General features: G+C 45.2%; 4 protein-coding genes across 7 annotated transcripts; 2 read left to right on the top strand and 2 right to left on the bottom strand.

Moving 5' to 3' along the window:
• Window positions 1-1297: 1297 nt before the first annotated feature.
• On the bottom strand, window positions 1298-25610 carry LOC117039595 (perilipin-3-like). Its single transcript, XM_033136759.1, has 8 exons — window positions 25475-25610; window positions 14214-14278; window positions 12343-12538; window positions 11537-11619; window positions 8075-8570; window positions 5752-5951; window positions 3177-3308; window positions 1298-2582 (listed from the first exon to the last, which is right to left on the bottom strand). The coding sequence occupies exons 2-8, from the start codon at window positions 14259-14261 to the stop codon at window positions 1989-1991; spliced, it is 1749 nt and encodes a 582-aa protein (XP_032992650.1). The 5' UTR covers window positions 14262-14278; window positions 25475-25610; the 3' UTR covers window positions 1298-1988.
• A 1538-nt stretch (window positions 25611-27148) lies between these two features.
• Window positions 27149-32196, bottom strand: ARRDC5 (arrestin domain containing 5). The gene is made up of 3 exons (XM_033136675.1): window positions 31945-32196; window positions 29516-29724; window positions 27149-27750 (listed from the first exon to the last, which is right to left on the bottom strand). The coding sequence occupies exons 1-3, from the start codon at window positions 32192-32194 to the stop codon at window positions 27268-27270; spliced, it is 942 nt and encodes a 313-aa protein (XP_032992566.1). The 5' UTR covers window positions 32195-32196; the 3' UTR covers window positions 27149-27267.
• Window positions 32197-37416: 5220 nt separating this feature from the next.
• Window positions 37417-72026, top strand: UHRF1 (ubiquitin like with PHD and ring finger domains 1). Of its 2 annotated transcripts, none has more exons than XM_033136530.1 (17): window positions 37417-37442; window positions 45113-45276; window positions 52789-53052; window positions 54235-54410; window positions 55997-56212; window positions 56420-56529; window positions 56777-56963; window positions 59721-59844; window positions 60384-60491; window positions 60968-61072; window positions 61927-62033; window positions 66032-66194; window positions 66297-66434; window positions 67256-67361; window positions 68560-68717; window positions 69087-69185; window positions 71839-72026. In XM_033136530.1, exons 2-17 carry the CDS (start codon window positions 45124-45126, stop codon window positions 71983-71985), a joined length of 2361 nt encoding a protein of 786 aa, XP_032992421.1. In that variant the 5' UTR covers window positions 37417-37442; window positions 45113-45123; the 3' UTR covers window positions 71986-72026. The 2 variants fall into 2 exon arrangements, with proteins under 2 accessions (XP_032992421.1, XP_032992422.1); XM_033136531.1 differs by lacking the exon at window positions 37417-37442 and adding an exon at window positions 43002-43058.
• Window positions 72027-100651: 28625 nt separating this feature from the next.
• KDM4B (lysine demethylase 4B) lies at window positions 100652-247687 on the top strand. Of its 3 annotated transcripts, XM_033136950.1 has the most exons (21): window positions 100652-100835; window positions 105990-106165; window positions 107462-107576; window positions 108225-108418; window positions 136924-136973; window positions 152024-152127; window positions 157399-157536; window positions 189614-189810; window positions 197160-197332; window positions 205664-206160; window positions 213180-213300; window positions 218462-218640; window positions 225113-225326; window positions 232126-232202; window positions 232461-232516; window positions 235291-235399; window positions 242911-243096; window positions 243205-243369; window positions 245207-245326; window positions 246277-246369; window positions 246957-247687. In XM_033136950.1, exons 1-21 carry the CDS (start codon window positions 100692-100694, stop codon window positions 247143-247145), a joined length of 3297 nt encoding a protein of 1098 aa, XP_032992841.1. In that variant the 5' UTR covers window positions 100652-100691; the 3' UTR covers window positions 247146-247687. The 3 variants fall into 3 exon arrangements, 2 of the variants coding, with proteins under 2 accessions (XP_032992841.1, XP_032992842.1); XR_004425788.1 differs by lacking the exons at window positions 225113-225326; window positions 232126-232202; window positions 232461-232516; ... (4 more) ...; window positions 246277-246369; window positions 246957-247687 and adding an exon at window positions 216893-217010 and having other exon boundaries at window positions 218462-218596; XM_033136951.1 differs by lacking the exons at window positions 213180-213300; window positions 218462-218640; window positions 225113-225326; ... (6 more) ...; window positions 246277-246369; window positions 246957-247687 and adding an exon at window positions 209214-209803.
• Window positions 247688-268436: the final 20749 nt, after the last annotated feature.

The raw sequence follows: 268436 nt of genomic DNA, 5'->3' as shown, positions 1-268436 counted from the left end.
ATGTTTATATATTTAAATGGAGCAAGGCTTTGTGGCAAGGATTTGGTGTCATCCTTCTTCTGGAAGGATGACAATAGAAGTCTAGTGTCTCTGTCAGGGGAAGTCACGGTCCCACTCTATTCTGCCTTGGTCAAATTGGGAGGGGTGGCTAATGCCCCAGAGGACAGGATCACACTTCAAAATGACCTTAACAGATTAGAGAACTGGGCCAAAGCAAACAAGATGAATTTTAACAAGGAGAAATGTAAAGTACTACACTTGGGCAAAAAAAAATGAAAGGCACAAATACAGGATGGGTGACACCTGGCTTGAGAGCAGTACATGTGAAAAGGATCTAGGAGTCTTGGTAGACCACAAACTTGACATGAGTCAACAGTGTGATGCAGCAGCTAAAAAAGCCAATGCAATTCTGGGCTGCATCAATAGGAGTATAGCATCTAGATCAAGGGAAGTAATAGTACCACTATATTCTGCTCTGGTCAGACCTCACCTGGAATACTGTGTCCAGTTCTGGGCACCACAGTTCAAGAAGGATACTGACAAGCTGGAACGTGTCCAGAGGAGGGCAACAAAAATGGTCAAAGGCCTGGAAATGATGCCTTATGAGGAACGGCTTAGGGAGCTGGGTATGTTTAGCCTGGAGAAGAGAAGGTTAAGGGGTGATGTGATAGCCATGTTCAAATATATCAAAGGATGTCATCTAGAGGAGGGTGAAAGGTTGTTTTCTGCTGCTCCAGAGAAGCGGACACGGGGCAATGGATTCAAACCACAAGAAAGAAGATTCCACCTAAACATTAGGAAGAACTTCCTGACAGTGAGAGCTGTTGGACAGTGGGATTTGCTGCCAAGGAGTGTGGTGGAGTCTCCTTCTTTGGAGGTCTTTAAGCGGAGGCTTGACAGCCATCTGTCAGGAATGCTTTGATGGTGTTTCCTGCTTGGCAGGGGGTTGGACTGGATGGCCCTTGGGGACTCTTTTTTTTTTAATGTTGGCTCCTTTCATTTCCAGGCCACGAGTGACTCCCAGAAGCATGTGTAGGCAGTTAGGCTAGCAGATTATTATTTTTTGCCAGCTAAAAAAATTCCATGGAGTTATTAGCAACATCCTTGCTGCTCAGGCTGCTTGCATATTGCGCTTCAAAGCAGCAGGAACCAACTGAAATGCTCTTGAGGAACTCGGATTCTGTACTCAGAAAAGACAGGAGTCTGCTATCAGCATAAACTGTGCAAAAGGACATTTTATTTTTCCCTCCACAGGGTAAGGCAGGCAAGAGCTACGCAAAACCACTGAAACAATACACACACTGAACCCCACCTCCGAAACCCTTCTTGAAACCCACCATGTTCACAAAGCCTTGTGAACGTCCACCTTCATTCTTCAGTCCTCCTCTTTTGCTTCTCTTCCAAGCTCATCTCTGCAACAATGAGGACTAGCCACTCTGTTTTGAACAGAAGGTGAGCACCCGAGGTTTTAAACCCCCTGCCTGTGTGCCACAACGGCGGTTGGGTGTCTAAACATAGACCCACGTACGCAGCTATCTATAGAGAATTGGTGAGGATGAGCATTTATGAGACTTCAGCTCCCATCAGGGACGATGGAAGCTGTCCATCCAGCAACATCCAGAGGGCCCCAGGATTCCCCACCGTAGCACATAAATCAGCCAGCCTGATCCGTGCAAGATTCAGCTTGCTCTCACTTAACGAAGCTCCTAATAACTGGTGCATTCCCCGCAACCACCACCAAATGAAAAAACAGGCACGTTTCAGCCTTCACACCCTAGAAGTGGAAAAAACCCACGCTTTGAGAGAGGAGGCTGTCCCGGTGCATCTGCAGCTGGAGCATGAACTCATGCAGAGACGCAGAGGGCACCCTCCCCCTTTGGGCTCCCTGCTTTTGATTCCCTTTAACGGATTGGCTTCTTGCAGTGTGTGGGTGCAAAATGGCAATGGCTGAACCATTGGTTTTGGGGTGCTGGAACAGCCCCAGACTCTTATGCCTGCTTCTCAGCAGCATCGGAGATCTGATTCAGAGTGCTCTTGTTGGGCTGCTTCTTCTTCTTCTTCATCTCCTCTCCCTCGTTTATCTCTTTCTTTGCTTTCCTGGCCACGCCAGACAACGGACTTCCTGCCACCAAGGCTTGAGCTGCCTTTGCACCCTCGCTTTCTGCCTTCTCCTTTTTCTTCACTGATTTGACTGCGGCCTCGGCCTCATCCATGGGCTCCTCCGGGGCCAACATTTCCATCTCCTGGCTCTCGGTTTCCATCTCGGTGCCTGCCGACGGCCGGAAGGGCCCCACGACCCAGTTCAAGGGCGTCTTTTGGACGACGTGCTCCACCAGCGTCTCCAGGGCCTCCTGCGCCTGGGCGATTCTGTTCCGGCTCTGCGCCAGCAGGCTGGAAGACAAGTCCTGGAAGGACGAGGCCGAGGAGAAAGAAGCGTGGAGCTGGCAGAGGTTGCCCAGGGATTGGGCCACCCTCTCGCGGATGTTGCTGGGCAGGCCTTCGATGGTGGATGCCAAGTGAGCATAGACCGGTCTGAGGTCCTGGGTGACAAAGCGAAGCATAGCCAGGGTACCCGATTCAACCTGCCAGGGCAAAACAACACAATCACAGAGGGGAGGCTGATTAAAGAGCCCTTTGGTGTTCACACAATTCAAATATAAGGTTATACCCAACTGCATACTACTTAGAGTAGACCCGCTGCAGTTGATGAGCACAACTAACTTGTAAGGTAAAGGTAAAGGCACCCCTGACCATTAGGTCCAGTTGTGTCCGACTCTGGGGTTGCGGCGCTCATCTTGCTTTACTGGGCGAAGGAGCCGATGTACAGCTTCCGGTCATGTGGCCAGCATGACTAAGCCGCTTCTGGCAAACCAGAGCAGCGCACGGAAACGCCGTTTACCTTCCCGCCGGAGTGGTACCTATTTATCTACTTGCACTTTGACGTGCTTTCGAACTGCTAGGTGGGCAGGAGCAGGGACCGAGCAACGGGAGCTCACCCCGTCATTGCGGGGATTCGAACCGCCGACCTTCTGATCGGCAAGCCCTAGGCTCTGTGGTTTAACCCACAGCGCCACCCGCGTCCTAACTAACTTGTAGTTCCCCTCAATTTTAAAAAACCAGCAGCAGCTTTTGAAGCATATTTTTTGTCACTGCTACGATGCAGAGATGAGAAGTACCTCTGGCTGTGTTCCTCCGGCTGCGGCCTGCCTCTCTTCCGGCTGTGCCTGGGTCCACTCGAGCAAGAGCTGGCTCAGCTTCTCCTGAGCCTCTTGGAGCCGCTTCCCAATGCCTTGCTGCGCAGCTTCAACCTGCCAAGGCAAGTGGGGAGCAGAAAGTCAGAAAGTCAGGACGTGGTGGGTCAGGGGATAAAGAAAACGGAAGATAATAACTTTTGCATTTTAACACTGCTTCTCTCTAAGTGAGAGATAAAACCAGATTATGAAACGATGCAAAAACATGGAGGGGAGATAAAATGGATGTCAACAATAAAAGTTTTAATGCAACGTGTGTCAGTGTTATGCTTCGTATAACGCAGGCATGGCCGAACTTGGCCCTGCAGGTGTTGTTGGACTACAACTCCCATCATCCCTAGCTAACAGGACCAGTGGTCAGGGATGATGGGAATTGTAGTCCCAAAACAGCTGGAGGGCCAAGTTTGGCCACCACTGGTATAACGTACCGTATTTTTCGCTCCATAGGGCGCACCGGACCATAGGGCGCACCTCGTTTTTAGAGGAGGAAACAAGGGGGGGAAATATTTTTCTGGTTTTCCTCCTCTAAAAGCCCTGTTTTTTTGAGGATCAGTTAAAAGTTTTGCAGCTTTTTGCAGAGGGAAAAGCCCTGTTTTTTTGAGGATCAGCTAAAAGTTTTGCACCTTTTTTGCAGAGGGAAAAACCCTGTTTTTTTGAGGATCAGCTAAAAGTTTTGCAGCTATTTTTGCAAAGGGGGATAAGCAAAGCTCCTTTTGCAAAGGGGGAAAAGCAAAGTGGAAAAGCCCCGTTTTTATGGGGTTCAACTCACATTTCTGCAGCTTCTAAAGGAAAGGGAGCCTTTTCTACAGTTTCCAGACAGATAATCTAATCAGCCAACCACATGTCTCTGGGGAAATAAACAACCTCCCTCTGCAGCACATTCAGCAAGGGAGGGCGGGGCTGAAAGGGAGCCTGGGACTCTTATCTCTCTCCCGATCTCTTGCTGATCAGCTGCTGAGCGAGGTCCTTTCAACACCCCCTTTTCTCTTTGTAAAATAAAAAGCATGATCCTCTTTTGGCCCCTGGGCAATTCAGCTCCAGGGACCACCATTCGCTCCATAAGACGCACAGATATTCCCCCTTACTTTTTAAGGAGGGGAAAAAGTGCGTCTTATGGAGCAAAAAATACGGTATACGTTATTAATTTCATTTCTATACCGCATTATATATTGTAAGAAAAATCTCTCGAAGCGTTTTACAAAACATTCAAACATCAAATACAACAATCCAGAGTAAAACATAACTGACTAAATGCAAATATGTTTATATACACAAACAAGCCTACTTAGAAGGGAACATGTTCATCATGTACGGTACATTTGGTTTTAAAATCTGCTGGTTTCACCCCCCTGTTTTTATGCCCACTGAATTAATGTCTGGTTTTTATTGCTATTTGTTACTGAGCATTTTATTTTAGTTATTAAATCTGCATACAGCCCTTCATCCGCAGATCTCGGGGCGGATCATTACATAAAAAAAATACAATATAAAAGCACAAAATACATGATAAAAACAAAAACAACTCACAAAATTTTATGTAAGCCACGTATCTATATCTAAAATAAGGGGGAGCTGCAACAAAATGTTGCAGTGTGTGGAATTGCTCCTGTCTGCTTCCAGGATACTCCATTCTGATCCACCCAATTTTCTGTGTTTCTCTCCCCCCCCCCCCCCGTCCATCGTCGTTCTGTGGCCGCTAGACATACTCATTTCTCACTGGAATGATAACTGGGGAGGGTAGCTCAGGTCCAGTTTCTTGGTTTCCCATAAACACCAAGCTGGCCTTTGTGAGAATGAGATGATGGACCCAGTGGCGGAGTTTCGTGCTCCGGCACCGGGGGGCGGGAAGCAGGCGGGGGCGGAGCTGGCGCGCGTTCTGGGGGCGGGGCGTGCCGAGATGGAACCCTATCGGGATCCCGCTGCCCGGGGCGCCCCGCCCCCTATGCCCCGCCCATTCCTACACCAGCGAATGGACCATTGGCCCGATCTAGCAGGGCTCTTCTTTTTGGCCAATATTGCTGGGAATTATAGAATCCTATAACTGCAGAGCTGGAAGGGACCCCTTGGGTCATCTGGTCCAACCCCCTGCAATGAAGGAACCTTTCGCCCAACGCGGGGCTCGAACCCACAACCCTGAGATTTAAGAGTTTCATGCTCTACCGTCTGAGGGATAAATGACACTTGGCAGTGGTGGGGTTCTAACTCGCCCTTTCGGAGAGCGCTCTTCTGCTCAGGTCCTGCTTCTGGCATCTGGTTGGCCACCGTGAGAACAGGACGCTGGACCAGGTGGGCCGTTGGCCTGATCCAGCAGCCTCCTCTTATATTCTTGTTCGGAATCTGCTTCCCGCAGAGGCCCACCAGGTGCCCTTAGGGACAGCACAAGAACTTGGGGTGCGTGGCATCTATGGCGTTGTGGAAGAGGGAGAAAACAGAGAAGCGCGGTACAACGGCATGGAGGCAGTTGGGTCGTGCCTGCTAAGTATGAACGCCCCGGACTCACCAGGTTGATCACCAGCTGGAGCTGAGAAAGCGTATTCTGAGTCTTTTCCCTGACGAGATGCAGCTTGCCCAGGGAATGCAGGTAAGCGCGGCGGCGGACTTTGCTCGAGAGCGACCCCAGGCGGACGAAGTAACTCTGCCGCTTGCTCTGCTCTTCCAAGGAGGCTTCTCCGAAACCTTGCACCTCCGTGGCCAGCTTGACTGCAAGAAATACGAACAGATAAACATCAGCGTGTGGGTGGGAAAGATGGGCAAATCTGGAAGGAGAGCCAGTGTGGTGTAGTGGTTAAGAGCGGTGGACTCGTAATCTGGGGAACCGGGTTCGCTTCCCCGCTCCTCCACATGCAGCTGCTGGGTGACCTTGGGCTAGTCACACCTCTCTGAAGTCTCTCAGCCCCACTCACCTCACAGAGTGTTTGTTGTGGGGGAGGAAGGGAAAGGAGAAGGTGAGCCGCTTGGAGACTCCTTCAGGTAGTGATAAAGCGGGATATCAAATCCAAACTCCTCCTCCTCCTCCTCCTCTTCTTCTTCTCATGTAAAAACACCAAGCAGGCCCCACAAATAACCCAGAGATGCATTTTAAGTAAAAGCACATCACCAGTGTGGTGTAGTGGTTAAGAGCAGTGGACTCGTAATCTGGGGAACCGGGTTCGCTTCCCCGCTCCTCCACATGCAGCTGCTGGGTGACCTTGGGCTAGTCACACTTCTCTGAAGTCTCTCAGCCCCACTCACCTCACAGAGTGTTTGTTGTGGGGAAGGAAGGGAAATGAGAATGTGAGCCGCTTGGAGACTCCTTCGGGTAGTGATAAAGCGGGGTATCAAATCCAAACTCTTCTTCTTCTTCTTCTTTTTCTCCCACCCCCAAAAATATTATTTGTACATTGCAGGGGGGGGGGTTGGACCAAATGACTCATGGCTGGGGCCCCTTCCAACTCCACAATTCTATGATCTGCAGAAGTTGGGGAGTCCCCCTCAAGCCTGCTAACACCCATCCTTTTGTGTGTGAGAGCGGTACCATTTTGGCTCCATAAGCAACTGGTGTGTAGAAACATTACTGCAGTTGTGGAGCCAGAGCACAGCCGTCATGCCTCGCGGTGGCCACTTCTCCTCCTCCATGACTCTGTTTAATCCTCTGTTAAAAGCATCTAGGTTGGTGGCCCTCACAATCTCCTATGGGAGAGAGACACCCACCCACCCCCCATAGTTTATATATAGGCTTCGGCATACAGAGAAACCGCAATCGCCCTCCGAGGCTCCTTGGACAGAAAGTTGTCATATATTGCTTCAAAAAATTGGTTTTGATCCAGTAGCCCTCCTATAATCTACTGCGCAGTGTAGCCGAAGGTTTATTAAAGAGTATCTGCAGGGACTCTTGACCAGGCATAGGCAAACTCAGCCCTCCAGAGATGTTTTGGGACTACAACTCCCATCATCCCTAGCTAACAGGACCAGTGGTCAGGCATGATGGGAGTTGTAGTCCCAAAACATCTCTGGAGGGCCGAGTTTGCCTATGCCTGCTCTTGACGAAACGGCACCTGTGGTATCTGGATTCTCCACCATCTATCCTGTCATGAAAACCAAGTTTCAAATATCCGCTTGGGATTAATTACCCTTGCCTTCTCACGGCATTCACAGGCTTGAGGTTGCAGACAATGAAAACCAACTTCCCGGAAGGGCGATCTAAAAAAAATCCCCAGAGGACAGCTCCTCTGTAACTGGGGGTGTCAGTCGTTTGAGGACACCATTCGTCATATTGTAAGTTATATGAAATTCCGAGGGCTAAAAACTTAAAAGAACCTCCTCGAGTCGACTGCCACCTTTAGTGACATCGATAGAATCAATTACCTGTTGTAAACCAAGAAATCTTTAATTAAAAATATGTAAAAAAATAAATAAAACCAATTACCGGCTGTCTAGCTCAAACAAACCTCTTACGTTTAACACAGCGAAGTTTGCACTAAAAGCCTCTCGACTCAGGAAAGCCCTAGAGTCTTATTCCCTGAGTTTTCCACCATTTGTGAAGTGTTTTATAATGCTTTAATCATATGTGCTATGATATGTTTTTGAGACCTGTTCGGCTTTGTGTTGTTTGTTCATGGCTATAAGCTGTATTTGGCTGAGCAATAAAAACCTGTCAATGGCTTAGGCTATCTTCACACCATACATCTAAAGCACGAGGAGACCACATGGTTTCCTCCACTGAATTATGGGAGGTGTAGTTTGTCAGAGGTGCTGAGAGCTGCTGGAAGACCCCCATAATCCTGACCGAACTACAGTTCCCAAAGTGTCGGCCAATGCTGCAGAGCACCAAAGCCCATTCTCACCTAGCTCCTCGTCAGTCATGGGGAGGTAGTAGTCCACCATATCCTCCGTCTTCCCCAACATGACGTCCACACCGCTGCTCAACGCCTGCTTCAGGAGGCTGGTCATCTCAATGCCTTCCTGGACAGGCCCGCAGGTCTTGACTTGGCCAGCCACAAGTTCCCTCGTCTCTTGGGCAGCTTGGAGGGCGGTATTGACCACCGACTTGGTCAGCTCCACGCTGTCCTGGGCCGTCTCCTTGCTCAGGTTGACGACGTCGGCCACCCTGTGGGTCACGAGCTCCTTCGCCTCGTTTGCGGCGTTCACTGCGGTGTTGACGGTGGAGCTCACCACCGATTTGGTCAAGTTGACACTGTCCTGGACAATGTCCTTGGTGAGATCGACAGCTTCAGATACTCGGTTCGACCAGAGTTGCTTGGCCCCGGAAGCGGCATCCATGGCTACATTGACCGTGGAACTGAGGACCGTTTTGGTTATGGTGACACCGTCTTCAATCACCTAGAAAGGAAAGGAGGCAGACCAAAGGTCAACTCAGTATTATTATTGCTACTACTACTACTACTACATTCATACCTCACCTTTCTTCTGAGGAGCCCAAGGTGCTGCCACAGACTGGTTGGATGCAAAGAAACTGTGGGAGGAACCAGTTGGGGAACCCTCAAGAGAAGAAGGCTCAGAGCCCAGGGCGTGGTGGTGGGACAACAATGAGTGGTCAGAGGGAGAAGACTGGGAGGAAATGTGGAAGAGGCAACAGGACTTGGCGAACAAGGGAGTCCAGAATCAGTGCCAGAAGCTGAACCAGCAGAGGAGAGATACTTCAGCTGGTGAAGAGGCATGGGTGTCTCCCTGTCCTGCTGCGACAAGCTCCCCTTCTCTCTGGTCTCCCAGCACCAGGAGAGGCATGAAGAGGGCAGGGGAGAAGTTTGTTTCATGCAGGCAGAGTCTCAGATTGCATGGGGGGGGAACCCTGCCGAGGATGGGATTTAGGCAGCTGTGGGGAGGTGGGGACTTCCAGTCTCAGCAACTGCTTCAGGGGGGCAATATTTGCCAGATAGGGGTCGCTGTGCTCATTAGGCCTGACACTCCTGTGCAGATCCTGTTTTTTGCTAATAAAGAGTTAACTCCAACTTCCTCAGTGTGATTTATTGCCGGCTCACTCCTGTCATGGTTTCCCTGTCTCAATTTCATCTTCACAACAACCCTGCGAGGTAGGTTAGGCTGAAAGATTTTGACTGGTCTAAGGTCACCCAGTGAGGTTCATGGCTAAGACTGGATTTGAGCCCTGGTCTCTGGTAACTTGCCCAATGGTCTAACAGCTATACCACATTAGTTGCAGTGCAAAGGAGCTGAATAATACCATATTAACTCTGGGCAGATCAGCACCATAGATCTAAAGAACAACATTTAAAGCTGGTGAGCTCCCCATCAAAGAATCTCAAGGACTGTAATTTGCTATCTGCTAAGGCCACAATAAAAACTAGGTTGTGGGACATCGAGCGCCAAGAACTCATAGAGGCAGCAGGCAAAACATGTTCCCCTCTCTATTTTCATCTTCCGTGGGCACACGAAACAAATTGTAATTATCTTGATTTTCTACTGAACCCCCCAGAAAGAAGGGCTTTTTCGTTGGCCAGGTTCAACGCAAATCCATCGAACCTCCTATGGGGAAGGTTTTCAGGCAGGGTGGAGGGCGAGAGGTTTTGTCCATGCGATGACCATCAGGTGGAAAGCCTTGTTCATATGGTTTTTCACTGCAAACTTTACGTCGATCTCCGCCACCAATTCCTGGACCAGCTCTGTATCCCTAGAAGGAGACCAGAGCGGGAAGTCTTGCATTTCCTACTAAAGGGAACTGACCAGGAGCTTACCAAATTGGTAGCTCAATACCTACATTTGCTCTTTTCTCGTCGTAATATTCTGCAGTCGTCTGAGTCATCAGGAGTCCCAGAGACGTGACCGCGGACAGCGGAGTCTTGTCTCTTTCCTCTTCTAATATAGTTTGCCCCACTGCGAAAGTATTATTTCGCTACTGTTTTATATGTATGTATGTTTGTTTGTTTGATGCCAATAAAAGGTTGATGATGAAAAAATTTGCTAAAGTATAGTGGGAATTGTAGCTCTGTCAGGGTAAAACTACAGTGGAGACTTTGTTGTTGTTCAGTCGTTCAGTCGTGTCCGACTCTTCGTGACCCCATGGACCAGAGCACACCAGGCACACCTATCCTTCACTGCCTCCCGCAGTTTGGCCAAACTCATGCCAGTCGCTTCGAGAACACTGTCCAACCATCTCATCCTCTGTTGTCCCCTTCTCCTTGTGCCCTCCATCTTTCCCAACATCGGGGTCTTTTCTAGTCTAATTTGAATGGGAGAAATACTGATTTAACAGCTTAAAAAGCCAGTGTGGTGTAGAGGACTAGGAGGACCTGGGAGAGACCAGGGTTCAAATCTCCCCACTTGGCCTTGAAGTTCACTGGGTAACCTGGAGTGGCCAGTTGCTGCCTCTCTGCCTGGCCTACCTCTCAGGGTTGTTGTGAGGATGAGAATGCAGAGGAGAACCATGTAGGGCACCTTGGGTAATTAGACTCTGGCTCCACCCACGACTGGCCTCCCTAGGACGATAGCTCAATCGGTAGAGCGTGAGACTTTTCGGTTTCAGAATCATGGGTTTGAGCCCCACGTTGGGCAAAATATTCCTGCATTGGAGGGGGTTGGACTGGATGACCCTCGGGGGTCCCTTCTAACTCTGAAGTCCTGTGATTCTATTATTGTACTTGTACCTAAGACAAAATTCGCGACTGGATTCTTGCTAGGGACTCTTGCTCTTGATCAAGAACTATCTAATGCGGCCAGACTCTCCACGTGGTTCCCTCGCGTGAAGGCAGTTAGATCTCTGGCCCACAATTTGAGTGATCTGATAAATCCTGCGCTAAGAAGGGCCTTTACACTAGCTCGATTTCATGCCATTCCCACAGCATTCTTACAGTGTATTTTCCAATACCCCTCTGGATCTTCGACTCTGCCCATGCAACAATGGAAAGATAGAGGACTTTATTCACTTCTTCCTCTACTGCCCACTATATGCCTCAATAAGATCTAGGCTTCTCCCTCTAATTCCGCCGACTATCGCCAGGGACGATGACCGCATGAAATATCTTCTGGCGGATGCCAACCCCTTGATTTCACGTGGAGTGGTCATCTACATATTACAGGCCCTGAAACTCAGGACCACCTTTTTGGCCAACTTCCCTTAGCCTTAGCCTTATGTATCTTCCTGACATGGACTCTTTTGTGATGCCCTGCTATTGCTTTTTATTTTATTTGTATTTTCCAGCACGATTTTACCTCCAATGTTTTAACTGTATCTGTTGTATTCTTTGTATAATCGTGCCAGGCCACTGCCTGGTCTTTTACTATGTGCTACGGCCACATGGCTAATGCAAATAAATAAATTGAAATACTTGTACCTGATGGGCCGGCTGGTGAAGGATAGGGAGAGTCTCTTCCAGCTGGTCCAGCCCTTTGCAAGCATACTGATTCACAGCAGCAACTGGCAGAAGGGAAGAAAGCAGATCACACAAATTCAGTGTGTGTTAACACACACAGACACACACACACACACAAATTATTGTTATTATCGTTTAAAAGCAAACATTTCCAAGGCAGGAAAATAACAAAACCACGATCAAAACCCCACGGAAAACAATAATCTATATCCGCTGAGGGATATAGTTCAGCTGGTAGACTCTTAATCTCAGGGCTGTGCGTTCGAGACCCACAATGGGTGAAAGATTCCTGCATTGCAGGGGGTTGGACTAGATGACCCTTGTGGTCTCTTCCTAGTTCCAAGGCTTTTTTTTCCCAGCCGAAACTCACCAGAACTTGTTTCTGGCATCTCTTGGGTGGGCACCATTGCCATTCTAAGAGAACGAGCGAGGTGCGTGAATTCCGGCACCTCTTTTTCTATAAAAATTGCACCGTCAACTCTATAATTTTATGCAGGCCTTGCAGGACATCTTCGGGGGAAGAAATGGCTAAGGAGCGGACCCTACACAAATCTAGAGCCTCTATACACACACAGACCAGGCTTGCACTCCAGGGTGGTCACTTAGGTGCTGCTAATGCAGCAAAAACAAACAAACAGTTTGACTTCACCTCCAAAGGTGAACTCGGTTGTCTCCCAAGACAGACAGGTGCCAAGCAGAAAATAAGTTCTCCTACATCACACACACCACAACTCCCCCCCCCCATTTCGTGGCATTCAAGGACTCACTTTGGGGCTCGAGGTGGCCGAGAAGCGGCTGGGCGCCCCCGACGGCACTCCCGACGGCCACCGCCGCCACCATCTCCGCCACGCTGCAGGCGGAATTGATGAACGGGTAATTCTCCTTGGCGTAGTTATACAGAGAGTGGCAAATGTCGTACGTGGAGCTGACCAGGGGGAGGCTGGTCACTCTGGTCACGATGTTCTGGAAGAAGGTGGAGAACGGTGAGAGTTTTACAGCGCAGCAGGCAAAATTCAAGAAGGGCGCAGAGCCCCTTCGCAAAGTTTTATTTACTCCATTTATTTATTAAATTTCATCTGAAAATCACAGGGTGGATTGTTGCACTTATAGATCGGGGGGGGCAGGGTAGCTGGTCAAATCAGGAGGGGGTTGGAAACCAGCTGGTTTCTTCAGCAGCCTGACCCAAACACACCTCATCTCGGCCTCTTGGAATCCCACCTCTTCTGCCTCTTAATTCTGGACTGCTCTCTGCCACAGCCTCTTCCTGCTCACTAAACCCTGTTACCTCTTCTGCTTCCGACATATCTTCCTCCCAGTCTGCTCCCTCTTCCGCTTCTGACCATTCATCATTGTTCTACCACCATTCCCTGGGCTCTGAGTCTGCTTCCTTTGGGGGTTACCCAGCCGATTCCTCCCACCACTCTTCTGCACAGGGGCGTAGCAAGGTAAATTGGTACCCCGGGGCCAAAAAATTTTTGTCACCCCCCCCCCAAGGCATGGGAAGGTCAGGTGGTACCTGGTGCGGAAAATTTCTTGTCAACCCCCCCCCCATTGATCCCCCCTGCAAAAATGGTTTTACCTATTTCATATTTTCTTACAAAGGAATAATAACAAGTAATAAAAAAAGAACCTTTTATTTATATCCCGCCCTCCCCGGCCGAAGTCGGGCTCAGGGTGGCTAACATCAGATACATAACATTGGTATAAAATCAAACAATAATTAAATTACCTCCTAAAAACATCTCAAAATCAGATTAAAGTCTAATCAGATGGCTTTCCACAGGGTCAGGGTTGGGAACAGTAAGTGTTCTCTGAACTGAAATTTCAGCCTTCATGACATAGGAAAACAGCCAAGTGAACAGCTGTTTTGGTGGAGGAGGGTCAAGATATTAACCGATATGCATGAAATTTCATATATAGCTATATAATCCCTAGTATAGTAAGATAAGACCTTCGGAGCAGGCATTTAAAAAAAAAATTCAAAAAAAAATGTTCCTTCATAATTTGTCACCCCCTCCACTATGGAACCCGGGGCAGACCGCCCCCCGTCCCCTTGCTATGCCCCTGCTTCTGCATCCAGCCAGAGGTGAAGAGGCAGAGATGAGTCCGGCTGGTGAAGTGTCTCGGGTGTCTCCTCATCCCGCTGTGACAAGCTCCCTCCCTGCCCCCCCCGGTCTCTTAGAACCAGTAGAGGCATGAAGAGTGCAGAGAAGTTAGCTTCTTGCAGGAGCAGTCTCAGATTGCTTGGGGGGGGGAATCCTGGCTTTGGGGAGGTGCAGACCTTCAGTCTCAGCAACTGCTTCATGGGGGCAAGACCTGCTGGAGATGGGCTTGCTGTGATCATTGGCCTTGGCACTCCTGCGCAGATCCTGCTGTTGCTAATAAAGAGTTCACTCCAAATTACTTGGTGTGATCTGCTGGCTTGCTCCTGTCAATAGACCGGCCTCTGCTCGCATTTGTTCAACAGGGCGCTTCTAGAGGGACTATACATGCCCCGCACAGGTCAGATCTGCCTTTCCCGCTGACCTTCAAGAGATCCCCAAACCCTCTTCTTTGCCTTCCTCCTGCTAGGACTACCTCTGTTTCAGGGCCATGTTTGCAGGACATGCTTCACGGCCATTGGTGGATATTCACTTACCATTGTGTGTGGAGCCTCTTGGCCGTCTCCTTTGACATCAGTGGCCATGGCAAAGTCAAACACACCTGCAAGGCAGAGGGGGCAAAGAATGGAAAGGTGATCAAGAACGGTGGTGGGTTTTGCTTCTTGTTCTTAACACGCTTAAGGGATGCTAGCTTTGATCTCTCTGCCTGACGCCCAACCAGGGCCCAGGGAGTCCCAGGGTTCAAACTCCCTGGCAGCCCAACCTACTATCCTGAGATTTCTGGAGGGGGGTGGGGAGTGTAAAAGGTAAATTCCCCAATGGCGATAGCAAGAGAAGCCTAGGTCTCTTGTTACAGATCTCCTCTCCTCATTCCCATTGTAAGTTTCCCAATTTTTATTTATTTTCTTTAATAAAATGCATCTACTGCTTGATGGTAGTAAGACCTCTAAGCCGTTTACAAGAAATACAGTATTAACATTATCAATAAAAGGCGCTAAAAGATTGACTACTTAGGGTGATGGTGAGGATGATGAAACCTGGACTGCACATCAAAGGGATGTTCACCGGCCCCAATCGCCCCCCCCCCCCCACACACGTGTGCCGGCAAATGCAACGCAGTTTGCCAAACATTTGTGTCCCACATAAGTCACTAGGTCACACCATGTGCCTGCTTATTTCTACAGTGTCTAATCTCTCCTAGCTTAAAAATGGAATTGAGGAGAAAAGCAACTGGGAAAAGCGCTAGGCTTCGATCCCTCTTTGAAAAGGGATTTTTAAGAGTCGGAAAAGACCTTCAGGAGCCAGTTTAGGAAGATTCCTGCCCCTCACCCTGTCATGCCACGGACTCTTTGCAGCCGTCAGAGCATCTTGCAGCTTTGTAAAAACAACAACAACAATATTGTCTGTCCAAAACTTGACCAGACCATTGAAACGTAGTGACAGCATGCTGGGTCATCTAGTCTCGTTATTATGTACACCAATAAGAAGCAGACCAAGAACTCGGGCCAATATAGAAGAAGAAGAAGGAGAAGGAGAAGGAGAAGAAGAAGAAGAAGAAGAAGAAGAAGAAGAAGAAGAAGAAGAAGAAGAAGAAGAAGAAGAGTTTGGATTTGATATCCCGCTTTATCACTACCCGAAGGAGTCTCAAAGCGGCTCACATTCTCCTTTTCCCCTCCTCCTCCACAACAAACTCCTCCTCCACAACAAACACTCTGTGAGGTGAGTGGGGCTGAGAGACTTCAGAGAGAAGTGTGACTAGCCCAAGGTCACCCAGCAGCTGCATGCGGAGGAGCGGGGATGCGAACCCGGTTCCCCAGATTACGAGTCTACTGCTCTTAACCACTACACCACACTGGCTCTCCAAGGCCTGGTTGTAGAGGAACGTTTTTGCCTGGTGCCTGAAGATATGCTATGAAAGTGCAAGGCAAGTGCCTCCTTGAGAGCCAGTGTGGTGTAGTGGTTAAGAGCGGTAGACTCATAATCTGGTGAACCGGGTTCGCATCCCCGCTCCTCCGCATGCAGCTGCTGGGTGACCTTGGGCTAGTCACACTTCTCTGAAGTCTCTCAGCCCCACTCACCTCACAGAGTGTTTGTTGTGGGGGAGGAAGGGAAAGGAGAATGTGAGCCGCTTTGAGACTCCTTCGGGTAGTGATAAAGCGGGATATCAAATCCAAACTCTTCTCTTCTTCTTCTTCTTCTTCTTCTTCTTCTTCTTCTTCTTCTTCTTCTTGGGGAGAGTATTCTACAAACAGGGAGCCACTGCGGAAAAGGCCCCGTTCTCGTGTTGCCACCTCTCGCAGAGGAGACACGCAACGAAGGTCCTCAGAGGACGATTGCAGGGTGTGGATCAGTTCATAAGATAGCCTCATCCTCCTTAAACAGGTCTAATCCTCTTTTTATAGATGAGTTGATGGCCATCGTTGCATGTCCTTTTGACACTCCACCCCACACCTGGCGATCCTCCCAAGCACGGATTTAAAAAAAATGCACCTCCCTTCCACCCTGTCCTTCAACAGGCTGCCTATATAAAAGTCAACGCATATCGTAAGAGCATAAAGGAGAGACTTACTTAATCAGGTTGCACCTATCCTGTTGTCCTAGTGACCAGCCAGGTTTCCCCAAGGGACGTGTCAAAGCAGGACATGAATGCAACAGTACTGTGCCTGCTCCTCGTTCCCTATCTGGCAGTTCTTTTAACGCCCTTTCAGGGCTTAGGCAAATATCTTTCTTTCATGAACCCTGGCATTGCAGGTCCTCATCCAGCATTCTGCCCACTACACCACACTGCCTTTCAAAACTTCTTCTCTTATACACCCTTTGCCTCTGGGCCCATGAGATGCAGCTAAGCTCATTCCTTTCTACTCTGATGGGAGCATCCTCCGTCCTACCTCTCTCGCCCCGATCTGGCCACAGTGATCCACCCGGCGGTCACCTCCAGACTTGATTATTGTGACTTGCTCTACGCGGGGCTGCCCCTGAAGCTGACTCAGAAACTCCAGCGGGTGCAGAATGCCGCGGCGAGGCTCCTCACGGGGTCTTTGCCACGGGACCACATTCATCCAGTGCTATACCAGCTGCACTGGCTCCCGGTGGAGTACAGGGTCAAGTTTAAGGTGCTGGTTTTGACCTTTAAAGCCCTATGCGGCTTGGGACCCTCATACCTAAGGGACCACCTCTCCTGGTATGTCCCGGGTAGGACCTTAAGGTCCTCAGTTATTTGGAGGTCCCGAGCCACAAGGATGCTAGGTTGGCTTCAACTAGGGCCATGGCCTTCTCAGTACTGGCCCCGACTTGGTGGAACGGTCTGTCACAAGAGACCAGGGCCCTGCGGGATTTGGCATCTTTCCGCAGGGCCTGCAAGACGGAGCTGTTCCACCTGGCCTTTGGGTTGGTTTCAGTTTAACCCTGATGTTTCGTTCTTTTGGTGTGATTGGTGGGCTACTTAAAAATGAGGCTGCAGTCTAAATTCAATTTTAAATTGTATTTTAATCTGTCATTTTAATGAATTTTTTATGTTTTTGTTGTGATTTTATTGGTTTTAGCCGCCCTGAGCCCGGTTTGGCGCGGAAGGGTGGGGTATAAATAAAAATTTATTATTATTATTATTATTATTATTATTATTATTACCTGGAGATTCTGGGGATCGAACCTGGGGCCTTCTGCATGCAAGGCAGATACTCTGCCACTGCCCTCCCTTACCGAGAACTACAAATATTTGCACGTGTCCAACAGAAGCACCGATAAAGCAACAACTCGGGACCAGAGAGAACACCCAAACAAGGAAAATGACACAACAGCTGATGCAATATTATATCTCATTAAGGGTCCAAAATGGAAGAAAACAAACACCACTATCCCATTCAAATTAAATAGAATAAAACATTATCATGATGTATTATTATAATGTTTTATATGTTGGAAGCCCCCTAGAGTGGCTGGGGCAACCCAGCCAGATGGGCTGGGTACAAATAAATTATTATTATTATTATTATTATTATTATTATTATTATTATTATTATTATTAATCAGATGGGGACTCTCCCAGATGACTTGTTTAGTGAATGCTTATCCCAAGTTGTCCTACAAAGTTTGCATGAAGGTTATATGACGTAACTGTTTAGTGAGCAACCGCTCTGAGATGTTTACACAGAGAAACTAAACTAACTACACAGAGAAATTAAAATGATTGGTTTCTCAGCACTGCCCTTGAGGTACTGTAAGGTTTTGTAATAGCACCCACAAACTTATTTCTCAGATGAGGCAGCTTCAGAAAATTTAGACGCAACAGCCACTCCAGCTGGTCAAATGCTTTATGCAAGTCCAGCGTGATCAAAACCAACCGGTTCCTATTCCTTTTGCTCTGCTGTCCTACTATTCAGAAATCTGTGGGCTAGATCCAATGATATATGCATAGCTGTCAACTTTTCCCTTTTTAAAAGGGGAATTCCCTTATTCCGAATAGGATTCCTCACAAGAAAAGGGAAAAGTTGACAGCTATGGATATATGACACCCTGGTATCATCTGGGCTGATGATACTAGTGGTAATGTTATTCAGTCTACAGGCGAGAATAGCAGTAATCTCCTTTTGATTCAGATTAAGTAAATATATGGGTCTATATTATTCTAGGTTTCTGCCAGATGTTAGCATTACCTTGATTCTAGGATCATGTGTAGAATAGGAGCCTCCTCCCCAAAGTCATAAAAAAATCCATTCTACAGGTGAAACTTGAAAAATTAGAATATCGTGGAAAAGTCCATTTATGCAAGCAATTGTTATCATTAGCTACTGGAGTTTAATATATGAGATAGATTCATGACATGCAAAGTGAGATATGTCAAGCCTTTGCTTGTTATAATTGTGATATTACGGCGTGCAGCTGATGAAAACCCCAAAGTTGAGACTGTTAATTTGGGGTTCTCATCAGCTGTACACCATAATCACCACAATAATAACAAATAAAGGCTTGACATATCTCACTTTGCGTGTCATGTGTCTATCTCATATATTAGTTTCACCTTTTAAGTTGAATTACTGAAAGAAATGAACCTTTCCATGATATTCTAATTTTTCGAGTTTCACCTGTAAATGTGGTGCAAGGATCTATCCAAACTAGTTATAGCATGCAGCCTAAAAACCTGTTGGACTTGCCATATTTCAGCTTTGAGATCCCCGGTGTCATGACCATGGGGGTCAGATTCCTCATCTTCAGCAGGTGAGGATGAAGACTCTGAAGCAGAAGGGGAACCAGCCCCAGAAAAGCTCTCAGGTGAACCTGCAAGTAATTGCGGGTGGCAGAGTGCTGTTTCCCTTCGGGGCATGTGTTTGGCCACTGTGAGGACAGGATGCTGGGCTAAATGGCTCCAGCTTTGCTTCTTCTTTTTTAAATTTTTATTTATACATTTTTACGTTTTTAACAATCAAACTCACTAACCACAACAACAAGACAAAACAAAACAAAACAGAGCAAAACAATAATTCTTGTACAAAGTTTTGTACATTATTTTATACAGTATTTTATACAATAATTGACTTCCCTACACCTGCTCTCCACCGTATCCTCATTGAAATATAAAATATCCCAATTTCCCAACTTTTACACTGAAACCAATATTAGATATCCACTCAGATAATACCTTTAAACTTGAAAATAAATTTTCCCTTTTTCCCCCATGGTTTTTCTACAAGAGCTATTACAAAGCGAATAACCTGTTCATGTCGCATCCCTTCTTTAGATAGCCCGGGAAAAAACTGCCAGCTCAATATATTCTATAGTCTTACTAAACCATTCCTTTTTACTGGAAGGCTTTTCTTTTTTTCCCAGTATGTCACTACCAAAATTCTCACAGCGGCCGGGCTCCAGCTTTCCTTATGCTCTTTTTAAACATTTCGATGTTTTAAAATCTTCGCCATTACCCCCTTGCATACCTGCTTTCAGGGCATCCCATCGTATATGTGGGGATGACTCACCCCCCTGACTTGAGCTCAAAACACATCTATCATCGTCTCCATCTAAAACATCAAGCAAATGTGGGATTGTGTTATCTGACCTGGACATCTGACCATCTTTTGTGCCTCGAAGCTTTTTTTTTTTTTTCTCCATCATCTGATCTAACGCGGGGGCGATTGGGCAACGCAATTGTGTAACCTCATAATGATATTTTGTTTTCCTCAGGGACAGAGGTGGCATGAACGAGATGGGTGGATGGTTGGTAGATGGCTGTGGGCAGGTGAACCTTGTCATAACAAAATGTGGCCTGTTCTGCCCTGCTTCCTCCACCTTACACAAACACACACACACACACCGTTCCTCTGATCCATGCTGAAATATTAGATGCCCCATCATTCCACCTGCTCTTGAAGACACACCTGTTTAGACAAGTTACAGGTAGGTAGCCGTGTTGGTCTGCCATAGTCAAAACAAAATAAAAAAATAAAATAAAAATCCTTCCAGTAGCACCTTAGAGACCAACTAAGTTTGTTCTTGGTATGAGCTTTCATGTGCATGCACACTTCTTCAGATACACGATCTGTAAAATTCTGTCAATTTTAAGTTGCCATTCCTCTTTAGTTGGGACCTTGCTCGTTTCCCATTTTGGGGCTAAAAAAACACAGGCTGCAGCAGAGGCATACATAAATAACCTTTTTTGACACTTGGGAATTTCAGTCTGAATTATCCCCAACAGAAAGGACTCTGAACAAAATAAAATAAAAAAATTCCTTCCAGTAGCACCTTAGAGACCAACTAAGTTTGTTCTTGGTATGACCTTGGTATGAGAAAGGACTCTGGGTTTTGTTTTGTTTTTGGAAAGTACTTTTAAACTTTTTTTTCAATTCATTATGGATCATTTCCCAATACTCTTTTACCCTTTTACAAGTCCACCACATATGAAAGAACCTTTGCATACCCAGCACTTATCTGATTCAGTCTTATACATCTTAGCATCAGGGACCTGCCAAACCAGTTTTTTGTAACACACCTTGCACATAATTGCAAGTGGGGACTGCAACCAAGTGTTGCAGTGTGGTGCTCTGCGCTTCAAGATTCCAGACACTCCAATCCATTATCCCTCCTCTCCATTCTCCATTCCTTCTCCCCACCCCACCCCTACCACCAGTCAGCCACCATCCCATGGCCGCTGAGCATGTTCAGTCCTCATTGGGCTGTTTTGGGGGCTGCCCCACCAAGGCTTCATGCCTCCCCTAAATATTATTTGCACTCCTTGGGGTTCCCCCAAGCCTGCCGAAATGTGTGCACACATCCTCGTGCCCCTTGCTTGCCTAGATGCGAGGCAGGGAGCTCTCTCTGTGTGTGTGTTTGTGTGTAGAAACTAGACTCCCAAAACATTTACATTAATTGCTCTGTCCGTTTTTGCATCGGGCCGTGCCCATCATTAGCAGGTGGCCCCAAGAATATTGTCAAATGGTTGCCCACGTGCCTAGGTTTCAGCAAAGGGCAAGGTCTTGCATTCGGCGGAGGAGCTGGAAAGGATACAAGGATGGTCAGCAGGGTAGTGGAATCAGTGGACATCCCTCCCTTCATTGGACCTCGAGCCCAAATCCACCCACTTACAAGAGTAAAGCGGCCTGTTCCTCATTACACACTTGGCTGCTGACACAACCTATGGCACACCTTTCATCAGTCCCTTGCGGGATAGGAAGGTAATGATAGCTTCTGATGGAATGAGTCGGCTGTAAGTGATCTGAAAGGCACCCACGCATCTTTGCGTTGGGGGAATAATTAGGTCCAGGGTGTCCTTCCAAAATGTGCGCTCCATACATAGCTGTCAAGTCTCCCCTTTTTTGCGGGAAACTCCCTTATTCCAAGCCGTTTCCCGCAGCTATCCCTTATTGTTGATATCCCTTAAATTTCCCTTATTTCCGGGAAGGAGAGTTGGAGTCCGGGGTCTCCTTGGGTCCCTGCCTTTCTCAGCCCTGCCTGCCTGCCTGCCTACCTCACAGGACTGTTGTGGGGATTAAATGAGGACTAGGACCAGGGAGCTCCTTGGAGAAAAAAGGTGGAATATAAATGCCTAATAACAAACAGACAGACAGACAGATATATAGAGAAGAAGAAGATAAAATAGACGAATGTTTCTTGGCAACAAGCATTAAGCATTGCTGCCCCTAACTGGAGGCAGAGCAGAGCCAACCTGGCCAGAAGCCATCAGTGGTCCTCTCCTCCTGCATGAATTTGCCCAATCCTTTTCTAAAGCCATCCAAGTTGGTGGCCGTCGCTGCTCCCTGTGGCAGGGAGTTCCAGAGGTTAACCGTGTGCTGCGTGAATAAGTGCTTTCTTTTCTCTGCCCTGATTTCTCTTTCCTGGGAGCTCTTTCCTGGTGTAAATTAATTTGTTGCCTGGGGGGGGGGGGGATTACCACGGCTATGGTAAACTTGACGGCTATGGTTCCATACCCGCCGTGTAAAGGATCCGTCCCTTTGCCTTGTCATTCTCTGGGACCCAGAAGACGGCTCAACCACAACTCCCATCCTCCTTGGCCATTGGTCATGCTTGCTGGGGCTGATGGGAGTTGGAGTCCAGCAACAAAAGGAGGGCCACTCTTTCCCCACCCCTGATGCATACGAAAGCTTACAGGCATATCTCCATTCTGGCCATCCCTACTATTAGGGAGAGCAGGGGTTGGGGACCTTTGTCGCTCCATATATTGCTCTGCAACGACATCTCATCCTCATCCCTGGTCATTGTCCAATGTGTGCCAGGATGATGGGAGTTCAGCAGCGTCTGGCTGGAGGGGCAAAGGTTCACCACACCTGTCCTCAAGATAACTAGCAGCCCACTTTCCAAAAGAGCAAAGTCTAAACCATGCCGTGAAAACAATAGACTGGTGGGCACCTTAAAAACAGGCAACTTTCTTATAGCATCTTTTGCTCATGCTACCAAAGACGCAGGTGGCACTGTGGGTTAAACCACAGAGCCTAGGGCTTGCAGATCAGAAGGTCGGCGGTTCGAATCCCCGCAATGACGGGATGAGCTCCCGTTGCTCGGTCCCTGCTCCTGCCCACCTAGGAGTTCGAAAGCACGTCAAAGTGCAAGTACATAAATAGGTACTGCTCCAGCGGGAAGGTAAACAGCGTTTCCATGCGCTGCTCTGGTTTGCCAGAAGCAGCTTAGTCATGCTGGCCACATGACCCGGAAGCTGTACGCCGGTTCCCTCGGCCAGTAACGTGAGATGAGCGCCGCAACCCCAGAGTCGGACACGACTGGACCTAATGGTCAGGGGTCCCTTTACCTTTACCTAAGTCTTACACTAAACAATGTTTCTCAAACTTGGATCTCCAGCTGTTGTTGGACTGCAACTCCCATCATCCCTGACCACTGGTCTTGCTAGCTGGGCTGATGTAGTCCAGCAACAGCTGGAGACCCAAGTAAGTGCTAACGTGTAGAGGGAACCTTTGTCCCTCCGGATGCTACAAATCCCATCATCCTTGATCATTGGCCATGCTTGCCAGGGCTGATGGGAATTGTAGTTCAGCAACATCTGGAGGGACAAAGGCTCGTCCCCACACCTGCATTCAAGTCATGAGGTGTGGGTCAGGGACAGAGAACCTGAGCCTGTGGGTCTTCCAGATGTTGTTAAGTCAACGGTTCCTATCATCCCTGGTCACTGGCTATTCTGACTGGGGCTGATGGGAGCTGGAGTCCAGTAACATCTGGAGGGCTGCAGGTTCCCCATCCTGGCTGTAGCAAGAAACGGATGCAAGCCATTCAGGATGTTCTAGCTGTTGTGCCAAAGTATGGATTTTACATAGGACTAAAGAAACGTCAAAACAGCAATTCTGATCTTTTAAGGTTCAAGGTTCGAAAGTGTGTAAAGAGCCAGAAACGTGAAAGAATGAATTCGAACTGGAAATCCTTCAAAGTTCTGCCCCGAAATGAATTTAATACATTGCCGAGTTCACCTGGCAATTATGGAAACCACTTTCGGGTGTAGTTCAGAGATTCCTGACCTAATTCTGCGAACTTCAATGAACTGATCTAGTAGTTCGTCCCAAGAACTTGGTTTAGGTTCCATGTCACCACTTGAAAGACCCCCCAACCCACATACGACACTCAGCAAACATCAGGCAGTGTGAAGATGGGGAAGGGGATAGGAGATGATAATATATTCATAGAACCATAGAATTCTAGAGCTGGAAGGGACCCTCAGGGTCATCTATTCCAACCCCCTGCAATGCAGGAATCACAGCTGAAGAATTCCTGATAGATGGCCACCCAATCTCTGCTTAAAAACCCGCAACCATCTTCTGAGGTTGTCAGTTCCACTGTCAAACTGCTCTTACTGTCAGGAAGTTCGTCCTAATGTTTACCTGGAATCTCCTTTATGGTCATTTGAATCCATTAGTTTGGGTCCTGCCCAAACTTGCATGCTCCATATTTCATGACAGCCCTTCAGATATTCTATGGTGGCTAGCCTACCACCCCTCAAGTCTTCTCTTCTCCATCTTAAACATCCCCAACTCCCTCATGCATTCCTCATAAAGCTCGATTCCAGACCAGTTTGTCGATACCCTTCTCAAACTGAGCTGCCCAGAACTGGACACAGGACTCCAGGTGGGGTCTGACCAAGGCAGAATAGAGTGGTCCTATTATTTCCCCTGATCTAAGGAATTAGGCACAAGAAAGAGAGAGGATCTTCCTGATTTCTGGAATAATTTATGGTTTTAAAAGTTCAAAACCAAACCAACCCTTTGAATTGGACTCAGCGACCGATGGCGGGAGCTGGTCACCTCAGTGGAAACCAGAATGATATTACTGTATATTCCAGTTACATTCTGCAACTGGCTTCCATTTTCTCCAAATGTGTTTCAAAGGCACTGCATCTCTAGGCTGAGTTGCAGTAGTCTTAAACTGGATGTGCCTGAGACATGAGTGAAGATACAACAAAGATCGAAGGATGCTTGTGTAGTATCGGGGACTGCTCTAGTTTGCACTCTCTCTCTCTCTCTCTCTCACACACACACACCGCATGCCTGGTAAAACACAATCCCCATTAGGGGCGTTGATGCCTGCTTCTTGGGAGAAAAGCAATGACAAACCTAGACAGCATCTTAAAAAGCAGAGACATCACCTGAGCAGAGCCCTGAGTGCTCACTAGAAGGACAGATCCTGAAGTTGAGGCTCCAGTACTTTGGCCACCTCATGAGAAGAGAAGACTCCCTGGAAAAGACCCTGATGTTGGGAAAGATGGAGGGCACAAGGAGAAGGGGACGACAGAGGATGAGATGGTTGGACAGTGTTCTCGAAGCGACTAACATGAGTTTTGCCAAACTGTGGGAGGCCATGAAGGATAGGCGTGCCTGGCGTGCTCTGGTCCATGGGGGTCACGAAGAGTCGGACACGACTGAATGACTGAACAACAACAACAAAGGCATTTCAAAGAACTCAGGCACAGACCCACAACACCAATTTGCAAAGTGCCTTTTGGGGAGAGATCTGGGGAAATGCTGGTTGTTTTTTTTAAATTGTTAAATAGGCCCAAAAAGTTATTCAAAGTTTAAGCTAACCCTAGGACGCAACTGAAATGTCGTCCCATTTCTCTTTACCTTTTTAGCATAATTGCATCTCACCATATTATTATTTTTGGCTGCCATTACAGTTTCTATCCCAGATTCCCTTCGAAGGAAGAGGTTCTCCCCCTCTCCATTTTCTCCCCCCCCCAACAACCCTGCAAGGTAGGTTATGCTGAGAGACAGAGGCTGGTCCCCCGAGGTCTCCCAGTGAGCTTCATCCGGCCGCCTCCTGCCCCCGTCCCAGCACAATATGCCACCAGTCTCACCTGCTCCTTATGATCCTTCCTCTTGGCTCCGGAACAGTCCTGTGCACAGCTGACGCGCTTAAAACCTTCTAATATAGCTAATTGCCAGAGACATGTGATGGGTGGAAGAGGAGGCACACAGCCAGGGAGTTTCCCACACCTTCCCAGGAGCAACAACACCAGGGGTGGGTGGAGCATTGCAACATCTGTAGGAATAGCAGCACACTGCATTGCAAAACTTCCAGTGTGCTTTGCTCATTGCAGTGGCTGCAAGGACTTTGAAACTAGGTGAGAGGGGACAGATCCCAGAATCGTCCAGTAGGAGGAGTCCCCGCACCCAAAACAAGGGCATATAAATGGGATAATAAAGGTCAATTACCTATAGAAGCCCTTTTGGTTAGGGCTAGGCAATCTTGGTTTTATAGAGAAGAGTAGACTTTACCTGTTGCAAACACAGGCAGAGAGGAATGCTTGCCGGTGAGGAAATAATAAAGTTGTTTGTTGCAGGAAATTTTGTTGTTTAGTTGTTTAGTCATCTCCGACTGCGGAAGGCACGAAGAGTCGGACACGACTGAACGACTGAACAACAACAACAACAACAACACCCTGCCCATCTGGCTGGGTTTCCCCAGCCACTCTGGGCGGCTTCCAACAAAATACAATAGCCCTTCAGATATTAAAAGCTTCCCTAAACAGGGCTGCCTTCAGATGTCCTCTAAATGTCTGGTAGTTGTCTATCTCTTTGACATCTGAAGGGAGGGCGTTCCACAGGGCGGGTGCCACTACCGAGAAGGCCCTCTGCTTGGTTCCCTGTAACTTGGCTTCTCGCAGTGAGGGAACCGCCAGAAGGCCCTCGGCGCTGGACCTCAGTGTCCGGGCACAATGATGGGGGTGGAGACGCTCCTTCAGGTGTACTGGGCTGAGGCCATTTAGGGCTTTAAAAGGTCAGCACCAACACTTTGAATTGTGCTCGGAAACATACCGGGAGCCAATGTAGGCCTTTCAGGACCGGTGTTATGTGGTCTCGGCGGCCGCTCCCAGTCACCAATCTAGCTGCCACATTCTGGATTAGTTGCAGTTTCCGGGTCACCTTCAAAGGTAGCCCCACGTAGAGCGCATTGCAGTAGTCCAAGCGGGAGATAACCAGGGCATGCACCACTCTGGAGAGACAGTCTGATCCAGCGGCAGAGGAAGCCTCTTTGCCGCCCGGGGCTGCCCCACGGAGACACCCCCCTGGGGGCAGGGCGTCATGTAGCGTGCGTTGTGACGGCGTGACACGTCGGATGCACTGTGCATTCCCAGAATTTCTGGGCATGCATAGTGGATCCGGCCAACGCTGCTACGAGCAGGCGAGCGAGCGGCGGGTCGGGCAGCCCTGTCCGGGGCGGGGGAGGGGCCGAGAAGTGTCACCCCCCTCCCTTGGAAACGGGGGCAGAGCACCCCCTACGCCCCGCCCTTCCTACGCCACTGTTCTGGTCATTAGCCTGATCCAGGAGGCTCCTCTAATGTTCTTATGCTTGCAAAATGATTTCTTTCTACCCTGACTTTTGGACCTGAAAGGGGCTCCTGTGGCAGCTGATCCCCCCCCCAAAAAATAAACAGACATAAATCTCACTATATACATATATGTGTGTGTGTATATATGCGCCAAATAATCGTTTTCTTAGAAGCCAAGAACAGGGCCGGAAAGGGCCGTGAAAACGTAAACATAAACTTTAATTCACCTGGGTTGTTCCAAAAACTATGAACATCTCTTGGTAAAAGGAGTCTCTGGAGTGCTGGGGCCGCGATCCTTCGCCCTAACGCTGCTTGGGTCATTCCTGGACATCTACGATTTCGTTCCGGATGATGATGGGGATCTTTGCCGCCAAGGTGCTCATGCACCAGGGGAAGTAGACGGTGGCCGTCAACTCGTACCCGACATCCATGATGTCGTCGGACTTGTATGAGCTGCTGACGGACATGACTTTGGGCAGGGAGAGGGTGCTGTTGATCTTGGTGGCCTCGCAGGGGGAGCCCCTCCCGATGTGAGACTCCAGGCGCATCATCTCCTCCCGCTGCTCCAAAGTGCGCTTCTCGGCCCGGAGGTTGAAGGCCTTGTAGAGGACCACGGAGTGCAGGGCGAAGACCACTTTCTTGATGGACTTCCCTGTCCGGTTGGCGATCTCCGTCGTGAAAGTGATGTCATCCCCCGGCGCGTAGATGCTTTTGCCGAGGGAGAGGCGCAGGGTGATGGGGGAGCTCTTGAAGCAGCAGTTGTACAGGAGGGCCTTCTCGACTTCCACCACCAAGGGGAACTTCAAAGCCGCCGGGCAGCGGGAGAAAAGGGGATGCAAACACCGGGTGGATGTAAGAAACAGAAGGATTTCCCTGTCACTGAAGCAGGCCTTGGCCAAATCACCCATCATCCATCCATCCATCCATCCACCCATCCATCCATCCACCCATCCATCCATCCACCCACCCACCCACCCATCCACCCACCCACCCATCCATCCACCCATCCATCCGTCCATCCGTCCGTCCATCCGTCCATCCATCCGTCCATCCATCCGTCCATCCATCCATCCACCCACCCACCCACCCACCCACCCATCCACCCACCCACCCACCCACCCACCCATCCATCCATCCATCCATCTAATTCAGGCTTCCTCAACCTCGTCCCTCCAGATGTTTTTGGCCTACAATTCCCATGATCTCTAGTTTGCAGGACCAGCGGTCAGGGATGATGGGAATTATGGTCTCAAAAACATCTGGAGGGCCGAGGTTGAGGAAGCCTGATCTAACCTATCTCGTGTTTGTTATGCATTTTGAGCACCTCCTGATATACCGTAACCACATTCTGCATGATGGTTCCCGAGATCAATGAGATTTTAGCTCATGTTGGGATATCACTGGGCACCCTTTTGAATCAAGATGGCAGGCTGGACCTTTCAAAACTGTGCTGGTTTCAACCAAACCTTGCACAATGGTTCTTTCGAGATTGTTGAAATATATACCAAAAATCCATTTGAGTCGTGTGACTCAAGTTTTTTTTTTTTTTAAGCAAGGTGCACTAAAGTTGTTTCTGGAGCTGTCCCCCAAAATGCAGGTCCACTACATAGCATAAATGAAACTTATTCATATCAAATACAACATTAAAACTTCAGCAGTGTTGTGCAGTGGTTAGTGTGTCACACTAGGAGCTGGGAAAGACCACGGTTGAGTCTTCACTCAGATATAAAGCTCGTAGGGTGAATTTGGGCCGGTCACTGGTCACTCTCAGTCTAACCTACAGGTGAAACTCAAAAAATTAGAATACCATGGAAAGGTTCATTTCTTTCAGTAATTCAACTTAAAAGGTGAAACTAATATATGAGATAGACTCATGACATGCAAAGCGAGATATGTCAAGCCTTTATTTGTTATAATTGTGATGATTATGGCGTACAGCTGGAGAGAACCCCAAATTAACAATCTCAACTTTGGGGTTCTTATCAGCTGTACGCCATAATCATCACAATTATAACAAGCAGGGCGGCCAGGCAGGAGGGGTGTCACCCCCCTTGCTGGCCGCCCCTGCGGCTCCACCCCGGCAGCGCCTAAAACAGTCCCCCCTTCCTGCGGCTTTTTTCACTGCGGCATGGAGCCACCCCCGCTTTGCTGGCCCGCCCCTTGCCTCTATGCCGAGCTCCGCCGGGGCATGGAGAGGGGCGGGCCAGCGAGGAGGGGTGCAAAGAGGCACGAGCAGCCGCGGCACGAAGGGGTGCCCCCGCCGGGTGGCGGCTTCAGGAGTCTTCCCTTTGAAGAGTTATCATTGTAAGTAGGATAGAAGTAAAAAAATCTTTTTTTTTTTGTTTGATAGTGGTAAGCAATGGTTGATTTAAGAAGTATAATGTTAAGATATAAATTAGAAAGCCATGTGAAGGGGTTGAGGGAAGTCATGGCTTGTGAGCCAAAGATGAATGTAAGAAATTTTTTGTTTGAATGTGGTATTAATTGTAGTTTAATATAAAAAAAATAATAAAAATTATATTAAAAAAAAAGAAACGCCCCTGGCCGCATCTCTGAGTGACTGACCTCCGATGTGACAACGTCCTGCCTGAAGATGGAGATCCCTTGAACCAGCAGGTACTTCTTCTGCTTGCGGAGAATGAGCTCCCTCGTCGCGCAGACGCCTTGGAGGAAGTAGCTGATTCGTCCGACCCGGCTGGTGAAGGTGGAAGGGATCCTGGGAGGCAAGACGAAGTGGAAATCAAAAGGGTGGACACCCGGACCCAGCCAGTTCCCTGCAGGCCAAAAAGAAATTCTTCTCACTTTCTCTTCGCTTTCTATGGTTGGAGCTCATTGTGATGTGTGAGCCCCAAGAAGCCACTCGCTTGAAATTGTGCCTGCGAGGACTAGGCTAGAGCAAGATTCGGGTCCTTCTGTGCTCTGTCCCTGAGCTACAGCCCCTCCCCTAAAATTAAAGTAAGGTTCCAGTCCTCATTGTTCTGAATAGAAGCCTGGTTCAAATGCGAATAGAGGACGCTGCCTTAGACAGAGCCGGGCCCCTGGTCCAGCTAGCTCAATATTGTCTAGAGTCGAACCGTGGGAGCCTGAAACCCATTAACTTGCAATCAGGTTAATTTTTAAGGTCGACACACCTTCTTTTACACGCTTATTTTGGTTCTGCCTGGAGGCCGAGCTGCTCATTTTGTGAAGGGTACTAGGGAACTTGTTAATGATGACTCCTCAGCTATAATGGCTCTCTTCCTGTGCTCAGAGGCCATCTTGCGTTCATTACCAGGTCCTGCAATCCAGATCTGGGGAGGGAAGTCCCGTTTTCAAACCTGGGCGGGCCATCCAGACCTTGTTTATTTATTAGCTCCAGTTACAGGTGGGTAGCCATGTTGGTCTGCCATAGTCGAAACAATATAAAAAATTCTTTCCAGTAGCACCTTAGAGACCAACTGAGTTTGTTCTTGGTATGAGCTTTCGTGTGCATGCACACTTCTTCAGATACACTGAAACAGAAGTCACCAGATCCTTAAATATAGTGGCTGAATTGCAACTAATCACCAAACTTAAAACCATGGAGAAACCTGGTCTGAACAAAGACATTGGATTCTTATCTCATTATACATAACAAAGCTATCTTTAGCCATCTCACCCCTTGCCTTTCCCTGCAAGACTAATTGCAACCGTTAAGTGTTGTCAACAGGTTTTCCACACCTATCAGCCGATCACCCGTTCCCACCACCCTTCTGAGTAATACCCTTCCCCACCCTCTCACTATATATTTAAGGATCTGGTGACTTCTGTTTCAGTGTATCTGAAGAAGTGTGCATGCACACGAAAGCTCATACCAAGAACAAACTCAGTTGGTCTCTAAGGTGCTACTGGAAAGAATTTTTTTATTTTGTTTTGTTTATTTATTGCATTATTTTTTGCTGGTATCTGTCTGTCTTGAGATAACAGCGGAGTGCACCTCTGGGGCCCAGGAATCACAGCACCTGCTGTGGCTGCAGAAGACAGGCAACTTGTAACTGCAACCTCCTGCGTTGCTTTTGCTGCTTTGGCAGCGCCCAAGTGACTTCCCTGGGGCGCAAGGCCAGGTGTGTATGTCTGGAGGTCCTGGGCTTTCATGATGGCAAGACCTCACTGAAGCAGGGAAAGCTCAGTCCGTAGAGCATGAGATACTGAATCACGGGTTTCAGCCCTAAGTTGGTCAGAAGATTCCAGCATTTGCAGGGGGGGTGGGTTAAATTAGAGGTTCCCAAACTTATTCGGCGTACCGCCCCCTTTTCAGAAAAATTAGTAATTGCTCAGCGCCCCCCCCCCATGGAAATCTACAATGAGAGGAAAAAGGATACATAATTGAGAATTAGGGAATGTTTAAAATGAATTGGAAGACTGCTAAAGGTGTAATACAATGAAATCAGCAAAGAGGGATATGAGGAAGTCATGAAACAGAGTAAGAAATTATAAGAATGTTTGTATGTATATATACTATGTGATGAGATATATTTCTTTATGTTACAGGAATTAAGTTTTATGTGTTTCCATAATGTTAAAATCAATAAAAAAGTTATTTTTTAAAAATGCCAACTACCCCCCCCCAAGGGGTGGTAACACCCAGTTTGGGACTGGATGACTCTTGGGGCCCCTTCCAGCTCCACAGTCCTATGATCCTATCGGATCCAAAGGAAAGCGGAGCGATACATTTGGGACCTTGCTTGGCTGTATGGAGGAATGCGTTCCCCCCCCCCCGGAGCTCAAGGTGGCTCACATAATGCCCCCCCTCCTCATTTAACCCCCCACAACAACCCTTATGAGGCAGGTCACGCTGAGAGGCAGTGACCGCCCATGGTCAGAGCGCTGTGGCTGAGTGGGGGGATTCGAACACGGGCCTCCCAAGTGCAACCACCACACCACGCTGCCTTTTCGCACCTACTTCCCCCCCCCCAATCCCTTAACTCCCCCTGCTAAAAAGTCCAAGCACCAACAGACAACCCCTCTTTCCTCACGCTCTATCTTGAAAGTTTTTGTCTTGTGGACGTAATCTGCCTTGTTGACGCAGGTCCCGGGCTGGCTGTAGTCCTTCTCGACGTTGGCCTCCTCGATCCACTCGAGGTAGCCCCTTCCGATCAGCTCCACTTTCACCAGGGGGTCCACCAGGGTGCTGTGGAGGCTAAGAACCAGCTGCCCGTCCACCACTGAGCCGGCTACGTACACATCCTTTGGAATCACCAGCTCGATGGACTTCACCACCGACATGGGTGGCCCAGAGGGAAGCTCCGGAGACTGTTCCCTCCGGGGTCTAGAATCCCTGCAAGGGCTGCGTTGGATGATGTCAAGAGGGCTTGTGACGTCACAACAGTGTGTTTCAAGAAAGAGCAGCTGCTTGGAGAGGGAACCCAACAGCGGCACCATTTAAAGCCCTTGAATAATCAAGTTACTTGGTTAGGGGAGTTACGGGGTGTTAGGGGAAGGTTTAGTACCTCTGGCGAGGGACACGCCATGCTCCTTCTCAGCTCTCTCCTCTGGCTCCTTGTGGGAATACGTTTTAAGGTTCTCCTGCACCTGTCGACTTTAAGGTAACCTTCCGCGCATCGCACGGAAGGCAAAAGGATCCGGCAGAGGTTTGCTGCCTGGATCCCTCCGCGCTTAGGGCAAAGCGCGCCAATATCAGCTTCAGTAACGGTCAGGAGTTTCCCGCCCAGAAGCTCACCCAGATACAGCGTTGTGATTGGTTATTGATTATGTTATGACGTTGTTCGGTTTACTAATAAATAGCCCCTGCTCTCTGTAGCGGTGTGGAGAGTGTGCGAGACAAGCCAAGAGAGAACATCCGTGCGAGACAAGCCAAGAGAGAAACCGAAAGAGAAACCAAGCCGGACAGAGAAGTAGAGCGCAACTTCGCCATTGACTGCAGTCTCTTAGTCTCTTATTTTATTTCATTTCTAAAAGTTTATTTGGCCTTCTTAGTTTTGGCCGTATCTTTGCTCTGCCTATCTTTCCTATCCGGAACCTCCGGAACCTTCAGAAACCTTCAGAACTCCCAACAACAATCTCACGACCTTCAGATCATAACCAGCGGACCCTTTCACGGCCAGTTGGAGCAGGAACTCCGGGAATTACTGGTCGTCCCAGACGTTGGTTATCCCCACTGCTCCTAGAAGCTGCCGGAGTGGAACGGGGACCACAATCCTGGGAACGGCTTTGACTGGCCGTTGACTAAACCAGGTGAGGGGAGCCACTGGGTCTCAAACCCTCAGCGAGTTAGGGGCTTCCCCTGCATGCACAGACAGGCTTTGGCGGACGAGACCAAGAGTGGGCCCAACGGTCAAGAAGGCAGTTTCTGCCAGTGCTGCAGAGGGAAGCGAGGGCAGGCAAGGTGGGGTTTGTCCACCTGGGAAGGAGGGAGCCCATCTAGCAGAAGGAAAACTCTGATCTTAAACCTCCATTGCCTTGTGGGATCTCTTTAGAGTTTGGATTTGATATCCCGCTTTATCACTACCCGAAGGAGTCTCAAAGCAGCTCACATTCTCCTTTCCCTTCCTCCCCCACAACAAACACTCTGAGAGAGGTGAGTGGGGCTGAGAGACTTCAGAGAAGTGTGACTAGCCCAAGGTCACCCAGCAGCTGCATGTGGAGGACCGGGGAAGCGAACCCGGTTCCCCAGATTATGAGACGACAGCTCTTAACCACTACACCACACTGGCTCCCAGTTCTTCTTTAGGAGAAGAAAAGGCTCAGGAGTCAATCCAGAGTGGAGTCCCTAAGGCGGTTGGGATGGCGCCTTGTCCGTCTCGTTCCGGCAACTCCTGCAGCCAAGCTGATTTCAAACTGTCTTGCTCTGCTTTCCTTTGGACCACATCAGTGAGGCTGAGAGGCGGGCTCTTGTCATATATATATATATATATATATGTGTGTGTGTGTGTGTGTGTGTGTGTTTGAAAAGTTTTCATGCATATAAAACATAGCGATTTCAAACATTAAAATACAGAGTTCTTTCGAACTCTTAGACCTCCTTCTTTCCCTCCATGGTTTCCATCTTTAAGATTAAATTTACTGCATCCTTTACCCTTACCATAAAGGTAAAGCTTTATTATTCAGCTGGGTAAGGAGCTTCCGACCAACCCGCCTACCTACCTGTAACATAAAGGTCAAGGTAAAGGGACCCCTGACCAGTAGGTCCAGTCGCGGACGACTCTGGGGTTGCGGCGCTCATCTCGCGTTACTGGCCGAGGGAGCCGGCGTACAGCTTCCAGGTCATGTGGCCAGCATGACTAAGCCGCTTCTGGCGAACCAGAGCAGCGCACGGAAACACCATTTACCTTCCCGCTGGAGTGGTACCTATTTATCTACTTGCACTTTGACATGCTTTCAAACTGCTAGGTTGGTAGGAGCAGGGACCGAGCAACGGGAGCTCACCCGTGATAATTAAATATTTGACAAATGGTGGTTATGGCTTAGGTGATTATATTAACCCCTGTAGTGATGTGTGCATGCTTTTAACACTTAATTTTACTCTGGCCTTTGTTTTAAAAAGTAAATATGTTCTGATGCAAGCTTTTGCAGGCTAGAGAACCCAAGATGCAAGAAAAGTTTCACCAGATGCATGAAAAGTTAACAAACTGCCAGGAATGAAGGGGGAGATAAGAATGTTAATTGGCAATGAATGTAAAAAGCACAGTCCACGACAATTAAATTAGGGCTTGAACTTTTACAAAATCAGCACAGCGACTCCTCATAACAGCATCAATTATGCTGATAACAACAATCAGCATTGCTGAGTAAATTTAAGACTTTCAGTAACACCTTTGCCTCTCTTCAAGATCCCGAATGAATACAACTAGAATAGATTATGTTTGACTCTTTCAGCAATTTCACTCTTTGATATGATTATGGTAGTCAAGATAACATTGGAAGGATAATACTGGAAGACCAAAAGGTCCCTATGCAAATTAAATGATGGGATTTAGCTATTTTGAGCAGGTTAGCATGCTTAATTAGGGTGCAACGAGGCACTCTGAAGTCTACAGGTTTGACATAAAGCAGAACATTTTAAAACTTTGCTGGCATGCTAGACAAAACAAGTTATTTAGAAAATATTTTCCCATTGTGGTTGTATTAGGGTGCATTGAATTTTTCAGCTTTCAAATTCAAAAAATGAGGGGTGCCAAAATGTTGTAGCATGACTTGGGAACTTTGGTTAAATTAATATACAGTAATTTAGTTTTGCCTGGTAAGTAAAATGTGGGTAAAATTGCACAGAAATAATTAAAAATGATTGTCAAGTACAGTCATACCTTGTGTTGTGTATGCTCTCGGGTTACGCACCCCCGCGACCCGGAAGTCCTCCGTGGAGCATGCGCAATGCGCGGGTGCACAAATGTGTTCTGTGCACTACGCGCATGCGCAGAAGCGCAAAAACCAGCAAACGTCTGGGTTTTTTCTTTTGTTTGTGTTAAGTACGCCCAGGTTACGTGGATAAATAGGTACTGCTCTGGCGGGAAGGTAAACGGCGTTTCCGTGCGCTGCTCTGGTTCGCCAGAAGCGGCTTTGTCATGCTGGCCACATGACCCGGAAGCTGTACGCCGGCTCCCTCGGCCAGTAAAGCGAGATGAGCGCCGCAACCCCAGAGTTGGACATGACTGGACCTAATGGCCAGGGGTCCCTTTACCTTTACTCAGAAATCTACAGGCAGACTTACTGCTCACTGCTTTCTCTCCTGAGGAAATTGCAAGACTGCAGCTGGTCTCATGGCAGGGACACGTTGGCAAACCAAGAGCATTCCCTCCTGAAGGTACCTGCAAGGTTTACAGTTCAGTGTTATCCATGCCTGCTAAATATCAGGGATAGGAGGAACTGTCACTTTCAGTTCTCTGTTTACCACTACAGTTCTTCACCTTTCTGCAGCAATTCGTGATGTTCTTTTTCAAAATACATCTTCGTGAAATTTATTCAGCATTTCAGTGCAATGTTCTCCTAACCAACACGTTTTTGTAGCACTTTTAACTAATGGACACACGTTTGCCAGCGATTTCCCCTAATGTATTGCATTTCTGCACATTATTTTCAATAGAACCTTCATTTTTCTGTTCCTTTCCTCACCAATGCATGCATTTTTGTAAACATTGGTTGGATAACGGCATCACAAAATTAAGGCGAGTGTGCAGATTTTTGAAGGGCTGCTGTATTCGTCTATAATGTGCTTGCATGCCACACATCTTAAACATAGTCAAAACAAAATAAAATAAAAAAATTCCTTCCAGTAGCACCTTAGAGAACAACTAAGTTTGTTCTTGGTATGAGCTTTCGTGTGCATGCACACTTCGAAAGCTCATACCAAGAACAAACTTAGTTGTTCTCTAAGGCAGTGTTTTTCAACCACTGTTCCGCGGCACACTAGTGTGCCGCAAGATGTTGCCTGGTGTGCCATGGGGAAAATTGAAAAATTACTTTATATATACCGGTAGTCAATATAGGCACAGAGTTAATTTTTTTTTAACATTTTCTAATGGTGGTGTGCCTCGTGATTTTTTTCATGAAACAAGTGTGCCTTTGCCCAAAAAAGGTTGAAAAACACTGCTCTAAGGTGCTACTGGAAAGAATTTATTATTATTTTTTATTTTGTTTTGACTATGGCAGATCAACACGGCTACCTACCTGTATCTTAAACATAGTTCTTCCCCAAATAATCCCGGGAACGGAGCTACAATTCCCAGCACCCTTAATAATACGATTCCAAATATTATTTGGGGGAAGCCCCTTCTGCTTTAAATGCGTGGTGTCTGCAGAGTTCCATAAAACGCAAATCTGAGAGATTCGTTGTTGAATGCAAACTTAAATTAACTTTTGCACATCCCTACTCAAAAGTAACTGCCATTGAACTGAACACCGCTTACGCCCAGGTAAATGAGTGGAGAGGGTTTGTAACCTCAAGAGGCGAAAGCAAAACAGTTTCCAGAGCTGGGATGATCGAGTCAAGCTGAGCGTTTTAAGTAATCTATGTCTGAGCTATTATTCGTCGCGCATGCGCACTCAACCCTTCCAGCTGCAGGCCGGAATGGCAAGTGAGCCTGGGTGAAGCCACGCCCACTTCCTCCCAGTTCCCGCCACCGCCGACCAATCAGGAGGCTCCGAACGGCCCACAGCAACTTTCCCCGCCAAACTCTAAAGACTGGAGGCGTAAAAAACGAGTATTTTGCGCGGGCTGCTCCAGTTGCGGGTGACCTTCCGCTTCCAGCTTTTTTATAGACACACACATATATGTGTATATATATACACATGTATATATAATATAATATGTACAATATTGCCACGTGAGATCTATACCTGGATTAAGAGGAAGCATTTGGGATTGAGTAATACAGTTTTATTTTTTTTTTAAATTAATTTTTCAATCGGGGAAGAAAAAAAAGGCGCGCGTTCTCCATCTTCGGATTTGCAAAGAAGCAGAGCTGAGAGAAAGAGAAGTTTTATTTTTTATTTTTTAAAAAACAACCAAGTAAACCAGGTGAGTGTCCTTTTTAAGACAGAAATCCGTAAAGCAATTGTATTTCAGAAGTAGAGCGTGTGGTGGATCTCAAGGCGATCTGCCCCCCAGGTAAGTGCTGCCTAGCATTGCAGGAGAGGTTGGCGGTGTGAGTCGGCTGCCAGCGAGGTGGTGGTGGTGCTGGAATCCCCCCCCCCCCGTCACACTCAAAAGTAAGGGTGTGTATCGAATAGCGGGAAAATAAGTGCTCGTTGCAATTTTCTGTTACCTTAATATACTGTTAATATACTGTTAATATACTGTTCATTGTTTAAGCCGAGTCTACAATTCTGCCCTTCCCAGTCTACTCAGTTAACCCAGTTACAAGTGGGTAGCCGTGTTGGTCTGCCATAGTCAAAACAAAATAAAATAAAAAATTCTTTCCAGTAGCACCTTAGAGACCAACTAAGTTTGTTCTTGGTATGAGCTTTCGTGTGCATGCACACTTCTTCAGAAAGCTCATACCAAGAACAAACTTAGTTGATCTCTAAGGTGCTACTGGGAAGAATTTTTTATTTTATTTTGTTTTCAGTTAACCCAGATGGACTTAACTCCCAGATCGTTGTAGGGTAAGGGCTGCAACTTCAGCGGTGGGTGGCTGACCACACATTTTTTAAAAACGGCAAAACGCATTCATACCCGGGAGTAGGCGCAGTCATTGCAATGAATGGGGGGGGGGGGAGAAAGCATTTATAGACCTGTGCACGGACTTCCACGTCATCCCTGTGGCATGATGCAGAGCCAAAGCAGGCACGGCCAAACTTGGCCCTCCAGCTGTTTTTGGACTACAACTCCCATCATCCCTAGCTAACAGGACCAGTGGCCAGGGATGATGGGAATTGTAGCCCCCAAACAGCTGGAGGGCCAGCAAGTTTGGCCATGCCTTTGAGTGGGAAAGGAGGTCCCAATTAGGTTTACTGTACAGTACTGGGATTTGCTCCCAAGTAGCATAGCACCTGTAGTATTATCAATGTGGGGGTAATGGCCAACGTTAGCCACACTGAGAGTAGACCCATTGATTTCAATGGATTCATGGGTAGCGGAGCAGCTGCCCCCCCCTTAAATCAAGTAAATAAATAAAAATAACTCACTGACCAGTTGTGTCACAGATAACTCAGTTTTGCCCTCCCAAACATAAAGACTGCCCCCCCTCTCAAATAAATCCTGGCCACACCCATGAATGGATCCAATCTTGAGTGGCTAAAGTTGGATATCCCCCCTGTGTGCTTGGAAGAAATCATGCTAGAAACCCTGGAAATTGCTGTTTGCTTTTCTCTATCTTATATTTTAGCACAGGTTTCCTCAATCTCAGCCCTCCAGATGTTTTTTGGCCTGCAACTCCCATGATCCCAAGCTTAGCAGGACCAGTGGTCAGGGATGATGGGAATTGTAGTTTCAAAACATCTGGAGGGCCGAGGTTGGGGAAGCCTGGTTTAGCAGAAACAGACAGCTTCCAGGCGTGTGATTGTTGCCAGCCTTTTTTGCACAACAGTCAGTCTTGTTACCCCTTGAAAATTTTGTTAAGTTTTTGAGAAGTATGTTTCATTGAGTTCAATGGGACTTACTCCTAAGAAAATGGGTGCATACACCTATATTTTAATGCATTTTAATATCTGTTGGAGGCCGCCCAGAGTGGCTGGGGGCACCCAGCCAGATGGGCAGGGTACAAATAATAAATTATAATATTATTATTATTATTGGTTAGTAAGGGCCATTGAATTGAATTGGATTTTCTTCAGCTTAGGCATGCAAAGGATTGCATAATGAGAAGTCGATGAACTTGCCTAACTGATGTCCATTTGCTTCAATGGGTCCTTGGCTGGACGCGACTCTTCTTTTTTTTAATATATTATATCTTTGGCCAAATGGGGAAAGTCGCACTGAGAATCAATTCCATATGAAGAATATCTCCAGGAAATGAAAATAAATACAGCGCGGCTGAGAAAATAAGCTATAATGAATTTAAAAAGGAGGAATCAAAAGTCAAAATAAGCTTTGCATACATAAGGGGCTCCAGGTTCAGGTCCTAAGTTCAGCCCCCGGCATCTCTTAGCAGGGCTGGACAATCCTGGAGAGCTGCTGCCGGTTAGTGTAGACAGTACTGAGCTAGATAGGCCCAATGGCCTGTCATTTCCTGTGGTCCCTTTCGATGCTTGCCCCATTTAACTCACTGGGGGCTTTCTCTTGCATAGGCATGTGCACGATTGTGCTGCTGTTGAGAGAGAAGCTTTTGTGGACTGCATTAGGCAAAAGTTTCAGCGTGTGTGTGTTTTGGGCCAAAAAATGCGCCGTAGAGCTCCAGTTGCACAAATGTCTGTCAAGGCAGCACTGCCTCCTGTCCTCCTTGCTTCTGGTTTCTGTGCTAGGGAAACCCTTTGAGCAGGCATAGGCAAACTTGGCCCTCCAGATGTTTTGGGACTACAACTCCCATCATCCCTGACCAACTGGTCCTGTTAGCTAGGGATGATGGGAGTTGTAGTCCCAAGTCAATGCTCCTTTTTCCAGGCATTTCCATGTCCTTTTGTCTGGCTAGGATGTGCTCTTGAGCTCTGATCATGCTTTTTTTTTTTTCTTGTCAGGATGGGGGAGACATAGATAGGGGTGTGTTTGTGCAAACCACGTGCCTTTTTTGTGTTCTCTGCCGTACAAAACAAGGCTTACATCTGTGGTATCTGAAGAAGTGTGCATGCACACGAAAGCTCATACCAAGAACAAACTCAGTTGGTCAATCTTAAACATAGTTAAACACATCTTAAACATAGTCAAAACAAAATAAAAATAAAAAATTCCTTCCAGTAGCACCTTAGAGAACTACTAAGTTTGTTCTTGGTATGAGCTTTCGTGTGTATGCACACTTCGAAAGCTCATACCAAGAACAAACTTAGTTGGTCTCTAAGGTGCTACTGGAAGGAATTTTTTATTTTGTTTTGACTATGGCAGACCAACACGGCTACCCACCTGTAACTGGATCTGTGGCTCTGTGCTTTCTTTAGGCTTTCCCGGAGGGAATGTGCCCCTTGTGTTGTTGATACAAGGCTCCCTAGAGCATGGTTTGAACTAAATGGTGGGAGTCAGTCCTACTGTGACTAGAACCCATTGGAGTTAATTCAGCTTTGTTTTGTTTTGGTGGGTCTGTTCTGAGTAGGACATAATTGAATACAACCCATTGAATATCCCCAGGCTGAGGGTGTCTTGGAAAGGAATATGAGTATTCAAAGAATCGTAGCGCTGGAAGGAGCACTAAGGATCATTTAGTCCAACCCCATGCAATGGATAGGGGTGGGGGGAAACAGCAGGAAAAGGCTGTTTGCACTCTTGAGTTTCTCAGGACACAGCTGCAGTTGGTGAACATTTTAGAATTGTTTTGCTGCAGGGGCGAGGAGCCTGTGGTTCTCCAGGCGTCGCTAAGCTGCCAACTCCCATCCTCAACCCAAACTTCTGGGGACTGCAGTCCCCCCCACTCAGCCCACTTTGCAGGGCTGTTGTGAAGATAAAACGGGAGCTCCTTGGAGGGAATGAATGGCAAGAGAACCAAACCTTTTTCAGATCAGGTTGCCGTTGAAATGGTGTGACCAATGCCGCCTGTGTTGTTTGGTTGTTGTTTGGTTGTTGTTTTTTTGCAGGAAAGTGATACAGGGATTTCTAAAGCTTATTTTTTTTTTTTTTTTTTTTGGTCACGGAGCAATCGTGCCAGTCTCTATAGACAACTGCATGTTGGTGGGGCTTGCAGACAAACTGATGCTTTGCGGTTTTCCTACTGCAGGCTGTAACAGGAGGAAGTGCAATTAACCAGCTTCTCTAGAACATGAAGGTGGCAAGTTTGCAAATCTTCTTCAGCCTTCGCCACCATGCTGGCTGGGGGGCTCATGGGAGTTGTAATCCAACAATATCAGGAGGGCACCTGGTTGGCAGAAGCTGATCTGGTTGTTCCAAAAGTGGAGAGGGTGTTCTCCTCCACTACTCCAGCTTTTGACCTTTGCAGCAATATCTTGGGGGATCTTTTGTTTAGGTTACGTAAACCTAAATTAATGACGAGATTATTGGTTTATCTCTCCCTTGTAGCTTTTAAACCAGTGCTCTTCAACCTTGGGTCCCCAGATGATGTTGGACTACCAACTCCCATCATCCTCAACTATTGGCCAATCTGGCTGTGGATGATGGGAGTTGTAGTGCCAACAGCGTGGCATAGTGGTTAGACAAGTGTGAGAAACTCAGATATATACGCTAATTGCCAAATGGCACCTTAAACCTCGGTTATGATTGCTGCAATGCAATGTCTAGGTCAGGGGTCAGCAAACTTTTCCAGTCCACTGTCCCTCAGACCTTGTGGGCGACCGTACTATATTTTGAAAATAAAAATGGAACGAATTCCTATGCCCCACAAATAACCCAGGGATGCATTTTAAATAAAAAGCACACATTCTACTCAGGTAAAAATACCAGGCAGGCCCCACAAATAACCCAGAGATGCATTTTAAATAAAAGGACACATAATACTCATGTAAAAACACGCTGATTCCCGGACCATCCGCGGTCCGCATTTAGAAGGCGATTGGGCCGCATCTGGCCCCCTGGGCCTTAGTTTGGGGACCCCTGGTCTAGGTGCTATTCCCCTGGTAGGGTTATTACTATTATTATTATTATTAATTTCTGTAACAATTAATATTTTAAAGAAAAAAACCTCAACGTGATTGACAACACTTTAAAACCAGTGTTGGAAACTCATATGTATAAGCTAGTCACCAAAAGGCTCCTTAAATCAGGGTTACAGTCGCCAAAACGGAATATCTAGTTGCCATTTGGGGATCAGAAGGCTCAAAAGTTGCATTTTTCTATACGGCTTTTTGGTTCCTAAAGTCAGCCTAGGTAGTTTATTTTCCGTGGGGCCCACTCTTGTGTGCGTGGCTGCATCTTTATAATGTATTAAAGCGAAGTTAAATAGCATAAAGGCAAAGGAAATGCCATTTATTTCTGAAATGGGGTTTATGCAATGGTTTAGAGTGGCAATTGAAATGATTTCAATTTCCGTGGTGCTACTACAGAAAGTCCCTCCATAATCTCAATATCTTTTTTAAAATTAAGGTAACGTCGTTGTTGTTTGTTGTTGAAGTTGAATATTTATTTACCGCCTGCCCCTTTAAATGAACTCAGAAGCAAAAGGTTCCCTCTTCCCTGCTCCGTCTCTCCCTCTGCCTGCTCTTTTGCATAACATCGCGAGAGATCCTCTCAAATTCCCGTCCAACCCTCGCGCCGGGGGCGGTTTTTTTCAATTTTTGTGGCGCGCGCCTTCCAAGTCCGCGAGGGAGAAGGAAAAACGAGACACACACTTCGCTCAGTGGAAACGTGGCGCAGGCGAACTTGCTTTTGGTCGGGGTGGGTGGGGATGGGGGCGGTGCCTTATGCGGCGGCCAATGCGGCCCGCCGCTATCCGGGGACGCAGCCAATGGGTGGTGGAGGTGGAGAGAGAGAGAGAGGAAAAAAAGCCGGAGCAGGGGAAGGGAGGGGGGAGAAAAAAAAAATACTGGAGCGAAAGAAGCCCAAGTTTGGCTGAGAGGTCGCGCTCAGTTATACCGGCTCTGAGGAGAATTTGTCGCTGGGGTGCGTAATTTTGGGACTGGGGGGGGGATGCTTTTTTTAATGGCGTAGGGAATGGGGCCAGTTACTTGTGGGGAGGGGGGTCTTTGTGGGGTGTACGCTTTTTGTTTGGGGGGTGCGCGCAAAATGGGGGGGAACTTTTTGTGGGGGGCGCGCACAAAATAGTGAGACAAAGGGGGTAGCAGCAGGCGAGTGTGGTTTGTTTTGGTGGTAGGGGGGCTCCGGGGGTTTAAGGGGGAACAATATTGGGGACTGGGGTGGCAATGAGGTGTTGCGTATTCCTGGCAAACGACAGTGGTGGGTGGGTGGAGGGGGCAAATGTGGGAGAAGCGGCGGCGGGGGGGTTGGTGTTGGTGGTGTTGGGGGGCTCAGAAAGTGGATGGCCTACTTCTGAGGGGGCTCATGGGGCAGAATCTATAGGAGGGGTGTGGGGAAAGCAGTACTTTCCCACTGGGGCGTCTGTGCTGCACTAGGGGTGGGAAAAGGGGTAGGAGAATTAATAATAATAATAATATTTTTATTTATTTTATTTTGTTATATTTGTTAATGCACACACACACACACACAGAGAGAGAGAGAGAGAGAGAGAGAGTATAGGGCCATTCCATTGTCACGGGGGGGGGCACTTTGACCATGTTTTTTGGTATTCACACATGTGTAACAATGTAAATATACATAAAAATTAACAACCAAAATTTAAACTATGTTCTTAATAAGATACTGAACATTTTACTAATTTTTTATTATTTTTATGGATATTTTTGACAATTTTATTAAATGTTAGAAGTGTTGTCATGGGTGGAACAAAAAAAGGACATGGAGCTTGAGATAAGTTTGATTTATGGAAAAACTCTGTATAGCCGTTCACTGCTTTGGGAGCCTTGAGTTAAAAAGCAATCAATAAAAAGCGTTAAATTATTTAAAAAAAAACCCGTACTTTACCATAATAGCAGGCAGCGGGGTTGGGGTGGTGGTGGTTCTGGTTCTTGTTCTGGTTCTGGTTGCTTGGGAGGAATCTTTTTTCCCGGGGGTGGGTGGGTGCTGATAGTAATTGGGTTTGCATATGAGGGGATGTGCCTAGTATATATGTACGTGTGTGCAGACAACAGAGAGTGAGATGGTTGGACAGTGTTCTCGAAGCGACTGGCATGAGCTTGGCCAAACTGCGGGAGGCAGTGGAGGATAGGTGTGCCTGGCATGCTCTGATCCATGGGGTCACGAAGAGTCAGCCACAACTGAACAACAACAAGTGTGCATGGGGGGTTCATGGGAGGAGACTGGAAGGGTTGCTGGGGTCTGGGAAAGCAAAAGGGGGGGGGGTTCTGAGGAGCTGAGGGGGGCACAATATCAAGGGTGCAGGAAGGTGTAAAACAGCCAGGCAAATAACACACTGTGATGTTGTGCCAGATGGGTTCTTTTGGCCTGACCCAGTAGCTAGGTTCTTCATGGTCCGATTCGGTATAATGCAGCTCCTGGTTGTGGGCTTGAGAACGTGAGAGGAAACCTGCTGGATCAGGCATACTGTTCTCACAGTGGCCAACTGGGTGCCCCAATGGCATTACCTGAACACAGCGGTAATCATGTGGGTACCTTGTTGGCCTTGGTGAGAACTAGATGGCCCTTTGGCCAGTCTCATCTTTAGTTCTTATCAGTATGATATTTAGAGGGGGGCCAGTGTGGGTCTTCTTCTTCTTTAATTACAGTGAAAGTAGGAAAAGTTATGAGAGAGCAATTTGCCTGCTGAATTTCTGGTAGTAGAATTGTCCTGTGTAACTTTTTCCATTAAAAAAAATATTTTCTCTCTCCCTCCCACTTTATAACCTTGTATTGGTACAACATTTAAAGAGTTATCACAGTTTTTAAATAAAGTTGATGGGCAAATAAATTGGTTTGAGCATGTGTATATTATGAAATAATAACCATACGCCTGCAGTGTAGAGGGAAGAAAAATGTTAACAATTTGTGGAGTGACTGAAGGTAGCATTTCTTACTCCTGCTTTGCCCCATTTTCCCTCCTTTTGTTTGTAATCTTGTCCTTTGCTTGTTCCTTGACAAAGGTACAGCCACAATGTGGATTCAAGTGCGCAGCATGGATGGGAAAGAGACGCACCGAGTGGACTCCCTTTCCAAGCTCACCAAGGTGGAAGAGCTCCGGCAGAGGATACATGAAGTGTTCAGGGTGGCACCTGATAGGCAAAGGCTCTTCTACAGGGGCAAACAGGTACCCATCTCCCATTGTTCTTCCCTCTCCCAACTGCCATCTTGTGCATCCTCGCTGCCATCCAGGCCCCACCTACTCTATACATTTAAAGCAGTATCATCCCACTTTAAACAGCTGTGGTTCCCGCAAAGAATCTTGGAAACTTCAGCTAGTTAAGAATGCTGAGAGTTGTTAGGACATCCCTGTTCCCAATTCTCAGTCATTTAACAATGGACTCTGAGCACTGCAGCTCTGTGAAGGGAATAGGGAGTCTCTGAGCAGCTCTCAGTGCCTGTAACAAACTATATTTCCCAAGGGTTCTTCAGAAAATACCATGACTCTTTAAAGTGGGAGGATAATGCTTTAAATGTATAGTGCTGATTGGGCCCAAATCTGTATGTGTGGTGTAAAAGAAGGAAATGCATTTTTCAAGTCTCAGTTGAAAGAAACAAAGATTGGCTTTAAAAAGGAAGCTATGGGTTTGCTCCACCACTTTTAATACAAGGGCTTTTAAGCTTGAGTTTTTCACTAATAAAGTATTGTTGCAATGAATGGTAGGGTTCTGATGAAGCACATTGCTTTGTGAAGCAAGCATACCTACTGGTGGGGTTATGTGAGAAGCTGGCAGATATGCATCTTAACATAGCATGCATGCACTGTGCTGCTGGAGCTGTTGTGCCTGCAGGGTAGAATTAATGCAGGTTTTCATCATGCTGTTGGTAGCAGCTGCTTGGTCATTGATGTTAATGGGCAACCAAGGATTGAAATTCGTAGCTAGATTGTTAACTTTACGAATGTGCTTAGACTGAGAATGAGTCCTGGCTAGTAGCCTCTTTGGAGAGAATTGCATGAATTGATTGAGAACTTTTGAGCTAAGTTTATTGCTAACTTTGTTATAAAGGAAAACAACAGCCCTGACTTGCACTGCCATCTAGCGACTTTGTTTAAACAATACTTTATACTGACACATGCTCTTTCAGTGCTCTCTCCATCTTAGTCCTGAGGTATCTTAATGTACTTGTTCCCTCTAGTGTTCTGCTGAAATCAGTGTTTTGATGTTAGGTTGGCATTTTAGAAAGCTTGTTGCTTCAGTCCTTGTAAATGAGATTCAGAGTGATATGTAAAGTAATTGTCTTTTCTTAGGTAAATATGTTTGCATTTAACTGCTCTTCCATTCTGCTTGATGGTGTGCTCTGTGAACTTGAAAAGCTTGTGTTCCCCTCCAAATGTTAAAAAGATCTTCTCTTTTGGATTTTGATTGTTAGCTCAGTAATTTTATTAGGAGCTTTGGGTTCATTAGCAGTTTTAGGGCAGAGGGTCACCAGTATGTTGATGATACCCTCCCTGTTCTGCTCTTTATAATATTGTGCTAGTTCTGGACCAATGCCTGAAAGGCAGTGCTACGTCAGATGAGGGGTAATAAAGGTAAAGGGACCCCGACCATTAGGTCCAGTTGTGTCCGACTCTGGCATTGCGGCACTCATCTCGCGTTACTGGCTGAGGGAGCTGGTGTACAGCTTGTGGGTCATGTGGCCAGCATGACAAAGCCGCTTCTGGTGAACCAGAGCAGCGCACGGAAACCTGAGTTTAAATCTTGGCGATATTAAAGGAGAAACCTGAGGGCTCCCTTGGGGGGAAAAAAAATTGGAGGAGACCCCAATTTTATTAGCTACTAATCCCCCAAGTTACACCCCCAAACTACATCATTACTACACCATGGATCCATCAGACCTACATCACAAACTGGGAGGGTCAAAACAAAATAAAAAAATTCCTTCCAGTAGCACCTTAGAGACCAACTTAGTTTGTTCTTGGTATGAGCTTTCGTGTGCATGCACACTTCTTCAGATACACATCACAAACTGGGAGGATCAGAGGAGGTAACCTGAGTGTCCTGACTCCTGTGTCATCCCTTCTTGAACCCCTCCCAGGCACACATTTCTGCAAAACAAAAGAGTGTTCAAGACTTTCTGCTCTGGCCGGTAGGGCTAATGAGGTAGGGCTAATGACCGTCCTTTGTCTTAGCCCAGCCAAATCCATTTTCAAGTGGTGGGTCCTTTGTGAGGGAAATGTCCTATAGTCTGGCAGCTTTGGGTGGGTACATTCCCCTGGCAGGGCTGTGGGTGGTTTGGGGAAATTCCTGTAACAGCGAAACAGAAGCACTGTGGATGCATGGTTCCCATGTCTGGGAGATGCACTAGTTGCCTGTTCTGGATGGGGTTGCAAACACTCTGGAGAAGTACATACACATTTTGTGGATACTTGGGATGCAGATGTCACTTGAGGCTTAGTATACCTTAGTGGCTAGGAGTATCTTTTACCAGCTTCACATCTGACTGGGATAGGTTGGTAACAGTAGTTCAAGCACTGTAATGTTGTGGATAGATTATTGTAATGTGGGCTTATTCTTGAGGTTGGTGTACTGTGGAAACTTCAGCTGGTGCAGAATTCTGCAGCCTAGTTATGTTGGCTAATGACGACATAACACCTCTGTTGAGAGCTGCTTTTGTGCCAGTACAGTGGCAACCTATATTCAAGGTTTTACTTACTTCATATAAAACTAAATAACCTGGGGCCAGTGTACTTAAAAAGATCACCTTATTCCTTATACTGTATATCTTTCTGAACTTGGTGATCTGCCATTGAGGCATTTCTAGCAGTATCAAACTGTCCTCTGCATGAAATTATGCACTTAGTGTGACGGCACACTGCAGTTACGAAACTCTTTACCTAATGAAATCAAGCTGGCACTGTCTATGATGAGTTTTGGACACCAACTGAAGACTTGGTTATTTCAGCAAGCCACCCTAGGAGAACAATTACTCTTTCTTGTTACATGACCTATTCTGTACTTTAATGTATTTTGCTTTAATTTCATTTTTCGATGGTTTTAGTTGTAATTTGAGATATTGTGCACCATATCGGTATATTTTTGGTGCCTTTGCAGTATTGAAATGAAAAAATAATTCAGGGATGTGTTCAGAATGAGAAGGAAAATAGGGTCCTTGTCCAGGTGAGCGAGTGCTTTCTGGATGTTACTGTCTTTTGAAATTAGCCAGGCGTGTTCTGCAACTGGTGCGAGTCCATTGTGACCATGTGGAGATCTCTGGATGCCAGGTTGGTGACTGGGGAAAGCAAAATGTTTTTTAGAGAAAGATCTGAAATATTTTTTTTTGAAGCTTGTATTAGTTTTATTCTGGATTGTTTTATTTGATGTCTTAATTTGTTGTAAAGTGCTTTGAGTTTTGTTCTTTAAAATATAAAGTGGTATAGAAAAAGAATGAATAATAAAAATAAAAATCCAATTGGAGGGGAATCAGCGTCTCCACATTCTGTTGTGGTGACCACAGCCTAGGTTTAAGGTGCCATTTGGTGATTAGATTACCGGTATATCTCTTGAGTTTCTAACACTGCTTATGTACCATTGCAGCAGCTGAGGAACTAAGGTGTGTATGTGTTTGCCAGATCTTGAAGAACTGTCAAGGTCTGAGCTTGAGATTGTTCAAAACTGTTGCAAATGTGGGCTGTTGGAGTTTCGTCTGTTTGATTTGGTATTTTACATACCCTCTTTAATACATCATAACATTCCCATAGCACTTGAAGGGGTGAAAAATTTCCCTTAAACCAGTGATTTGTTCCAGGGATCCCTGGCTCCTCAGTGCACAGGTCACTAATTGTGGATAAGCTTCCCCAAAAGACAGCTAGGCACCACTACAGTGGTACCTCTGGTTACGAACGGGATCCGTTCCGGAGCCCCGTTCATAACCCGTGACGTGCTTAACCTGAAGCACCGTGTCTGCACATGTGCGTGACGCGATTCGGCGCCTCTGTGCATGCACGCAACGTCATTTGATGCGTCTGCGCATGCGTGAACCACCGAACCCGGAAGTAATTAGTTTGTTATTTCCGGGTTCGGTGCGTTCGTAACCCGTGTCATACGCATCCTGAAGCATGCGTAACATGAGGTATGTCTGTATTGCTTTTCTGAAATGCACAGCACAGGGGAGTATTTCATTCAAGGATGCATTCTTGGTTCATGTAGATAGTGATGGGGGAATGAACTATACACCTCGTAAGGGGGGTGGGGAATATGTAGTCTGCCAGCATTTGGAGGGCTGCAGCTCAAATAATCCCTGACCACTGGCTGTGCTGACTGGGACTGATGGGAGCTGGAAGTCCAACATCTGCAGGGCCACTAGTTCACCATCCCTGCCCTAGAATACATCCCAGGCTAGGAACATAGGAAGCTGACGCAGTATTGCAGCCAAAGATGAATCCAGGGGTATGGTTCCTTGGCAAGCACTTCAGTATAGAGAGGGTTTGCTGAAGGTGGTGAAGCTGAAAATTGTTTCCTATAGGCTTCCTGAAAGGCTAGTTAAGTGGATTGCTGCGTGTTGAAACTTGGGCTTTATCTTTGTTTGGAGGAAGTGGTCTGTCCTTATTTGATGCTAGTTAGGAGCTAGCCATGAACTTTACAAAAGATTTTGTAAGCACTGTGCATATCTTAAAACAATACGACAGACCTGCATGCAGGCTCACATAAACCCAGTATAAAAAGGGATGGGGACAGAAGAGAAAATGGAATGAGACTATGGTGTGGTTCAGATGTGACATATTTTTTGTCAGTGCTCCCTTATGTGCACTAATGCAAGAGTTCTAGGGTTTGTTAAACTTTAAATTCATGTTTACCGGTACTTGCTGTGGTTTGATCTATAGCAAGTGGAAGCTGAGCCTGCCCCATCTATCAGCCAAAGGAGGAGGAGCTCCCTGCATGAAAGGGCACTCTGTTCCAGCTGCCAGTTACATGAGATTTCATAGCTGAAGGGAGGCACAGTGGCCTCTTGGCGCCAGTCCGGTGACTTGAAGCCACTGGGAGGTTGTACGCTGTGTCTCCCAGGAAGAACATAATGGCAATAGAGGATCAAATTGGCCCTGTCATTGGCCAGTGAAGCAGTAGGTGTTCCAAGGATTCTTTTCCTCTTCCCTATTCCGTTTGTGCCACATTGATTACATTTTAAGCCTGTGGGCGGGGACATTGCTATAGTTGCAGAAGTGTGTGTGTGTGTGTGCTTGGGAAACTTAATTAAATATAGATTGATTATATTTCTATGCCACTTTTAATTCAAATTTATCTCAAAGTGGCTTGCAAACAATAAATAACAACATAATAAAACACAATAGAACATCACGAATGCAGCATAAATAATATAAAATAACTAACAAACATCAATAAAACAATTACAATCTGTAAAACACTTAACAAAATTGCAACAGAAATAAGCTAAAAATCACAAATATAGCAAAAGTCATTATATGATTAACAAATCAATAAGGCATTTATAATCTATAAAACAATATTAGCAACATTAATAAAATCACAACTAAAAAAAAAAGCTAAGCATTCATAGCTAAAACGTTTACTGTATCTCTTAGAATGTTGCTGGAGATAGTTAAGTTTCCTTGCAACTAAAACTTTGGTTGCAGGCTGCTAAGAGACCCAGGAGGAGGGGCAGTAAGAGAAACATGACAATGTCCTATCCCAGAAGTTTTCAACCTATTTTTAGTCCATGGCTCCCTGATATTCTTTGTGGCACCCCTGTGGGGCTCAGGAGCCCAGAGATGTCAGATATGTCACACCTTGCCTGCAGAGCTGGCAGCCACATACTTTTCCAAACACCCTACCTTGTGGAGTGTTCTGTCCGCCTCCCCTCTCACCTCTGCTTGGGAGCCCTCTGAGTATGCTTTTCAAGTTGAAAAACCTTTTCCTAAGGATGCCATGCCACTACTCCAGTCATTCCTGTTCAGTTTACTGCAGTACTGTTTATTGCGCTATGCATATTCACTAAACGATGACATTTTGATTGAATAAGAAAGAGAACAGAATGCTTTATTCTTGCTTTTACTTTGGTTTTCTATAGAGATCCTGCTGTTACATATGCCACATGCTGAGGAACTTGCATTGCAAGTACAAATGTGTCCTCATCAAAGAGCATTGATTGAATTTCTTTTGGTTGAGAGTATCTCTCTAGGAATTACTGTCTGATAAATGCATGTGGACATCTTTGTCCTAAGATACGTACTGTAAGATGCAGAATCAATGGAAAACTTTGCAGGCTAACTACTGTTCCCAGCTTCTAGTATGCCCAAATGAGTAATACAGACCTAAATTGTTGATGAAACCTGTAGATTGATTTGTTGGTTGGTTGTGTGGGGGCACACACTAGGTGTTCTGAATTGACAAAGAAATGGAAGAATGTAAAGACCTGCAGTGTTTACAATAACTTTCAGAGAAGTTACAGCATTAGTCTGTTTGGCAACTTTCTTAGGCCAGTTGCATGTAACAAAGCGTCTCTAACCCACAAGAGCTTATGCTATAATACATAAGACTAGGGTTGGGTAAGAAAGATTATAAGGAAGCCAGAAGATGGTTAGATACGAGAATCTTCAATAATAGTCAAACAGTAAATAAGATAGGGAAAGAATTAGTAGACATATGGGAAATTAATCAGAAGGGGCAAAATACTCAAGCAATAATATGGGATACAATGAAAGTGGTGATGAGGGGAATTGGTATTAGAGATTCCAGTAAATTCAGAGTATTTCAACAGTTTTACCAAGAGTTAAAGTGGTACCTTGGGTTACAGACGCTTCAGGTTACAAACTCCGCTAACCCAGAAATCGCGCAGCGGTGGCGTGGCGGCAGCGGGAGGCCCCATTAGCTAAAGTGGTATCTCAGGTTAAGAACAGTTTCGTCTTAAGAATGAACCTCCAGAACAAATTAAGTTCTTAACCCGAGGTACCACTGTATATTCAGCAGGTAACAATTCTGTGGGGAAGATGAAAGAATATATCGTGAGACACTGGAAGATAAGGCTGGAAAGTAGGGATGGAGAGGTTCAGAAAAATAAATAGAGGAAGTTATAGGGACACTAAAAGAGGGGAAAGCCCCAGGAGCAGATGGATTGGGATCAGAATATTATAAGGTATTTAAAAACATATTGGTTCCTAAATTAAAAGTATTATATTGCAATATTTCGATATACCATGATAACTGAAATAAAGATGGAGCTATGTTTTGCTTTCTTACAATGTTGAAAAGAAAAGAAGCAATGTGATATTTGTGAAGATAGTGATAACAGGACGATATGGTGTGAGTTGTATGGGTAGCTTGCTGAGTAGTATAATGGATTCCTTGGTAGTTGAAAAGAGGACAGTTGTACAGAAAAGCATTTTATGTGTAGGGTGAACCTATTCTTCAACTAGCTGATGGTGCTCAAAGCTTTTTGTTGTACTGGGGAATAGAGAGCAGCATCTTGTGCTTGGTACAACCAACTTTGCACAACATTTTGCTTTAACTTTGTTTAGTCTGTTCACAGAAATGATGCCATGAAAACAAAATGGGCATCGAACTAGGAATTAAAACTGAATGGAGCAAAACATTTTGAGCCACTTGAAATGGTTTTTGGGTTGGTTGTGTGTTAGTTGTTGGATGTCCATATGTGACTGGTGGTCTTCCTACTCTTTATTTTACAGATGGAAGATGGTCATTCCCTTTTCGATTACAGCGTTGGCCTGAATGATATAGTCCAGTTGCTGGTGAGGCAAAGCCCTGCCCTCTTGCCTTTGGCTAACAAAGAGAAGGATTCTGAACTTTCAGACACGGACTCTGGGTGTGGTTCAGGCCAAAGTGAATCTGATAAAAACTCCAATAATGGGGAGGGGGCTGTGGAAATGGACGGACCATCAAGCACAGCATGCCAAACTGATCTGGTGGACCCAGGCTTTGGATTCTACAAGGTGAGGTGGTTTTAGGCTTAATTTTAAGATCAAATGAGCAAAGCAGAAATGTCTATAAGTTCTAAAAAAAAACAAAAACCAAACATGTTAGAATTGATTTCATTTTGCAGTCATTGGTTAGTTTATACAAATGAGAAAATGTATTTTGACACTTTCCTAAATAAATAGGCAGCTGTATCTAAAAACAAGCAAACTATCAACAAATTGGACATATGTTGAAACTGAGCTGTTATCAACTGCAATGGGATAGAACCTATACAACATTTATTTCGCATACCTATAGTACAAATGCATTAAGTTGTATACCAGTCCAACTGTGAACACTTGCATTTGGAGTATTTCCTTTTTGAAAAATGTAATATAATCCTTTTATTCCAATTGCTCAGCTTTTTGTTAATTTGATAAAGGGGGAAGGAAAGGGCTTGATATGGTACTCCTTAGCTTTCTTTAAAAAAATGCATTTGCAGAAGAATATTTCTGCCCATATTAAAAGACTGGTCTGAAAACCTAAACAGCATCTGCATGGTTAATGTCATAGATTAAGGATGAAGCAGAATGGGGTACAAGTCTAGCCTGAAAGTATCTGGTGCATTTTACAATCCACAGGTGTTCCTTTGTGTACTTTGTTTCCTAGGCTATTGAGGCAGGGGTCAGGTAATAGTACAGCACAGAAGGAAACAGAAGTAGTGAGGCCCTTCCGTTGTGCCAGGGATGGAGAACCTCAGGCCTGGGAGCCAATTGTGGCTCTTCAGACCACTCTATATGGCCCTCGGGACTTTCTCCAGTGCTGTTCCATGCCATTCTAGAACAGGGTATCCCAAACTCAGGTCTCTAGCTGTTGTTGGCCTACAACTCCCATCATCCCTAGATAGCAGAACCAGTGGTTTGGAAAAGCCAGAGACCTGAGTTTGGGAAAGCCTGTTCTAAAACATTTCTGCCTGGTTGGAATGTGTCCTTGAACTATAAAAGTGCCCATCTGTTGATCTGCCCACTTGTTTCCTTCTGGTATGGGCCCCCAGAAGATTGGCCACCTATGATGTAACAGTCCAAATACCCATTTTCCTTCAGCTTTATTGCTTTTCAGAAATGGATGCTGTTTACCTTTTGAAATGGCTGTAATTTTCAAGATTGAGTTTATTTAAGAAACAACTAAATAGCTGGACTCTGGGCTTTTGTTTTTAGATCAATGAGCTAGTGGATGCTCGTGATACAAGCATGGGGGCCTGGTTTGAAGCTCTGGTTGTCAATGTGACCCAGAAAGAAAAAGCTACCAACAAGGCAAGTGAGAGTGATGAGGAATCTGATCTGCAAGAAGCCATTGCTGAAGAGGACATTGTATATCATGTGAAATATGAAGAGTGAGTGTTTTTGTTTTTCCCCCTAGTCCCTTTAAAACAACAGGCTATTTTTTTGGGCAAACACCTGATGGTGGAGTTGAGCCTAGCATTCATAGAATCATAGAATTGGAGTGTTGAAGGGCCCTGGGGGTCATCTAGTCCAACCCCCTGCAACGCAGGAATCTCAACTAAAGCATTGGGGATGTCTTTTGGAGACAGATGTAACCAGGAATTCACACTTTGTTTTCCATGCTGAACGCGCTACATTGCCCCAGCCACCTTCCTAAACCTGGAGCTGCAGAGGTGGGTGGTGATAGTCGTGGAGCTGCATGGTGATCCCCGCCTGCTCTCCATCTCTGGGAGTTGCTTGAAGCACCTGTGGTGCCATACTGTGCAGGACAGAACAGGCAAGCCCTCTGCCACTCCTTCCTGCTCCTTTTCCCCTTAGGAAGGTGGGGGGCTTTCCTTGGCTGCCATGTGAGGCTATCTTTTTCTTGGGCAGAACATGGGCCACTTTACTGCTGTCTGTAAGTGGCTGCTCCTCCTCCTTTTAGAAACGGTTTGCTCCTAGTTTTCCCTGCACTCTTTTCTATAATGTCTTCAAAAATGAGGCAGCCTCTGTGTTGCAGTAGATCACCAAAAGATGGCAAGCAGCAGTTCACAAGAAACTGGAGGTCCCGGTATACTACTCATGAAGATGGCAGCACCCGCTAGGTGCAGAAATGCAACTTGGGTCTGAGTGCTGCATATCTTTATAGTACAGTGTACACAGGAATTATCACTTTCCAGTTCAGGGTGAAGGAGAGAATAGAATCCTGATCTCCCCACCCACTGTGAGCCACCTTGACAGATAGGTGTAATTTGACAGATATCAGTTACATGACATCATGGTCATGTCATGTGACTCAGTTTCAAAGGAACAAATTGGTAAGGCACTCCTAAGTGTGCCCCTGAATCTTCCTTTGCAGCCTGCCTTGAAGACAAACTGTGGCTTCACAAGAAACACTTCTTTTTTGAGTTCAAGCCGTGACTACGGTGGAAAAAAAAATTCTTTTAGCTGCACTCTGAAGTTTCAGCCTGCAGTGTAAACTTTCCTGCACCTGACATTGTATATGACATCAGCCCACGGAAAGAGGAGTGTGGTTTACCAAAAACTGCCTGGCAGGCCAACTTCCAAGGCTTGGCAGGCCTAAAGAGGTCCATTGGCTATAGGGTTCCTCACCATTACTGGAAATTCTACAGATCTTTCTTCACATATTGTGTATCTTGTCTTAAAAAGCATTTATCTTCTTCCAAGTGAGATAATTTTTAATAAAATTTCCCCACACATCCAGTGTTTCCCCCTTATTTTCTTTTTCCCCGCTGTTGGAGAAATAGGCAAAAAGTCCTCAGGAGAAATCTTTTTTGTTCTTGTTAACTTGTCCTGGCCTCCCTTCCAGTGCAGACAGGGACTTCTTTTAGTTTTTACTTTCTGTACCATGCTTGAAAAAATTCGAACATTTTAAGTGATTGATGATAATTTTAAGACTTATCTTGCTATGGCATGGTGGGTTGCATTTACCATGTGGGATTTTTTTCTTACCGCCTCCTCCTGTCCCCCAATGAAGCTATCCAGAGAATGGTGTCATTCAGCTGAGCTCCAGAAACGTGCGTGCTCGTGCCAGGACAACTCTGAAGTGGGAGGAGCTAGAAATAGGAGATGTCGTCATGCTGAATTACAATCCTGATGATCCAAAGGAGAGGGGATTTTGGTACGATGCAGAGATCCTGCAAAAACGAGAAACCAGAACATACAAGGAGTTATATGCCAAGATAGTTCTTGGGTAAGTGATAGATCATGAGCAGGGAATCCCACCTGCCAACCTCCACAGAAAATTTTATTCTGCAACACCCCAAATCCTTATTTTGTGCTGTCTGATGACCTAAGCCCAGGGATGGGAGAGGCATTACTCTTAACATGCCATATGTGTGTACCAAAATCTCCTTCTTCTTCCTGACGTGCAGCCAATTCTTATATGCTTCCCTTCTAGGGATGATGGAGATACCTTGAATGATTGCCGAATTACTCTTGTGGATGAAATCTACAAGATTGAAGAACCTGGCTGTGCTGTTCCACTTACTGCTGAGAGCCCACTAAAAAGTAAGTCGTATCACTTCTCCCTCCTAAGCACTTAGAGGATAGCTGTCACTGGAAAAAAATGCCGTACTGGGTCAGGATAAAGCATTCTCTGAAGTCTTCCAGCAAACCAGCTGTCATCCGTCCCCAGTGGGTGGCATAAAGTTCCCATTTAGTTATCCTAGCAAATAGTCGCCCTCTGTGAGGTTTCTTGTGGCTTGCTCTCCTTGGCCTGATCAGTATGGTGTGTGTTGTGTTTCCTTTTTCACAGGGCAGAGTGGACCTGTGTGTAAGCACTGCAAAGACAACCCTAGCAAAACCTGCCGGATGTGCGCCTGTCATGTGTGTGGAGGGAAACAGGATCCAGAGAAGCAGCTAATGTGTGATGAGTGTGACATGGCCTTCCACATCTACTGTCTTAACCCACCTCTTAATAGGATACCTGATGATGAGGACTGGTAAGTAGCAATGAACACTTTTTGAAAATTATAATGGTTATTGAAGTTTCAACAGTACATAATAAAACGAAACAGGTGAACAAACATAAAATAAAATTAACTGAACAAATATAGTAAGCCAGTAAAATAGTGAGGAGACAAATATTGGCAGCTTTTTAAATTGATTCGTAAGCAGACAGAAAATAATTTAAAGTATAAAGATTTATAGAAGCAGTGGATGCTTACGGCAAGTCTTAAGGTCATATGACCCATGGCCCTTCTGGTTTGAAAGTAATCTTGGGTGGGTGGGATCAATACCCTGGAAACAACCCCCCCCCCACACACACAATATGGCTGATTAAAACCATTGTAGATGTTTTGGTGCCCATTTCTTCCTTCCTTCCATTTCTGCTTAATTTACTCTGGACAATCATTGAGCATGTACTGGAGATGCTGACATATTATCTAGCAGTCAGACATGGCTGTTTCCTGTTGCCATTAAAAGCAAATGAAGCCCATTAAGAGTCAAAGCGCTGCTTCTTAGCCAGTCACGGATCACAGGACCAATGCTTTCACAACCCTGTTTGCAAGGGTCCCCCTAAATACCCCAAAGACAAGGGGGTTCTTTTGATTGCAGCAAATACTTTTGTGACATTTCCTTCTATCCCCTTTCAGCTTGTTTTTATGAAAAGTGATATCCTGCCCTTTGGAAATGCCAGAGGTCTAGCTCTGACACCTTCTACACACAACATATATGTTCTGTTAATTCTAGCTATTTACTGGCTTAGTCAGGAGTTTGTTGTGTACCTTTTTAAAGGGTGCTCGCAGGACACGGTGATCTGATGTGTAATGAACATGGTTCTTAATAGCATGTAGGATGTGGGCTCCAGCCTGGCTCTCCTCTTTTTCCCTTGCACCTCAACTTTGCTCTCAGGGTAGGAGGGCTGTAGCTCAGTGGAATGCCATGTTCTTTGTATGTTAACTGGCTTTTCCCAGCTATCAGGGCTGTGAAAAACCACTGTAGGCAGTATTGTTCTGGGTCAACCAATAGAAGAAATAGAAGCAGCTTTGTATATATTCTGTGTAAATCACCTTTACCTGAACTTCTAAATTTTTGCCCAGATAAAAGCATTGAGTTATTAAGCTGGGAATGTCTTTTTTAGTTTGCCTGTATTGTCTGTTTTCATATACAGTGGTGCCTCGCAAGACGAAATTAATTCGTTCCGCAAGTCTTTTCGTCTTGCGGAAATTTCGTCTTGCGAAGCACGGTTTCCCATAGGAATGCATTGAAATTTAAACAATGCGTTCCTATGGGGAAAAAGTCCGAGCCTCCTGCCGGCGAGCGGGGGACACGATCCACGGCGGGAAAAGCAAGGGGAGCAAGCAGGGAGCACAGGGGGAAGCCAGGAAAGCAAGCGGGGGACACGATCCACAGCGGGGGAAGCCAGGAAAGCAAGCGGGGAGCAGGATCCACGGCGGGAGAAGCCAGCGGAGCAAGCAGGGAACGCAGGGGGAAGCCAGAAAAGCAAGCGGGGGACACGATCCACAGCGGGGGAAGCCAGGAAAGCAAACGGGGAGCAGGATCCACGGCGGGAGAAGCCAGCGGAGCAAGCAGGGAACGCAGGGGGAAGCCAGAAAAGCAAGCGGGGGACACGATCCACAGCGGGGGAAGCCAGGAAAGCAAACGGGGAGCAGGATCCACGGCGGGAGAAGCAAGGGGAGCAAGCAGGGAGCACAGGGGGAAGCCAGGAAAGCAAGCGGGGATCGCGATCGCAGTGGGGGGAGCAAGGAAAGCAAGCGGGGAGCGCGATCGGCAGCAGGGAGAGGAGCGGGGAGGGCCTCGAAGCCCTCTCCACCGCCGCCGCCAGCCTCCTGCAGGCTGAGCAGGTCTCCTCCGGGCGACGAGGCGCAAAGGGCCGCGGCCACCCGCCTGCAGCGGGGCAGAGAAGCGGCCCTGGCCGGAGTCTCCACGGGCTGAGGAGCCTTGGCCATGGCGGGAAACGAAGTAGGCAGCGGCGACGGAGGAGAGGCAGTTGGGTCTTCCCTCACTCGCCGCTTGCTCTCCCCAAGCCACAGCCAAGAAGGGCGGCGAGAGCGGCGAGTGAGCGGCGGCAGCAGGAGAAAGCTGGGTGTGGGGAGCAGGGGCCGCAGTAAGGGAGAAGCCGAGGCTAAAATGGCGCCGGACCTACCTTCTCCCTCCCGGAGCGGTGAGTGTTCTGGGGTTTGCGGGGAGCAAAGGGCAGGCTCGGGAGCCGAGGGCAGGCTCGGCTGCTCCACCTTGGAACTTGTGAGCCTCGGCGGTGGGAGGAGGCGAGCTGCCGCTTCCGGTTCCCGCCACTGCTGCCGCTCTCCTTGCAGCAGCAGGTTCCGGCTTTTTCTTAAAGTGGTACCGCGCAAGACGATTCGTTTTGCGAGTCACGGCCATTTAAAAATTCGTTTTGTGAATCACCTAAAAAATCGAAAAACCCTTTCGTCTAGCGGGTTTTTCGTCTTGCGAGGCATTCGTCTTGCGAGGTACCACTGTACTTCTAACTGCCAGTTTCACAAGGAGGAAAACTGGATGAAAGAGTTTTGTCAGGCTCACTGTGCATTAGTGTTGGCTCTGTGCTCTTAACACACATTGACCAATCTTGGGGAAAATTAGAAATAACTGTATATGAAATTGTGGATGCAGCTTTTAACAGGTTTTTTCTTATTCTAATAGTGCATATTAAAAATAGTCCTAGGAGCCAATCCCCCCCCCATGACACTTCTGTTCTTTAATTTTTTGATAACTAGGTATTGTCCTGAATGTCGCAATGATGCAAGTGAGGTGGTTTTGGCTGGTGAGAAGCTGAAAGAAAGCAAAAAGAAAGCCAAGATGGCATCTGCAAATTCATCCTCTCAGCGGGACTGGGGCAAGGTAGAACCACCCTGGTTTGTTTTGTCTTGCTCTTCTGCAGTGCCAGACTTCAGTCTAGCACTGCTGCCGGGCACATGTAAAAACCTCAGGACGGATGTGTACACAATTACATGGCTCAGCCAGCTCAAAGTATTTCACATGTTCTCTAATCTACTATAATGTCATTTGTGTTCCACAAAGTGAAAAGTCACAGGGGTGACAAGTCTGTCCAAGCAGAGTTGTCTCTTGACAACTAGCTTGTCTTAGGAAGCCCTGAGAACAATTGCTAGTTACAGTGGCTTGCAGTGGAAACATCTACCTTTCAACAGCATAGGGCCAGTATTGGGCAGGTTTAACTCTCCCATTTGTTAAATAGGTAGCAGGAATGATTCTGTGCTAACCTTAGATGGGACTGCTTTGTTACATGGGTTTCATATGGGGGAACGTAACGGATGAATGTGTCCTTCTCTTATAGCTCCACATTTTCCTTTGTACACAACAAATTGGTGGGCTAATTTGTGCCAATTTCTTTCTTGATCTGTGACTTTTTTATTTTCTAGGGCATGGCATGTGTAGGTCGCACAAGAGAGTGTACCATAGTCCCATCAAACCACTATGGGCCGATCCCTGGAGTTCCAGTTGGAACCATGTGGAAGTTCAGAGTCCAGGTGAGATTCTGTATCTGGCCCCATTCTTTCTCCATTGTGGAGTGGGTGGGTGTTCCTGGGAACAACAGACAACTGCCATTTATATCTGGGTACGAATGTGCAAGGAGGCCCTTGAATCTGATGGCAAGCAGGATGCTACTCATTTAGCTGTGTTTGAAAGAACTACAAATTCTGGACTGGCAAGTGGCTACTGCCATTTTTTTTATTGTGGCCCTGACCCTTTTCATTCAGAAGGGGAATACTGCTTTTCCCATTGTTACTTACCTGCCTGAAATGTAACGAAGAGCTCTTGGGGAACTGCACTCTCACTGCAAATGGAGCCATGGCAGTTATAGCTCGTAGGTGGTGTAGTAGGCGAAGCGTTTTACGTTCATTACCATTACAAGGTTTCCATGTCGCCCCATTGATCCTTTGGTAATTGGATGCTTCCATGTGACTTTCTGTACTTGACCTCATGGATGTGCATTTCTCCACAGGTAAGCGAGTCGGGTGTCCACAGGCCCCATGTTGCAGGTATACATGGTAGAAGCAATGATGGAGCCTATTCACTGGTCCTGGCAGGCGGCTATGAAGATGATATAGTAAGTGATGTGTGTGTCAGTTAGCTCATCTCATCATTTTCACCTCTTTTCTAGAAGGCCCAATAAATTGCTCTTAAGAAGTACCCTGTTAGGTAAAAGGTTTGTCCTCTTTCTCCCATCCCAGATAAGTTTGGATCATGGGATGGACTCAGCCAATGGGGTGCTGCTCTTACTTCTTCACACTTTAAAACATGAATTGTTTGTCGTAGGAACATGATGTATGTTGTGTAAAGAGGAAAAGAGTGTGTCAGATGTTGGAAACACTCCTGTAAGCTCTATGTCTACGTTGGTATGAACCAGTGAGGTTAATACTATTTTTGTTTGTCATTGTGACACAATGTTAGTACTGGGTGAATGCATGTATGAATCCTTTAGTAGTTACAGTCTGCTTATGTTGTTGTTCAATTTATTTGTTGCCTAATACAAAGCGTCTCTAGGAGACTTGCATACTCAGTTAAAGGACCCGTTATGTTTCACAATAAAACAATATGATCATTACCACCCATGCCACCAAAAAAGGAATATGCTGCCCTTACGAGGTTACAGTAAGAGGCAAGGCCAAGGGTTGCTCAGGGTTGCTGCTGTTTCTTTATATATCTACACAGCCACAGTGTGGCAGAACTGGAATTCAAAATCCTCTTGAATGTCACCAGTTTGGGAGGACACAATAATATAGTAACATCTGAGTTAAGCGATGTATGTGATTTGAAATAAGGACTTTTAAAGCACAGATTGGTGGAGTTTGGCAAGTACCTAAGTGTTTTATGTGACAACACCAGTTTATTCAGGTGCTTGAGTGACCAGGTGATTGGGATTTTCCCAGTCCTAGATTGAACTATCTGGATATATTTCAGGATCATGGAAATTCTTTCACTTACACGGGAAGCGGAGGTCGTGACCTTTCTGGAAACAAACGTACAGCTGAACAGTCTTGTGATCAAAAACTTACAAACATGAACAGGTGAGGCAAAAGAGCTTATCTTTCAAGGGGTTTTCAGGAAATGTCAAGCTATGAAAGCATTCCTATTTTCTGCGAGCATTTAAAGAAAGAAAAGAAGCAGGTGTTTTATAGATGTTTACTGGTCTGCCTAATGTGGTGGCTCTTGAAACATTCTTGCTTTGTTGACTATCTCTCTAGGTTGTAATAATAAGCATAATGTTTATTAGTACACGGGAAAGATACATTGAGCAACTTCTTCCAGTTCTAGAAGCTGATTCTCTCTGCCCTCCATTTTGTTTTGGAAATATGCTGAAAAGCAGCATGACTCCTTAACAATTTGCTTATGGGCTTCCTGGAGGCATCTGACTGAGCAGTGCGGGAAGCAAATGGATTTTTTTGTGGGGAGCAGATGGATTTTTGGTCTGGTCAAGTGGGGCTTTTCTGTCCTTAACCATGGCTTATTCTGTGATGTGGGAAGAAAAGCTACTTGTGTCTTCTGCCCTCATCTCCATACCATATATCTACAGGTTTCAGGAACCTGTGATCCTCCAGATGTTGCCTCCTGTTTGCATCACCCCTGACAATTGGCCAGACTGGCTGGTGCTGATGGGACTTTAAAGTCCAACATGATCTGGAGGGTCACATGTTCCTCCTCTCTCTTTTTTTTAAAAAATATTTTTTATTAAAGATTTTCTTGATTTACAAAGGTATGTGTAACGTCTCTCGTATTTTTTCCATGTAACATTTTTACAAATCAGTTTCATTTGTTGAGACATTAGGAAGAAAAGGGGGAAAGAGGTGGGCGGGATAGGGAGATGGGTGGGGTGGGGTGACGATGTTTCTATTTTACTTGGTATATGTAGGGTTTGGTGTCAGCGTTGTTTGTGCAGGTGCTTTGTTGTTCGTTTGTGCAGGTTCTTTGTTGTTCGCTTTGGTGGTGAGAGGTTGGGGTTGGCGTAGGGTGTGATTGTTCATTTGTGGTTGGCTGTGGTGGTCTTTGGTTTCCTGTGTGAGTGGGGAGGATGGGTGTTTTGGATCAGGTTAGCCATATTGATTTGTATGCTGTTGGTAGATTTTTGTCATTGTCTTGTTGGGCTGTGTGTGTGATGAAAGGGAGCCATACCGGGGCGAAGACGTCTTCTATTTGTCCCCGTGTCAGTTTCAGCTTACTGGTTAATTTTTCTAGTAGGGCTGTTTCCCATACTACTTGGTACCATTGGTCCATGCTTACTCCTGACAGGTCTCTCCAGTGTCTGGTTATGATGTTTCTAGCTGTTGAGAGTAGGTGGGTTATGAGTTCTTTGTGGTGTAATTGGGCATTGTTGTCTTCGAAGATGTTTAGCAAGACCAATTCTGGGGTGATTTCTAGCACTTGCTTGGTTATCTTACCTATTTCTCGTATGGTTGTCCAGAATCGTTGGATTTTGGGGCACTCCCACAACATGTGGAGGTATGTGCCTGTGGAGGTGCACCCTCTCCAGCATTTTGGTGAGGTTCCTGGGCGTACTAGCACTAATTTTCTTGGCGTTAGGTACCACTAGTAGGTTAGTTTCAGGGCGAGTTCTTTTCTTTTCATTGATATGGATTTAAAGGGGGGTTTAGACCACATTCTGGTCCATTGGGTGGGGTTGATTTCATATCCTATGCCATCCTCCCATTGTTTTTTGATTGCGTCTAGGGAGTTCATGGGATTTTTGAGTAGTATTTTGTATATTGCGGATACTATCCCTTTGCCGTGTCCCTTTGTCGTTAGGATGAGGTTTTTGAAGGCTGTCAGTCTAGTTGCTGCTGATTTTACTGCTGGATTGTTTAAGAGGGCATGTAATTGGTGTTGTGCTAACCAGGGCATTTGGGTGTCTTCTAGTTTGTCCTGCATTTCCTGTGTTGACAAAGGTTTGTTATTTTTTTAATAAAAGTCTGTTAGGCGATACAGTATACGCCTTTGGTTTGCCAGGTTTTTATTTGGAGGTTTTGTGCTGCATGGTGGAATAATGGGTGATAGGCCAGGGGAATTAGTGGGGTTGGGTTGGGGATAGTTTGCCTGTTTCTGTTTTCCATGCTTTGAACATTGTTTGTGTGTACCTGTTAAGTGTTGTGGGGATTTTTCTTAATTTGTTTGGGAGGAGTGGGTATGCTGTGGTGCAGATATTTTCAATTGTGTCCCTCTCTAAGTGTATCCATTGTTTTGTCTCACCTTCTAGTATATATGGGATTATATGGCGTATTTGGTTGGCATTGTAATATGCTTCTATGTTGGGGATTCCCCATCCTCTTTCTGCGGTGGATAGGTGCAGGTATTTGGTGCTTATTCTTGGTTTTTTGTGTGAGAAGATAAAAGAGTGTAGTTTTCTCTGCCATCTGCGGAGTTGGTTTGGAACAGGTAGGTTAGTTTTGGGAGGGTGATCATTTTGATCATGGCTATTTTGTCTGAGAGAGTGGAATTCATGTTGTTCCATCTCTTTAGGTCTTTGTTGCCACAGGGGCTTGTAGTTGTGGAGCTTTAATTTATTGAGGTTTTTGGTTATTTGTACCCCTAGATATCTGAACTTGGTGTGACAGAGTTTTATCTTGGTGATGTTAGTGAGTTCTCTTTGGATGTGAGGAGGGGTGTTGAAGCACATGGCTTCTGATTTTGCAAAATTTATTTGTAGGCCCCACAGCGTTGCAAATGTGTTGAGTTCTCTGATTAGGGAGGTTGCTGTGTTTAAGGGGTCAGGTGTTGTGACCATTAGGTCATCTGCAAAGAGCCCTAATTTATAGGTCCTGCCTTTTATTTCCACTCCTTTGATGTCTGTGGCTGCTCGGATTCAGATTGCTAGGGGTTCCAGAGCCAGGATAAATAGGAAGGGAGACAGTGGGCATCCTTGTTTTGTGCCTCTTTGGATTGCTATGGTGTTTGAGTCCATATTGTTAATTCTGCATTTTGCTGAGGCTTGGGAGTATACTTGTTTGAGGGTTTGTAGGAAGTTGGGGTCAAATTTCATGCTAGTTAGTACTGCTAATAGGTATTTCCACTCTAAGCAATCAAAAGCTTTGAGGATGTCTAGGGACATATTTGTCAGTGGGAGTTTAGTTGCCTTGCTGTGTTCGATTAGGTTCAGTAGTTTCCTGATGGGGTCTGTAATATTGCAACCAGGGACGAAGTGATAGGACTGTCCATGAATTCCTGTTCCTCGTCAGTTAAAGTAGACATGGTCAGTCCTGTTAGGAATTCTCTGATTTCCTTCTCAGGTGGGTTACGGGAGGTGTATAGGTTGGAGTAGAATTCTGCAAATTCTGAAGTTATTTCTTTGGGGGAGAATGTCATGTTGCCATCTTTTTTGGTGATGCAGTGTATTCTTGCTTTGAGTGCTTTTTTCCTACATCTATTTGCTAATAGTCTGGAGTTTCCCCCTCCATATTCATAGAAGCGCTGTTTAGAGTATAAAATGTTGATCATTGTTTTGTTGATTTCTAGGAGTCTATTTCTCTTCTTCTTTGTTCTATAAGTTGAAGGAGTTTTTTAGATGCTGTTTGTAGCGTGATGAGAGGGTGGTGCTGTCTTGTTCTATATTGTTAATTTTCGAGGTTTTTTTTTTTTTTTTTTTAAAAAGGAGTGCTTTCTCTTTTAAGCAAGCTCCTCTGGTTACCGCTTTCATTGCGTCCCATAAGAGGGGGATTGTTATATTGTCTACATCGTTTTCCTTGAAGTAGTTTTTAAGAGTTTTTGTGAGACTCTTTTCTAATTTATTTGTTTGTAGTTAGGGTGGGACTGAAGGACCATGATGGGCTGGTTTGTGTTTCTTCTCCTATTTTAACAGTGACTTCTACTGGGGCGTGATCTGTGATTTTGATGTTGCCTATGTTTCTTGATTCCACTAAAGGGATCAGACCCTGTGTGAGCAGAATGCTGTCCAGTCTGGATACTGTACCATGGCATCCGGATCGATGTTCTTCCTCTCTGATCTCTTTAAGAACTAAGGGTTGGGTTCCCCATGCATTCCCTCAAACACTTTTTCTTTTTTTAAATTATTTTGTAGGGCGTTGGCGCTGAACTGCAGTGCTCCAATCAATGATAAAGAGGGCTCAGAGGCTAAGGACTGGAGAGCCGGAAAGCCAGTGAGGGTGGTGCGGAATGCAAAGGGGGGCAGGCATAGCAAATATGCCCCTAAGGAGGGGAACAGATATGATGGCATATATAAGGTAAGGAAGTTTGCCTAAGTGTAAGTCAATGTGGATTCAAGGTGGGCTCATTAGGAAAGCTTTGTGTGACATTTAAACCTCTCTTCTCATTTCCCTTTTTAGGTTGTTAAATATTGGCCTGAAACAGGGAAATCTGGCTTCTTAGTGTGGCGCTACCTGCTCAGGAGAGATGATGATGAGCCAGCCCCTTGGACCAGGGAAGGGAAGGAGAGAATGAAGAAACTTGGGCTGACAATGCAGGTAAGTCACTCAACATGTAGAGTGTTGAGAAGCATTGTCCTTTGAAGGGTCAGGAGTCCAGCTGTTGCGAGAGAAATGGTGGTTAAGGTAACCTCTCAGGATTGTGTTATGCTTCTGGCCACTTATTTGGCTTTGTTTTCTTTCTCTGGTAGTTGAACAGGAGTGCACACCCAGTTCAGGTGTGCTTGATTTTTTCTCCCTGTAGAGCCAATTGAATGTCCTGTGTTCAATACCTACTGCTGAAACTTTCAGATTTTGAGCAGCATGTTAGAGCCATGCAGTCGTTAAGCTAAAAACCACCCCCCAGTAATTAGTGACTGCTTTTTTATAAGAAAAAAAAAACTAGCTGTCTCCATTTTCAGCTCAACAGTTACACCAGTGCCATCCAATAGGCAGCCTAGCACTGGATTTCATGGCAATACATTTTCCTTTACATCTATACCTCCCATTGCTGCAGTTATGTGTAACGCCAATTATTAGTCTTTGGCACTGGTGGCAGCAAGAGCAGTGCTGCGGTTGATGGATTTAGATCAGGCTTCCTCAACCTCGGCCCTCCAGATGTTTTGAGACTACAGTTCCCAGCATCCCTGATGACTGGTCCTGCTAGCTAGGAATCATGGGAGTTGTAGGCCAAAAATGTCTGGAGGGCCAAGGTTGAGGAAGCCTGATTTAGATGGTGCAACTCAGCATTCTTTTGGTAGGAAAAAGGAATCCTAAGAGCTTCGCTGTGAGATTAGACCAGATCACTGGCCAGTGTTGGATTAAGGGATGTTGTCTCTGAGGGCTATGCACAGACTAACCATTTCTCATTCCTAATTCAGTATCCCGAAGGATATCTGGAATCTGTTGCAAACAAAGAAAAAGAAAACAGTAAGAAAACAGAAGAGTTTGAAACCCCGCTTCAAGGGAAAAGGAAGCGGAAATCTGGTAGGTATTGATACTGGAAAATAGGGGTGTGTGTACCTTTAAAGGCCTAACTTTTTCACAAGACTCAGAGTCCCCCAGGTTTGTTGTCAGTCAGAGAATAATGAGCTGAGCTGAGGCAGGATCCAGTGAAAACAAGGCAGATCTTTATTTTTCTGCTGCAGCACGCTCCCTCCTCCCTGCAAGGAGGTGACAGAGAAACCAAGAACAAAGTGTGTCACATCTTTTAAATGTTTGCATTTTGACCTGCAGGAGGAGGACATCCCCTTACCTCCCTCAGTGTCACAAATATATCACACATAAGGTGGGGTTGCATTTGCTTGGGCCTGTCAAGATGTGTTAAATTTCTGAGGATTAGCAAGATTTACATAGTTCCAAACAGAGTTTATGCAGAGCATTAATACTGGAAATAGGTTCTCCTAGGGCATGGGTGTCCAAACTTTCTAGATTTGATGAAGTGAACATGCGTGAGGGCCCACCAAAGTTGTTGAGCTTTTTTTAGGATTTTACCCCAGGACATATACTGCCACGGGGGCTGAATTAAATTAGGCCCCCAAAATGGACTTGTGGACATGCCTGTCCTAGGGATTGATTGATATGGCAATCAGGAACGTCGCACACCTGGGCAAAACCATACAATATTTGAAGACAGTTGACACTTATTGAAGCTAAAAAGTGGGGAGGAAAACCTCTCAGGCACTTGCCCTGACAAGCAGCAGCCTGCATGATCTCAGGCAATGGGGTTATGGAAGATGTAGGGTCTCCCACAATGCAAAGAGGCACACTTGACCAACAGGTTACAAAAGTAAGAATTGCACATTGTTCCATAGGGAAATTCAAGCTTCCCTTGTTTTAACAGGCTAGATTTAAAGTATCTAACATTAAATGAGTAAAGGTTGGGGTACATGCCTCCATTAGAACCAGGCAAACAAGGAAGGGGGGCAGGGTGGATTCCCTGGACAGCAGGTGTGGTGTGGTGCTTTGGGGTGACATAAGGGTGCACTTATTTTATGTGCATCCTTGGGAGATGTGGTGGGGCACATAGTGGCACGAAACAGATGTATAGAGAAAAGAAGGGGGGTATGCAGTGGGAACTTTTCTGGTAACAGTATACCTTATCTAATTGTCTACAGTTTTCTTCTTTGGAGGGGACAGGCAGAAAATAAAACTGAGATAAAGCACCCTTTATTTTCTTTTCCAGGAAATGAGATGGATTTCTCTGTTTCTCCTGCTGGCACACCAAAGAAGACCAAGGTTGAGGTCTACAAGCTCACCCCCAAACAGAAGGCCCTCATTAAAGATGACGAAGCAAATGCAAAGTTGTGGAGTGAAGCACTAGAAGCCCTTAAGGACGGCCCGGTATGTGTGGGGCGGGTACCACTTGCCCCAAAACAGGGTTGAGAAGCAATGGTTATTGGCATTCTGTTTAACTTGGGATTGCCCTGGTCTGTACATGCAGCATAATGCTTTTTTTTAAAAAAAGGCTTCCCACATTAAAAGCAGCAGCCCCGAAGACAAAACCTAAGCTCTCTCAAAGTAGAAACCTAGCAATAAGAGAGGCTGGGACCAAGTCTTTGCCTCTACCATGCAACTGGGAAGCTTACAGCCTCCCTGGGGAGAGCATTCCACAAGTGGGGAGCCACTGCAGAAAAGGCCCATTTAATGTTTAAGCAATAGGAGAACAGAAGTAGCACTACTGTAACTCCTGTATCTCCCTTTTCACGGCAGAAATTCCTCAACAAAGTGGAAGAAACTTTCCTGTGCATTTGCTGTCAGGAAGTGGTGTTTCGGCCAATAACAACGGTGTGTCAGCACAATGTATGCAAGGTGAGGAGCTGCTATTGATTTTCACTGCTGTGCCTATTTCAGAACATTGACTCTTCCTATAATTTTTAAGACTTGAAACCTGCTGAATGGCTCTGGAAACATTCTAAAGCAGGGGTGGGGAACCTCAGGCCTGCGGGCCAAATTTCGCCTGGTCTGAGTCCAGTCAGGTGTGGAGCAAGTGAATAGGTTGCACAAACGAGTTCCTCATCGATTATTCAATCGCACAACCAATTGCCTGCAGAAAGTAGCATTGCAAGCCCTTTTCTCTGCCCTTTTCTGAGCATAGGACTGGCAAAGCCCCTTGTGCTGTGGTTCCCAAGCGTCCAGCAACCTGCTGGCTGTCATGTGCTTGGAAAAATACCATGCAAAGGGCTTTATGTGGGAGAAAAACAGGCCCTCAATCATCTGACACCATCAAGATGTCAGGCAGTTGAGTTGTCCTTCCCACAGGTCACCAAAGTTGTCCTGTGTTGACTGAGAACAGATATGGAGATCTGGGCCAAAAGCGTTCCCACTCTTGTTCTAGGTTGTGCAATATTGTGTGAGTGAACAAGGTGTCACCAGTAGGCAGAGCCTACAAGAACCTACAAGAACAGGGAACCAGTGCACCTCCAGCTGTTGTTGGACTTGCAACTCGCATCAACAAGGCCAGTGGTCAGGAATAATGGGAATTGGAGTCTAAACTCTGGAGCTGCACAGCTTTCCATCCCTGCCCTACAGGGTGGCTGCATGCAGAATAAAGTACAAAAATTGTGTATCTTGCAATATTTTTTAACCTGTTCTAAGAGGCCACTCCTATCTTCCACTGTAATATTATGTGAAATGGGAAGGTCCTATTTAAGTCAAGGCTGCAGAATTCTTGGGATTCTCTTCCCCTGAAGGTTGTTAAAAGGAAGCAGCAGCAGCAGTGTTGTGTCCGACTCTTCGTGACCCCATGGACCAGAGCACGCCAGGCACCCCTATCCTAGCAGCAGTAGCAGTAGCAAAAAACTAATTGTGTAAGACCACTAGCTCTTGGTTGCCAGTCACTGTAATTTGTGATTAGCAAGAGACTAAGGGCAGAAAGGAGGTGCTGTACTGAGATACAGGTGAAACATGAAAAATTGGAATATCGTGGAAATGTTCATTTCTTTCAGTAATTCAACTTAAAATGTGAAACTAATGTATGAGATAGACTCATGACATGCAAAGCGAGATATGTCAAGCCTTTATTTGTTATAATTGTGATGATTATGGCGTTCAGCTGATGAGAACCCCAAATTACTTTGGGGTTTTCATCAGCTGGATGCCATAATATATTAAACTCCAGTAGCTAATGAAAACAATTGCTTACATAAATGGACTTTTCGACGATATTCTAATTTTTTGAGTTTCACCTGTATGTAGTCTAATCTTTCTCTGTCCCTAGTTACTCTGTGATAACGCTGTGATAATGTCCCATGCCCTCTGGCAACATCTCCTTGACTCAACTTCAGTCTCCTGCTTCAAAGAGTACCTCCCTCAGGCAATATTGGGTCATTGCTTTTGTCCTGGGATTACTGATGATTCAAATAGTTGCAGGGTAGAACTCTTAAGGTGAATAGAGTGAGATTGTGACCTGCAGATGGCTGCATAGGGTGTGACTGAAATACCCTGGTGCTTCTTGTTTCTGTATAGACTTTAGCTGTTATCTCAGGGTGGTGATTAAATCTTTTTTGTGTGTTGTTGTGAAGAATTCTTACCACCCTTCACAAAAACAGACTGGTTTAATTGCTACTTCATTTAATAAAGGACAGACAAGTTTCAGCAATAATTCCTCTCAACACAAGCTGTTTGGTTTGGTTTTTTTTTTTTACTGCAAACTTGATATACCTAGTCTACAGAACAATAAAAGTATTAGCATAGCTGGCTTGACAGAGGGTCCTCCTTGTTGCCCTTTATCAGAATTAAGTTTGCTGCAGTTTGTGAATGTTGGCAATTTTATCACCAAAGCAGAGTATTCTTATGTTATAATTAAAGCAAGATGTTATCTTAGATGTGGGTTAGCACTCTTATTTCTCATTGCAATCAGCAAGGGGTGGTGGTGTGGGGGAAGGGTTGAATCTTTGTGATCTCTTGTTCAATGTAAATGTTAGGGCACACTTATGAACATTATATATATATATATATATATGACCTTAATACTCTTATTACATAAAGATAGCTGGTATCTTTTGATCACCCTATTATTATTATTATTAATAATAATAATAATAATAATACTCCGCAGAGTCTAGAATCTTAAATTAGAAATTGGTTTTCTTAATGCAGGGATCAAAGAATATTTGCAAAAGTATAGTTTTTGTTTCATCTTATACTGAGTGGTACCGGTAGTAGCTCTACAGGCTTCCAGGCAGGGGTCTTTCTCAGCCCCACCTGGATATTCTGGGGATTGAACCAGTGATTTTTCATGGAAAGGAGATGGTCTACTATCATTTCATAAGTAGTAGCTATATTTCCCCCAAGGAAACATACTACACTCCTATTGGCTTTCATGCTTTTGGCAATCAATAAACAAAAACCAGATGCACTTTTAATAGCTATGGCAGACCTTTAGTGGATGGGTTTTATGTCCCCGTTTAGTATGCTAGCGGTCTTTAAAATTCTCATTTCTTTGATCTCTTTCTCTCCCCAGGACTGCCTAGATCGATCCTTCCGAGCAGAAGTCTACAGCTGCCCAGCCTGCCGTTATGATCTTGGCAAAAACTATACAATGCAAGTGAATGAACTGCTGCAGACCCTCCTGAGCCAGCTCTTCCCTGGCTATGGCAATGGACGGTGATTCCAAAAAGCACTTCTAATTTCATTAAGAATTTTTTTTTTTTTAAGCGAAACCTTGTGGGGTTTTTTGACGGGGTTTTATTTAAATAGCCTTTCAGAAAAGCTGTCACTGTTGTCTCCCTTCCCTGAAAACTATAAAGGTTGAGGAACCTGCTCATGTATTTTTGTAGTAATGATTGCATCTTTTTTTTAAAGGAAACCTTCATGGTTGTAGGAATTGCAAATTTCTCATTGTGTGCTACTAAAATCTACAGAATTGCAGTTTTTAAAAATGGGGTGTCATTTTCTTTTAAAACTAAAAACCTAGTACATGGCTTGGTTGCTAGAACAATCTCTTTGCTCTATGGATTTCTGACTGTTAAGTTTGATGCTCTAGATCTTTTGGTGGCAGCATTAAAAAAACTTATCACAGCATTTTTTACTATTGTCAGTTTAGGACCCGCCACAGTGATCATTTGAGACCCCTTGATTCTTGGAGTGTTGACTTTTTTTTTGCTAAAAGCTCCCTTCTCTACTGGTTACTTGTCTTAACAGTCTCTATGTAAAAGTTACTACCTCAGTCTCCACATTTAATCAGCCAGGTGCTGCTTCCTACTTAATAGTGCCATATGGGAACACACAAAAGCCATTTTGGAAGTGCCTTTTTACTGCTTTTTTTGCTGTGAAAGACTGAGCTTTGAACATTGGAATAGCACTGAATTTTCTAAACTTGCCAACAAATTTTTGCTCCTGGGATTCAAAAATGTCACTACCGCTGCTCTAGATCATTAGCTTTAGATCAGTGTCCTGCTGTGTGCATGTCTGAATATTCCTTTTTACCTTACTTAGAATGGGAAATTAGACATGTAACTAGCTTTGAAATGGAAAGGCTTGGTTGTATATTCGGTGGTTGGTCATTCTTGCTTCAAACAGTACCAAAACTTTACAGTTTAATACCTCAGGATAAAGCAGAGTTGATACTAAATCACTCTTCACATCATACAGACTGGAATAAATGTGCTTGTTTAACTTTTTTAGCCTCCCTATAAATGTATAATATTGTTTGGAAACTTTTATGACTTTTGAATTATGCCACAGTTTTGTACAAACAAAAAGTTCTCAAAAATAAAATACCTTTTCGTATCAAAGAAGAATGTGCCTGATTAAATTTTGAAATTCGGTTTTGAGTTTGGTGATTAGATCTGTGTGGCTGGAGATCTAGTTACTTTTAGTCCAGCTGTTGCTCCCCCTACCCCACACTTAATCAAGGAGTTGACAAACTTATCTTGAAATAGCTGACTGCCTGTTTTTAGCATGTGGAATGAACACTGGTTACAAATTGAGGAAAAATGCTAGCAGTAGCAGCAATTTCAGGGACGGTGAGAAGATAAATTTGTTTAAAACTTTTGTTGTTGTTGTTCTTGATTGCACAGCTTGTTGTGGAAGAACTAACTGATTAATAAAGGTCCAGTCCAGACTATGCTCCAAGTTGGTGCCCTCCAGATTTTTCAGATTAAAACTTCCTTTTAAATATAGGATTGTTTTTAAATTTCCCTTTTTCTTTTATGTATGTATCTGGGTTTGTTTTATATATTGTTATAAGTAATCAAACTGCTCCTTTCCCCTTATGGGGTACCCAAGAGCCCATATAGAGTTCTTTTGTAGGTTCTCTTATCCGTAGGAGAAAATAACACGAGACCAACCAGAGAATATTGGGAAGCAAAGCAGCTAGTAAGCCTGATCTTTATTAACAGTTGCAACAAGGTGCTCCCCCACATGCAAGAGAGAGGATGAGGACCCAGAACAAAGGTGTGCCCGCCCTTATATACACATTTTAAATTGCCCGTCCTGGAGTCCAAGACCCCCCCCATACATCATACCTACATCACAGAAAAGGCTGTCTTCAACAGAAATCTGAGTGCATTATTTCCTGTTGGGCAAGTTACCTGATTGCATTATCTGGATTTTGGGCACTCTTTTGTTATTATAACTACTTAATTCCTGAATCTAGGTCACAGGCTCACACCCTGTTCATATCTTGAATGTGCCCTTAAGACAGGGTTTGTGAGGAAAGAGACAATGGGGAGGCTTCCCACTTTGACCTTGAAGAGAAATATTTGAGGTCAATTTGTTGAGGACCTAATCTGTGGGGTTTCAGGCATGTGGTTTATATATACAGTTATGGACATTTGATTTTTTTATATATGACCTTAAAATTCTTGTAACATCACCTTGGTAAAAAGGGACCAATAAATGCAATTATTATTATTAATACTCCCATCAGCCCCTGCCTGCATCCCATAGTCCCTTTGCAAGGGATTGGGAAGTTACTGTCCCTCATATGGACTATGCCTCCCATCATCCCTGACAATTGGCCATGCTGGCTGAGGCTGATGGAAATTGTAATCCCAAACATATAGAAGCCACCAGCTTGTGGAAGCTTTGGCTGAAAAGAATAGTTATGTTACAGAAACACAAAGAGTGCACTGTGCTTTCTGAGGCCAAGATTAGTAAAGCTTGAAAGTTGCTATCAAGTGTTGAGGGACAATTCTGGCTCTTAAAATATGAAGGTTGCATGTCCTGAGGAGTAATTTCCAATGGACACAGAAGGATAGATGCTACGGGTCACAATGCAAGACGTTTGTTGAAATTGGAGCTTTTCTTGCTTACAGTTGTACATTGTAAGATGTGAACTCCTTAGACTTCCAGTTGGTTGGCTTGGTTGTGATTCAAAGGGTTCCTTCATATGCATGCAGGGTGAGTGGGATTTATGTGTTGGGGCAATGGCTTTCACTTTGGCTGAGAGATTTTTAAAAATGCAGCGGTCAGAGCTGTAGTCTTAAGGACACTTGGAGGAACACATTCTCTTTTTAAAACAAGCTATGGGGTAGAGCTTTGGGGAAGAGGAGACAGTTTTTGTCCGAGCAAAGCCCCTCTTGCTATACATAGGCTTACTTGGAAACAAGTACCTTTTAAAGACTTGAAAAAGAGCTTTGTGATAGCAGGAGGTTTATTGATGAAGTCACTAAAATGTTTGCTCTGGGTTGCATTCCTGTGCACAATTACCTAGGAGCAAAACCCACTGGTCACAGTGGGGCTTAATTCTGAGTAAGTCTGCAAGGGATCACACTGCCTACCCCACCCACCTCACAGATTTGATGTGAGGATTAAATGTAGCAGGGGTAAGATAATAAATCAAGGAGTCTGAGCTAGACTCTTCAACAGGTGGCTATCCAACATCTGCTTGAACATCTCCAGCATTTAGATTTCCTCTCCCCATAGGTCGATGGCTCCATGAATTGCTCTTTATCCTCCACATCTTAAACCCTCCTTACTGTTAAGTCCATTTGATCTAGTCTGGCCTCTTCTCTGTAGGAGACCATCAACTATTTTAAGAGGGTTCCTATGCCCCCCACCCCAACTTCACCAGATTAAACACCCTTCCTTCTGAAACCTGTTTCCATAACCCTACGATGTGTTTTTCCTTGCCTTCTGAGCCAATTCTGGTTTTGTTTTTAAGTATTCTGCATTTTTTAAATTTTGTGCTTTCTTTTCCAAAGAATACCATCTGGCATACATGCGCTCAATACCCTAAATCTGTATGAAGGGCAGATTAGGCTAGCGAAAGCTCATCCTGCCGCTTTTGCCAGGTGCGCGCATTTGAACTTGGGCGATCCTTGGGAGCCCATGATCCCAGCCCCGCAGCCTCAAAAGCATGCTTTTATGATTTGCAGTACTGTAGTGACCTTCGGCCTCCATTTATATTTACATTGCCCGCTCCTTCCTCATAGATATGTTTTGAATAACAATGCATTGGGCCAAGGGTGTGGGGGGGTGCAGATTGCGGGAGGTGGGTGTTGGAGGGGGGAAAGGGTGCAGATGTTATCTTGATCTAATTTGCAAACCAATTCTCTCCTTCCCGTCTGGGGCGCCCGCGATGCCGGTGTTGGAAAAGAAGCCAGCCGGCCCGCCGGCCCCTCCCTCATTGGTTCTCATAACCCTGCAGCCCCCTCCTCCTCGTGCCGCTGATTGTGTGTGCACGTCCTCACGTAGGCCGCCGGTGCTCGCTTTTACCATCCAGCCCAGCACGAGAGGAGGAGGAGGAGGGCCCAGAAAAGGGCGTGTCCCGTGGGCTACCTTAAGCCTCGCCCTCCACCCAATCAGAAGCGGAGCTTGCCACTGACCTCCTTCCCCCGCATTCCTCATTGGTTCTGCGGCTCAACCAATGCCGGAGTCGGAGAGAGAGAGAGAGAGAGGGTTAAAAAAAAAAAGAAGGCTCGAGAGCTCTTTGCCATTGGGCTTAACAGGAGGGGAAAGGGGCGTGGCTTGAAGAAGAAGAAGAAGAGGAGCGAGAAGGAGGCGTGGCCAACCGTGGTGGTGGTGTTTTTTCCCCACCCCCCTTCCCCCGGAGTTGGTCCTCGCGCCTGCCCTTCAATCGCCAGCGGCCAGCCAATCTCGCGCGCGGCGGAGGGCGGGAGCTCGCCGTCCGTTGGAGGAGGAGAAGATTGGCAACGGCCGCTCGCGGAGGCGCCCCTCCCCCCCCCATCCCTCAGCCCCAACTGTTTCACCCCCCGAACCTGCCTCCGAGGGAGACCCGTCGGAGGCCGCTCGGGCGGCGCCTTGCGACAGCAGCAGCAGCGTCGTCGTCGTTGCCACAGCATCGGCCGCTCCGGTAAGGCCGAGGGCCGAGTGTGTTGGCGAGTGTGGTAAGGGCCTTGCGAAGGCGACGGCGGCGGCGGGGGGGTTGGAGGTGTTTGGTGCTGCTTGTCGTTCTTCTTTATCGTGACGGGAGGAGGAGGAGGGGGGTGTTATCGCTTTATGTATTATTTTACCTCAGGGAAAGGGGGCCGGGCCTGCGGAGAGCGGCCGGGGGGGGGGGGAAGGGGATTCCGCCGCCGCCGCCCGCGTCCCTCCTCGGAACGGAAGCCCCGCCTCACAACGCCGTGCGTAGGTCCTTCTGTGAGGGAGAGGCGGTCGTGGTCGCTCGTTCTTTTTTCCCTCAGTTGGAAGGGGCGCAGGTACCGCTTCCCTCATGGGACGCCCCCCCCCTACTTCAAAATCACAAGTTTTGGGTGAGCTGGGAAAGGGGAAATCAATTCCGAAAGTCAACACCCCCAAACACTTGCCCTGCCTTCCCCCCCCTACTTTGTAAATGAAACATATGGGAGACAGAAGTGGATTTGCAGCACTGGCGTGACTAGGAGACCCGCTTGCCTCTTGGTATTGTCTGTGGGGTGTTTTGAGGGTTGTATGTATTTCCAGTGCTGGAGGAGAGTTCAGGAGTCAAGAGCAGGTCAATAGATATACGTCTACACACAACACACATAAATAAGAGGCGGATTGCATGCACAAACACATGCACATATAAATAGGTGAATTGCATGCACAAACACATGCACACATAAATAGGTGAATTGCATACACAAGCACACATAAATAGGCGAATTGCATACACAAACATACACACATATATAGGTGGGTAGCCGTGTTGGTCTGCCATAGTCGAAACAAAATCAAAAATTCTTTCCAGTAGCACCTTAGAGACCAACTGAGTTTGTTCTTGGTATGAGCTTTCGTATCTGAAGAAGTGTGCATGCACACGAAAGCTCATGCCAAGAACAAACTCAGTTGGTCTCTAAGGTGCTACTGGAAAGAATTTTCTATTTTGTTTCGACACACACATATATATCCCTATACACACAAAAACCCCCACACATATATAATAGGTAAATATATACTAATACATACACATTTATGTATAAATATAATAGTGTATTATTGAATCCCAAATGTCTCAACTTATTGGCTGTGTTCCATCAACACACACATGTATATATTAAACCAAGTCCTACTCTGAGTATACCCACCAAATTATTTATTGAATTTATTGGTTGCTTTTTTTCTTTTTTCCCCTTTTAACCTGGGCAACTCAAAAGTGTCTTAATGACGTGTCCTGTTCACTTCAGGGGGTCTGCTCTGAATGGAATTTAGCTGGACACAGGTGTTATATAATATTAAGTTGTATCCAGTGTTAGTCAGTGTAGACCCATGGAAATGAATGAATGTTACTAGCTTTGGGCCTATCATTTCAGTGGGTCTGAGTGAAACTTGGATATGTATAAAACATGATGAATAGAGTGCATCATAGTCGTAGTAGAGACCCACTGAAATAAGTGAAGATGGCTAGCTTTGGTTCTTTAATAGTGGTCCTAGTCTAAGTAGGAAATTTGTTAAAAGTTAATGGTTTATATGGTAATTGTTGCTTTTTTAATAGGTTAAATTTAAAAGCATGACTAATTTGGATCAGGTACAGGTAGGTAGCCGTGTTGGTCTGCCATAGTCAAAACAAAATACAAAATAAAAAAAATTCCTTCCAGTAGCACCTTAGACACCAACTAAGTTTGTTCTTGGTATGAGCTTTCATGTGGTATCTGAAGAAGTGTGCATGCACATGAAAGCTCATACCAAGAACAAACTTAGTTGGTCTCTAACGTTCTATTGGAAGGATTTTTTTATTTTAAAAAATTTGTTTTAATTTGGATCAGTTAATTTCAGTGAGTCTCCTTTGACAAACACTGGCTACCTTGGCCTGAAAAGCGAGTTGAGCGCTGCACCCCATAGTCACCTTTGACTGGACTTAACTGTCCAGGGTCCTTTACCTCTTTACCTTATTTATAATAATTGCATTTGAGATTGTTACTCTTTTTCAAGTTGCCTATGGGGCTTTTTGTCTTCACTGTTAGTGTGGTGAATGCAAATCTGGTGATGTATTATATAAATTGACTATGATTATATTCTGTTGCTTTTGTTTTGTTCTAAAAGTATCAGCTATTTGTGTGTAATTTTTTTGCTGTTTTGTATATTGTACAAGGCAATTAATAAAACGACGATGATAATAAATTGGAGAGAGAGAAACCACAAGATCCTTGTCTTTGTGTAGCAGGAGCAACAGGCTTAATCTGGGGACCTCCTCATCTGTACTATTATAAAAAAGAGTTTACAGCAATTTGTCTTACTTGGGGACAGGGAGGTAGGAAAGCCTGCTCACAATGTTCTGACACTATGTACTATAACCAAAAGATACTCCTCTTCTCCTTTCTCACCTGGATGTTATTACATAAATGACTGAAAGCGAAAGTAACTTCACAGCTTTCTTTCTCACTGAAGTGTGGTCAACAAGTACCAGCTGGGTGCTATCTGGGAGCTGCATTTGAAATTTGCCAGGCACCAGGTGCATTTTGCACTTGGCTATTGACCACTTGCGATCAAGTGAAGGTGCCAGGGTGGTGCCTGACGTCTCCACTATCTGGAGGTGTATGCCTAGGGATAATTGGATCTTGACTGTTTTCACACACTAATATCACATCCTATAAAATCCTATCTGTTATATCTGCACAATCAGAATGAATTTTAGGAACCAAAAAGTCATACAGTGGACGCTCGAGTTGCGAACGCGATCCGTGAGGGATCTTCTATTAATTTGTCCGATCCCCCTTTGACATCTTCAGAGTAATTGCCCACTAAATATGGCAGCTGGTTTCTCTTCATATGTACATGCAATAAGTAAGTTCTTCTGCTTGCCTGCTTCAGAAAGCTGGAGGGTAGGGCTGTGTGATATGTTAATATATCGTCCAAAACTGGTTTGAAGTCCATATCGTAATGTTGGTTTCATAATTTTTGACCTGGCAATATATCACAAATGTGTGTGTGCTATGCAAAAATCACAATGTGGGAAAAACTGTGAAGCCAACTATTGCTTCTCTCGATTCCTGTAGTCCCTGTTAACTCTGCCGGCTCAGCTCTCCCCAGCCTCATTCAGGGGGCAGCAATTCACAAGAGCAGGCACCGGCAAAAATCCTGTTGCCGGAAAAATTGTGAAGCCAGTCAATGCCGCTACATAGTTCCACCCTTATTTCAGATATTGTGATATACAGTGGTACCTCAGGTTACAGACAATTCAGGTTACAGACACTTCAGGTTACAGATTCCGCTAACCCAGAAATAGTACCTCAGGTTAAGAACTTTGCTTTAGGATGAGAACAGAAATCATATGGTGGCAGTGGGAGGCCCCATTAGCTAAAGTGGTACCTCAGGTTAAGAAAAGTTTCAGGTTAAGAATGGACCTCCAAAATGAATTCAGTTTACTGTATTGGTATATTGTGATGTTTAGCTGGTGATATAGCGCAATGTTGAAAACCAGTTACAGTATTGCCCAGCCCTACTGGAGGGACCAACCAGATAGAGATGTCAGTCGCTAGCTAACCTGGCATCCAGACATCTCCACGTGGTTGTAATTAGACCCACAACAGTTGCAAAATGTGCCTGGTTTCTAATGCTGCTGCCAGCCCAGCAACTCAAGTATAACTCTGAGCCACAAGACGATTGACAAATGAGCAAGCAACAACTTTTGAGATAAACGAAGGAACAGTGGGAGAAAGTTCTTAGACACCTTAGATAATGTGGCATATTTTAGTAAGATCCAGGTTGGCACTTTAAGAACAGCAAAATACATCTTGCTCTCAGTATGTAATTGATGTGAGCCCTTCAAAAGCAACTTTCCTGAGGTGTAAACTTTGAGCCTAATTATGGCCAACTAAATACCAGCACAGTAGAGCATCCGACTAGAAAAATACTGCTAACTACACAGCTGCTGCTGTTAATGAACAAATAAAAAGGAAGAGAGAGCACACAAGCATATCCAGTGTGGTTAGATATAGCAAGTGTTTTTTTTCTCTTTCTTACAGTGTAAGATTTGCATTTTTGCACAAAAAGACTCATCCATTAAAAAAAATAAACATTTTGCTTTATATATATTGAAGCAAATGCTTTGTAGAATATGAAAGCATTCTGTTTGGAGTTGTATGTGTAGAGGTGAAGGTCACTTTGCTGATATGACAAAAAAGACCCAGCAAAGTTTCCCATAGGGCAACTTGAGCTAGTCAGAATGCCAAATCCAGAAATGGCATTTGTCAAGTGGATGGAGTCCACTACAGGTGATTTGAACTTCAATTAACTGCTGCAATACAAAAGAAACATTTGTTCCCAATTCTTTCTTTGAAGCCCCAGCCTTAATTTATTTGCAGCACCCAGGCTCTCTAGGGACCTTTGGTTGGCACACTTGTTTTTAAGTGTCAAGCAAGCAGTTAAGAACTTTTTTCATTTGCCAAATTTCTTAGTGTGGGTGAAATTTTTGCCTCCCTATTTTTATCCTGCTCTTGGTTTTCTTACCTGAAATTATTTTTTTTGGGAATTTTGACTGTTTTCTTTTGTTTACTGAACTTTTTGTAAGCCTCTGTGAGCTTAATTTATAAAGAAAAATCGAGTATGTTTTATAGTATATTGTTGTTGTTGTTCTTCTGTCGTTCAGTCGTGTCCAACTCTTCGTGACCCCATGGACCAGAGCACGTTTTATAGTATATATAGATGTAAATAGAAATAAAATACAGATGGTCAGATAGGGAACTAACCAAAAAATCCTTCCATTACTTGCACAAGCAGCACTGGTGCACATTTTTAATAGCTGTACCTTTGCCTGAAGATCAATGCTTATATGATGCTAGAGCTAACATAAAGGTAAAGGTACCCCTGACCGTTAGGACCAGTCATGGACGACTCTGGAGTTGCGGCACTCATCTTAGCTATAGGCCGAGGGAGCCCATGTTTTTCCGCAGACAGCTTCCGGGTCATGTGGCCAGCATGACTAAGCCGCTTCTGGTGGACCAGAGCAGTGCACAGAAACGCCGTTTACCTTCCCGCCAGAGAGGTACCTATTTATCTACTTGCACTTTACGTGCTTTCAAACTGCTAGGTGGGCAGGAGCTGGGACCAAACAACGGGAACTCACCCCGTCGTGGGGATTCGAACCGCCAACCTTTTGATCGGCTAGCCTTAGGCTCTGTAATTTAGACCACAGCGCCACTTGGCATCCCAATGTGCCAACCACTAACATACTGTACTCCAATTGCATGCAATTCATAGCCTAAAATGGTCAGGGCTCAATGTCTTGATTGGTGGGTGGCAACAGAATTGCCAAGATTGTTGTGGGAACATTTGTTGGCATCGCCTCTTGTTTCTACAGTTATAGTTGCGCTTTTTACTTTGCTGCTGGGAATAGAATAGAATCATAGAGTTGGAGGGCACCTGAGTATCATCTAGTCCAATCCCCTGCAATGCAAGACTATGCAGTTGTCCCTTATGGGATCGAAACTGCAACCTTGGCATTATCAGCACCACACTCTAACCAACTGAGCTAGTGCATAGTTTTGTGACTGTTATTTATTTCCTTCATTTATGTTCCACCTTTCCTCTAAGGAGCTCTTTTTTTAAAAAAAGAAGTGGTTTGATGATAGCTTCTTTAAAGGGGTCCATGGAAAACTCAGAGAGGGGAGCATTCACCACCCCACAGAGTCCATTGCCCAGCCCTGCCTGGCTTGCTTTTAAGAGCCAGGATGGGCAAGGATCAAGGTGGTCTGTTTCACTTGTCCAAGAAGCCTGCCACATCCTCTGTGGTAACAGGTTGAAACTGATACCATACAGCTTGACCAGACGGAGCTCTGGCACTCTCCTGCCTTGGCCCTGCTACCACAGTGGCGTCTAGCTTTTTCCAAATCTTGAGTGATTATAGCTGCAAAAAACTTAGCAAAATCATTACATATGATCATTTTTGGACACTGATGGCAAAGGTGGTTCTGTTAGACTATGAACAACCTGAAAGAGTCTCCTGGACCTGTTTTCCACAAATGCAATAGAGGTGGCAAAGAAAATCCTCTTTGCCATCACTATTGCCACTTGGTAGGCCCAACATTGAACTCCTAACTTGTGTTTGGTCTGATTTAGAGTGAAGGGGCTTTTTTTGCCACCACTGCTCTAGCCATCTCAGTAATTGTTTCATCACCCTCACCTCCGGGGAAAACTACAGGGCCATTCAGGCTCCATGCAATTGGAGAGGGCACTTCAGAGCCACACAGTTAATAGCCCTTGTTAGCTCCATATTCCAGCGAGCCACCAGGGAATCAGCTGAGAGGCCATCAATATGGAATAATATATCCCTCAACACTCTCTGGAAGCCATTTGGATCCATTAACTGGCAGGGGCAAACAATTCAAATTGGTCCCACCTCCCTGCGGAGGGGAAGGGTTGCAAAGAAGTCTAGTTGCACCAGGAAATGATCTGACCCTGGCATTTATTTTGTTCCACTGGAACTTAATGTCCGATCATCCACAGAGGTAAACACCAGATCTAAGGCATGCCATTGCCCATGGCTATGAGTAGGGCCAGATTTATTCAGGGACAGCATGGATGTTAGAATCCCCTAGGACCACAAGACTAGGTGTCTCCAGGAGAACATCCAACACGACCTGAAGCAGCTCAGGCAGGGAATCCATTTAAAAATAAATAAATAATAATACTTAAGTTTTCCAATTCAATAATCCAATAAAGGCCACATTAAAGGCATTCCGAATTATAAAATAATCAAACAGTCCAAATAAAGCCAAATCATAAATCTTTGTTTGACTTCCGATGCTCTGAGGTTGGAGGATTGCCATCACCTCACATTTTCACTGCTTTCTTAATTAGTCCAGGTGGCTCCCATAATTCAGTCTGATGTTAATCCTTCGTTTGTTTTCACAGCCTCTGAATTCGTCCAGCAAGCGAGTTATATCAAAACAGTATGTTTCTGTTTGAGTGTTTTATTTTCTTCTGTGTCTTTCACTTTCACTTCTTAATGTCAGTAATTATCCAATACAACACATCCCAAAATGGAGGAAATCTGGCTTTCTGTCAGTTGTTCCAGGTGTATGTCCAAACCTCTTCGTTTCATCTCATACCAGAACAGTTAAGCCTGTACTTTGGCTAGAAGCCTCAATTCCCATCTTCTGCTCTTAACAGTTCATCAGAATTAATTGCAAATTCGTAAATCTTTCCCACAGAGTTAATAATTAGATCAAAATTATATCAATATTACAGTACAGTACAATCTTGCTTGCGTACATAATCAATCTGTATTCAGACTTTCCAGGGGGATTTGCCAAGTAAAATAGCAAATACACAGTATATCAAAAAGAAACAAAGGAGGCTCCCTCTCCCTTTCCGTTCCGACATACTAGTTCCATAGTAAAGATAGCCTCTCTTCCACTTGAATCCTTTAGCTCCTCACTGGCTGAATCAGTTGACAGAGTAGTTCATCTCCCCTCACTCAGAGCATGCCCGTTAATTAAGTCCGAATTATTATCTTAAAAAACAGTTCATTCACTCATGGCAGCAATTTTTGAGATTTGCCAAAGAGACACACAGTGTTTTCCACCCAGCGCTCTCTGCCCCCTCATTCCTGCTGGATTGGGGGCAGGTGCTGGGAGATCTGTGGGTGAAGTTGCTCCCCCCTGGCCCTGGGGGGGGGGTTGGAAGGATGATTACTCCCATCTCATCCTCAAAATATCCTGTGCGAAATGCCTCAGATGTAATCAACAGCCTCTGCCATGCAAGGCAGGGAATCCTTGGTGCAGCAGGGAGGTCAGTACACCAATAGGAATCCTGCACTAACCCTATTGTCCAACTTCCAGAACGTGCACTCAGCAAACTGGGTCTCCCTAATAGGACGCCGGATGTAAACTAATGACTTCCTAAAAATCACTGCAACCCCCCCCCCCTACCTGCCCACAGGACCTGGGTTGCTGTGGTCAACTAGCAGCAAGAACAGGCCCACCTAATATGTCCAACCAGGTCTCTAACAGGTCAATTCCTCCATCCACAATTGAGTCATGGATGGCAGTGGTCTTGGGAATCATTAACCTGGCATTGCACAGCAGCACCTTAAGGTCCTGTGGGACACCCTTGTTGATACCTGTCTCCTTCTGGTCAGGACCACACCCGGAGGCAGGAATAGTCTTCGGACAACTAAAGTTGCCGCCTCGGTAATGACATAGTCTCGTCCTAGTGTAACTCCTTCTCCTGCCTGTGATCACTGGGATTGAATGTCCCAATGCATCCCCCCTGTGTAACCCGTCCCAGCCATTCTGTTCTGAACAACAACAAGCAATATGTCGGCTAATAATATACTAACAGAATATTTGTAACATCATACTGTTTCAAAATTCATAAACAGAAGACATATAATATGTGCATGGAGTCACAAATAATAGGAATTAAATAAATGTTCCAAGAACAGGAATGTGGGAGTAGTGAGTCACTATGAAAGATCACCGAGATGGGGGCAAAATGCCTTTCCACAGTCAATATCCTACAAATGCCAGGATAGGTGCTCCGAGCACAGCAGCAGACAGAACAGTTCTTCCAGGATAACGAACTATTTCAATGATAATTCTTCGTCAGCTGGCTATAATATAAAATGAAACCCATTACATTCAAATGCAATACAGAGATTGAAACAACAAACCTGCATATAAACAACCAATAATAAATACATACCAAATAAATTGTCCCTAAAGGTACATCAGATGGCCGTGGATCAGCAATCACTTAAAAGTGTAGTGAGCTGATACTGGTGGTAGAACCCTGGTAGCATTATAAAGGCTATCCACAGGTGCAATGAATCACATACAATTTCAGGAAATTTAAAGATACAGTATCCAAAATCTTAACAAAGCAAACACAAACAGTAGCTATCTTGTCAGAAAACAAATAAAACAACTGAAACCTAATTCAGTATTCAAACCCCCCCAGGTGCAGGGATTTAAATAGGTAAAGCAATCTGGTTTCTTGCTGGTGCAGTAACTGGACAGTGGACATGATCTCTCCTCACCCCCAATTTTCTCTGATTAACCCATAGGACCGTGTAAAGTAGGTCTATATCTGCATGCTGGTGTTTTCCAAAGTGCTCAACTAGAGGTGGTTCCATGACTTGATTCCTAATGCGGGATTGATGGTTTCCTATACAGACACTGCCTGCCAGTGTGGTTGATCCAATATAAAGCAGATTGCAAGGGCATCTTATTAGGTATACCACATCTTTGGTCTGACATGTACTGAAATGACGGATGGTAAATCTAAAGTTAGAATGAGCATCATAGATCTCTTACGTCTGTAACACAAAAGGACAAGATACTCATCTACCACATTTATGATAACCCATCGGGCTGGAACTAGTGGGAGAACGTGTCAATGTAAGGTCAGAATGGAACAGCCATTCTGTTGGCTAGGGCCCACTCCTGGGGCAGCCCTGACCCTCTCCCCTTAAAAACAAAATATATTATGCCAACTATAAAGTAAACCAATAAACCAATAGAAAATAATAATAAAAAGAAACAATTTACAGTTATACGCAAATTACCAACCAACCCCCCAACCCAATAAAAACAACACAAAATAACCAAAATTTAAAGCCCCACAGATTAAAAGCTGTTTAAAAACATTTAAAAACCTTTTCGGCAGCTGGAGCAATAAAGCCAATAACAGCCCCTAAACACTTGCCCCAACCCAAGAGTTTGTTGCGGTGAGTCTGGGCCCCGCCCTGATGGAAAGGGCCTTGCAGCAGAGAGCAGGTCCTTCAACACTCACAGTAGCAGATGTTACTCTGACCTCCCAGGAGCCAGTTATAGCTGGTGTGTGTGAATCTGGGCCACACACACTAGGCCACGTAGAAAGGACCTTGCAGCAGGGAGCCCGTCCTCCACCACTCACTGTTCTTCCATCTGGTGGGCAGGGAGGGTTCATGCCTCAACCTAAAGTGGTTCATGTTACCAGTATCACCACTTTTCTCTTTTGTTTGACTTTCTTTTTGAAGATGTGAGGGGCAAAGGGGGGAGGAAATACTGGGAGGGAAGTTAGTCATTTGCAAAGGAAAGTAGAGAGTTGCAGTGGATAAAGTGTTAGACTAGGACATGGGAGACCAAAGTTCAAATCCCCACTGACCCATGAAGTTCACTGGGTGTCCTTGGGTCAGTCATTCAACAATACAAACAACACAATATCAAATATAAACACAACTGAACATCTCACCACCAATAAGGAACAAAGTCTGCAGCATCTTTATTATTATCAATGTGTACCTTTTTTCTGAGTGGCTGGAGATAGCAGAGAGAGGAAGAATATACAGTGTTGTACACTTTCAAGGACACAAGATGGGGAGGCACGTCTGAACACTAAGCAACTCCTGTGGCGGAGACAGGGGCATAGTGTCTCTTATTGCTGCCCGGGACGGGGGTGGTTGGCCCCTCTGGACAGTGCACTCATACACTGGAGCCTGTCGCTTCTGCCCCTGGGTCAGGCCTGACCTGGGAGTGGAGCTGTGACTGGCTGGCAGTGTTGAACCGCCATGTGAGGAAGCTGACATCCGTAGCTCCCTCATGTGCTGGAGCCCGGCGAAGGGGAGCTTGATCCAAGGATGGTCCACATTTATACTGACCTATTTCTGCCTCTTTTTCTTAACAGCTTGAAACATTTGTAAATAAAGCAGTCTGCAGTATACTGCAATCTACATTCTACACCAGGGGTAGGCAACCTAAGGCCCGTGGGCCAGATGCGGCCCAATCGCCTTCTCAATCCGGCCTACAGACGGTCAGCGTGTTTTTACATGAGTAGAATGTGTCCTTTTATTTAAAATGCATCTCTGGGTTATTTGTGGGGTATAGGAATTTGTTCATTTCCCCCCAAAAAATATTGTCTGGCCCACCACATGGTCTGAGGGACGGTGGACTGGCCCACTGCTGAAAAAGGTTGCTGACCCCTGTTCTACACATTTTCAGGAGGACCACAGTGTAGGGTTAGAAATCAACTTGTCAACAGTCGTTTTTTTTGGTGACTCAGCAGCGCCACCTAGTGACCATGTTGAGATTTCCAGTTCCGTCATTTACTGGTGAAATCTTCACTGCAAGAGAGCCAGGGCAGCTGCTTTCATTCCCTTTCCATGCTAATCCCCTGAAGCCTTTTGATATGCTGAAGAGACTCTATTGTGATTCTGTTTGCATTAGTAAACAAACAAACAAACAAACAAACAAACAAACTGCAAAGCTCTTGCATGTGGTTTCAACCCACCCCCACCTTTCCCTCTGCCCATAGGAGCCAACGGGTCTACATGACCATCCCAATTAAATATTTGAGGGGGTCACCCCCCCCCCAAGTTGATGGGCATTGCCATTCAAATGGTGTGCATGTATGGCATCATGTCGTCCATTATGCAGGGCAGTGCCTATCCCCCCCCCCCCAATATTTTATTCAAGTTGGCACTCCTGCTTTTACCTCTATCTGCCTTTGCTCTGCTGTTCAGGAGGCCTATTTTCAGCTTCACTTTTGGTTCCTGAATGGGAGAGGGGTGGATTGACACCCCCCCCCCTTATTTCAGAAGAGGTGTGTATAGGTGTGCTTTTAAGCAAATTGAGCTTTCCTTTGGGGGAGAGAGAGAGAGGGAAGGGAATCAAAGCAGAGTGGGGAGGTTGTACAACAGGTTGTAAACTGTTGAATATAAAATAAAATAAAAAAATCCTTCCAGTAGCACCTTAGAGACCAACTAAGTTTGTTCTTGGTATGAGCTTTCGTGTGCATGCATTTCGTGTGCATTTTTTACTATGGCAGACCAACACGGCTACCTACCTGTGTTGAATATAAATTATATTTATTTTTCTCTTGCTATAGCTATTTTCTTATAAATGAAGAGAAGAGAAAAACGAAAGAAATAAACATAAATGTTAAAATTTTAGTATTTTGATTGAAATATATTCAGTACAAAGTATTTCAATATGTCGCAAACTTATCCCATCATTAAACCCTAGGGTGGGGAAGTAGGTATTGCAAACAGATGATACCATAATGCAGGGGTGACCAACTTCCAAGAGACTGCGATCTACTCACAGAGTTAAAAACTGGCAGTGATCTACCTCCTTTCCGGGGTTCAGATCAAAGTGGTTGAGCTTTTTTTTTTAATGAAGGAAAGCCCTGTTTTGGGGGGTTCACCTAAAAGTTGTTGAGCCTGTTTAGGTAAGAAGAAAGTGACGTTGAGCTTTTTTTTTAGGAAGGAAAGCCCTATTTTTGGTGATTCAGGTCATTTTAGGGGTGCAGGGCAAAGATGTTCAGCTTTTTTTTAATGAAGGAAAGCCCTGTTTTGGGGGTTCACATAAAAGTTGTTGAGCCTGTTTAGGTAAGAAGAAAGTGACGTTGAGCTTTTTTTTTAGGAAGGAAAGCCCTATTTTTGGTGATTCAGGTCATTTTAGGGGTGCAGGGCAAAGATGTTGAGCTTCTTTGGGCGAGCCACTGATATACCGGTGATCTACCACAGATGTCCAGTGATCTACCTGTTGGACATGCCTGCCATAATGGAAACAAAATAAAATTTTCACAGAGGGATTCTTAACTTTATGCAATGTGGTTTATCTGTGTCCTGTGGTCCAAGAATAGGTGGCTAAGGGTAATTTGTCTTCGAATAGCATTCCACCCCCCCAAGCAGCTGCACTTTAAATAATTTGCTATTTCATAAATGGAATTATATATAGTTTATATACAATTTATATAGTTAGGTGAAGATTTTATTTTAAATCCATGTTTCTTGATGTAGTTAAAGATTACTGTAAGATGACCTCTTTGAAGATGGATTTATGAAGCATTTTAGATAATTCTCCCCCCCCCCCAAGTCCTTTATACAATTGCTTATTCTATTCTCACAGCTGTTCACTTGCTAGCATTCATCTGCAGTAAAGCTCTGAATCTGGGTCAGTGTGTCACACCCACTGTTGGAGGGCCTGAAAGCATGTCCTGTGACCAGTAGTGCAAATAAGTAGAGTTTAGAGAGGCAGTACAATACAATAATGGCTTTTAGACTAGCTTGTGGCACTGAACAGAAAATGGTTGCATTTGTGTAGTGTCAAAATGCGGAGGAAGAGAAAGAGAAAGAGACTGAATGAATCACTGAAGAATGTAATTGCAGGCTTGTAATTTTTATGGTAGCGGGGGTTTTTTTTGGGGGGGAAGGACTGTTTATGTAACCAACAATGGCATTAATTTTGTCATGTATTTGCTACCACCTCTCCCACTCCCCCGCTCTAAAAATAGGTGAAGTAAATATGACTTTGCTCATGTGTACAGTTGAGGGAAGGAGGTCTGTGTTGTTGAGGATGATACTTTAACTGTGTTTACAACTACCCAGTAAATCAAAGCTATTTACATATTTTTCTCAAGCAGCATCTCTCACTAGCGGTTTTTAGTGTGTAAAACTCTTAATTTGCTTTTCTTTCAAAATATAAACCTATACACATATGATACATAAGTAAAGGTGAAAAAGGTAAAGGACCCCTGGGTGGTTAAGTCCAGTCAAATTCGATTATAGGGTGCAGCACTCATCTCTGCTTTCAGGCTGAGGGACCTGGGGTTTGTCTGAAGACAGCTTTCCAGGTCATGTGGCCAGCATGACTAAACCTCTTCTGGTGCAATGGGACACCGTGATGGAAACCAGAGCACACAGAAACGCCATTTAACTTCCTGCCGCAGTGGTACCTATTTATCTACTCATGCTGGTATGCTTTCAAACTGCTAGGTTGGCAGGAGCTGGAACAGAGCAATGGGAGCTCACCCCATCGTGGTAAGCCCAAGAGGCTCAGTGGTTTAGACCACAGCACCAGTGCGTCCCATACAGGAAACATAAAGATGTTTGTCAGGCTTTCCCCATGTCCAAAATACCCAAAATCCAATCCATTAGGTGTGCCTACCTAGCTTCCCTGCACAAATGCTTTGTCACCCATTATGGCATATGTACCTATCAATTTCACATCTTTTCTACTTAATACGCCATCCCCTCTACCTTCTACAGTGGAATGGGTTCAGATATATTGCTAAACCATAGTTTACCGTTACAAGAACAAATCTCAGGCTCATATGCTTGCTCCAAACAATTACCAGTAACCCCAGTGTTGCAAACTGGAATCAACGACAATACAGGCAACTTGATGACCAGTAATAGTGATAGCACTGCAATTCTTATTGCATTTTATACATGACATAGTACAACATAAACAAATATATACACTTATAAGGTTCTCTTGTGAATCTAAAGCCAAATAAACAAAGGTCTGTGAATCTCAGAAGGTCTTTGAATGAAACAATATAATGGATGCTATCCGGTAGGCCAAGCTGTAAAGCTTTGTATTTGCGTTCTATGGTGCCGAAGTAGTAAGCCAAACAAATGTAAACAGCTAGATAATTCTGGAATAACTCTCTAAACTTGACTGCTGTTCCATTTCTAATTTCATTGAGGATGACGATTTGTAGATATGGGATCCTGGCTCCAAAATAAGGAACTACACTTGAAGTTGGAACTGTTTGTTCTTTGAATCGAAGAAGACATGCTATTATTTTTTAATGTACTATTTCTGTTCTCTCCATGTGAAATCATTAATGAGCACATTAAGAACAGTATCTGTTTTGCAGTAGGTTTTTGTTGGTGTGTTGCAGATGAAATATTAAACTGGCCCTGGGCAAATAGTAGGTGTCTCAGTGAAGACATTTTAGCCCACATACTGTAATAGTCCTGAGAAGGAAAGCTGAAATTGTACATCTTCCATTGGTACTGGAAAAGAAAAAAGGGGGACATATTACGTATTTAAACATTGCATGTATCAAATGTAGCAAAGAAAGAGCTAAGCACATGTTAGTTTAACCAACCATTGAAAGCCGTGCTTGTGAGATTTTCATGAAAAAGTAGGGGAAATAGTTTCTGGTAGGGGTAAACACTGGTCAGAGATTGCAATTGTATCTGTACCTTTGGGAAGCAGCCTGATCTACTTTGGAGCCACACTCTGTCTTTCCAGTTTGTACTGTTATTCAAGAATGAATTAGATCTGTTTAAAAAGAAGTGTTGTTTTCTCCCTATTCAGCATAATGGGGAATCAAAAAATGATTGTAACTTCCCACCATTTTTTATGGAAATGGGTGAAATGTACTGGCATAGATCCTCTTGAGTTGATCAAGTCTGCCAAATTGTAAGATACGGTACACCCAGGGGAGTTTGTGCAGGGTCCTTTAAAACATTTTTTTTTTTAATGAAGAAAAAGTCTACAATTTTCATTTTCTGTCAGAATGCGAAGCAATTTGCGGGCATGGGCATCCCACCTGAGGGGATGAAGCCTACAAGTTTTTAGAATGATAGGTGCAGTGATTTTCCTTCAACAAACTTAGCAGTTTTGAGGTAGGTACAAAAGAACCATAGACATAGACATGGAGTTGGATAGGGGGAAGGGAACAGTAGCTATAAAGTAACATAAATCTTCATGGAAGACAGCAATGGGGGAAGATGCACCCCCCCCCCCAAGCAATGTGCATCTTACGCCGAGGGTTGTTCTTGAGAGGTAGGCTTCTGTCTCAATGAAGTTTTGTGTATGTGATAAAAGATTTCACCATTGACTTGCGTAAGGGAAATCACAGAACCCTCAAAGTACTGTGATTGTGAGTTGGGAAAATAATTCACTGGGATTAAAAGAGACCTGCTCGACAAACTGAAGATTCCCCCACCCTACCCAGTTTCTATCTTGAGCTCTTAAGCATTTCCCCAGTCACCACTGACTTCAGAAGAACAAAACCACTGTTCTATATTTTTTGGACAGACAAGGCTACAGAAGGTTTAGCGAGTCTCCAATTAGACTCGAGATGCCTTCCACAATCCACCACAGAGGTGCGATCTGACTTAGAGGCTTCCTCAAACCACCTCAATTTACTTTGTAATTCAGAATGCACAACCTTTGTTTCTTGCTTAACCAACATTGACCAAAGAAATTGTTTAGCTTAAATTTGCACCATACTTACTGTAGCCCTGCATCATCATTAGTTTTTACTTTTAAAATATTTTTTACTTCATGACAGGCTACATTGTGGGTTGATTTGATTAATGAAAAAAGAGAGCTATGATAAATGTAACCATTCCACTGGTGCAATACAAGTGGGATGTGAAGACAAGGATGTAGCAGTCTTAGGTGCAAAGGAATTACTGTGAGTGGATCATATTCTTTGACAGATTACTAAAGAAAGACTTGCAGAGTAAAATTATGGAATCAAATTGAACTTGTAACATAGAATATCCAACTTTAATCTTTCTTTGTTTATATTTTTGTGCCTTCTGTGGTATGCTAGAATCACTTCTGTACAGTGTGTCCTTATTCCAAGTTTAAATGGGGACATTTGATGCTACCAAACAGATGCTGACTTTAAATGGCAATTAGCAGAACCTGCCTAACTTGGTACTTTGTATTAATACCCTGTTGTATTTTTGTGTGGAGAGGGGGAAACAATTTTGTCATTTTTTCTTTCAGATTATAAAGTGATCTACAGGAGTATCAAATCAATAATTATTGGGATGGAAAAAGTTCAGCTACCATGAACATTTTTTAGTGTGTATCAATTCAAAATCTGTGCTGTCAAGTGCAAAAACATTGAGTGTTGAATGGTTTTGAATCCTTTGCAGGTTTTACTTGTCTGGTTCATAGGATTAGAAATTACATGTGTCCACATACCCCTGTAACCATGCTGGCAAATCAAACATTTGTTCCAGACATCTAGTTTCAAGACAAAGCTGAGATCTGAAAATTAATTTCCTCTTGATTTTGCTGCAGTTGTGTCTTGTGGAAATATTTTTGCGTATTTATTTTTGTTTTGACATAAACTGTTTTGGCTTCATACAGACGTGCTGTAGTTGCTTGTCTGAAAAAAGCTTTAGGCCATATAAGTCCACATGCTCCTTGTTTGCTAAAAATTAGGGTGTGGGAAAATATTGTACTTTTTTTTTAATTGCACATTTTTAACACTGGAAGAGTTGAGTTTGAGTAATAGATGTGTTTCTTGCAAAGCTCCCAGTTTTGTTCTATAGAGTTTTCAAATTGGATCAAACTTTTCTGTAGTTAAAAAAGTACCGTATTTTCCGGCGTATAAGACGACCCCCAACTTTTCCAGTTAAAATATAGAGTTTGAGATATACTCGACCGCAGATTCTCCACCCGGCGTATAAGACGACCCCCAACTTTTGAGAAGATTTTCCTGGATTAAAAAGTAGTCTTATACGCCAGAATATACAGTATTTCTTTTTCAATATCTAATTCTCTAGCCACAGCTTTGTCCATAAATTAGTGCAGTTTAGTGCCTGATAGGGCCAAAATATTGCATTTCACCTGACGTCGTATGCATATGGAAGTCTGCAAAGCATCTGGGCAATGCGCTGCCTTATATCTCAGATAGAGTATGTAAGTCTCATGATGTCAGTGGAATTTTGTTGTTGTTGTTCAGTCGTTCAGTCGTGTCCGACTCTTCGTAACCCCGTGGGTCAGTGGAATTACATCAGCATAATTGCGTCCTTATGATGAAAGACTAATCAAATTTTGTATAGTTGTGAAACCTATATTTCCAAAGAATTGTTGCTGCGCAGAATAGATTGATCCCGTCATAGGCATCACATAACATTTTTATTTCTGAGAAAGAATGCAATTAGTTGTTGGTTATTTATTTCTGTTAATTATATTCTGGTGTTTGAATTTGAGACCTCAACAGGAAAAAAATAGGATAACCTGAAGGCAGGAGCTGTGAAGTGGTGAATCTAAATGTCCCACATATAGACCAGGAGTGGGCAAGCTTGCTGGATTTTTTTTTTGGGGGGGAGTAGGTTTTTTGTGTGCCTTTAACAGCTGCATGGTGGGCAGAAATTAAACAGGAAATTACACTATCAACTAGCATCCTAACTAACCATAGAACCTCTGCCATTCATGGCCACTGGTCCAGATGGAAAAGTGATACTACCACTAGCTCCAGTCTGGTTGCTAGCATAGATCAGGACAGATGTGGTCTCTTGATACCTCCTCTTCATTGCCCTCTTTGCTGTTAACCTTGGCTGCTGCTGCTGCTGCTGCAAGATTTGCTGTTGCCTGGTCTCTGCATTCTAGGGGAGCTGGAGCTGACATTGTCACCTGCTAAATCAAGCAGCCCAATACCATTGCTGGAGGAGGTGTTAATGGTGTCCACATTGGGGAAACCACCTGCTCCAGGAGTCTCTGCCTTATTGAGTTCTATTTAAGTTAAATGGGTCTTTTTGGAGTAAAATGTAACCGAATAAACAAGACTTCAAACTATGATATCTGTTACATTACAAGAAATGTTGTATGGCATGGTATGGGGGTGGCACCTGTGATAACCTTAGTTAAAGGACCTGCTGCATCAAGCTAGTGGTCTATCTAGTCCAGCATCCTGTTCTCACAGTGGCCAACAAGCCACTGGTGTTGAGACATATACTGCCTCTGTCAGTGGAGGTAGAACATAGCCATTGTAGCGATTAGCTGTTGATAGCCTTATCCTCCATGAATCTGCCCAGTCATATTTTAAAACAATCCATTTTGATGTTCATTTCCTCCTGTGGGAGAGTTCCATAATTTAGCTCTGCGTTGTGTGAATAAGTACTTTTGCTATCTGACATGACATTAAACTTCATTGGCTTTCCCCGAGTTCTAGTGTTAGGAGGGAGGGAGCAAAACTTTTCTCTATCCACTTTCCAATGCCATGTATAATTTTATAAATTTCTATGATGTCACCTTTTATCTTTTCTCTAAACTTAAGAATCTCAGGTGCTTCATCCCCTTTCTGTTCATGCAGTGACATGTGCTCTCCTTCATTTGCCAGAAGCAGTGTTGGTTCGCTGTGCTTTTAGATAATTAGAGATTGTGAGTGCTGAGTTTCCCCCTCTCCTTCCACTGTGGGTTCTATAGTTAGCTGTTGCAATAAGCTTATTTGTGTTAATTAGCTGGATGTACCTCAACAGCTAGCATCATCTGGGGAGTCTTCAGTCTGAGAAGTACATGTCTTTCCCTCTTTGATTGTCGTGGATCCTGATTGGTATAAGATGCTTCCCACCCACATTTTTCTAATCTGGGCAGCAGTGGCAACCGAGACTCATTTGGTGACCCAGATTTTTCCTTTTTTTTTCATTGCCATGAAATTTTACTTAGGTATGGAATTAGATACAGTGCTTGAGAAGCTTTTTTTTGTTTGCTTGTTAGAATGCAGAAATCTCGAATTTTACAAGGCAGGCTAAAGAGCTCTTTGATGCAGATTTGATAAGAACCTGGACTCTCTTATGGTGGAATAGATGCCTAGGTCAGATTATGGCCAAAGGCACTCTAGATCAGGAGTGGTCTAAGGTCAGTCTTTCATAGTCTTTAAAAACAAAACAAAAACAAAACTTGAAACCCACTAACAGTCCAGTAATATATGTGTTCAGTCTAGGGAGCAAGAGTGCATCCTCAGGCACTCTTAAGTGACCCCAACTTTGCACTCTTGCTTAAGTATGGTCTTGCTGGATCATATCAGTGCTTCCGTGTATCAGGAAGTGTTTAATGTTTGATGTTTTAATATGTTCTGATATATGCTGTGAGCCGCCCAGAGTGGATGGGGAAACCAAGCCAGATGGGCGGGGTTTAAATAATAGAATTATTATTATTATTATTATTATTATTATTATTATTATTATTATTAGCAGGACCTAATCCAGCAGCCCAGGAATCCCAGCAACCAGCAGGAGCTAGGCAGTTCAGTGCCTAGAAACTCCACAGTGGATAATGGTATTTTTTGCACATACATTATTATTTTTCATAATTCTTCTTTGGCTAGACATGAAGAGGAGCAAAGATGCATGCAGGTCACTGAAGTTGAGTCCTCTGACCTTTGGAATTCCTGCTATATCTCCTGCTGCTCAGATTTTGCCAGGAATTGCCTGCATACTTTCAAGCCATAGTGCTTTAATAGGCACCAAATAAATGTAATATATAAATAAAGGACTTTTATGATGAATGTCTTTTGCAGTCATAAGGGCCAGGGACATTCTTCTAAAAAAATACTTGGGCAGTATCCCAGGCATAGCATATGAAAACAGGCAAAGGGGCAACTAGGTCAATGCCAGTTCTGTTTCTCCACTTACCGGTAGTAGGGGATTCCTATTGATTCACCAGAATAGAGCACCTGAAGCAAGTGCTTTGTGTCAAAGTAGTTTGACTCTGTTCTTGAAGGTGCCATCAGTATGCTGATGATACTGAGCTGTATTTCTCCATAACATCTGAAGCACGATTGGAATGGCCATGCAGGCCCCAAACCAGTTCCTGGAGGCAGTAGCGAGATGGATGAGGAAAAATGAGCTGCACTTGAATCCTGGCAAGATAGAGGAATCCTGGCAAGATAGAGGAATCCTGGCAAGATAGAGGCCAATAGTTCCCATATTTGATAAATTCATCAACTGCCCATGCTGGATAGAATTGCATTTGGATCCAGGGGTGCTTCTGGATCTAATAGGTTTTCCTGCTGCATTTTTAAACCCTCTGCAATCACAACTTTATGCGCAGCAGCTTTATGCGCTTGGCTGAAATTGTTTTTTTAAGGGCAGGGTTGGGAGAGAGGGAGAAAAACAAAAGGATTTTTTAAAAAATATATATATATTTTTGCTAAGGCTGAGAAGGTGCTCTGATGGCAGTTGACCCTTGGCTTTCACTGAGAACTGGACCTACCAGCCAGGCTTCCCCAGCAGATCTCGAGTTTTGAGCTGATATGGGGGAGGTGTTCTGGTAGGGAACCAGGTCCCAAACAGTTTAGGACTTCACATGCAAGAGCGAGAAGCTTGAATCTGGCTCTGCAGCAAATAGACAGCCAATGCAAATATTTAAGAGGTGATGTTATGTGATCTCTTGATGTCAAACGCAGCCAAAACTCAGCAGCTGTGTTTTGCAGTAGGTGTGACTGTGAACAGCTTTGAAAGGTAGCCCCACATAGAGCGCATTGCGATGGGCAGCTACTACTAGAGCATGAGTCCCTGGCCAGGCTATCCCTATCCTTGAATGGCTTTAGCTGTCTAACTAGGCACTGCTGTAAATAGGCACAAGTGGCAAGGAAGAACCTAGGAGTATCCCTAGGCTAGGAACTTGATACTTAGTGAGGAGTGCAACCTGATCTAAAACAGGTCATTTGCCTGGGTGGCGCTGTGGGTTAAACCACAGAGCCTAGGGCTTGACGATCAGAAGGTCAGCGGTTCAAATCCCTGTGACGGGGTGAGCTCCCGTTGCTCGGTCCCAGCTCCTGTCAACCTAGCAGTTCGAAAGCACGTCCAAGTGGAAGTAGATAAATAGGTACAGTCCCAGCGGGAAGGTAAACATCATTTCCGTGCACTGCTCCGGTTCGCCAGAAGCAGCTTAGTCATGCTGGCCACATGACCCGGAAGCTGTACGTCGGCTCCCTTGACCTATAGATGGAGATGAGCTTCGCAACCCCAGAGTCGTCCGTGACTGGACCTAATGGTCAGGGGTCCCTTTACCTTTACCTTTTACGGTAGATACAGGAGCTGCCAGTCTACAGCACAATGCTTTAGTTTTGTGGGAGTGCAGTTTCAGTTTAATTGGCCCTCATTCAGCTCACTGCTACCTCCAGACCAGGGGTCAGCAACCTTTTTCAGCCGTGAGCCGGTCCACCATCCCTCAGACCCTTGTGGGGGGCCGGATTATATTTTGAAGGAAAAAAACGGACGAATTCCTATGCCCCACAAATAACCCAGAGATGCATTTTTATCACTTCACTGAGGAGACTTTTACTTTCACTTTCTACCGGTATGTCTCCCTCTATGACTCAGCTTGCAGCACGCACAGAACAACCGTAACCTGACAGGGGGTCTTATTAACTGCTCCACGTCGGTACGCTGCATAGCCACGCCTATCCAGGGCCGTCTTAAGGGCGCTGCCAGCGGGGCTGGACCTGTTGCCAGGAGGCGCCGTGTCCAGCCTCGCCTCTTCCTTGGCGCCCTCCAGAACTGTGCCTATCACTATGGCTTATTTTCGGGGTATGGCTTATATTGCGCAAATGCTTAGAAATCCTGCTACGGCTTATTTTATATGTCTTATTTTTGGGGAAACACGGTATGTACCTCCAGATGGTGGAGATGTCAGACACCATCCTGTGGCTGATAGCCAGGTGCAAAATGCCTGGCTAATTTTGGACATTTTGTACACTGGTCAGCAAATGTTGACCTGGCTTACTTTTGTTGTTTAGTTGTTTAGTCGTTTCCACCTCTTCGTGACCCCATGGACCAGAGCACGCCAGGCACTCCTGTCTTCTACTGCCTCCCGCAGTTTGGCCAAACTCATGTTGGTAGCTTCGAGAACACTGTCCAACCATCTCGTCCTCTGTCATCCCCTTCTCCTTGTGTCCTGGCTTATTAGTGAGCCTCTAATTGTGTTTGCTACCAACCTCTACTGGTTCAGGATCTCCCCCCCACCACCAAAAAAAATTCCAGTACAGTTTGGAGAAAGCAAGAATTTCAGGGAAGAGATGTGAGCTTATTGGGCATTTTTTCCTAGAAGCTCTTTCCTCAGGTGAACTAAGGGAAATGGTGGATGCCTGGGTTCAAGGAGAGGAACTTTTACACCTTGCCAAGGGTGCCAAACCTATCCACATATGTGGTGCCTGTTGATGTAGAAAGCAGACAAGGAAATTTTTCTCTATCTTAACTAGGTGGATAAAGAACTTGCTGTTTCAGGCACCTTTGTGGGATGGGATGGGGTTGGCTGTTTCCAGTGTCTTTTAAGAGGTGCTTTTTCAGGGGGAAAGTTTTGTTTGACTCGCATTTGACTTTACCATTTTTTTTTTCACTCTTGTGGAGGCAGATCAAAAGTAAGCATTTACTCTCCCTTAGTAGGACTACCCTCCTAGCCTCTTTACAGGATGTACAGGGAAATTATAGTTTACAATGCTTAATTTTCTTGGACTACAGAGGCAGGGAGCCTTCCATATTAAGTACTTAACAGTAAATAGTTTTGCATGCTGCTGCCTTTTATTTTTATGCAAACTGATTGAGGCATTGCTTGGGGCTAGACTAGGTTGTGGGGAATGCCATCATCCCACAACCCACTGCTGCCCTCTGCTGATATTTCAAGTCAACAGTGTATATAATCCTGTAGCTTTTATGTTTGCCAGTAGAATGATTTTGCTGAAATTAATTATGGCAGCTCCTTCTATAAGGTGTTTCCTCGTGTAAAGTTACTCTTAACAAAAATCTTGGCTAACATGCCAAGGTAGATGTGGCACTGACTTGGAAATCTAAAGCAAATGAAACAGTTCTTTCAGCTTGGTTGATGGTTTTTAAAATTCTGAGTGCTCTTCTGCTGCCTCTGGTGTACAGAGCAAAATTGATACCAATCAGACTCTGTGATGCTCCATAATTAGTATGCTCCACAAGTTAAAAAAACTACCAATGTTCCCTCTTTCTTAGCAGTGCATTGTAGTAGCTGTTAATGCATATTTTCAAAGACAGCCTGCTCCACAGATGAAGCTGAATTATTGTAATACTGAGATGACCCCAGAAGGCAGGCCCCCCACCATTTCCTTCCTAGCAGTAAGACACCAGCAGCAACTCCTATTCACTGAGAGGCTCTTGTTGAGGAGCAGTTGCATTACCTTGCTTCATGGGTGAGCAGGCCCTGGACCATGCTATGAACACAGACCCTCCAAGTGTCCCTATTTTCCAGGGACATCCCTGATTTAGAGAACTCATCCCAGTTTCTGATTTGAACCCAGAGTGTCCCACTTTTACTTAGGATGTTCCTATTTTCATTGTTGACTTCTTGGACTGCTAAAAATAAATAAATAAAACAAGCTCCCAATTGGATGCATAAAGCTAAAAAGAAAGAAAGAAAGAAATGAATCAACGGGGTGCATGGTGGTCCATTTAACTTTTATTTTTATCCTCTCTCACTTTCTTTGCTGTATAGGGGCTAAAAACTCACCAGCATGATGGGGTCTGAAAACCCAAGTCCACAGAATCCCAGCTGTAAAATCATGACGTTCCGTCCAACACTAGAAGAATTCCAGGACTTTGGAAAATATATTGCTTATATTGAATCCCAGGGAGCTCACAGAGCTGGACTTGCTAAGGTGAGTTTGGTCTCAGTGGTCCAGGAAGTGGTCCCAGCTGATCTGCCTATGCTCTGTGACAGTAAAGGGTTTAATTGGTAGGAGCTTGATTTTAATTGGGATTAAAGTAAAGGTCAAGGATTGCCAACCTTTTGGTCCTTCACTTGTGAAATTCTGGGAATGTTGTGCATACCAGTCACAATGAGACATGAGAATTCACAAAATGGCTGCCACATCTAAACGAGGGCGGGGGTAACAAAACCACAAAATAGTGCAAGTGTGGAAGTTTTTTAAAGAAATTATTTCTTTTCACATTTCCACTACTTTGTTTGAAATATGTGTTTAAATAGCGAAAGATGTTTCAGGAACCTCCTGGAACAAATCGCAAAATCCCACTTAGCTCTTGATTCAGGACCTCCTGCCCAACCTTCCGAAGAGAAAGATGTGTAAATGACACGAAGTGGAATTTTGGTGTGTAAAGAGCAGGAAACCACAATAGAAAAAGCCAAGAGCCACCTGAAAGCAAAGCACACCCCTATCTTCCTCCAAATTAACAGTTGACCAGGGAAGTTCAAACTCCCACTTAACCACAGTGTGCACAGGGACCCTGCTTGAATCTCTTCATCAGTGTAGCACCAACATGATATGTGGGGATAACCAACATCTGGGACAGCCAGTAATTCCCGGAGTGCCTGCTTCCACTGGCTGTGAATGGGTCCGCTGGTTATGAAACTGAAGGTCGTGAGATTGTTGTTTGGAGTTCCGAAGGTTTCTGAAGGTTCCGGAAAGGAAAGGATAGGCAGAGCAAAAAGATGCGGCCAAAACTAAGCGACCAAATAAAACTTAGAAATAAGAGACTGCAGTCAATGGTGGAGTTGCGCTTTCCCAACTACTGCTCTGTGTGGCTTGGTTTTCCTTTCGCTTTCTCTCTCTTGGCTTGTCTCGCATGGCTGTTCTCTCTTGGCTTGTCTTGCGCACTCTACACACCGCTACAGAGAGCAGGGGCTATTTATTAGTAAACTGAACAACGTCATAACATCAACATTGACCAATCACAACACTGTATTTGGATGAGTTTCCGGGTGGGAAACTGCTTTCCGACCGTTACTAAAGGCATTTTTAGCACGCCTTGCTGCAAGTGCGGAGGGATCCAGGCAGCAAACCTTTGCCTGATCCTTTTACCCTCCGTGCATAGCGCGGAAGGTTACCGTGCTGCGGCAAGGTGCGGGAGCACCTGGAAACATATTCCCACAATGATACACAAACAGATCTGGGACACAGTTTTGTATGATTTTTTTACATGGGATTTCTCTCAGAACATGATACACCACAGATCACACCTATATTTAGATTATGGTTTGGGCCAGATCAGTTGTCAAAATCATCAGGATACATATATCCTGTGCCTTGAAATAATGTTTTGATACGTAATAATACTGGCTAGCACAAGAAAAGTGTATTTTTTACTGTGCAGTCCACAAATACCAGTGCCAGCTTAAAGTTTGATACTGGCTTTTGGGGGTAACTTTGGGAGTTGGGCAAATGAGCACAAAGGGAGTGCCCTCTGTTGAATGTACTCTGTTGGCACCCCCCCACCACCTTTAAATAAAGTACCAATGCTCCCAGCCCCCTGTACCTATCATGGCCTGTGTGAGGTGGATGGTTGGAATGGCAGCAGGGGCTGCTTCACAATTTCCAGGCTCTCCCCTTTAAAAAAAGTTTTCTATTCTATTCTATTCTATTCTATTCTATTCATCAGACTTCAAAGTGCACAATATTTATTTTATTAATCATAATAATTTGTATTCTACCTTTTGGGATACAGGTCCTTCCAAAGTGGCTTGTGGGTAACATTCAATTATATAGATTTTTAAAATGCAGTCAGTAATACTAACACAGAGCTGTAGCTATGGGAGGGCTAGCCAGGTTTTTTTTTTTGCCCTGGGTGAAGCCTCCAGAGGGTCGCCATTGAGGCTCCCAGCCTCTGTGTGTGTGCGCAAATGTGCGCAGAGGGGTGCCAAACAGGGTCTTTGACCCGGGTGAAATAAAGCCTAGTTTCGCCCCTGACTAACATTAAAAAGTGGTGGCCCTGAGGAGTGGAAAGTCTAGCTGGAAAAGGCTTAGTTTATATTTATATAATTGCTTTCTTTTTAATATTTTCAACATGGGCATTCAAGTGTGTTGGAGCATCAGGAAAGTTGTCTCCGCATAGTTGAGCCTTATTTGCCACAACCTGGCACAAAAACACACGCAGGGGACATTGATCAGAACAAAACAGCTTCAGCAAGGAGTGAGTTGAGTCAGGAAACACAAGGTCCTCATTGAAGTAGGTCAATTACTAATTTTATTACAGATTCACCGGGGAAAGGAGTATTGTTGAAAGCTTTCCAGGTCATGTGTCCTTGTCCAGTCAAGTGTACTAATGAATTTCACTACGTTTGCTTCCTTAGAGGTAGATTATTCTAACTAGCTATCAGCCAGTTGTAGATGGCAGGTACAATGAGGTTTTGCTCTTCTATTGTCTGAGGCTTTTTGCTTTGCTGGGTGCTTAATTATTGTGTCTTAACTACCTTTTTAAGGCAGATAGCAAATGGGATTTCTTCTGGAGAATTGGGGCAGGGGGAGTGTTACTATTTTAGGTGTGAATTAGGAATAGCAAGGGTGCCCACAGTGAATTCCATTTCCCCGTCCAAATCTTTGGAACCTGGGACACTTTTTTTCTCTAAAAGCAAAACATGAAGCACACGGCATGCTTGTCCTATTCCAGCAGAGGAATGACACGTCTTCTACCTGAGCCCCATCTGGGCTGTGGTCCCTTGCCTGCCTCAGCCTCCCTGAGCATACCTACTGCTGCTCCCTGTGCCTCAGAGCCTGCCTTGCTTGTGGAGACGTGGGCCTTTGGTTCTGATGAGGGGTCCTGCTCTTTTGGTCACTGCACACTGACCCCATCCCCTCACCAACCTCTGTTACCCTGTGTGCACTTTTCACAACCCCAACTTCTCCTTTCCCATCCCCAGCTTGCCCCAGTGGGTCCCGGTCGTGGCTGAACCTCCGCCGGGGGTCCTCTTCTGCTGGGATCCTCTTCCTTCTCCTCGTTGACCTGCCAGTTGATGACACAGCCTCTTGTTAAAATGGAAAACTCTTGTTAGTAGCCATTCTCATTAGTATTAGTTCTGAGGTAAAAGTGTGCTTAAAACTGACGAGGAGACAGAGGAGGAAAATTGCATTAGGAAGGGAAGCAGGGCCACAATCTGGGTTGGGGGGGGGGAGGGCTCTAAAATTTTCAGGGAGAGGGCTGGGTCCCCTCAATATTTCACAGCAATGTGCGTACACAGCTGGGCCTCACTGGGCCTACCCACAGCTGTGGCGGGCCGCAGCAAGCCTTGCTGGAGCTACCCACAGCTGTGGCGGGCCGCATTGGGTCTTCTGATGGGAGTGGCAGGCCTTGTGGCCTCCTCCTGCCATGTGATGTCACGTGTGCACTGGGAAGGTAGGTGGGAGCATGTGTTCCTGCTGTCTCCCTGACTATTGTGTGTGTGTTTGGGGGGGGGGGGGAAGGAAGGAAGGAAGGAAACTTCAGCCTTTTTAATCCAGAGGTTTTTAGGCAGTAATTTCCTAATTCAGCCTAGCCAGGTGCCCTTTAATTTTGCTTTGCTGTTGGAGTTTTCTGCATTCTTCAGTTTCCCAGGACTTCTCTGGATATATTCCAGTTAGCTGGCCTCCACTAGACTCAGCATGGGCTCCTTGATCACTGTGAAACAGATGGTTTGTTTTCTTAGTTGAGTTGCAATGTATGTAGCAGCAGCGTATCAGTATCCTATAAATAGGCTGTGTTGTTGTACAATGAGAAAGCTTCTTGCCCTTTTCAAGATGCCAACATAAGACAAAAAAAAACATTCCTCTCAGCATTGGTTGGAGTTGGTGTGACAAAGGACAAGGAAGGAAGGGATATGTGAACTGAGATTGGGTGGAGAAGCCAGTATAAGCAAGGCAGTTTAATTGCTGTTACAGAAGATGCTCAGGCTTAATAAGTTGCCAATGGGCAGTTTTTTAATTGCAAGAATGCCCCTCGAGGTACTTTCATGCCTCCTTTGTTGTTGTTTTCAGTCATTCAGTCGTGTCCGACTCTTCGTGACCCCATGGACCAGAGCACGCCAGGCACGCTTATCATGCCTCCTTTATCTCCAGCCAAAATGTGACTCTTCCATGTTCTCTTGCATTGAGTGAGGGAGTGTTGAGAATACTGCCTTTGATAGGGATGTTCATGCTAGCAGTTTGCTCAGAAGGATCCTACATCTACAGTTGGGCATTTGCCAAAAAATTTTGGTCAACTGACCAAATATACTATCAAAGAGTGGTCAGATGTTTTCAAAGCCTTATCAACAAATTTGATACGTAAGAACAATAAAGTAAAATGAATTAAGTAAAATTAAGAAAAAACGAATTCATTAATTTCATTGTTTTGCAGTAGCACTCCCTCCCTCCCTCCCTCCCTCCCTCCCTCACTATTATAACCAATTTTAGGTTTGATTTGTCTTAAATGTGAACCATTTATTGCAGAGCAACTTCTTGTCTTGGCTTTTATCCAGGAAGACCACGACCAACCTACAGTTACAGAACTGACACCACCTGGTTCCTGTAGCAAATAAGGTGGTGTTACAAGGAATTGTAGGCAGTGACCTTTGCTGTTGACGACTGGTTCTGTTCCTACTCCAAGATGTCTGCAGTTATAACTCACAGGCAGCAGAAACTTTGCTCATCTGCTAGGTTTGCAGCTGACTGATGCAGGAATGGATGCAAATAACCTTGACACCTGCCCTTTCTAGGAGTGGCACCGTAATGAAATAAATAGCTGACTGTGTATACAGTGGCATTCTTAGCTCCATTGAATATTTGACCAATATGTGATCAATTGACTCTGTTGTTATTAGACCAATCACTTGACCAGGATGCCAAGCGTACTAGCTCTACAACTGATGATGATGATGATATTAGTGTAGTATTATAACAATAGTACTGGAGCTTCCTCCGAACTAAACAAGTAGTGAAGCCAAGATAATCCTGGCTGCTGTTTCAATGACAAAAATAATTATGTTACTGTAATCCTTGTGCCTTTTATTAGCGGTGAGATCTTGACATGTGCTTTCCCTCTTTCTTTTCCCACCTGCTTTCAAGGTGATTCCTCCCAAGGAGTGGCAGCCACGCAGGACCTATGACGATATTGACAGCATGGTCATCCCCGCTCCCATCCAACAGGTGGTGACTGGGCAGTCGGGACTCTTCACCCAGTATAATATTCAGAAGAAACCAATGCTGGTTGGAGATTATCGTCACTTGGCCAATAGTGAGAAGTATGTACATGTTAGGACCATTATGGTGTTTGTTTTAAAATGCACCATGATTTAACAGTGGGAGAAGCACTTTCTCATTTAGTATTGATAGAGGCAGCCTGGGTGTTGGCCATGTTTAGTTTACTCTATGATGCACCTTCCTGTCCTTTTTATAGGGTTTGAGCCTACGCACTTTTACGGCAGGGATCGACAGTCTTTTTTCTGTCTAGGGTCACACTCTCAAGGATAATCTCTTAAGAAGCTGCATGCCTGCTATGGTCAGAGCCAGAGACAAAGGCAGTCTGGATTAATCTGGAATACAGATTTCCCTCCTTCAATTTCTACTATGGCTACTTTAGATTAGACTTCTCAGTCCTACTGAGGTCTACTCAAAAGAAGCCCCACTGGGGTTTGATGGGATTGCCCTCCTGCTGTTCTGGAAAGCAAGTTGAAGTAATTTCTCTCTGCAAATGCGTGCAGATACAGCAGAATCTCAACAATTTGTTCTTAGCTATCTGGGGAAAAACACATGTTACCCAAGCTATACAAAAAGGGGGAAATGCTTTTTTTGAAAATAATATAAAATATTGTCTCAGTTGCTCTGAAATTACATAGAAAGGAAGAGAAAGCGCTTTGAAAGCCAGGGAAAATAAGTAGGGAATGAACAGGAGGGAGGGAAGGAAGTCTAATGGGGTTTGAAGAATGAAGGCAGCTTCAGGAGGAATTGGAGAAAGGGGAGGTGCATCAAATGAAGTGATTCCCACAGGTGCATTCTGGAGTACACACGGCTAAAGCGCCTTTCCCGCATGGTTCTTAATATGGGACTAGGCATAAAAGGCTGCATGGCCTTGCTGTTGAGCAAAGACGGGTAACCTAAATTTTCTCTCTCTGTGTGTGTGTGTGTGTGTGTGCGCGCGTTTTCTTGGCTGCAATCATCAGTTACCACAATTCTGGTGCTTTTAAGGTAACTGGCTAAGCCCCATTGGGGGGGCGGGAGGGGGAGAGGCTCGCAAGTAGTCCAGCTGCCCTGATGTGGCTTGTCAGGTGGAATAAATCTTTACATAGGGTTGAAAGTGTGCATTACTTCCTACAGAAAAGCAATTTCTATGTGCCAGCTCCAGTGATTTAAAGCTCCTCCACATGTATACATGTGTCACATGACTGCAGCTGTGTTGTTTGCACACTGTTTCCTACATAGAAGCACATTCCTTCTAAAAGTGACCAGCTGTGTGAAGTACAAGGCCCATATTGAGTATGTGAGATTCAGTGGGTTTGCCATGTCTAATCTTTTGCTTCCTCTTCTTCTTCATTTACCAGGTACTGTACCCCCCGGCACCAAGATTTTGATGACTTGGAACGCAAATACTGGAAGAATCTGACTTTTGTGTCTCCTATTTATGGAGCAGATATCAGCGGTTCCCTTTATGATGCAGTAAGCGACAATGAGATGAGATGAGTGTGTGTCCACTCTGCAGACCCAGATCAGTTTGAAGCAGGTTTAATTGTAATTCTAATTAAATGGAAGTGCTGAGAACCTTTTGTGTAGGGATTTCTGGCTTCTTTCAAAAGTACTGCATTTCTTGTGATTCCTTAGTCAGGAGCTGTGACTGGCTTTAAATCTCCAAAGTTCACATGGGAAGCGACCCTTAAGCAGAAATCTGTGGATATAGCCATATGTGCATTATATTTAGAGAAGGTTTCAGTCATGATTTGTCTCCCTCTTCCAACTCCCATTGTCATCCTTCCCCCCTTCTTCTGTGAATCAGTTCTCTCCTTAACATTGGTGGAGAGTGATTCATGTTGCAGAGGGGAGTTTTTGTACCTGTTTGATGGTGTGTGTGTGTGTGTGTGTGTGTGTGTGTGTGCCAGTGTGCCAGTTCTTTCCCTCAGACCTGCTGCCCGGTGGACCATTGCGTGTCCCATACTCCTGCTGTTGGTAATGGCTGCAGGCACCCTGCTCTTGCCAGATGTGTTTCCTTAAGACATTGCATGTGGGTGTCGCAGTCAACAGCCTCTCTGTCCTGAAGCAAAAGGAGCTCCCGCTTCCCCTCCTGAGAGTGGCTTATTTCTCCTCCTATAGGATGTGGAACAGTGGAATATTGGGAATCTGAACACTCTACTAGATATGGTGGAACATCAGTGTGGAATTATCATCGAAGGCGTGAACACCCCCTACCTCTACTTTGGGATGTGGAAAACCACATTTGCTTGGCATACAGAGGACATGGATCTTTACAGCATCAACTACCTACATTTTGGAGAGCCCAAATCTTGGTGAGTATGTTGGGGGTGGGTATTTAGCATTATAAAAGAGACCACAAAGCCATCTGGGTCCAAAGCAGGACCACTAGCAGGGTTGGCATTCCAGCGAAACTGCTTTGCACTCAGATCCCACCCCTGGATGCTCTGTACCAAGGAACCACAAGCTTTGAACCAAGGAAACATTACCTACCGAAGCTGGAAGGGCCATAGCTGAGTGGTTCAATCTCCTGGTACATGGCAGGGCTCTGTGGTCCAGTGTCCTGGTGAAACCTCACCCTTTGCACAGAGATCATCCAGAGAATGGGTGTGTCACCTGAAAGTGTCTGCAGAGTAAGGGGCAGAATCCAATCTCATACAACAGTTGAGAAAGCTGCCTTGTCCCTTATTCTGCAGACACTTTCAGGTGACTCCAAAACCTACAATTCTGCTTCAGCACCCAGGAAAAAAATATCAGGCAAATATAGGAATATGCAAATCAGGCAGTTTCTGGTAATCTCCACTTTGGCAAACTCCTGCTGCAGTGATGCAATATGCAAAGCGTGAGTATGTCTTGTCTTGTCATACTCTTGGTACGCTGTGCCTTTTGGGAAAAAATCTGCAACGGTCAGAATCTGTTAAGTTGAGAAATGGGCAGGCGTTTCCTATGTAGCTGCATACGGGCTGGGAGTTTTGCTACTTCTGTAGCTTTATTAGTAAATTGTATGTCCATATATGCTACTGTGGATGTGGAAAAGAGCTTTCAGGGAAGAGGCAGCCTTCTGATTCCTGGGTGCATGGTTTTTTAATTGTATTTAATGCATGGCAATTTGATGGATGTCCCAAAGGTGTGCTTTCCTGAGATTAGTGATGCAACTTATAAATACTGACATTTCCAGGCAAATTTGATCTGAAATGTCACTGGAAAGCTGTTGTCTGCCAGAGCACTGTGACAAGATTATTTTCTGCAGTATGATTTCCCATTGGCACTACTGGTCTCCAGGATGACGGTGCCTGAGGGTGTGCAAGAGGTGCCAGGAGCATGGCTCAGACCCCAGTTAATGAGACTATTTTGCAAGTGCCATTGCCTTCCGCATAGGAATGGACTAATCCAACTAGGGTTTTGGTGTCATGGTGCAGTTGTTTTTTTAAAATATAAAAAAACCCCATGGCTTTAGGATTTTTCACATTTAGTCCAAAAGACATACTGCTTCTAGGGGCACCTTTTTGTTTCTGAAGCACACTACTTTTACTTAGAGATTGATTTATTATACACCCGCACAGCTCATCTCTTTATTTTTGAAAGCTAAAAAGTCTTGCTTTTATTTGCTTCCTGGCCTCCGCTAGGTGGTGCTAGTTCCAAAGCTAGAAGTTCTCTTGGTTCTTTAGACACACAGCTATATTTTCAGTGGTTTGATTTTAGCATGCTAAAGGGGCTGGGGGCTGAGCTTCTGACAAAGCTCTTAAGACAGACCTCTAGCAGGAAAGGAGTATATTTTTCCTACTTTAATTTTCCTCTGTTTCATTAGTTTTCAGATCTACAGAGGTAAAGGCAACCCTTAGCAAAGTTCTTCCCCTGTTGGACTAGCATAAGTGGCACTAGACTAGAACCTTGCATTAACATCTTTTTGGCATCAAGTGAAGATGTTCCCCTTCTCCCAGGCATTTGATTGTTAACTTCTCTTTTATGGTTGTTTTAGCTGGCTTGTATATGTGATGAGAGGATCGAGTTTCTGTCTATTTCTTTTAGAATTAGTTTATGATCATTTTGAGTGTTTGCTTTTAATTATTCTGTTGGTTTTTTGTATTGTAGGTTGCCTTGAGCCTTTTTGTAGTAGGTGCCTTTACAAATGAAATTATGTTAATAGTAGCAATATAAATCTCACGTAGTGATTTATTGAAAGTGGAGGGTGTGGTGGTTGCTAGACCTTCCAGTCAATTTGCTCCTCCTTGCACCTCTCTTTTTATCCTGCTGGCTCTGCCTTCCCCCATCCATTGTGAACACACAAAGGGATTTTGCAACCCTTTGTCTTTTTCTCTACATTAATATCCTTCAGGAGTAGCAAAGGCAGAATGGTTGGCACCTTGTAAAACAGGAGCACAATATAAAAGCCTCCAGAAAGCAGAGGGACCATAACTCAGTGATAGAGCACCTGCTTTGTATGCAGAAAGTCCAAGATTCACTCCCTAGTGCATCCTGTTAAAAGGATCTGGTAGCAGTTGATGGGAAAGTCTTCCCTCTCCCTGAGACTCTGGAGAGATGCTGCCGGTCAGAGTAAATGATAATGGGCTCAATCGACAAATAGTTTGTCCTTCTATATGGCAACTTCCTATATTTGTGTTCTGTATGCAGGACAGAAGAAATATTATTTGTTGTGAACCAAAATCCTGCCACTGGAATGGTTTGCACTTGATGGTACATGTACAACACCAATTTCAATTGGCTTAAGTCCCATTTGACTGTCATAGCTCTTTCCCCCCTCACTAAAATAAGTAAAATAGAATAAAATAGCCTGGGAAATGTAGTTTTATGAGGGGTACTGAGACTGCTTTGAGATCATCAGCCTATTTGGTAAATTGTACTTCACTGAGTTCCTTGGTTGGGAGCTGTAGCACCAGACTCTCCTTGCAGGCTTACACCAAGGTAAATTGAGCAGTTGCGTTTCCATCTGTTGCAAGTTGGAGGCCATGATTTACAAAGGGTCATGAAGACATGGGGCTCTTCCTCTGTGAAAAAGACATCAAACTGATTTAGTAGTGGAATTGTATTCCAAGATCTGTCTCTGGGTATGAAGAAAGTATTCTGGCTTCCTTTGCATAGTCTGCGCTCTGCATCTGACCAACCCTTTTCTCTTCTGACTTCCTCCCCCTCTCCAATCTGTAGAATGTGCCAATTGGATTACTTTGCATTTTTCAGCATTTGTTGCTCATGTGAATGTTTACAGTTTCTTTATATAAATTCAGCTGAATGGATTATATTCCATGCACTGTGGTTAGAGCCTATTCCATTCAGGAATAGGCTAGGATTGATGGCCTTTGCACAGAACTGTCAGGTGGAAACAGAACAGAAGCCCACTAGCAAATGCAGCGTTAATACTTGGCTGGATTCAGTGCTACTTAGTCCAGCATTAAAGGGAGGTCTGAGAATACCCTCTGAGCCCGTGCAGTTTTGATAAGAGAAGACTAATCCTGCTTCCTGATGGGGGTTCTGTAATCAGAAGACCACTCTAGCAGATGTTGCTTTTGTATTAAGGCCAAAAGCAGTTGGGCTTTCTGGGCAAAGATTTATTAACAGAGATTAGTTGAAACCTCTTCTGGCCAATGCAGGAGGGCTTGGGATTTCTGATTTGAAACTCTGTCCTCCTGAGATTGATTAAAAAAAAAGAAAAGAAAGAAAAGCCAGCTTCACACATGCTTCCAGGGTACGTCTTTGCCAAGGACAGCCAGCTCTTCCTCTAAAGCTGTTGCAGCATAGATCTGCATTCATTAATGAGATTCCCATAAGCTGACCCCCTGCCATTGAAGCAGGGCTTGGTGATGAAGGTGACTCAGCGGGCATCAGGAGTTTGACTGAGGGATGAGAGAGGTGGACGCTTTGGCCTATGATGAATCAAGTTGCTTAGTACAGATAGCCCCCAGACCCTACTTAATGAAAAGTACTGTATAAAGCACAGCAAGTTGGTTCCTGCCCACGCAGGGGGAACCCACCATTACAATGTGTGTTTATAACCTCGTTTGCAGAGCTGGTTTACACATGCATATTTCCCATTTGCGTCATCACGTGCCTTTAGTGTTTCTCAATAGGATGTCAGTAAAACCCCAAACAGAATTATGATACAAAATCAAACTGATTGTTTTTCAGGAGTCGGTTCATGCTTCCAGCTGCTTTTTATCAACTGTATGGTAACCCAAGTGTAGAGAAATCACACAGTGTTACATGTATGTCTGAGCCAGGGCTTGCTCACACACAGTTTCAGAGCCTTGTCTAGAGGGTTGCAGCTTTTTGCTTTGTTTCGCAAGTGCCTTTAGGGCTTCAAACATATACTCTTCTACTAGGGAGCAAGCCCCACTGAAGATAGGATTGTACTGCATGCTTGTTAACATGGCATAGAAAGCAGAACAGAGTTGCTTTTAAGCTGAATGTAGCTTCTGGTTAAGGTTTTGACTTGCTCTATAGATGCTGACTTGCTCTATTTCAAAAACTGGATTAGAATCCACTATCCTGTATGGATCCCATACACCGCAGAAGACAAGACTTGCCCTCTATCAGGAAATAGTGCCTTTTTATGCCTGGTTTGCACCTAAGGCTACAGTTAATTAAGGTAGAAACAAGCTGTGGTTTGTTTGATTGCCTATGGGCAACCTGTTTGGCTTACCAGTATGTGTGAACCAGGATTCAATGGAAGTTCCAGCAACATAGAATTCCTTCCCAAAAGGAAACTTATTAGATCCATGCCCTTTGAGAAAGGGAGTTGAAACTTTTTTCTTTTGTCTGACCTTTTGAGTTTTTATCCTTCACTTTTACACAATCTCTTACTTTATGCATCTTACTGCTTTATCGTATGAGTGCTTTTGTTTTTGTGTTAATTCATTATGTGCCTCTTTTGGGGGACTAAGTAGCAGTGGAACGAATAAATAAAAAAGGACATTGTCTCCACCTTTTTAATATTCTGAATACTACATTGCCTGTCTGATGAAAGAGTACTGCAAAAATGAGGGTCGGGCTGTTTGCCCATTTCACCTAGACTTTCCTACTCGCCTGACAGCAGCTGTCCGTGGTTTCAGGTCAAGAGGGGTTTTCCCCACCACCTGCTATCTGCATACTATGCACTGTACCACTGAGCTGTGGTCCCTCCCTCTCCAGGTTCAAGCTCCAGGCTGGAGCAATACGATACTATTTCAGTGATCCTAATTTCTGTGAGACCAACACAGACCACCATTCTTGCTATTGCAAATTATCAGGATGCCATAAGTCAGCAGGGGGAGCTCTTCGATCTCAAGAAAAAAAGACTGGTGCAGCTGGCTGCCTTTTGTCAGAAATGGTTGTTAATGATGATTCCGTGACTCTCCTTCCCCGGTTCTACCTCTGTGGAATTTTCCCAGCTCCCTTCATCCTTTTTATAGACTCTTCGACCCTGGTAGTGATAATCTTAGAGTACCTCAGGGAATAGTAGGAGTGAAGAGAGTTACGAACTCCACCAGTTTGGAAGGCATGCTGTGCAATAACAGAGGCAGAGTTGGTGTTAACAGCCACTGGCAGGAGATATTTATGCATCAGGACACTGCACTCATTTCTACATGAGTGCCCTTCCATGCCTTAAAAATAGTCCCTTCACAATAAAATCTTTGTTCATGTCAGTTCCCTTCCCCTATTAGAGATGCAATGATTTATTCAGTGGCTTAACCAACTAAAGTTTGGGTTGATTAATCAGTAGGAGCCAGTTTTAATCAATGGAGTATCTTATATTAAGGCTATAATAAAAATTTGATTGATTTGGAAAAAGGGGGGATATTATTCTAATAGCAAATGACCAATTCAGCCTGTGCTGAATTATAAATTATATCATACTTCCGTGTGTTTTAAAGGGGCAAATATTGAAGCTGTGGTATTGTGCAGTTTTATAAATATAATTGATTGATAAATGAGTTAAATGACAGGTGATGGATTGACAAAAGATCTCCCTCAATTCTTCTAGATTTTTAGCTTTTTCAAGTGTGCCTTGGTATTCTGCAGCAGTATTGGAGAATGTGGCCAGCTAGTTGTGTACTTATAAAGCTACTTTGCATTTACCTTTGGGGCAGGGTTAAAATTAACCTAGGGCCATTCTACTTTTAGTAGTATGTGTGTCCTTTCTGTGCTCCTTTGCCACCCAAAATGGTTAGCTGCAGGTGAGGTGGTTTTGGATTTTGATGGTGTGACCTGGAAACGGATGCAGTATTTCTGAGAAGTAGCAGCTTTTGGTTCCTCCAAGGCCAGAGTATGGTTGGGAGGAGCCACACCCATTGCTAGACACTTTGAAGGTCAGTGCACTAAGCTGGATAAATGGAAGGTGGAATCAGTAATGCCGCAAGAAGAATCCATTGCTCTGTTGATCAGGCAAACGCAGATGGCCTCCCAGACATAGGGGCTGCCTGTTCCCTTCTGAACTTGAGGAATCACTGAGGAGCGAACTAGTTTTATTCCACCTGAGTCTCTTATGAGGCTATTTTGCTGGCCCTTACGGTTTCTCGCCTGAAGCCTGGAGTCCCTGGTCAGCTGTCATGGTGCAATAAGTTTGAAATCTGCACTACTTTCGCTTATCTGGCCTTGCACTGGAACATGAATTCATGGGGCAGGGTATAACATGGAATATTCGGGAGGAGTACAACTGGCTTCAAAATCCACACCATTGGGAGCTTTTGTGCTGCCAAGAAATTTCATATTAAGCCGCCCACGTGGGGAGCTGCCAAATTGAGCCCATTGCTTTGCATGCTTCTCTTCATCTAATTATAATACACAGCTCTTTCATTCCTTGCTCTAATTACCACCTTTTCCCAGCCTGCCCTCAGTCTTTGCATTCAGTCCTATTCTGCATCCCATATTGAACCTCTGGTGGTGGTGGGAGGTTTGCGCTGTATCAATTAGGCATATTATATATAATTACCTTATACACTTATATGCAATGATTAAAATGCAGCAAATTGCTAAATTACATTACTGGAAAGCTTAATTTTTTTTTCTTTTTGAGAGGAAAAAAAGGAAAACCAATTGAACTCTTCCTTCCTTTCCCTCCCCAAAATACAGCCAAGCTTATGAATATTTATGTGCTGACCTTTGTAACCCCCCTTATCTTTTGAGGGCATTAATCATAGGGGGATTTGATAGTAGGAAGCATAGGTGGCGTTACTTTTGTTCAGAATATTGATACCAATGTTGGTCCACAGAAGCAAGAGATGTAGTGGACCCAAATACTATTTTAGCAAATATTAAAGAAAACCAAAAGAAACTATCACTCCATTGAAAATAATTCCAAATAAAGCTTGGCTGAATATTTTGCATACAGTCAAACCTCGTTCTGTGTCTGCCTCCGCTTGCGTCCGCTTCGGCGAATGTCTGCGGCAAACCCGGAAGTACCAGAACGGGTTCCTTCCGGGTTCACCACTCGTGCATGCGCAGAAATGCTAAATCGCGCTTCACGCATGCGCAGACTCGACACTTCGATGTGTGTCATTTTCGGGTTACGGCGGGGTCTCCGGAATGGATCCCCGCCGTAACCCGAGGTTCCACTGTATTAAAATACTGTCGAGTGAGAGTTTTGAGGCAAGCTAGCAAAAATAAGAGGGAGGATACAAATGTGGAGGAGGATTCTTGTGTCGGCTATCTAGGTCAGGCAGGAAGGAAATAGGAAGAAGTGGACGGAGGTAGCTACCCAAGGAAAGGGAAGGAAAGTGAGTAGGCTATGGGCAGGGACCAAGGTAGCAGCTATGAAGAATGGAGTCTTAATTGGTGGAGCAACAACCTCCTGTGCTGGTGACACCCTGGGCAGGAAGGGTGTTGAAATAGGACGATGATGGCAGATTCTCAACTCTGAGGAGGCTGGGTTCTCTTGTGGCAGGAAGCATGAGTAGCCTTCAGGCTGCACAACAGCACCCTCCAAAAAGATCCAGCCAAGGTGGAGAAGGCTGCATGTTTCCACCAAATCTAGTAGGAAATCTGTTCAGAAGGCTGTTAGACAGAGGGCTGTCAGGGGATTAGAATAGATGGCCACCTGGCCCCTTCTAATTCTCTTAACCCAACTCAGAGTATTTACTGTATAGAACCAAGGAACAGAAAGGTTTGAATCGGATCTCTTAGTAATCAGATTACAAATTGTCTATCTTTGTTTGAGGAAATTGGGTTATGAAAATCCTTTGGCAAATCAGTTAAAGAAAAAACCATTGCAAAAAGTACATGAAACTGCTATACATTCGCGCTTTTTTTTTGGTAATGTTAAAACCCCTTGGTGGGGCAGGGTGTGTGTGTGCTTGCAAGGTGGAGAATGGATAGGGAAAATTGAATTGGTCAGTCTAGAGAAGCTAGAGGTTTGGAAAAACCCATCCAGTTCAGAGTCATTTTCATGATACTTTAAAAGAAGAGTTTGGATTTGATATCCCGCTTTATCACTACCTGAAGGAGTCTCAAAGCAGCTAACATTCTCCTTTCCTTTCCTCCCCCACAACAAACAAGAGCTCAGTTCCATATTGAAGAGGGCCTCTGTGATGACATGCCTGTTTTTGTCCTTTGGTAGGTTACAGAATTCCTTAGAGAAAATTTCAGGATGTTCATAGCAGCACTGGGGACACAAAAAATAGGCACAAAGCAAATGCACTTAATTTCCTTTGGGGTTTGTCTGCTGCTTTCATAATAAGATGCAATATTGGTTTAAGCCAGTGTTTCCCAAACTGGGTGTTACCACTCCTTGAGGGGTGCACAGGTGCAATTGGGGGATGTTGAATAAAATAAGGGGGCAGTGGAAACATAAAGAAAGAAGAGAAGAGAATTTTGAAAAACCGTTGTACATGATTCATCTGTTGTGTAATGATGCTTACTGCGAAGTCGGGCACCGTTGTGGGACGGTGACAATGCCTCCCCTGGATGCAGCGGTTGTCGTGCTGGAGGCGAGGGATTTCCCAGGCTCGGGTGAACCCTTTTTGGCTTTACCCAGGCCCGGGAAGTGGATTGCAGCTTCCCTGCCTATTTGGCCAATGGCTGGTGGGCTGCAGCGCCAGCCCCACCCCTGGGACGAATGGGACTCTGGTCCACCCCATGGGTTTTTAATCCCAGGGCCAAGTCCACCTCCTCAGCCAGTTTAGAAAAAACGTTTTTACATGTTTCATCTGTTGTGTGATGATACTTAACTGATGTAACATAGAGCCAAACTTTAATAAATTGATGCAGTGCACCAGGTCCATCCTTTTCATTACGATTATTTTTAATGTTATTTAATAATTTTTAAAAAATAATTTTCAAGCTTCAAGGTGTCTTATGTGCAACAACACTTTTCTTTACTATGTTGAAGGACATAGGTAGAAATATATATACATAAAAGTACACAAAGCTGTCACTGCATCTTTCTGTTCATTTGCAGTAGATTTCAAAGGGGGCGCTGAGAATTTTTTTTTCCTGGAAAGGGGGCAGTAAGCCAAATAAATTTGGGAACCTTTGGTTTAAGCTTTTCTCCCTGCCCTCTAGTAGTTATCAACTGCTCTGCCCTGTTCTGTGCTACAGATGTCAGGAAAAAAGTGGTCTGGAAGCCACTTTTTAATTTTCTATTATGTGGGAACCCGATCTCTTGAGTCTCATGGCTCTTTGGCCTTCTTCCCCTGAAGAGGCAGCAAAGCAGTGTGCCACAAGAAGCCCATTTTCTGTGCATAGGAAATTGCTGTGCTTTGTTCCCAAAAGCAACACCCTTCAGTGTCATACTAGAGAATGGGAAATGGGAAAGGCCTGAATATCTTTATATTCACCGTGGCCATGTAACTTCATGCAGTTTAGCTGTGCCTTTTCGTTTTTTGATTTGGATTGCTATGTTTTTTATGCTTTTGCTGTTTTTAATGGTTTTAATATAAGTCCTTTTGAGGTATTGGTACTTTTGTAAGAAGAGCAGCAAAAAATACTACTACTACCGGTACTACTATTAATACCTTTATGTCCACAAGGAGGTGCTGTCTGCATTTTGGGGAGGAGCTTCACTGTATGTATGCAAATAGTGTCAAAGCTTAACTCCTTCACATTGGGGCATTGCCTCTGTAACTGTACTCTCCTCTCCATAAAAACACACCCCATTCCCCCCACCCCACCCCTGTAGGATAAAAGGCCTTTCCATTTTCCTACCTATCAGATTCATGCTTATCTTTTACAAAGGAAATATACGGTACTCTGGTGGCGTGTGCAGGCATTTGTGGTGTCCATTGTATTTAGAAGCAACTGTGTGGCAAGAGGCATGAGTTTGGCCAAACTGCGGGAGGCAGTGGAGCATAGGGGTGCCTGGCATGCTCTGGTCCATGGGATCACAAAGAGTCGGACACGACTGAACGACTGAACAACAAAAGTGTGGCAAGAGGAATTTAAACAGTGATAGGGAGGAAGCTCTGCTTTCCTTTGGACCACATCAGTGAGACCGAGAGTGGAGTCTGGTCCAGCGTTGGAAATTCCCATTGTTCTAGGTGCGTTTTGTGACAGGGAATTTTATAAATGCAAGCAGTTTGAGCTCTGGGCGCAGTACTGCGCCTAAGATTGCAGATTAAAACGGCTGGTGCTGAGGGTTTGGGAGGAGAAATTCCTCCCTGCTAGACGTCCAAGAGATCACTGCAGGATCAGGCGAGCTGATAGGTCCCCCCTCTCAGGGCAGCCTTGGATTGGCTGCCCTTAGGCTAGGAGTACAGCTGCCTTTCCCCTCCCATTCCCATCTCATTTCATCCACTGAAAATGGGCTCTCATTCCTCAAGAGAGTTGTGAAACTCTCCCTGCACCCCTGTCAGCCTTCCTTGAAACTGCTAGAGGAATAGGTTTGTCTGCAGAATTAATTGCACAGGAGTAATTAAACCTTGGGTGGAATTTCACACATGTGGGAGATGGAAGGAGAACAACTAGGGGGAATGATCTAGACTAGAGCAGTGATTTTCAAACTTCCCAACCACAGTCCACTTGAAAACTGCTGAGCATGTTGGTGGACCACTTAATTATTTTTCTGTTTGTATAGCAACTCTAATGCACTGTGCTTTACAATGTTAAGAAATTCAAATTGTAATCCAATAAAATGCAATATATAAGAAACAAAAGAAGCAATTTGGGCACCATTTAGGAAAAAAGGGTTGTTTTCAACCCTGATCTTAATCTGCCTGTTACTTGGATGTAAATCCCAACTGTGTTTGATGGGGCTTCCTCCCAAGTAAAACGTGCATGGATTGGGGACCTGAAAACTTTTTTATCTTTTAAACCCAACATGTTTTGTTTAGGTTTTAGTTGCCTTGTTTAATGTACTTTTAATATATGATGTGCTTTTAATTTGAAATATACTAGCCAGTTGGTTATGATGCTTTAAGTGTTGCATGTTAAAATGTTATCTACTTCCCACTTTCACAGTGATGCTTAAAATCAAAACAAATTTTGGGAGTGGGATCATTGAAGGACACTTTAAGTCTTAGGTTTGCGAACTGGACACTCAAGGTGGGTGTCTCTGCCATCAGTTGTATAGGCCTTTAATATGTGTTAGTTGTAGTGCTAAAAAGATACAGTTGTACCTTGGTTTTTGAACAGCATAGTTCTCGAATGTTTTGGCTCCTGAATGCCGCAAACCCGGAAGTGACTGTTCCGGTTTGCAAACTATTTTTGGAAGCTGAACGTCTGCAGGAGCTTCCTTCAGCCAATTGGAAGCCGCACTTTGGTTTCTGAATGGATTCTGTTCGACTTCCAAGGTATGACTGTATATTTATATGAAGGAAAAGGGGTGTAGGGAGAATCCAGGGCTTGTCTGCAGAGTGGGAGGAAAGGAGGACTTTTTCTGCCTCCCTACTTCCAGCCACTCTCTGAAGACTGGAGAAGAGACACTCTTAAGAATATTAGCGGAGCGGGCAGGGGAAGCGTGGCTTTGTTTTTTGCAGTCTTCAGATGAGGACTGGACCATGTGAAAAATGAACGTAAGATTTTAGCTGCAGTTCATTCATTTTCAGCTTTGTATTCTTGTTATTAAAAAGTGTGCCTAGACATTCCGTTGTTGCGCCTGTAACCTAGGTTTAAGGTGTCATTTAGCTCTTAGCTTTCATATCTCATTTCTAACACTTGTTGTCTGGGCAGCCCAGGACCTTCATACAAGCTGCCCAGGCTTGCGCCCCGGGGAGGTCTCATGCAGTGGTTTGACTTCACCCCTGGAGATGCACTGCATTGTCTCCCGAGACAGATGGATGCCAACAACAGGGAGGAAGCAAGGGAAAAATACAAAACAGCAATGAAATGCGAACTGCTCCATCCCTCTGGCACATACCCTATACTCTGGTAAATTTCTGTTTTTTAAATAGAAATGGCCCTGCAAAGCAAGATTTATTGTGCTATGATTTATGGCTCAGCTGCAGCACCATTTGGCAGAGCAAAGCTCTTCTCAATTGATGAGCTAGTTGGGGGCTTGGATGGCACGCACTCCCGTTTATTTCCTATAGCCAGAGACAGGGAGGGCTCTCCAAGTGGTGTGGAGAGAAGCCCGCTCCTGCCTTCTCTGGCTCGCCCAAACTGCCTGGGAAAAGAATTCTTCATTAGAAGTCTGTGCGTAGCTCTGAGACTCGCAAGGAGAAATGATGTATATATTAAGAGTTTGCATCCCCCAGTAATTTGGTGATAGATGGGAGGAGTGCAGCATGGAGTTATTAATGCAAGCTTTCAGGCTTCATATACCGCAGTCATTAGTTAATCAATGTGAACCCTGCCAGCCCACCTGCTAGCATTCAAACAGGCCTTACTGGAGCCAACATGGCCCTGTTCATCCAGCAGGTGGGGTTATAGCAATGGCCATTTTTTCCTAGCAACAAGGAGATTCTGGCCTTCGAATAAGTAAAGAGGATGAAGGAGTGAATTATAATTTGCTAAAGCTTTTGCCTGTGTGCCTCCTGAACCCTGGGTTTGAATCTGCCACTCGAGGTGTAACAGGTGGAATAATGAGGGGAGTTTAAAATGTTTTCTCACTCTGGCAGGGGTGTTGGCCAAAAGATACTTCTTTCCTCTTTTCTACAGCTGCTCCTCTAAAAAAGACTCCTGATCTGTCAGTGTTTTGTCTTGATGCAGGACCCACCTCCTTCCCACCCCTCCTACAATACTAATAATTCATCCCAGCTCTGTAGTCTGTCAGGATCCTCTCTGGAAGGAGGGTTGAGCCAGAAGTCTCCAGCTAAAAGCTGCACTCTCTCCTCCCTCTCACTCCTTTTCAAAAAGGAAAAGAAACAAAGCATCTGCTCAAAGCCTGGCCCTACTTTGAAATGAAGATCTCTGGAAATCTGACAGCATCACAGATTGGGTTTAATAACATTGTGCATACTTTATCTTTTCCCCATGCCATGCAACTCTTCTGCCAACCTGGTCTTCTGGCATGGGTTCCCCCTATGGAAGAGAAGCAGCTTGTCTCCTGTCTGATAACAAAGTTATGCCAGTGAAAGGTATAAAGAGACATCATCTCCATTAGCCACGCACAGATCCATGTTAAAGAACGTGGGACCACCCACTCTGACTCAGTAAGCCCAGCTTTATCTACTGCTAACGGCTGTACTCTGTCCAAAGCCCAACTCAGCAGTAAACCTCACCTGCTATGGGGAGTGGGGGAGGGTAGGCAGCACAAGTTGCTTCTGCATACTTTAACAAACCTCACGGGATTGTTGTTGTGAGGCTAAATGGCAACTCTTGAGTACTTTGGAGTGACGAGTAGGAAACACCAGTAGATAGCCAGGTGCTGGAATGATATGACCCCTTTCCAAAGGATCTGCATGAAGTGAGTATTTGCTGGAAGGTTATGTTCATGTATGCAGTTCATTAATACAGGCATGTTTTCTCTTTTGCTCAGCAGTGGGAAATAGATGTTTGGGTTGATGCAAACAGCAAGCGTAATAATGAGACTAACTTTAAACCAAGCCACATTGCTCCAAACCCAGATGTGTTTGTACCCCGTGAAATGGGCAGCTTGCATGTACAAGTTGGTGCACAGTAGAAACAGCTGTTACATATGGCCCTGACTTTAGTGTTTCTCTTTTCTTGCTTTCTCTTTCCCCTCACTCCTAATTATCATATGCCTAACTTTCACAATATTAATAGGGAGTTTATGAAGTGAGGAAATGTGTTGTTGTTGTTTTTTTAAAAAAAAACTTTCAAGGTTTTATGGCAGTGCCTACCACCCAGTGGTTTTTTCCTCTGCTTTGAGTCTGCTACTCTGTTTAAGCTGTTGCTGGAAAGATAGATCTATGCAGGGTTTTGATTCAGCAGGCAGTTTAAAGGTATCTTTACAGGAATGAAGCAAAGCTTTAAGTGAGGGAGAAGGTATATCTGACCTCCAGTGTCCTGTAACTGGGACCTTGTCTAGTTGATGTGAGTACTTGAAATACTTGGCTTGTGATTGCACATTTTTATCTAACAGGCATTCAGCAGCTGATAACACAGGTTGACATTTTTTCATCCCCCCCCCCCCAAGAATTTATTAAATTTCTTCTCCTGGGACAATGGATGTAGGATTCTGTGTTAAAACTCTTCACTCAGTTAAGTGGATTAATGCTGATTTGGGCAGCTGAAAGGAGCAGCAGGCGTAGGATTCTGCAGCCCAGGGTCATGCTCCTTGTCCAAAACAATTTATTGTTTGAGAAACAGGAGGTTTGCAGCTTGGTGCCCGATGTGTGAGATGGTGCAGCTATGCTAGGCTGACCATGGAGGAAGGGTGTGTACTCCTCCCCCAACTTGCAGATGATTTTGAACTCAGGGCACAAATTGTGTAAGCTCTAGTGTGACTCCTCTTCCAAGCCTCCCCTGGCTGCATAATCATTCTACAAATCCCAGCATTTCCTCTTTGTTCTTCACAGAAGAAAACCTGGAGCAAAAAATGTCCCAGATAAAGCAACCATTCACATGTGTACTGACCCATCCTTCAGGGTGTCTTACATTAGTCTAGTTTGCCCTCCTACCTACCACCCCCCCCCCAACTCAGTGAAGTTAGGCTGAGGCCCTCTGACTTGAAAAAGTCTGGCCATGTGGGTATCTTGATTTAAAAAACAAAAACAAATTGTTCCCAACCTGGGGCATGTTGAGACACCACTTCACTTCAGTCTTCTTGGCACAAGAGGTGGAGGCAAACATTAGTCTTTCTGAAAGCGTTGCATCTGCCTCCCTGCTTGCTTTGGGCTTTCTAATGTGAGAGCACTTTGTGTGATTGCACTCTGATCCTGCCATTTTCCATTTTACTCTATTGTTTTGAGTCCAAGCAAATACACTCTAGTCCCCGTGTTTATCTGACAGAGTTGTAAGTGTGTATGTATTTCAAGAAAGAAGAAAATCAGTGTTTAAAATCACTAGCAGGTGCCGGTTAAAGATACCGAATTCAATCCTCTGTTGTCCTGTAAAATGATCAATTGAAGATAAAACTGCATTATCTTGGTAACAGTCCTTTCCCATGAAGAAGGAACTTGATTCATGCCTGATCTTATCTTTGGAGCAGGTAATCATAATCATAAAGTGAATAAATGGCTTCTGATGGAGGCAGGAACTCACATTGAGGTTTCCTCACTTCATTTGCCAAATTTTTTGAAGTTGAAAGGGCAACTTGTGCATATCATTTATTTTACTATAGGACAGTTCCAGTTATTACCTCTGTCAAACTTTCTCAAACGACCCAATCCTGATAAGATAATTGAAAGGGAGTTGTGCTTGCTGTTTGCCCAGGTTCTCTCAGTCTGCTGGTGTAGGAGTGTGTAGGATCTGGGTAAGGCAGGTTAGGGAGAAGCAAAGTGGTATGGAAGCGAGAAACTGGACCTGTACACACACTAAAGTTTCTAGATTGGGAGCAATTTGCAAATACTGAAGGGTACCATTAAAATGTTGCAAATGTAGATTAGTTTGAGTGATGTGGTTCTGCACCCCTCTCTACCTGACTCTCTGGGCTCTCCAGAGATGCCCTCTCCCTCACTGGTCTTGCTCTACATCATGCTTGAGTGCATTTGCCTGGCTTGCATATGTCATTTGAGCTGTGATAATGCCTCTTGATTGCCTGGCTGGAGAGAGGCATGCATCTCTCTGTGTGTAGAAACCACTGACTTTTGCTTGGTTAGAATGTAGCCTACTGTACAAAGTTAAAAAAAAAACCCCATCCATTGCTGTGTCTGCTTTTATCTCTGGCCCTGTCCACCATTGGCATGTAGCCCTCAGAAGATTGCTTGTGAGGGAATGCAACCCAAATGCCCATTCTTGATTCAAATCAGTTTATGGTTTATTTTGCGCCCACTTTTTGGCAGCCATTTTCTACCTTGCTCTCAGTCATTGAGATGTAGTGGTTGTTTTTTTTTTTTAAATGAATGGGCTGTTTTACTATAGGTTAGCATTGCTCCGGGGTGTGAGACAGATGGATGCCAACAACAACATTGCTCCAGGCTCATTGTAATATATGGCACCATTGTGTACTGCATTGTTTCTGTTTCTCAGCCCCAGAAGCTGGAGCATGAGCCATGTCATCAAGCAACCTACCTGTCCCTGCCTTTTGCCTTTGATGTGTTGGTGCTTTAAGAGCAGAGTTTAATTTGTCCTATTAATACCTTATTAACACCTGCTGGTGGATGCATGTAGCTTCTCCCCCCAATGAGTCTGTTTTTGATGGGAGCACAGATTTATCTTGGATAATGTTTCTCCAATCCCCAGGTTGCAGACATTATCTGTCCCTGGACACATTTGCATCTTGTAGAACTTTTAATTGACAGCTTTCAGCTCTTGTCACCAGGAAGAGGTTATGTAGGTATTTGTTTCTGTGAATGGTCACTAAGTTTGACATGAGTAAACCTTGAAGAACAGCTAACCCTTCACTTGACTAACGGTCTCAGGCATTTAAAACACACTAATATCCACTCTTTTTCTTTTGGTTACTGTTTCTGGTTTTGGTAATTATAGCATGTTAAATTCTATATGGAGTCTCTTTTGCCCAGACCTTGCGCAGAGACTGTGAAATTAACTTTTGCACCTTCCAACTTGAGTTGGGTGGAAGTGACATTTTCAAAAGTCTGCCAGTTGAACTCTTGGCATTTGCTCTTTGGTGGAAGGGTTGAGCAATCTAATCACCACTTAATTGCTGTGGTGCAGAAGTGGTGATGGTGGTGGAGATCAGAATAGAAGCACAAGTATAATGGCTTTCTAAAACTCTACATCTCTGTGAAACTCTTGTTGACAAATTTGGAATAACCTAAAGGAGACATTAGTAGAAGATGGAAGGGAAGCCATGTAGTGGAAGGAGCTTGGTTTGTTCAGTCAGGGAAGCAAAAATAAAATAAAAAGAGCAATCTTTACATGGGTGGTTACTTCAGTATTCCCTAAATTGTTGTAGCTTGGGACACATTTTCTCCCCACCTATCCTACCCAGACTAAAATCTGAGACACACTTCACTGTTGTGCTAGATAAAGCATCTTCTATTTTGTTCTATTTTGTTTAAAGACAGCCACCCTCTTTTTTGTAAAAAAAAACCCTTTTCATGTGGCCTCTTGACACCCCACTCATCAGTTTCCCCAGTACAACACCGTCCAATTCCCAATAATTTTTATTAAAATTTAAAAGAAAATATATGAAGGTAAAAATCAAATATCCAATATCTTTTTATCAAAGATAAAAAACTAATCAAGATAAAAACACAAACCAATAGAGGAAAAGAAAGAAGAAAAAGGAAGGAAGGAAGGAAGAAAAAGGAGAACTTCCAATTCTTCATCTGTCAGCTATGTAAAAAAAAAATTCAACACGTCTACTCCAAGATAACATCCAACAAGTCTGCTTTCTATAAACCAATATTTTCTTCAATCCTCAAACCCAGATATCATAAGTTCATTGTCTTTTTCACACAAAAAGTCCATGAGGAGTTCCAAATCTTTAGTAACTATTGAAAATGATTTTTCTCTTATTGTACATGTTAAGTTTGCCATCTCAGCTAAGTCCAATAATTTTAACAACCATTCCTCCATGGTAGGTAATGCTGAATCTTTCCATCTTGTGCATATAAAAGTCTTGCCGCTATGATAGCGTATTGAAATAATATTTCATAGTCTAGTACTTACAAAGGTTTAAATATGAGGCTTTGGAGTGATGCCACATCTCTTGAGCTGCAATGCTGCCTCATTCAAAAACATTTTGCTTCTATATATAATGTGCCTTCCCCATCCAGGGATCATTGAGTGGCAGATGAGCCCATCACATCTCATTAGTGAACCCTGACACATAGTTACCAGAACAGGGATCATCACTCTACCCCTTCCCAGAGCACCTCTGTTGAGAGAGAAATGATTTCCATCAAGAATAACTTTCTTTGTAAGGTGTAACTGTGCTGGACGTAAAGAGCGTATGGGGAGTACAAAAATAAGAAGAATATGTAATGTTCTTTGTTCATAGGAATACAGTAAAAGGGAAACTCATTTTTTTAATGTCTAAAAGGAAATTTGGATAAAGGCAGTTGTGTTCACTCTGTTTGCTAAAAAGGAATGAGTTTAAATTTATGAGAAAATGCATTTAGGCTAAATGTTGGGAGTAGACTGTGTTGTTCTAACAGTAGTTCAGCAGCAGAATGAGCTACCTGGAGAAAGTGTGGGATCTTTCTATGGAGGTTTGTTTCAAAATTAGAAGAAGGAGAAGGAGAACTGCTGGATCAGCCCAAAGACCCCCACCTGGTTCAGCACTCTTCTCACAGTAGCCAACCAGATGCCCCAGTGAGCCCCCCTCCAAAAACGCAGCCCGACGTTGCGTGTTGTGCATGGGATGTCACACACACTCCGTGCAGGTATGTGTGACCATTACGTCACATGTCTGGGTTACAGCGGCGGTCACCCACAATCCTGAGGGCCAGATGGCAGCCCTGCCCACTGCTATTGCCAGCAACTAGTAATGGGAGGAATATTGTCTCTGATGGTGGAGGGTAGAACTTGTTGTCTTGTTTTTCTCTTATTGTACATGTTACAATAGCAGTTGAAATTGATGCCCTCTATAAAGCTTTTGAAGTTTGTGCCCTTTTGTGGAGCAGGGAAAGACTGAATAGGAAAACTGAGGATGGCAACTGTCTACAGTTGGGGTGCCCTCCGGGAGTTGTTGAGCTCTCAACTCCCACTTGTCCCAGCTATCATAGTCAGTGGTCAGGGATTTTGAGAACTGTAGTCCAGCAACATCTGGAGAGTCCCATGTTGGCTAACCCTGCTCTAATGTTGTTGAGTTTCAGGTGGAAACAGGTATGTTTGAATAAGGAGAACCAGCACAGGTTTGCTCAGGGCTTCTGCAAATAAAATTTTAACAGCATTCATTGCTTGGGGATAAGGTAAATGAATCTCCTCCCTTTTGCAAGAGAGACGCCTAAAGGGGTGGGGGTTGTAATATGGTATAGATGGGGAGGTCTGTATAGATCACTTGGCCCTAGTGGCAGTGATGTCTCTGTATCTGTGAATCTTCTGCCTGCCTTGTCATCTTTTGTAGGTTTTCTGATTCAGTCATTGTATCCTGAGATGGTTGGTCTGTCTTTCTCTTTCTTGACACACTCATTTAATTTTTAAGCTCGCCGGGCATTTGCTTATTTATGTTCATTGTGCTTGATAATAATTCTGAGCCATTAGAGGGGAAAATTGTATTCAAAAATGCTGTTTCACACTTTATTTGTTTGATGATCTGGAGTGATAGAAAATAACACATTTGCTTGCTTTTATAGTCTCATAATTATTCACATCCATCAAGCCATTCCAGGGGAATAAACAAAACACTGAGAAAACTGCACTATTAATAGCATTCTCTTCAGCAACAATGAAAAGTATCTTTCTCATGGGATTGTCCAGTTAGGAGGCTCCCTATAAACAACTATAAAGCTTCTGCTTTTTGCCAAGCAAACAATTTTTTAATCTGATTACCCTGTGGATTAAACATTAGAGGATGTGTGGTTGTTAGGGAAGTGTAGAACAGTCACAAATTGGAGACATGCTTTGCTTTGGTGGTTTACTGGTTAGGTTAGGTTAAGTTATACATCCACCAAGATTAATACCTCCTACCTGTCCCCTCCCTAATGGCCCCTTCCCCAGCATTTTTGTATTAATTGGTACTCTTGTTGTGGCTCCTGCTTGGAGGGAGGCCAGCTCAGGCAGAGATACAACAGACAGCCTTTTCTGAAAGTGGGTAGTTCAGCTTGTTTCTTAATTGAGAATGATTGAGTGATCCAGTCATGCCGCATGGACAAAGTTGAAATTGCCCACATCCAGGGAGGGCTGAGTAGAAGCATCAGAGCGGTGAGCAGGCAGCCTGATCTGTGAGTGGCTATTCTGGGCTCACAGGAGCCTGTATTCAGTTCACATTGATTGCAGAGCACTATCAGTTTCCTTGCGACTCATTAATATGGGCTTGGTGAAAAGTTAGGGAATTAGTGTGCTGTAAGGTGTTCCTGAGGTGAACCTCTGGACAGGTATTGAGAATATGCATCCAGTGTAAGAAACTTAAGCCAACAACAACAACCAACGTTAACTGTCAGGTATGTTCTAAACAGTTTTAATGAGTGATTATTTATAGTTAACAATGTCACACAGAATGTTATTTTTGAATGATATTCACCATTTTGAACTCTCTTGTTTTTATCTTGGAACACCCAGAATCCCACCAATCCACCTAATCATAACTATATATTATTTCTGGTCTGTTTATGGCTTGAAATGTGGGTAGGCTCCTCACTTTACAGGTGCTTCCTTGACCAGAGATGATACTTGTTTCCCATTACCAGTGACACACATTAGCCTGCTTTATATATCTAAGAAAATAAGCCATGGCAACATTTAAAATGCAAAACAATGCTGGGGCGGTGGTGGAAAACACAGACAAGATTTATTGTGTGGCATGCAAAATAGCCTGCCTGATTGGGAAAGGATTTACACAGAACACCAGTCAGAAACCGTATAACTTTTTCTTGGTTCCAGAATTGTTGCAGTTAACTAATCCCCAGGCTACCTTATAATTTTGGCAGCTGAAGCCATGAAGGAAGCCATTCATAAGCTACCTGTTTACTGCCAACAGCCTTAAGATAGCTAATTTGTCGCATTGTGCTCCAAACCGTGTTTGCAAAGAGTATTAAGGCAGCAGGCACAGCTTAATAGCTTAGTTCAGTGCACACTTAAATATATAAAGAGATGGTCATAGATGAATTCAACCTCTGGCTACTGCCAGGGTGCACTAGCTTTCCAGCCATTTCATAGTTGAAACGCCCTGGATGATTTTCTTTGCTCATCCAGTTTCTGAAATGGGACACCTAGAGGGGAAGCTCCATCAGAAGAGTGAAGCCCTACAGAAAAGAAATAGAGTTCGCACACAAATATCTTTGTAGGAAGGGGGCAGGAAGCAGTTTCAGCTGCTTCATGTTGTAGGAGAACCAGGGGCCAGGAAGAGAGGAGCAGCTCTAAACCTGTTGGGTTGCTAGGGGCAACCCGAGAACCTTGACTTGCAAGTTAGCAGCCAAGGGAGCTAGTAACTGGCTGGCAGGAGTAAGAGCTGAGATCTGAGGGATGAAATGGGGGCCGGCAGTGAAACCGATGAAAGCAAAAAACATTGTGCAAAGGATGAATTTTTTCTTTGCAAGCTGTCTTAGTCGGTCTTAAAGGGGAGCTCTTTTGTGTGGGCTTGCTGGTAGGTGTGGGGAGTGATAATTTGCAGAGCCCTTGAAATGCAGGGTGGGAGGCTGTTGTTGCTCTTTGAGTGAGTGTCATAGACAGGTACTGAGTTTTGTGACTGCAAATCAATCTATTACCCAGGAGATGGATAAATATCTAAAACCCAGGCTTCTTTGGCTTATGCTGTTTACAAAGGGAGTGTGTAGGTGTGCTTTATTTGTAAAGAGAAGGTTTTATGTGTGCTTCTCTTTGTCAAGAAGGTTGTCACAACTTACTTTAGGAGTGAGCAACATATCTGCTTAAGAGGGGGTGCTTTTCAGCCTCTTGGAATGCAAAGGTATGTCCTACATGGTGAGAGCTACTGAATTTCAGCAACGTTGCTCCACCCCACTGTGAACTGGCTGTACTGGCTTGGTTCTTAGATTTAAAAAGGATGTATTTTTTGATCCACTGGGGTTAGGGGAAATCATTTGTAGTTAGGCGTTCAAAGGACCAGATAATACCTGGGGCTCAATGGGTTGCACATCATAAATTTCTCACACCTTTTTAAAAAAATGTTTCAGCACTAATAAATACATGTGGCATGGAATGCTGGTGCTTGTGATTCCACCCCCACAGCTGCACCAAGCACTGCCTAAATCTGCAGTATTTGGAACTGTTCCTTCATTTCATATCGCAGAGTCAACAAACAGCAAATGAAATAACTGGTGCAAAGTGCTGTCTTCCTAGTACTTTGATACTTAAGCATACAGGGAATCATATCAGAAGCTTCATGTGTAGGGAAAACGGGGCAGCCAAAGACACATGGTAGTTGAAAACATTTGGAATCAATATTATGGGACATGTGTCAAAAACTCCAGTATCTATGAACATAAGAAGCTACTTTTATAATGAGGGAAAACTATTGGCCCACGTGTCCCAAACTGGCAGCAGCTCTCCATGGTCTTGGGTAGAAGGCTGGGTTATTCAACTGGAGAAGCTAGGGGTTGAATTGGAGCCCCTTTTCTTGCCGAAGGGCCCAGCGTGCTGACCCCCCCCCCCAAAAGACCTCTTGCTTGCTCTACTCTGTGGCTTCGAGGAGATAAGAAACAGTAGAAGACTTAACATTTTTTGATCACTGAGATCCTCTGATGGAGCTCTTCTGCTAATTCCCCATGCCTCTGAAGTTTGGGTGGCCTTCACTAGGGGAGAGGCTTCAGGGTGGCAGGCTGTGCCCTGTGGAACTCCCTGTCAGTACAGATCCATCAGAAACCAACCCTGCCTGTTTTCAGACTTCTTCTGAAAACTACCATTTAAGACAGGCTTTCACAATATGGATTTCTCTTTTTAACCAACCCAACCGGTATCTACTGAATCATTGACATTTTAAATTATATTTTAGGGATATTTCTGGACTGATTTTACCATATTTTGTAAGCCACCTTGATATATTTATGAAAGTGCGGATAAGAAATATATAAGTAGAATAAATAAACAGTGGTTCTTAACTTTTCTAAACCTAAGTACAAGGAAATGTGCCCCTAGGAAGATTGGAAGCTGCCTTACGTAGAGTTGGATCAATGGTCCGTCTAGTTCAGTATTGTCTACACTGACTGGCAGCGGCTCTCCAGGATTACAGACAATGTACTACCCCCAGCTCTGCTTGGAGATTCTGGGGAATGAACCTGGGACCTTCTGGACTTGTTTGGGTGGTGGCGGTGGTCAGGTTGGTGGCAAGCACAACTATGGCATGGGTGGGGAGCCTTTTGTCCTCCAGATATTGGTGAACTACAACTCCCATCATCCCCAGCAAACAAGACCAATGGCCAGAGTTGATGGAAGTTGTAGTTTAATAACATCTGGAAGGCCAGAGGCTCTCCACACCTGAAATGGAGGCTGACTAGTAAGTGAAAACCATAGGTGTGGCCCTTGAGTTGGTTTATTTATTTCAGCTTGATCATTATTATGTCGCTTGATCATTGAAGTTTCTCAGCAGTGTGCAGAAAAATTACAAGTAGCATAGTGTGGGCAAATAAATTAAAATAAATCATGCAAACAGAAAACCCCTTAAATACCTGTTGAAATAGAAAAGTCTTTGTCAGTTGCCTGAAGTTCAACAGGGAGAGTGGCCATTTGAATGCAGTTATTTTTGCCGCTACCGGAAACATGTTGTCAGGCTTCCTGAAGTGCCGCCTTCCTGGGAAGGCTGTATAGTTCACTTTCCCCAAGGTTGGGTTGTTGTATCCAATGTCAGTAGACCCACTGAAATGAAAGGAGATGACAAACCTAGCTCCATTCATTTCAGTAGCTCTAGTCTGAGTAGAATTTAGCTGGGTACAACCCCTCTGACTTGAAAGTTTCTTTATATCCTTGTTTTGAAAACTTACATGTGGCAGCTTGCTCTAGTAACGTGCTGACATTTGGGAATTCAGAATGTTTGTTCGGGTCATGCTCCTTTTTGAAAAATAAAAGGAGATTTCTGTGTTAATCACTTGCCATTATAAACCTTATTTTCTAGGGTGTGTGTGGCTTATCTATTAAGACAAATGCGTTTACGAGATGAGATCTGGAGGTAGTGCTGTGCCTGGGCCTTGCTGCAGCCGTAATGGAAGGGTTTTAGAGCAACTGGCAGAAATGATATTTCTGGATATTTGAACATCTCCCTTTTGTTTTGACACCTCGCCTTGAGGTTAATGAGCGAACAGTTTGATCTTCCCTGACATTTTGACTTCCTCCCCGAGGATAGCCTGTTATCACTGTCTCTCCTCGAGCAGAGAAACCAGAGAGCTTAAAACAGAAGATTAAATTGCTGTTTGGCGATAGGCAGGTAGGTTAAGCACTGGAGAAAGGAGCTGGTGGCCATCAGGGTGGATTGGTGGGGAGGGTGGGCAGACGGGGAAGCTATTCCACCATTGTGGCAAAACTGGTTAGATCCTTGAGTGCTGAGGTTCCAGATAAGAATTCCTAAGGGTACAGTTGTTAGCTACCTGGAATTTCCTATGGAAAGCTAGCATTTGTCATAAAATACGGATCTCTAAGAAAATGTGGGGTTATGATGCAGATTATTAATGTAGCCTTGTGTCTTCAGAGGCTATGCTGTGAACTGGGCTCTGATCTAGCTTCTGCCATGAGCTTCCTTAGTGGTTAGAGTGTTGCATTAAGATCTCAGAGACCAGGGTTTGTATCCTCATTCAGCCGCATGATCTTCACTGTCTCTCAGCTTAGCCTACTTCATAGTGGTGTAGTAAGGGTAAATTGATGTGAGAGAACCACATACACAGCCTTGAACTCCTTGGAGGAAAACTGGGATATAGATGGAAGGAATAACTATGGTTGCTTAATTTGCCCTCTTCTTACCCCCACCAATTGCACTGTGAGAAGTGTCCTGATGAAATTTTATGTGTTTTTATGTTGACACTATATACAAACTCAGTTAGTCTCTAAGGTGCTACTGGAAGGATTTTTTTTATTTTGTTTCGACTACGGCAGACCAACACGGCTACCTAACTGTATGTTGACACTGTTTGCTGTGTTAACCTTATAATGCAATTTAATGTTACCTGTAGTCTGCCTTGGAAGGATTTATATCCTGACAGGTGGGATACAAATAACTGAAATAAATATCCATCACATAGGAGTGCATTAGGTGGCTGTTTTAACTGGATTAATGCTATCCATTAGTTTGCCCTCTGATTTCTAAACCTCCATGACTTAGGGGCTCACAATTCCACTTACAATGGCAGTGATCCTTCTGCCTTATGTGTGTGACGAACTGAGCTGCCGCCTTCTGTTTGGAGCTGGGGGGAAGATGCAAGATCACCTCAACAGTTGTGCTATGCTTTTCCCCAGCTCTCATACTGCACTTGGAGTGGGGGATGATCCCGGCAGCTGCTATGCTTCAGAGGTGCTGTGAGGGCCTCTGGAGCACCTCAGAACTACCGGGTTGATCCTCTGCCCCCTCTATACTAAATGTTGGAACAGGGGAGGGGAGTGAGGCACTGTTGCTGAGGTTTAGAGATGCAGCACATTCATAGGCAAGACCCCAGCCATCTTGGAAGGGCCATAGTCCTGATTACCACAACTGTTTGTTGACCTCTTCCTATAGCCAAGAGGAGGGTTAGGTTTCAACCCGTCCCGTGCATCTCCTCCTTCGTTATGTGGTTCTATATGTGATGTGCTACTAGCGCAACAACTGGGCTCAGTTCATTTTTTCTTCCACTCTTAATTTTGTTGAGCATTTGAAAGAAGGCACCGAGTCCCCTCCTGTTGAATGCAAGCCAAGCGTGCTCTGGCTGCTCTTTCTGTGTGTTTGTTGGCCATGGGGTGAGGGCTGCAGATATTTCCTCCTATTCTGCTTTTAAGCGCATTAACACAATTTTCTGGGTTCCTGTCCAAGCAAACGCCTTTTAATTCTCTCTCTGGGACTCCTCTCTAGAACTTCATGCATTGCCATTGCAGTCTGCAGACTCTGATAACGCAGTAACCATGTTCCAACATATTAAACTTTTAACATCCTCAAGATTCAATTAATCTTATCTTTACAACTCCCAATTACAGGCACTAATTAAGTGAAAGTAGCATAGTAGACCTAAGGATGTTGCATTAATCATCTGCTGCCTCATACGCCTTTTCCAAATCCTTCGACATATTCCCAGAAGGAATGGAATAGTTCAGTTCCTGTTCATTTTTTTTAAAAGGGTTGTTAATCCCACAAAGGAGTGTTTGGATCTGGATTAATTTACTCATTTGTTTTATGTTACCGATAAATGGCATTAAAAAAATTAAAAAGTCCAAGATGAGCAAAACTGAATTATTTGATAATTACACAGTTTAAAGGGCCATTGTTGTGGCTTTAGTTAAAAGAGTTGTGGGTCACACTAAAGATTTCTTCTTATTTCATGAGATTAGCTGTTACAGGATGGCTTTCTGTTCCTGGAAAATTGTTTTTTTGTTTCTGTTTTAAGCTGCCAGTTTAAATCAGCTTAAACACTAAGTCTTGAAGAATCCTCTTTCTGTACAATTTTTCTTCCTGGACATCCTGTTACATTAGATTTTACATTATGAGTCTTCAGATCACTTCAGAGGGCAGAAAATATCACTTTGGTCTAGAGAGAATTTAGGATATGATTTCCATTCTTTCATTTGAATCTCCACTATGGTTAAAGCCACCATTTTCAGAGTATTGTAAGCTTCCCTCATGGGAGGGGTGCAGCAGGGTGATAAATGAAGCACTGAGTGTGTACACAAGCACTGAGGCAAGAGTATTATTTCCAGGAGGCATGGGAAATCTGTCTTAGCCAGAGGGCTGCATTCCCTCATGAGAAAACTCCTGGGGCAACATGCTAGTGGTGGGTTGGGCCAGAGGCAAAAGTTCCCTTTGAGGAATAGGCTACATCCTTCCCATGCAAAAGTCAGGTTTCTATCTGCTGTTTATGCAGTTCTATATCATTCTGATTTTGCTGCTTGTTGGAACAAGGGGCAAAGAGCTTTAAATAGCCTTGAGGTCCTGCCCTCTGACCATTGAAACAGTACCGTGGTACCTCGGGCTACAAACACCTTGGGTTACCAACACTTCGGGTTACAGACTCCGCTGACCCGGAAGTAGTACCTCGGGTTAAGAACTTTACCTCAGGATGAGAACAGAAATTGCGTGCAAACTTGTATTTGTGCTGTGGTTTGTTTCCCTATGACTCCAGGGTCTATGGTTTGCTGTAACTTTATGTCATATATTCCATATTTTATGTTTTTATGGGCTTATAGCCGCAATAAATTTGAAATTTGAATTTGCGTGCTGGTGGCACGGCGGCAGCAGGAGGCCCCATTAGCTAAAGTGGTACCTCAGGTTAAGAATGGTTTCAGGTTAAGAACGGACCTCCGGAATGAATTAAGATTGTAACCAGAGGTACCACTGTACTTGAGTTATGAGGGAAAGGTAGACGAGGCCCTGAGGAAATGCAGAAGTATCAAAATGTGCAGGACCTCCTAGTTCAGTTATTGGTTCGGAGGGTGGGTGGAAATTATCTCTTCAGGGAAACCATAGTGGATCGAGGGTGCCAATTTGGGCCCCAGGTTGTGGGTGCCAATTTGGGCACCCGCGACGTAACGTGACATCATCACATCAGGTTAGGTAGACACGCCGCAGCGGTGCTTCCGAGGCTGCACGGTGTGGTAAGAATTCACCTCTTCACCACCTTGTTTGTTACCCAGGTGAGGATCAACCACGGTTTGAATAAACCATAGAAACAAGGAAACTATTTCCAAGTCCAGCACCCATATTTAGGGACCCAGTGTTGGTATTATAGCTATTGCAATAGGGCAGAGCTCACTCCACTCAACGTGCCAGTTGAGAAGGTCTGTCCCAAGGCACTTTAGAACAAAAGCTTATGTAGTAGTTCAAACACAGAAAACAAAGAGTCGTACGACATTTTCACATACGTCAGGAAGTAAAGCACACATGGCTCCACAATGGTATCATATTGGGGCTCCATACTGGACCCTCACATCACCTTGGAGTGGCCCCGATGTGCCCAAACCATTTTAGGTCTGGGATGTCTGGCATTACCCTTGCAACCTAGCCTTCAGTGAGGGAAGAGCATCATAAAATCCTCTTCCTGGGTCCCAAGGATAGCTGATTTACACTCTGGTGCTAAAACATCCTGCCATTTGTACCACTTTCAGGGGTAGATAAGGAGAGTTGGAATGCAGTGTAGGAGGGGCGAGACTCACAAATGCAGAACACACAAAAACGAAGCCTAATACATTCTAAAAGGTTAAATACAATTAAAGTGAAACATTATTCAAATAATAATAAAAATTCTACTAGAAGTTGCACCGGAGGCCTAGCAGGGCCTCGGACATTGCTTCCAAGGCTATGCCCAAAGCCTCTAGAGACATCCGATGCAGCTTCTGGTTTTATGCCAGAAGTCGCTTGGAGGCTTTGCCGGGCCTCAAGACGTCGCCTTGGAGGTTGTGTTGGGCCTCCAACACAACTTCCGGTACAAAACCAGCAGTCACGTCAGAGCCCCATGGTCTTAGCCCCCACCAAAAAAAAAATTGTGAGTGCCCAGGCACCCAGCATCCCCAGAGTTGGCGCCAGTGTGGTGGATGGGGGTAAGTCGCATAATCTACAAACAGGCTCTCAGTGAATCAGTGTGGTAATGAGCTCTGTTTTTAAAATTTCAGTGTTACTGATGAGCACTTTTGTTTCCCTTGCTAGGTATGCTATACCTCCAGAACATGGGAAGCGGTTGGAGAGACTGGCAAAAGGTAAGTTTGTATATGCTAGTGACCTTGTATGTTCAAGTAACTGCTCCAAGGCCTTATTTTTGAGGAGGCGTGAGCCAGTAATTTGGGGCTGCTTCAGACTGCGACAGAATTCTATAACAGAAAGACCCATGCAGCTCATGTGCATTATATGATATATCTAGATTTATGAATTTTGCTATGTGCTCACATTTTATTTTAAAATTTTTATATCCCCTTCAATAAGAATATCTCAGGGCAGTTCACAAAAAAAACATTCAAATGCGATGGATACAGTAAATACAGCAGTGACAAAGTCAGGATAAATTCTTCACACTGGTATTAAGGATCAGGAAAGGCCTTGGAGAATAATTTTTAGCAAGTGCCAAAAAAACAAGAACAGTAGATGCTTACCTTATCACAGGGCAGGTGGTTGTATAAGCTGGGAGCCACAACGAAAAAACCCCTCCAAGTTGTCACAAGATGGAGCTTTTGCAGGCTGTGCATCAACCAAAAAAGCCTTGTTCAAATATTTTAGTGACTTGGGATGGTCTATCCAGTACACAGCATTTCCTCAGATAACCTGTTCTAAATTGTTTAGGGCTTCATAGACCCAGTAATATGTTGGCAGCCACCACAGTTCTTTTAAAAGTGGTGTAACATGCTTATGGTAAGCTTCTCCTGTTAGCAATCTAATCGCTCTGGACCAGCCTTAAGGCCAGCCCCACGGTGAGCAGATTACAGGAGCCCAGTCTTGAGGTTAGCAATTCATGGGACACTGCGGTCAGGCTTTTTGAGTCTGGGAACTCTTGAGGCTCTCTTAACCACTGCAGCCAACTGGGCCTCCAGCAGCAATGATGGACCTAGGAGCACCCACAGACTATGCACCTGTTTCTTCAGTGGGAGTGCAGCTCATCAAAAACAGGGAGGTCACCTAATAATTCCTGGATTTAGAAAACCCACAAGGCCCCCTCATATTGGCACCCAGCCTCAGCTTCTTGGCCTCATCCAGACTGCTGCTGCATCCAGGCACCATGCCACAATTTGCGCAGGCACATTGTCTTTGTCTATGATCTTTGAGTATTCTTGGAGAACAGGTGAGGTCCCTACAGACAGGAAGTGGGCAAATGTTCCCATCTTCAAAAATGGGGAAAAGGGGAGACCCAGGTAACTACCACCTGGTAAGTTTGACTTCAATACCAGGGAAGGTCCTAGAACAGATAATTCAACAGTTCTGTGAGCATTTAGAAAAGGATGCTGTGATTACTATGACCCAGCATGAGTTTCTCAAAAATAGGTCATGCCAAACCAATCTGGAATTACAAACGTGGATCAGGGAAATATTGTGGACACAGTGTATCTTGATTTCAGTAAGGCTTTTGACAAAGTCTCCTGTGATATTCTCTCAAGGAAGCTGGTAAAATGTGGGTTGAAGGCGGTAACTGTTAGGTGGATTTGCAGCTGGCTGACTGACGGAACCCAAAGAGTACTCATTAATGGTTCCTTGTCATCCTGGAAAAAAGTGACAAGTGGGGAGGCAGGGTTCTCTTTATAAATGTCTTGGATGAAAGAATCGAGGGAATGCTCATAAAACCTGCAGATGACACCAAACTGGAAGAGGTAGCTAATGTTGCAGGAAACACAAACAGAATTCAAAATGACCTTAACAGATTGGAGAACTGGGTGCAAAATGAATTTCAAAAGGGACAAATGTAAGGTTCTACACCTAGGGAGGAAGAACCAGATGCACAAATATATAATGGGGTTTACTAGAAGTACATGTGAAAAGGATCTAGGTAGGGGTCTTGGTGGACCACAAGCTTAACATGAGTCAATAGTGTGATGCAGCAGCAAAAAACCTAAAGCTATTATCGGCTGCATCAACAGAAGTAGAGTCCAGATCAAAAAGTAATAGTACCACTGTATTCTGCCTTGGTCGGACCACCCGTGGAATACTGTGTCCAATTCTAGGCACCACAATTTAAGAAGGATGGTGACAAGCTGGAACGTGTGCAGAGGAGGGAAACCAAGATGATCAAGGGTTTGGAAACTAAGCCTTATGAGGAGTGCTTGAAGGAGCTGGGTATGTTTAGCCTGGAAAAGAGGAGACTGAGAGGAGATATGATGCCCATCTTCAAATATCTCAAGGGCTGTCACGTGGAAGAGGAAATAAGCTTGTTTTCTTCTCTGGAGGGTAGGACTTGAACCAATCGCTTCAAGTTACAAGAAAGGAGATTCCGACTAAACATTAAAAAAAAACTTTCTGACAGTAAGAGCTGTTCGACTGTGGAACAGACTCCCACAAGAAGTGGTGGACTCCCCTTTCCTGGAAGTTTTTCAACAGAGTTTGGATGGCCATCTCTCCTGGATGCTTTAGCTGAGATTTCTGCATTGCAAGGGGTTGGACTAGATTGCCCTTTGGGTCCCTTCCAATTCTATGATTCTTGGCTCAGATCCGAAATAAGTGTGTCATTAACATACTGATGATACTGTGTTAAAACAGCATTGGAAGCAAGGTGGTACCTTGTGGCATCCCATAGAATCACTAGCAGGAACTGAATTATAGGCAACCCTGCAGGCAGGAGCGGAACATTGCCTCCAACTTCCAACCCACTAATGAATTATTTTATTTATGTAACAAAAATTTTTATGCCACTTGATCATAACAAAACATCCTAGCGATTTACACTAAGCGAGTTTAGTAACACACCATGGTTAATGGTATCAAAAGCCACACCTTGCCACACTGCAAACAGCTTGTTAAAGAGTCAGTATGGAGTGTCTTCATTTGTTCTAGGTGAATACTATGAATATGGCCCAGAAAGTGTCTTGATAAATTGGAAGCTCTCTGCCCCCAAAAGCAACTGATATGAGGCAGAGCTCTCTACTTTCTTACCTGGTAGTGTTGGCATAATCCTGAACTTGGAGTCAACTGCTCATCTCAGTGTAACTGCCACTGTGATAGTGCACTCCAATCATTTCCTTAAATGTGTCACTTGAGCTTGGTCCATAATTTTTTTTATTAGCTAGCAGTAAGGATTCAGGAACTGCTCTTTGCCAAGGAACTGAAATAGCATGAAAAGGCTAGCAGTATCCAGTATGAAAAAAAAATGAAAACTAGCTCTGGCGAGCATCCGGAATGAAATGCTGAGTAGGTGCAAATGTATAAGTGATGTATTGTTGTGAGAGGACCTCTTGGAGCATACACTTATTTATTTAATTTAATGGATTTTAAAAGTTGCTATTCTGGGAAGGCCCATTCAAAGTGGGTTACAACATTCAGAACCCCCACAATGGGTGAACAATAAATAAGCTATAGAGACACAAACCTGTTTTAAAAAACAACAACTCCCCACAATTAAAACAATGACAACCAGACAACAAACAATAATATCTCATGCCTGGAATAAATTTGCCAAAACCAGACCAGGATTCCCCAGTCAGCTCAAAATCCAGTATCGCTCCCAAACAGCATATTTGACCTTTGAGAGGGAGTGCTACCCCATCCATTACCAGCTGTAATCCTCCTCCTGGAGCTGAGATCTCCCAACCCACCATGCCTATGTCTTGCTCAGAGTTAATTGCAGTTTGTTTGCCTTTGTCAATCCCAGAGCGGCCTCCAAGCATCTGTTCAAATTTTCAACAGCCTCTCTGGGGTCAGAAGAGGGAACCAAAAGGTAGAAGTGAGTGGTACCCATTATTGGATGTCTTCCTCCAGCATCTTCATGTAGATGTTGGATAGAATGGGGGTTAATCTAGAGCCCTGCAGAGCCCCATAAATCAGTAGTCATGGGGAAGAGCAAAAGTCTCCCCGCATCACCTACTGAGTACATCCATCCAGGAAGGACTGAAAACACTTTAAAGCAGCTCAACCCCAACAGGTGGCCCAGGAAGTTACCATGATCAGTGGTACTGAATGCTGCTGCAAGGGCCAGGAGTACTAACAGGGTAGCACACACACCCTGTTCACCCTCAGGCACCTGCTGGGGTGACTGAGACTGTGTCCATTCCAAAACCAGGGCTGGAATGGATTTAAATAATCAGCTTCATCCATAGCCTGGAGCTATGTGTCCACCAGCCTCTCAATCACTTCCCCTAGAAAAGACAGATTTCGGGACTTGTCAATAATTCTTCAGAATAACAAATTTTAAATCCAGCTTTTTAAAGGAGTAGCCTTACTAACACCTCCTTGAGGCAGCTCTCCTTCCCTTAGGGAGGCACCAAGTCATGATCTTGATGTTTTCACTAGCCCAGAATCAAGCAAGCAGGTGGTAGCCTCATAGCTCCAAGGAGCCTGCCCACAACTTAACCACTTGAAATTTATGGCATCCTTTGCCCACACACCCCATGTTGGTGTATCAGTGCCTTGTTTTTCTATTTGGCAAATGAGGAATGTTTGTAGCAGTTCTGACTGAAGCTCAGGGAGAGGCAGGTTAACCTCTTTGAAGCTGTTAGATTTTTGAACTTCCTGTTTTGCTTCCTGTTTTAAAACAAGTACGGGGCATTCTAGTCAAACAGTATAGGATCACACAGAATAATAATAATAATAATAATAATAATAATAATAATAATAATAATAATTTATTTGTACCCCGCCCATCTGGCTGGGTCTCCCCAGCCACTCTGGGCGGCTTCCAACAAATATTAAAATTATTAAAACAGTACATTATAAAAGAGCAGAACTTGATTGAAGCCCTTCTAAAGAGCTTTCTCCCTCTTTGCTAGCTTCTGGACTGACAGGAGTGAGGCTATTCTTGTTTATCTAATTTCAAGTGGTTCCTTCAGATAACCAAGACCCCAGACTATTTAGGGCTGTAAACACTAGCTCTTTGAATAGTGCCTGAAAACAAGCTGGTAACTAATGTACTGTTCTAAGGCCAGTCTGGTACGGCTGCTCCAGCCAGTATTAATCAGTAAACTGGCTCCCATGCTTTAAATTAACTTAATTTCTTTTAGGCAGCATCCAAAGGCACATCCATGTTAACAGTAGTCACACCAGTGACCTGGGAAGGAAACCAGAGGCTCCTGGGGGGATTTAAATGGGTATGTTTTAAAATGCTTGGTCCAGTGGAAAGTGGGTTTGGATATGTGTGCCTTTGGAATGGTGTAGGCTAGGTCAGGATAGGCAATACCCCTCTGCTTGCTCTCTTGATCCTTACTGAAAACTTAATAATAATGCAGAATGTCTTCATAATAGGTTTCTCATTTCTTCATTTGTATTTAGTCTGTTAAATACAAACACCATTCATATTGATTGCTGAGCATTTTTCATTTAGAAAGTGCTTACAGGTTCAATAATTGTGGATTTAGTGGGGCATAATTATCGAAGTTCTTTGTGATATATATAACAAGGCATGTGCTGGTTCAGCTGACAGTGTTATGTTATGGTCTGAATACCTATTTCTGGGGATGATAGTCTTCTCATCTTTCCTCTCCCCTCTCTACTGCACTATCAACTCCATGACATCCTCCCACTTTACACACCCCAAAGCAAACTGAATTTTTAAAAGCCACAGAATCAAGAGCACATGTACAGACCCTCCAAGTGTCCTGTTTTTCCAGGAACATCCCTGATTTAGAGAAGCCTTCCCGGTTTCTGATTTTGAATGCCACACTTTTCCTTAGGATGTGCCTATTTTCACTGGAGAAATGTTGCAGGGTATGGAGTTATCCAACCCCTGAGCCATTTGAAGGCGAACCTGTATAGGGATTTTTTTTAAAAAAAATGTTTAATGTTTTATTATGTTTTTATTTATGTTGGAAGCTGCCCAGAGTGCTGGGGCAACCCAATAAGATGTGTGGGGTATAAATAGTAAAATTATCATTATGGAATGGGATGTCCCTATATTCATTGGAGAAATGTTGGAGGGTATGCATTTGGACCTCCCCCCCCCGTAAGGGCTAATATAATTTATGTGGTGAGGTGACAGCTTCCCAGAGATAGGCTAATTACTTGATAAGCAGACTCCTCTGCGACAGAGAGCCTTGTAGGTTAAAAGGTGCTATATATTATAGAAGAATACCGAGCAGACATCTGATAAAATTGTTCCATTGAGGATTTTTGGCCTGATAACATTTTCCCCTCTCTCTCCTTCTTTTCTCCCTTCGTCACACACATGTAAGGCCCTTGTGGTATACTGGTCAGAGCCATGCTGGCCTTTGAGATGCAATCTTTCTGTTTCCACTACCTCTCCAAATAAGGAATAGCAAGATGTCAAGTCTACTCCCAGTGTTAATATTTAAAATACTTAAACTTAAAGCTTGGTTTATTCACTGGGGCAGTGTTTTTCAACCACTGTTCCGCGGCACACTAGTGTGCCGCGAGATGTTGCCTGGTGTGCCGCGGGAAAAATTGAAAAATTACTTTATATATAGTCAATATAGGCACAGAGTTAATTTTTTTAACATTTTCTAATGGTGGTGTGCCTCGTGATTTTTTTCATGAAACAAGTGTGCCTTTGCCCAAAAAAAGGTTGAAAAACACTGCACTGGGGGAATATTTTAATGCAAGTCATCCATCACCTATTTGAATGCTTTGAAACGGAAGTGACCGCGCTTCAGCCAACATGGGTTTTAGGGACTGGCTTACTTTCACTTTACCCACACTCTCCAAGACTATAGTGGTGCAGGAGGAGCTGTTGCTACCGCTTGACAACAGGAGCGCATCCTCCTCTGCATGTGAGTCTGTGGTCTTAAAGCAGTGGTTCTTGTTGCATTGTCAGAGATCAGCTTCTGCTGTAGTCAGCTGACTGTTGCTTGAAGGAGAATAGATTGGAGTGAGGCAGCAGTGTCTCATCTTATCCCCAAAATAAAAAAAAACCTTCCAGTAGCACCTTAAGAGACCAACTAAGTTTGCTCTTGATATGAGCTTTCGTGTGCATGCACACTTCTTCAGATACACTGAGTACGGCAGACCAACACAGCTACCTACCTGTAACTCATCTCACTCCTTTTCCAAGATTGCAGAGTGAGTGGGGTAGAAAACACCAGCTCCCGCAGCATCATCTGGCCTTGTTGTAAGTGACAGTAGAAGTGAGTCCCCTCCCTTCCAAAGGAATTCCAAACATCAAGGTAAAGCAGGGTTTTATTTAGTAACACCAAATTATTACTGGAAGGTGACAATGAACACTATCCAGACAGCTGCATCTCCCCCTCTTACTTTCAACACCCAAAATAGTCTGTCAGCGTGTGAAGCCTTTTCATTGACATACCTAACTGACCATTTCCCGGGGGGGGGGGGGAGGCAAAAGAAATAAGGCTGGCCAGTGATTGGACTGAAATTATAGTGTCAAGTAAATAGAAAAACACATGAGGTGCCCAGATGAAGGAAACCATCATAGCCTTTCTCTTGGAAGCCATTCACTCTAGTGACATCGTATAAAATAGAAATAACATATTGAAAACCACTGACTGGAAAATGAGAGCTTCAAAGCAATTTTATATTCACACCATTTTCACTCGGTCATATGTCAAAGCTTTACAAAAACTACAATTTCAGCAAGCATAGAGCTCCATAAGTCCCAATTGCCCATAAGAAGGTATGTTTATGTGGTGTTTTGTTTTTTTAAAATAGAATTTGGAAATCTGCATTAAATGAAAAGCGTGGAGTGTGGCTTTCATTTTAAGTATATCCTTCTTATTTGAACCTAAAGTTGGAACAACTTGGAAATTTTGGGTGTTTTTTTGTTGATAGCTTTGCCGAATTATTTAGCTCAGCACTCAGTGCTAGTGACCAGACAGATGCCCCAGGGAAAACAAAATGATCAGAGTGTCAGTCACACCCAAGCACCTGTTAACTGGAGATACACTGCATGGATGTTTGACTTATAAGTTTCCATAGCTAATAACTGCTGATAGATCCCTATTTCACATTAATTGGTCTAATTTTTGGCATACACAAAACACCTGTGTACGAATGTTTGCTTAAATGTATATTGCACTTTCCCCGTGAAAGTGCAAAGCTGCGTCTTGGTTTCCGAATGTTTTGGAAGTCGAACAGACTTCTGGAACGGATTCTGTTCGACCTCCGCAGTACCACTGTACACTAAATCATTACTTCTTATAAACTTCTCTTAAAACCTTCAGACACCTGACAGAAAATAGAAATGTGTCTTCACTGTCTGCTATGGCAATAGCAATAGCTCTTCCCCTCTGCTAGAGTTAGGGAAGCACTTTGCGGTTTCTAAGAGCCAGGCCTCAGCAGAAATGAGATCACATTTATTTCCTTAATCTCTAGTACCAGATTTCTAGGGGTTTAGGGGTTTATCATATCAATAGTCTGTTTACCCTCTAGACTTGCGTATTCGGGTCTTAAGCAACCCCCCCCCCCTATAGCATTTGTGGTTTAGGAGGAGGTGGGGTCAGCATTCGCTGTGAAGAGCAACAAACAGCATTAACTCCCTGCCTTCCAGTGCATCACTGTTCCAAAGATGTTCAGAGCATGGAATGAGCTTGCAATTAATATGGAAAATGAATAGCTGAGCTATAAATGGGCTCGCTGGGAGAGTTGCAGAGCCCATGGAGGGACCATTAATGTGTTGCCACGTTATTGGTGCTAATCACTTAAAATGTGCTCCTTTATTAGTAGCTTTAATGAGAGCCACTTAAACTGTGCATTAAAAAGAGGAACTGCAGAGAAGGACGATGAACTGGGTGGCAGGCACTCATAATTCTAATTGAAATGCTTTTAGTATGGGAGGGGGGGGGAGTTGCCAGAAGCCAGTAATTCTTTGCACTTTTAAAACCCTCTTCCATTATGTAGCATCAATTAGTGTTTTGTTGTTCAAGTGTTGGAATTATATTTTGCTCCCTGTATGCTTCCTCCTCTTCTCTACCTCCACTCCCAGCATTCTACCCCTGCCTGCCCACTGGGACCTGTTTAATCAGCAGCATATAGTGGAAGCATTGACTGACGCAAAATCCTAAGGCTAGAGAGTGAGTTACTTCAGTGCCATGAGTCATGACCAGGATCATAAAATCATAGAATCGTAGAGTTGAAAAGGACCGCAAGGGTCATCCAGTCCAACCTTCTTCAACGCAGGAATCTCATCCATAACAGATGGCCGCCCAACCTCTGCTTAAAAACCTTCAAGAAAGGAGAGTCCACAACCTTCCAAGGGAGACTGTTCCAGTATCAAACGCCTCTTACTGTCAGAAAGTTTTCCCTGATGTTTAGCCAGAATCTCCTTTGGATCCATCTAAGAGTAGAAAAATATCTTACACTCCCAGATGCCATTCTGAAGCCAGCAGCACATTGACACTAGCATCTGCCTTGTGCAATAATGAGAAAATGTAAATTCCTGGGTGCCAGAAGCAAATGCCAGGTGCTCTTGGGGAATTTTCCAAGTCCGCTTCCACATTATCCCAGCAGAATTCAGTTGTGCAGCATGTGCTGGAGCCAGAGCCCACAGTGGTGTTGCCTTCGAGATAAGGTCCTTATTTTCCAATTTTCACAACAAACTCTTAACAGTACTCCCCTTCAGAGACATGTACAGTGAGGACAACTTTATCAGGGACCATTTCTTATAAGCATTAACATATTTGGTCACAGTGATAGAAAACAGACAAGATTGTGCTCTCTGGCTGTATTTTCCGTGGTTTGCCTCATTTTTCAAACTAGTTTATCCTTCTCCCAGCACAAATGTTGCATCTGACACCTCCATTTTTTCATGCTTCAGGTGAGTCCCCAGATTTGCTTTTGCACATGTAACCAAACAAATTACTGCTCGAAAACAAAATTTATCATCTTCCTATATTGACTTATGGCCCAGTTATGGTAATGGGTCTGGAGAAGCCTTTGGCTAGCACACTTCCTTCCCCTCCCTTCTCCTTCTGCACACATGTAAAGGAGATTGAAATCCTCTGCCATCAGAGGCATGATTCAGTGGTAGAGCATTTATTTTGCACGCAGAAGGTCTCAGTTTTATCTCAAGGTTTTATCTGAAACCCTTCAGAGCCATTACCAGCCAATCTGAATGATACTGAGCTAGATGGACCCAGTGGTCTGACTCTGTACAAGGCAGCTTCCAAGACTCCTAATTTGGAGAACAGGATTCTTCTAGCCATGGTTAGTTGATTTAATAAATGTGTTTATAACTGCATGTCATACAGTACAATACTTACAATAAAATACAAATCTAAAACATTGTAAGACAACAAGTGTTTGTAAGCAGGTGGCGCTGTGGTCTAAACCACAGAGCCCAGGGCTTGCCAATAGGAACGTCGGCGGTTCGAATCCCTGTGACGGGGTGAGCTCCCGTCGCTCGGTCCCTGCTCCTGCCAACCTAGCAGTTTGAAAGCACGTCAAAGTGCAAGTAGATGAATAGGTACCGCTCTGGCAGGAAGGTAAACGGCGTTTCCGTGTGCTGCTCTGGTTCGCCAGAAGCGGCTTAGTCATGCTGGCCACATGACCCGGAAGCTGTACGCCGGCTCCCTCAGCCAGTAAAGCGAGATGAGCGCCACAACCCCAGAGTCGTCCACAACTGGACCCAGCAGTCAGGGGTACCTTTGCCTTTACCTTTAAGACAACAAAATGATATTACATGCAGTATTAAAAGCTGACTTCATGCCAGGAAGATACAAAAAATATCCAAACCAGACCGAAAAAACAATAATTCTGCAACTTCAATCTCATTTGTTTACTAAAGGCTACATTGCATATTTAAAACATTTTATAACCCATGAGGAATGTTGTCTGGCTTATGTCCTGAAGAATTGCATTCCATAATTGTGGAGCCACTGCCAATAATGCTGTCATCCATGTGCTCTCCAGTCTCACCTTGATAGGTGAACACCTCAGTAGGGCTTCAGAGGTATGGGTAGGCAGATAGGGATGCTGGTGGTCCTTCAAAGAACCTGACCCCATGCTATTTAGAGCTTTAAAGGTCATCACTAGCTGCCTAAGGTTGAAGCCATTGCCACTGGAATCCATGGCATAGGTGCAAAGGAGGTTTATTATTGTATATTTTTTGAATTCCAAATGCAATCAGAAGAGCCAGCAGAAGATATTGTGGTATCAGAACAAGGCAGGTACAATCATCCACACGTGGTGGCATTTTGTACTTTAATTGATGAGTGTCTCCTTCAGGAAAGTGTAGCGTTTCTGCCAGAGGGCATTCAGACCCTACACATCTGGTTACAGACATTGAAAGGACTTAAATATGCAGGCACAGCAGGAACTTTTAAATCGGTAGTACCTATAGGTGAAAACCTTTGCATGTTGATGGAAGTGATGTGCATAGCAGGATGTGGAGTCTCCACATAGTACTTGCTAATGTAAGGGTTCCGTCTGGATCGACAAAGTATTATGAGAGGAGCAATAATTGAATTGAAAGGGCATGAGCATTTGTGTAAAGGACACAGCTTTTCTTCTGAACAAGGGGTTATTCAGTGCTGACGTGACAGATGCCCTATTCCAGACACTCTTCCTCTGAAGCATGTTATTTAGAAGGAGAGGAAGGTGCTCCAGACTTAAACTGAAGCCATTCTTTAGACTCCAGAGCTTGAACCAAGGAGAGGAAAAAATGAGGACACGAAAAGGGAGATTAAATCATTCTCTCAGGATGTGTTTTATGCTGCCACTAATGGAAGACTGAAGCCAGCAAGGCATTCTCAGCTTGGTATAGCTATAATAGCAGGATTGGAAATAGAAACGTCATTGAAGTTGGAGGCCTACAAGGTCATTGTCTGCTGCAACATAGTTTGAAAAACCGAAAATAGAAGTGACATGTAGCAGTGAGGGTACTGTTCACAACGCCTGAAAATCGCCACTGCACATAGCTGCACGTGTTGCTTTTGACGACGAGCCAATTTGTTAAAACTCTTTTAAGAGTTTTAATTTGTTAAAACTGTTTTATATGGCAGTATAGGTTTTCGCAGATCAAGATACTAAAGCTGGAGATGTGTGGCATTGACACAAGGCATACTGAAAGGAACAGGATGTTGGCCATGCCTTAGTTGTGTGGGACAGTTACATTTCTACTAGATTATGCTCGTCTCAAAGTGGGTGATCTGCCTTGGATTCTATTGCCGGCACTTCAGAGTAAAGGAGGACTAGTTTGGGTGCAGTGGAATTCAACAATACTCTCTATTCCTCAGCAAAATATCGGGTCAATATTTCTGATTATAGATGTGGAAACAAAGCTGCACAGTGTGTCTCTCAACCTGAGTGTGATTAGATCTACATAATGGTTGCACATGACCTTGCGATTGGAAGAGTGGTCTTGACGATACAAGCAAAGGAAAGCTTTCAGAATTCAGTAACCACTTTGGAGGATTTCACACAAAATGGCCCATTCAGTACTTACTCAATCTGGAATACTAGTTTGCTGCAGGGCTATTCAGAAAGATGGTTTCAGGGATATATCTGAACCTTTGCAAGCACGTGCACCGGATTCAGCATTCAAGATTTCTATAGCAGCTGGCAGAAGAGCAGGGGCATAGGAAGGGAGGGGCAGAGGGGGCGGGCTGCCCCGGGTTCCACTCTGGGAGGGATGACAAGATGGCCCCTACCTCCCCTCAGCTGTAGAGCGGCCGAGAGGCGCATGCTTGTGCGGCGTCCATAGGGGCTGCCGCTCTTTCTCGCCGTCCATACAGGATGCTGCTCACGTGGCAGCCTGTACGGTTGCCGTGCAAGGTGCAGCCCATACGGGCTATGCTGCTCCGGGTGCCAGAGAGGGTTCCTCCGCCACTGCTGCAGAGTAGTTTAAAAGAACAAACTACCTTATATCAGTGGTAGTTTTGTGAGACTCAGCATTTTTTCTTCATGCTTCAGGTGCATTCATGTAACATGCTTCATAGCAGCATATTTCCTGCTGATTTGAGGGAGCACAAACCCCCACTTGAGAACATTCTTCTTAGTACTAACCATGAAATGTGTAAAGGCCTGCTGAGGAGGAGGCGGATAGAGTTGTGGAGAAATGTAACCTTAAGGATGATGATAGCATATTAACTTGGGTACTCTACAGCCTAAAGTAACACACACAAGTTGCTCCGTAAGATACCAGCTAAAGCCCAACTGTTGCAGTTACAGTTGATGTTCAGTAAGTGTCATATTAAATGGGGTTTTGCCACCAAGAAGGCCCTGCCTCTGGTGACGATGTTTTCCCAAGGTTGGTTGGTAATGGGTAAGGAAAAAACACACGCTTAGAAGCCTTTTATGCTTCTGTCATATACAAATTCTGTTAAATAAATAAAAAAGGTGTTCCTGAGCCATTTGTGGCTTTGTACTATAGTGCTTTGTACTATAATGAATTATGGTGCTGGAGGAGACTCTTTATCAAAGATCAAAGTTATCCATCCTTAAAGAAATCAGCCCTGAGTGCTCACTGGAAGGACAGATCCTGAAGTTGAGGCTCCAGTACTTTGGCCACCTCATGAGAAGAGAAGACTCCCTGGAAAAGACCTTGATGTTGGGAAAGATGGAGGGCACAAGGAGAAGGGGACGACAGAGGATGAGATGGTTGGACAATGTTCTCGAAGCGACTAGCATGAGTTTGGCCAAACTGCGGGAGGCAGTGAAAGATAGGTGTGCCTGGCATGCTCTGGTCCATGGGGTCACGAAGAGTCAGACACGACTGAACAACAACAACTATAGTGCCAGCATCTTGAATTGTGCCTGATAGCTCAGTAACAGCCAGTGCTGTATGTTGAGGATGGGTGTAATATAATCTCATATTGCTGCCCCACACATGACAACATAATTTTACATCCGTTGCAGCTCCCTTCCATTCCATTTTGAAGGGATGCACACACTCACACTCCTGCCATGATGGTTTCCCATAGCAATCTATGCAATGCAGGAATCTTTTTGCTCATTGTGGGGCTCATACCCACAACCTTGAGATTAAGAGTCTCATGCTCTACCAACAAAGCTATTCAGTATTTTTTATACTCACACACACGGTGGTATCCAAAGTTAGTCATACATAGAATAGATCTTTTTAAGTTAAAGGACATTAGTAACTTTAATCCATTAATTTCAGTAGGTCTACAGTGAGCAAAATCCAACCCAGAGGATAAGGTGATAAAACTGTTTTTGGACAGAAGTTGAGAGATTAGACAAACAATCATGTGTAGAAAACTGGCATGGGAGAAAAAATAGTTTGAGCTGGATTTGAGCTAGTAGAGAGTATTTTTCACAGGGAAACTTAGCTCTGTGATCCATCACCTGCAGTCTGCATACTGTCAGAGAAACAGTCTTGACACCACCTGCTGTTTGTGTGGATTAGGCTGAAAGTGCAGCTTCTGTTTCCAGTAGGTTTTGCTTCCCTCCAGAGATTACCAAGCAAAACTACCATGTTTCCACCTTTCCCCACTTTCCTGCTTGCACAAACCTAGGGGCTCTGCCTACTGATTCATGTTCATCTGGTCATAGTTAGTCTGAGCATGTTCAAAACATATTTATTTGAGTTTGTGGGTGGGTGGGGCAGGGAGCTCCCTATTACACATTATTACTTTCCATTATTATTATTTATTATTATTATTGTATTCCACCCTATACCCATAGATCTCAGGGCAGTTCGCAACATAAAATCACAATATAAAAGACACAAAATACATCATAAAAACCCAAACAACCCAATAATCCCCCCCCTTTCACAGCACGTTTAAAAGGCCTAGTTAAACAGGAACATTTTTGCCTGGCACTCAAAGGTGTATAATGAAGGCGTGAGCTGAACCTTCCTGGGGAAAGCATTCCACAAACGGAACCACTGCAGAAAAGGCCTGTCCTTGTGTTGCCACCCGCTGGACCTCTCATGGACTTTGAGGAGGCACACAAAGAAGGGCTTCAGAAGATGACCTCAGAGTCCAGGTAGGTTCATATGGAGAGAGCCCGTCCTTGTGCATCTTACTTGCCTTGTTTGAACTTTGAGGGTTTATGGTGGTGCCGCCTCCCCAACCCCTACCCCCTTGGAGCTTTCATACATACATGAGAAAAATGATGCTGTTGGCACTTCCTCTAGGTAGTCAAAGGGGATTGATTCCCTTGGGATACAAAATCATAGACTCGTAGAGTTGGAAGCGGGCCTGAGGGTCAGTGATGGTAATAGTTTCTCTCCTGAATCCTCCTGCAGGATTTTTCCCCGGGAGCTCCCAAGGGTGCGACGCCTTCCTCCGCCACAAGATGACCCTCATTTCACCATCTATCTTGAAGAAATACGGCATCCCCTTTGACCGGGTATGTATGGATAATGTTTCAGGACACCCACAGGTTTTCAGAGAATGCTGATCGAGAGCTGAATCCTCCAGCATACTGTTATGGTACGTTAAGCACTCAAAAGTAGGGTTCTGAGCTAGGTTCAATGTTCTGGTTGTGGGAAATAACTTGATGATGATGCATTTTTACTTCCAGATACACATCTAAAAAATTTGTTCTATTATTGTGAACCCTTTGAGATCCATGGCGGTTTGAGATTGTAGTGGTTGAAAAAGAGCCATCAAAACTAGTACCGTGGAACTTGTGAAGCATGGCACTCTTAATTCCTTCCTCAGCTGCCCATCTGGCTGGGTTTCCCAATTGAAGAAACCCAATTGAAATTGATCTAGACAATCGGCATTACCCAAGAGTGCCTGATGTTGTCTGGCAAACCCACCACCATATATTTGAGACCAGTTGATAGCTAGAATAATTCTCATGGTTGAAGGAAGTGCTTTTTGTTTGATGGCCTTGACCAAGTCTCTCAGCCTTACTGTTGGGAGGATAAAATGGGACCACTTTCATGTCTGCTACCCTAAATCTGTGCAAAAATGGAATAAAAAGCTGTAGCACAAGATCCTGCCAGGAACATTAGCTCCATTCTGCTTCTCTTCATTTTTCATTGTTCTTCTCAAAGGAGTAAATTCCGTTCCCTTCCCCCATTCCCTGCAGGGGAGGAATTGTGTTGGAATCCTACAAGGACTTCACCTCTCCAGTCGACCATTTTTCTTTCCCAGTTGAACTGTTGATGTTTAAGGTAGTTTGTAGTTGTGAGAATATAGAAGACAGATTTAAGCAAAGCATGCATTGGCCATTAAGCAACCTGCATAGGTCTTTTCCAGTGTGTAATGATGTCTTCATTGAAAATGGAGTGTGAAGAATCATTTCAGCTTTCAGCATGAAAAATAGTGCTATAAAAGTTTTCCTGAAATGCATACCTCTCTTTACGCTTCCTAATTATTTTAAGGATGTAGGAAGTTTAGTGCAGTCTTAAACTCCACCTGAGAAAGGGGTATCACACAGTCCTGAAAGGAATGGCTGTTCACAGTAGGGAAGAATATGACTTGTGGCACACCAGAGAGGGTGTTCTATCTTTGGCATTAAGACTTTGTGTTCAGCCTGCTTTTTCTGACACTTTATTTGTCAGACTGAGTAGATGTTGGTCAGGCTGCAGCATTTACACAGAACATGGGAGAGAGCCCTTGCAAAATCTCCACGTTAGCTATGTGGGAAACTGGCATATAATTCTGTTTAAATGTGCACACAATGCAAGAATAGAGGCCTCTTAAAGGCTGGTGAATCTCTGAATGCTGAATGCCTTTTCTTTTGAAGGCAGGGGAAGGTTGGCCTTCAGATTACGAGGGCCTGGCCCCCAGCAGGGGAGGGATGTTGCTTTCCTGACAGCTCCTTGCTCCTCCTCTGAGGCCACATTGTGGTAAGGTGATGCAGGAGGACCTCCTTTGTGTAATCAGCCTGGGCCCCAAGCAAGTCCAACCTAACTTAAAGCAGCAGCCTTCTCCAGAAGTGGTCTCCATTCACGGAAAGCAAGCCAAAGGTTCCTCCCACTTCTCCCTCCACAGATGCATCAAAATTCCTGGCAGGCTTCAAACAGGGCAAATACCTGGGTGTTTATAAATCTTAGTAATGGTATTTACTTCTCTAAAGAAATCAGATCGATACCTGAGCTTTTTAATAATTAAAAATGTGTATTTCTGTAATCCGCTATTGATTTCTCCATTTATTCTGTGAAGGCCTTGCAGAAGTCAGTAAATTCAGGGCTTTTCACTGTGAGTGGCAGTCGGTGCTGGCTTTTCCTCAATAGTTATTACTTTTCTACCCAAGCCCATCCGTCACCTGGAGTGCTTTTCTAATTTATTGGCGGGATAATGTTGACAGCAGTGATGTGAGGAGGATATGCACTGTGGGTCTTGGGATGAAGACACAGGGATGTAGATTTTCTGACAGGAGCATAATCTCTCTGTCTGCTTAACTTAACTGTCTGCAGCTTTGCCTTGATTTATGAACAGGTTCAAATGGAGCTGGGCACCAGAGGCCAGGCCTGAACTTCTCTCACCTGTATCGGGAGAAGCGGAGGAATACAAAGCCTCTTACAGTAGTGCCGTCAGGCTGGCTCTCCTCAGGGGAGGGGAGGGAGGTCATGAGTGCAGATGGTTGTCCCTCTTAAACATTCTTTTGAGTAAAGTCCTCATGCTTAAGAATTAGGCTGTGACACATTAGCACCTCAGTAAGGCGCAACAGCATTTTAACCAGTCACTTATCATGCCTCAGGAGCATTGCTTGCTGCTGGTCCTGCCTCAGTCAGGGCTGGCTGAGGACATTTTGGCCCATCAGGTAGAAAAATCCTTATGGCATTTCCCCTTCTTATGTTAGTTAATGCCCAACTCAGCCAGTTGGAAAGTTTTTGTACAAATATGTGGCAATAAGGATAGAGACAACCAATCCAGAGGAAACAACAAACTTTATTTATTTGCATAGCCTACAGGCCATTGCATCAACCAATCCAGAGGGTGGCAGGCTAGTTGGTGATGCTCAGCAGACCTGATGTTAATTGTTTTTCAATGGAACCCCAGTTTTTAAAGCAAACACCCAAGTTGTGAGTACATGGAGGTGTGTAGAAGGCTTTCTTTTATGTGTGAGCCAGTTTCCCACTTCTGTGGTTGTCCAAATCAAATCAAATGATCTGAGGAATCAAACTCTCTTTCCCTCTGAAATGAGGAAAGCCAGATGTTTTAAGACCTCAGCTCCCCAATTATATAATAAGTAAGGATGTGGTTTTCCCCAAACCTCTCCACTCTGGTGGCAGAGAAACGATAAAAGTGGGTACCATTCATATTCTCTCTCTCTCTCTCTCTCTCTCTCTCTCTCTCTCACACACACACACACACACAGTGCTGTTTCAAACGTGATGGATATGAAATTGGTGCTTGACATCCTGGTTCTTTAATCTCACCCTATGAAAGTTTGTCCCACTCTTGATTTCTTCCTTGGTACCTCTGATTTAGATGTGTCACATGTGTAGTATAAGTGAAAGGGGAATGATTTAGGGGAAAGTGGGGAAAATCTTTGTGAAAGACACAAAAACTTGAAAGCAGAGTTACTGTATTGTGGATTTTTGTGGGTGCTTGAAACTACAGTTCTTCTCTAGTGTTTGATTCCCCCAATGTACAAAAATGCCTATGTTTTGAGTTTACAGTTGCTGATATATGTTCAGCGCTGCTTGACAGGACTTGGACTACAGCTGCCTGATATGCTGTACTTGAGACTGGCAAATAATGGTTTTAGAGTAGAGGTCAACTCTTTTTGCCTGGACTTGATAACTAAGCCAAAAATTGTGGTTGCCAGAAACATGCCCTCTACTTGCTGCTTGGGATGCTTCTCTCTGCAAGGACAAGGACAATCTTTCGCTCCCCTTCCCAGCTCCAAGATGTCTTGGCAAGGCACTGCTTGCAGAAGCCTCCACTTTTCCAACTACAGAGCTGGGAAGAGTTGAGGGGGCTGATTAATTTGTTCCTCTGGAGTGCTTTGCAAATGCAGTGGCCAAACAATCTCCAGTCTTCCTCTTAACACTGGAACTGGAGAGGGGAATAAGAGTTGCCATGCTGCTGCAGAGACAGCCCTTCTTCCATTCTCTCTCCCCCCACCCCCACAGGAGCACCTAAGTTTGGGAAGAATACCTGGGGCCTGTCATATGAGGATGCTGCACATTTGCCATGGCAACTGAAATTGCCAGACTCAATACTGTCACTTCAATCCCCTTCTGCACACAGTGACAGCATTTCTGTAGTTTATGGTGGTCTTGAGATTTTTTTTTTTAATATTTCATAGAATCATAGAGTTGAAAGGGAACCAAGGGTCATCTAGTCCAACCCCTGCAATGCTGGAATTTCAGCTAAAGCATGCATGACAGGTGGTTGTCCAACCTCTGCTTAAAAACCTCCAGGGAAGGAGAGTCCGCCACCTCTTGTGGGAGTGTGTTCCACTGTAAAAAACAGCTCTTACTGTCATAAAGTGTTGTTTAGTCGGAATCTCCTTTCTTGTAACTTGAAGACATTGGTTTGAGTCCTTCCCTCCAGAGCAAGAGAAAACAAGCTTGTTCCCTCTTCCCTGTGATAGCCCTTGAGATATTTGAAGATGGATATCATATCTCCTCTTAGTCGCCTCATTTCCAGGCTAAACATACCCAGCTCCTTCAACCATTCCTCATAAGGCTTCGTTTCCAGACCCTTGATCAGCTTGTTTGCCCTCCTCTGCACATGTTCCAGCTTGTCAACACCCTTCTTAAATTGTGGTGCCCAGAAATTAACACAGAACTCCAAGGCAGAATAGAGTGGTACTATTACTTCCCTTGATCTGGACACAATACTTCTGTTGATGCAGGCTAGAATAGCATTAGCTTTTTTTGCTGCTGCCTCACACTGTTGACTCATGTTAAGCTTATGGTCCACCAAGACTCCTAGATGCTTTTCATATGTACTACTGGCAAGCTAGGTGTCCCCCCACCTTAGATGTGTGCAGCTGGTTTATAACCTGGCATTTGTCCACATTGAAATTCATTTCGTCAGTTTGGGCCCAGGTCTCCAATCCTGTTAAGGTCATTTTGAAATCTGATTCTGTCTTTTGCGGCATTGGCTACCCCTCCCAGTTTGGTGCCATCTGCAAATTTGATGAGCATCCTCTCAATTCCTTCATCCAAGTCATTTACAAAGACGCTGAACAACAACGGGCCCCGGACAGAACCCTGCGGCACCCACTTACCACTTTTCCCCAGGATGACGAGGAACCATTAATGAGTACTCTTTTGGCCTTCCCAGCACACGAAAAGATTGTGGGGCTTGGATTTCAGGCAGCATAATGCCAATGTGGGGGGAGTTCGTTGGGACCCTGGTGGGGCATATAAAGAGTTTATTGCAGGTCACCTCGGTTGGTGAATGTCTGCATTTCCTCCCTGCATTAGTTTGTTCCCATGATAATTCCTTGTGGGAAACCATTTTTTTAGAAGTGGTAGCCGTCTTTCCTAACAGTTCCCACAAATATATACAGAGAATCCTGAAAGCAGCCGTGGGTCACCATAATCAGCCCACCATCTTGGTTTCAGTGAAGAGGTGCTTCTTGTCACCTCTCTTACTACAAATACAGATTTATTTCTTTCGAAAGGTCACATTGCCTTGGTTGAAGCTTTGGTTCCTCATTGCTTGATAATGGCACATTCTTTTCTTCCTTCCCCATTTTCAGATCACCCAAGAAGCCGGAGAGTTCATGATTACTTTTCCTTATGGCTACCATGCAGGATTTAACCACGGGTTCAACTGTGCGGAGTCCACCAACTTTGCCACGCTTCGGTGGATCGACTATGGCAAGATGGCCACCCAAGTAAGTTCCCACATCCTGGTTCTTTTGTTGGTATGGGGCAAATTACAAGGCATGCCTTGCAAATTGGGAGCCAGTCTGCCTGGCACAGGTTTTTTGCTGCTTTTCTTGCTGATAAACTGTGACCGAACCATTGAGTTCACACCAGCATCATGGTCCATTGAGAGCCAGTGTGGTGTAGTGGTTAAGAGCAGTAGATTCGTAATCTGGGGAACCGGGTTCGCATCTCCGCTCCTCCACATGCAGCTGCTGGGTGACCTTGGGCTGGGTGACCTTGCTGATGTTTTCAAAGCCACTTCAAACTCTGGTTTTAAAAACTTTTTTTCAGATGGGAACCCTGCCTAGTGTTAACAGATAGAGTTAGCATATATAAGGCTTAACCACAGTCAAGGCAAGCAAGGAGCGGGTGTGTATGTGGAACATGTGCTGGGGTTGGAAAAGAGTGCACACTCCTCAGGCTGGCTCCCAGTTAGCAAACCATGGTTTCCTGGGGTTTATGTGAATCAGACAGCATCTTCCATCTATTTCTGACAGGTGTAATAATAATAATAATAATAATAATAATAATAATAATAATTATTATTATACCCCACACATCTGACTGGGTTTCCCAAGCCACTCTGCGGCTTACAGCACATTAAAAATTGTAAAACAGTAGACATTAAGCTGCTTGTTTGTACGCCTGGAGCCTCTGTCACTGCGCCCAATGGTTCTTTTCCCTTTGATGCGGCTAACATGGCACACTGGTGCAAGCCCTAGCTTTCCTCAGATAGTGTGCTCCAGTGTAACAATATGTTTGTGTCTGTCAGTAATTTTCAAAGTGTGTGCCATGAGAGAACTACTTGTGTGTGAGAGAGAAAACAGTTAAATGTTTAATAGGTCCTGGTTGGGCCAGAGTACCTGTCCCACAGAGAAAGCTGTCTGCTGTATCTCTGCTTGATTTACTGCTCTTTGCCTCTTTCCAATTAGCCTCCACTGTGGGCAGATAATTCTGAGATGTGACCACCAGCTATTCCTGAAACAGACTAGCCCTTTCTGGACCAGGTTGACTACTGCTACTTTATAAGAGAAACATTGACTTGTGGAGAAATGGGTTGGGCTTTAGTCGGGTAGTCAGTTTCTACTCTTGCACCTGAAAAGTTTTATTTTCAGACTATGTAAGAGTTGAGGGTTATTCCAGTTCTGAATTGGGGATTGGGTCTCTAATTCCAGGTCTCTGGGAAATCACTGGTGCAAGTGAAGCACACAGGAGAAATTGTAATTCAAGACTCAGTTTTAAAGTAGTGCTGAGGCCTAAGTACAAAATTGTGTCTGAAGACCTTCCGTTTTAAAACAAAGCATGCTAATCTAAGCAGATTTTATTATTAGAGGACTTGGAATCTGATCCTGTCTGCTGTGGCCTTGCTTGCTAGGTTTTTACCCCCAACACCTCTAATTTCATTGTTTTGGACCCCAGAAAATGGTAATTTGTCATGGAAATTCTGAGAAGAGTTTTAACTACGGCAGGTGCCAGTGGGCAACTGTTCTAATATTAAAAGCAATTTTGGGCTTAGCCATGTGTTCAAAAACAAGTGACATTTGGGAAGTGGAGACTTTAGATTGAGGCTCCGTGCTTACATTGTTGGGCGTTGTAGCGTGAAATTACTGAACAAGCAGTGATGGGGAGAGTTTCCAATCCACTCTAGGTAGGGCGACCTAGGGAGGAGGAGATGCCCCAGCTGTTCACTTTTTATCACAAGGGGCAGCAGTGCTTCTCTTTCCACACTGACAATCACCCCACAGTGCATGCTCACTTAGTTGGTGTATCCAGAATGGTAATTTGGCTTTTCAGAATTTCTGCCTTTAGGGAAACCTTTCCATGTCAACTTCCCCACTGAAGAGTCTCTGCTCTGGAACACTTTCCAAGTGCAATTGCTCATACTGGCATCCGACAATGCTGCTGCCCCAGGTCAATAGAGAGTGCCCTTCCAGCAAGCCCCAAACTCCCTTCCAGATTGATAACACTGGGCAGGCCCGTCTTTCAGAAGATCTTGTGATCCCGTCGAGGAACTTCTTATAAGCTTCCAATATGTTAGGAACAAAGGTAGAAGACTTTAGCTGAGGGAAAGTTGTATAGAAGGAAAAGGGAATGTAAGCCTATTTCATTCTGTGATACTTCAGTCACAAAGAACCCTGGCTCCTTTGATGGAACCTGCTGGGCTTCAGCCTTGCCTCCAGACCTGGGAACCAGAGTCTACTCCGAGGAGGAGCCAGGATGAAAAACAATACACAGAGAAATGAAGGGGTGGGGGGAGAGGAAATGGACATTTTAAGGCTTTGGGGCGTGGAGCAGCATCTGGGAGGTAGCCAAACATCCTCTCCTGCAACAGGGTAGCAGGGTTTTTGGACAACAGGGCCTCTCTCCTCTAACTTTGCTTGGATTCCTTTATCTTCAGGTGAAATAAACTGATAAGTGATTGTGAATAACGCACACAAAATAAAGCAAGTGACTAACATGCAGTAAGAGTGGAAGGAAACAAATCTTCCCTTTTCTGAAATCCATGAAGCTCCAAGTGAACCTTGAGAATCAGAAGCTGTGGATCTTGCAGACATGATTCTTCTGAGTTATGTTTTTATTTTTCAAGGATATATTATTTATTGGAATAGATTAGGATATAAATCTAATAGGCAAAAAACCATGCTTATTTATTTGTTATTAAGAAATTCGTTACACTGAATTCCCTGGGTTTACTCCCAGGTAGGTGTGCATAGGATTGATTGTCTTCTGTTTCTTCCTAACAGTGCTGTGGTTTACATACTATCTTGAAGCCCAAATAAATCCTCTTTTTACATTACTGCAGCTTTTCTCTTAGGAAAAAACCCCAACTATTTTCCCAGCTGATTGTCTGTGTCCACACTTAGGGCATTCATGCATATGTGGGTCACTGTTTCCATGTTTGGCTTTGTCTGTACACGAGCAGTTTCAATTCCATGCCTCCAAAGACTGTTGGGTATTTCTCATTCACTACTTGGTGCTGCTTAAAAGGATGTATATTGTTGTCCCCTCAATTGGCACTTCCCCACCCATTATAAGTTTCAGAAACTTATGGGCTGGTGTGTAGCTATTTGTTAACTTGTTTGCTCACACCTTATTATTTTTTTGAAATGCAAGTTTTTCAGTATTATTTGAAAAAAATAAATGTTTAAAAAAGTTTACTGCAGGCAGTGATTTGGAATAGCTTTTCATATGAAGTGGTTCCCCCCCCCCCAAGCATTCCTGGTTTTCCCTTTCCCCATGCCTTTATCCAGAAGGAGATTAAAAAATAAAATAAAAGCTGTTTTGTGCAAGAAAAGAGCAGTTGTAAAAATAAACAATGACAAATGTGCCAGCTGATTGAGAAGGGCAGGCTGCATCCTTTTCTACTGGCTGATCGAAACAAACTAGGGGTGTGATGATCGAAAGCACCCAGCAAAACATTACCAATATATATATTAAAAAACCTACCCACATAGTGTGCTACACTGCACCCACAGTCAGGCAACATGTAAATTTATCATAGAATCTTAGAGTTGGAAGGGACCCCAAGGGTCATCTAGTCCGACCCCCTACAATGCAGGAATCTCAGCTAAAGCATTCATGACAGATAGCCATCCAAACTCTGCTTTAAAACCTCCACAGACTAAGAGTTCACAACCCCCCATGGGAGACCGTTCCACTGTCAAACAGCTCTTACTGTCCGAAAGTTTTTCCTGATGCTTAGTCGCAATCTCCTTTCTTGTAACTTGAAGACATTGGTTCGAGTCCTCCCCTCCAGAGCAGGAGAAAACAAGCTTGTTCCTTCTTCCATGTGACAGCCCTTGAGATATTTGAAGATGGCGCTCGTATCTCCTCTCAGTCTCCTCTTTTCCATGCTAAGCATACCCAGCTCCTTCAAGCACTCCTCGTAAGGCCCTTGATTTCCAGACCCTTGATCATCTTGGTTGCCTTCCTCTGCACATGTTCCAGCTTGTCACCATCCTTCTTAAATTGTGGTGCCCAGAATTGGGCACAGTATTCCAGGTGTGGTCTAACCAAGGCAGAATAGAGTGGTATAGAATGAATAGAGAATAGAGTGTTATTCTTATATTGGATCTCATTATTGATGGATTGGCAAAATCTAAATTTAGTGGGAGAAAGGTACGGGCTGCTCCTTTGATCTGGTGGATACCACCACACACACACACACACACACACACAGCTTCAGTTCCATGTTAAACTCCAGGGTGGATGGATCAGAAACATGTACCATCATGTACAAAATTATTCCACAACGATGTGAGAGACTGATAAAGTTCTACAGAAAATGATTACTTCAAGTTATTGTTGCTAAAGGTGGTTCTACAAGCTTTTGGCTTTATTTCTGTTAAATAAATCATGACAGTGTAATGTGTCATGTGTTGTTGTTTATCTGAGGTTGTATTTACCTGATTTTAAGACGTGCTTAGGAATGGATGATTGTTATTATGTCTTCATATACAAAACCACAGAATTCAAAGAGGAAGCACTTTCTTTTTCCCATGACTATAGTTTGTGTCCCTGAGGTTGCACCAATTCTCACTCTTAAATGTGAGATAGGTTTGTTAAAAGAAAAACATCCATACTCGTGATTGTACCAGACTGTATGTTCTGTATGTAAAGTTATACATATATCTATGTTCTTAAAGCAGTTAAGGAAGTTTAGGATATGCAAAGATGACTATTTCATTTATTTTACTCTTTGCTGAATCTCTGGTGTGGTATTCCTGAATCTCTGGTGGAGCATGTTTTCCACTATGGCAGGTTCCCTTTTCTCCTCCAGATGTTTCTGGCAACTCCCACCACCCCTGACCATTGCCATTGCTTGCGAGGAATGATGTAAGTTGTAGTTCGGCAACATCTGGAAGCCCAAAGACTCCCAGCTCCTGACTTATGGTTTCAGAACATCTAGAGTATTTACATTTCACCTCCTACCTGCAGTCAACACTATGTTTGCCAGTGTGCTCTTTAGTTACTCACACTTGAGTGATTATACACAAACCTAAAGCAAGCAGCACTAATAACTCACTGGACCGATGTTGCTGCTAACTATGGCAGGACACAATTTGCCTGCGCTTCACAAATGCACATGGGGGGGAATTTAATGATCGGCTCATTAGAAGTGAGTTCCACTGTAATTGTTGGACAAGCATTGGTATTAACAGGAAATGTGCTCTTCTGTGGCAGGTTTAAAGTTGCAAAGTTGGCTACTGGGAAGAAAAGCAGATTATACCTGAGAGAATCCACAAGTAGGCCTTCTAAACTCTCTGATTTAACTGAAAATTGGCCTGCTGAATCTTAATGTGTGTATATATCTGCACTACAGTCATAATTGCTTTTGCTGCCATGGCTTTATATATGTGGACCACTCATAGTTTCCTTCTCTCAGGGGAGAAGAACCACCTACTTAACTCAGGTAGGGCAGAATTGTGAAGATTAATGAACTAAGGATTATACCGTATTTTTCGCTCCATAAGATGCACTTTTCCCCTCCTAAAAAGTAAGGGGAGAGGTGCAGGGGAGGAACAACGACCTCTTCCGACCACAGGCTCTAATGTCTTGCGGGGGCGGGCAGTGGCAGAAGTGGGGGCAGACGGACAAGTGGCCAAAACGGCTTTTGGCCCCCCCTACCCACAAGAGATCAGAGCTTTCTCTACAGGGAGCCAGGAAGGAGGGTTCTGCTCCTTCTTCCCGGCTCCCTGTACAGCAGAAGCGGGGGCAGACAGACAAACAGTCGAAAGGGCTTTTGGCCGTCTGCCCCCGCCCCCCTCTGACACTCGCAAGAACAGGGATCGGGGCCGTGGTTGGAAGAGGCACAGTACCCGGCCCTTTCCTTCCCGGCCTTTGCCTGGAGCGCTGGAGGGGGGGGGGGGGGCGCGCACCTCTAAAAACATAAGTGCGTCTTATGGTTGGGTGTGTCTTATGGAGCGAAAAATACGGTAAGCAAAATTATTGATGGTGCATCTAGCACCAGCACAAATAAGCTTTAGAAATGGCTTTCTGACGTTTTCCGCAAACCTAGTGTGCCTTCAAGGCTAATATTTGGAGCTGCAATCTGGTTAAATAAATTCAAAGCTAATTATTGATTCAGTTTGCATATGGGTAGAGGCAATATTTCGGAAGAAGTAATTTTCCTTTGGTTTTAGATGATATGCACATGTATCGTAGCTGGCATCATCTTAGAAGAGGCATTTCTTCTGATTGAGAAATGGGAGAATGCCACTTTCAAGACAGTGCTTGCTACTTTCCTGTTTTATAAGCACAAGCTTGCTTGCTTGCTAAAAAAAAAGAGCTTTATCATTGTTCCCACGGGGCAATCTCCTTGTCATTTTTTTAAGTGCTTGGCAGCTGGGATGCTGAGTGCAGCCAAACCACTACTTGGAGCTTTGGTTTCAGTTAGAAAAGAGGTGGTAGTGTGGAGATCCATTGGGTCTCCTTTCTGAAAAGTAAGCCCCCCTCTGAAAAATCACCCAGATTTTACCACATTGGCGGACTAAGCCTCTAGCAACGGTATTGGTGTGAGGAAGAGAGAGTTGTGTGAGAGAAATTGATATTCAGCCTTGCCCCACGTTAAACACGGCAGCCCTACTTACTAATATTAGTACGATTTTCCTCAGCCTTGGGAGTGGCAGGCAAATACACCATGCTTTTAGCCCAGTGCATTTTTTAGATGTCTGTATCTCTTAGGGGCTACAAACCTTTTTGAGCCCATGGGCTTATTCAAAATGTTGAGAGTGCTGTGGGCATCAGCCCCTCTGGTTACTCCTCTCCTGCTTCCTAGTTGCTCCCCCTGCCTTGTGTGTGTTTATTTATATTTCCAACCTTCTTGTCACCAATTGATGCCATGCTTCGATGAGAAGACATTGCAGTAGGCGGTGAAAGATCTTTTGGTCCCATAGGGTAGAATTCAAAGAGAGAAACCAATAGCTTTTATTGGCCAGCTTGTGCTCATAGAATAGCATACGAGTTTTCGAACTGCACAAAGCTATTCAGTGTGCAGAATCAAAAAGCAACTCCGTTTGATACATATTTTGTATCAATTTACATATTCAGTAGCTAGCCTGCTTCTTTGCATTCGCCCTGTAGATAATAGGCACAAAAATATTTGTGTTATTTTGCAAATTACAAGAAGTGCTTCACAAAACATTCAGCAGCAGGTTCAGATTGCACTGAGAGCGTTCAGTTCAAGAATGTGGATTGTGACCAATAAGCCGAAGTCTCTTGCTCAAACCTCGCCTTGTCTCACTTCTAGGACGAAACCAGTCCTTGAACCACCTGCAAATGCTTCCTCAGCCAGTCACTTGTAAAGTGGCTTGTAATGTAACATGGCTTTCTCCTTTTTTGTCTCGAGGGGTTTTTCTTGGTTCTTCAGTGTTGGTTTCTGTTGAGTGTGATTGTCTGTCTCTCTGCCTTCCTGGCTGTCTCTGATTCCTAACTCTTAGAATTGAATTCTCACCCCCCCCCCCCCATCCTTTCAGCATACAGCAGTGGGAACCCTGACAGAATCCCTGCTCACACAGCAAGGGATGGCTTTGTAAGTAACAGGTAGCGTCTCGCTGCTTCCTCTGTGCTTAATTTTATTTTTGCATTACTTCAAATCCAAGTGTTACTTGACTGGATTGCTCATTACAGAGTCTGTCATGCAGCGATAATGCCACAACACTGATAGTGTTGAGATGCTGCTTCTCTCCTCTTCCAGTTAATTTTCTTCCATTTGAATAATCTTTTCTAGGTTTATTTTTTTAATTTTGAAATCATTTTGTCTCCCCTCTATTAGCTGTGTGCATGTGTCTTACGACTTGACAGCCTCTCTATGTGCTTTTCCGTGTTTCTTGTGCCACAGTTGGTCAGGCTAGTTCCAGAACCTAGCTATGCGCTGCTGAACTGTAAATAAGATGAGGTGTTCAATCTATCTATCTCCCAGACAGTAGTCAAGATCCCAGTGTGTTTTGGGATGTATTTCAGGGCAATATTCGAGGTCAACTGTAACTGCATAAAGATGTACCTGACTTTTAGATTCTCTCAACTGGGAACATAGTGGAGGTTGTAAGTTGAAGGCAGCTGTGGCTTATTTAAACGTTGCTGCTTTTAATGTAGATGCATTTGACATTGGATATTCCCCTGAAGGGAAGGACTGTGCAGATTAAAATGCACTTAACCTTGGAGTTTTGTACACCTTAAAAAGAAGTCCTTGCCTCGGATTTTAATGATACCACTCCCCTTTTGTGACTCCCCCAAATCCTGATAATATGCCAACATAGACCTCAGGGTCAGCAGGCAAGCAGCTGGTGACACTTGCTTGCACCTTTTCAGAAGGATAAAAAGGAGGAGTTTAAAGGACTCCTTTTTTGATCTGTCATTCGTGAACAGTGCCCTACATTGACAACCCCCCACAACTCTTTGGGGGCTAAAAGGACCATGATGGGGTGGTTTGTGTTTCCTCTCCTATTTTAAGGGTTACTTCTACTGGGTCATGAACGGACAAATCTGGGATTGGTCCACTTCACAGCAGCGAGCTCGCTGGGCTCGGCTGCCTGAGGGTCGAGGCGATGGCGGCAGTCTCAGGGTCAGACAACTCCAAGAGTGGGGTCAGGGTTAGGCTTCTCTCCTGTGCACCACCAATTTCTGCCTTGATGCTTGCTCACTTTCACGGCTGGCGTGTTTCTCTGCCAGCTGAAGACAGGCTGCTCTTCCCCCTGCCCCAAGGTCTCACAACTCTGGGGGCTCTGTTCACTGGCAGATGGTCAGTAGGCCCTCCTTGTGGCCAGAGTCACCCAGGGAGGTACGCTCACCAAATGTTCTCCTGGCTCCTCTCCGAACCCTTTCTCAGCGGCAGGGGTGGTGGTGGCGATGCAGGGGCCACTCAATCAGTCTAGCCAGTGGTGCTGTTTCTCAGCAGCTCAGCATCCCGTCGCGGCCGCCATCTTACTGCTCTGGAAGTCCAATTCTAATCCATGTTAATGATACTGTATGACACCAGGGGGCATGAATTACATGTACGTACCCATCATTCCCCTGCTAAGAAACTCTCAAATATTTGTGCAGCCCTGTCCCTTGTGCCAGCAAATGTCTATGTTGCTACTGCTGTCATAGTCCCAAGAGCCCCAGGTTTGCAGTCTGGTTCCTTTCTGGCGCACTATGGAGAAGTCATTAAAATAGTTAAAATGCAGTGGGAGATGCAATAAGCTTGAAAGCAGGAGGTTCACTGACTTAGGTTCACAGGTCACAAGGAGGAAACACCGATGTCTTTAAATATACAGTGGCTGTAGCTTCAAATGAGACAATGCTATGGTAGAATTTGTTAACAGTGTTAAATTAAAGCACACCTTTCAAGAGCTGTGACATAACTCCAACCAGGAAGTATTGTGTTTCCCACCTCCTGCAGCAGCACTTAATGAAAACATGTTTCCAAGCTGCCTGTGCATGGGAGTATGGTTACTGTGGCTCAGCCTCCAAACATAGCTTCCTTTTGAACAAGCTGCTTTAGCACACCCTGCCTTGTACAGCAGGCATCCTTCCCAATGACACAGGACTTGTCCTGGTTCGTTTATTCATTGCTTATTGTTCTGATGTGGATTGCAGTGACACCCTTAGCATCTTTAAAGGCAAAGAAGTACACAGTGCGTGTAATGTTGACTTGAAACCAGTTACGTTGGCAACTCATCAGTTCATTCTGTTCCTTTTGTTGTGCAAACTGCATTATATGGGAGGGTGATAGTCTTGGATCAGAGAGACTTGTTAAAACCCCCCATTCTACTGAATCAGACTGTCCAGCTCAGTATTATCTACTGGCAGTGGCTCTCCAGGATTTTGGTGAATCTAGGACTACCTTCTACATGCTAAGTGTGTGCTTTGTGGCTGAGCTACAGCCTACCTCATTTTCATAGTCAGCATTTATAAGGTTGCCCAACACAGAGCCCCCCCCCCGCCCCGTCTCTCTTTAAAGGTGTTTGCTGAAGCAGCAGTTTTCTTATGGAAACACTTATGCATTATATTCCCCACCCCACCTCACCCTGCCTTGCTGTGCATGTCAGGCTTTCTATTTCTTTGATAAACCTTGACTGGAAATTGGTGGATGAGAGCAATTTCTTAGGCTCCCTATTACATTAATAGTAGCAGGCTGTGGGAGATGATAACATCTGTGCTACCTCAGTCTTATATTTTCACGGCTTCATTTTTATCTCCCATTTGCTCCTAAGAAGCCTTAAAATTACCTATTTCAATACAAAATGGGGGTCAATTTCCTCCTCTTGTTGCCTGCCTCCCATTTTGATCAGCTGCACACAAGTAGCATTCATCTCTTCCCAACCCCCTCCTCACATCTTTGACAAGCTTTCCATCACTGAACTCTGTTTGAGCTTTTTCCATTCTCCAACACGGGGGCTTGTCTTGTTTCTAGCACATTCCAGTCTGTTCCCAGGCTAGTCTGTGTGTTGCTCAAGTGATAGATTCATTTAGGGCAGGGGTAGCGGATGTGGTGCCCTCAATATATTGTTGGACTCCAACTTTTAATCATCCCTAGCCTTTGTCCATGCCTGCTGAGGCTAATGGGAGTTGCAGTCCAACAACTTCTAGAGAGTACCACTTTGGCTACCCCTGCTTTAGAGCCACGTGATTGCAAACAAGTATTTTGGCCTCAAACTCACTTTATTGGACCCCCTTTAGGAATCTCATTGGAGCAGGTTCACACTTGGACCCCAGTGTTGCCAGGTAGGGGCCAGGAACTGGAGGCCCAGGGCCAAAATCTACTCCATTAAAAGATGCAGTCCCATATTGGCAGGCAAGAGTTCTCCCCAAAATATCAGCAGACGGCAACCAAAATTACTGACGGACCGTGATTGGAGGGCTAGCTAGGGGTTGAGGTATTGGCTCTCACTCACTTTGCAATGTGGAGGCTAGTTGGTGATGAAGTTGTGAAGTACAGTACGAGTATGAACCTTGGGTTCAAGGAATCTTCTTTTCTGAGCCTGTGTCAAGGCAGCAGACTGGTTGCCACACAGTGGGGAGGTGAAACAGGCCAGGCCATCCCCTAGGCCAGGCATAGGCAATCTTCGGCTCTCCAGATGTTTCGGACTACAATTCCCATCATCCCTGACCACTGGTCCTGTTAGCTAGGGATCATGGGAGTTGTAGGCCAAAACATCTGGAGAGCCGAAGGTTGCCTATGCCTGCCCTAGGCAGAAAGATGACAGAGCAGCTTAGCCTATTTCTAGAGATGAGCTGCCTAGACTGAGCAGTTAGGTCAGAGTCGGGTGCTTTAAAGAACCAGGTCAAATCCAATTGAGGTTTGATTATCTCACCACCCCTGCCCCTCAGGGCAGTAGATCAGGGAGTTTGACAGCCTGCTTATTAATTTTAGTTACGGCAGGTTAGAAAATCCCCCTTCCTGCTAGCATAAGTAGAGGCATCCCACAAAGGCCCTCTGGCCCCTTCATAGAAGCTCTCGCCACCAACACCCCGTAATATTTGCCTTAGCCACTCACTCCTGACAAGGTCAAAGGAATATTCAAACCCGTTTTTCACAACTGCAGCTAATAAGTTGTAGTACCTTCATCTGACCAGCTGTGTTTGTGGTGCTCAAGGACAGCAGATAGTCGTTGTCTTTGGGCAGGGTGGTACAATGCTGCAGAGGAAGGAGCTTGGGCTTGACAGCCAATTCTTCACTTAGAGACTGTCCAGTGTCTTACAAAAGCATATGTGAAGTACAATGTGCAAGTAAGGCATTTGAATACTCCCGTTGTGGTTATCTGTTTGCAATTGACACTTCTGTGGGGTTATTTATGCGGTTGCCCCCACCCACAGACATATAGGGCTCTTTGATATTATTTTGTATTCTACCCCAGTTCCTTGCCTAAAATGCAAGATTGTGCAAAACACCTATAACTGCAGTCAGAATAAATGAAGCAATTTAGCACTTATTCCAAAGTGTGGAATTAGGCGGCTGAGACTGTGGAAGAGAGCACAGAACCCTAGATATTGTAAATTCAGCGTTCAAGGCAGTTTTAACAAGGGGAAAGGACTATGCTAATACTCAGCAGTCCTCGTCCGTCCCCCCTTCTTTCTTTTTTAAAACATTAATTGTTTCACATAATACATTTCACAGATTGGTTCTGCTGCTTCCAAAGATGGCTTGCTTCTCCCTGTTTGGTTAATCAGTTTGCTTGCTTTGAGTGATTACCCAGGCAGGTTTCTGAGAGTGGGGAGATGAGGCTGCTCTTCTGGAATGTAAAGTACTTGCTCCTGACCCAATTGAATCTGTAGGTATCCAGGTTGCCATGATCTCTCTCTTCTCTGTCTTACTAACAATCTGATTTATAGGGCTGAAGGTGGCGTGTGTTCTGTGGCTGTGGTAAAGAGTTAACTGAAGAACGACTTGCCTGCGGCTTAATCTCTCCATGACTTATTCTCTGTCCACCAGTGGGAAATTGCTCATCTTTGGTGCCAGCTCAAAGTCTGTCTAGCTTCAAGAAAGGTGGGGGTGACAGCTATAGGACTACCCCACGATTTTTCTTTCCTTATCATAAAGCCAATTCCGCAGCATTTAGGCTCTTCTTTGGGTTAGGTGCAAGAGATGACCCTGAAAGCCATGTGCATGGAATGCCTGCTAATTATGGTCAGTCCATAACTATAGCTAAATGAAGACCAGTCCTTGTAGTGTTGCAGTCTCTGCCCCACACCCTAAATCTCTCATTCATAGTTTTAGGCTACATTCAGACAATTGTGGTCAGTACATATCTTCTGACAGGGCAGATTCCTGCCCTCTCCTTGAGGATCCCTTTCCACTAACAGATCCCAATATCCCTTGATGGAAAACATGCACCCCTCCATGTTACATTTTTCATCCACTCCTTTATGTCCAAAGGGCTCTAGCCTCTCCTTTAGTTTGAATAGTAACGAAGACTTTGGGCAAAGCCCTCTTCTTACATAACTCCGGCTGCTTTCCCCCTTTTGCCTCTGTCCTGGCTGGTCTGTGGAGGTGAGGAGCTGGTGTACAGGAGAGAACTCTGGACAGACCCTCTAGGTGGCTGAACTAGAGAACCTTTTGTCCATCCTGGCTGGGGCCAGTGTCAATAGCGGTCTGGCTAAATAGAGAATATGGCTGCAATTGTTCATGCTGGTGAGTAAAAAGCCTCTCTCCCCCCCCCCCCACCTGCTCTGAGACCACAGTTGTCTTTTCTATCCTCCCAGTCATCTCTGCTCTTATGACTTTTCCTCGCTGGTGACTAGGAACTCTGCAGGAGTCCTCGGAAATGATTACCAGTGCAATTTAAACACATCTTTATTGTTTTGCAGCAAACTCGCTTTGGGGAGAAACAAGTTGTCTGTCTCTCTTTTTCTTCTTGTGGCCTGGGGAATCATTCCTGGACTTGCTCAGTAGAAATGTTTTGCGGGTTTCTGAGGGTAGATGTGCACAGGGGTGTGTGTGTGTGTGTCGCTTCAGAGAGTCAGGAGGGTAAATTGAAGAACTCTCTCTGTGCGCTTCCTTGCAAGTGATAAATGTGTGCATTAAACTGATGTCACTACAGCCGAGAAGCATGTTCTCCATTTGCAATCCTGCTCCTGCCTCTGTTTAAATCATTTGGCTGTTTAGCCTGACCTCTTGTTTCCAAGCTCCTTTCCCCCTTCCCTCAAGGCTCTCAATCCACAAAACAATTCTTGCTGCTTCTCTTCCCTCTCCCCCTTTGTTAGCAATCTAGCTGGCGGTTATCGTCAGCTGTCTTGTCCGCTGAAATTGGTGTGATCGGGCCAGTGATACTTGTAAGATGAGAGGGGGGAGAGGAAGTAACAATAATTGCTCTGAGCAAGCACTTTCATTGGGCACACAGAGCTGAGCTGTAAGCAGGGCCTGCTGTGTACATTTCTAGGCTGGATAATGCACTTGTGTGCCTGTAGATGCTGTTTGTGTGCTGCTCCATGTGTGCCCCCAAGACCCTACAGGGTTCTGGTTGACAGCAGTAATTTTGCACCAGACTAGTACTAGCTCAAAAAGGCTTATGAACAGGTCACAGTCTGTAAAGTAATGTTCTTCATATAAGCTGTTGCTGTGGCTGCTGCTCCTGTTGAAGCCCCGGTCTTGTCACAGTACATATGGTGATATGAGGTGCCCTGCTGATGTGTTTGCTGCTGCTTGGCTTTCGGTGGAAATTTAGGCTGTACAACTGGATGATGGTTAGAGAGTAGGTGGTCCAAGTCCCACAGTGAATGCAGCCAAACACCAAACTTTCAACATCGCTGACTATTTGCCAAAAGGCCACAGTTTGGAACCAATTTGTCTATATATTAATCAGAAATGAGCAGTGTTTCCCCGCCCCCTTTTGATTTTATCACTTGGGGCAGGGAAGGGGGAGCTGTGCATTTGACTCTTCCACTGTTGGGGAGCAGACAGGTTTTTTGCAGATAGAAAAAAAATAGCATGTCAGGAAGGTTCGCTGAAATCAGCCTGGCTAGCTCAGTTGGTTAGAGCATGGTGCTGATAATGCCAAGGTTGCAGGTTTGGTCCCCTTACAACTACATATTACTGCATTGCAGGGGGTTGGACGAGATGACCCTCAGGGTCCCTTCCAACTCTATGATTCTACATCTCCTCCCTAATAGACTAGTACAGTATTACTAATGCTAAACAACTGTATAAATCTAACCCATAAAGCTGAGGCATTGGCCCACGGCTGCTCTGGTCACCAGCGACAGTTGCATGAAAACAGAAAGGATTCAGAAATCCTGATTATGTGTTGTCAACCTCTGTATAATTACAAAATTTTAAATTGAAGACTGTTGATCATATCTGCTGCCAGCACTTTGCTCTTTGTCTTTGCCATCATTTTGTCTTGAGTACCACTGGATGGAGGAGAGTGGGGGAATTGCAGTGCAGTATTTCAGATGATGGAAGATTGGGGGTGGGGGGAGGTGATACAGTGGAGTGAAATGGCCTTGCATTAAGTAGGATATGTAGGAATTGGGTTTGAGTGGATATTGAAAGACAGTGAATTTCAATTGAGAAAAGACCAAGTAGTGAAGCTGGTGATCTTTGCAGCTGCACACAGGTAGCTCTTCCCAAACTCTGCCCCTATAATGCCAACAGCGCCATTGGAATTTTCAGAGTTTGTGCTTCCGATCATGATGCTGGGCTGGTTGAGACACATTGGATTGAATCCAATATTACCCCTGTTCAGCATTTCAATGGGTCTCCACCAAGTAGAATTTTTACCTTTCCCATGAGTCATAATCATTGAAAAGTAGCTGTGTCTTCTAGCAGGCTGGTGAATTCCGTGCACCGGTAGCAGGAAATGAAGCTTCTGCCTGCAAATCAGTGACCCAGCAGGCATCATTCACTATAGATTTATAAAGTACTGTAGAACTAGACAGTTGTTTAATTTAATGCATGCGCTGAAGCAGGGCTGTCAGGGAACAGAAGGGGTTGGATATTTTAGGGTTCCCAAACTAATGACTCCTTAGAAGGATTGTGTCAGAAAATTTTGCCTTTAGTCCCAGGTGGCCTTGGCATGGAAATGAAAGCTAGGATTCTTTGGAAACGGATTTGCAGTATGCTGTGGCCCTGCTCTGTGGTCATCCACAGAGGTAAAGGTAAAGGTACCCTGACCGTTAGGTCCAGTCGCTGAGAACTCTGGGGTTGCGACGCTCATCTCGCTCTATAGCCCGAGGGAGCTGGCATTTTTCCGCAGACGGCTTCCGGGTCATGACTAAGCCGCTTCTGGCGAACCAGAGCAGTGCACGGAAACGCCGTTTACCTTCCCACCAGAGCGGTCCCTATTTATCTACTTGCACTTTGACTTGCTTTCGAACTGCTAGGTGGGCAGGAGCTGGGACCAACCAATGGGAGCTCACCACGTTGCGGGGATTTGAACCACCGACCTTCTGATCGGCAAGCCCTAGGCTCTGTGTTTTTTTAGACCACAGCGCCACCCGCGTCCCTATCCACAGAGGACCCAAGGCTTAATTCAAGCAGTTGCTTGGAAGTTGTTTCTTGAGGATGAACAGCAACCCTGAATGCTCTGTTTGTAGACTTCCCAGAAGTATCTGCTTGGTCACCTGAAAATGAGATGCTGGACTAGGTGAAGTATTAGTGGAATCCAGCACATGTGATTATTTTTTTTAAAAAAAAATAGCCCTGAAACACAACTATTCTTCCACTTTGCCTCCAGAGTGCTCAAGGCAGCTAAGAACAAGGATAAAACCATTAAGTAACAATTTAAATCAATCTTTATGATGTAACAACAGAACAGCAGAAGAAAATGCCAAAATACAGAAGCCGTTAAAAAAACTAAAACAAATCCAGAAACAGTTAACAGCACAGTTCATACAAGGCAGTATGGTTCATAGTCCAAGTGCCTTTCTAAAAAGAGAACATTTTACCAATATGCAGATGGTCTTTACTGAGGAGACTGAGCTACAACTCCCCGCCTTGAGCTGCAAGGAGATGCAGCTGTCTATACAGTGGGTTGCTTGGGCTTCTGGATCTAGAATTGGCAGGATTTTTGGCTGTGTCTACACAGGATGACTTTGAAGTGCATCCCATTTAATTCAGTAGGGCTTACTGAATAAACAGTTATGAATTTGAAAATAATATAAAGGCAGAGGCACAAAACTCTCTTTAAGAACACTAGTGGTCCTTAGCAAAGTAACCAGTCACCAACCAAACCATAAACTCTGTTTCTTTTCATAAAATAATAACAACTGTCTAATTTACATGAGAGTAAAAGGCCCATGTCTATCCGACTTGCTTTAGGTGGGTCTACTGCAGGGGCCAGCAAACTTTTTCAGCAGGGGGCTGGTCCGCTGTCCCTCAGACCTTGGGGGGGGGGCAGACTATATTTTTTTGGGGGGGGGGAATGAACTAATTCCTATGCCCCACAAATAACCCAGAGATGCATTTTAAATAAAAGCACACATTCTACTCATGTAAAAACACCAGCAGGCCCCACAAATAACCCAGAGATGCATTTTAAATAAAAGGACACATTCTACTCATGTAAAAACACCAGGCAGGCCCCACAAATAACCCAGAGATGCATTTTAAATAAAAGCACACATTCTACTCATGTAAAAACACCAGGCAGGCCCCACAAATAACCCAGAGATGCATTTTAAATAAAAGGACACATTCTACTCATGTAAAAACACGCTGATTCCCGGACCGTCCGTGGGCTGGATTGAGAAGGCGATTGGGGTGCATCCGGCCCCCAGGCCTTAGTTTGGGGACCCCTGGTCTACTGCTTTGTATTGCAAGATACTCAGACAAAAAGGATACACTGGGATTAGGAGAACAATAGGACAAAAAAGGCCTAAGAACCATGTGGTTTTTGCCAGGCTTTTCCTGGGAGAGGGAGAACGTTTCCTTTTAGCAAACAAAGATGTTTGCCCAAGAAAAATGGCTGCTTGAGTCTGAAAAGAGACAAATGTCAAATACCATAATCCTGCAGTTTAATATTTCCTTAATGCAATTCCTTAAGCCAATTTGTTTACTTATTTAGGACTCATCTTTATTAAGAAAAAATCAATTAACCCCTTGTATTCAAGGGTACTTAGCCAACATCTTGTCTTATGCTCCTCATCATGGCTTCCTCAAACCAAACTATGGTTCATTCCTTAAGTGAGCATTCCACAGTAAACCAGAACCTAGAAAATAACCCCAAGAAGGAGGCAGCCAGTACTCCTTGGGTTCCTTACGTTCACAGCAGGGCTTGAATAAATGATCTCCAAAAAAAAGAATTTCCACTTGCCTTTTACAACATGAGGCACCATTTACTTCCGTCGTGCTCTGTCATTTACTCTGATTTAGTAGAATTCTGCTGTGAATGCTAACTCCCATGGGGAGTTCCCCTTGTACATGGATAGGCAAACTAAGGCCTTGGGGCCTGATCCGGCCCAATTGCCTTCTAAATCTGGCCTGCGAACGGTCCGGGAATCAGCGTGTTTTTACATGAGTAGAATGTGTGCTTTTATTTAAAATGCATCTCTGGGTTATTTGTGGGGCATAGGAATTCATTCTTTTTTCTTCTTCTTCAGAATATAGTCTGGCCCCCCACAAGGTCTGAGGGACAGTGGACCGGCCCCCTGCTGAAAAGTTTGCTGACCCCTGCCCTTGTAGCTCTTCTCACATGCCCACCATAAGCAGAAGAGCAAGGTTAGATACAGGGCTTGAGAGAACAACACTAAGCCAGTGTGGTGTAGTGGTTAAGAGCGGTAGACTCGTTATCTGGGGAACCGGGTTCGTGTCTCCACTCCTCCACATGCAGCTGCTGGGTGACCTTGGGCCAGTCACACTTCTCTGAAGTCTCTCAGCCCCACTCACCCCACAGAGTTTTTGTTTTGGGGGAGGAAGGGAAAGGAGAATGTTAGCCGCTTTGAGACTCCTTCGGGTAGTGAAAAGCGGGATATCAAATCCAAACTCTTCTAAGCTTTGCAAGATAGGCATTTTCAGCCCATGCCTTCTCTCCTCTTGCCCACCCATGTTTTCTCCTAAACACCAGTGCTCAGCACTGTAGGAGCAAATGAAGAAGACTATTGGGGGTGTGGACCCTACAGCTATGGATCGAGGGAGCTCACAGAAAACCCTGTCTAATCACTTTGTTTATGAAGCACTCTGTTGTTTCCAGCAGATTTTCTAATGAGCCAGTATGTTCTCAAGACTTGCCGCAGTGGTGGTAATTACACCAGAAACGGGGTGGTTAGGGCTCATCTTCTTCAGCGCAAGCCATTGGCTACCTGCTGGCAACGTACACATCCTCTTGTCAATTTTCCATATTTTTTTATATGAAAAAGATAATTTAACCCTTGGTGAACCTATGGCTGATATTTGTCATCTTCTAACATTACCCTTTTAAATATGTGCTTTGACAAGGCATGTACTTAATGCATGTGTGCAGAGGAGAGAGATTGACTGCCTACAGAAAAGGAATGCTGATCAGCCAAGGAAGTCCAGGTCCCTAAATGTGGGCTAGTTGCTGTTGTTAATAATAATTAAATTGGTATACTGGCAGTTCACAAGATAAAAACACAAAACGCATAATAAATACAAGTACATCACAAAACAATAACCCCCTCCCCCTCCCACAATCACATTTAAAAGGGTATGGAATGTTAATCAGCCAAAGGCCTGGTTTAAGAGGAACGTTTTTGCCTGGTGCCTTATGGTGTATAATGAAGTTCTGTGGCTTTCCTTTGTTGCTGGTTGCACAATTTCTTCTTATTACATATGTGGGAAATTATTCGCATATTTCTCCCTCTTCACCTGGTGGTCCAGAACAGCAAGGTTCCCCCCTCCACCCCATTCCATCCACATAAGAAAGAAGACTCACTGAAGAAAGTCTTCTTCTTCTTCTTCTTCTTCTTCTTCTTCTTCTTGAATTTACTGTATATGCCGCTCTATACCCACAGGTCTCAAGGCGGTTCACAGGATAAAATCAGAATATAAAACCACAAAGTGCACAATCAAAATAACAACGGCAACCCAGTAACCTCCCTAACACATTTTAAAAGGGCATAGAATGTCAATCAAATCAACCCAAGGCCTGGTTGAAGATGAATATTTTTGCCTGGCACCAAAGGGTATATAATGAAGGCACCAGGAGAATCTTTCTGGGGAGAGCATTCCACAGATGAGTACCCACTGCAGAAAAAGGCCCCGTTCTCATGTTGCCACCCCCCAGACCTCTCGTGGAGGAGGCACATGAAGAAGGGCCTCAGAAGATTATCTCAGGGTTTGGGTAGGTTCATATGGAAAGAGGCGGTCCTTGAGGTCTTGCAGTCCTGAGCCATTTAAGGCTTTATAGGTCAGAACCAGCACTTTGAATTGGGCCCAGAAACTAATTGGTAGTTAGTGCAGTTGGACCAACATCAGTGTAATATGCTCAAACAGTCTTGCTCCGGTGAGCAACCTGGCCGCTGAATTTTGCATTAGCTAAAGTTTCCGAACTGTCTTCAGTGGCCGCCCTATGTATAACGCATTGCAGTAGTCTAACCTTGAGATTACCAGAGCATAGATAGCAGTAGTTAGGCTATCTCTGTCCAGATAGGGGCATAACTGGGCCACCAACCAAAGCTGCAGGAAGGCACTCGGAGACACTGATGCCACCTGAGCCTCAAGTGACAGCAAAGGGTCCAGGAGTACCCCCAAGCTACAAACCTGCTTCTTTCAGAGGAAGTGTAACCCCATCCAGAGCAGGCGACCTCCCACACATCTGGTCTAGGGAACCACCCACTAACAGTCTTATCTGGGTTGAGCTTCAGTTTGTTGGCTCTCTTCCAGTCTAATATCAAGGCAAGACTCTAGTCCAGCACTTCCACTGCCTCACCTGCAGATGTAAAGGAGAAATAGAGCTGGGTACCATCAGCATATAGCTGACAATGTACTCCAAACCTCAGGATAACCCCAATCCGGAGGCCTGGCCTAGGAGGCACCTTCTGCTTCCTCTCTGAAGCCAGGCTGCATACATACCATCTATGTGAGCAGTCAGTTGTGTAAAACATCCACCCACAGGAGATATGTTTGCCACACAAGCCCAGTTCAGGTGCTGTAAAAAGTTGTGCATGCCCCCTCCCTCCTTGCTGCGTTGAATGGCAAGGTCTAGGGCAGGGGTCAGCAACCTTCGGCTCTCCAGATGTTTCGGACTACAATTCCCATCATCCCTGACCACTGGTCCTGTTAGCTAGGGATCATGGGAGTTGTAGGCCAAAACATCTGGAGAGCCGAAGGTTGCCTATGCCTGGTCTAGGGGTATTTTCTAAGCATGTTCCCGCATCTGGGAGCCCCAAGTGCACAGCACAAGGTCACAGGTGGAAGGAGTGGGGCTGACATGTGCACCCCACAATGCAGTTTGATTTTATAATTCCAGAATAGGATAACATTTGCCCTTAATCTGGCACAAAGAGTGATAATAGCTGTCCTCACTGCATGCAGGGCATGAAAGGTGACCAGCTTCCCATGTGGTTGCAGCGTTACTCACCACAGTTTTTTTTTTTTTAAACGATTTGAAAAATACTTTATCTTTCCACATAGCCCACAGTGAGGGGAGTCATAGTAGCAGCTCTTTAAACTTATCTTTAATCTGATCTGTTTCTACACGGCAATAAATGAGGTTTTATGTTAACATTCCACGCACTGCTGAGCAGATAGCGTTCAGCTTTTGGCTTAATGGTTTATTGTTGAAAAGAAGATCCACCTTCTGTACAAGAGATATAGAACTGGGCTTTGCTTTACATTTTTATGCTATGTTATTACTTATTTTTTTAATAAAAACGAGCCATTTTCCTTAATTTCACTCATTACATGGACGATTATTAGCAGGCATAAAAGATAATTTAACATATCCGGGGGACACGATAAAACCTTGATGAGAATTGGTGCCTTTCTCCTACCCATTCTTGAGAGGCAGATGTGGGGGAAGGAGCTCCCTTGGTTGCTGGTGGACTGAATTTTTTTGGATCTTAACAGGTTTTGGAAAGCTTGAAGGGTAGAGGGATGACTTTGGGCAGGCATAGGCAAACTCGGCCCTCCAGATGTTTTGAGACTACAACTCCCATCATCCCTTACCGCTGCTCCTGTTAGCTAGGGATGATGGGAGTTGTAGTCCCAAAACATCTGGAAGGCCAAGTTTGCCTATGCCTGGCTTTGGGGCTCTATAGAGAAAAGTTACACCTTCAAGGGGGGGGGGGGATTGACTGCCCATCAGTCATGTTTATCCTAAACCACATCGTTCCTGTCCTCAAACCTAATTTTCTTCTGCATCTTACATATTTTTTCTCCTGCTCACGATACTGGGGCATCAGCAGCTGCGAGTCATGATTTTGTTTTAAACTAGTGCATGTGCACACACACGTTTTTGAAGAAACCTGGCAGCGGGCATTGGGGCCCCAGCTGCAGGTACATCAAGGCAGGAGACAAACCATTCATTGGGTTGGCCAGCTTCATAGTTTTAGTTAACATCAGCATACGGTGCAATGGGGTGCCATAGATTTTTAAAAGAGGAAATAATATTTGTTTCATCAGCAAATACCAGCTGAGGATGGAGCATGTTGGCAAGTAGTAGCATGAAACTGCAAAAAACCGTTATGTTTGTGTAATACGAGCCTTATTTTGGTGTTTTGAGGTTGGTCTGCTGGTGCAGTGTTCAGAATCTGACTTGCAGGTTATTTCATTGCAAGTGGAGAGCATCTGCATATACTCTTACCACATTAAGCTTGCCTAAAGTCTCCTCTCAATTTTACTCATGGGGAAGAGGTGTGAGAAGAGATCAAGGTTTGCGAGGCTTGGCCCAAAGGCCACTCAGAGACTCCATAGCAGAGCTGGGATTTCTGCTCTGCTTTTGAAGACCAAGAGCGATACTCTGTGCACTTACTACACTGTCCTTCTTTCCAAGCCTGGCAGTGGTTTTTAAAAGGGTTAAGATTCTGATCCGTGTCCTGATAGAAGGCCTCTTGCTGCCTGAGGACCCTTCTGGATAGAGAGATCTTAGCCTCCATCACCCATGACCTGGTAGCTTTGCGTTGGGTTATTATTATGCGCTCTTTGTGGGGCTGTCTTTGAAGATACAGTGGTGCCCCGCTAGACGAAAATAATTCGTTCTGCGAAAATTTTCGTCTAGTGGGTTTTTCGTCTTGCGGAGCGGCAATGACAGCCGCGCTTTCGCTAGACGAAAAAAAAAAGACGAAAATTTTTCGTCTTGCGAGGCAGCCCCATAGACTTTTCCGTCTAGCGGGGCAGCCTTCCGCTAGACGAATGCCTTCGTCTAGCGAGTTTTTCATCTAGCGAGGCATTCGTCTAGCGGGGCACCACTGTACTTCAGAAGCTGAAGCTGGTTGAGATCACTGCAACTAGGTTGCTAAATGGCACTGAGCAAAGATCTTGCTGAAGTTGAAACAACACCATTGGCTCACAGTGAGTTCTGAGCTCAATTCAAAGCATTAGTCTTAATCTTCAAAGCCCTGCACCATGAATGGAAAATGTGTGGCCACCCAGATGTTGTTGGACTGCAGGCTATGGTCAGAGGTGATGGGAATTTGAATCTAACCCATTTTGGAGTGTCACCAGTAGCAAGCAGAGAGCGAGAGAGGCTTTTCTGTGATGGCTCCTTAAATTTGGAATGCCGCCACCACGATGTCTGTCTTAAGGCCTCATTGCTATCATATACATGCCAGTCAAAAACATTTCCCGCAGGATTCAAAGAACTACTAATATAAGCATTTTCAACGCAGAGCAGTTGGTTTTTCTTCGTATTTGAATGGACTGTTGTCGCTTTAGTTTGTTGCTTTGAATTTGCTCTATTAATTCACATGCTTTATATTAAAAAGTTTGTATCGGTGATAACAATTATGATAATTGTAACTCTTTTTTCTTACTACTTTGTTAGGCACCCTGGGACTAACTTTTTGTTGTTGTTGACAGGGTGGGATATGAATTATACAAATAAGTAGGAAATGACCCAGTAAAATTTAATAATACCCCTATTAGTGTGTTTAGCCTCCCCTAGTAGGTATTGTAACATCCTCCCAAAGATCACACCTCTTGACCTGTATCGCTGTGCTAAAACAGAACAAAGATCCTTGCAGCACTTTCTGTGAGAGTGGCGGGTCAGGTGTTCCGGGAAGCTCACAAGCAGGGTGGTGACAGGTGGATGTCTCTTCTGGTTTGTCCCCAGCATCTGATAATGGTGGATATCTTGTCTTTTTAAACATGGACATTCTGTTTTTAGCTACCATGGTTGATAGCTGTTTAATCTCTCTGTGAATTATTGCTTGTGTTCCTTACCCTGCCTTTCAGGCAACTTGCAACAAAACAAAACAAAAGCATGCCCTTAAAGCTACGTAGGCTAGTGGCCATCATAACATCCTGGACCAGTGAATCCAAGAAGTTGATGAAGTCTGCCCAGAGCCTGCTGCCAGTGAATTGTCATTCATTTTATTTTCCAGAAGTCAATTAGTTGCTGCTGTTGGGTCTTTGATGCCCTGTAACTGGAAGCAAACAGTCAACCTTGGAATGCTTGCTATTTTCTTCCCCTCTCGCTTTCCTCTTAACTCACGAGCTGGTCCTGGGAGAGCTGGCTTATGAATATTCTACTCTTTGATCTGACACTCTCCTGGGGATGCTTGGTGACAGCCACACTGTTCCTTGGCTCTTCGGCATGGCAGCCTGGGCACCAAATGAGAGAGGAAAATGGTGAGAGATGCAAAGATGCTTGATTAGATCCCAGAGTCCCCAAACACTGTAGCTGTACTTTTGTGTGTTTTCATCTGTCATTTTTTGATGTGACATGCATACAGCCACCTTAGTTACGGAGGCTGCTTCTGATGACCTTGTCATTCTGAAGCATTTCTGGGGGTGAAGAACCAGGACAGATTTCACCCACAATTTTTTTTGGGGGGGTGGGGCAGGAGGGAGGTAGAAGGAGGGGGGGAAGTGGTGTATTATGCAGTTATACCATGAGTTGTGTTGGGGGTGTAAACCTCAGGATCTGGTTTCGCGGGGCCTTTCTGGTATGGCCCAAAGAAATCCCTCACAAGGTAGACTTTGATGCTGTTGATTTAGCACTGCACATCTGGAAACGTTTGCTACTCATTTCCCAAGGAACTTGATGAAGGAGTGATCCCCAAGAGAGTCGCTCACACCCTCCTTTGTTGTTCAACTGCAACACAACAGCCCTGCAGTGCTGCCAGCGGGCCTTACTCTCCAGTAGTTCTTCCTCCTCCCACTTACTCCTGCAACCCAGATGGGAGGGAATCTGGGATGCACTAGTGAAGTACTTTTAAAATGGTTCTGAGCCTATGCTCCAGCACTCCTAAATTCAACCTGCACCTTTGTGGCTTACTTGAGTGCAGCCTGCACTGTATCTGAGGCTCTCCCAGACCTCAGAAGAGCATGCTGGTCACATACAACTTCAGTCCTAAGGTCCCAGTAGCCTGAATGCCAAGCATGTGGGGATCCTAAAACCCTGAGGCTAGCAAACCTCCACACTTCAACAGGCAAATTAATAAACCTTATTGGGACTAAAGATAGGGGGAAAGCAGTCAGAAAGTCCAAACAGAGCACAAAATAAACCTGGACACTGGCTCTAAAACTGAACTAATCCTAATATATTCACTACACTAATTGTTTAAGTTGACTCACAAAGAATCAGCAAAGCCTGGCAGCTTCATAGGAAATCCTGGCTTGGAATCCTGGTGCTGGAAAGAGAACTGGATACCTTTATGTTGGGAGGAGAACAAGCTGCCCCTTCTTTGGGGGGGGGGGGGTTAGGGGAAGTATTGGCTCCTTCTGGTCCCATTCCTCAGGTAGACCCCCTTAAGTACCATATATACTGGGGTATAAGCCAACCTTTTCATCACATTTTTTATGCTGAAAAAACCCCCCCTCAGCTTATACTCGAGTGAGGGTCCCACTTAGCTATTTGCTGCCGCCGCTCATGTCGCTGCTGCTCTTGCCAAGTGTGGCTCCTGTGCCTGCCCTTGCGAGCGGCAGAGGCTGTTGTCGGCGGCGGCGGAGGAACGAGCACCCCGAAGCAGCCCTTGAAATTTACCAGTAGCCGCTACATTTCCCACCCTAGGTTTATACTCGAGTCAATAAGTTTTCCCAGTTTTTGTTGTTGTTGTTAAATTAGGTGCCTCGGCTTATATTCAGGTTGGCTTATAACTCGAGTATATACGGTACCTGTTTTGCATATGAAGACAACTGGCAGGAAATACCTGATATACTCACTTAGAGAAATGGTGGGCAGATCAGGGCCTTTCTTCACACTTGCCATGCTCAGAATGGGAGATCTACCACACAGGCCACATAGACCTCTGGACAGATAGGAGTCAGAGGCAGTTGCTTGCTGCTTGCAGGATATTAGATCCTGCTCTGGACCCAGGCCTGTTGGAGTGTCATAGTTGGAGAAGGAGTTGCTTAAGAAGGGGTGTTCTAGATGGGATTCATGTGGCGGTGGACTTAACCTAGGTGCAGAACCAGAAAAGCAGCTTGGCAGCTCCTAGTTTTAGCTCTGGAGTGGAAGTCAAGAGGTTCTGCTTCCTACATTGCATGGTGGCTTGACTGATGAAGATGTGTGGTTGCTCTAGGCCAGGGGTCAGCAACCTTTTACAGCCGTGGCCGGTCCACCATCCCTCAGACCATGTGGTGGGCCGGACTATATTTTGAAAAAAACATATGAATGAATTCCTATGCCCCACAAATAACCCAGAGATGCATTTTAAATAAAAGCACACAATTCTACTCATGTAAAAACACCAGGCAGGCCCCACAAATAACCCAGAGATGCATTTTAAATAAAAGGACACATTCTACTCATGTAAAAACATGCTGATTCCTGGACCGTCCGCGGGCCAGGTTTAGAAGGTGATTGGGCCGCATCCGGCCCACGGGCCTTAGGTTGCCTACCCCTGCTCTAGGCATAGGAAGGCAGCATGGTTAGAACCACAAGGTCAGAGGTAGTGTTGGGCCGCTCAGGTGGGCTACAAGACATAATTTAAACAGGCATCTTACAGTTGGAGCACTGCAACAAGTGACTGATGCAGAGAGTTACTCAGAGCGGTGGTTGACTGCATTCACCATCTGATTGCCCGTCCTGCTTTGAACCTTCCTGTTGCCTCCTTCCTAAGCTTCCAATGTCTTTTCCTACCTAACCGCAACCATTGCCCCTCTCTGTACTCTCTTGGCACATCACCTGGCTAATATTGCACCCCTTTGCCCACATCTGTAGTGCTTCTTCCCACCTGCAAGGGGTGAAAGGGGCTTAGCCCTTTGTTACAGAAAGCTCTCCAGAGCCAAACGGGCCTATCTTCAGAAGCCTCATTTTCTTTTATTGGTTCCTGATTTTAAAGTAGAAAGCACCTTGCTCGCTAAATTAGCTGCCTGGAAGTCCTGCATTATCCTCAGGTGGATTATAGTGGAAAAGAGCCTCAGAGTCCAATCAACTGTGCCACACAGACCCCTGGGGAGCGGGGTTTCCAATCATTTTTTTTAATTTTTATCTTTCTATCGGCCGCTTTATATTTTAAGCAATAGCTTGGGATTCTTGGGGGGGATCTAGGGTTCTGACTGTATTTGAGAGAACCGTTCAAGCATTCTTTGTGTCCCAATTTGTTCTAATTTTCTCTCTTGGAAAGGAATGGCAATGTTGTTGTTGTTTTTTTTTAAAAAAAACCTTTTTGAGAACAAGCACCTTCCTTTCCAGAGAAAGGGTAATGGGGAGCATATGTGTTCGATCACTGGGCTTGAAACGCCAGCACATTGATTGCTGCAATTAGAGGTCATGGGGAGGAAATACATTGAAAATTGATTGGCAAGAGGCTGAGGTATGACTGGCCTGGCCATTGTGTGCTGGAAACCGAGGAAATTCCGGAAGAGGGGCGGCGTTAGGCTGTTGCAGTGAAAAGGCCAGTCAAAACATGTTCAAACCAGTGTTTTCAAACCATGTTCCAGGAACTCAGCCCCAGGCAGGATGATAGGAATTGTAGTCCAGCAACATCTGGTGGGCCACTGGTTTCTCATCCCTGACCTAGAGGATTCTGAATCTGAATCTTGTACAGGTGCAGAGCCAATAGGTGTATCTGTACCACTCCAAATACCACTCAGCAAGCATTATTTATGGATTAGCTTCTCTTTTGCCTTTCTCCCTCACAATAGTTTATTTTCTAGATGACACTCCCAATTCCACAGGTATTAAATATCTAGCCTGAAACCTTGAAACCTCAGAGGGAAAATTGGGTTTTGGGGGTAGGAGGAGCAAGAAAATTTGCAAGGGGCAGGGTTGTACTTTCTTGTATGTTTATAAAATTGTAAAAGTATGACTGTTTCTGTTGTACTAACACATACATATTTGTAATTAGAGGTGTGGCTACAGCCTAGGTTACCTAAGGGTATCTTTTTGCCAGTTAAGGGAGAATCAACAAAAAGTTGAAAACAGAAACCATCAATATTGCAGTAAATAACAGTAAGACTTTAGAAACATATGTATCAGTCAGGGGAAAAAAAACCTAAATAAATTCATACTTTTAGAGAAAAAGCTCAGGAAATAAACATCTCTATAATGGCAATAAATTTGGATTTTGTTCTTATATAATACTATTGAAATTTTCAATGTTGTTTCATAACCAGACAGAGCAAGTGTCATAGTAACTGGAAACTGATTTATGTTCTGCTTCATCCCAGTAAACAATGTTTCGTAGCACAACTCTGGTTTATATGTTTTAGCAATCCATCACTCTTTATTCTGAACTTTGAGCTTCATGAATTTCGGAAAATACAAATGTGAGTGTTCAGTTCAAAGATGAGGCCAGTGCAATCCACTGGTTAAGAAGTAGCCCGTGGTATATAGTCCTTCTGAAATTTAGCAATGGAGGTTGGAAGCCCTGATATGGAAACGCCCCACCCTTTCAGTAGAAAGCATATCAGAAGCTGGTGATCCCCGCCTCTTCTGCCAGGTACAGTTTTGTTTATTTGTTTTTAACATGAGGAAGCATTAAATCATGGGGTTCCCCCCTCCCCACTCACATTCTGTGGTGGGATCTCTTAACACTTTCCCCCCTTTTAATGTACAGTTTGGTTCTTAGTAATCACAGCATGTTCCCACCAGGCAACCTGCCTTTGCTAAAGTGTCGCAGCAGGGATACAAACACAACAGCTTCAGTGTTTATTTTTGTAGTCAGCGAAAGGGAAATGTTACTTTTTTGTAGTGATGAAACAACCCATAATCCTTATTCAGATCATCAGGTCAGGTGTCAGTTTTGTTAATGAAGTTCAGGTGAAGGTGTTAACGGTGCCAAAGCAAAAAGCGGAGACGTAAGCTTGGCTTAGGGTCCTGGTGCAGTGAAGGAAAAAGGAAATAGTCCCCCAGTCCCTTTATATCTGTCAGCAGCGCTCTGATTTGCTGCTGCACCAGGCTGCTTGCTGCTCCAGAAAGGATTACACAGCTGTGCTGGAGCTGGAATGCAGGGCGGGGTGTGTGTGCATGTCTTTTGGCAAGAGGCTTTTGTGGGAGCAATGCGGCACAGTGGCTGAGAAAATATCGCCGCCTGGGCAGAAAGAGGCCCCCGAGGACCCAGCCCGGGTGTAAATTATTCATGTGCACCAGTGTGAAAGCAATAAAATAATATTAAAATTGAAATATAAACATACATCATGGTAGATTTGTGCATGTAAAGAGGTGGGCGAGGGAGAAGAAAATGTGTCTGCTGTTGAGCTGAGGCATTGCAGAGAGACTGGGGGAGGGAGATCCAGAGAGAGACTTTGCGGCCAAGTGACAGTAAAGCAGCTCTGGATGTTGCTCTCTGAGGGCTCCCCGTTCCCCCTTTTCTCCTGGAGCCTTCATGGGGCGCGCCTACATTAATAACACCAGTTGCAGCAAGAGAATCTACGCTGGGATTAAGTATTTTGTATCCAGGAGGTACACCACCCCCCCTTCCTTCTCTCAAGCAGAATCGTGTTAGTGAAACCATGAGAGCCTATCTTTCAGTTTCTCAGGGGTGTGTTGTGTTGTTGTTTCTAGGCAAATTTTATATGCCACCAAGATTTGCTTACGATTTAACTATGTTAAGCTTTTGTAGCAAATGTCTTTAAAATGCCACCAGAGTCTGCTGTTGGCAAAGCTACCCCTTTGAAATAGCAACTTGAAGCCTGTTTCCCAATCTGGCTGCATGCAAGGTCCACTAATGTTCAGGTGGATGTCAGAATTTGCCTGTTGAGGACTGAAGATACGAGTTGAATAAGGAAATAAAGGGCAGGACAGAATTGCTATTTGCATGATGGAGAGCTGCCCTGTAGAAAACCAGACTACATGTCCATTGTTTTCAATGACCTGAGGCTCTACCACTGAGCTATGACCTCTTTCTCCAAGAAAAGGAGCTCTCTGCTCATGCCTTAAGAGGTACAATAAGGGACAGAGTTCTGCCTTAGCCTCTGTTGTTCCAACCTTACAAGGTCTGTGACAGCAGTGTCTCACACTGAACGTAACCGAGTGTAGAAAAAAACTCTATGAACTGAAAACATAGTCATTGTATGTACCCTTGTTAACTCGGAAAATCCTTTAATAAAAACTGGGGAGGAAACTGTTCAATGTCCCCTTGCCTGTGCTTTGATGAATGCCCTTCAGGCCTTGCTCAATTCAAAATATGGTGCCTGTTCAATATTATTTGCCAACCAGCATTTTGAATGGATCAGGGTCAACTTTGGCTCCATTGGCTGGCTTATCCCTGTATTAATCAAACCACGGGCAAAGGGTTCTTAACCACTTCTTTCATTGATGCTTGGAAATGACCTCTATTTTTGTAGTCCGGGAAAAGGAAATGTTATTTTTTTGTAGTGAGAGAACCCATGGTGGCTAAGAATCTTCTCCAAGAGACCAACAGGGGAACTTTGATAGAAGTGTTCTGTTCCTTCTCTGCACACCCCACACCCTAGTTGTAAGCTATTGAAATGTGCGGACTCAGTTGCATAGCTGCATTACCTGTCCTCTCTATGCAATGCAGGGGCCAACTTTGGCCTGTGCTATTTCTTTGCAGATAGTTCCCACTGTGATCAATATGAGTCAGGCAGGGCAATAGTGGGTTCGTTGATGCAGCTTTATTGCAGCTTAGACCGCAGTTGACTAGCACCCTGCTTCTCCAAGTGAGTGCCTTCCCTCCCTGGGAACACACTCAGGTGCCTTTTCTAATTACTTAAGGGCGGAGGGAACTTTTGGAAAGCTGTTCGATACAAATCCCTTAAGCTACTATTGATGGAGGCTCTGGGGAGAGCTTTAGCCCAGCCAGGAACCTGAAACACGGGCACCATCTGTGGTCTGCAGCTCCATAGCCAAATTACATTCTGGGATCTTTCTTTCTGTCCTCTGCTATTTTTCATTAAGTGAATTGGGTTTGCTGGAAATCGCCCGGCCATAAATATTCTCTCCCTGTTTGGCGCGGGTGCGTTATTATTGCTCACGAGTTCGGTGCTTGTTTTTCACTGCAGAGCAGAAGGTAGTGCCCTGAACTCCTTCTCTGAAATGAGAAAATGGGAGGAGGGGACAATCCTCCAGCAAAGGAGCGGGAGCCTGGCAAGGGAGAGCCTTCCCCTTCTCTTCTCCTGCCTGCTTCATTTTCAGAGCCATAAATATTTTCAAAAAAGAGCCAAGACAGCCACCTGCACATTGGTTGGTTAACTTTAAATCTGTATGTGCAAATATGTGTCCCACCCCATTGCCTCTTTGGCCTCTCTGGCCTACAGCCACTGCCTCCAAATCTGTCTTGCCTGGGCATTCATTTCTCATCAATGGCCCACACCCCCTCCTGTCTTTGGGACTGTGAATTTGCTCCTCATCCACACGGGCATCTTAGTCCCTTTTCTTTGCCATCCATTTTGCCACCCTTGTTTCCTACATACCTCTGCCGCCACCTCCCATTATTCAAGTCTATTCGCAGCTCCTCCTGGTCCAAAGTGTAGGCAAGGTTTTTCACTTTCTGCTTAGGGGCTGTATTATTCCATGCTATTGTCTTCAGCCTTAGCAGGCAGTGCTTGTGCATATTCCATGTCCTCACAGCAGTACAGTCAGAACAAGAGGGGCTTGGAGATGTTGATGGGTGGCAGCCAGTGTTAGAAACTGAGATATGAAAGCTAGAAGCTAAACAGCACCTTAAACATGGGTGCAACAACGGAATGTCTAGGTGCACTTTTTTGTAACTAGAATACAAAGCTGAAAATGAATGGACTGGAGCTAAAATATTATGTTCATTTTTCACATGGTCTAGCCCCCCCCCCAATATTCTTAAGAGGGTCTCTTCTCCAGTCTTCAGAGAGTAGCTGGAAGTGGGGAGGTGGGAAAAGGTCCTCCTTTCCTTCCACTCTGCAGTTTTATCTGCAACCTTAGGCCCAGAGCTCAGAAACTGCTTGCGCTAATGAAGTTCCTTGTCACAAAATGCGCTTGGAACAATGGGAGTTTTGAACACTGGTGGCAGCCAGTTTGGGGTTTGTGGACTGTAATGCAATTCTGTTGGTACATCATAATCATCACCACCTCTTCTTTGTAACACTAAACTGATGGATGTCTGGACTTTGTTTTTCAGTGCACGTGCCGGAAAGACATGGTGAAAATCTCTATGGATGTTTTTGTACGGGTCCTCCAACCTGACCGATATGACTTATGGAAGCAAGGGAAAGACATCACTGTCTTGGACCACATGAAACCTACGGCTCTAACCAGCCCAGAGCTAGAAACCTGGAATCAGACGAAGAATGCCCTGAAAGCAAAGATGTTGCGCAAGTAAGAGGGTTTTTTTGTGCCCACTTCTTGTCTGCTTGCTTAGAATATCCAAAGGTGCTCTGGAGAGACCACAGGAGTCCTGATGTTACTGCTGAACTGTGAAAGAGGAAAAATAACATCTGCTTCCAGTTTGGAGAGCAGGCCCAAGCAGTGGCATAGCTAGCCACTTGGGTGCCTGGTGCGGCGTGCGCGTCTTGCAGCCAGGGGCGGGGCGAGCTGCCCATGGGGCAGGGCAAGCCAAGGCAGGGTGCTCTGCGTGGAGCCTCTCAGCAGCCTCCCCCTCAGTTGCAGGGTGGCTGAGGCGGTGGGCAGCCGTAAGCCCCACACTGCTCGAAAAAGCAACGCAGAGCTTGCAGGCAGTCCTCCCACTGCCTCCCCCTCAGGAGAGACACGTGGCTCAGGCACACTGCAGACCCCGCGGTGTGGTGCCCAGTGCCTCTCCCGCCTTACCTAGCTACCAGTGGCGTAGGAAGGGGGGTGCGGGAGTTGTTGTTTTTTTTAAGTGTTGTGAGCCCATTAAAACAACAATAACAACAACAACACATATTTTTGCCACATTGTCACCCCCCTCAGTGATGACACCCAGGGTGGTCCGCACCCACTGCCTCCCCCCTTCTATGCCACTGGGCCAAAGGAGGAATATTGTGACACGACCTTACTAAACATGATCCTCTCTTGTGGGGAAGAGTTTTGTCCAATGGAGTCACATAGATACAGTGATAGGGCGTCCCCCCCCCCAGTAAACACAATATCTGCAAGAGTACCTCAGCTAAAGAATCCATGACAGATGGCCACCCAACCTCTGTTTAAAAACCACCACCTCTCGTGGGAGTCTGTTCCACGGCTCTTTCTGTCAGAAAGTTTTTCCAAATGTTTAGTTGGAATCTCGTTTCTTGCAACTTGAAGCCATTGGAATGCTCTCCCCCCCCCCCACTTCCTGCTGAATTTCAACTGTGGCAGCTTTTTTGTGTCATAGAAAACGCCCAACAAGTTTTGCAGTCTTTTGTGCCAGCCTTTAAAATATCTACAATGATGGGCCTTTATATAAAATGGCTGCCTAATTCAACTTTTTTTCTGAATTAGATAGCATTATTTTGTGAATTTCTGCCGTCTGGAAGAGAACAAACCTTACCTGGGTGGGTTGCAGGCTAACACCTAATTTATGACGATAGAATGCTGCTTCGGTTGTTTTTAGTTCCCCCCCACTCCATTCCAGTATAAAAAATATAGTTTCTTATCGTACTCCCTCAAATCCTTTCATAATTTTGAAATATCCCTGTCAGGTCATTTAATGTTGACATGTCTGACTTGAGCTGCGCTCACTTGCTCTTGCGTTTTAGATGGCTATCGAGTGTCAAGCTTATTTGCCACACTCAATTTATTATACCAGTCAGGATTCAGTTTCAGAATCCTAGTGCGGAGATCTTGATACAGCCAGGGCTGTGTGTATATTCTCCACTTCTGTAGACTTTATGTTAGCATAGAGTGGACTTATCTGTCATAGAGTTTAATATCCTGAGAACATTTCCCTCCCAGTTTGAGTGTTCATTTTTGAAACAAGTTTCCAGCCCTTACTATTGCAGAAGAAGGATTGGAATGCCTTTGGGCCTTTCTCCTTTCCCCATTCCATTATTTCTTCCAGTTGCTCCAGCAGTGGATTTCACTGCCCCTACTAAAAAACCGCCCAAAGGTCTTATGCCCTCTAAAGCTATTTAAAAAAACAAAACGAGTATGGGAGTTAGTTCTTTTATTACTAGGATCGGTTTACATTTTTTCAATAGATTGTGACATACAGGGTATCCCAAGGACATCTAGAAAGTGTCCTAATGTCTACTGAGATTCTCCATTTAAGCCTGGAAGAGCTTGGAGAGTGCTGCACACACGGTGCACTCAATGCAGTAGAGGTCATAGGAGATGCAGTTCCCAGAGTTCTGGATACCTTGGATGAAACCTCCCTAGGAAGTACATAATGTGAAGCAGGCAATGGCAGGGAGGACACCATCTGTACCAGGAGGTGCACAGGCTTCTAGGCCCCATCACACTTCAGAAGACTATGCAGTGTTGGTCATCGTGTGTGTGTGTGCGCGTGCGCGCGCGTGTGTGACAGTGAGAGAGAGAATCTATGATAGTTGTCTGCTTAATTAGTCCTTTTGTAAAGGATTCATGCCAAATCTGATGCCTGACTTCTAAATGGTCACCACAGTAGAATAATGACCATTGGTGAGGTACAAATGTTATCCTCTCTCTTTTCTCCCTTCCTGCCCCACCCTCGACTTAATGCACTTTGCTCCCTTAGCCTTTCCTCCTCCTCATTATTTTGGTAGCTCTCTGTTATGTCATTTGTCAGTTGTCAGCAGCATGTAGCTGATACAGACACCCACCCACACCCTTACAGTGCTTGCACTCTGTGGTCGTTATGCCTCATGAAGCAGCTCGTGCTCTCAGTCCAGCCTCAAGTGTGCTCTGCATATATGTATGTCATGCTTCCATCACTTACCGCTGCAAATTATTTGCTAGCTAGCATAACCTCACAGGTATAATCACATTTTATTTACAGTGGTACCTCTGATTACGTACTTAATGTGTTCCGTAGGTCCGTTCTTAACCTGAAATTGTTCTTAACCTGAAGCACCAATTTACCTAATGGGGCCTCCCGCTGCCGCTGCGCTGCCAGAGCACGATTTCTGTTCTTATCCTGAAGTAAAGTTCTTAATCTGAAGTGTTATTTCTGGGTTAGCGGAGTATGTAACCTGAAGCGTATGTAACCCGAGGTACCACTGTATTTTTATTTTTGCTTTTGTTTCTCCTGCTCCTTCCTGCATTCCTCACCCTCAACTCTCTCTTGCTTAAAAGTGTTTTATGATATTGAACCGTAATGCATTTTCTCTGCTCGGGCAGACTACCATGCTAGCAATACCATTTTTCTGCTTGAAAACCTTGTTAACTCTAAATCAGCAATCCTATCATGTCTGCTCCTGGCAGAGTAGAGGATGGCTGGCTGAGGATCCAGTTTTTCAACTTGCCTTTAATTGTCCCTTCTCATCCTCTAGCAGGGCACACAGGCCCTACTGTCAGCTGAGCATGACCTGCTGGGAACCAGGACTGGAAAAATCCCAGGCACCTGGGTGTCTGGGCTGCCAAAAAAAGAGAGGAATTTTAACAGATTTTCCCTGCCCTGTGCAGACCTGGTGCCTGACAACCAGATATTGCAGGCTCCTAAAAAATGTGTGTTGGCACCTAAGAAATTTGCATTACTTTCCCATCTCTGCCAGGAGTCATTTGTCACACTGCCCTTGACTCTTATTTTGTCCCCAAATCTGCCTAACTTAGTGAAGCTGTTGGCTTGAAACATGGCTGCTATTTACATAACGGTTAATTGATTGTGGCTAAAGCTAATTGGTCAACAGAGTGGATTGTCAATAGAGAGCAGTGATCCCATTCCACAGACTTTCATTGGATTTGAAGGTTTTTATAAATGGCTTGTTCTGCCACAAGACATGAAACCCAAGTGTATGTGTGTGTCTCCTGCTCCACCCCACGCCCCAACCCCAAATCAAGCACGCTTTATGAAGAAAGCAACCTCGACATGAGAAAGTTTCATGGTAACACAGGGAATAACCACATCTTTCTAGGAGTATGCTGCCCCTTCTAGAAAGCTGTGTTGTAGAAATCAAACCATTGGTCAGTTTATCTCAGTACGGGCTACCCTAACTGACATCAGCTCTCTGGAGATTCGGGCAGAAGTCCTTTCCTAGCCTTACCTGGAGATGGTAAGGATTGAACCAGGGGCCTTCTGCAGGTCAAGTATTTGCTCATTTACCATGTTATTTATAGCTCTTCTCCCTTAGCTGCTTCTTACCTTTCACCTCTGTATTCTGCCTAGTCCTAGATGATTAAGTCTTGCATTAGAATATTGGGCAAAACAGCTTTCCAGGGAGAGGAGACCCAAAAAGTTACAGCAGCTGTGCTGGTTGGATCAAGAGAGAGGAAACCTCCAGGTGCACACACACACACAAAGTTCTTTATTGTTCAAGAGTGCCCTTGAGTGAGAACTCTGTTAAAAATGCATTCAGCTAAGTAAAAACCTATTCTTGTATATTAGAGGGGTCCCCATTCTTTCTCCTGCAGTTGGTTGGTTCTTTCCTGCAAACATGGCTGTGCCTTACTCCAGTTGGAGTTGTCCTGCAGGCAAGAGGGCATCAAGCAGTGGCTCAGGTCTCTGAGATCTATTTCTCTTGGGACTTGTTTCAAGGTGCCAACAACAGCCATGAGCAAGACCTTGAGCAGAGAAATAGGCTGTAGAGCAAGGCAAGAGTGTTGTTATTGTGACTTTTACTGTTATTGTTATTAAAATGTCTATACCACCCTTCACCTGAAGATCACAGGGCAATTTACAATCTGGGATAGGAAACCAGAAAAGGCATGAAGGATTGTTTCGTTGTATTTGTGTTTATAATCTTGCCTTTTCTTCCGTGATGGGTTCCCAGCTGGTCTCCTCCTCCTCTCAGGCACTAACCAGATCTGGACCTGCTTAGCTCCCACAAGGCACCTGCATTGTGTGCCTTGGATATGTTGAACTGTCTGGTCAGTGAGAGGCCAGGCAGTGGAGGCTGAGCTGAAAACAGAAGAGTTTCTACCTCCGTATCCTGTTAGTTTTTACAGAAAGGATATCTGTATGGCTTATCTGCTTTGATGTCATGGATGTGGGAGATGTTTGTCTTCCTCAGCTAAAGGATCCAGATACGAACCAAGTGTGCAGCTAGGCAGAATACACTCCTGTTCATGTCAAGAGGGTCAACATGGGAGTCATCCATGGGGTGCAGGGCTTGTAGGTATTTTCAGCAGTCTATGAGAATGCCTGGAACTGGCAGTTCTGCAGGGTCTTCGCTAAGTTAACCTGTTTATTCTCAGCAGTAGTGAGATTCTCAAGAAACCTTGTTGACAAGCAGCCTTGTTCACATTACTTTTAGATAGCATGAGTGTACAGACCTGGATTGTGAGGCATAAGGCAATGTAACTTCATGAAAGCGAAGCATGTAGCTCCTGATTCCTACTTGTAGAGATGGGGTTAAACTAGCTGAAGTTTGCTCCAAAATTTTCTGCAAGCAATCGCCCCCCCCCCCAATCACTAAAAATATAACCCCCAAACATCTGGTTATTAATTAGGAGACTATGTTACTTCCCTTCTGAGGAAGCATTGCAAATTCTCCTGAATCTTAGTGAAACAAAATTCCAAGACTTGGGTTCCACTGCTAACAAATTGTCTTGTAAGTGCGAAGTAAACTCACTCGGAGAGGGACCATATGGCTCAGTTCTAGTCATTAGTAATTCCTCTGCTAGTGTCTGTCTTTCTGGGTTTTTCTTATTTCCTTTTTGTACGTAGAGCATTTCTCTACCTAGCCCACAGCCGGTTGGGTTTGTTGCCTCATTAAAAGTTCCTGTTAGCTATGTTCTGCTGTGACAGAATTAACGCTGCCCACCCCCACCACCGACAGGCTGTAAAAGGTGTGGAACTTGGGTGGTAGGTTTTGGACTATTTAAAATTGCCTTGAATTGCAGTCTGCTACATTGGTAGTGGCTGAGAAGATTGTGGAGAGGGGACCACAATATGTGGGGGTTCTTTCTTTCTTTCTTTCTTTCTTTCTTTCTTTTAAGCCATATCTGTTTGCTGAAACCAATGGCATGCAGGAAACCAGAGGCATGGGGACACTTAATGGGTTGAAAGCAACAGGAAGCAACTTAATTAACAGTGAGGTAGCTGTGAATGGGCACACATGCTCACACATATACACACACGGAGGTCGGGGAGAGAGTATTTACAGACAGGTGTTGGTAAATCTTGCTTCTGTGCTTCAGAGAAGTTCTTTAAACTTCTTTTTTATCCTTCAGAAAGATGTTTGTTACTAACACAGTTGTGTCGCCTCTTGGTTGTCACTTGTCTCTGCATGTAGGGTATTTGCTTTATCAGAAACGCATCAAGTAAAGGCAACATTGCTTCCTGCAAAAACCCCAAAACCCACACAATATTGGCTGCATGAGGCAGCTGTTGTTGCACAAGGAGATAGAGGGGACATTTTATAAGCTCTGGGGATCCAGGACTACAACTGATAATTTTGTTTTTGTTTATTTATTTATTTATTTTTGAAAATTAAAGAGAAAGAATAAATTAAAAATTACACCTGGATACACAAAAATAAAAAGATGAAAGAGGAAAAAAATACAATAATAAAGAGGGGGGAGAGAATTAATGAGATACACAAAATTGTTCAAAGGATACAAACCGTAATTTTAATATTCTATACAAAAGGCTCCCGGAAAGAAATTACATTTATATTTCTTCTTCTTTTTCTTCCCTTACAATCACTTGTTTTCTGTTCCAGTAAACATGTTTGAATCCCTGTTATGTTATTCGACTTCCATCTCTTTGCAGGTTCAACACTTCTCATTGGTCACCAACAATTTATTCCTTTATTCAAAAAAAAAATTCCCATTAATTTTGGAACTAATAATTTTGAGGCATTTTTTAAATTTTGCACACACACACACACTTCCAGACTTTAATATCAGGATGTTCCAGGCCTTTATTTCTGATCTTTATTTATCCCTGATACTAAATTTCAGCAGGGGGTTGGTCCACTGTCCCTCAGACCTTGTTGGGGGCCGCACTAATTTTTTTTTATGGGGGGGGGATGAATGAATTCCTATGTCCCACAAATAACCCAGAGATGCATTTCAAAGAAAAGCACACATTCTACCCATGTAAAAACACGCTGATTCCCAGACCGTCTGCGGGCTGGATTTAGAAGGCAATTGGGCCAGATCCATGCCCCGGGCCTTAGATTGCCTACCCATGCCCTAGAACATCTCATATATTATTTCCTTGAATGCATTTGAACCCTGTCTTTAGGAAAATCCCTGGATCCGACCCTGAGACCTTAGTTTGCCTACCCATGCCTTAATATGACCTTTTTTTCAGCCAAGATTGGGTCACCCTGTATCATTGATTAGAAACCTATTCTGTTCTGTCTTCATGTACACAGAGGGTGATTATACCCATTTACAAAGCTCAGCCCTCTCCGTCTTCAGGCCTGTTGCTGAGAGTGGTGGACTGAGCTGTGCATGCATGGGGTCCTTCTGAGCACATTAGAATCCCCACCATTTGTGCCCACTAAGTGTCTTCAGAAAGGTTTCCTTTATATGTTTGTTCTGACCCGTTGCCTGGCTCGTTACGGTGTTAGCTATCCTGATCTCTCTTATGAAATTGCTTCCAAGCAATTGCTTTCCTTCCTCCGCCAGAGCCTTTCCTTTCACGAGACATTAACAACATTTCTTTCCCTTCCCAAATCCAGGGCTAACAGAAAACGAAGCCAACCCCGAAGGCATAAGACTCAGGATCAGAAGTTGCTTGGGGATGACATGGGGATGGAGACTGCTTTGGATGAGGTGAAGGTGAAGGAGGAGCACAGGAGAGTCCCAAGTTTGGATGAGGAGGACAAAAACAAGGCCTTGGATGGCAAAGAGGGTAAGGCTTATTGGACATTATAGAACTCTATATAATGAGCATCTCAGCTCTCATTAAAAATGTTTCTTGTCCCTCTAGACCAGGCTTACATTTTAGCACTCACCTGGTAACCACAGTCGACAAAGAATTGCATTCAAGTGAGTATGCTGGTGGAGACAGGGACCGAGTGCTCTACCTCTCCCAGCACAGAAATGTCATGAGCTGCTGGAAAAAGAGGCTTTGCTGTCTCTCTTCAGCAAGTGAGTAAATAGGACACTGGAGTTTTTGGAATACTTCATGAGCATAATGCCAGCGGTCTTTGTAAGCAAGCCTTGACTGTGTTTATGCCCTACTTTTCAGCCAAGATTGCCTCACAAAGCAACTTCAAATTAAGTTCCATACAAAGATACAATATAATTAAAGATATGTTGGCAGGGGGGACCATTTCTTATTGCTCTTGGCAGTGGATATCACAGTCCAGGTGCCAGACTCTTCCTCTAGAGAGAGATTGGCAGAAGGGGCCGCAAATGGACTCGGTGGTTCACCGATGGCAATGATCCCAACCTGCAGTAGCGGCTCTCCCACTGATCTAGAGTATCTTCAAGATAGGACCATATGAAACCACCTTAAAACTGATTAAAGCTGTTAGGGTACCTGACTGGGAATGACTTTCAAGATCATTGTCAGCTTTGTTTAGGGAAGTTTTTGACCTGTGATATTTTAATGTATTTTAATATCTGTTGGAGGCCGCCCAGAGTGGCTGGGGGGGTGTACAATTATGATTATTATTATTATTATTATTATTATTATTACACAAAATCCTGGCTGTTTGTGGGTGCAGGCAGGTTGAAGTGTTTCTGCTTGCCCTCTTCCTTCGTCCAGCAAGGGGACAAAACACAGAGCAGCTGGCTTAGCATTGTCCAAACCAGAATTCATGGGAGAAAGGAACTGCGTGTGTGGGTCTGGGTGTAATGCTAATCTCTGGGTTCATTTTCCCCTGGACTAAGTGGGGAGCAAAGAGGGTTTGCTTGAGCTGAGTGAATCAGCATACAGCTCGTGCACACCATGGTGAAAGCAAGCTGTTCTTTCCTGCTTCCCAATTTTGCCCAAATGCAGCCAGTAAAGCCCTTCAGAATGACACCTTCGAGACCTGAAGGGGCAAAAGTGGGGCAATTTCTCCAGAATTCAGTTGTCAAATTCTCATTGGGCATTGTAGTTCCTTTGGAGAGTACCGTGGCTTCTTTGCCAAAATGAAATATATCACCATTTACTACAGCCATTAAGAATTCAGCCTAAAATAGCTTTCTTGACAGGCCTTGGAAGGGTCTTCCAAAGCTGCTTAAGCTTTTCTAAAAGACATACATTTCTCTTCAATACTTTGGAAAGGGTGGGATCTCTCATCTGTATGGCTGCTACACCTTTCCTTAGAAGAAGGGAGGCTTGTGGAAAATTCCGAGGGGTGCAGTGTAATCTGCACCAGCAGCAATTATTTGTTTGCTTATATATCCTGCTTCTCTCCGAACAGTACCCAGAGTGGCATGCAGCATAACCACAAAACATATAATCAATAAAAAAGCACAACACAATTTCTAAAAGCAATAATAAAGAGCACAATACAACCGACACTTAAAAGCCCGCTTGCAAGCTTCCTACAGGCACCTGGTTGGCCATTGTGAGAATAGGATGCGAGACTAGTTGCGCCAGCTTCAGGCCCCTTCTCATATTCTTACATTCTAACATCAGCATGATCTGATTGGTCATAAGGGAGAATTAGTAGAAGGCGGAAAATTTCTTAAATTCTTCATTTCCATTCTTAAATAAAATGACAGGAGGCTATAGTTTGTGTCAGGAAACCCCCCTCGCCGTGGCGGGAAGCGATCCCGGGGCGTCTGCAGTACAGGGAACCCCCGTCCCCACTGAGCAGTTCGTCGTCGTCCTTGAGTGGAGGAAGCGATCGCTCTTCCAGTGGGGAGGGGGAGATGGAGGCAGGAAGTCGGAGCAGGGGCTGTGGCAGGGATGGAGAGCCTCAGCACCAAGCGGGAAGAGGGGGAGAGGAACCCTTTCCGTCACCCCGTTTGGGCAGAGAGGAAGGGCATAGAAGGGGGAGGCGGGGGTTCAGGATCCCGCGCCTCTTATGTTTGGCTAAGAACTGGAAACAGACATTCCCGGACTCTGCAGAGGGATGAGCTGGACGTCTTTATTTTAGCTCCCCTGTAAATATCTGCACAATAAAGAACTCAGTGTTTAGTTTAGTGTTTAGAAGTTCTGCATTTGGCTCATTTCTCATGGGCAACTACTGAAGCACCTTCTAGTTTGCTTATGGCTAATGGGAGCAGGGTGTCTGAGCAGGACTTCCAGTGTTGCAGCAGTGCCACTTTAGCATCCTGCACAACCCTTTGCCATTCGTTATTTTTATTTCATTTATTAAATTGGTATACCGCCCTTCACCCACAGATCTCAGGGCAGTTCACAACATAAAAATGGCTAGCAGAAATAGAATAAGCTAGTTTGCGGGGGGGGGGGGGGGGGTTAAAGTCGTAGAACTTAGATTTCTATCGCAAAGGCTCTGCTCCATTAATCCTCAGACTGTGGGTTGAGGGACATTAATGTGTTCTGAAAAACACATTTAATTAAAATTAAGTCTCCTGAGAACTCAGAGAAGAGTCTGCCTACTGCATCTCAACATGTTTCCCTGTTTTGCATTTCTTCTGTCCAAATAGCTTATGTTGGGTGGGGTGGGGGAGATAAAATTTTTTGTATGCCTTTATCAGAAGTGATTGGATCATCCAGTCATTCATGACACAGCAGAATTACCTGTACTTAGGGGAGGTATGCTCAGAAGCAGAGCAGGGGGGCTTCTCTGAGAATGGGTAATTATTAACTCCGTAGGAACTCAAAAAGTTAACCCTCTTTGACTGCAAGAGGGAATTATGCCTTCAGTTTTATTTCAGAAAAGAAGTGTAACTTAGCAATCAGAGGTTTGGGGAATATTTCTCCTCTTGCACTCTTGCATGTGTGTAATGTGTTTGTGTTTCATAAAATACTGATTTTTTAGCTTCCTTGGGCACTTTTTGAAAGGAAAAGGCAGGGTAAAAAAATGTTTACAAACATTGCACTGTACAACCCTGATTTAATTGGGGTCTGCCCATGTTTCTATTTTCAGTAGCTCGATTTCTGCATAATTTTGTGCAGGAAAGCCAGGAATACAGTACACTGCTCCCAACCCTTGTTGCTCCTAGATTTTGTTGGACCCATTTGTTTTACTCCTTAGGCAAGGAGCCATTGGTGTGCAGCAAAGGAGTTGCACAACCAGAGCAAGTGACTCCCTGCCGCTCCATCTTGAAAGAGCCAGCAGTACATTGAGCAGGACGTGCTTGGCTTCTGTACGAGCCCCAACAGTTACAGCATGGAATAAATGGCCTGAAAAATGCCGATGTCTCCTGGGGGGATGAGAGATAAGTGGCACAGGCAGAGCTGAGGAGCCTTGAGAAGAGAAGAGGGGAAGATGAATTGCTGTGTTCAAGATGAACAGCTTTTAAATTGGAGCTGAGCCCTGCTACCGGCAACTGCTTAACTGCCTGCATCGGTGGGATGGAGACTTTTCTTCCAGCCCTGTTACTGAAATTCTGACTTTGTGGCTGAGTAGCTCTTGATGCTGCTTCTAGGATATTGCTGTTATCAGCCTGGACTTACTTATTTTCTGTTGAAACCTTGGGAAGCAGTGCTTGTTTTCTTGTGAGCTCTGGAGTAGAGAGCCAGCCTTTATTTCAGGCTCCCACTCAGACCTTATAAGTAAATGTGCAAAAAACAACAACCCTAAATTGTGTCAAGCAATTCATCTGTGAACCGCAGAGTATTTTTACAGCCCTCAAATACAGTTCTCATTCATTGAGATGGTTGCAAGTACAGTTGCCAGTCATGAAATGTACAGAAATGAAGTGATGTGAATCTGCCCTTGGAAAAGAGTTAGGAGTGCAGACACCTCCCCAAAGCGTGCCTATGAACTGTTCTGTGAATCGTTATATCTGCATCTCTTCATAATTGGGGCAGATTCCCCTCTAGAAACAGAGAAAGGAGACCTTGTGGATTCAGACCAAAGGCTCATCTCGTAGTCCAGCGTCTTGTTCCCCACAATGGCCCAATAGATGTTCCCAGAAAGCCCATAAGCAGGACACAAAGGCAAATTGCCTTCATGGGCCTGTTGTTGCTCCCTGCAGTTGGTATTCAGTGGCATAATTGCCTCTGAACCTGAAGCGTGTATATAGCCATCTCAGATAGTGACCCTTGGCTGTTGACTAGATTGATTTAAGCTCTTCCGAGAGGGCAATGGAACATGTGGCAACGGTACAGCATACTCCTGAATAACAACCCGACATGGGTCTGGCCTCAGGCAGCAGGCCTCTTAAGGAAAAATATTGATCACCATCACCATACCTGTCAAGTGGCTAAAGACAGGAAGCATTGGACAAAGAACCCCGACTGCAAGCTAAAGAGGGCCAGCCCGCCACTCCTCCCCATCTTGCCTGCCCGGTGATTTTAGCATGGCGCTTCAGTGGAACGATCAGAATAGTTCCTTTGCTGAAGCAAGGTGTACCCCCCAACACCGCCCATCAGCTGGTGGACCATGCCTTGCTCAGGGGAGGGGACTGGTTCCTATTCAGCTCTTTCCCAGCCCTGCTCTTTGAAGCCACCTTGCCCTGCTCCTTTCAACCTCTTCAGCAGAGGTCGGAAGCAGCAGCTCAAGGATGCTTGCAAAGAGCTTTGCAAGCCCCCCCCCCCCTGCTGCTGCTGCTGCTGCTGCTGCTGCTGCTTTCATCCTACCAAATCAACTGTGAGGAAAGGTTACAGTATTTGGTGGGCTTTCTAGTTTAGAGGGAAACATGATAGAGGTGTATAAAATTATGCATGGCATGGAGGAAGCGGATAGAGGAATGTTTTCTCCCTCTCACAACACCAGAACTGGTAGGCATCCCATGAAGCCAGAAGTTGGAAGATTCAGGACAAATCACATTCTTCGCACAATGTGTAGTTGAACTATGGAATTCATGAACGAGGGCCACAAAAGTGGATGGATTTAAAAGAGAATTAGATCCACAGAGGATAAGGCTTCCGAGTGCCAGATGTTGAGATCACTAGTGGGGAGGGTGCCAGTGTGTTCAGGGGCAACCGACCTGTTGATCGCGTGATGTCATAATGACATCAGATAATTCCCGAAAGTTGGCTTGCCAGAGGTATTGGGGGAGATAAAAGATCTGGTCCACCAGGCCAAAAAGCTTCCGCACCCCTGCTCTGAAATATTCCCACTTGCCACCGACTGCTGCCAAAGCCACCTGTTTAGAAGTCAGTGAAGGACAGTGCATTGTAATCGCAGGAAGGGGAGGGGCAGCTTCCACCCCTTACGCAACACGGAGTGTAAATGCAATCTTACATTTTGCGGCCAGGGAGAGATCCAATTTGACTTCTCATTTGATGCATTCATTTCTCTAAGGAAATTCGCAATTCCTTTCGTGCAGTGCCTCAAAACCAGCTTTATCTTGAAGTATTGTTTACACAAATGCACCCCTGACTATTTTTGGCTAGATCTCATTAACTTTTCTTTGTTTTATTTTTAAATAAATTGGTGTAAATAAGGCTCTTGGAATAGCCGGCTTCTGGGAAATGTTGTGACACAGACTTCTGCCAGCAATAGGCTTCTGCAGGGGGGGAGTCTTAACAACTTCATCTAGCTCCAAGCTTACTCATTTCGTAGAGCCCCATGCTGTGCTTTGGCTTAGCTGATCCCCCTCCCCGGGCTTTGCAATGTGTTAAGCCCTGGCCTGTAGCCTTTGCTGGGTTTTAATGTCAGCATCTCAAGATTGGGAGGCGAGCTGGTAAATCTTCCTGATGAGGGTTACAGTTCCCCATTTCTCTCTGCCTTCCATCTCACTCCCCGTTGAGTACCCTATTCGTAAAGGAGAGTGACCTTTTATAGTTGTCCAGACATCTTGTAGGTGAAAAACAATCTCTCAAGAATCAAATTGTGTGCGCGCGCACTTGCGTGCATACGTGCTGGTGGAGTTGGCGCTTTCTCGGTGGAACATCTATTATTTACTGTCCCTTGAATGGACTTGATAACTTTATTCATGAAGCTACTGGGGGAGGGGGAATAAAGTTCCATTAATTCACTACAAATGCAATAAATGCGGCAGTTTCGAGGCATCATGACCCACTGGGGGGCTGGCAGAAATTTCAATTTGGGGGTGTATGTGTACTGGAATACTCTGAAAGCAAAGTGGCAATTGGGGGTAAGGAGTGTTCTTTTGTTTTATGGGTGGCCCTCTGTCCAGATGGGAAAATACTAAGGCATCTATCTGCCTGGTGAGTGTCCGTGCGATCTCAAAAGTGCACTCGTGAGTTGACGGGGGGGGGAGATGAAATGGATGGTGTTGGCTTCTGAGCAGGGTGGGGGCACTGGGCAGGAAAGAGATGAGAAGAGAGGATTGGGAGAAAAAAGAAAAAACGCATCACCGGCATTTTGTGATAGACCCCAGTTCAATGCCTGGCTTGATTCATGTCCTACATTGCTGCCGCTGCTTTCAGAGACCTTGCAGGAGAAGCTGTTTGGCAGAGAAGTGATTTAGGGGTCTCTGTTCAATGCCTCATTTCCCAAGTTTTGTTGACTGCCCAGCGTGTAATGGCAGGGCTTATGTGTATGGAATAAACTTAAACTGAGTGTCTGACTGCTGGGCTTGAAGGCATCGGGGAGCCAAGACTCATCTTTTGCCACAAAAGGAGCTCTTGCCTGTTCTTAGATCTTTTTTTAGAGTAGTAGAAGAAACTGAACCCCAGCAATCTGGAAACCACATAGGTTTTTTAAAAAAAATAAAAATAAAAGATGGACTATGTTTCTACCCAAACTATATGTTGAGTTTTATAACTTCTTCATGGTCACTTCTGAGGCTTTGTTCACTCTTCATTCTCTCTGGCCTGACAGTGAGCATTCTACTTTCTCATCACTCACTTAGGCCGTGTTTGCATTAACGGTTACTTCAGTTTGTGCCACCCCTTAATTCACATTAACTCCTGTTCTCTTCACACTGAGAGAGGAGATGAAAGTCATTGCAGGCTTTCGTTTAAAACCTGCCTGCGTTCTTGAATCATTTGTACTGGAAGCATGACTTCACTGAATGTCACCCGTCTTGGGAACAGGTGAGAGATGTATTCTTCTACACAAGGAGGGTGTTGGTAGCCCAGAGATGGAATTAAGAGTTTTAGCAGAAGCTCTGCTTTGTCTCCCTGCACTATCAGAGACTTCGGGAAAGAGGGTGTTTTGGTGTGTTATATAAAATCCAGAGAATCTCAGCATTTTTAAAGGCGATTTTGACTGGTGTTGCATTTGTGGAACTTCAGCCCCAGAGAGATGTGACCGATTTTGCCCTGTTTGTCATTTAGATGCCAAGTTAAGACTTCCTGGGCCAGGTTCAGCTAAGTTCCCCCCACCCAAATCTCCCCAAATCTGCTTGGGCAACTTGGGAGAACCCCCAGAACACCACACTGGGAAATGAGATATTGTTCTGTCTGCCAAGCAGAAATGCTTGCACTGGTGGAACAGGCTTCTTCGTGTGACATAGAATTCCATCCCTGGTGTTTGCCACAGAGGTGGCTGATTCTAATTTTTGGTAGATTTAATGGGTGCTGTTTTGCTGGTATGCTTTAGTGAGGTTGTAATCCACCCTGAAATCAATTGTTGTGCAATATTATTATCAATTTTCCAATTAAGCACCAGCAGCATGGTGATTTTTAGCTCTTAAAGCTTTAAAAATCAGTGTAGCACTGATCACCAAATTGGTGGCATGGATCTTGGTCTTAAAGCTGAGTATTTAAGATTAAATACTGGTTTGGGAATGTCTGATGATAATGAATTGTGAATCTAAGGCAGGGATCTAAGAGACCGCCTCTTTCTGTACAGACTTTCTTGGGTGTTAAGATCAGCAAAAGTCCATTTTGGTAGTTCAGGTGAGAGTGGCCCGAAAGAGGGAATTCTCTGTGGTAGTCCCTATGTTGTAGGATTCCTTCACTGCAGAGTTGTGTCTGATGATTTAAATGTACAGCTTTGGGCAAACGCTACACCCTGGTCTTTGACTCCTGAAATGTGTGTGCTCAGGACCCTCCCTATTCCTGTGACTGTAACTTCTTGTAAATGTTTTAACTTATGAATTCTAAATCGTCGTAACCTGCCATGGGAGTTGCTAGTAATAATTATGGGTAATAATTATGGTTATGGGGTGAAAGGAAGAATTGAAAGTGAGGCTTTGTTGTTGTGAGTTTGGCAGTAGCCTTGTTGGAACTGATCACCTTCTTTTGTCAAACCAGGTGAATGCAAGCCGAAGACCCGAATCCCAAAAGTAAAAGGGGAGAGGAAGAAGAAGCAGCAGCACCCCCACCCCTTGCGCCAGCCACCTCAGCTCCCATTGCAACAACGTCTGCCTCCACTGTTACTCCCACAGCCACCTTTGCTGAAGCAGCGGGAGGGGCAGCATCAGGTCCGTTCGGAGAAGGGGGGGCCTGAAGCCCAGTCCCCCAAGTCTGCATCAGCGGAGGAAAGCATCCCCCCAATGCCTGCCCTCGATGCCCTCCCCTCCGAAGCTCCTGGTGAGGAGGAAGGGTTGAAGCCACGCCGCATTATCCCAATGCTCTTTGTGGTTCCACGGCCCAAAAAGACATCTTCGGAAAAGAAGCATGCCTCCTCCCAAGACATGCTTGAGAGGTTCGCCACACAAGAGCAGGTGGCCCCCTTGGATCTTGGGGTGAAAGACGAGAGCGCCGAGGGAGAAAACGCAGATGTGCCTGCTGAGCCTAGTAAATTGCAGGTAGTGTTGAGTGTGCTGGGGTCTGTGTAATTAACGTTTCATGGTTAAGCAGCCAGATCAGAGTATAGCAAGTTTCTCTAGGTCCTCGTTTGAAACTCCTTGCACCTCCAAACTTAGTGGACAAGGAAGCAGAAGCAGCCACCCACCACATTCCAAACCAGTCCTTGAAAAGTTGCGTAGATGCCGCTGCACCATAAACCCCTCAATTCCCTATATGCCGTGCTCCATGCCACGCCTCCCTTTGATGACGCACAGTGAAAGGGCCCCTGAAATCTTTTAGGCAGCCACTATTTTCTGGGCCTCAAACACAGCGCCCTCCACTGTTTAATGTTGACTCTGGTTTCCTGTAAGAACCTGGTTGAAAGATAAGGAAGTTCTATGAGTGACAGTGGTATGGGCTTCTTGTCTGTATATACAGTAGGATGTTTCAGGGGGCTGGTTTCCTTTCTTCCAGGTGTGTCATTGTTCTTCCTTCTGCTCCCTTCTCTGCTCATGTCACTCTGTCTTCCCTGCCCAGAGAGGTGTAGAATAGGTTTAGCCAATATTGGTTGAACTGCCAGTCCCTAGTAGCGATGGGACATACCCATCTTTCCACAAAGCACTCCTTTTTTTAAAATAGAGGATTGATGCAGTGCTTGGTAATCCCATGCTGCTATCACTGCCAGTGCACTGTAGAAGCTAATGGTGCAGTTGTGCCTGCTGTGGATTGGTTGTGTGTCCTGTGTGTAATCAGCTTGTAGACCTGTGCTGGTGCTTGAAGTCCAGGCTTCAAGATCTCTCTCTTTCCCTGCTCCAATCCCCCACATCCAGGACGATGAGACTTCTGTTGCCTAGTGCACAAGGCTGCTCTTCCCAAACAAATCTGGCAAAGAGAAATGTTTTTTGGCGAAATCCTCTGCTGCCTTATAGCATTCTTAAAAAATATATATGCAAATCCAGCACCTCTTTTGTAGCTCTGCAAGATAGGTCACTGTTGGTTCCATTTCACTGGTGGGGAACAGAGTGCTTGTGTCTTCACAGTCAGTGCATAGCAGAGGACAGACCTGAGCCCAGGGAGAGGCCAAACCTCCTTGTCACTGGAACAACATGGGTTCTCTATTGAGATTGCCTTTTTGGATCATAACTTAGTCTTCTGATTGAAGATGCAGCATTGATAACCTGTTGATGCTTGAATGGTTTGTGCACACCATGTGTTTAACTTGCCGGGCCGGGAAGATGATGACAGGAATGGCTTAGTGCTCGCCCATCCCCAAACAACTGATTATTTCTCAGAGACATTAATGGTGCTTTCCCCCTCAGATGAATCCGAACATGAAATAGCCCCAACTGTGAGGACTAAGAATCACCCCCCAGGTGACAAGGCAGTGAAGCTTAGTTGATCCTCGTCGTTTCAGGCCATCTAGGTATTGGCAGGCTAGTACAAACAATTTTGGGCTTGCTTGCAAGGCTTGCTTAGCATTGTTCTCCTTCTTAGCTCTTGAGCACATCACATCCCTTCTGATGTGTTTTTTGCTATCTTGTGCTCCAGCAGAAGGAATGATCCCTGCCTCAGCCAGATAATTTATGCACATAGTTCAAAAAGTTGGACTGAGGGGAGGGACTTGGTGCTTAGAAATTGAATGGTGGCAAATAGGAAATTTGCTACATATATATATATTTTCAGCCACAAATGTGTTCTGTGTGCATTTGCACACAGTAAGAGGACAAAAAGGGCACCCTGTGGGCTTGTAGTCTGCAGAGTCCTGACAGAACTTCCCTGTTGTAGCATTTTCTCACGGTTTGTGTGTTTGAGAGGAATTATACCGATTTTGAAACAGTGTGCTTTGAATCGAGTTCATCAGATCTTAATGTTCAGTGCCTACCCTCACTTTAAAAGGAGTTTGGGGTTTTGTATATTTAGTCAATCTGTTTACCCTTCTGTAAATCACCTAGTGGCTTTGTAAGTCTTGTGTTTTTGGAATTCCTTTTAAATTGGGTAGCCATTGAGTAGAGGTTTGACCTAGAGTTTGACTCTGGCCAAGTGGGAATTCCCCCAGTGAATTGCAGAATGCAATGTCGGAATTGGTGGCTACAGACAGTTCATTTGAAAGTGCAATGTGATGTTGTCAGGTTTATAGGAGTTTGAAATGGCTTCTTGTTGAGACAAAGCCCCATCAGCTCACTGGGCAGACTCTTCTTTCTGTGTGCTTCTCATCTGACTCTGTCTTTGACCTGTTGTTTTTGGCCGGTGATATCACCTGCTTCAGCCTTTAAGTGGCTCACTCAGTTGGCCTGTAGACTTTTTATTTATTTTATTACATGTATATTGCACCTTTCTTCCAAGGAGCTCAAGGTGGCATACATGGTTCTTCCTCTCCCCATTTTATCCTCACCGCAGCCCTGTGAGGTAGGTTAGGCTAAGAGACAGCAACTGGCCCAAAGTCACCCACAGAGCTTCACAACTTGAGTAGGGACTAGAACCCCAGGTCACCCAGGTCTTAGTCCAGTACGCTAACCACTACTCCACACTGGCTCTTCACATGACCATCACCCCTGCCTCACCCACCCCACATGCCCCCATTATATTTCTCTCCAAGCAGAGAGATTTGCTTAATGACACGGTCATTTATGTTCATGTTATATACTTTATATCACGTCGTTCCTTGAGTATAGCATTTCCTCAGGGCCCAAGAGGAATGACCTTAATAAGGCATCCATTGATAGGGAAGAATTTGTTCTTATAAGCAAAGAAACACTGTACCGTTGTTGAAGTGAGATAAACTTGAAGCAAACCAGGCAGCTCTCCAAAGCCCAAGAAATTTGGGGTGCTCTTGTTGTGTGTTGTCTGTTCCTTTGTTGAATTGTTTGTCTGTGTTGAATTATGTGCCCTTTCGAACTCTACATTCCACCCTCAGCCCCTGGAATGTGAACAGGGTTGCCCAGATGAGTGTGGTGCAGTGAGCTATAGTGTAAACAGGTTCTGAGTGATTCAGGATGTGTTTTTATTTTTTTCTAATGTGGGGAGGTGGCCATTGCACATTCCAGTGTAAGTAACGCACCTTCACCTGTTGCAGGCAGTCCTACGCTCGGATGATATCACCTTGTGGAGGATCCCTAGAAGGGAGAGGCGGGAGTTGTTCAAGCGAGTTAGCGGCAAGCCAGCGAGATACGCTGCAGCTTTGTTCACCCGTATGGTCCCCCCGGATGAGCTGCGGAGGTGGCGAAGCACTGTTAGCTATCGCGGGGGCAGAGGGAAGCGCGCTCTGCCACACAACGTGGTTGCCCGCTTGAGGCACCTTTTGTACAAGCAGTACTCGGACATAGTGGCGGCTGACTGGAGAAAAATCCGGTTGAAAATCAACAAGATCCTTTGGGCTTAACGGGGCCGCCTCTGGGTGCCTCTGCCCAGTCCTGAGTGGCGCTGGAATGCATTTGGCTCTTCATGGGAGTTCTCCATGGCTGGCTGCGCCAGACGCCTCCAAGAAATCAGACTGTGCTGCAACGTGTTAAGTGCCTGATGCCAAAGCAGAACTCTTGTTTGCCCGTGTTTGTGCTGCTGGCCAGCGCATGGGCGGAGCAGGTGCAATGTTTTACACTGTCTGGCTGTGAAGTGCCTGTGGCTTGTAGCCTGGCAATAAATGGTGGTGTTGCTGTTTTCATTTTCTTTCTATCCTTGTGGTCTCTTTGTCCCCCCCTTTGAGTTTTTAGGCTGCTATTCCATGTCTGTTTGATGTAAGACCATCTGGCTGAGCATTAGAAACAAATGAAACCTATGCTTGGCAGCCCCAGGTGGTGATGGAGGGCAGCGCTTGCGATGGGCAGGAGGGCCTGTAAACATACGGTTTTCCCTGGCATAAATACCCCGTTGCTCTTTAAAGATGGGCATTTTTTACCATCAGAGTTTCTATCCCTTATTGGCCCATGCATGCTGGCGTCACAGGATTTCCTTAAAGTTGTGTACTAGAAGAAGAAGAAGAAGAAGAAGAAGAAGAAGAAGAAGAAGAAGAAGAAGAAGGAGAAGAAGAATGCATTAGTAGTATTATAAGCTGGGGATAGCTAGGAGCAGAATAGGGGGGTGAGGGGGCAGTTTGGGCCTTGAACGAAACACACTTTGAAGGCTGCAATTATATTTTTGGGGGTGGTAGTAGAAGTGGGCTGCAAAAGTGTCAGCTGTCATAGAATAGGTCCCCCCCCATAGCCAAGAGCAGGGCTGCCGTCTCAGGGGAGCATAGAGCTTGCCGTTCCACAGAGAAACAACATGTGGCTGAACTACTTGGGAACTCCTTGCTGACAGACGTCATTACATCAGGGTAATGTCCCCGAAAAGGTAGAACGAGAGGCGCATTCCAGAAGAGCTTTGCTTCTCTGCTGCCAAGTGGTGAAGTGTTTTATAAAAATGTGTAACTAGGAAATAACTGCAGGGCTGTCTTCCCTTGTAGTGAGGTTGGTTTTCCCCCCAGAACCCAGAGCAGCAAATACTGAACCCCTCCTGCAGTTCCCCTTCGTACACTGTCCCAATTCTCAGAAGCAGAGAACAAAGGTGTTTGGATTGTCTCTCTAGCCAAGACATAAGAGCAGCACAGTTGTGTCTGAGCTGTATTGCTTCAAACTGCTCATGTGACTGAACCTTTGTAGGGGTGTGGAGGCACACACAGGCGCACGCACACACTGAGGAAACTAAAGGACACAACTGACTGAGCCATTACTTTCCACGGGTCTTTGTTCCATGGAACAAATAACCAGTGTGGGTGGTAAAAGTGTATATTTCCTCCTTTCCACTCACCCATGGATATTGGCATTGAGAATAAAAAGAGTTCTAGATGGATTACCTATTGAGTTTTGTTTTGGCATAAAAAGTTGTGATTGGTAGGCCCTTCTCTGGCACTGTATACTCAGTCAGCATTCCACGAACCTTACCTTAGCACAGTCCCTGACACATTTTTTTTTAAAGTGAACAGTAGATTGATTTCTGGATAAAAATGAAAAGCCCACACAGCCCCCTCAGTGGTGCACAAAGAATGTAGATGAAGAAAAGGCCCCTGACTCTTCTCCACTGCTGAACTGAGAATTACTAAAACACACTGAATTTCCTTGGAGTGCCGATACTGAGTCACCATCGCTAGGCAACCCTTTCTCTGACAGAGCATTTCTAGCATAATTGGCCTTGTGGGCTTTAAAATTCAGATGGGTGTGTGTGTGTGTGTGCATATCTTGTCAGCAGGTAGGTGTGACAATTGTGTGTATTCATTGGTTTTGCTATGAAAGCTACTAGGAGTTTGAACACAACGCATGAGGAAGGAGAAACAAGCTGGTGCCTCAACTTGGGACGTGAAGTTTGCCTGGTAAATGAAAAGCTTGTGTCAGCAAGAACTCTTCAGTTATGGTTCTCCCGGCTCTGTGCATCATTTAATCCAGCCTTCCTGAACAGACGCTATAACGGGAGTGGAGATGGCCAGCTCCTGGATGCCCATGAATCACCATGTTCTCCAGAATGCAGCCCAAGAGCCTGAATGTGTATCTTGCGACGTTAGCAGACCTCCTTGTCAGCCAGCACAGTGAAGCGTTCTCCATCTGGACCATTCATTAGAGGGAGGGCTGTAGCTGCCCAGTGTAGAACAACTGCTTTGTATGCCAATGTCCCCAGACCCAGTTGCCACCATCGCCTGGTAAATCTGGGAAAGACCCCTGTAAGAAACCCTGAGACTGAGCAAGATGGACCAGCGGTCTGCCTTGATCTAGGGCAGTTTTCTAAGTTCCTATTTAAATTGACCCTCTTTTTCTTAGAACCAGGATGACTGGACTCTTACTTTATCTTGGGAGAAAGGACCATAGTTCGGATCTGGCAGACTAAGGCCTCAAATTTTGTCCCCAGCATCTCCAGATAGGAATGGGACTCACATCTGAAACGCCAGGGAGCTGCTGCCAGTCAGCTTATAGACAACACTTAGTTTGGTGGACCAATGAAGCTGTGACTGTTAAAGTGGCACGAGAGTGCTTCAAATCTGTGGCATGGGTGCGACCCTTGCCTGTGTGCAATCCCTTCCCTTTCTCTAGAAGGTTGGCAAAAGTCAAAATAAAATACTGTCTGAAAATCAACACAAAATAGGTGATATTTTAGTCATAACTGAGTGTGATGTAGTTGGATGATATTGCCCAGTTGTTGTTGTTTTTAAAGCATCTAAAAATTATTCTTTGCAATAAAATGTGACTTGTTAAACCGAGACGCCCAGATTATAAAAACCACAAGTGTTCTAAAAAACCTGGTTTTAATAGAAAGATTTTCATCTGGGGATGAAAAGACTACAAGACTGGTGCCAGGCGAGCCTGTTTCACAAGTGGAGTGTCACTATTGAGAAAGCCCTTTCTTTTAAAAGCCTCTTGGAGAAAAGAAAATTTGTCAAACCCCCCCCCCATTAGCTGTTTTCATTGCCCAAATGCTCTCTCTAATGGCATTAAAAAGGTCTTCAGAACTTTCACGCTGGCCTATCCATATAGAAAAGAACTGTAACCCTTCTCAAAGGTAGATGTGCTACGTGCTCTTGCAGTCCTGTGCAAGGGGAGGGATTTGCTGTAGAATTCAGGGCCTTGAGGGCTTCTGCTTTGATTTTGATTGAGGTTTCTAGTCCTTGTGGTGGTGGAGAAAGGCTTGAAAACGCGCATATGTGCAATGCAGAAGAGGCCTTTCAGTTCCATGCTCCTCATTCGTGGCAGAAGCAAGCTGGGTTAAGCAAAATTGCTAAACAGTCCTGTTGAATAGGCATACTATGTTCACTTTCAGAGTTTACATTGCTCTGTTGTGGAATTTGGGCTTTTGTAGCATAAGGGGATGCACAGCTCTGACTATGTCCCGTCCCCCGTCCCCCCCCCGCAAACTAGCAGGACTTTACTGACCTGGTATCGCCACAGGGCAGAGGGCAGCGATGACCTGCCTTGAAGCTTTTCACTGTAACATGCCCCTTGCTTCCAGCATCCTGAGTTAGCTGGCATATATTGAAATAATATGGTTGTATTGTTTTGTCATTGTCCCCCCCCCCCACCAGACAACTTCTACTTTCTCTAAACTGAAGATGGAGATTAAGAAAAGTCGCCGCCACCCACTAGGCAAGCCACCCACACGCTCCCCACTTTCTGTGGTGAAACAGGAAGCTTCAAGTGATGAGGGTAAGTATACAGGTTCTTCCAAGCACCTTCCAGCTATGCTGTCCAACCCTCCCCATCTTTCCTGGTGGAAATATTCCCAGGTAGATGGAGGTAGGGGTGTGTGCGCGTGTCTTCACCTACCTCTTTATCTCCACTGGTAGGTGTAGTATTGTTCCTGTCAGCCAGTGGGTATCCAAACATTCAGGATATGGCAGCAGCCCAAAGTTCTTTCACATAACCTGTAAACGGAGGGCCTTTTAACTGCAGATGCCCGGGATTGAACTTGAGACCTTGTGCATACAAACCTGTTGAGTGAGGGAGGACATTACACTCCATATTTGTTGCTCTTTATTAAGTGTTCATTGTTCATCTCTTTAAGGCCACCAGAATATTTTTATTTATTCATTCATTCATTCATTCATTCTAGCCCATCTTGTTCTCCAAGGTGATGGTATATACTTCTCCCCTTCCCCACAACAACCCTGTGAGGTAGGTTAGGCTGAGAGTTGTAACTGGCCCAAGGTCACACCCAGTGAGCTTCGTGGCCAAGTGGGGATTTGAACCCTTGTCTCCCAGGTCCTAGTCCAGTACTCTTAACCACTACACCATGCTGACTCCCTCAGTTTTTCACTTGCCTGTCTGGTTGGCTGCTTGCTGACTGAGGAACCAATACCTCAAGGGCCATCTCTTCACCGTATGCACCAACCTGGACCCTACAATCATCATCTGAGTCGCTTCATCCTGATACCCCCTCCACCAGAGGTCTGGAGGGTGGTAGCACGAGAATGGGCCTTTTCAGTGGTGGCTCCCTGTTTGTGGAATGCTTTCCCCAGGGAGGCTCACCTGGTACCATCATATTATATATATTTAGTTGCCAGGCAGAAATGTTCCTCTATAATTCCTCTATAATTTTGCCTCTTAACTACCTTTTAGAGTGGGTGAGATTTATTAATGTCCCTCCCATATACTCCCTTGATTTTAATGTATTTATGTGGATTTGTTTCTAGCTTGTTTGGTTTATTGGTTGTAAGTCGCTTTGAGTTGCCTTGGACAAGAAAAAGTGACTAACAAATTTAATTAGCAATAGTAAATCATAATAGCCAACCAAGTCTTCTGTATCTTTCAAGACCTCACATTCCATAAGGAATCCGTTAATCCTCCAGGTGCCATAGCATTTCAGGAGTTTCATCTGCCAATACAGGCCAGTGGCTTCCTTTTTAGAATTTGGGCATCAGAAAGGAACAACTTTGTAGCTCCTGACATTGGGATGCGGCACATTCCAGTAGCAGGCAGGGCCAAGCATACATGCCTCTTAGCACATGATCAGACACACAGTTGTGCATACATGGACACACACCTGGTGTGGACTGTGGAAAGTGCTCAGGAGCCAGAGGTCCCCCTTCCCTATGACTATAGAAATGGGCAATGCTGTGTCATTGTTATCCTATGTCCAGATTGATGGTTCAAGTCTTCCTCGAAACAAAGTGTGTCCCTGCCACAGTGAAGAGGATTATCCTCAAGTGCTTGAATCCGCAAGGCTGTGCTAATCAGATTTGTAACTGCCACAATGCGTGGGAGAGACTCCTCCAGTTCCAGCCTTGTCTCGTGCCAAGGGACAGGGTGTTGATGGAGTTCTGCAAAACTTTTCCGTTTGCCTGTTTCTATTCTCTTCCCTCATCATTTCCCCTTAGGGGAGTTAGGGCAGAGTTGCTGGTGCAGTTTAAACAGATGAGCAGTGCAGCTGTAACACTTCTGGTGCAGGCAGGGGAGGGTAGTCATACATTACTGATAGATTCCTCCGAAAGGGGCATGGGCAGATGTGGGTGGGGCAGCTGCATGGAAAACTGAACCCAGAAAGTCATGCTCCCAAAGGTGTGTGATGGTCTTCTCAGAGCCTTGGGCACCTACCTGCACTTATATGATGATGAGGCTGAGGCACTGCTGGGTGGTCATTGCAATGAGCAAACAAACAAACAAACTGACTCAGCAAAATGGAAAGCAACACGATGACCAGAAACAGTTACAGCATAGAAAACTTTATAGAATAATGCAAAACATCAAAGCTATCAAACTGAAGTCTCTGAAAGTCCTTGAATAAGTCATACCGTATTTTCCGGCGTATAAGACAACTGGGCATATAAGACGACCCCCAACATTTCCAGTTAAAATAAAGAGTTTGAGATATACTCGACCGCAGATTCTCCACCCGGCGTATAAGACGACCCTCAACTTTTGAGAAGATTTTCCTGGATTAAAAAGTAGTCTTATACGCCAGAATATACAGTATGTAGTTCAGAGTTGGACATCAGTTTGATAGTTTTGATGTTTTGCATTATTCCATATTCTATACTGTAATTGTTTCTGGCCATCGTGTTGCTTTCGATTTTGCTGGGTGGTCATTGCAGGCAGGTGCATGGGTATTGTGGTGTGCCCAAGACTGCAGAGGAGAGTAGCATCACTCCACTGGGAGTTCTTCCACCCCATTAGGATGACACAAGGCCTACATGCCACATTCTGCTGGTGGAGGTCATGATCTAGGTCCTGACTCAGGACCAGCTGAAGATGCCTTGTTTCCCTGAGGGAAAGGCAGGAAACCCCATCTCCTCTTTTAGGTAGAGGTTGGGCTCTACTCTGTCACCAGGGCTGTCGGGCAAAGAGAGGAATACTTCCTTTCTCCCTTCCCCATCAGCTCTGGGTGCTAGGACAGGCACAGCTCCTAAACTAGTTCTGGTTTGGGGACAATCCATGCTTAGAGGTTGCACCCTGGGGTGGCTGCAGCTTTTGAACATTTAGTTCAATGATATCCTCATTCACTGTAGAAAAGTGGAACACTGGATTTGCCATGATAAGTTTTGCAGTGGGTGGCACACACGCTGTGCACCCCAGAGAATTGGTTCTCTCTGCTGGGGAGAGTAGGGTGGTGGTATTTAACTCTCAGCCAGTGCTATTTGGGCCTGGAGATACTCCATACCTCTTTTTCTGTTTCCTCTTTGCTGTTATTTTTGCTGCTAAGGAGAAGTTCGCATATCTGAAAGTATTCACTGTTAGCTGATGTGCTAGGTGTTGAAACTGGGAAGTCTCTCCTGCACAGGATTGCAAGTTACAAAGCAGAATTGCAAATTTTTCTATTACAGAGAGTAGGACCAGCACATTTGAGCATACCTTCCATACATTGTGAAAAAAGGAACTTATCACATTAAGCCCAATGGTCTGTTTTCATTGCAAGACACAGAAGAGATACTTTGGTTAGCCACTTTAAGTCACTACATGTGCACACTTCCTTCCTTTCTCTTCTTGCCCTTCTCTCAGATGCATCCCTCTGGGTTTTTTTCATTCCCTTGTTCTTCTAGATTACTCCCATTGCAAGCCCCTTCCAGCTTCCTTGTATTTTATTCCCCTGCCCTCCACTTTTCTTAGGCCTATCCTTCTCCTGGGCTGTTTGAATTGCCCTACCTCTCTTCATACCCTAAGCAGCTGCAGCCCTCCTGCCTATCTCTGACATGAAGACAGCTCTGCCAATCAGGCTTCGTTGACTTAGCCACCACACAACGTCCCTGGTTGCATTACAATATAGATTAACTGCCAGAAAACTAGCTTTTCCATTCCTTCACAGAATCTGTGCAAGATATCGACATTTTATTCGCTGACAGCTTTCCCCTGAACAATTAGAATGGAGTGAACATTGATTGCATCACAGCACCTCCACAGTCGTCTAGGGGAGAGGTTTGCAGGTGACAGCTGGCAGCAGTTTTTTTATCCTTTGTATCATTTCTGTCTCTGGTGATAGCTTCACCTCTACCCATTGGCTTGCCAGATCTTAGCCAGGAGGCTTTGCCTCCCACCTGAAGGATAATCTTACCATGAAGCACTGGCGCTTCTCGGGGGCTTGAGGCCACATAAAACTCTGTGACTTTTCCTGCTCCCCATCAACGAATTGGCAGCACTTGTGAACTGAGCATCTCTTACCGATACAAACAAGACCACTGTGCATGGGGAGGGAAGCTGGGAAATGAGAGGCCTGCATGGAAGTGTTTGGGGAAACAGCACTCTGTGCCGAACAATCCAGACAGATAGTGTGCCAATTGCTTCCTTCACTTTTTAACCAAGTGCATGTTATACCTGTGTACCTGAAGGGGTGTCTCCAGCAGCCTGGACACTGAGGTCCAGCTCTGATGGCATTCTGGCAATTCCCTCCTTGTGAGAAGTGAGGTTACAGGGAACCAGGCAGAGGGCCTTTTTGGTAGTCGCACCCACCCTGTGGGACACCCTCCCTTCAGATGTCAGGAAATAGGCATCTATCTGACCTTTAGAAGACATCTGAAGGCAACCCTGCACAGGGAGGTTTTTAAATGTTTGACGGTTTTTGTGTTTTAATATTTTGTTGGAAGCCACCCAGAGTGGCTGAGGCAACCCAATCAGATGGGTAGCATATTAATAATAAAGTAGCAGTTGTTGTTGTTTGTCATCATCATCATCATCATTATTGGTACAGTAGTAGTAGTAGTAGTAGTAGTAGTAGTACTTTAGAATAGCCCTGCAGAATTCGACCAAAGGCCTATCTAGTCCAGCACCCTGTTTCCTAAGCAGGACGTGAAGTCAGTGGCCCTCTCTCTCCCCCTTGTTCTCTGGCAACTGGCATTCAAAGACATGCGGTTTTGGATTCTAGAGGTAGCTTGTAGCCAGTAATGGCTTCCACACATGGATCCTGAGCCAGCTGACAAAGAGGAGATAAGAACTTCTTCTGATGCACTGAAAAGTTACTGCCTCCTCCTTGACATTTTAGGATGGTTTGGAGTTGGACTGCTTGAAGGCTAGCTAACCCCAGCTGATTTCTCTACAGCAGTACTGTGGTTGCTTGTCACTTTATATTCTTTTCTTTTTTTACAATTATTTTAACCAGCCATTAAGGTTGAGTAGGTCCAGAAGTCTAAGCTTATATTTTTGATAAACAAAAGTTCAGTTAGGCTTAGGGTTCAGTTATTTGGTAGGTACATGTTTACAAAAAAATGGGTGTTTGTTTATTTCATTAATTGATTGGCTTTTGGATGACTCGTTATCATGTCTCCTTTATGGCTGAGTGGATTGGTCTTACAAAGTGGGGCATCCCTAGTCATTGTTCCTGCCTCTGTACCTAACCCTGATCTCTCTCTCTCTCTCTCTCTCTCTTCAAATTGTTCTTTAGAAACCCTCCCATTCTCTGGTGAGGAGGATGTTGGTGACCCTGAGCCCTTGAAGTCCTTGCTTTCCCTGCTGTGGAAAAACAAAGCACCCAACTTTGCTGCGGAGAGGCGATTCAATGCTGCTGCTGCATCGACTGAGCCATACTGCGCCATCTGCACCCTCTTTTATCCATATAATCAGGTAATTCTGCAGCTTCAGTAGAGGAGCAAGCACACAATACCCCAAGGTCCCCTCAACCAGCAAGCAATTTCTTTAAATGCTTTTGTAATCCTTTAGAAAGGTGTGTAAGGTTTTTCAAAAGCTCTTAAGTCCCCTGTGGAAGAACCATAACTCCGGCGTGCTTCACCTTTCTAGCTTTGGGTGAAGAACAGTAAGTATGTAGGTGTCTCATCTATTGATATCAATATTTGAGGTAGCAGCTTTCTTCTTGGTCACATTGCATGCCAGCAGTTATGCAGATCGGTGTATGCTTGATTTATTAATACTCACCTCTAGTTGAACTGGTGGTGGTGTCATCAATATCATTTGTGGGTGACCTCAGTTTGCTTCCAAACTAATAGGCACTTGGTCATCTGATTTCTGATTAGCCAAAAGTTGCAATACATGTCCCTGTTCCAGTCTACCTTTCCCAGAATACTCAGTTCCATTACCCTTCCCACCCATTTCCCCCTTCCAGTTCACATAACCCCACCCTGCCCCAGCAACAGTCTATGAGCATTCTGTGGCCAGTCTTGGGGGAGTTCTCTGCCCGTCTAGGGTTCATTTCCCCCTAAATCTTTGTTGTACTTCGGCAGGCTTTGGGGGTCCCCCAAGCCTGCTGATTCCTCCCTCGTGAAAGCCAGAGCAGCAGTACCCCCAAACATATGGATCTTCAGTGTCAGCCTTGGCTCTTTACATGTGTCAGATTGAGATGGGCTGCCCCACTCCGTATTGTAGGCGTGTTATACCCAGGGCCGTAGCAAGGGGGCGTAGGGGGCGGGTCGTCCCAGGTTCCATAATGGAGGGAGTGACAAATTATCAAGGAACAATTACTGCCCTACTAGGGCGCTTCATAAAAAACTTTTTTTTAAATGCCTGCTCCAAAGGTCTTATCTTACTGTACTGGGGATTATATAGCTATATATGAAATTTCATGCATATCGGTTAATGTCTTGACCCTCCTCCACCAAAATAGCTGTTCACTTGGCTGTTTTCCTATGTCGTGAAGGCTGAAATTTCACTTCAGTGGAGCACTTACTGTTCCCAACCCTAACCCTGTGGAAAGCCATCTAATTAGACTTTAATTTGATTTTGAGATGTTTTTAGGAGGTAATTTAATTATTGTTTGATTTTATACCAACGTTATGTATTTGATGTTAGCCACCCTGAGCCCAACCTCGGCCGGGAAGGGTGGGATATAAATAAAAGTTTATTATTATTATTACTTGTTATTATTCCTTTGTAAGAAAATATGAAATAACGTAAAACCATTTTTGCAAGGGGGGAGATCAATGGGGGGGGTGACAAGAAGTTTTCTGCACCGGGTACCACCTGACCTTCCTATGCCTCGGGGGGGGTGTAACAAATTTTTTTTTGCCCCCGGGTACCAATTTACCTTGCTACGCCCCAGGTTATACCATTTACTTTGTGTGAAATTTCACTGCAAATGCTAAACTAGCATATCAGGCAACCACTCAGGTTCTAGCCCAGCCTTCCTCCCGCTTTGTCAGTTTTTCCTGTCTGCAAGTTTGAAAAGCATTTTTTTTAAAAGCATGCTCCTGTAATCAGAAATTGTTCTGTCTACCCCCTCCGTGCTCTGGTGCCCTTTTCTGCTGCATGTGCAGACTGCACCTTAGAGGGAGTTGTTTAAAGATGGCCATATTGTGGGTCAGCCCTACATACAGGTATCTGACTTCCAGCTGTTCAGAGGAGGAGCTATTTATAGTACCACTGTCTCCTTGGCCCTTCAGGTGGCAATCGGTAGTAAAATATTTAAGGCCTACTGATGTTTAAACCATGGCAGGATGTGGAAGAACTTGTGTTTTTTTAATTGGCCAGTAACTGAATTGAAGGGTGCAATTTAGTGATCATCTGGGGCTCATGCCTCACTTTGTAGAGCAGGAACTGGAAGGATAGAATGTAACACTCTCTTCTCCATCAAGTTGGGTTTAATCTCCCTATCGTCAGGGTAAGTAACATATAATATTTGTATATGTTTTCTGGGCACAGTCCAAGCTTCATTGATTAACAGAAGCGGTTGCTGGCATTTCAAGATTTGGGAAGTTCTGTTTGCGGTGGCGGGGATGTGTGCTGTTTTTTTTTCCTTAGCAACAGCCAAGTGTTAAGCACTTACTAAATGCACCACATCTAATCATCACTACCTTTCGTTTCAAAAGTACATTAGGAATCAGACCACGTAGGACACGGGCCAGCCAAATTACTGTACAGAACTCTTCACTCTGGAGGTGGTATAGCTGTAACATTTGTTAAGCTAGATGAAGCCAAAAGACCAGCCTAGCCCAGTGCTCTTGTCTTCCATAACAACCAACCAGTTATCCAGGAGGGACCAAAAGGAGGGGAATGCAGCAATAGCCATCTTTGCTTCACCTTGCTCGACCTCCAGATTATCAGTGGCCTTAAACTGATTACAGTGGTGCCCCGCTAGACGAAAAACTCGCTAGACGAAGGCATTCGTCTAGTGGGAGGCTGCCCCACAAGACAAAAAAGTCTATGGGGCTGCCTCGCATGACGTATTTTTTTCGGGTTTTTTTCTTCTTTCGTCTAGCGAAAACCGCGATTTACAATGCCGCTTCGCTAGACGAAAAAACCGCTAGACGAAAATATTCGCAGAACGAATTATTTTCGTCTAGCGGGGCACCACTGTACCTTCAAGTTAATGTTTTCTGTAAAATTGGTTTCCCAGTGATAACCTGCCAAGGAATCCCACTGCATCATATAGTATTCTGGGAAGTTCATTTCACCTGAAGTGGGAACTATGGGAACCGAGAGGAAGTCCTAACTGCACCCAAAACTCCCCACCCCCCGCTTCCCACATCATAACACATTGCAGGGAAATGGGTTGCAGGAGGCAAGCTGCAAGGAGGAAAGGCATATCTACTGTAATAAATCTCCTCAATCATGAGGTTCAACATCCACCCCCAGCCCAGCCAGGCCAAGAAACCTCTGGACACTTCAAGGGACCAAATGCAGGGTGCAAACAAAGTGTTTTTATGTTCCTCTTGTGAGCTCTTTTGAGACCTCTGGTTGGCCACTGCTGGGAACAAGAGCTAGAATAGATGGACTGTCAGTGTGATCTAGGAAGACAACACTTGCATTTTAATTATTGGATTTCTGTGCCGCCCTTCAGCTCAGTGACTGACAGACAAGCTTACAATAAAAATCATAAATAGCCAATAAATGACAATGGGTAAATAAGCTGAATAAAACCAGTGGCTATAACTCCTCAGGAAATAAAAGCAATGGAAAATGAAAAGATCTCTGCTTGGTGCTAAAAAGATATGTACATAGGTGTCAGGCAAGACTTCCCAAATAGAGAATTCGATAAGCCGAGTAGCCACGTAAAAGAAGATCCTCTCTCTGGTTGCTGGTTGCTTCCTGCTTCACCTCAGATGCCTCCGAAGATTACTGCAGAGCTTGTTGGCTTGATGCAGAAGCAAACACTTCATTAGATGAACAGGTCCCAAGTTGTGTAGCACATGTTTATGTCAATCCTGCTAATGCTTTGTTTACAACACGTCTTCAAATAGTCAATATTTTCCCCCATTCTGTTTTTAAAAGTCTCCCTTCTTGGTTTCTTATTCGTCCGTCAAGTTTCACCATTTCGGCGTACTGCATCAATTTTAATTGCCAGTCTTCCTTCGTTGTAACTGTTTCCTCTTTCCATCCCTGGGCATCCATCCCTGGGCATAAATCATTCTATCAGACGAAACAACGCAGATCTGTGCTAGTCAGTAAAGGGACATGGGATTTCATGCTTGCTGCTGGGGTTTCAGTTTCTTCATAATGAATTGATGGTTCTCCCAATGCTGGCCTCAGTTTGTGCCCACCTTACCAAGGTCACCCTTTGCACATGGGTAGACACTATTTAAAAGCCAAAGTTTAGCAATGAAAGTGTGTTGTGGGGGCATGAGAATCATCCTGAGTTCCCTTGCTGTTGGACAATGGAGTGTGTCTCCCTTTCACTGCACAGTGCTGCTCTGCAATGAATTTATAAGGAGCCTTGGGCTCTGTTTAATCCTTTGTCCCTCGGTGCTGGTTTTGCTACCAGAAGCCTTGAGGTGCCCTTCTGGAGAGAGAATCCTGCTGAAAAAGAGGAGACATTTGCAAGGAAGTGGGGGAGGAATGACAATTCTTGCTTTTAGTCTGTCTCCTTATGCATCTCTGTCTCTTCCATCCCTTCCCCCAAAACCCTTTTCAAAGGATGTTTGGCAACTGGTGCATTTGGGTGATACAAATCCCTTTGGGGAAAGGAAAGTAGCAACAAATGTGACTCTTAGCTTCATTGTTCTTGTGGGATGAGCAGTGGTTCCTTTCTCTGCTGGCATTTGCTTGGAATAAATTCATATTTTTTTCTCAAGGACAGAAAGCAAAAGCTGCCCCAAACAAGTTCTGTTTCCCTTTGTCTTGCCTTGTTGTGGCATAGCAGGCACTGAAATGGAGGCAAGAACCCTCCTGGACTCCACACTGTTTCACTGCCCCGCCACCAAAGTAGTTACAGGGCAAGATAATCCATATGAAGTGATCTTGAATAAGCTCACTGCATGGGCAAAATTAGGATTCCAGGCTAGTTGGGAGCACAGAGAACCAAGACATGATGGTTGTTCCTGATTGATGATCACAGTAGAAGTATGTGCTCTTAACACATGTTTCATTAAATTCATGCCCTTTCTTAATGTCCTGTTCTCTCCCCAAAACCTGCTTCTCTGTCGTAACTCCTTCAGAAAACAGCAGAGTGTAACCCTTTCTGCATTTTCACCTACCTGTGAACCTCCTTTGCTCCTTCCTCTGAGCATGATGGATCAAATGCTTTGTAGTGCTGGCCATGCAGTTAGCATCAAATAAATGTTGAATTGATGTTTCTCAAGGCTAATGAGACACTGCCCCTGCTTAAGCCTGCCTGGTTGCTCATTCCTCTGTCTCCTCCCTGAAGGCTTATTACTGGATCTGCCCACCCAGCTTCTCCACCCCCTTTCATGTTTCCTCCCTCCCTTGCCCATCCATCTCCTACAAAAGATACCATGTCTTTCTCCTCCTCCTCCTCCCCCATACTCTTTATCTGCAGTTCATTCTGCGGCCACCATGAACCCTTGATTTTTTTTCAATGGTTCCACTGAAATTGGGGGATGTGTCAGCTGCAGCATTTCATAGGTCTGGCACCAAGAAGACGTGATAAACTGTTTGCATCCTCTTCCCCAAGACTGCACCGTTGGGTGGGGCTTCTCCTTAGTTTAAGAAATGTCACATCAATTAGAATCCCATGTTAAGCTGACACACAACTTTACAGATTTTTAAATTGTTTGTATTCTTTCTTAGTTTTTCAATGTGAGTCACTTCAGCTCAATTCAGATCTCAAGGGAAACCCTGTTTTATCTGAAGAAGTGTGCATGCACACGAAAGCTCATACCAAGAACAAACTTAGTTGGTCTCTAAAGTGCTACTGGAAGGAATTGTTATTATTTTTTATCATGTTTTCCTCCAATGTGAATTTCCCCACTGTGTCATTTAGCTGGTGCCATAACTGGCTGGGCAGGTGGCGGGCGGTGGGGGGGGGTGCTAGCTGGGTTGTTTGCCCCAGGTGAAGCCTCCAGAGGAGCACCATTGAGGCTCCCAGCCTGTGTGTGTACACAAATGCACATTCAGGTGTGTGTGCATCTTTGACTCACATGAAAATAAAACCTATTTTTGCCCCAGTTTAGCTCGCTGCCTGTCCCATCTCCTTGTGACTGGAATAAAGGAGATTCAACCAAACCACAGCTTCCTGAGGAGCAATGGGTTGGTGCGTCTGGCTGTCACTTAGAAGATTGGTGGTTCGAGGCCACCACCACCACCCCACCCCAGGGATAGTTGTGGGCAGGATTCCTGCATTGCAGGGGATTGGACTGGATGACCATCAGGGTCCCTTCCAGCTCTACAATTCTTTGAGGTTTACACCTGAGCTCGGCTGTGGTTTGTCTAGCTCTAGTTAGTGAGTAAACCAGATCATGAGACCACAGTTTGATCTTGACTTCTCTCTAACCAGGGTTTAAACAAACTGAAGATCCCCAAGTTCAGACGGCATGGGGAACTAGAACTTGTTTAAAATGGTTATCAAGCGTTTCCCATCTCCTTGTAGCTGCAAAAGAGAAGTGGTGTGAACATGTGAACTCAAAGCTCACTGCAGCTCGTTCACATAGGGGGAAATGGCTTTCCGTTACATCTGAACCCAGGCCTTTGAGTAGTTTTATGGTGAATGAGACAGATAAGTTGTGTAAATCAAATCGGATGGAGTTGCATTATCTCCATGGCAAAAGGGAACGAACAGTAAAGCAACGGGGGCCTGATATGTGATCATCAGAGGTTGGCTTTTCTGTATAATTGCTTTCCAGACTCTCTGGGTGATGAGCAAGCTCTGCTCAGTAGTAATTTGAGGGTGTATTTCCCCCCCTCCTTGCAGTTGGAAAAAGAGAGAGCCCCAATTGCCCCTGGAGAAAGCTCCTCGCTCCAGCCACCTCTGAAATACGAGCAGAAGACCAGGCCTCTGATTCCTGAGATGTGCTTCACCTCAAGTGGCGAAAACACAGAGCCCCTGCCTTCCAACTCCTACATCGGAGAGGATGGAAGCAGCCCCTTGATTTCCTGTGCCAAGTGCTGCCTGCAGGTCCATGCCAGTAAGTCTATGCTGAGATTCTCTGTTGTGGTTGCATTTTGGGCCTGGCCCTTCCTTTTTTTTTGCAGCATCAGAAATTCTGTCGATCCTTCCCCCTCTGCCTTGCAGCATTGCACTGGACAAAAACACGCTCCACCCGATGCTGCAGCACAGGTTACCTGGTAAGAACAGCCACCCGAGAGCATCCCTGGGAGGGATGTAGATTTCCACGGAGGTCTGTGCGTGCTTAGAACTGCCTTTCTCTGGGTTTCATTGTCTCCGCCCTCGGCCAATCTCCCATCACAAAGCACAGAGGCATCGAAAGCTGCCTTAGATCAGGCTTGTCCACATAGCCCAGGTGGTTGGCAGAGAGGTCTGTGTCTTGAAGACACAGAGAGGTCCTGTTTCCTGTAATGCAAGGGGATTTCACTACAAGACCCTTGGGATCCCTTCCAGTGATTGCACTTTCTACCTGATATTTCCAAATGGAGATGCCAGGATCCAACCCTGTGATCTTCTGCCTGCAGATCAAGTGCTCTGCCACTTACGCTGTATCTTAATGTCACTCTTTTGTCTTCAACTGATTCTCCTTCATCTTTCTGACCTCTGGTTAAATGTTCGTCAACCATGAGCATTTTTCCTGCTGCTGCCTTGTTTCTTCTCTGTGAATTTGGCTCAATTATTTCTGCTGCCCCTTACCTGTCTGCTGAGGCTGGCTGTCAGTGAACACGAGCAGCATTTCACATTCTGTTCCCTGTTCTTTGGGAGCCTCATGACTACTGAGACTTGAATTAATAATAATAATAATAATAATAATAATAATAATAATATTTGTACCCCACCCATCTGGCTGGATTTCCCCAGTCATTCTGGGCGGCTTACACCACATTAAAAATTGTAAAGCATTACACATTAAAAAATTTCCGATATAGGGTTGCCTTCAGATGTCTTCTAAAAGTCAGATAGTGGTTTATTTCCTTGACATCTGACAGGAGGGCATTCCACAAGGCAGGCGCCACCACCGAGAAGGCCCTCTGCCTGGTTCCCTGTAACCTCGCGTCTTGCAGTGAGAGAACCGTCAGAAGGCCCTCGGAGCTGGACCTCAGTGTTCAGGCTGAATGATGAGGGTGGAGACGCTCCTTCAGGTTTGGACCGAGGCTGTTTAGGGCTTTCAAGGTCAGCACCAACACTTTGAATTGTGCTCGGAAACGTACTGGGAGCCATTGTAGGTCTTTCAGTGTAGGTCTTCAGTATAGGTCAGGTCTGGTGTTATATGGTCTCATTGGCCACTCCCAGTCACCAGTCTAGCTGCCGCATTCTGGATTAGTTGTAGTTTCTGGGTCACCTTCAAAGGTAGAGCACATTGCAGTATCCAAGCGGGAGATAACCAGAGTATGCACCACTCTGGCAAGACATTCTGCGGGCAGGGAGGGTCTCAGCCTGCGTACCAGATGGAGCCTGGTAGACAGCTGCCCTGGACACAGCTCCATGGACAGATGTGAGTCCAAAATTACTCCCAGGCTGCACACCTGGTCCTTCAGGGGGACAATTACCTCATTCAGAACCAGGGGGTCCCCCACACCTGCCCACCCCCCATAGCTGTCAACTTTTCCCTTTTTTGCGGGAAATTCCCTTATTATAGCATTGGGAAACAGCAGGGAGGGTTGACAGCTATGTATATAGCAGTGGGGAACAGCAGGGAGGGTTGGCAGCTATACCACCCCCTGTCCCCCCAAAACAATACTTCTGTCTTGTCAGGATGCAACCTCAATCTGTTAGCCACCATCCCTCCTCCAACAACCTCCAGACACTCCATTGATGTGCCTGTTCCGTGAATCACAAGTATAACACAGACTCTCTGACATCTTTGGGGATAGCTATCCATGTATAGTGAGTGCTCACTGGAAGGACAGATCCTGAAGTTGAGGCTCCAGTACTTTGGCCACCTCATGAGAAGAGAAGACTCCCTGGGAAAGACCCTGATGTTGGGAAAGATGGAGGGCACAAGGAGAAGGGGACAACAGAGGATGAGATGGTTGGACAGTGTTCTCGAAGCGACTAGCATGAGTTTGGCCAAACTGCGGGAGGCAGTGAAAGATAGGCGTGCCTGGCATGCTCTGGTCCATGGGGTCACGAAGAGCCGGACACGACTGAACGACTGAACAACAACAACAATCCATGTATAGGGATGCTTTCTGTTTGGACCAGTTTGTGTTTAAACAGCAGGAAGCAAACTTTTCAGTCCTGCAGGATTGTTTTGTGTGAGTTGGACATTTTGCTTTTGGGCCCACTTTTCTCTCTCTTGCTCTTTGTTTCCCACTCATGGACCTGGGGCCTACATGGAGGGCATGTGCCCCTGCCCCGGAGCTGTGGCCTAATAAAATTTGTTCCTCATTAAGATGTTAGTCCTGAAATTGCCATTGGTCTGCTTCCACTTGCCTTCTGAGCTCTTGTTGGGCAAGTGGGAAGAGAATGGAGATGTGAGTTTTGGGAGAACGGAATGCCTTTAAGGAGTGTCTTCAGACACTTAAGGGTTTTTAATTTTACTGAGAGTATTAAATGAGGATGTACCACATAGAGAACTTGCTAATGTATTCTTTTGTGAAAGTTATCAGAGTGGGGCTTGTGGCGACTTTCCCAGGATGTCCTCCACCTGCTGGGTATGGATTTCTTCCTCTCTGGCTTATCCTTCTGTAACCCTTGTGAGGAACAGGCTCTGGTGCTTATAAGTATATGCAAACAGTCCTTTTTCACAAGAAACCTTGCGAGCATCTTCCAACAAAGATGCCAAAGCAAAATACTTGAGCAATAGGAAGCAGCTGCAGTTCCCATTTGAAAGCAAACCCCAAGGGACAAAGGAAGCCAGATCCAAGCCTCTCTTCCCCACCCCAAGCAAGGGTTGGAAATGTCACCTGCCATAAACCAAAGGGCAGTTATTTTCATTTGTTTCAGATGCTCAAGCCTCCCCTCTGATGTTTTCTGTTTATAGATTGGGCTCCTGGCAAGACAGTATCTATTAGAGGAGAGCCCATTATTTTATTGGGTCTTTCCCCCCCTCTGACACATCCATTATAGGCCAGCCTCCTCCAAAGCTTTCAGCCTGAGCAGAATGGTTAATTTGGAAGGTCTAGGAAGGACGAGGGGAAGTTTCTGAAACATCTCTTTTTTATTAAAGATTTCTTAGTTTTCAAAAATATGTACATTGAGCTCTTTTTTCAAGTTGTGTTTTCTACGGATCAGTTTCCTTCATTGTGAGACATTAGTGTTGTATGCAGTATTAGGTTGGGAAGGAAAGGGGGGAATGGGGTGGGGTGAGAATGCTTCTATTTTTCTACTTAGTGTATGTGGGGGGGTTGTATCACTTGTATGGGTTGTCTTACTATTTCCTTGGTGGTTAAAGAGGTTGGAGTGGCCAAGGGTGTGGTTGGTTTTCTTTGGTTGGCTGTAGTGAGATTTGTTCATGTGTGTGAGCGGGTGGATTTTTGGATCAGGTTAGCCAGATTGATTTGTATGCGTTGGCATATTCTGGTTGTTGTCTTGTTGGGCTATGTATGTGTATGTGATAAAGGGGAGCCATACGTCTTCTTCTATTTGTCCCCGTGTCAGTTTCAGTTTGTTGGTTGGTTTTTCTAATAAGGCTGATCCCCATACTATTTGATACCATTGGTCCATGCTTACTCCTGACAGGTCTCCAGTGTCTGGCTATGAGGCTTCTGGCTGCTGAGAGTAGGTGGGTTATGAGCTCTTTATAATGTGGATGGGCATTATTATCTTGGAATAGGTTCAGTAGGGCCAGTTCTGGGGTGACTTCTAATATAGCTTGGTTATTTTGCATATTTCTTGAATGACTGATGTCCAGAAGAGTTGGATTTGGGGACATTCCCACCACATGTGGAGGTTTGTGCCTGTGGAGGTGCGGCTTCTCCAGCATTTTGGTGAGGCTCCTGGGCGTATCAGTGCTAGTTTCCATGGTGTTAGGTACCATCTGTATATGAGTTTCAGGGTGAGTTCTTTTCTTTTAGCTGAGATTGATTTAAAGGGAGGTTTAGACCACATTCTAGTCAGTTAATCTCATAGCCTATGTCGTCCTCCCATTGTTTTTTGATTACGTTGAGGGGGTTTGTGGGATTTTGGAACAGTATTTTGTATATTGTGGATACCACCCCCTTGCCATGCCCCTTGTTAGGAGGAGGTTTCCGAAGGTTGTCAAGGGCCTTGTTGCTGATTTTACTACTGGATTGTTTAAGAAGTCAAGGAATTGGTGGTGTGTTAGCCAGGGCATTTGGGTGTCCTCTAGTTTGTCTTGTATTTCTTGTGTTGATGTGGGTTTGTTATTTTTGTAGAAGTCTGCTAGGCGGTATAAGCCTTTGGCTTGCTGGGTTTTTATTTGGAAGTTTTGTGCTGCGTGGTAGAATAGTGGGTGGTGAGCCAGGGGGATAAGTGGGGATGGGGTTGGGGTTGGGGACAGTTTACCATGCTTTAAGCATGGTCTGTGTGAACCTGTTTAGTGTTGTGGGGATTTTCCTTAGTTTGTTTGGGAGGAATGGGCATGCTGTTGGTGTTGGTGGTCCCCATGAGCTCGGCATGGCCATGGTGCTCACCATCTTGCCTCACCGGGAGTCAAAACATACTCCTATCCCTCCAGCATCCTTCAGTGCACCGCTTTGTGCTATGTGCTGCACTTGGATACTATCCTGGTCAAGGCATGGCATGGCATGTCCTTTGCCTCTGGCTTTGGATGGCTTGACTAGGACACAGGTGCCACAAGGTGGTGCCGTGTGTTTCCTGCTGTGCTGCTCCCTCCCCATGAATCCACAGTATACAGTCCCTGCATCTGTACACACCCCCATCAGAGTCATAAGAGATGTATTCTACACTAGCCCGTGGCTCTCCAGAAGGGACTGTGCGGGAAGGAGATACAGCAGGTTGTTGCAGGTTTCACTGGTTTTTCTAGTTCCATAAGAGATATCTGAACTCAGTATATAAAACGCAGTTATTTGTCAAACTTTGAAACGTTCGAGAATGGTCACAATCCATCTCATCTAGCCAGGCTCTCCCCCCCCCCCCCCCAATAACTTTTAAGAAGCAGAGCTTCAAAACCACACTGTGGTTGTTGCAAAACACACACACACACACACACACACACGCACAATCAATACTTCTTTATTGTGTCTCTCCCTCTGTTTGCATTTTGTTTTTAGTTTGCATCTTTCAAAAAATGCATCTGCTCTTCCAAAAGACCTATTCTTCCATCCTCTCCCCAAATACAGAAGCATATTTTTCTGTGCTCTCTTGAAGCAAGAAATCGATGTTGAAATTTCACAGTCTCTTCACACAGCTCTTTTGGACTCCATAAATATTTTAATTAAAGACAACAGTTTCCATTTTGCTTTACTGATCAGCTTTCTGAAGGTGTGACAACCGAGGCCTTTCTTTTTCACAAGGTCTAGATTAAATCTTCTGCCTCCCCTGCCCTGCTATGTGTGTGTGTGTGAGAGAGAGAGAGAGAGGGAGAGGGAGAGGGAGGGAGAGAGATTTCAAGGAGACTATGGGCTTTACATTATTGACTTAACCACTGCCCCATCCTTTCCCTTATGGGGATTATATCTGCCTCTGTTAAGTAGCTCCCTTTTTATGTAACTCAAAAGGCTTCAGCATTACCTGAAGGTTTATTCTCTCCCCACCACTGAGATTGTAGAAATAAAGTATTAAAGTACCTCACCCAAATATCCTGTTGAAAGAGAGAGAGTGGCCGTGCCTTGCTTGAAGCCTTTCCCCAGAGTGGGGAACCGGCAGCATCTGAAAGCCATGCAGACTTGTCTGTCAGCCATGCAGACTGAGGCTGAAGGGCCACTGGATCAGAAGAAGAGTTTTGATTTGATATCCCACTTTTCACTACCCGAAGGAGTCTCAAAGCGGTTAACATTCTCCTTTCCCTTCCTCCCCCACAACAAACACTCTGTGAGGTGAGTGGGGCTGAGAGACTTCAGAGAAGTGTGACTAGCCCAAGGTCACCCAGCAGCTGCATGTGGAGGAGCGGGGACACGAACCCGGTTCACCAGATTACGAGTCTACTGCTCTTAACCACTACACCACACTGGCTCTCTCACAGTGGCAGAGTTAGCTGCATGGACACCCAGAGTGGCGGCCATGCCATGCACCCGGGGCGAGCTGCTTTTTTGACACCCCCCTCAGAGATGACACGCGGGGTGAGCTGCCCCCACCTTCCTATGCCCCTGCACTGGATTCCCCACCCCTGATGTAAAGCAGGCGTTTTAACTCATTGTGTACACAGGGTCCAAGGGCCTGCCTCCTCTTTTATACTGTATATTAAATATGAAATGCCCTTGTAAATTTCTTTTCTGTCCATCTGAAGTGCAGAGATGTGCATAGTGCATTTGTGGTGGCTGCTTCTCAGCTGCAGAACTCTCCTATCCCAAAGGAGGGCCAATGCTCTAGCATTGTGAAATGTTTTTTTATTTATTTGGGCTAGCATTTAGAAGGGAAGATTTTGGATGGTAGGGAGGAGAGAAGGCATAGTATTCATCTTTTGTCTGTTTTTATTAGGTGTGTTATTCATATCTTGTTCTGAGCACCAGAAATGAGTGAGCTAGGCATGCGGATAATTCATTAGCTGAGCTTTGTGCACAAGATGGTTTTCCCTTCCTCTCTCTGAGCCTCTGGTTTTACTAAGATGGTTTCCTGCATTACTCCCATGGCATCAATTCTGCTCCTCAAAGAGCCAAAATGTGAAATATGCGCCTGGATTTTTAGTGTTGCTTTCTATTTATTTCAATCTTACGCTTTTCTATTTGTCACAGGTTGCTATGGGATACACCCTGACATAGTGAATGAAGGCTGGACCTGTTCCCGGTGCTCAGCCAATGCATTGCTAGCGGTAAGTCAAACCTTTTTGGAGGTGGCCAAAAGGACATTGGGGCAAGGCTATAATGTGCATGTCCCAAATTAGGGTTCAAGCTTAACTTCATAACCATGTGGGCTATAAACATACTGCTTCCTTGTTTTGTTTTAAAAGATTTCCCAGGTGCTACATCAATAGACATGCCCCTAATAAGAAAACATTTGGACTCTTCCTTGAAATGTCTTTTTTCTTTTTTAATTGCTAACCTGTTTTTCCCCAATATTGTGCCTGTAGGATTGCTGTCTTTGTAATCTCAGGGGAGGAGCCCTTCAAAGGACCACAGATGGAAGGTACATAGAATACCAAAAAAAATTATTTGCATGCCTCACAATCCACCAGGATTTTATAAGTTTTTCCTCAAAATCCCATTGCTATGGCTACCTTTCTAGGTGGACTTGGATTTGTTCTTTCCATTTGCAAAGTCTCCTGGGTGGTTTAGGCTACCTTAATCTGTGTGAGACCCCCCCCCCCCCCCAGCTGCCTTTCTAACTCTTCATTTTGCAGCCAAGCTTTCTGTTTAATATTTAAGTTAGTGGCACTGTGGCTTAGCAGTGGCGGGGCCATTTTCTTCCTTCCCCAGGGACAATGGGGAGGGGTTAAGCAAGGGAAAGGGCCATTCTCCAGAACTAGGCTGGGGGAGCTGTGGCCCTCCATATGTTCTTGAATGATAATTCTTGTCTTCCCTGAGCGCTGGCTGCGCAGGCTGAGGCTGGGAGTTGTGAGTCCGACAGCATATGGAGGGCCACGTGTTCCCCATTTCATGCTTTAGAGACTTCTCCCAAAAATTTGAGAAATAAATGTTGCAGGAATTCAGCTAGTGAGTTCTAAAGTGAGACAGGCTGAGGCACAACACACACACACCCCTTTCTACTGCGAGGTGTGCCAGAATTGTTGCTTCTGTGTAAGTGCTCCTAGATAATCGGAGAGTCGATTAGTCCAGCTTCATTGCTGCCAGTTAGCTCTCTGCCAGTGACCAGCAACTGCTAGCCTGTGGGCCACATGGCCCATGGACAGACACAGGTCACATGTGTCCTCCTTGTTCCAAAAAGGAAGGAGCATCTTGGGTACACCCAGACCCTCGCAACTGGCTTCAGGAGGGATGGTGGAGGAACTGCTGGAAGGATCAGGGCTGCTGCTGTGTGCTCATACGTCCTCATCAGACAGGCAGTGTAGTGACATGGAGCTTTCAAATCTTGGTTTCAGCTAAGTTTTAAAACTGCAAGCTCTGTAGGCAGTTGCTGTGTGTTGCCAGTGTTACCTGCAACTCACAGTAAGTTGGTGTCAAAGGTGAAAACAGCGAAGCAAGGTTAGTACCTTGCAAACGTGTCTTTTCCCTCCATTGTGGATGCTCATAAGAGCACAAGAGGAGCTCATAAGAGCACATCTTAGTCCGGGATTCTGTTCTCGCGGTGACCGACCAGATGCCTGCAGGAAGCCCATAAGCAGGACCCAAGCACAGAAGGGCACTCTCCAGCAACTGAAGCGTTTCCAGCAAACTGGCATTCAGAAGCGTTACTGCCTCCAGCTGTGGAGGAAAAGCATTGCCATCATGGCTAGTTAGCAGCCACTGATAGCCGTCTCCTCCATGAATTTGTTAAATCATCTTTTAAAGCTATCCAACTTGGTGGCTATCACTGCCTTCTGTGGGAGTGAGTGCCATCGTTTTAACGTTCCGCTGCGTGAAGAAGTCCTTTCTTTTATCCCTCCTGAATATTTCAACATTCAGCTGCATTGTATGTCTACAAGTTTTAGTGTTATTAGAGAGGGAGGAAAAACTGTTCTGTATGCACTTTCTCCATGGCATGAATAATTTTATTCCTTACCTTTTCTCTAAACTCAAGATCCCCAAATGAACTTGCTCCATCCTCTTGATCAATTGGGTTGCCCTTTTCCGAACCTTTTCCAACTCTACCACATCCTTTTTGATGCAAGGCAATTTTCCAAATGCAGTAACGCCATACGTTTGTGTAAAAGCATTATGATACCAGCAGCTATATTTTTCCGTTCCATTCCTAATGATCCCTTGCATGGAATCTCCCTTTCTTTGAGCCATCCACTATGACCCCAAGGTCTTGTTCTTGGCCAGTCACCGCCAGTTCAAACCCCATGAGCGTATGTGTGGAATTAAGGGGGGGGGTTGCCCCCGCAGGCATCACTTTACACTAGTTTACATTAAGTTGCATTTGCCATTTTAACCACCCATTCACTCAGTTTGGAGAGGTCATTTTGTAGCTCTTCGCAATTGTCAGGGAACTGTCCCCAGCGCAGCGCAAGGTGGTGGAAGGGCTCTCAGGATGCTACAGAGATCCCCGTTCCCACCTGACCAGCAGCACCTCCTCTGGCAACAGAGGGAGCAGCGAGGCTTCCAATGGGGAGGGGCGTGCGTTTCAGGGAATGGAGGGTAGAGGCTCTGAGGATGCTGGAGAGACCCTGCACTCCCCTAGCCCAAGGGGCGATGATAGAGACACGCAGCTCCCGTCGCCCCAAAGGCGTCGAAGGGTGAAACGAAAGGATGGGAGGCGGGGTTTTCGTATACCGAAACACTTTTGTTGGGGACAGAACCGGAAGGGGCCATTCCCGGATTCTGCAGACGCTTGATACAGACATGAACTTATTAGCTCTGCACTGTACATATTATGCACAATAAAACTATTAAAGGAAAACTCGGAGTTTTGCCTGCTTACTCATGAGCAACTAACCGAGGACCTTACAGCAATTTTTGTTTTTGTTCTAATGACCCTGAACAGTATCACCAGCAAACTTGACTGCCTCACTTCTCACCCCAACTCTCGATTGTTCATGAACAAGTTAGAAAGCACAAGCCTTGGAGGGCTCCCAATTTCAAAAGCCCTCTTTTGGGATAACTGCCAAATTTATTCGTACTCTCATCTACCTATTACTTAAATAATTCCTGTTGCACTTCTTCCTGCAACTTTTTGGTGACAACTTTTAAAATTATTATCTGAGGTCTGAGGGAAGAGATTAGATTATTATTATTATTAGTATTATTGTTGTTATTATTATTATTATTATTATTTTCATCACCATCATCGTTGTTTTTCAGGTGGGTCCATGTAATCTGTGCAATCGCTGTCCCTGAAGCCCGCTTCCTCAATGTCATTGAGCGCCACCCTGTAGACATCACTGCCATTTTGGAGCAGAGGTGGAAACTGGTAAGGACCCATCAAAATGGGTAGGGAAAAGGAGGAACATAACTTGAAAAGTGACACAGGGTGTTAGCCTGCTGAGAGCTCTGGCAGACTTTGGCTTGGAGGTTAGGAGAGGCTCTGTTACGCTGTTGAGTTTCTCCCTCCCCCTACAAAGGGGGCTTTGCTTCATGCTGTGGAGGTAAAATGCATTCATTATTCAGGCCAGAGTGACGGCTCTGAATTGATACACAAGCGATAAATTGTGTGGAGCTAGCTCCTTTATGGATAACCTGACATTTCCAGCTCGCCGTCCTCTTCATTACCCACGCTTGTAACAGCAAATTAAAAATCCTTTTTTTACATGGGACTTGCTTGTACTGCTTAATGGGCCTCCCCAGAGAAATCTGTTAAGTCCTCTGCAGCTGCCACGAGGCTTTACGGCTTGTCCCATCCCTTTGTCTGCTCTGCATTTCCTTGCCGTTTTGAATAGCAGTTTCATAGAACGCGTTTGGTCTGGAGTTTCTGTCTTTTTATTTTTTATTTTTTGCATGAACCATGTCACTAGCCCTCATTGTTTCAGGAACCACATGCACTGGCCCATATGCAAGTTTTAGAATCTAGAGCCTTAAAATGCAAACATGCACATACACACATAAACACAAATTGGGAGAGTTTCCAGCTGCTCCCAATAATCCCCTTCATTCCTTGGGTGGTGGGATGAGCAGATCTGAAGCGCTGGGCAATTCATGGTGTTGAGTCTAACCATGGCACTCCACGTAAGGAGCTCTGCTGAACTGCAGCAAACAGAAAACAGTCAGTCAGTTTTATTAAGGCAAAAGCCAGCAGTACAGAAAATCATAAATCCAAGCAGAGAAAAATCGGCAACAACATCACCAGAGATAAAACAATTACACAAAGGAACTTTACAATGTGTTATTCAATAAAAGAGATTTACGCTTCTCAATAGCTAAAGTGCAAAATTTAGCCACATCATATGATACTAGACTTGAAGAATCCTCCAGAAGATATTTTCGTAAAATTTCAGGGGAGGATTCCAAATAGTGTTGTAAGGGTGTAAACTTTGTTAAAAGGGGTAAAATATATCGAGCACGTTCTTCACTATAGAATTCGCAAAATAAAAGGATGTGAGTAACGGATTCTACCTTGTTAGACATGCCCAGGCATTGGAAGCTTCATAAATTTGCCATACAGCACTGCTGAAGGCATTGTCTCGAAACGGGCTCTAGAGAAGGCCCATCTATAGGCTTCATTAGTGATATTAGTTAAATAAGGGGCCGCTGCAAAGTTAGGCCAAGATTTTAAACATCTATACTTCTCCGGGAGTAAGGCAGTTTCTTGTTGTAATTCGTCATCATGAAGTCTCTGAGTAATGGTAATTTTTGCCTTATTTAAAGTTCCGTTAAGAAGATATTCTGGGTTTAGGCCAATTTGTTTGATCTTATTAGTTATTTGCATAAGCCGGGGGGGGGGGGGGGTAGGGGACTGTGGCCAGGAAGTGAGGTAACAATCCCTTTGGGTTGTAATGGATTTTCAACCAGAGGGATATCAGCAAACAGAAATGAAGAGGCACAGTCCTCCATCTTGCTGCAAGAATCTGTTGAAAGAATCCTTAGCTCAGTGGTAGAGCACTTTGCCTCTAGAAGGTCCCTGGTTCAGTCCTCCATTAAAGGGCTCTTAACAGGGTCTGGAAAGATCTCTGCCTGTCTTGGAGAACAGATGGGGTCTGATTAAGGCACACGAAGGAGGGCCTCTGATTATGATTGTCTGTTCCAGGTTGGTTCATATGGGGAGAGGCAGTCATAAAGGTATTGCAGTCCTGAGCCATTTAAAGTTTTGTATGTCAAAACCAGCACTTTGAATTCGGCCTGCAAACTGATTGGCAGCCAGCGCAGTCAGGACAAGATTGGCATTATATGCTCAAACCGTCTTGCCCCGGGGATGAGCAACTTGGCCAATGCATTCTGCAGCAGCTGAAGTTTCCTTCAGAGGCAGCCCCTTGTATAATGCATTGAAGTAATCTAGCCTAGTATTTGAATTCTTGTTCATGTTGTGCAGCTCCTCATGCCGTAAAGAGAGAAATAGCTCCCCCCCCCTTTTTTTTTGCAATGAAATCTTGAGTGGGTTAAATAGACCGGGCTTGAATTAGTCTCAGTGGGAAAGCGAATCAGGCAAGACATCTTGCAGAAGATGAGCCCCCTGCCGCAGTTAACTAGTTTAAAAGCTAGAAACCAAGCACCCAGATCCACTGCTTGTTCTCCTTTGCACATTTCACCGTGCAGTGACAGGAGGTCTTTTAAGGAAACACTCAGGCACAACTGTCTTAACTGCTTCTGGAAAAAAAAGTTCTCTGAGCTGGGTCCTGCTTCAAAGGAGGAGCAGATGATGATATAAAGGTCAATGAGGCTTGGGATCCTAGGTGGCAGAACAAAGAATCGGGGAGAGGGCAGGAGGAGCATATTGCAATAATGAAGGCTTAAGCAGACAGTTATCTTGAGTTTAGAAAAGACAGGTTTTCTCTCTTCCTTCCATGTAGTGTCACCTGGGACTAGGCCTATTGTTTCCAGAATAAAGGCTGAAAGCTGGAGAATTTGCCCAAGTCTACCCACAGACTCCATAACTGAACAAGGAGATGAGGCCTGGTCCCCCTGCTCAAACTCTCAACACTGCAGGTTGGGCTCAGTTGTAACTGCTAAGGGCAGGGCAGGGCAGGGTATGTCCATGAACCCTGTGCTTCTGCATTCACCCTGCTGGAGTGTAGAATTTGGCATATGCTTAGCAGCTGTTTTTCCCTCTCCTTCCTCTTGGTTTTTTTTTTAGCAGAGGTTGGATGGTCATCTGTCACAGGTGCTTTAGCTAAGTTTCCTGCATTGCAGAGGGTTTGACTAGATGGCACCTGGGGTCCCCTCCAACTCTACAATTCTATGATTCCAATGGGCCACTTTGATAGGGGACACACAGACACAGCCTGCTGCCAAGGTTCCATTGACCTCATCACTGTTCTTATCTCTGGGGGGCCAGATTTGGCCCCAGAGCTTCTAGTTGCTGACCCCTTGACTAATATTTGATTTTGATGCTGTGGAATAAATGCCTATATGGCACAGTGAAGGAAGACAGCTGTCTTCATCTTGCTATTTCTGTTTTTCTGTTTGCTTTACAAATTTTGTTAGCTGGGCAGTGGAGGGGGTCCTTCCTTTAGGGGGGAGGGTCCCGAGCTGTGGCCCCGGCACACTTGTCAGGTATCAAGGCCAAGCTCTCCTTTGTCATAAGTGCAATGTGCCGCTTGGTTTATCAACAACACCCATTTGTGTGGCTCCTGATTAATGGGGCTTTGCGGGGCCCGCATCTGTAAATTATTTACGATGCACAGATTCGGAATAATTAGCTGTCATCTCCTCTGTGGAATACATGAAATGTGGCTTCCATCATGGGGCAGACAGGCCATTTCTTACCCTTAGCGATGATGGTGGCGATGATACGATTTTTCAGCATGGCTTTATTTCCGGGGTATGTTTGTAGGCGCATGGTTTCTCCTTTAGTCCCTTCATCTCATACCTGCTTCTTCCCTGGTAACATTTTATCTTGAGAGACTGATGATGGCTGAGGGAGATGCTTAGCTTCTTCCTCCTTGTCTAACTTGTCAGAATGCATTTATGGCAGAGTGTTTCTCCTCCTCCCCTTGCTTTGGTGTGTTGTTAACTTAATTTGCTAGAAAATTGGTTTTGAGTTGCGTGGGTTGAGTGACCGGAGGCGATGATGAGTGGGTGGTTCTAGATCAGCAAGTTTCAAACGGTGTTTCAGGGAACCCCATAGGTTTTTCTCAAATGAGAAGAAAAGCAGGCAAGCTCACTCCTGGAAAAGAGCTCCTGGTGTCAATGCAAGCGACATGGTCCAAATAGTAGGGTTAGTAGACATTTTCCATAGTGGGAAGATAGCGGGGCTGCAGGAGTGGAGGAGGAGGTATCTATTTTAGCAGTGTCTCTCACTTGCAAGTTTCTCAGACTGAGGAACTGAGCTTGGAGCAGTAGCCAGGCCCCTACTGGTCTGGATGCACTGAGATAAGCTACAGTACAGTGTCTGGCCATTCTAGGGGTAACACATTGTCAGGAAACCCCCCTCACTGCAGCAGGTAGCGTTCCCGGGTCATTTGCAGTACAGGGAACCACCCTCCCCAGTTCGTAGTTCGTCGTCCTCCTCCCCGAGCGGAGGAAGCAACCGCTCCTCCAGTGGGGAGGGGGAGATGGAAGCAGTAAGTCGGGGCAGGGGCTGTGACAGGATCAGAGAGCCTCAGCACCAAGCAGGAAGCGGGGAACAGGGACTTTTTCCAGTGCCCCGATTTCGCAGGGAGGAAGGACGTGGAAGGGGGAGGCGGGGGTTCAGGATCCCGCGCCTCTTATGCTGGACCAAGAACTGGAAGCGGACATTCCCGGACTCTGCAGAGGGATGAGCTGGACGCTTTTACTGTAATTCCACTGTAAATATCTGCACAATAAAGAACTTAGTTTGTAGAAGTTCGGAGTCAGCCTGCTTCCTCATGAGCAACCACTGAGAGTTCTTACACACATTGTTGTGGCACTCCCAAGAGCTGTCCTAGTCTTTCAGAGAAGAAGGAGTCTGGGCCTGGCTAACAGTTTGTTCCCCGTTATCCGTATTTCCCTACCCAGTGAGACGCAGGTGGCGCTGTGGTCTAAACCACCGAGCCTCTTGGGGTTGCCGATCGTAACAATGGGCAATTCGAATCTCCACGACGGGGTGAGCTCCCGTTGCTCTGTCCCAGGTCCGGCCGACCTAGCAGCTCGAAAGCATAAATAACACTGCGAGTAGATAAATAGGTACCACAATGGCAGGAAGGTAAGCAGAATTTCTGTGCGCTCTGGCTTCCACAGCAGTGTCCCAGTGGTTTAGTCATAACCCAGAAAGCTGTCTGCGGACAAACTCCGGCTGCCTCAGCCTGAAACTGGAGATGAGTGCTGTACCCCATAGTCTATTTCCAACTGGACTTAACAATCCAGGGAACCTTTACATTTTCCCTATCATACACACCCACACATGTGTGTGTGTGTGTGTTTAACAGTAATTGCATATAAATCAATACATACTCAATGTGATCCCCCCCCTTTTGTGGTTTCATGTAAAATCATTTCCGAAACTGCATCTCCCACTTAACACCTTCTCGGTAGTGGCACCGTCCCTGTGGAACACCCTCCCTTCAGATGTCAAGGAAATAAAACAACTATCTGACTTTTAGAAGACATCTGAAGGCAGCCCTGTTTAGGGAAGTTGTTAATGTTTGATGTTTTATCGTGTTTTTAATATTCTGTTGGGAGCCGCCCAGAGTGGCTAGGGAAAACCCAGCCAGATGGATGGGGTATAAATAAGAAAATTGTTGTTGTTGTTACTTGGTTACTCCCTAGTTTTCTTTTAAATTAACCTTTTAAGTGCTTGTTTTTAGATTAATCCTGCTAATGCCGTTTAGTTGTTTGCAATCATTTTTGAGATAAGTGTTGGATACCTTCTAGCATGTAGTCTTGGCCTGTGCTGACCCAGCCGTTGCACCCTTGAGTGCACCCCAGAACTCCCTGCATAGCCCACATCTTCCAGGGCAGGCATGTGGAGAGAGTTCCTGGAAGAGAGGCCCTTCCCAGTGCTGGCTCATTTCAGCTTCAATCAGATCTTCATTGGAAGCCATTCCAGTTGTCTCTGCCAGCAACTGAAAGGTGGCACCGCTAATTGCATTTCAGAAAGGAGGAGGTGGGCTGGACCTTTGGGTTTCGCACCGCCCAGCCTTTGCCGCAACTTGAAATGTAGTTGGTCTTAATAATCTGTGCCTTTCTATCACTGTGCAAGGTCTGCTCAAATGCCAGAGTGACAGCTAGTGGTCAGATGTTTGAGAATGACAGGCATGATGCATTATGAAAGGGGAAAGGTATTGAGGCAATATAAGGAATGTTGGATTGTTTCTTCCAATAATGGGAGGAAAGAAGTCATAGTTCAAGAAGAAATTGGGCAAGTCGAATAAATTTTGGGGGTAAATTATTTTGATGTAGCTATAGGGTGGCACTTTTGAGTTTTTCGAGGAACAATTAGCACATGGAATAAATCTGCTGCAGTGGCTGACGTGCTATACAAGTACTATTTTTAGTGGGTGATATATTTTTGTGTATGTTCCTGTATTGGTTTGGCATGTAGTTTTGACCTTTTTCATTTGTGCACATTTTGATACTTCAGTCTTGAAAAGAAACACAAAATGCCAGGGTTGGGGGGGCCTATTGTGAAGTGTGCGATCAAGTCAGCTAGTCAATACCAATGAAATCTCATTATTAAATTGCCAATACCAAAATCCCTCCCTGATTAGAACAAATGCTGATATGCCCTATAGTGGCACCTGGAGGGAATCTTCAGCCTCTCTCAGCTCAGACTACAAAAATGCAAACGCAACACACTGGCTAATAACTGTTAGTAAATATGTCATCGGTATGATGTCGTTCAAAATATCTGAATAAGCCACTTCAAAATAATGTATATATCATACAACACATCTCACAAAATATACAAGTAAACTGCAGGTTGTTATATGTATCAGAGTCGAACAAAGGTTCAAACAGCCAGTGAATAGCGAGGAACGCCAAACCGTCTCTCAAAGGAAGACGTCTCTCCAAAGTCTCAAAAGGACAGTGCATCCAGAATAGTTCAACTGTTTCGGAATAAAGTCTAGAAATGGAATTGCAAGCAATGAATGACAACAAAACTGAGCAACCTGTATGTAAGATAATACAGTAGAACAAAATATATGAAGAGGTACATAACTAATAATTATCAATGAAATATACATACTAGTGAAGATCATACTAGTGGATCAGTGCTCACTGGATGATGTAGGTGCTGATGCTTTACAACACAAACGCATAGAACATATAAAGTTGACCACAGGTGTTTCACATCACAATTGTTGCAGGCAATGTAAAGAAACTTAAAGCAACGGTACGTCAATTCCTGCAATACAATGCAAAGACAGCCCATAAAATGACAGACTTGAAATAGAACAGATTTGGATAGTATACTACGGATTTTACATAAAACAACATTCAAATAAAACAATTGAAGTTGAGTTCTGAATTCAATCCCCCCGGATATGTGGATTTAAACAAATAAATTCTTGTTGACGCAATAAGCGTTCAAAGTCTTGCCCAACCCCACGTGCATGTATCTGCCTCTGGGCTGGCAATTCATGGATGAAGGCAGGGGACAAGCATCACCCTTCCAGTAAACCCAGCTATAAAATACTTGAAGGGCTGAAAGAGCGGGGCCTGTCATAAGTTTACCCCATGGCTGATGTGAAATGTGGCCTAGCCCGCACCCTAACAGCAGTTTCATCTGCAAAGCAAATTGTTCCAAGAGATTCGAACACGTGACGTGGAGGCGCAAGCATAAGAAGTCAAGTTAAAATTGCCAAAAATGTCCGTGGGGATGGGTAGCTCTGTGCCATGCAGTAACAGCAACCTTTATTCCTTCCCCAGAAATGTGTGTACTGCCGGAGGTGGATGAAGAAAGTGTCAGGCGCCTGCATCCAGTGCTCTCATGAACACTGTTCCACCTCTTTCCATGTCACCTGCGCCCACGCAGCAGGGGTGCCAATCGAGCCAGATGATTGGCCTTATGCTGTGTCCATCACCTGCTTCAAACACAAAGCGGCAAGCCACATGGTAGGTCTCCTCAGTGGTTTATCTCTCTTCCTTCACTCCTCTCTCTCTTCTCTCTTAAAAAAAAGCCTAATCTCGTTGTTGTTGTTGTTTTTAATCTGCCGTTTGTAGATCCCATTTTCAAGGGAGGTATCGCTGGCCCAGACGGTGATTACAAAGAACCGGAATGGTCTCTACTACCGGTGCAAAGTGATTGGCGTGACAACGCAAACCTTCTACGAAGTCAATTTTGAGGATGGCTCCTACAGTGATAACATTTATCCAGAGAACATTATTGTAAGTTAGCATAGGTTTCAGGTGGAAAAATCTTCTATAGGTCTCTTTGCCATTCTAGAGCAGTGTTTTTCAACCACTGTTCCGCGGCACACTAGCGTGCCGCGAGATGTTGCCTGGTGTGCCGTGGGAAAAAATTGAAAAATTCAAGAGAATTACTTTATATATAGTCAATATAGGCACAGAGTTAAATTTTTTAACATTTTCTAATGGTGGTGTGCCTCGTGATTTTTTTCATGAAACAAGTGTGCCTTTGCCCCAAAAAGGTTGAAAAACACTGTTCTAGAGGATGTGTACTATTTTTTATCTTTTCTGCTTACATGACCGTGAGTCTTGTTTCTATTATTACTAAAATAAGAATTCTGTCTTCTTGAGTTAGATTTTTAAAAAACAAAATAGAAAAGATAGTTTGAGCTGAAGACCTAGATCTAGTATGGAATTTATGACTGGCAGAGAAAAAAAATAATTGCTTCTGTTGTACCATCCAAGGAAGAGTAGTTTCACAAGGTTCGCTGGTAAAACTTGCAGAATATGTGTATTTACGAGATCAAGAAGTTTGTGATAAAAGATGGTTCAATTTCTTTATTATATACAGCGGTGCCCCGCCAGACGAAAATAATTTTTCCTGCGAAAATGTTCGTCTAGCGGGTTTTTCGTCTAGCGAAGCGGCAATGCAAGCCGCGTTTTTGCTAGACAAAAAAAAAAAAGACGAAAAATTTTCGTCTTGCGAGGCAGCCCCATAGACTTTTTCGTCTTGTGGGGCACCACTGTACAGTCATACCTTGGATCTCGAACGCCCTGACTCCTGAACAAATTGACTCCTGGACGATCGAAACCCAGAAGTGACTGTGGCGGGTTTCAAACGATTTTCGGAAGCCTAACCTCCGGCTTGGCTGCAGGAGCTTCCTGCAGCTAATCAGAAGCCGCGCTTTGGTTTCCAAACATTTTGGAAGTCGAACAGACTTCCAGAATGGATTCCATTTGACTTCCAAGGTACAACTGTACATCAGGTTATATAGGGCTTTTTCCACTGCTCTCATAAATGGGGGCATGTTAGATATATGAGAGATTAAAATTGATAGAGGTGTGTGTATTCTGTCTTGCTATATATTAAAATTGTAAAGCCGTAATCGTGCTGCAGTTTGTGTGGCCACCTCCAGCTTGATGACAGAACGGCAGGCAAGCAAACAGCGGAAAGTGGTAGCAAGCTGTTTAACGTAGGGCAGTAGGCATTTCAGAGTGTGGTTTGGCAAACGGCTTTCTGAAGACCCTCCCTTCTGTTAAACATTGCTTCGTTGGAGAGGTGCTTCAGGTGGAGATGTTTGGGGTAGGCGAGGAGGGAGCGAGGTGTCAAGAGAGGAGGGATTGGCCCAGGTGTGGGAGAAGGGTTGGCAATGGAGTTTGCAGGCATGCGGGGTTGGCAAGCAGAGATGGCACCCCCTTGTATTCTATATTTTGTGTATACAATTATTAAAGAAAACAAGCTGGATCCGACTAAAAACCCATCTAGCGCTGCATCCTGTTCTCACACGTGGCTAGTCAGAGGCCATTGAGAAGCCGGCAAGCAGGATCTGCACAAGCATCAACTCTCCCCCCTTGTAGTCACGGGCTTGCTGCCTCTCATGCTGCAGGAAGCACGTAGAGATCATGTCTGGTAGCCTTTTATGGCCTTATCTTACTATTTGTGCTTGGGGCGTGCCCTTAAAAATCCTGTAAAACATTGCCTGATACAGCCCCTTCCCAGACTTCCTTAATTGAAAGTGTTAAGGTGCCGGCCATTTCTGCGTGCTCCCCTCCCTCCCACAGTCCCTCTGACTTTCTCCCCTGACTTGTCTCTCAGAGCAGAGACTGCCTCAAGCTGGGGCCACCCGCTGAGGGAGAGGTGGTTCAGCTGCAGCTGACGGACGGCATCACTTACCAAGCCAAGTTCATTGCTGCCCAGATCAGCCAGATCTTTCAGGTAAGAGCCCAGCAATCCCTTTGCCTTTGCCTTCCAGGCCAGACACTTCTACTAGCAGGGAATTGGACTTGCTTCTGGAATTCAAAGATGGAATGGTGACTTCCCTGGAGTGATGTTTCCCGACGAGTGTGCTGTTCCTCCATGTTCTGGGGAGAACTCTTATGTTAGCAAGCCAGCCCTGCCTTTGCTCCAGCTGGTGGATTTAAACAGGGAAAGCAAAGCTGAAGGGGTTATGCCCTTTAAATTGGAGCCATCTTGATTTGTCGCGTCATCGTCTCCCAATTGGAGACGCCTTGCTTAAGAGGAATAGCGCATACAAACCAAACAGTGAATAGAACGAGCATCCGGTTTCTGGGGCTAAATAGCCTTCGTTAGTGTAAGGTTCTCAGTTAGTTGCTCATGAGTTAAGCTGCCAGGACTCCGCTGTTTCCTTTAAAGATTTTATTGTGCAAACTATGTACAGCGCAGAGCTAAAAAGTTCATGTCTGTATCAAGCGGTGTCAGAATCCGGGAATGGCCCCTTTCGGTTCTGACACCAACAAAAGAGTTTCGGTATACAAAAACCCCGCCTTCCATCCTTTCGTTTCACACACACCCCAATGTCTTTGGGACGACGGAAATTGCGTTCCCCCTGTATCGCCCTCGGGACTGGGGGAGTGCTGGGTCTCTCTTGCATCCCCAGAGCCTCTACTCCCTTTCCCCTGTGAACTCTCCCCCTCCTCGCTGGACGTCTCGCCGCTCCTTTCGCTACCAGAGGAGGTGCTGCTGGCAAGGTGGGACTGGGGCTCTCTGTAGCATCCGGAGAGCCCTTCCACCACCTTGCGCTGCATCGGGGACAGTTCCCTGACAGTTAGATTTAGAAGGAAGGATGGTTGGCTAGTCCCACAGAGGTTGCGAAACGTAAACTGGAGGTCAGGTTGCTTGATGGCCACTCTCCTTCCCCTCTGTAGGTAGAGTTTGAAGACGGCTCTCAGCTGATGGTCACGAGAGGCAATATCTACACCCTGGAAGAGGAGCTTCCCAAGAGAGTAAAATCACGCTTGGTAGGTATCTCAGGGCTTACTTTTTACAAAGCTGCTGCTGCTTTGAATTGTTTCCCAGGACAGTTTTTGCTGCAGTGCAGAGAGGTCATGTCCCCTTTCTAGTCACTGACTTTGCTAAATAGGTTTACCTGTTGGCTAGGGGCAGCCTGAGGCATTTTGGCACTCTGGGCAGCTTCCAACAAAATATAAAATAATTGGTTGTTGCTGCTATTATTATTATTATTATTATTATTATTATTATTATTATTATTATTATTATTATATCATCAGTATTATGTGGTGTGAATGTGGCATTCATGTTGTTGTTGTTACACCACCATAATTGTGACTCTATCCACCCCATGGAGAAACCGAGTGATCAATAAATGGTGTTGTATTCATTCAGAAATCTCATAAAGTGAAGCTTGGGTCCACGAGGAGATGCTTTCACCGATTGTCCACCTCAGGATTAATTCAAGAGCGTTGGTCTAAGGGTCTCCTGCCAGCAGAGCAGTGGCTTTTGTGCAATGTTGTCTGAAAGGGTGCTCCAGTCCCCCTCTGCCTTCTTCCTTCCCCTCACACCTGTCCTTCTCCTGTTGCCCTTCTAGTCGCTCAGCACTGGGGCGCCTCAGGAAGATGCTGTCTCGGGAGACGACTTGAAAGCAGCCAAGCGCCCTCGGGTGGGCAACACCAAGAGCCCCGAAGACCCTGGGCCCAGCCCCAACTACCTTGCCATCATGGAGACCCTGCTGCAGACACCGTTCCAGCCAGGAGCACAGAGCAGCACGATGTTCTAAACCCAGAGGAACAGTGATTTTAAAAAAAAATTCTTAAAGAAAAAAAAGACGCAACTTTTTAAAACACCCTTTTTCACATCCCTGCAAAAAGTAATTTAACTAGAAAACTGTGGCGTGGGAGACCCAGCCTTTGTGCAATAACTTGCAAATTAATTATTTTATTCTGTTCTTGGTGTGGACTTCAGAGGAGCTTGTCTTGCTCTGGCCTACCTCTGTTCTTCCTGTTGACGAACTTTTGAGTAGACAAAACCTTTTGGGGGGGGGGGGGTAAGCTTCCGCACAGAAACTTTGGAAGAATATGTGTCAGTGGAGCTTCGTGCAACTGAACCTTTGATTCTTTTGTTTGTTTGTTTGTTTTCAGTGGTTAAAAACTTGGAGAAGTGTTCACTCCAGGTTTTTAAATCTGTTTTGTTTCCCTCCCTTACTCTCTCAATATATATTTTTCTTCTTTCCTGTATTTCTTGAAAAAGGTGCTATTTCCCTGACTACTGAAGCCGCCTTTTTGGAATTAGCAATTTGAGTGTGTGATACACACACACATTTTCTATTAAAAAAAAGGAAGAAAAAAGCAATTGCATTTTTAAAAAAACAAAACAATACAAGCAACAACAATGTAATGAAAAAGTGAAGTGTTTCTACACCCCCCCCGAACATGGCTTTAAAACAAATGAACCCCCCCCCCTTCTGATTTTCTTTTAAAAAGAAAGAAAAAGAGTCGATGCCAGGTTTTATTGGAGGGAGGGCAGGTTTGATTGAAACACCTCTTTTAATGGGAGAAAATATGTTGGGGTAATGTTTGTGTTGAACAAAGGAAGTTTTCCTTTAGCCGAAATGTTTTATAATAAATGAGAGCATCACAACAGAACTACTACTGGACAGGATTCGGTGTTAACCCTTTCATGAAAGTCAACAGGTTGCCCGTTGCATCGCCACCACTGGGGAATTTTGTGTTGCCGACGTTTGGGAAGGTTGCATCATTGTGTAAGCAAGGGGTTTTCGGTTATGAGGCATAAGTCAATTGGCTGTTCTTTGGCAGGTGATAGAAGGAGGTAGTCAAATGAACTGTTACTGCATTGGGCGGGCGGGCGGGGTCCTGATTCCCCCATGCAGATGGAAGTTACGAGCTGCAGGGGTCGTTTAGCAGGAGCGAGACATGACAGAATGTCTCGGGTCAGCTTGAACGGGTGACAGCTCACGTTTGCTCAGTTCCGGCAACTTTTTTTCCACCCTTTTTTGTTGGGGAGGAGCAAAGGTTAGCCTGTACTCTGTATACAGGGTTTGCCACATGCTTCAAATGGTCCCGAGTATGATCTGTACCAAAAATAGTTTTGCCCTCGCTTCACCGTTTTCTGAGAAGCTCTTGCTTGATTGTGGGTCTGGAAGAGGAGACTCAAAGGGGCTTTTGTTCCCATGACGTTTTCCGCTTCCGGAAACACCCTTTCCTGAGACAAAGGCTTTGAATTTCTTGGGGGTTTGAGGAACCAGAACAACAAGCAAGTTGGGGGCCCCTGATAAGGTTTCCAGCTATATTAGCCGTTGCAGGTGTTCAATCCGTATGTGGGAGGTGAGGGGAGAGGGGTCACCCCTAGCCCTGACTTGCCTTTTTCCGTTGGCTTTGTCATTTGTTAGAATTTCCACGCAGGTTCTGTTAGTGCTGGCAAACATGGCATTCTGTGTCTTTTAAGTGGCCGGCCTCGCCCCCTCCCACCCCCTGGGTGTGCATCCATGTCACATGGCTTAAGCGAAGAAGAAAACGAAGCATTTAAATGGAAGATTCCCCCAGGAGCTTTTCCCGATAGGGAGGGGGGAATCTTCTCAGCAGGATGCATTCCGTAATGGGCCCTGCTTTTTAATGGACCCTTCCTCACTAACGGGTGCCAATAAGATTGTTTGCCGGGTTAGCGAAGGGGAAGAGAAAGACAGGTAAAGGTGAGCTCATCTCACAAACATCGTTTCCTTTCCCCCCTCCACCCCACACCCTCTGCCCCCCAGGGGAAGAAAGCAAACCAAAAACTTACCTGACAAATAGGATCTTAGCAAGCAGTTTCTAAACTCCTCTTGCCGTGGAGAATCAGAATGCAGCTGAAACTTTCCTATGTGTTGTGTTCCCCTGTCTCACCGCAAAGCAATACACACACACACACACACACACTTATTTCAAACCCACCCATGTGTGCAGCGGTTCCCTCCTTGGAAGACGAAAATGGCATAAAGGGTAGTACTGCTTGTATAAAGGACATTTTTTAAGAAAACGAACAGTTTGTGTTGGTTACTAGGTTGCCATAGTTCAAGTCAGTGTTGGGGTGTGGGTGTGGGTGTGTGTGGGTGTGTGGGTGGGTGTGTGTGTGAGAGAGAGAGAGAGAGAGAGAGAGAGAGAGAGAGAGAGAGAGAGAGAATGGATCTGCCGCTTTATTTTCTTGATAATCCCTGGGAGGGGGAGTAGTGCGTTTGTTCAGGACGGGTTGGTTGCAAGAGAAGGGGGCATGGTGGGGGTCCACTGTATGGATAAATGCTGACTGAAATATCACCATTGCTGTATTTATTGTGTATATTTAAATTGTACAAAAAAGGAAACAAAAATGTTGTTCTCCCCTGCCCCCTCCCCCCAAAAAAAATATTCAGATGGTGACCCCTTTGTTTCTGCTTATGCCGTGAAGCTGGCTTTTGTACAACATCTTTCCTTTTTGCTGATTGTTGTTTCTGTTTTATCCCCCATCCACCCCACTTCTTCTTTTTCTAATACACTTACCAGTTTTGGAATGTTTTTGTGATCTCTTTGGGCAAAGGGCCTCCGTAGGAGGAATCACTATCAAATCCCCCCTCACTTCCTTGCCAACCCTCCCCCTCCACTGAATTTATATTTGCAAGTGGTCTGTGTGTGATACATCTCTAGCTAGCTATCGGGGTTTGCTTACTCTTAAAACAATCTGATTTCGTTTTAGTTCCCCCTCTCCCCCCTCTATAATTAACGATGGGGAAACCCAGGGATTTCTTTGGGGGTGGGAAGGCCCAGAGTTGTCCCCTCCCTGAAGATTTCTCTCCAAAATGTTGTGTTTTGTTGATCCGAACCCAGCTATCTTCTAGTCCAAGGCCAGAGTGGAGGAGAGCCATTTCCCAGCAGAGGCATTGTGGCTTCTGAAACTGAAGTTAGAATCATAGAATCATAGAGTTGGAAGAGACCACAAGGGCCATCCAGTCCAACCCCCTGCCAAGCAGGAAACACCATCAAAGCATTCCTGACAGATGGCTTTCAAGCCTCCGCTTAAAGACCTCCAAAGAAGGAGACACCACCACACTCCTTGGCAGCAAATTCCACTGTCGAACAGCTCTTACTGTCAGGAAGTTCTTCCTAATGTTTAGGTGGAATCTTCTTTCTTGTAGTTTGAATCCATTGCCCCGTGTCCGCTTCTCTGGAGCAGCAGAAGACAACCTTTCACCCTCCTCTATATGACATCCTTTTATATATTTGAACATGGCTATCAGATCACCCCTTAACCTTCTCTTCTCCAGGCTAAACATACCCAGCTCCCTAAGCCGTTCCTCCTAAGGCATCGTTTCCAGGCCTTGGACCATTTTGGTTGCCCTCCTCTGGACACGTTCCAGCTTGTCAGTATCCTTCTTGAACTGTGGTGCTTTCAGGAGTCTCCCCGCAAAAAACTTCCAAGGTCCAGAGGACTCAGGGGTCATGCAAATAGCCGCCGAAACCTAGTTGATGCACCTCTTCTCCAAGCCCCATTGGAAGCCATCTGAACTGTTGGCCATCTCCACATCTTGCAACAGTGGCATCTGTCATTAGTCCATTTGTCTGGCCTGAATACTCTGCTTATCATTTTTCTTGGATGGTCCCCGAATTCTAGCACAGCGAAGGAGGGGGAAATGCGCCTGCCCCCTCCACGTTGCCTTACCTGTGCATCATAATATTATAATTCTCACCGCACTCCTCCTTAGTCACTTCTAAATCGAAAAGCGTCCAGTGTAGTACCCCGTTCCCACTGGGAAAGTGTCTCAACCTTCTTGCTAATGTTTGCTTTCCCTTTTCTGCACTTCTTTCCAGCTGCTGGTGTCCCTTTTGAGACTGGACAACCCAGACGTGGCCTTGGTAATGTGGCTGTGCTGGATGTCTCTTGTCTCCTCCAAGCATGACCCCTGAGTCCTCTGGACCTTGGAAGTTTTTTGCAGGGAGACTCCTAAAAGCATTGTTTTCCCGGGGGGGGGGGCGGTTACCAGTTTCCAAACTTGGGAGGATCTCTTCAGACCTCAGGGTGCGGAGTCTGACTCCATCCAGCCACCTGTCAAAATTCTCTGCTCTCAGAGAAGGCAGAGGGTGCAATATAAGGCTGTTCCAACAACTCCACAGTGTACCAAACCAAGCTTGCCCTGCATAAATTCTCTATGTTGACTGCCATCACCTTCACCCTGCTAGGAGGATGACAAACACTCAATTAAACCCTGGGCTCAGAAGGCTTGAGGAGCATCTCTGGCTAGGACTGGGAATGTCTTCTGCCTAAAACCCTGGAGAGTCACTGCTGGTCAGTACAGGCAATACTGTGCTTAAATGGACCCGACTCTGTATAAGGCACCCAGGGCCTACATGGGACGTGGGTGGCACTGTAGTCTAAACCACTGAGCCTCTTGGGCTTGCCGATCAGAAGGTCAGCGGTTCAAATCCCTGCGATGGGGTGAACTCCTGTTGCTCTGTCCCAGCTCCTGCCAACCTAGCAGTTCGAAAGCAAATAGATAAATAGGTACCACTGTGGTGGGAAGGTAAACCGCGTTTCCATGCGCTCTGGTTTCCGTCATTGTGTCCCGTTGCGCCTGAAGCGGTTTACCCCTGCTAGCCACATGACCCGGAAAGCTGTCTGTGGACAAACGCCAGCTCCCTCGGCCTGAAAGCGAGCTGAGCGCCGCAACCCCATAATCGCCTTTGACTGGACTGAACTGTCCAGGGGTCCTTTACCTTTTACCTTTACCCTGGGCTCCTGTGATATTGTCAGGTTTTGTGTCACTCGTTTCTCTGGGAGCTGTGCCAAGCCATGACCAGTCTGACTTTCTCGTGATACTGTGTTGTGGTCAGCAGAGGGCAAGAGGACATGTCCCCCCCACCCTTTTCTCAGGTGAGAAAAACCTATATTTAAAGCAGGTGCGCAAATCCTCATAGTGATAATGTACATCATCTTAATACACAGTACAACAACTAGCCCTAAATACAGACAGCAAGTGGCTAGGTGGATTTGCCAGTTCTCCCCACCACCCTTAACCAACCCCTCTCATCTCCCACCTTAAGCTGCTTTCTCAAGTCATCTTGGATGGCTTCGCATTTCCCCCTTCTCTTTTTTTTTGGGGGGGGATAGGGGAGGGAGACACACAAAATTTATTAGGCAAGCAACGCCTCTGCCAAGGTGGTGTCCCCCCCACAGGCCTGGGTGGCAGTGGGGCATCATTGCCAGCCTGTCTGCACACCTTGTCACGCTGCAGCACCTAATGCACGTCTATTTACTGCCATAATCGGAAGCCCCTAAAAGGGAGAGAACGAAAGCCGCCCGCTATTAAATATAATTGTCATTGTGACAGGCCCATTGTGGGGTGGAAAATTTGTGCCTTTCAGAGCTGTCTGTGTGATAAAGAGCAGCGGTAAAATCAGAAATTAATCCCCTGGCAAGAGAATGACATGGTTATCGCTGGATTGCTGCTAACAACTTACTCAAGGCATCTCTTTAAAAGAGAGAGAGAGAATGGGGAGGGGGAAAACCTTGCCGCTGCCCCCCCTTCTTGTAGGTAGCAAAGGGAAGGTTGTTGGTTTATCTCCGTCTGCTCAGATCTAAAAACAAAATCAGTTTTATTTTGTTCATTGATACGACGGGGACATCAACTGCTGCTCTGGAAAACAAACAAAGCAAAAACCCTGCTCCAAGGAAAGGAAAGGGGTGGTGTTATCCTGAACCAGGAGCAGCCCACCAATGAGGCAAAGTGAAGCCATTTGCCATGGGGGGCAGGTCCAACCCTGTCCTGCCTCACCCCAGTTGCTGGGCTACTCCCAGAGTTGCCAGAGCTCTCCCCCTGCAAGCATCATGGCAGCAGCACAGGTGAGGGTGCAGTTGTGGCAGAGGGAAGGAGGGGGCCCAGATCTGTGGGAATTGGGTGCTGCCTTGGGGGTAGCGGGGGCATCAGGCAGCCCCGTCATGAGCTGGTCTGTCTCCTCTATAGGAACTGAAAGCCATGGATGCAAACCTGGATTCTCAACAGCTTTGGATCTCCTGAGGAATCTCTATCCTCACTCCCAAGCAGGAGTGCCAACTTGGCCCCGCGGGTGTGAGTGCCTGGGGACCGTGGGTGCCATGTAGCGTGCATGGCCCTGGCACCGAAATTCCTGGGTGCCCAGTCCCTTAATCGTCACCTCTGCTCCCAAGGAGAGGATTTCACTACTAACCACACCCTCTTTCCGAGGTTTTGAGTGCCCAAACCCTGCGCAGCATTATATATGAAGGTCACCATCCCATAGTTTCTCTGGCTGGCTTCCTTGTCTGTGAAGGTTGAAAGCAACGCTGACCCCAGAAGAAGGCGGGGGGGGGGAGTCTGGCAGGGCACCCAAGGGAGGGACCCTATTGTGAGTCCCCCAAGCAGGGTATCCACACCAAGGATCCCTTCTCACCTTCATTGGTCTGTCTTGGGTGCCCCATCCAAAGTCAGAGTGGTGGGGGGGGGGCAAGAAAGGGGCCTTGCACCAGTTGTCAAGGCCCTAGAGTCAACCTCCCCTTCTTCAGGGGATGAGGCCAGGGATTCATAACTAGAGATGGCCTCTCTCTCTCTCTAGAGCCAGTGTGGTGTAGTGGTTAAGAGCGGTAGACTCATAATCTGGGGAACCGGGTTCGTGTCTCCCCTCCTCCACATGCAGCTGCTGGGTGACCTTGGGCTAGTCACACTTCTCTCAGCCCCACTCACCTCACAGAGTGTTTGTTGTGGGGGAGGAAGGGAAAGGAGAATGTGAGCCGCTTTGAGACTCCTTCGGGTAGTGAAAAGCGGGATATCAAATCCAAACTCTTCTTCTTCTTCTCTTCATGTCGGGCAATGCTCTCCCGAGAAACACATTTTCCATTTCCTGTGCCAGCAAGCATATGACACTGATCCTGGTCCGACTGCACTGGCTACCGATTACGGTAGTTTCCGGGCCCAATTCAAAGTGCTGTTTTTGACCTGTTCCGCTATCAGCCTGAATGAAGAGCTCTCCCTGACTCTCAAGTAAGAGCCGCTGCTGTTGTGTTTCTGGATGGGGAGCCTGAGAATGACAGTGTTTTCCACCCTTGGGGAGCGAAATGTGCAAAGGATCTCACCTCCTTTCTGACCCCTTTGAACTCGAGATTCTGCAGATTGAACTGTGACCTATTGCATGTAAAGGAGCCCCCACCCCACAGAGTTGTGGTCCTCCCCTGACTGTAGACACCCCAAAGCCTGCTCCCTTTCACACCCAAAGCATGCAGACTTCCCTGCCCGCCCCTTCGCCCATACCCCCGACCAAATTCAATCAGATAACGTATAAATTAAAGGAAGCACCAACAGTCAAAAATCTGCCAGGATCTGATAACAAAATCTGTTTGGAACAGCTGCCTAGTGACAAGTCTAATAAACTGTATTAATGGTGTCATTATTATTCCCTAATTAAAAGCTAATAACTAAGAGTTAATTGCCTTTAAAAAGATGAAGCAGCACCCAGCTCTGGCGTGGATTTATCTCTGTTTTGCTTTTCCTGCTTGGCAGGGCTGATATTTCTTGGGTAATTAACTGAGCCAGAAAGCTACTAATCTCCTTTTGTTGGTACAGCCACTTGAATTTAAAAGGTGTGTTGGGTGTTTTTTTTTTTTGTTTCAACACCCCTTTTTTCCTGCGTGTGACTTGAAGAGAGGTATGACTGAGCCAAGGATGATAATTTTTAAGGCTGTCTTCTCACTTTAATCAAAACAAAATAAAATAAAAAATTCCTTCCAGTAGCACCTTAGAGACCCAACTAAGTTTGTTCTTGGTATGAGCTTTCGTGTGCATGCACACCTCTTCAGATACCCAACACACCTTCAGATACCCAAGCACACAAAAGCTCATACCAAGAACAAACTTAGTTGGTCTCTAAGGTGCTACTGGAAGGAATTTTTTATTTTATTTTGTTTTGACAATGGCAGACCAACATGGCTACCTGCCTGTAACTACTCACTTTAATGTTCCTTCACAGCAAATCAGGGTGCCCACTTAATACGTAGTTACACCTGCCAGATAGGTTAAAAAAGGACCCCTGGGCGGTTCAGTCCAGTGGCGACTACGGGGTTTCGGCGCTCATCTCATTTTCAGGCCAAGGGAGCCGGTGTTTGTCCACAGACAGCTTTCCGGCTCATGTGGCCAGCAGGACTAAACAGCTTCTGGCGCAACGGGACACCGTGACGGAAACCAGAGCAGCGCACGGAAACGCCGTTTACCTTCCCACCAGAGCGGTACCTATTTATCTACTTGCCCTGGTGTGCTTTCAAACTGCTAGGTTGGCAGAAGCTGGGACAGCAACTGGAGCTCGCCCCGTTGCAGGGATTCGAACCGCTGACCTTCTGATTGGCAAGCCCGAGGCTCAGTGCTTTAGACCACAGTGCCACCTGCGTCCCTACCTCTCAGTATGGTCACTGGGTATAGCTCTCTTAACTGGTGTGTGCAGGCATCATGAACTGACCTGTAAATAAAGTAGCAAATCCATCTTCCTGGTATTCTTGGAAAACTCTAGGTCCACTGGAAACTTATTTACAGGATTACTTACTGGATCACTGCTGCATTGGGGAAGACTAGAAAACGCCTTTGCAAGAAGTATGTATGCTTGGAGCCTGCCTCGTTTCTGTAGCTGAGTCCTGAAAGACAACTTAGATACTTCAATTGGCTCAAACTGCAGCAGCTGGGTCGCTGGCTGGGGTTCCATTTAGATCTTACAATAAAACCTGATTTGAAACAGCTGCCCTGGTTACCAGTTTGTTTCTGGGCCCAAATCTAGGTGCTCACGGCAGGGTTTAAAGCCCTAATCAACCCAGGCCCCCAATGTCTGAAATGCCACCTCTTTTGCTACAGACCATCTTGGGTGGTGAGATTGACAGAAGGGGCCTTATTGGCTGGCCCAGAGGAAGAGGGCCTTCTCTGTGGCAGCCCCTGCCCTGTGAGACTCCCTCCCCACAAGAGACGCATCACTGTACAGCTTCTGGATTTACCATTATACATTTACCATTCTTCAGACAAACAGAAATTCAGCAGGTGAGGAAGATGTGAGCCATTGAAATTAATGTGCATTGCAAACTTAGATCTGTAAACTTCATTGTCTGTCCTCTGTGAGTATGATCAGCATTGGAAACGACCCATTGTAATGGAATAGGGAGCGGCTGGCGCTGTGGTCTAAACCACTGAGCCTCTTGGGCATGCCGATTGGAAGGTTGGCGGTTCGAATCCCCGCGGCGGGGTGAGCTCCCGTTGCTCTGTCCCAGCTCCTGCCGAACTAGCAGTTCGAAAGCACGCCAGCGCAAGTAGATAAATAGGTACCGCTCCGGCGGGAAGGCAAATGACGTTTCCATGCACTCTGGTTTCCGTCACGGTGTTCCGTTGCGCCAGAAGTGGCTTAGTCATGCTGGTTACGTGAACTCCTGATGATGATGATGGGGGGAGTCCAGTACTTCTAGATTCTGGGCTAAGAACAGAAGAAGAGCCCTGCTAAATCAGATGCAGTGCTTATCTTGCCCAGCATTTTGTGGCCAACTAGATGCTTCTAGGAAGCCTACAAGCAGGGCACCGAGTGCCAGAGCCGCACCTCTTTACCATGGCTTTTGACACTTGAGTTGTGTGTTTTCCTGCGAAACAGGAATGGTGGTCTGCCTTAAACTGTGTTAAGCTAGTTTAACTATGGAACTCCTTCCCACAGGAGGCAGTGATGGCCACCGACTTAAAAGAGGATTGGGTAAATTTGCGAAAGAGAAGGCAACTATTGAAGCTATGGTGACTATGCTCTCCCTCCATGGTCAGCAGCAGTAATGAGCCTTGATGCCTCCCAGGAGGGGAGAGTGGCTCTTGTGCTTGGGGTCCAGCTTGTGGGTTTACTGCGCGCACCTGGTTGGCCACTGCAAGAACAGGATGCTGGACTTGATCCTGCGAGTTGTTCTTATGATATTTGTCATGTTGGGCAAAAGATTCCTTTTGGGTTGGGTTAGGTGACCCTCATGGTACCTTCTAACTATATGGTTCATGTTGGCGTTCCCTGGGCCCTTGAAGTTGGCTCTATGAGTCTTACACTTTTCAGACCCACCACCCACTTTTATTATTATTATTATTATTATTATTATTATTATTATTATTATTATTTATTGTGGCTTATTGTGTGTGTGTGTGTGTGTGTGTGTGTGTACTGCCCATCTGGCTGGGTTTCTCCGGCCACTCTGGGCAGCTCCCAACAGAACATTTATTTTTATTATTATTTTTATTTTTATTATTATTTTTATTATTATTATTATTATTATTATTATTATTATTATTATTATTATTATTATTATTTATTGTGGCTTATTGTGTGTGTGTGTGTGTGTGTGTGTGTGTGTGTGTGTGTGTACTGCCCATCTGGCTGGGTTTCTCCGGCCACTCTGGGCAGCTCCCAACAGAACATTATTTTATTATTATTATTATTATTATTATTATTATTATTATTATTATTATGGCTTATTGTGTGTGTGTGTGTGTGTGTGTGTGTGTACTGCCATCTGGCTGGGTTTCTCCGGCCACTCTGGGCGGCTCCCAACAGAATATTAAAAACACAATAAAACATCAAACATTAACATCTTCCCTCAACTGGGCTGCCTTCAGATGTCTTCTAAAAGTCAAAACAAAATAAAATTTAAAAATTCCTTCCAGTAGCACCTTAGAGACCAACTAAGTTTGTTCTTGGTATGAGCTTTCGTGTGCATGGCAGACCAACACGGCTACCTACCTGTTTCTAAAAGTCAGATAGTTGTTTATTTCCTTGACATCTGGTGGGAGGGCGTTCCACAGGGCGGGCGCCACCACCGAGAAGGCCCTCTGCCTGGTTCCCTGTAACCTCACTTCTCGCAGGGAGGGAACCGCCAGAAGGCCCTCAGAGCTGGACCTCGGTGTCCGGGCTGAACGATGGGGGTGGAGACGCTCCTTCAGGTACATTGGTCCGAGGCTGTTCAGGGCTTTAAAGGTCAGCACCAAGACTTTGAATTGTGCTCGGAAACATAACTGGGAGCCAATGTAGGTCTTTCAAGACCGGTGTTATGTGGTCTCGGCGGCTGCTCCCAGTCACCAGTCTAGCTGCCGCATTCTGGATCAGTTGCAGTTTCTGAGTCACCTTCAAAGGTAGCCCCACGTAGAGCGCATTGCAGTAATCCAAGCGAGAGATAACTAGAGCATGTACCACTCTGGCGAGACAGTCTGTGGACAAAGAGGGTCTCAGCCTGCATACCAGATGGATCTGGTAGACAGCTGCCCTGGACGCAGAATTAACCTGCGCCTCCATGGACAGCTGTGGGTCCAGAATGACTCCCAGGCTGAGTACCTGCTCCTTCAGGACCAGGGAGTCCCCCACACCTGCCCACCTCCTGTCCCCCAGACATGGACTTGGAGACTCATTTTTTAATCCCCTGCCACAGATCTGAATGGTGGTAGTGCTTCTGTTTTGACCCGTCTTGGATCAGGCCGTGACCCGGAGGGTCCTGAAGCCCGCTGGAAGGGCAGGTGGCTTCTCCTTAAGATCCTGGCTTGTCATGATCCCGACGGCCGCTCAAATGAATCCTTTGACACCCGTGTAGAAGAGCAATTCCTTCATTCATTTAACGGGGAATGGGGCAAACCCCCAAAGAATGAAGAAAACGAAATTCCCAAAGCATCCGCCTCAAAAGGCAAACCAGAATCTTTCAACATAAAGCCGGCATTTGGTTGTAAACAATCCCTCAGGTTGAGGGAGAGAGATAAAGTACAGGCTTTATTTCATTTCCCTCGATATTTTATCCAGGGAAGGAAACGGGGGGGGGGGGGGGTTGAAGGGGGGAGGTAAATACAGTCACTTCTGGGATTTTCCTCTTCAGATGTTGACTTAATCTGAAAAATTTTGGCAGCCAATGAGGCGTGGAGCGTCTGGTCTCGCTGCTATCTACTGCAGCTGAATATTTTATCTGGCTGGCAGAAGGCGGCAAAGGATTGGGAGCGCGAGGAAGCTGCCTGTACGACTACTCAGGTCACCAGCCCAGTTTACCTCAGTATTGCCAACCCTGAGTGGCAGCGGCCCTCCAGGGTTTCCAGCCCTAAAAAGGAGATACTAGGGACTAGTCCTTCTGGACGCTGCCGCTGAGCTGCAACCCCCCTCTCCTTAAAATAAAGCTAGGTTCTAGTTCTCATGGTTCTGAGGGAAGCAAGGGCCACCAAGTCCATGTGCCTCAGTTTGAAGTTTCCAGGGATTGAACTGGGTCGGGGTCAGCAAACTTTTTCAGCAGGGGGCCGGTCCACTGTCCCTCAGACTTTGTGGGAGGCAGGACTACAGGTGAAACTCGAAAAATCAGAATATTGTGGAAAAGCCCATTTATATAAGCAATTGTTTTCATTAGCTACTGGAGTTTAATATATGAGATAGACTCATGACACGCAAAGCGAGATATGTCAAGCCTTTGCTTGTTATAATTGTGATGATTATGGCGTCCAGCTGATGAAAACCCCAAAGTTGAGATTGTTAATTTGGGGTTCTCATTAGCTGTCCGCCTCATGCTGAGGGTTTGCCAAGCATGCCTTCCTCTTAGCACATTTCCCCTTGCGTCCTGAGTTCGAGCATCTTCAAAGACCACGATGCCTTTGGTCAAGGCTGGAGCGCTCGCAGGCCAGTGTTTCCCAGTTGTCTGTGTTTATACTGCATTTTTAAAAATTTGCCTTGAGAGAGTCTTTAAACCTCTTTTGTTGGCCACCGGGATTACGCTTTCCATTTTTAAGTTTGGAAGACATCCGAACAACATGACCAGCCCAACAAAGTTGATGTTGAATAATCATTGCTTCCACACTGGTGTTCTGAGTAGCGACAGTCAACATGGTGCCCTCCAGATGTTGGTCTATAACTAACCATTGTCTCTGCTGTCCGGGGGCTTGTGGGAGTTGCAGTCCAGCAACATTTGAAGGGGGATGAGGCTCTCCAGGGTTTAGATGGGGGTCTCTCTTTCCTAGCCCTGCCTGGAGAGGACAAATGATTGAATCTGGGCCCTTTGCCCTGCAACACAGTTGATGACTATGCCTCCTTCCCTGTAGATGGGTAAATCTGTGCAATTAAGGATCACTTATTTGTTTTTTGCATTCCTACCTCCCCAGTCCTCGTCCGGCACACCAGCAACTACACCACACTGGTTTTGTAAAATACAGCACAGGTGCCGGAGTCTTGGAGCGCTCATGGAGTGACCTTAATTCACTGTAGGGGTTTCCAAGTTAGGAGCATCCCAGACCCAGGGATTTCTGGGCCCAAACCATTACCAGAGTCTTTGGGGCAATCCCTGGTGATGTCATTGCAGGGAGACCCTGGAGCAGGCCCTGGAGATGGAAGTTAATTGGGAGAAGGGAGTAGAGGGGGAAAGTCCCCCACCTCGAGTCTCTATACTGTAATTTGTCTGCCCATGTGGAGATTGAGGCCCTTCAGCTGCCACCTGGAGGGGGCCAGGCAAACCTGGAGGGCTTTGGGTCAGCCCTAGAGGTCCAGGAACCCTAATTCACTGTCTCCTTGAAACTTGCCCCAATGTTGGCCCAGGGAATTCTGCTTTGTCCTCTAATCACAGAAGTGTGCAGTCTCTCCTCCTACTCTTCCTCCTCATTCCTCCCTCTGCGCTGCTGCTGCCCCCACCTCACAAATCCAAACCACCATCTGTCTGGAAGATTATTAGCTGACGGAAGACAAATGTTGCTTTTTTGGGAAAGTTCACTTTATCAGTGTGTGTTTTTAAAAAAAATAAAAATTGTGTAGGGAGGGCTGATTTCATTAAAGTCTCCCCCCCCTCCCCAGAGCAAACTGCAAAATTCATTTAGTGACCATCTTGAGAAGTGTAGCTTTTCCTTGTTCTGTGCCTTTAAAATATTTTTTTTTAATGGGGGGTGGGCAGGAGAGAGATTTGAAATCTTCTGGGGGGTCTGTGATAATTAAAAAGATGATGCTCTAACATAATTCTTAATTAAACTGTAATGAGATAAGAATTTGTGTGGTCTGTTCTTTGTCTGTTTGGCGGGATGTTCCTGCTCCCACCATAATTATGTGATTTATGATCTAACACGCCAAGATGTAATTAGTTACATTTTGCCTTGGCCCTCCCCTCCCTCCCCCTCCCCCCTTTTCAAAATTTAAACTTTTATTTAGATTAGAAAAATGCCGCGATCTCAGGTTATGCTGGTTTCCCCTGGTGAGATAGATCTCTCCCCCCATCCTTTAATTACAAATGGGGGGGGGGGTGTTCCTGCAGAGGAAGGGGGCGGAGGACAACAACAGCAATGTGTTGAGAAGCAGATATTCCACAAAATGCAAATTGGAGGCGAAGGATTTGCAGGAGATGGATGGAATGAGCAAAGCCAGAGATTAGTGGAAGGATCTTTGGGGGCAAAGAGAGAGTTCCCAGTGGAAAGAAAAGGGTTGATAACAATTAAAAGTGGAGAGAATCATCTCTGCCCTGGATGAGAGCAAAACCAACACTGGAACACAATGTGATCACAAGTCTTCTTCTTGGGCGATGCCTCGTAGCCAAGTATAATAGAATCATAGAATCACAGAGTTGGAAGAGACCCCAAGGGCCATCCAGTCCAACCCCCTGCCAAGCAAGAAACACCATCAAAGCATTCCTGACAGATGGCTGTCAAGCCTCTGCTTCAAGACCTCCAAAGAAGGAGACTCCACCACACTCCTTGGCAGCAAATCCCACTGTCGAACAGCTCTCACTGTCAGGAAGTTCTTCCTAATGTTTAGGTGGAATCTTCTTTCTTGTAGTTTGAATCCATTGCCCTGTGTCCGCTTCTCTGGAGCAGCAGAAAACAACCTTTCACCCTCCTCTATATGACATCCTTTTCTATATTTGAACATGGCTATCATGTCACCCCTTAACCTTCTCTTCTCCAGGCTAAACATACCCAGCTCCCTAAGCCGTTCCTCATAAGGCAACGTTTCCAGGCCTTTCACCATTTTGGTTGCCCTCCTCTGGACACGTTCCAGCTTGTCAGTATCCTTCTTGAACTGTGGTGCCCAGAACTGGACACAGTATTCCAGGTGAGGTCTGACCAGAGCGGAATACAGTGATACTATAGTGAGTCCGTAAGTGACTGTGGAGGCCAATTCTGGGTCCATACGTCCTTCCACGGTGGGGACATAGGTTTCTGGGTGGGTTTGGTCATGGTGAGGTTTTGCCAAGCGTGCCTTCCTCTTAGCAAGTTTCTCCCTTGCGTCCTGAGTTCGAGTGTCTCCAAAGCCCAAGACACCTTTGGTCAAGGCTGTTCTCCAACTGGAGCGCTCGCGGGCCAGTGTTTCCCAGTTGTCGGTGTTTATACTACATTTTTTAAAAAAAGATTTGCCTTTATAATCAGTACTATGTTTTTCACCCCCTTTGAATCAATAGAGAGTTGGAAAAGGGAAGTCAACGTTTATATATAATTAAGCTCTTTTTTGTCAATATTGGAATTGTAATTTGTATTTTTATTTTAGTTGTGGTTTCCGCGTCACCTTCAAAGGTAGCCCCACATAGAGCGCATTGCAGTAATCCAACCCAGAGAGAACTAGAGCATGCACCACTCTGGCGAGACAGTCCAAACTTCCCTTCGATGCCCGTGGTTCTTCCATGTAGCAGCTACCGTATGTGTGGCAGGGGGGAAAGGCCCGCTCATTTGTTCTACGGCACAGGGCCTCACCTTTGGATATGCTAAATTGTGGTGTTTAACTACCCAGACCAAAGCTGGGTGGAGAGGTGTGTTTGCAGAAACTAGCTCACTGTTGGTGGGCCTCCGTCTGCTATGGGAGACAGCGGAGGAATGTGCCTTTGAGGGCGAGGTCCAAGCCATGTTGGAGGGTTGCAGCACCTGCTGTGGCTGTAGAGAATGATGTGGGAGAGACATGTTTCGTTGCAGCTGGGGCAAGTGCAGGTGTCTGCATGTGCTGCCGCAGATGCACCAGGGCGTTCCTTCTCTTTGCGCTCCTCTTCCCCAATGGTCATCCCTCCTCTGGCCACTGCTATTGATACACGACTTGAACATCTGTCTCCAGAGATTCTCACAAGGCGGGGGGTGGATGTCTCTTTTGCAGAAATCTTTGTACTGCAGAGTTGGTCTGCCAAGGAGGCCTGTTGCTGGAAGCAGGGGCGTACCCAGAATCAAAACTGGGGGGGGGGGCAAGCCATGGTCATTCAGCTTCAAAAACAAAAACAGCTTCAAAAAACAAAAACAGCTTCAAAAAACCAGAAAAACCTTCCCCCCCAAACAGAGAGCCCCAAATGGCTGAAAAACTCAGCTTCCCAGGATCCTCAGTCCTCGCAAAGGAACTACTCACCATGCAAGGGAACTCAGTTTGCCAAGCTCCCTTGCAACGATGAATCCCGACAACGATGAATTCGCCCCCTGACACTGCCCCAAGTCTCAGCCTGCATCCCCATTTGACCAAGCAGGGTGCAGGCTAGGATCCGGTCTCTGATAGGCACGCCAGCTCTTTGTCGGCATGAGGGAGGGGGAAACAGCCGGCGCAAAACACACACACACACACACACACACACACACACACACACACACACAGAGTGACCAACGGCCTCGGCAAGAGCGGAAGAGCTCAATTGTTATTGAGATTTTGGGAGGGGGAGAAAGACCAGTCTTGAGCTTTTTTTTCCCTTTTAGGCTACCGATAACCATTTAATTTTTTTTTTGCTGGGGGGGGGAGCTGCCCCCCGCCCCCCTGGTTACGCCCATGGCCGGAAGCCAGCTCCTTGGGGGATCCTGCCATCTCCCAAGATGGGCTTGGGAGAGCACAGCTTCGTCTGAGACTCCATCCTGCCATGTGATGCCCAAAATGTAAAATTTACACTTGTCGCTCTGCCTGTGTCTCCTGTAAGGCATGTGCAGGGCCATCTCGTCATAGGGGGTGGGTGGTGCGGTGCGCCAGGGTGCCGGGCCCCCCAGGGGCACCCCTGTGAGCCTGCCGGCATACCGGGCGCCCCCTCCCCAACCCGCCCCCGCCCCCATGGGCGGGCGGGCGCTCGCACGCCGGCGGGCGATCTGCAAGCCGGCCGCCCTACAGGGCCCCAGCTGGAGCGCTGGGAAGGGTGCGCAAAGCCCTGCGCCGCTCCAGCGCCACGCCCCTCACCCCCCACTCGCCCACCCCCCCTCCCGAGGGGCGGCCAGCGCGGGAGGGAGGCGGGCGGAGAGGCGGGCGGAGAGGCGGCACGCCGGGGGCGCCGAGGGATCGTCGCGCCACGGCGGCCGATCCCTTTAAGACGGCCCTGGGCATGTGGCCCCTGCAATAACCAGTACCGGCCTTTAGGGGCCAGCAACAGCTGCTCCCCTCTGCCTTGTCCCCTCCTCCCCATCCCCTTTTAAAAACCAAACAAACCCCCAAGACCAACAATTGAGGCTTTGAGTTAAGAGAGAACAATTGAGATGTGACCTTTTGAAGCAACTTGAATAGAACATTTATGTTTAAAAGGAGGGGAGCCAGGCTCTAGAGAAGGTTTAAAGAGCCATTTATTAAAGTATGAAAAGGTTGTGGTTTCCCCCCCCCCACTCCTCCTTCCCTTTCTCCCTCTCCTTTCAGGATTTGCATATAAATGATTGCAAAGGATGGTTTTGGCTGGAGAGAAAGGGGAGAGAGGGAGAGAGAGAGAGAACAACTCTCTTTCTAAAAAGTCCACCTGCAGCTGATGTTAAGTGGGTGATGCAGGCTTGGGGGGGGGGGTAGGAATAAAGTCTCAGTAGCAATTTAGGATAATCCGGGCTCCCCTAAGTCTACGTGGCTGGGGCTTTTTAGTATGCAAGCTCTGGAATCTAATTAAGGCCTTTCTGCTTAAACGGAGGTGGTGGGGGGCACTTGGACTGAGCAAAGGAACTTTTTGATGTTTTATTTGTCTCTGAACTGGAGAAGTTACGAGATCTAGCTTCTTGCAACGCTCCCCAACCCCCCCAATTCTAGGGTTGGATTTTTATTTTTTTTAAAGAATGCACTTTCATGCAAAATTTCCCTAATATGTGTCTCCCCCCCCCACAAATTTAAGTACAGGGGTGACCAAAACTGTTGTGCACAGACACCCCCTCCACGGCTCTGTGAGCTTCCTTTAGGTGGCCTTCAAGGGTGACTCTATTTATTTATTTCCTTTATTCCTTCTTTTGTTTCGTATTGTATTTCACTGTGTTAAAATTTTAATCCCATATGACTTTTTTGTTTTTTAAAAGTCTGCATGTAGCACAGCTCGTTGCAATGGCTAAACAGTAGGTGGTTGCAGCAGCGGGGGGACCGGGGGGGATGGGGCAGAATCACTAAGCGAAGACACTCAGCAATTTCCAAGTGGAAGACGTTTTTGCATATAACGTTTTTGCGTATAACCATTTTTGCAAGCTATGTCTCCCCCTCCCCAAGAATGCATTTTTATTTTTTTTGCATTTTACTCTGAATAATCTTCCTCCAATACAGAACAATGTAAGGTGGGTCGTCATGCTGCAGTTCACATGGTCGCCACTAGGAGGCCACACCAACTCCAGCATGACAGGGGCAGGTGAGCTGTTTAATGGAGGGGGGGGAGGCACTTCAGAGAGCAGTTTGCCAATTGTGAACTGAGAGGGGAGGGAAGGTTTGGGCTAGCTGTGAAGCAGGTAGGTGAGGAAGGAAAAGTTGGCCAGGTGGGATTGGACCCCAAGGGTCATCTAGCCAAAAAACCCTGCATTGAAATGGGAACTCATCCTGACTCACACTGGCCCTGTGGAATAGCCAGTGTCCTAAGATGCGGAAAGTCTTGCAGAAGACTTGCAGAAGGGTAAAGGGGAATTCTTCACTTCAGGAAGGTTGGGCCAGAGCTGGCAGTGACTAACCAGAAGAGAGAGACACTGGAACAGGGGTAGGCAACCTAAGGCCCGTGGGCTAGATGAGGCCCAATCGCCTTCTCAATCCGGCCCCTGGTCCGGGAATCAGTGTGTTTTTACATGAGTAGAATGTGTGCTTTTATTTAAAATGCATCTCTGGGTTATTTGTGGGGCCTGCCTGGTGTTTTTACATGAGTAGAATGTGTGCTTTTATTTAAAATGCATCTCTGGGTTATTTGTGGGGCCTGCCTGGTGTTTTTACATGAGTAGAATGTGTGCTTTTATTTAAAATGCATCTCTGGGTTATTTGTGGGGCCTGCCTGGTGTTTTTACATGAGCAGAATGTGTCCCTTTATTTGAAATGCATCTCTGGGTTATTTGTGGGGCCTGCCTGGTGTTTTTACATGGGTAGAATGTGTGCTTTTATTTAAAATGCATCTCTGGGTTATTTGTGGGGCCTGCCTGGTGTTTTTACATGGGTAGAATGTGTGCTTTTATTTGAAATGCATCTCTGGGTTATTTGTGGGGCCTGCCTGGTGTTTTTACATGGGTAGAATGTGTGCTTTTATTTAAAATGCATCTCTGGGTTATTTGTGGGGCCTGCCTGGTGTTTTTACATGGGCAGAATGTGTCCCTTTATTTGAAATGCATCTCTGGGTTATTTGTGGGGCCTGCCTGGTGTTTTTACATGGGTAGAATGTGCACTTTTATTTGAAATGCATCTCTGGGTTATTTGTGGGGCCTGCCTGGTGTTTTACATGAGCAGAATGTGTCCCTTTATTTGAAATGCATCTCTGGGTTATTTGTGGGGCCTGCCTGGTGTTTTTACATGGGTAGAATGTGTGCTTTTATTTAAAATGCATCTCTGGGTTATTTGTGGGGCCTGCCTGGTGTTTTTACATGGGTAGAATGTGTGCTTTTATTTAAAATGCATCTCTGGGTTATTTGTGGGGCCTGCCTGGTGTTTTTACATGGGTAGAATGTGTGCTTTTATTTGAAATGCATCTCTGGGTTATTTGTGGGGCCTGCCTGGTGTTTTTACATGGGTAGAATGTGTGCTTTTATTTAAAATGCATCTCTGGGTTATTTGTGGGGCCTGCCTGGTGTTTTTACATGGGCAGAATGTGTCCCTTTATTTGAAATGCATCTCTGGGTTATTTGTGGGGCCTGCCTGGTGTTTTTACATGGGTAGAATGTGCACTTTTATTTGAAATGCATCTCTGGGTTATTTGTGGGGCCTGCCTGGTGTTTTTACATGAGCAGAATGTGTCCCTTTATTTGAAATGCATCTCTGGGTTATTTGTGGGGCCTGCCTGGTGTTTTTACATGGGTAGAATGTGTGCTTTTATTTAAAATGCATCTCTGGGTTATTTGTGGGGCCTGCCTGGTGTTTTTACATGGGTAGAATGTGTGCTTTTATTTAAAATGCATCTCTGGGTTATTTGTGGGGCCTGCCTGGTGTTTTTACATGGGTAGAATGTGTGCTTTTATTTAAAATGCATCTCTGGGTTATTTGTGGGGCCCGCCTGGTGTTTTTACATGGGTAGAATGTGTGCTTTTATTTAAAATGCATCTCTGGGTTATTTGTGGGGCATAGGAATTCGTTCATTCCCCCCCCCCCCAAATATAGTCCAGCCCACCACATGGTCTTAGGGATGGTGGACCGGCCCACAGCTAAAAAAGGTTGCTAACCCCTGCACTGGAAGCTCAGTAAAAAAAACCATTGACTGGGTGTTGTAACAACAGGACTCGGTCTGGGAGGTGTGCAGAGCAGGGCAACCAAGATGATCAAGGGTCTGGAAACATGGAAAAGAAGAGATGGGAGAGCCACCTTCCAATATCCCATGGAATTTGTAGCAAGTTTGATTTCTCCTGCCCCGGCTGGCAGGACTCGAAACAATGGCTTCAAGTTATAAGGAAGCAGATCGCAACTAAGCCTCAGGAATAATACTCTGACAGTCAGAGCTGTTTCACAGTGGAACGGTCTCCCCTCGGGAGGTGGTGGGTTCTCCTTCCTTGGAGGTTTCTAAGCAGAGGTTGGATGCTTTGGCTGAGATTCCTGCATGGCAGGGGGTGGACTGGATGACCCTTGGGGGTCCCTTCCAAATCTGCAACTCTATGAATGCAGGCATCCCCCCATCCTATTGATGAACCCTCTTTCTCCCTGAGCTCACTCTTTGGGCTGAGTGGAGAGGGCATTGTGTTAAAGTGGTAGCAGAGTAATAA

Source organism: Lacerta agilis, chromosome 18 (assembly GCF_009819535.1).
Source record: "Lacerta agilis isolate rLacAgi1 chromosome 18, rLacAgi1.pri, whole genome shotgun sequence".
NCBI lineage: Eukaryota > Metazoa > Chordata > Lepidosauria > Squamata > Lacertidae > Lacerta > Lacerta agilis.
The sequence above is the reverse complement of the archived record's forward strand: the minus strand, read 5'-3'. Positions and strand labels throughout refer to the sequence as shown.

Bases quoted from the DNA above. Each gene is read 5' to 3' on its own strand.
- LOC117039595 (XM_033136759.1), bottom strand. From the start codon at position 14,261: ATGGCCACTGATGTCAAAGGAGACGGCCAAGAGGCTCCACACACAATG. The intron at 11,620-12,342 runs GTGAGTCCTTGA...CCCTTCTGCCAG, and splicing joins CGGCCACCTCGAGCCCCAAA to TTGCTGCTGTGAATCAGTAT. The intron at 8,571-11,536 runs GTACAAGTATTT...TTTCCTTTCTAG, and splicing joins TTCACCAGCCGGCCCATCAG to GTGATTGAAGACGGTGTCAC.
- ARRDC5 (XM_033136675.1), bottom strand. From the start codon at position 32,194: ATGTCGGTGGTGAAGTCCATCGAGCTGGTGATTCCAAAGGATGTGTAC. The intron at 29,725-31,944 runs GTGAGGAAAGAG...TTTGGCCTGCAG, and splicing joins AAAAACTTTCAAGATAGAGC to GGAACTGGCTGGGTCCGGGT. The intron at 27,751-29,515 runs GTCAGTCACTCA...GCGGCTTTGAAG, and splicing joins AGGACGTTGTCACATCGGAG to TTCCCCTTGGTGGTGGAAGT.
- UHRF1 (XM_033136530.1), top strand. From the start codon at position 45,124: ATGTGGATTCAAGTGCGCAGCATGGATGGGAAAGAGACGCACCGAGTG. The intron at 56,213-56,419 runs GTAAGTGATAGA...CTTCCCTTCTAG, and splicing joins TATGCCAAGATAGTTCTTGG to GGATGATGGAGATACCTTGA. The intron at 56,964-59,720 runs GTAAGTAGCAAT...TTTGATAACTAG, and splicing joins ATACCTGATGATGAGGACTG to GTATTGTCCTGAATGTCGCA.
- KDM4B (XM_033136950.1), top strand. From the start codon at position 100,692: ATGATGGGGTCTGAAAACCCAAGTCCACAGAATCCCAGCTGTAAAATC. The intron at 225,327-232,125 runs GTAAGTCTATGC...TATTTGTCACAG, and splicing joins CTGCCTGCAGGTCCATGCCA to GTTGCTATGGGATACACCCT. The intron at 246,370-246,956 runs GTAGGTATCTCA...TTGCCCTTCTAG, and splicing joins AGAGAGTAAAATCACGCTTG to TCGCTCAGCACTGGGGCGCC.